Source organism: Triturus cristatus, chromosome 10, assembly GCF_964204655.1.
Source record: "Triturus cristatus chromosome 10, aTriCri1.1, whole genome shotgun sequence".
Lineage (NCBI taxonomy): Eukaryota > Metazoa > Chordata > Amphibia > Caudata > Salamandridae > Triturus > Triturus cristatus.
This window is the reverse complement of record NC_140593.1, coordinates 19,634,895-19,923,252: the sequence shown is the minus strand read 5'-3', so window position 1 is coordinate 19,923,252 and position 288,358 is coordinate 19,634,895. Positions and strand designations below refer to the sequence as shown.

General features: G+C 44.2%; 1 protein-coding gene across 1 annotated transcript; it reads left to right on the top strand.

Annotated features, from left to right (window-relative positions):
* The first annotated feature begins 64,855 nt into the window (after positions 1-64,855).
* On the top strand, positions 64,856-282,539 carry LOC146788734 (vomeronasal type-2 receptor 26-like). The gene is made up of 5 exons (XM_085629930.1): positions 64,856-64,956; positions 212,004-212,046; positions 217,808-217,828; positions 267,082-267,205; positions 281,623-282,539. The coding sequence occupies exons 1-5, from the start codon at positions 64,949-64,951 to the stop codon at positions 282,537-282,539; spliced, it is 1,113 nt and encodes a 370-aa protein (XP_085486056.1). The 5' UTR covers positions 64,856-64,948.
* Positions 282,540-288,358: the final 5,819 nt, after the last annotated feature.

Here is a 288,358-nt window from a genome sequence, read left to right as displayed (position 1 = left end):
TCGCCATGGAGAAATCTCATACTGTTGTAAACATATTGGAAGAGTTTCAGAGTGAGGCTTTTGAATGGCTGTGCCCAAGAGGGCTTAAGATTGGTTTTGTTTCCACGGATAATGGCAGTAATGTACTTAAAGCCATGGAGCTTGGTTCCTATTTCAGGGTTCCGTGTTTGGCGCACTGCATTAACATTATTGTTCAAGACTTTCTGAAAAAAGAACCCATAGTCAGCTACTTATTGACCATCTGCAGAAGAATTTGCACTCATTTCAGCCATTCTTTTAAAGCTCGGAAGCAGCTGAGGATCATTCAACGTGACTATAGAATGCCAGTCTAAGCACTCGTCCAGGAGGTGGCAACACGTTAGAACTCAACTTATTACATGCTTGACAGTCTGTTTGAGCAGTACAGGCCAATCAGTGAATATGTCATGCGAAGAGTGGATGCTACTGTGAAAGACATGAGCCTTCAGATGGACCAATGGCGCCTAGTTGAATGCCTCACTAATATACTTCTTCCTTTCGAGGTCTTCACACGTGAAATCAGCAAGGAAGACTGTACTATGGGCCAAGCTATCCCATTGTTGCAAATGCTAGAGCATCAGCTGAAGGAGGTGTCTGAAGCATACAAAGATGTAAAGGAAAAAAAAGAAGCATAATAGTTGGTGGAGAGCTTAACTCGTCGCTTAGCTGACAATATAAGGGTGCAAAACAAGATTTTGTCTTCAAAAACATTACATTTGTGCCACAATTCTGGATCGACGGACAAAATGGGTACTGAAGACATTAATTCCTTTTTCAGAAATGGATGTTGTCCGGTACAAAACGTGGATAGCTGAGTCAGCGAGTAAGTTGGAAAATGAACGGCTGCTAATTAAAAGCCCGCTAGATAAACCCACAACAAGTACTGCAGCAGGGCATCTGGCGTCAAGTTCAACTTGGGAGCCTGTGGGCAGTGCGTTTGGCTCAGAACACTCACCAACACTATCTACAACAGCAAGAACTGTATCTTCAGGCCCAGTAAAATCATTACAGGATTGGTATTTACATCAAGGCATTGGTACGTCCAGTGCTGATGCAACAAGAAAAGAGCCCAAAAAAGGTTTTGCACCCCTGAACATTGAGCAGATGGTCCAGGCCTATCTGGACGACCCAACAGAGGTGTACATTGATCAAAACCCATTGAGGTATTGGTATGGGAAAAGGGCCCAATGGCCAGTGCTCAGCAGGCTGGCGATAAACTATCTGGCTTGCCCTGTCTCAAGTGTCTCTTCGGAACGTGTTTTCAGTGCTGCTGGTTCCATTGTAACAGTGAGAAGGACCAGTCTCTCACCCAAAAACGTGGAGAGGTTAGCAATGATGAAAGTGAATCAGCACTTTATACCACTGAATTGCACAATACATGAATCAAAGGAGGAAGATGAGGACAGCGGCTCAGGTGACGGAACTGGTGTGTTAGATGATGATTACCTACTTTTGGTTCAACCCCCCGAGTTTGAGGATGAGCTATACTTCCCTGACAATTAGGCTTGCACTTCCAGTTCTTACTGTCTTCCTCACTTGTTTCCTTTTATTGGTGTATCTGTCTTTCTGGTTAGAAACTTTGAATCACAACAAATCCTTCACCACCGTCTTCTAATTGTTATATTGCCATATACAAGTTTCGGCTGGCTGCATATCACAGTTCACTCCTCAAAATCCTGCTCCTCCATCCTCCTGAATCTTCCTAAATTCATGGCCCTCAAGAATTCAGATGATGATTGGATGATGCAAAATAAAAGAAAAAAGACAAAACATTTCCAAGTCCCTCCAAAATAAGTGGAACATGATTGATGATGACTACTATAGCTATTCTCCTTTGTGATCCGAGAGAGACTGACCATTAACTGAAGATGAAAAGGAACAGGTATTGAATGATGCCATGCATTGGACACTGACTGAGTGAATTTGTTGTTGTTTGTTGTGTATGAAGTTACTTCATTGTGTACTTTATGTAATAATCTACACACTAAAAGTAACTCAAGTCCCTTTTCCTTTCTTGTATTTTTAATATCAAATTTGTACATCTACTGCAGTCCGATACATTGCATTTTGAATATAGGAAGGGGACTCACTTGGTACACCCAGACTGAGTTGAACAACACCATCATGATGACCACAGTGACATAGTATCTTCACGGTCACTCAGTACACGGATCAGAGATGATTGATGGAAAAAGTCAGGTCATTTCATGAGTGGCATATAAGGTAAACAAGTAAACAACAACCACAGCAGACCTAAATTTCTGTGTAGCGGTGGAGTCAAGTGTAGCAGTGGTATGACTGCAGTTAATTGTAAAATGCTATGTTGCTATATATGTGCTTTGTCTAACTCTTTCAAAAAATGTATGCTAAATGGAGGATGTGCAAAGGGTGCCGTCACCTTGGGCCTGCTCTGTCCTGTTGGTGTTGTAGGTTAATGCTGGAAATAGACTAGAGTAGAGATGATGCATCCATGCTGCCTCGGAAAGTGTTCTTGTTGTACTACAACATTAACTTGCCCATTTTTTTTTAACTTGGTTTCAATCTCAATATCCCTTTTGCTTTTGCATCTACAATTACAGGCCGGGCCTTACCCTGTGCTATACTTGGGAAAACAACAATGCACACTTACCTTACCAATGAATCTACATCTGCCAGGCAGGCAGTGGCGTCACCCAAGATTGATGGACGGAGCATCCATGGAAGGGAGGACCAAGAGGAATGCCGAGATTCAACTCACCATTTGAGCAGGATAACACAGTAACAGTATCAACTTTCATCTTTTAAATATTTTGATTAATTGTTTTGTCTACAATCATTACAACAGTGTGTTCTTGTTGCTATTACTATTATTATCATTAGGTTTGCTCTCTGTCTATAATTCATCCCTACAGATATTTTAAATTTTCTTTGCTGTCTGTAAAAGTAAGCCCGGTAACACTGAACACAAACTGTATGTAATCCGGGTCTTTCCTTATCATCAATCATCATGCATGCATTATTTCCTTTTTCTCCCTTAACATATTGATATGGATATGGATTCTGTTGTTTGATGTTTGTCCAAGCATACTGTTTTTCTTTCTCAAACCTTTCCCCAAAACCCCTTCCCAACCATTCAACAAGCCCTAACCCTCTTCCCCCGGGCTGTGTGACTTATTGAGGTATGACTACATTAAATGTACACCAATCATTTATCACATGCTTGCTGGGGCGGATGTGGCAAAAGCAACAGTACTTCAATTTCAAGCCAGGGCGGGGATCTTCTTCTGCTTGCCCACCCATGAGCAGTATATTTGTGAGGTAATATTTTTACCAAAGGAACGGGCTAATACATCAGCATTAATTCCCGGCATTGATTGGATTAATGGATTTCATTCTTTGTCATCCTCCTACACAGCACTAACAGTTACTCTTGTGTCCAGGGTGCTGTAGGCCTAGTCAAGTGACTCGACACAACTAGAGTTTATAACTCTGTGTACTACTAGGCTATCCCCACCACCATTATGTTTTGTTGTATTTTGGCATATTATTGATTGGCAGTAAGTTCTGTACTGTACTGCATTCTACTACTTCTCGAAGAGTCTCTCTCAGGCTACTGACTGTCTCATTTTCTTTTTTGGCAAATGCTGCTGCCAGTGTCTACTACTACTACTACCACCACCACAACCATGGCATGTTAGGAAAGAAAACCATCCGCACCATGCAGCCATCGCTGTGCCTAAGTTAAACTTCAAGCTAAGGTAAGAGAAGTTTGGGGGAGGCATAATTAGTAATGGACGTTTTCATTAATTCAATTTCACTCACTCCTTTGAGTTCAGTTGCAGAGTGCCTAGAGTAGAAGAGACTGACAGTACTAGTAGGACAAGTCAGTCAGTGAGGGGTGCCGCATCTATCTGTTTCTGTCTTACAAAGTCATCCAATTATTAAAATCAAACACTGGCTGTGGGCGGCCCTGCACCAGCAAGGTAGAAGGATGCAGTGTGATGTAAAACAGTAACCCCACCCAGAAAACATTAACAACATTGTATGTAAACTTTAGTAAACATATATTATTTAATACCCTAACAAAAATAAACTGTGTAAAAAAAATCCCACACCTGACCCACCCCTCTCCCTAACCCCAACCAATGTCCGTAAAGAAAATGTCCAATTGTCCAAAAGAGAAAACCCAAAGCCCGGATCCCACCCACCCCAAGAATAATTAAAAAAGGGGCAATAATAACAGGGTCTAAGTTCGGCGGGCTTTTTTCAGGAGGACACAAACTTGCTCCTCCAGGCGGGCAACACGGCGCTTCAATGCACGGTGGTTGCATCCACAGGAAGGCAGCACTGATGGAGGGGCGGCAGCGGGCGGCTGCCAGACGGTGGTGCCGTACCACTGGAGGGCGGTGGCTGGGGACCGGGGCATTGGAGGAGGCAGCAGCTGCTGCCGCCTCCTCCTCTTCCAGGACTACCAGCTGACGATATTTAGTCTGTATGGCCTCCCGTTTCCTGCACTGGGCCTTGGATGCCAACTCCTTCCTATCAAGTTTCTCCTTGGAAGGAGTAGCTATATATGAAGAAGAAAAAACAAGACTATTGTAAAATAGCAAATAGACAGATATTTCTACACATAGTGTCACAGTAGCACTGGCAAGCACATAACATTTGTGGTAAGTACTATCCTCCCCCTTTCTTGGACTTTAACATTTGTGGGATTTTCAGGCATTCAACCAACCATGCATCTGATTCCTATCAGCTACCTGTGCATGCTGCATGCATCCCACAAATCCTTCTCTGCCAGTCATAAATCTTAAATCTCGCCCGTCCTTCTTCCTTCCACTCTTCTTTCCCTTTTCGTTCAACCCATCCATCAAGGTCATCTGATCGGACTTTTAGTCTTTGCCATAAAACTTTCACAGCTGAGTTAAAATCATCAGATAGAAGAGGCCATTAGTTACTCAACAACACTCCTGCCACTAATGCTTTTACTAATGCTAAGTAAAGGGTGTCTTCAACCGTTCACAACAACCTCTTACTTAGTAATTCAACTGTACAGTATTATACAGTACACCCTTGCAGTGAGTGTAATGTCAATAAGTAAGGATTAGGAATCTAACTTACCACCGCCCGCCACTGCTACTAGCTCACCCCCTGCAGCTCCTTCTGCAGCTGCCGCCTCCTCCTCTCCTCCGTCAGCAGCTGCGTTGCCGCTGGCCCCGGCACTTGTGGTTGGTAGTGCGCCTTGAAAAAACATTACACATTTTTTAGGTGTCATATCCACCTCCCCCTATTTTTCACTAGCAAGATTGAAAAATGAGTTAATAGTAATACATACATATACAACAGACATCACTAGTACAAATCAGGTAGTAGTAGAGTAGACACTAGTAGTTATATGGTACTTAGGGTCATTCTAGTCTTTGCTTAGCTAGCCCGAGCCATGCTACCATTTTACTTTAGTGTCTTTTATTTTAGCACACGCGTCGTTACCTCGCAGCTTGTTGTATAAAGAGTGACACCTTTGAGCCCACATGAGCTCATACTGCTACTGTCTAAGCGCTGCGTACAAGGTCAATCAAAACAAGCCACTTTGTTATGGAGTTCTGGTGTTAGTCCATATTGCTTATCCAAAATGCTACACTTTTTACCCTGCCTGAGAAATGCTTGCAATATACTAACGTGCACCATTTTTCTCCTAACAGATGGAAGATTCCATTCTACAAACCAGAGCTCTGCAGAGCTTATGATGTAACCAGTACTAGCTTCTTCTAAGGTGAGGGGAGCACAGAATTCGCTCAGATCTTAATTTTTAATTTTATATAAACTATATTCCTATTCCTACAAAGGGGATGGTGGTGCTTCCACCACTGTTCACATATTATTAATCATGATTGTGATTTTTTTTTCTTCGTTCTATGGACTTGTACTTGTTGTAAGTGTAACTAAGTGCAACAATGTTTATAGTTTGAATCTTATGCATTTTGCTGTTGATTATAGAACAACGTACATAGCTTGTGAGTTGCAAATAACATTTTGGAACTTACATAGACTCAGTGGTATTTGGTGTGGATGGACTTACACGAGTGAGCGAGTGAAAGGAAGGGTGTGTAAACTGTGCATGTGCATTGCTTCCACGACTGAGAGGTCGGGAGTGTTATGTTCTGGGTTGTCTACTCATTGGGTATCTGGGGGGGGTTCGGAGAGCTAATAGTAATAAACACTATTATAACTAGTCGGGCAGGGGATTGTGGTGGGTTCTGTTCTGATTGAGGTGTGAGTGTGAGGAAGGTCCAACCTCCCATCACCAACATCCTATTTCATTGTGCAATTGCAATGTTCTGTATGTGAAAAATCCCTACAACAGTAGTAGTATGTCCTATCTTATCAAAATAGTAAAATCTGGTTGGGCATTTTGTTGGTGGGAATTGTCGAAAAACATCAACATTAATAAAGCCTCAAAGATTAAGAAGAATAGAAGCTTTCCTTTGAATCTCCCCAAGCGTCCTCAGTTACCAAATCAGTATCCACGTGCAATGTTAGTCTATTTCGGCAACTTTTTACTACGCCAAGCAGTTTTTGACCTAGCCCGTCCAAACAAAAAACGGGAATTCAATGGCTATCTGTTCTTCAGCAGAATGGATTATGCTCATGCTACGGTGGAACGAAGGTGGCGGCTACGACAACTTTTTACCACATTTCAGCAAGCCGGAGCTACCATTTATTTGCTGAATCCAGCGAAGTTGAAGACAATCTTTAATGGAACTACAAGGACATTTACCTCTGAAATTCAGGCACGAGCATGTCTCACCCACGCACACAAAGCACTCCACAACACCGGACCAGCCTACCTGGACAGCAGACTCAGCTTCTACACCCCCACCCGCCAGCTCCGCTCCGCCAGCCTCACCCTCGCAGATGTCCCCCGCATCCAACGTATGACCGTCGGCGGCAGATCCTTCTCTTACCTCGCCGCCAAGACCTGGAACACCCTCCCAACCCACCTACGACAGACCCAGACCCAAGACCTACTCGCCTTCAGAAGACTCCTCAAGACCTGACTCTTCGAGCAGTAGCGGCACCCCCCCCCCCCTCAGCGCCTTGAGACCCTCATGGGTAAGTAGCGCGCTTTACAAGTACCCTGATTGATTGATTGATTGATTGAATGATATACGAGATAAACATTGATGGGAAAAACTAAAGCCAAGTTTAATTGATCAAAGAAATATTGACTGTTACTTTTTGTTGCTTAAAGACTCTTCTTAAAGACTGACCATATATGGCTGCAAGAATTATAATGCTGGGCGTTTAGGGGGGAGAAAGAGGGGGGTAAATACATAAATAAGGGCACTTTAAATAATGTATAACACACTTTGGGCCTTATGTAGGTAGCCTAACATTTACCACTTCATAAATACAGAATTTTACCGATTCGGTATTTATGAAGTGGTAAATGCTATGTAGGTAATCAGTCGGTAAAAATTACCGATTCGGAATTGGTCGGTAATTAAGAATCGGTATTTACCGATTCGGTAATGGTAACTGGCTTCCCATTGATTCCTATGGGCCAGGAGGCCCATAGGAATCAATGGGAAGCCAGTTACCATTACCGAATCGGTAAATACCGATTCGGTAATGAGAGGGAGCACAATCAAGGGTGGCAGGGTGTCACAGTGACACCCTGTTGCACCCCTGATACCTGCATGTGTGCACATGTGGCACACATACATGCCCTAAAGGCATGTATGTCTGCCACATTGCACACTTCTAAGGGCCAAATAATGCTTTTTCTAAGACATTCGTCTTTTACCACCAACTTTTAGTTGGTGGTAAATAGCGAATCCACACTACACCCACACACTCCCCCTACATCTCATTTCAGGATTCGGTATTTACCGAATCGGTAAAATTACCGATTCGGTAATTTTACCGATTCGGTAAATTAGCGAATCCTGAAATGCCCCCCCTACATACCAAAAGCCTGAATACCGGTCGGTAACGGGATTTTTACCGAAACTCAGCCGTTACCGACCGGTATTAGGCTACCTACATATGGCCCTTTATACTTTATTCAAATAAGTTTAACCAGCTCCCGGGTCTCCATGAAATTTAGTTTCTAAAGGTTGAGATAGTTTATTTATATTGTTAGCAGTTGACCGGGACATAGATAGGGGACTCCACACGGGCCCACTTCTGCTCAGAAGCCATCAGACTGGTTCGGCTGAACTAGGCTGTCAAAAAAGGGTGGTGGGAGGGGGGTGGAGGTTTGGGTGGGAGGGAGATTAGGGATCAGGAATTGGGGGGAAGGAAGGGAGGGACGGGGCGGGCCCGACCAAGGGACAGTAAATATCAGATGGGTGGAAAAAATATTGAGTGGTTGCATCCTTGTGATAAAACAAACAATGGTAAGCATAATCTTGAAACAACAGGTCACCTCAGGTAGCAAATAATGATTAATCCAATTTTATCATGGCTACACTAAAAATTATTTCAATTAATATATGTGGCCTCAATGATATGAAAAAAAGACATAAAGTAGCCATTGGGCTACAGCAAATGGGTGCGAACATTGTTTGTTTACAGGAGACACATATTGAGGGTTCCCAACTTTACCTGCTTAAAACTCTCGGGTATAAACTTATCATTGCTTCGACACAGGGGGCCTGAACTAAGGGAGTAGCCATTCTGGTAAAAGAAGGGGGGTTCCATTGTACAACATCTTTATCTGATAAATACGGGTGATGGGCAATTACTGAATTACATTATAATAATGGATCAAATAAGTTGACATTATGCACTATCTATGGAAGTGTCAATGACGATCCAGAAGTATTGATTCATGTTTCCAAGGAGCTAGTACACTGGCCTAGTCCCCTGATAGTCTGTGGGGACCTCAACTTACATCTACCAGGAAACTGGTTGTTGGGGAACGAGTTTAAATATCAAGGCAGGAACCCTAAAATTTACCGGGCACTTCAAGATTTTTGCACACTGCATGGTTTGATGGATATTTGGCAAGACAAACATCTTATGGATCCCGGGTTCACATATTATTCTCATCCACATTCACGTCATGCCCGTTTAGATGATATGCTTACCTCAAACTCCTTGAAAACTAATTGTTCAATGGAGAAATTACAGAGAGTCTTATCCGACCATAACCCATTAGAATTAGATCTAAATTGTACTAAAAACAATCCTACAATTAGATTATGGACTTTTGAAAGGGCGCTCTTGAAGAATGAGAAATATTGTCAAAAGATGAGAGGATGGATCCCGATTTTTTTATTGGATAATGTGGGTAGTGCACCGATCAATGTGGTCTGGGATACCCTGAAAGCACGTATTAGAGGGGAAACACTGCAGTTCTCATTTCGTGTTAATAAAGAGGGTAAACAGCACATGGCCACATTATTGGAAAAACTTGGATGCGCAGAAGAAGACCTAATCAAAGCTGTACAAGAAGGCAGGTCAACAGAAAATGAATTGGTCAGAGTAGCAATTACTAGAAACCTTATTTCTGAGATTTTTATAGAAAAGGCAATAGCTAAAGCAACATCATGTAAAGAGAAGGTTTACGAAATGAGTGAACAAGTGGGACTTCAATTAGCGGTTCATACAAGAGAAGAATTTTCTGCAACAATAATAAAAGAAATCCAAGATCCAGAACTAGGCTTGAGAACAGATTCATCGGAAATTAGAACATCATTCCAGAAATTCTATCAATAACTTTATACAGAGCCAGACAAAGGGCAGGATTATCCTGAGGCATATTTAGAGTCAACTATCCATAATAAATTAAAAAAAGAGGATCAAGATAAGTTAGATAATCCCCTTGTCTGGGAGGAAATTCTTCTCTCTCTAAACTCATAGTCAAACGGAAAAGCAGCAGGCGTTGATGGGATCCCGACGGAGTTTTATACTAAGTTTGTAGAACAACTCTGGGCTATCATGATAGATTTATTTGCACATATCTTTCAAGGCGGGATACCACCGGCCTCTTAGTCGGATGCTAAGATTGTGGTTTTTCCCCAAAAAAACAAAATAGCCACAGAAATGGTATCTTACCGCCCTATAACTCTGATAAATGAGGATTCCAAAATGTATTCGAAACTTTTGGCCTCTCGATTGGCACCAATTATACATAAAATCGTGTCCGAACGTCAACATGGGTTTATTCCTGGTAGATCAACAATCGATCATGTGCAGAGAGTTATCTCCTTATTTGATTATACAGAGACAACAGGAGACCCTATGGCGCTTATTCTGCTGGACGTGGAGAAAGCATTCAATAGGGTCTCCTGGAGATTTCTTTGGGCCGCTCTGTCTCACTCTGGGATCACCGAGAAATTTATAAAAGCTATACAAGGACTGTATATTAATCCGGGGGCTCGTGTTCTGATTAATGGGCTTTTCTCTGAAAGATTTACTATTATCCGGGGAACTAGACAGGGAAGCCCATGCTCTCCTCTCCTTTTTTCAATTTATATCGATTCATTCATTTACCGGCTAGAGAACCATACGTTAATATTACCTATTCAAACACATAATCATAAAACCAATATTTTAGTTTATGCAGACGATATAGCAATTGTCACCCCCAATCCTCACAGTGCTATAACTGCTATAGAAGATGAGGCACAACAATTTGGAAGAATTTCAGGATATAAATTAAACCCTGGGAAAACTCAGATTGTTCTGAATGATAAAATCAAGATGAGGGATATAAGAGTTATCGATAATGCTGTATATCTAGGGGTTAAAATCAGTGCCAAAATAGAAAGCGTAGTCAGTATTAATATAACCCCATTAATCGCCCGCACTAAAAAAGAATTGGCTCGATTGAACAATTTGCATTTGACAATTGGGGTAGATGCAATGTAATTAAAATGCTGTTTTTGCCAAGATTTTTATATTTCTTTCAAACTCTCTGTCTGGAGTTTCCCATAGAACTATTGTAAGCAATAGATGCCATTTTTCCGAGATTTATTTGGGGATATAAAATCCTCATCGGGCCCTCAGATGGATTACCTTACCTAAGGAAAGAGGGGGATTAGCATTACCCAATTGCAAATTATACAATTGGGCCACTGTTCTAAGGTATAGTGTTTACTTGATTTCCCAGGACTCCTATTATCATATTATACCGACACCTCAAGAAATTATTTTAGGTGAGGGTGTGACGGATGTTTTTGGCGACAAATTAACGACTGGTATTTCAAGACAACTAGGTTAAAGACTATATCTAGTGTATATAAAGTCTGGTGTAATGTACGAAAGCTAATTGGGCTGGGACGATAATCATTCTATACCCCCTTAAATAATAATAACGATCTTCCTGAGATCTTTCAAGATAGTTGTATGAAACGGTGGGTCATTGCCGGGCTGAAGCAGTTAGGCTGTTTCTATACTCCGAATGGTCTCAAATTATTTTCAGACTTACACCTCAATTATGGAATCAGCAACAAAGATTTCTTTAAGTTCCTTCAAATCAGAGATTTTTTATCCAAGAGGAGGGGGGCGATTAAAATTTCAATCGAGTCAAATCATAGATAACCTATGTAAAAAATCTACCCCTAAGATCGGGGAATTATATGACGCTTTGAATTCGCTACTCCCGGATGATATGGAGAAACAATACACAAGCTGGCAAACAAAATTAGCAGTTCGATGAGAAATTCCCCCTTTTGCGTTTGAATTATCGCAGACATCTTTGATGTCCATTAAATTACAAGGCCAATTCTATAAGACATTTTTTTTTCCCTATACTATACTCCCCATAAAATCGCAAAGTGGGGACCTGGAAAGGGAACTACATGCCCGCGATGTACGTTATATGAGGCTGATATTATTCACATGTTCGCTTCATGCAATATGCTTACAAACTTGATAACAGAAATTTCTGGTTTGCTTTCCGAGATATTTCAAATCAGGATGAACATAACAACGGAAGAGATTATATTGGGAGTTGCAAACCAGAAGAGGCTAAAGCATATGCAAGGCTTAATCTTGATTGCTATGGCAGTTTTACGGATGTGTATTGCTACATCCTGGCTTGATCCGAACCCACCTGCTTTTACGCATTGGAGAACTAGATTACTGGCAACATGTAGTCTTGAGATAGCCATTTACAAAAATAAAGGGTATAATAAAAGAACAAAAGGCATGACAATCTGGGAACCTTTACTGTCATGGATACACAATCATACTTAACTATGACTTTGTTTTATGACCTCAAACGTTTGTTGTATACAGAATTTATGTTTCTGATAAGTTTCTTTATGTGATGTAGCGCCTTTGGTCTGGTGGTGGGGGGACGGGGGTAAAAAAATAAAAAATGAAATGCTTTTGCTTCAATAAAAATGTTTAAAAAAAAAAAGAAGGAGTACAAGAGGACAACCCAAAGGACAGGACTTATCAATGGCTAGAGCTACTGGTGAATCTGAGTTTTATTTAAAACCTTTTAAATAAAGAGTGGCCAACTGGGCATGCTTAGCTACAGACAGACTAATAGTAGTAGTACAGAGAGTCATAGCAGAGGCAGTTAGAGGCAGGGATAACAAGAATCTAGAAACAGATAGTCTAGATCGAAGGGTAATTGTTGGTAAAATATAGCATTAGTAAACGGAAACAATAGTTAAGTAAAAAAAATATGGTGCAGTTAAAGTTAGTGAATAAGAATTAATATTAAAAACAGGAAGACTTACTGGGGCCAGCAGAAGAGCCCTCGATCTGGTCCTCCTGTCCAACTGGAACTGCTCCCGCCGACTCTGCCCCCGTCTTCTTGCCCCTGGGTGCTGATCATGAAAGATATAAGAAAGGAAGAGACAAACATTGATGATTGATGTGAAACAAATAAAATATTTTTATAAGACTTTCAAAAAAACATTTGTGTAAACAACAATTGCAATAAAATTGACCTATCTAATCTGGGCGACAAGTAGTATCTGGAGATTCGCGGACCGACTAGTTATTATTTATCTACACTAATCCAGTGTCCCATTCTTATTCCAGAATACTAACTAAGCCTAAGTAGTATGTACCACCTGACGGAGCCCACCTATTCCAGGCGTGCCAATTGTACATTAAGTGAGCATTTCTACTTCTTTTAGTCCTCAAAATGCCTGTATTTTTGCATACACAAAATTGTTGGTTCGTTGATGCAGATGTTCTGCTAGTGCTAAGCCTATTAGCAATCACTTAACAAGCTACAAAAGGTTCTACTAAGGACTGGGGTAAGCACTAGCAGCACTCAGCAGCACGTGACATAACAGAGGGGGCGTCACTCGTCGCAGACCACTAAAAAATTAGAAACTTTTAATAAGTAACTAAACCTAAGTATAAATCCACTCCTATCTCTTAGTGACAGGACAAAGTAAGGATTATAGTCACTCTAGCATTACCTAACTTAAGTTTTCTAAAATAAACTCTTACATAATCACGCTAATAACAAGATTAGTAGCGCAGAGCACCAGTGTCATAACAACCACAGAAGACTTTTAAACGTAAATTACCTGTAATGTATGTAAGCAGCGGCATTCTAGGTGGTCAGAAAAAAATATATTCGCAATATATAACACAAAGCAGAAGAACAGACACAAAGTAGTAATAATTAAATAGCTACTCACCAAGACCCGGGACCTCCACTCCTAGCAAGTCCAGCATGTCCTGCTCCCGGTCCAGGATATCGGACCACCGGTGCATCAGTTGGTTCTGGCTGCGCCAGACACCCGAGGAGCGAAACACTGCCTGGTGCACCTTTCCCCACTGCTGCCGATGCTCCCGGAGCCCGTACCTGGACCCAGGCCTGCCGCCTCCTGCCAGCGTTAAGGGGAGGTGGCGCTGCACAAAAAAAAACAATGCAGCCAACTCCACCTCCCCAAATAAGGCCCATGCCTGCACCCCTTGTGGGTGCTGCTTTCCACTAGGAAGGCGGTCGCGGCTCAGGCTGCGCTGCCCCCTGTGGCCCTTTGCCATGGTTCTGGGGTAGGTGGGGGGCAGAAAAGAAAATATAAAAATTTAAAAAGTAAGTAAAAGAAATGAAAAAAAGCAGGTAATAGAAAAAGTAGTTATAAAACACAAAAAAAGTAGACAAAAACAAAAAATATAGAGTCAGGAAAATTGAGAGAGAGATAATAAATAAAAAAGATCAAAAAAAGTTTTCAGAAACAAAGGATTGAAAAGATAGAGGGAAAAGCAGGCCCCAGAACCATAGCATAGAGTGAAAAACAAGATGGCCGCACCCATTGCGACTGCATGGGCAAGTTTGTGAGATATTTTCGCCCCGAGCACGCAAAAAGCATCGTAAACACGCTATACGCATTCCCGACCAGGAAATACCTAACACGAACAAGCGCGAGCATGCATTGCGCGACTCGGAACAGGAAAAAGCATCGCGAGCGGGCAGGACAAGTGAAAACAAGGTGCCTGTGCCCAGTAGCGACCGCATGGGCAAGTTGGCAACACATTTCCAACGCGATCACGCAAAAAACATCGAGAACGGGCAGGACAAAAACTTCCACGTCTTTGCGATATTTCCGCGCATTCACAAACGTTTTTTAGCGTTTTTGCAAAGATTTGCGTAACGCGATTACGCAATTTCCGCCCACCCTTAATCGTGAGTGCAAAGAACCAGGTCAGTGGAGCTTCTGTAGAGCCAGAGAAACCAGGTCAGCAGAGCCGTTGTAGAGCCAGAGAACCAGGTCAGCAGACCTGCTTTAGAGCCATAGAACCAGGTCAGCAGAACTGCTCAAGAGGCAGAGAACCAGGTCAACAGAACTAATTTAGAGCCAGAGAACCAGGTCCGCAGAGCTGTTTAGAGGGAGAGAACCAGGTCAGCAGAGCTGCTTTAGAGCGATAGAACCAGGTCAGCGGAGCTGCTTTAGAGCAAGAGAACCAGGTGAGCAGAGCTGCTCTAGAGGCAGAGAACCAGGCCAGCAGAGCTGCTTTAGAGCCAGAGAACCAGGTCAGCAGAGCTGTTGTAGAGCCAGAGAACCAGGTCAGCAGAGCTGCTGTAGAGCCAAAGAACCAGGTCAGTAGAGCTGCTTTAGAGCCAGAGAAGAAAATCAGCAGAGCTGCTCTAGAGACAGAGAACCAGGTCAGCAGAACTGATTTAAAGGGAGAGAACCAGGTCAGCAGAGCTGCTGTAGAGCCAGAGAAACCAGGTCAGTAGAGCTGCTTTAGAGCCAAGAGACCAGGTCAGCAGAGCTGCTCTAGAGCCTAAGAACTAGGTCAGCAGAACTGCTTTAGAGACATAGAACCGGATCAGCAGAACTGCTTTAGAGCCAGAGAACCAGGTCAGCAGAGCTGTTGTAGAGCCAGAGAACCAGGTCAGCAGAGCTGCTCTAGAGCCTAAGAGCTAGGTCAGCAGAGCTGCTCTAGAGCCAGAGAACCAGGTCAGCAAATCTGCTGTAGGGCCAAAGAACTAGGCCAGCAGAGCTGCTTTAGAGCCAGAGAACCATGTCAGCAGAGCTGCTTCAGAGCCAGAGAACCAGGTCAGCAGAGCTGCTCTAGAGCCTAAGAACCAGGTCAGCAGAGCGGCTGTAGAGCCAGAGAAACCAGGTCAGTAGAGCTGCTTTAGAGCCAAGAGACCAGGTGAGCAGAGCTGCTCTAGAGCCTAAGAACTAGGTCAGCAGAACTGCTTTAGAGCCATAGAACCGGATCAGCAGAACTGCTTTAGAGCCAGAGAACAAGGTCAGCAGAGCTGTTTTAGAGCCAGAGAACCAGGTCAGCAGAGCTGCTCTAGAGCCTAAGAACTAAGTCAGCAGAGCTGCTCTAGAGCCAGAGAACCAGGTCAGCAACGCTGCTGTAGAGCCAGAGAACTAGGCCAGCAGAGCTGCTTTAGAGCCAGAGAACCAGGTCAGCAGAGCTGCTTCAGAGCCAGAGAACCAGGTCAGCAGAGCTGCTCTAGAGCCTAAGAACCAGGTCAGCAGAACTGCTCTAGAGAACTAGGTCAGCAGAGCTGCTGTAGAGCCAGAGAAACCAGGTCAGTAGAGCTGCTTTCGAGCGAGAGAGCAAGGTCAGCAGAACTGCTTTAGAGGGAGAGAACCAGGTCAGCAGAGCTGCTTTAGAGCCAAGGGACCAGGTCAGCAGATCTGCTCTAGAGCCAGAGAACCAGGTCAGCAGAACTACTTTAGAGCCATAGACCAGGGTCAGCAGAGCTGCTTTAGAGCCAGAGAACCAGGTCAGCAGAGCTGCTCTAGAGCCTAAGAACCAGGTCAGCAGAGTTGCTCTAGAGCCAGATAACCATGTCAGCAGAGCTGCTGTAGAGTCAGAGAAACCAGGTCAGTAGAGCTGCTTTAGAGGGAGATAACCAGGTCCGCAGAGGTGCTCTAGAGGGAGAGAACCAGGTCAGCAGAGCTGCACTAGAGCCAGAGAACCATGTCAGCAGAACTGCTTTAGAGCCATAGACCAGGGTCAGCAGAGCTGCTTTAGAGCCAGAGAACCAGGTCAGCAGAGCTGTTGTAGAGCCAGATCAGCAGAGCTGCTCTGTACCCTAAGAACTAGGTCAGCAGAGGTGCTCTTGAGCCAGAGAACCAGGTCAGCAGACCTGCGGTAGAGCCAGAGAAACCAGGTCAGCAGAGCTGCTTTAGGGCAAGAGAACCAGGTCAGCAGAGCTGCTCCAGCTGACACTGACTGACTGACACTGACTGATTGACACTGACTGACACTGATTGACTGACACTGACTGACACTGACACTGACTGCCACTGATGGACTGCCACTGACTGACTGACAATGACTGACACTGATTGACTGACACTGACTGACTCTGACTGACTGACTGACACTGATTGAATGACACTGATTGACTGACACTGACTGACACTGATTGGCTGACACTGACTGACTGACACTGACTGACTGACACTGGATGACACTGAATGACACTGACTGACTACTCTCTACTACAATACTACTCACTCTCTACTATTCTCTCTCTACTACTCATTCTCTATTACTCACTCTCTACTACTCTACACTACTCACTCTCTACTACTCTACTACTCTCTACTACACACTCTCTACTACTCACTCTCTACAACTCTCTACTACTCATTCTCTGCTACTCTTTACTACTCACTCTCCACTACTCTCTACTACTCACTCTCTGCTACTCTCTACTTCTCCCTCTCTACTACTCTCTACCACTCTCTCTCTACTACTCACTCTCCATTACTCTCTACTACTCACACTATTACCCTTTCCTACTCTCTACCACTCACTCTCTACTACTTTACTACTCATTCTCTACTACTTACTCTCTACTACTCTCTACTACTCTCTACTACTACTCTCTACTACTCACTCTCTACTACCCATTCTCTACTACTCTCTACTACTTACTCTACTAATCTCTTCTATTCTCTACCACTCACTCTGTACCACTCTCTACTACTCTCTACAACTCTCTCTCTACTACTCCCTCTCTACTACTCACTCTACTACTCTCTACTACTCACTCTCTACTACTCTCTCTCTACCACTCACTATCTACTATTAACTCTCTACTACTCACTCTCTACTACTCGCTCTCTACTACTTTCTACTTCTCACTCTCCACTACTCACTCTCTACTGCTCGCTCTCAACTACTCTCTACTACTCGCTCTCTACTACTCACTCTCTACTACTCACTCTCTACTACTCTACTACTTTTTACTACTCTCTCTACTACTCACTCTCTACTACTCTCTACTACTCACTCTACTACTTCCTACTACTCTCTACAACTCAGTCTCTACTACTCTACTACTCACTCTCTACTACTCTCTCTCTACTACTCACTATCTACTACTCACTCTACTACTTTCTACTACTCACTCTCTACTACTCCCTCTCCACTACTCACTCTCCACTACTCACGCTCTACTACTCACTCTCTACTATTCACTCTCCACTACTCACTCTCTACTACTCACTCTCTACTACTCTCTACTACTCACTCTCTACTAATCTACTACTCTCTACTTCTTTCTCTACTACTCACTCTCTACTACTCTCTCTAATACTCACTCTCTACTACTCTTTACTACTCTCTCTCTACTACACACTCTCTACTAATTGATCTCTACTACTCGCTGTTTACTACTCTCTACTATTCACTCTACTACTCCACTATTCTCTACTACTTACTCTCTACTACTCACTCTCTACTACTCTCTACTATTCACTCTATTACCCTTTACTACTCTCTACCACTCACTCTCTACTACTTTACTACTCATTCTCTACTACTCACTCTCTACTACTCTCGACTACTCTCTACTACTACTCTCTACTACTCACTATCTACTACCCACTCTCTACTACTCTCTAATACTCACTCTACTACTCTCTACTATTCTCTACCACTCACTCTGTACTACTCTACAACTCACTCTCTACTACTCTTTACAACTCCCTCTCTACTACTCACTCTACTACTCTCTACTACTCACTCTCTACTACTCTCTCTCTACCACTCACTCTCAACTATTAACTCTCTACTACTCACTCTCTACTACTCGCTCTCTACTACATTCTACTTCTAACTCTCCACTACTCACTCTCTACTGCTCGCTCTCAACTACTCTCTACTACTCGCTCTCTACTACTCACTCTCTACTACTCTACTACTTTTTACTACTCTTTCTACTACTCACTCTCTACTACTCTCTACTACTCACTCTACTACTTCCTACTACTCTCTACAACTCAGTCTCTACCACTCTACTACTCACTCTCTACTACTCTCTACTACTCTCTCTCTACTACTCACTATCTACTACTCACTCTACTACTTTCTACTACTCACTCTCTACTACTCCCTCTCTACTACTCACTCTCTACTACTCTCTACTACTCACTCTCTACTACTCACTCTCTACTACTCTCTACTATTCACTCTCCACTACTCACTCTCTACTACCCGCTCTCTACTACTCTCTACTACTCACTCTCTACTAATCTACTACTCTCTACTTCTTTCTCTACTACTCACGCTCTACTACTCTCTCTAATACTCACTCTCTATTACTCTTTACTACTCACTCTCTACTACACACTCTCTACTACTCTCTACTATTCACTCTACTACTCACTCTCTACTACTCCCTACTACTCACTCTCTACTACTCTCCACTACTCACTCTCTACTACTCCACTATTCTCTACTACTTTCTCTCTACTACTCACTCTCTACTACTCTACTACTCCCTACTACTCTCTCTCTACTTCCCACTCCCTGCTACTCACTCTCTACTACTATCTACTACTCACTCTCTATTTCTCTCTCTCTACTACTCCTTCTCTACTACTAACTCTCTACTACTCTCTACTACTCTCTACTACTCACTCTCTATTACTCTCTACTACTCTCTACTACTCACTCTACTACTCACTCTACTTCTCACTCTCTACTACTCACTCTCTACTACTCTCTACTACTCACTCTCTATTACCCACTCTCTACCACTCTCTACTATTCACTCTCTACTACTCAATCTCTACTATGCTTTACTAATCACTGTCTACTACTCACTCTACTATCTATACTACTCACTCTCTGCTACTCTCTACTCTCTATTACTCATTCTCTACTCTCTACCTCTCTACCTCTCTCTACCTCTCTCTCTACCTCTACATCTCTACCTCTCTCTACACGCACACATATGTACATATATATGCATATATATGCATATGCATTTATATATATGTATGTGTATATATATATTCACTGAAAAAACCATAGGTTTCAGGGGCGTTATAGTTAGCTGGACATTTCTCTCATACAAAACCCTTGAAATTCCCCCGTTATAGTTAGTTCAGCTAACTATAACTCGCGCCCCCGCAATGCACTGCTGATGACGTCACATATTACATCACTCATGACATGGTCAGTGACATCACTGCTGACATCACTGATGATATCTGAAATGACATCACTGATGACATCACTGATGACGTCATCCAGTGAGTGTGTGTTTCCATGAATTTTAAATATGTTTAAGTGTGTGAATGGATGATTAAGTAGGTGCATGACTGACTCTATAAGTGAGTCATTAAACGTATCTTGCTGCAGACTAGTGACTAAACTGTGTGAATGTCTGTATCTGTCTTTTGGTGTATACGCAGCTGCATGGTTTTGTGAAAATCTATATGAGTGTCTCTATGGGTTATTGATTGGTTGTCTGAGTATCTGTTTGGGTGACTGAGTGTTTGAGAGTGTGGGGTGTGTGACTATGTGTATACATGTGTGAGTGGGTGATTCTATGGGTGCATGGTTTTAAGAGTGCATCTGTGATGGACTGTATGGTTGGGTGAGTGTATGTATGGGTGTGTTAGTGATTGAATGTATATCTCAGTGGTACATGTGTGAGTAACTACATATGTGAAAGGCAGTATATATGTGTGTAAGAGTATATAAGTGGGTATATGTGAGATTGTGTGATTGTGAGAGTGGCTGTAGGGATGAGTGTGTGCTTGTATCAGTGATTGTATAAGAGCGTAAGAATGTGGTACTATTTTTATGAGTAAGTGAACTTGAGTGTGTATAACTGCATAGGTGAGTAAATGGGAGTGTGATTAATTATTTGCATGACTGACTAAGTGTGAGAGTATCTCTATGGATGATTGGTGGCGTGAGTGTCTATGTAGGTGTATAAATGCATATGATAGTCCTGTACTGAGTGACTGTAAGTATGAGTGACTGTACAGGTGAGTGAGTGGATGTGTGTGTAGATCTAAGAGTCAATGAGTGGGTATGTAGTTATTGGTATTGGAGTATCAATGGTTTTGAGAATGGACGTCTGAAATTTTGATTGAGTATATCAAAGGGTGTGAGAAGGTGCACTAATTTATCACATTGATGATGTCATCAGTGATGTCATCAGTGATGTAATTTCAAATGTCATCAGTGATGTCATCAGTGATGTCACTGACCATGTCATGAGTGATGTAATATGTAATGAATACACATTGCTGCTCCCATTATGCAAATTCCCGATTACTCCAAAATGTTAATTGTGCAAACAGATGCATCTGAGTTGGGGTTAGGGGATGTACTGTCACAGTTGAATGATGAAGGTGAGGATCAGCCAGTAGCTTTCATAAATCTTTGGTTTGAAGAATGCACATGCCAATTTCCAAAGTTTGGTGAATCAAGCCCTTACAGGCCTGGAAGACTATAGTGCAGGATATCTAGACAATATTGCTGTCTTTAGCTCCACCTGGGAGGATCACCTGGTCCACCTGAGGAATGTTTCAGAGGCTCTGAAAAAAGCAGGCTCGGTTTTCCTAGGTGCCGTCTGAGCTGAGGTTGAAAATCAAAAACTACCCACTTTGCAAAACCGGGTCAGTTTTTAGTGGATGTGATGCATCCATTCTGCATTTTGGGCTGTTTCCTTTCACAGGCATTATGCATACTGACACAAGTGAGGTTCCATTTTTTCAGAGGACATGTGGAAGTATAGAATAGTAGGATTTAATATTAACAGTCGGAGTTGGCTGCATTTGTGCCTTCCAAATTTAAGCCAGTGCGTAAGAAAAAGACATTTTGAAAAATAACCTCTAAATTACGTGGTCCTAAGGGTACACACAAGTTCAAATATGTACAAATAACCACTGCTCTAAACTCCACATCTTCTGCTCATTTCAGAAATGTATTGGTTACCTTGATACTTATTTTCACTCTCCATATTACAGCATATGAATTGGACTATACTCAGCACACAATGAAAAACCATTGTACGGTGCTGCTCAGTTGTTGGCTCTGGGTACCTCAGGTTCTTGAAGAACCTACAAGCCCTATATTTCCCCACAGCCAAAAGATTCTACCAAATCTAATGGTACATTCCTCTTGTAAACCGGCCATCGTGACAAAAAGTTACAGATGAAAATATTACCACAGATGGCATTTTTTTTCTTACTTCTGTTCAGTATTTCTTTATTCTTTGGGAACATCTGAGGGACCTACTCTTTGTTGAATTCACATTTTTTCTGCTTTTCAGAAATCTATAGCTTTCCTGGCTACCTCTTTTAAAAATGCCAAAACTGTGGTTAAAAATTTTTTTTTTTTGATTCAGCTCCACATGTTGCTGAAATCTGGGAATATGGTCAGTTTAGCACATCAAACCATTTGTTGATGCTATGTTTATGGAAAAAGAGACACTTTTATCCAGTTAACTTTTTTCCTATTTTCCCTAAAACTCAAAATTTTGCAACATTTTGGCTATTTTCTCGATCCCCTCGAAGAGAATCCACAGACCCTGTATAACCTTTGAATCCCTGGATGGTGGAAACAACTGATGCAAATTTGACATAGATAGCTTATGTGGACTCATGGTTATGGCAGCCTAAGTGCAAACTACCGCAAATAGCCCAAAAAAGGTTTACAACTTTGGGAAAAAATGCATAGCAGTTAAAGGGTTAAGATCATCATACATTTTCCACAGGATGTATGAGAAAGTACTGAGCTGGTTTGTGGATTAACATGATGGCACAAACTCTACTTGAGCGAGTATTAACTTAGAATGACCATTTCAAGGTGGTTCGCCGAGACTTTCACCATAATCTTGATATCTGCATTATTGAGCGATATATAGTCCTGTAGTTGGAACCATCAAGGGGTCTTCTCTGGGTTTCGGAATCAGGGATATCCTGGCTCTGGCAATTTCCTCCCTCAAATGACAGCTCTCAAGTACCTTTCAAAACATGGAAGAGAGCATTGGTATTGGCCGTTGTTTTGGGAATTTATAAAATTCCACGGAGGAACCATTGCCCCCTGGCTTTGTTATAAGTGATGATTTCTATAACAAGTGTGCACTGTCGGTTGTAGCCTGGCTGCACAGCTGAAAGTCAATTCAACTATCCTGAACACATTTTAAACATCAATATACATACAATAAGAGTTTATGGAAATGAGTTACACTTACTGTTTATTGTTGTGGGTAATTTCCCGAACTTCCAAAACACTCTTTCACGAAAATAAAATTAAAAGGTTCAGACAATGAGGTTCGTGAGAGCATGATGAACATTTTGAAAATAACATTACAAATTTTATTTGTGTTTAACAAAGAAATCAATGCTTATATCGAGAAATTGTTATGCATGCACAATTCATTTCAGGAAGAAGATTTGTGGAGAGGATGTAGCCTAACGGCGGTCATCCTCAAATCTGGAACCAAGTTCGAGTCTCGGTAGGATGTTGAGCGTCATTGCCGAGACTCAAACCCGGTACCCCAGCTTCGAGGTCGACCGCTCTAGCCATAAGGCTACATCTTTTTTGTAACATGTACGTCTAGAAAAGGTATACTGTTGGTACAGATGTTGTGTGTGAATTGGATTTTTTTTTTTGGTTGAGGTCCTTGATTTTGGTCTCTAATTGTTCTTGAGTGTTTTTGCATATCGAGAAAATATTGTTGATGAAACAACAATAGAAGGTCAAGTCATTGAAAATGCAATCTTGCTTGAACTTCCCCATGAAGATGTTCGCATACGCCGGTGCCCCTGCAAAACCCATTGAGTGCCACTTAACTGAAGATAAAACACATTATTCCACGTGAAATAGCTATGCTGTAAGCAGGGCTGAAAAATGTCCATGACGAAAACCTTGTTGGCTTGAATAACTGGCTGTTGCAGCAACGCCCATTCACAAGCTTTAATGCCTTATTGCAAAGGAATAGAAGTATACAGCGACATGACATCGATTGTACAGAGTGACCATTAATTGTGTGTTTCACATTAAAGATCTTGTAAGAGCTGTAGAAAGTGTGTGGTATCTTTTATGTAAGATTTCCAAGTTTTTACAAATGATCCAGGGATGCGAACAAGGTATTGCACCCTGAAACTATTGGTCTAAATGGAGGGTCATATAGATTTTTATGCAATTTTGGGAGCACGTACAGTCGAGGACGTTCGGGATGTTTGATAAAATCCATTCCATTTCTTCAGCTTTTTCCAGTACCATAGTTAGGGTATTCTTCATTTCAAATGTGGGGTCATTCTCTAATTGTGAGTATATTGTGGATTCCATAACATGTTCTTGTTCCTTCCTCAAGTAAAAACTCCTGTCCATGACTACCAATGCCCTAAATTCGTTGGCAGGTTGGAAGATTATGTGTTGATTTTTAGACAACTCTCTGAGAAGTCTTAACTCAGTGTTGGTTAAATTGGACCTCTGTTTTGATTGAAGATTTAATGCAGTCAAATCTTTTCCAGTTAGCATTTTGAAGATGTCCAATCCTTTGTGTGAAACTGGTGCAGTGTACGTACTGTGAGGTTTGAATTCCTTGTATAATGGTTGATCTTTTTCCTCTGTAGCTGGTAATATATTCTTGAAAAAGAGCAGGAGCCTTAGGTTTCCCATAATTTTAAAAATAAAGACCTCCAATTCTAGTGTGTTTGTGTTTTATGAAGGTACAAAAGATGCACCTTTGTTAAATACTTGTACTTGTGGCATTGTCAAAACTGTAGATGATATGTTGATGATTGCATTTTGGTCTTGCTCTGAAGCTTTTTGCTGATTTTTTTCCTCTGCATGTTCTTTGGACCTGCTCGGATCTGGTGGATGTCCTAAAGTTTGGCCACTTGCTAAAAAAGTTGTGGACTGCCTGCTCAGACCTGCTGCATCTTCTGATTGTTTTTGTGTTGTTTCTATGTTTTACCTAGAGCCTGAATCAGTGTTTATTGGTGTTCTTTTAGTTTTTATTTCATGGTCAGATACTTCTCTTTCCTGTGATGATGTCGTAGAGACACACATGATGGATGGATGGAATTCAGAAGAAATCAAAACAATCACCCCCAGTCAAGAGATCTGGCTTAAATCCATTCTTCTTTTGCTCACCATGCCACTCCAGTTTAGACCCAGCCAAATGCCTGGCTGGGTTCAAACTGTAATAGCATGTGGAACAAAAAAACAATGGATTTAGGCCTTGATCTCTGAACTGGGGTGAATGTATGACATTGTTCTGCATTCTGTCCATCAATTGTTCTTCTTGCAAAATATGTAGTGGTCGTACTGGGAAGGGGCAGCAAGTATAGCAAAGGCGATGACAAGAAACGGGCATTGTGGAGAGGGAGAAGAGAGGGAAGACAGGTCAGTGGGAGAAGCAGTTCACAGATTCAGAGAGGTGATCTCATTGCATCCCTGGGTTAAGTCAGCATCCACTTCTGCGGCTTTCCCCCTTGAGACCATCTGCTTGTTACAGTTTCCTACAAAAATACAATCTTTATCCGAACCAGATGAGGTATTCAGCTGTTTCTTTCTCTGTTGTGTCAGGGACATCCTGCACTCAGAGCATGGCTTCCATCTCTGTGCCGTCTATTTCACCAAGAAGCCTCTCTAAATCCTCAGGTTAGTCATACTCCATGGTGCACCTGTGAATAGTAATCAGCATCAAGGCTGCTTCCAGCAAAACGATTGAGGTCCTAGGGCCGGGAAGTGCTTCCTCTTGATGTTAGTGTCCTGAGAGAAGTTTGCCAAGAAATATATCTCAGTGTACTCGATTTGGTGTGGGTCATGTGTTTTTTTCTGGGCCTGTTGAAGCTTGACACAACAAAGCACGTGCAATTTTAGCAGAAGGGCCTTGTACCTTTTATATTCTATTTATTGTTTCTTGATTTATTTTTATTTTTATTTACCAGTATCTTTCTAGTCACTGGGGAGCCTGTGGCTGATTATAGAGTTTGCTGGAACATGGTTAGAGCTCTCATTTAATTTCCTGTTTTTTGTGCAGTGATTCACGATGGTCAGTGCTGGATCCTGGCCACACCCCCTCGACACATCCACATGCATGGTGGCCTATTTAAAACCCATGACAGTGCATCCATGCAGCGGGCCCATCACTGGAGTGCCAGAGGCAAGCCCGTCTTTGCCCGTTTGCTATCTTTCATAAATTCTCAAGGGAAGATTTATTGAACCCTCGACAGTGCATCTATGCAGCGGGCACATCACTGGAGTGCCAGAGGCAAGCCCGTCTTTGCCCGTTTGCTATCTTTCTTAAATACTCAAGGGAAGATTCATTGAATCCATGACAGTGCATCCATGGGTGCCAGAGGCAAGCCCGTCTTTGCCCACTTGATATCTTTCATAAATACTCAAGGGAAGGTTTATTGAACCCATGACAGTGCATCCATGTAGCGGGCACATCACTGGAGTGCCAAAGGCAAGCCCGCCTTTTCCCGTTTGCTATCTTTCATAAATACTCAAGGGAAGATTTATTGAACATAAAATGATTAGGTAAAAAATGTCCCGCTCTCTGTCTATAACCTTTAGGAGACCAAGACAAACCTACCTGTCCATGCCTTAACCTCGCCTTGAGTAATGTTAAAATGAAAGCACTTATACCCCCCTTGCCTCTTACTAGGGAGCAAGTTAAAAGCCCCAGAGGCATAGTTGCACTCTGGTTAATGGGAGATCTTTGGCAAAACATGGAAAGGAATTTTCTGAGCATCTAGAGACATATATGATGAATATAGTGTTCATTATGGAATCTTGGACTGACGCCACATCAGGCCCGGACCTTTTGTAAGCGAATCCAATTGGATACTCATTCTTTAAACATGATCCTATGGAGACAAAAGGTGGAGGTGTAGCAATCATCGATCAAGACCACCTCAGAGCTACTTTCTTCGGTTCCCTCCATCATTTGGATGTGAGGCACTTTCATTTAATATTGAACTAAATAAGAACTATTCTGTTAATGGCTTGCTCATATATGGCCCCCCAGGGCCAAGAGCAGCCTTCATCCAGGCATTTAGCCAATTCATAGGCACCAAAGTTTATCAAACAGATTGTACTATCCTTGGAGGCTTGAATTTTCATTTAGAAAACCTCCTGGACACTGATGCTGAACTCTTTGTGGAGATGATGACAAGTTTGGGATTCACCCAACTGGCCATTGGCCCAACACATATAGGAGGACATCTATTGGATTTTATCTTCTCAGATAATCCTTTCCTTCACAATTACAACATCTCACCTTTGACTTGGACAGACCACTATGCGATCATGTTCGATGAAAAAACTATGACAAAAGTTCTCATTATGACTCAGACTCAACAACTAAGGTCAACTCGCCCCTGGAATAAGCTGGATGCTATGATGCTTAGTTCAGCATTAGCTAATACTATGCCTAGTCTTGCAAGAAGTCCTGCCAATGCCACCGTCAATTACCATAGCTGGCTAGAGTCCAGCTTAAATTAACTAGCTCCAGCCAAGACACATAGGAGCAATAGTGTTTCCCCTACTGAACCATGGTTCACTGAAGTACTCAGATTGCAGAAACAACATTGTCACAGACAAGAACATAAATGGACTTAATTATGACAACATAGAAAAGGAGAAATATACAAATACCATCTTGGCCTATACGTAACTAATTAATGAGGAAAAGGTTAGATATGTTACCAATGAGAGTAAGTTAACTCCCTTAAAAGAAAAATAATATGGCCAGTAAAGCAGTTTGGGACACTCTAGTTTTATTTTTTCAAACTAACATCAAACATATCTATAACAGCTTTTCCAATAATAACAAGGAATTAATGTGTCAGCTAGAGGTGAAGAATCAGACCTTGATTTCTTATTTACTTCTGATCAAAGTTCCTTTTCCCCACTAACAGCTGCTCAGGTTCAAAAAGTAATTGCTGAAATTCAATCAGTCTCTCCTTTGGATCCCTGTTCCCCAAAAGGTCTATAACTGATTCCTGAAACGGCTTCGATTTATCTGACTGACATCTTCAATTTGAAGTTCAGCTCGGGCCATTATCTGTAAGCATGAAAAGTAGCTTCAATTTTGCCATTGCTAAAAAAAAGAAAATGTAGATGCCTAAGATCTAATTAATTGCAGGTCCATTTCTCGTCTTCCTTTTCTGGCAAAGCTGGGTGAGAAGGCCATCAATCAGGAACTGACTGCTGTTATAAAAAACAATCGCTTATTGAATCTGTCTCAGTATGGCTTTAGAGGGGAGCATAGCGCAGAATCTGCTTTGATTGTGGCATCAGAAGACATCAGACAGATGCTGGATGAGGGTAGAAATGCTGCCGTGATATTGTTAGATCGCTCAACAGCATTTGGCGCTGTCAGTCATTACCTGCTCATTGAACGCCCGGCTCTTGCTTTATTTAAATCTTTTATTTTTGGACATGAGCAACTTGTGGCTATGGATGAATTGGGTCAGTGACTAAATATCGAGGGACAGAATATCGACTGTCCAGAACATCAAAGCCAAAATATCGAGGGACAGAATATCGAGTCCCTATCTACAAACAGGTAAGGACTAAAATATCGAATACAAAATATCGTTGTTAAAAATATAGGTAACTAAATTATTGATTTTTTTAAATATATAAAATATATATATATATATATATATATATATATATATATATATATATATATATATATATATATATATATATATATATCATCAAAAACAACGTTCCAAATATGTGCACTCTCAGAAACACAAACTCCGTACCAAGGTGAAATCACCGTTTATTCACAACGCGTTTCGCTCGACCTCGAGCTTGATCACGTGAATGTAGGCTAACGAATGGCAGTGCAATTAAATAGAAAACAACAGTCATAGAAAGATGGACTCATGCGCTGGGTTACAGCAGACATCTTGTAACGGTGTATAATCACATGAAAGGATCAAGACTGTCCCCAACACCGTCTCAGTGACCCGATGACAATAAATAAAATAACTGAACAATTGTCGCAGCATATTGTCACAAAGACCAACTAAATTGAAAAAATGGAACCAAAATTGCTGTAAATATACTGTGCTCTGTGTTTACAAATAAAACCACAGATATGTCGAAGCTCACACTCTACTAATTGAAAAGATAAGAAAAACCCGTGAACCGCATGGTTGGCAGTACGCACGGGAAAATTGCATAGTGACGACATATAGGGGTCTAGTACCTCGTGTTGTACAAAACGAGCATCTCAGGCATCAGTAAGTTGCATCTCATGGAGTTACAAAATATTGCATGGTTCCAAATTTCAAAAAGAAATGTCTATCTTGAACACGTTGTCAAAAAGGATTTACATGCTGAATAAAATTACATAACATTGAAAGGTAAATACCAACACGTCATCCTCATGTGCTTGCATGTTCCTATGATGATGTTGTGATCAGTTCTGCCATCCGAAAAGAGAGGAGAAGTGAGTGATATACATGTTCCTGTGTCGTGAAAAGGAGTGATAAATGACTCGTGTTGGTAAAAATTGATAGATGGGCCAAGTCCTTAGCTCCTGTGTGTAAAAAGAAACACAGGAAACATGAATTAGGAAAGGAACAAAAAGAGGAAGAGCACTCAGTCATGGAGCAAAAGATGATAACCGGTAGTAAGTATCTACGATAGTGACACCCTCATAAATAAAGGGAGGGGGATGAAAATGTCCCTCATTGGTAGCAGCCACACATCCAGCAATGATACTGTGCCACATGCCATAACTATTAACTAAAAACATCACATGTTCAGATGAACAAATGTATAAAGGGAGAAATTAAATAAGAAAAGCAAGAAAGCAGCAATAATGAGAAGCTCCAGATTCGCACTGAGAATATATAAAAATATATATATGTGCAAGTATGCCGTGCCCGGGTGTTGTCTGGGTGTCATGAGGATCATTCTCTGAGGTGTATTGACAACTCCTCATCCTGATTTAATCCAGTTGGATTTTTAGTTTGAAAGTCTATGATGTATTTCGACTCTCTTTGTCTTAACATGAGTAGCCTATTCCCCCCCCAGGATGTTTTTCAATCTGTTCTAGGATGAAGAAACTCATGTCATTGGTGTTTGAGGAGTGTGTCTCTCTAAAATGACGCTCTACTGGGTATTTGGGGTCCTGATTTTTAATGGCCCTGCCATGTTCCAGAATGCGCTTCTTGGCCATGCATGTGGTGCTGCCGATGTACCAGAGGTTGCACGTACACTCAATGGCATACACCACAAATGTAGAACTGCATGTGAGGAATTGGGTGAGTTCCTTACTGACACCGTTGTATCTGACATGTTTTCGGAAATTACTTTTGTTGCACGCTTTGCAATGACCGCAGGGGAAAAAGCCCCTTAGGCCATGCAGGTCTTTCTGTGGATAGATTGTAACATCACTGCGTACCAACATGTCTCTAAGGTTTCTCCCTCTCCTGAAAGTTATATTGGGTCTATCTGGAATCACCCCCCCAATAACGTTGTCACTCTTGAGGGTACCCCAATGTTTCGAAATGATATGCCTGATCTTATTGGCATCCGTGCTGAAAGTAGTAATTATTCTAGGGGAGGCCTCTGCCTCTGTCTCATCACACGGTTTGTCAGCAATGGTAGTTGATCTGTCTACCTGTTTGGCTCGATCAAGTGCTCTCTTAAGTACCCATTTCGGATATCCTCTCTCCGTGAACCGAGTGATGATGTTATTACTCTCAAGTAAGTATGCCTCTTCTGTGTTGCAGTTCCTTTTTGCTCTCAACAGCTCACCATAAGGGATACTCCATTTGAGAGTATCCGGGTGGCTGCTGAGAGCATGTAAGATGCTGTTGCCTGCTGTACATTTTCTGAACAGGGAGGTGTGTATCTTGTTCTCCCTTACCTCAAGCTTCACATCGAGATATTCAGCATAGATGTTGCTGATGTTCCCACTGAGTTTGATGTTGTACTCATTGTCATTGAGTTTCTCAATGAACTCCTGGGCCTCTCGCTCGGTCCCCCTCCAGATAATGAACAAGTCGTCGATGTAGCATAGCCACAACGACACATGCCCAAAATCCGAGGTGAGACCCGGATGGGATCGAACAGTCTCCTCCCAGCTCCCCATGAACAGTTTGGCGAAGCTGGGAGCAAAGCACGAACCCATCGCGGTACCTGTGGTTTGGCGAAACAGAGAACCGTCAAACATGAATATATTATTCAACAGACAGAATTCTGTCATGTCTATGATCATTGAGGTATGATCACGGAACCTGATGGGCCTGTCCTTCAAATAATGTTTACACGCCTCCAAACCTTGCTGGTGATTGATAATGGTATAGAGGCTGTGTACATCGAGTGTGATCATGAGGAGCTCACTGTCCCATGTGAAGTTATCGATTTTTTTGAGGAAGTCCTTGGTATCACGGATGTAACTGGGGAGAGTCACAACGTACTCCCTCAAAAAATGATCTATGTACTTGGAGATACATTCCGTCACACTGCCTCTAGAAGAGACAATGGGTCTCCCTGGGGGTGTTTTGGGGTCCTTATGTATCTTCGGAAGAAGATACAGGACAGGGAGGATAGGGAAATCCCTTTTCAGATATCCATATTCCTCCCAAGTCAAAATGCCCTTGTTTTTCCAGCTTTCCAATAGATCCCAAATGGCCAGAATGCTGTTATTGTACCTGTCTGTGCTGACTTTTTCGTAAAAATTGTCATCACTCAACTGTCTGCAAGCTTCGTTGATGTATTGTTCACGGTCTAAAATGACAATATTGCCCCCTTTGTCCGCTGGTCGGATAATGATTTTTTTGTCTTCCATCAGCGATTTGAGGGCCTGTCTCTGCTTGAAAGAAAGGTTGGAATCTCTCTTAGATTGGTTACTATGACTCTTGAATCTAAATTCATTAAGTGCTTTGCTTACACATTTGTGGAATGTGTCAATATTGTCGTGTGCTGACATGGGCAAAAAGTTGGACTTGGGTTTGAAGTGAGTGACTGTAGATGCGTCAGTGGTAATGTCAAGTTCAACCAACATTTGGGTGGGAGTAAGATCTTGCTCATTGTTATCATTCCCTTGTTCTAAGGAGATCATGGTGCTGAGTGTGTCAATGTCTTCAATGTTGAGATCCTTGTTGCTATCAACTGGGGTCACCCGTGTTGTGCTAATGTTGGTGTTCCCTTTAAGTTTGTGCCATTTGTTGAGTTTGAGTTTACGCACATATTTGAATAAATCTATCCTAGTGTTGGTGTAATTGGAGGGAAAAGACGGACAAAAGGAGAGGCCTAGGCATAGGGTTCTTTTTTCCGTGTCACTTACAACTCTAGAAGACAGGTTGATAATAGTCATATTGATCATTGTATTATCCATTAGTAATTCTTTCTGGCGCGTGTTTTGGCATTTCCCATTGCGCCACGGCCCCTGCCTCCTCTGCCATCGTTGCCGAATTCTTGCTCGCCGGTTACTCCGTTGTCACTTTCTGACTGGAGCTCAAATTTCATATCTGGTACCCTACACCGATTCCAAGTATGATAAACAATGACATTTACAATATTTGTCTACAAGTCTTGGACAACCAGTTAAAGATTCTATTACAAGCATGAAGGCCATGAGACACAGTAAATGATATAAGCTATAATGCAGCCTGTGATTTTTTTTTTTTTTAATCAACCACATTCGTGGTCTTCTTCTTTTGCCGCTGCTGGATAGACCTCAGTAGGTTCAAAGAAGACATTAAGTTTACCAGCTACGACTGCAGCACGATTATGTCTACTGTTTGTGTAGATAGAAATATTATGGAGCTTAGAATCAAGATCAGAAATAATTAATGAATATTCCTTTTGTTGATGCCCTCTGTTTTAGACATTAGATCTTACTACCAAAGCATAAATGTTAGCAATATCTGCTGAATATAAGGGTGACCTGAATGAATTACTTTGATAGTACAGGTAAGTGAAATGCTTACCCAAATAGTCAACACACCTGATGCTCTTCTTTTAACTGATCTCACAGATGGAATATTAAAAGGAGTGAAACCTGCTCTGTGTAAGGAGAGTAGAGCCCAGGATTCATGAAAGATGCCGATCCGCAGGTCATCAATGAAATTACACCATTCTGTGTTCTCAAGGTTCTGCGCGAGCCCAGCAATGTTCCAGCTTAAGAACGGCAAAGATGCTGACCCTTCAGTAACATTCTTGAAGGTGGTCTTTGTGGTATTGGGTTGCTGGTTGACTGGGGTGTGATCCCTGGTCAAGCAGCAGCCACAATCCCTTGCAGGGTGAACCACAAAAGATCACTAAATTAACCAGTGCTTAACCTTGGGCAGCACGGCACAAAATGCAAAAAACATCCTAGGACCGGTTTTGGGGATTCACCCCTCAGCAGCCAGGCTAGCTTAAATCCAGTGGCACAGTGAGTCCAGGGCCCACGTCTGGGCATACCGGGTACACTTAGGGAGAGAAAGCAAAAGACACACAAATGATGGATGGAATGCAGAACAAATCAAAACCTTCCCCCCAATCAAGACATTTCGTTTAAATCCATTGATCTTTTGCTCACCATGCCACCCCAGTTTAGACCCAGCCATATGCAAATCATTCTTAACTCTGCACCTCATGGGAACATTGCACCACGAACTGCCAACCAATTCAGAAAAGAAGAATACATTTTAATAAATTATTTGACTCCAAAAGAAAAAAAAATACAGTCATTAGGAGCAGTGTTATGAATTTTTAAGGTTTTTATTAACAATTAGTGCCTAAAATTCAAAACGCCAACTGGGCACATCTAGTCGTGCAAGACTTGGTCAAAGTTGAAAGTTTAGGCTGACTGCAAAGGAGCGCCGTTCGCATACAAGAAGGACTAAGTCCAGTCAGCACTTACCTTCGTATCTAGAAAATGCCTTGAAAAATGTCTCAGATTGTACATGTTCAGTGGGGCAAGGCTGAAGGAGTGTCCGAGGAGGGAGAGTCATCATCTGGTGGCCTTGGAACAGTCACGATTTTCACCTTCAGATTTAGTCATCAAAATGGAAGTTGAAAATCTCCAGCGGGACGAGGCTGAAGGCTGAAGCCAAAGACAGTTCCATGAGGTTGGATACCCTTTTGGGAAAAAGAACACTGAAACAGATTTGCTGCTGCAGGGAAGAAAAATGTCTTTTAAGTGTGATTGTCCGTAATTGTGTTGTTTGTTGAAGGACGCAGGACTGTGTCCCACTCAATATCTGTCTGTATATCTAATCATTCATTACTTTGATTATTAAATTCAAGTGTCCGGCTGGACATTGCATATTTATATAGAGCCAATTCTGGTCTATATTTATTTCTCCTATTCTGAATTGTTCTTGAAGGACCTATTGTTTTTCAAAATAGCAAGTACCCCAGGCCCTTCTTAACTTATGGGTTTCCCCTTGTTCTGTGTTAATATAGTAAGCACAATCGCTGGTTTCTAAGGGATGTTCTCCCTATTTCTCTCAATTTGAGTGGGTTTTCCTTGTTCTTCCCCTGTTCCCTCTTTCAAAACACCTTTTACTGCATACTTAATATGTCAGACCATGCACCTCTATATTCAGATGAATATATTAAAAAAATCTGAGAAGGGCCCTCCTTATTCACAGATCCGATTGATAACCCTGCCAGCATAAATATCTCCCTGTCAGAGCAATTAGAGAAGTGTAAGAAGAAGCAGATCCATCTCCAACTTATGGTTCGTATGCTGACGGAATACCTCAAAGCCGACATTATTCCAGTTGGGCTCCAAGTTAGAAATATTCCGGGAATTTTCACAGATAACCCTAAATGTATTAATAACTTTAGTTACATCGGCACAACGTGCTCAAGGCATTGGTTAGTCTTGGGTATTGATATTGCAACCGAAACACTGCTTACACTTAATGAGGAGCTAGTAGATATTGAGAAACAGATTAAGGAATCTAGTTCAATCACTGAAACTAAGAAATTGATTGACTCAGTACAGAAGACAGTGGATGAATTCCAGAGAACTGAACAGAATAAAAAGTCTCTTAAAGTAAAAAAGGACATTAAAGCATATTCAGTTGAATGTACTTACCCCTATCTGCAAAAATACTTTTACACGAATAGGTCATATTCGAATCCCCAAAACAGTAGACCCTGGGGCCGTTTCAACAAACGCAATACCCTTGTTGGTTTTTCAGACACCTCAGTGGAATCTTCAGATAATTCAGACTCAGGTGAGAGACCTAGCACTTCATCCAGGAACCAGAATTTGTTAGGGAGAGGCCAAACAGAACAACCAAAACGGGGACGAGTCAAACGGGCACAGAGATGGTACAATCCACCAGGGGAACGTCAGACCAGACAGAAATTTTACCAATGGTAAACCCTGCCATTAACACTGCCTGTGAATTAAGAACCATTCCTATTTTCAATCTGTCATCACACAACCTACTTGACTCAGAATTATCCCTGCTTAGTAAAGGGCTCTCATTCGTCCCAACTACGCACCCCAATTTTCTTGAATTGCACGCTGAATTACTCAGATTTTTTAGACACCTTAGTCTTCATGCTTATTTTTTGAATAACGCTACACCCAATCCCACTTCAAACACACCGTTTCGCCCTCCTTCCACTTTTTTTCCAACGGCTAACATGGTACCGGTGGAAATCATCACTTTTGTAAAAATGGTGCTTAAAGATCTCAATGCACTCAAAGATAAGAAACAATTTTTTCCATTCAACATAACTCTCCAGGAAAAGAAGGCCATTGAATCTTTGAAGAACAACAACTCCATTATTATTAAATTAGCAGACAAGGGTGGCGGCATTGTCTTACAAGAACTAGATGCTTACAAAGCCGAGATATATCGCCAATTCCTGAACACAGACCACTATTGCAGGCTCCCTAGGGGCCCCACTAGGGAATTATAAGTTCTCATACTCCAAATCACCACTGAAGCTAGAGATGAGGGTTTTCTCAGCCAAAAAGAATTCCAATTCCTTAATGCAAAATCACCCAGATTACCAGTTATCTACACACTTATCTACACACTGCCAAAAATTCATAAACATCTTACTACCCCTCCGTGCCGCCCAATAGTTTCTGGTTGCGGCTCCATATTGGAACCATTAGGCCAATATGTCAACTTTTTCATCAAAGACTTTGTACCTAAAACCCAGTGCTACATCAGGGATAGCATGGATATGATCAACATGATAGAACATCATCCTTTTAATTCCTCTGAGCATTCGCTCTGTACTCTGGATGTGGAATCACTCTATACGAATATTCCGCAGATTTTTGCCCTCCAAGGGATCCAACAGGTCCTTGACTCTAGACCCAGACCACATGCAGTTCCAACGTTATTTCTTCTGAAATTGCTTGAATTGTGCAAGGAATTTTTTCAGCTTCGATGATTTATTCTTCCAGCAGGTGAAAGGCACTTTGATGGGCGCTATTTTTGCCCCTAACTTGGCCATTCTCTGTATGGATTTTTTGGAAACCAACATCATTCTATCACCCACTAACCCCTTTTATTCGGGGGTTAAATTATGGCACCGATATATCGATGACGTCTTCTTAATCTGGCACAACAATGAGGACATGCTCACTAATTTTTTACATTGGCTCAACAATAATTGCTTAGGTCTTCAGTTCACACTCTCTACTGATGCCTCGGCCATCCCTTTTCTTGATCTCACCATATATCACTCAGATGGTGAACTCCTCACCAAACTCTACAGGAAACCCACTGAACGCAATACACTATTGAGATATGAGAGTAACCACCCCAGGGCTCTGAGGGATTCTCTACCTTACTCTCAATTCTTGCGTATCAGACGCAACTGTTTTTCTAAAGAAAACTATTTCATAGAGGCTTCAGTTCTTCAGATAAACTGAAAGCCCGTGCTTACCCAAAGCGACTTGTTCGCAATGCGCAGAAACGCGCTTGGTAATGCCCCAGAGAAGTCTTGCTGACACCCAAACCCAAGCAAGACATGAATAGAATAGTCTGTGTGACCACCTTCTCTGTAATTTCAAACCACATTCGCAAATCTGTTCTTAAACATTGGCCCACATTAAGGGCCTCATGTAGGTAGCTAAATACCGGTCGGTAACGGCAAAAATTCGGTAAATATGCCGTTACCGACCGGTATTTAGTCAAGTGAGATGTAGGAGGCCAAAAACCAGTTTTCGGTAAATATGAAGCGGTAAATACCGATTCATAATTACCGATTTCTAAAATACCGATTCATATTTACCGAATACATATTTACCGAATCGGTAAATATGAAGTGGTAAATATGAAGTGGTAAATATGAAGTGGTAAATATGAAGTGGTAAAACTGAAAAAGACATGTAGGTAAATTCGGTAATTAAGAAATCCATGAAATTCGGTAATTAAGAGTCGGTAATTAACACGGATTGAAAGCAGGTGGTAAGCATCAACAGTGCATATAAGCAATCCCAAAATGCAACAGCGTGGACAACATGGCCGCTCTGTATGTCATTGCAAGGCGCCTACGTCTACAGGCAGCAGGTCTGAGGATTTGGAGACGGGAGGAACGCATCTACAGACAGCGCATCACACTCTTCCAGCTGACTGATGCAGAGATACATGAAAGGTACAGGCTACACCCCGAAACCATCATGGACCTGATAAGGGACCTGCACCCACTCCTGGACCAGCCAATAAGAAGGGCGCACGTCATACCACCACATGTGCAGGTGCTCTGCAGCCTACATCTACTGGCATCCGGCAGTTATCAGGTGGTGATAGCTGCGGTGGGTGGTGTATCCCAGAGTTGCCTGTCCCGTTTCTTCAGGAAGTTCCTGGATGCCATGATGCAGAGAATGCACCACTACATCAGCTTCCCAAACACACAGGCTGCACTGCAGAAAACCAAAACAGACTTTTATCACATGGCACAGTTCCCCCATGTCATTGGCTGTATTGTTGGCACACACATCCCAATCTGCCCACCAGCTGACACTGAGCACATCTACAGGAACAGAAAGTCCACCCACTCCATCAATGTGCAGGTGATCTGTGATGCAGGGAACATCATCACTGATATTGTTGCGAAGTTTCCTGGGAGCACCCACGGCTCTTACATCTTCCAGAACAGTGGGATCTACACACGACTGAGTGCCGGAGAATTTGGAGAGGGATACCTGCTAGGTAAGTAACAGTGACGCCCCTTGAAACCTGCAAATCATAGTGTATAGAGGCATGTGACTGATGTTTCCCTTCCTCTCACCTAGGCGACAGTGCATATGCCTGCCGGTCATTCATCCTCACTCCCTTCCCACACCCATCAACCCAGAGTGAGAGACGATACAACGTGGCACATAAAACAACACGCAATGTGGTGGAGCGCACGTTTGGACTACTGAAGAGCAGGTTCCGCTGCCTCCACAAGAGCGGAGGCGCACGCCAGTACACACCCATCCACTGCTGCAAGATCATTGCCACTTGTGCAATGCTGCACAACCTTGCCACGAAAAAAGGTACAGATGTGGAACTAACATATTTTGAGGACAACGAGGATGAGTCAGGCCAGCCAGAGTGCAACGCAGCTAGAGTGGCAACTGCAATCGATGGGAGAGAGAGACGGGCAGAGATCACATGCAACTATTTCTGAGTAAGTAAGGGGACACAGCCAGTTGTGATAAGTCATGACGTAGTTTTAATGCGGCACCACGCCATGAACACAAGAACAAGCCAATCTGGCAATATACCATATATACAAGGAGTAAGTCCAGGGTTACGTCACCCATTGGGAAGTGGCTAAGCAGGGCTGCATCAATGTTTGCGCATACGCGCTGCAGTGGTGGATGGCACGGCTTGTGCATCCTCACTAGAGCCAACCCCAAGCCGCCTGCTGCTCCTGCGTCCTTCTGGAACAGGGGGTGTGATGCTGCTCCTGCTGCTGGTGTCGATGCTCTCCGCAGCATCCCCTGCAGCAGTTGTCGATGGCTGACTAGTTAATAGCACCCCTAGTGCACTTGTCACCTGCACCATCCCCCGAGACAGGTCGCTGCAGCAGTGTGTCAGGCCCTCCTGCATCGACACAGAGCGCCGGCAGAGTAGAGAAGTGGCAGTTGCCAGACGGTTGAGTGCCCTGGTGGTAGTGTCCCTCCTCTGCCGTTCCCGGCGCCGTGCTTCTATGTCAGCATCTAATTTGCTGCACAACTGCTGGATTGACTGGGACATGTCCCGAATGCCCGCTGCCATAGCGCTGATGTTATTGTCCATGTTGACTAATGTAGTTTTCATGACCCGCATGTGCCTCTGGACTGACATGACTGCCTTTGTTTGCAGGCGCTGTTGTTTCAACATTTGGCCCTCGAGCCCCGAGAAGACACCATGGCTGTCAATGGGTGCTGGTGGACTCTGGACACGCGACCTGCGGCGCCCTCTTGCTCCCGTCTGTGCTGCCTGTGAGGTGTAGGGCACAGTGGCATGGCTCCCTTCCTGGGGCCTGGTGAGTTCTTCAGGGCCCATGCTGTCGTCAGACGAGGTGTCTAAGGCTCGTAGCCTGGCTGCTGGACGCCTCCTCATTCTCACACCTGCAAGCGGAGATGTGGCCGGTGACTCAAACATGAGTGGCGATGCTGGCTCTGGGTGAGGTGATGCTGGCTCTGGGTGAGGGTATGCTGGCTCTGGGTGAGGCGGGGCTGCCTGTGTTGGTGGTGCGGCTGCCAGTGGCCCTGCTCCCTGGGCTGAACTTGTGCTGGCCAGAGGTGATATTTGTGGCCGGTGTGCCCTCTCTCCTGCAGCATGCCCTGTCCTGCATGATGTCACATCTGTGGACAGAAATACAACATTGGCTCAGTGTCCCCGAAGGGCTGCATTGCAAGCGTCACAATAAATCATTTCACATTCCAATTTGTCCTCTGCCTCCTTGTGCCTCATGTGTGTGACATGCCTTGTTGCCCTGTGCCATTTACTTCATGGTTGGTGTTTCCCTGACTACATCTCCCAGAATGCATTGCCTGTCTGCACTGACACATGTGGACTGGAGTGGGATTCTCGTTTCACAATGGGGGATGTGGGATAGGGGTAGGGGGGGCTACATTGCTGTGCTTTCGTCTTACCTTGTTGTGTGGCGGCTCTGGCAGAGCTGTCAGCATCCCCAAGACCCACGACGCTCTCATGCTCGATTGTGGCCCCCACCAGCTCCTCAAGTTCGGTGAGGGCAGGTGCCCTGTTGGTTCCACCTCCAGTCTGGCTGGCCTCCTTCTGGATGTCGCCCATCTTCCTCTTGGTTACAATCCTCAGGTCATACCAGCGCTTTTTAAGGACCTCTATGTCCCTGTGGGTCACTCCCACAGCATTCACCTGCGCCTGGATGGCCAGCCAAATGTTGCGCTTTTCAGCCTCAGGCACTTGCAGGGATTGCCTTCCAAACAGCTTCTGGTGCTGCTTCACCACCTCCTCCACCAGCACCTGGAGTTCCTTGGGGCTGAATTTCAGCTTCCTCCTCCTTTCCCCTCCATCTCTCTGTGTCCTCTGGCTGGACATGATGTTCTTTTTCCGCTCGCACAGGCACTGGCTCCCTGCCTCTCCTCTGCACTCCAAGCCTCTCCAGGGTCGGCTGATTATGTACACCTGCCTGGGTGTGGCCACTTCCTGGTTGGGTGGGGTGTGGTTGCACAGGATTAGCTATTTCATCAAGTCATGTGATTTTATTTACCGATTCCGTATACACCGAATCGGTATTTACCGATTCAGTAAATACCACCTCGGTATTTACCGATTCGGTAAATGCCACCTCGGTATTTACCGATTCGGTAAATACCACCTCGGTATTTACCGATTCGGTGATTTCCGAATCATGATTACCGAATGTTACCGATTCGGTAACTGTTACCGAATTTTTACCTACATGTAACTTACCGATTCTTAAATACCGATTCGGTACGGCTCGGTATTTAAGAAACGGTAATATTTATTTACCTACATGAGGCCCTAAATGTAGGTATGCTCAATTTAGAACGGCCATTGTTTGCCTTCCGAAAAAAATGCAATTTGAAAGACCATTTAGTGAGAGCTGCGATCCCCAAAACAGCACCTCCAATTACACTGAATGCCCATTGGGGTCTTACTCCCCTGATTGGGCACGCAAAATGTGGGAATTGCAATTTGTGTGAATGTACAATGGAAGGTAAAACTTTCTCTTTTGGTAACATTGTCATTAAATCTAATGGTTTCTCTAATTGTAACACATGCAATGTGATTTACTTGATTCAATGCCCATGCAACAAGAACTACATTGGCCAGACTACTCAGAAAATCAAAACAAGAATCAGACAACATCGCAGTAGGATCCGTTGTAATGTCCCAAATGCACCATTGGTTGAACACTTTAACCTTGCCTGCCACCAGGACAGCGAGATCAAGTGGACAGTTTTAAGAACCATCAAGTTGCCACCAAGAGCCGGTGACTTGGCACAAATCCTCAACAAAGAGGAGTTGAAGCTCATTATTCGTTTGGACACAATACGCAATGGTCTCAACAGAAATGAGGATTGGATGGCCCTTATTTGAGAACTGTGTCAATGTACTTGTCATTACAATATCTGCCAAGTAATAATTATTTGTTTGAATTAAGTCCTTAAGTTTAATTTCTTCAGTGCCCCTGTATTATTCTTTGTTTAATTGTGTATTCACTGTTGCCTTTTTTACCCTTACTTTTGGTTCACCCACACTGACCTAACATGGCCGCCATGCATTCCCATACGCTTGCTGACGTATTAACACACTGCACGCCTTGTAACACGCAGCGTTCGAAATTCATCACTTGTCTCTATTCTTCAACTACTTGCTCGTTGGTTCCCACTTTCACCAAGCCATCGCGCTATACACTGGAGCTCTGGTAAGGGTCTGCCCCGTCTCTTATTTTTCATCCTACGTCCTAATTCCTCCCTGGTTGTTCAATTCCCTTACTCCCTTCCCCCCGTAGGCATAACCTTGGATCAACAAGTTGCCTTACCTCAACTCGGACGCCCAGTACCTTTTTAACGGTGCCAGTTCCCGCCACGTAATTCTTTGAATTGTGGCAACATTCACGGAATCTAGGTGAGTCACTGGAAATTACCCTTGCTTAACCGCCGTGGCTCACTCGCCAATCCCTTAACCCTCCGTTTCCTCCCTCCTAAGCCCCAGCGTACGCATAATCCTTGGATCCCCCATATTGTCGCAGGACTCCCTTGAAGCAACCCTACCCGGCTACCTCCCGTTCCCTGGTTGGAAGCAACGCACATGCCCGTCTATACGCGTGGTCAGTATTATGTCAATCCTTTTGCACGTTGATTTCCACGTACCCTTTTTTCATCGGCAACCAGTAGTTACCCAATGGGGTGAGTTACACATACAGCCCCCTTAAACACGGGGTTAGCATTGATTGAGCTAATTCTTCTTCACGCCGCCAATCGCGCACCGAATTTTCACCTTCTAATAGACATCAATTCCTCCGGGTTTTCACGTCCATGTGTTACTACACATTATGCTGTCGGTCAACCCTTCTCACCTTCATCACTCGGCTAAATGCACCTTGGCATTTTTCACTCTGAATGTCTTGCATTTACTAATTCTTTTAAAAAATATATATTTTTTGTCATATCATGTGGGTTTTGGACCGTTTTCGCCTGCATTAGCTATTCCTGTTTGGGAATTTGCTTCTGATACTACTTGCATTATTACAACTGACATTATTCAGTATACTTTGTATCTATGTCATGATTCTAATGGATGTCTCCTTTCTGCCTCAACTCTTGCCCTTTTCATTTTTTTCAGGAAGTACACTCTCAGGTTTGTCATTTAGTTAGTCCTGATGATGATCTATGTATTGCTTGAATAGATCGAAACGTCGTCGACTTGTTGTAAATACATGCATGTTAAACACATTTGTTAAAAACTTGTGCATGATTGTTTACCGTCTTGAAAGCTTGCCCTTTCATTCTTTATCGGCGATAAGCTTCTCTCTTTAGCCTGAAAAATGTCTTTTAAGTGTGATTGTCCGTAATTGTGTTGTTTGTTGAAGGACGCAGGACTGTGTCCCACTCAATATCTGTCTGTATGTCTAATCATTCATTACTATGATTATTAAATTCAAGTGTCCGGCTGGACATTGCATATTTATATAGGGCCGATTCTGGTCTATATTTATTTCTCCTATTCTGAATTGTTTTTGAAGGACCTATTGTTTTTCAAAATAGCAGAGAAGAATGAAGCAGGAGAAGCCTCAAAACCAATCCGACCGGAGATGTACCTTGGGCGGATAGGCGAGCAGCTTGGTCCCAGTCTCCTCCTGGGTCTCAGGATGGCCAGGTCTGGTCTTCAGTTTTGGGATTTGGCCATATGGGCATCTTTATTACCACATCCAAAGTTCCAGGACTAGTTGGAAACCTCTTGTCGGTTCATGACACACTTAGGCTGGGTCCTGGTGCAGTTTAAAGATAGTGGGAGACTTTTAATTCCCGGTGACTCTGAACAGGAGGCCAACAAACTAGTCCTTGTAATCACTTCTGACAGTCCTGGGTGCAGTTGAAGAGGCAGCGCTCAACAGCAGGTTTGGCCTAAGGGTGTTCAATGCAGGCTCTGGGTATCAAGGCAGTCCTTCTATGTACTGCAGCCGTCTACCAGAGTGCAAAACAAGCCACATCAACAGGCAGTCCTCTGTAAGTCCTTCCTTAGGTCCAGTAGTGAACAGAAGCATGGGTCTGAAAGTTCTATTTTTGTACCCTGGTGCCCTTCTTAAGGCAGGTGGGAGAAGATTCTGGAAAGGCTCTTTGAAGTGAATTGAATTTCCTGACTCCCTTGCCCTGGCTCCAAGCTGGCTGCGCTGAAAATACAGGGTTGTTAAGCCCTTTGTTAAAGGCAAAGCACAGGCTATACAAATGTAGGTGATGCTTTGGTCAGCTCTGCCCCTATCCTACCAGTTGACGGACTATTGAGGCACAGCTGATCCCTCTGTTACGTGACTGTCTTGTAGACTGTCAGCTACACCCAGACATGTGACTAAGACAGGTTGAGGGCACAAACAACCCAGGGGGAAAAAAGCAAGCTTTATAAAAGTGGTATTTCCTAATTTGTAATGAAAAATCTGACGTTACCATTGAAGCAAGTTTATCATTACAATTTCACTGGTACCAAACTTGACATATCTACCTACTCCCAATTAGAAATTACACTTATTAAGTGTAATAGGGCATCCCCAGTGTTATCCTATGGGAGGGTAAGACTCACAGGGGCCGATTCCGATCCGGGTCGGAAAGCACTGATTCGGAGTGTTTTCCGACCGAGCCGGAGCCCTGCAATCCGACCGAGCGAGTACGATGCGGCTGTATGCTTCCAGACTCGGTTCGGTCGGAAACCCATCGTAGTTAATGGGAGCTGGTCGTACGACGCGTACATGGCTCCCATTGACTGAATGGGTATGTCTTGCGCAAGGGCACACCCTACAGTGGGTACGTGTCGGTGCCATCTGCACCGTACATGCCTGTGTTGGGGAGACCCATGGGTCATAGGGCTGCGGGTGACAGTCAACCACCCAGACGTTTTGCGAGCCGGACACTCTGGCTCGCACAGGCTGTCTGACCTGTTCATCGTACTGGCTCGGTTGCACATCACATCCATTGCACGCCACGATTAGCTTCCGACCGAGACGTACAGAGCGGTTCGGACCCGGAAATGACTCGGTCGGTGAATTTCATGTAGCTCGCATCGTACTTGCTCGCACATACAGCTGTACGAGTTGGCCGGAACACACGCCTATGGCTCATCGTTTTTCTGGCCAGATCGCGTTCGGTGCCCTTCCAACCTGGATCGGAATCGGCCCCACAGTAGTAAAAAAACAAATCTGGGAGTTGTATTCTCTACCAGGACATGTAATAGTACAAGTCCAACCTTTTAATTACATAGACCTCTGCCCTAAGTGCTACCTATGGCCTACCTTAGGGTGATTTATATGTAATAAAAGGGGACTTTAAGACTGCATTCAGGCTGCAGTGGCAGGTATGGGATATGCTTTAAGATGCTACTTAAGTGGGTGAGACAATAAGTGCTGCAGGCCCACTGGCAGCATTTACTTTACAGGCCTTAAGTATATGGTATTCACTCTGCAAGGGCCTTAAAAGTGAATTAAATATGTCAACATGTGTAAGCCAAAATTTCCATGATTTAGGGAGAGAGCGCACAAGTACTTTAGCACTGGTTAGCTGTGGGAAAGTGAACAGAATACTAAGGCCAAAAAAAAAAATTCAGCAAAAATACAAGGAGTGAAGGCAAAACTTTTGGGGTGTTTATGCAGAGGGGACCTCATCCAACATGACCCTCTTCCAGCCTAAAGCCAGTGGAGACTAATCAATACATTGATGGGCTTCCTAGCTTAGTTAACAGAACAAGGACACTGGCCCTGCCCTGCCAGGCTTTTGCCAGTTCTCTGCCCCTCTGAATTCAGTTGGTTTCCCTTTGCCTATACTTTCTTGAGCCACTGATCTGACCCATGGGTAATTTTTCTACTCACCTGTGGACCCATCTGTACAACATCTAACCTTAATTTGCTCACAGATGCATCCCAGTAGGCAGACAGTACCAACATGGCCAACAAGTTCATGTGGCCAATTCCACACCTTGGATCAGAATGCTTTCCCCAGCCTAAGGAAATCTCTGCTCACAAGGAAAGCAAACAACAGTGGCCAACGACAGCTGTCAGTGTCAAGAGCCAGGACCAAGGCCATGCAGGGGCCTCTCACCTCTGAGTGGGGGCAAAAGCCCCATTTGTTAGGTACCCTTTCTCCATTCTCCTTCCCACCAGTCCTCGGGTGGTAGCCTGATACTGGTCACTCAGCCTGGATTCTTTACCATTAGACTAAACAGGAGTGAGATGATTACTTCCTGCCCCTCCCTCTGGCCCTCTATACATTCCATTTGGGAGTGGTATGTCCAGATGTCTAAGCTTTCAGGGCACCCTGGGAAGCTGCGCTTTCAAGCTCTTCTATCACCGGTGGCAACTCATTCCCAGAATAGAGTCAATGGGCAACTGGGGACTAACCATGATCCTTCTCTAAGTCACCTCCCCACCCCACTCCAGGAATACCAGGGCCATTGGGTAGAGAAAGTCCTGCCCCTGGGCCTGAGTTACCCTACACACCTGACCGGTTTGCTTCTCTGGCTAAAACAGCCTTTCCACTGCCATGGTCTGACTTGCACCGGTGTCCCTCAAGTCAGTGACTTGGACCCCATTCGCCTTAATGTGGTGGAAGAGATGGCTCCAACCCTCAAGTATCACCAGTCAACTTTCTGAGTTCACACTCCAACTAAGGGAGATTAGGGCATGATCTACCTCTTACCCTGGGGACTACCTACCCCTAAGGCCATATTGACAACCCCTGCAGCTGGTCCATTAGTGGGTGGTCTTTTTAGACAGACATAGTCCCCCTGCTTGGGTCCTACTGAGAACAATCAAAGCAATGGGGTTGGAAATGGGGATCCCTGGGCCACTGCCCACCAGAACCTCCATATTTCCTATCAGAATGTGCATGTTAACCCATTCCTTCTCCCTTTGTCTGGGACTTTTTTGTGTTTCCCTTGACCTCCCCCTCACTCTGCTGGTGGAACCTGAATCACCCTTCTTGGGGTCACCCCCAGGTACCATTTTGGACACTATTGTGCTGACCCAGAGGGCCAACTCCTCAGCAATCTTCCCGTGGTCAGTCAGCTTGCTATCTACTAGGTGTTGGCGCAACTCTATGAAACAGATATAAACCATGTGCTCCTTCAGAATTAGGTTGTGCAGCTCAAAAATATTGTTTCCCTTGCTGCCACTCACTCAGCCCTTCAGTGCTTGCTGGAATAACCTAATAAGTCCACCCAGGTCTGGTTCGGGAGTTTTTGGATTTTCTTAAAACTCTGTCTGAACTTCTCAGGGGTCTGCCCAAATTTGATAAGTAGAACGGCCTTCATGGGCTTCATACTTAGTTTGATCCTCTACATTAAGTGTCAAGAGTGTGTGCCTCCCCAACTGTCTAATTTTTGTACGTGCACAACCAATTGTAGCGTGATGTTTGGTGACTTTAAATATTTTTGTGTGCTCCTGGGGTGACGTGTTCTGTTTAAGAACGTCAGAAGTGTAGATAGCTAGATAGCGCTTCCAAACTCAATTGGTTGCGTCCCCCTAAGCACTACTTTTGTTCTAATTAAGGGTTTTGTTCTTCATATTGTTGTTTTCCCAAAAAAAAGTTTTAATTCACACGGTCATAGATGAATTTCTTTATTCACACTCATTGTTTTCAATTTGAAATTATTTTCATTTTTGCACTTTTTTCTTTATACATCATTTCTGTACATAGCTCATGTGGCTCCAATGCATTTCGGGCAACCGGCTCTTCCTCAGGGAGCACTACTGAAAAATAATCAATGCACAAATACTTTTCAATGAACTAATTCTACTTACATTGTCTGTAACAATCCCCAGTGTTGTGATAACATTCCTCTGTGGTTGATTACATACTCTGTATGATATGATCTATGGGCGGTATCTAAGAGTACTCGTGGTGTTTTAAAAAAAGGTAAGCTTGTGGTTTTAAAAAAAGAGGAAGAAATGTGCATTGCAACCTTTGAATTTTTGAACCTCTGTCTGTACTTTTCAGGGGTCAGCCCAAATTTGATAAGTAGAACAGCCTTCATGGGCTTGATACTTAGTTTGGTCCTCTACCTCAAGTGTCAAGAGTGTGTGCCTCCCCAGTGTCGGCATGTACCTCCACAAGCCACCCCCAATATGTCTCTGAGACCTTGTGTACTCTCAGAGCGGCTTCACATGCAGAGAACCATTTATCTATATCATCTCCCACCACATAACTGAGCATCAGGTCTTTGTCTTTGGGTATGCAGACCCTCACCTGCCCATTGGACTCTGTTGGTGCACTCCCACCAATATTGCTAGACTCCATCTGCTTTTCCCTCAAGTCCAGCTCTCTCAGACTGAGTTCATTGGCCTTCCTCCTCCACTCCATGGCCAGTTTCCTTTCCTTCAAGGTTCTCACCGCCTTCTTCTTTTCCAATTTTAACTTGGCTAGCTCCAGTTTGAGCTTCCTTTCCTATTATCGGTCCGGCAAAGTGACATGTTTCCAATAAATCGGTTGGAGGCAAAACAACTAATCTATGGAGCTAATTACATCCTTAAACTCTGCTGGCATTGTGGTCAGAAATCCCACATCTGCCACGCAATCCGGCAGCCTCTCCAGTATGATGTGACTAAAAGGTTTCTTAGAGCTGTCAATCAGGCTGATGGGCCTGGAGTTGGAAGTAAGGGCCCTTGACCACTTTTTCAATACTTTTATAATCTTGGCCCTGGGCCATGAAGGAGGCATGAGGGAACCACTCAATATGCAGTTAAAGATCACAACAAGATAAGGGCTTGAGATATCCTTTTGGCCTTAAAGAGATCCCCAGCAATGTTGTCTAGACCAGGAGCTGTGTTTGGTGACATCCAATTGATTGCTTTATTAACTTCATTGTGCTTTATTAACTTCATTGATGGTAATTGCCCAAGCATCTCTCCCTGACTTGGTTTTGGCTGCGGAATCGCAAGCAATAATGTTGTTCCCGCCTGCCATTGATGGCCACTATGCTCGAAAAAAGAGGGAGCCTTACTAGTGTCAGTTAAGTTTGTTAAGAACACTGGTTAACCCATGCAAAAGCAGAAATATTGCAATCGATGAGCAAGTTAGTATCCAGGTTACTGTTTGCTGATATTCACCAAAGGAACGCTGATCTTTCCTCTTGACAGCATTCATCAGGGTGTCACAGATGACAAACTCCCAGTCTCTCTCACCCTGTTTGATGACAGCTTTCTAGCATGACCTAGCTGGTTGTATCACGCTTCTGTTCCCATCATTAATAGAGGTGGACAACACTCTCCTTGCATATATGCAAGATTTGGAATAGCAGGGGGACTTTTTCTCCCTCTTAGGCAAAGCCCTACATTCCACTGGGAACAGGTTCCTAATGGAGGAAAACATGGTGTTATGGTTGTCGCTAATACTCCTTAAAGACTCAGCATGGAACAGATTCCAAACATGTCTAAACTAGAAGCAATCACCTCATAGATCTGACTTAATATGATAGAGGAATCAGCAATAGAGCTCAATTTTAGCCTGCAGAGACTACTGGAGATGATAAGCCTCCTGTCAAAAGGTTCCATAAGGGAGCTAGGCCTACTGGGACCAAATGGTTTCAAAGTGAGACTGAGTGTGTTGTGGTCACTGTCTTAACAGGGTACCACAGACATGTCAATAATCATATGCCACAGTCTAAGATCATGCAGAATATAGTCTATAAGACTGGACCTATGCTGGCGATTATATGTGTGCGTCCCTCTTCGTCTGATGACGATCCCCCATTACTCGGAGACTGTTATTCAGGGTGAACGCATTTAAGTGTAATACTGCAGCTGTCCACTTCTTCATGGATGTAAGAGTCACGGCTGGGACTGACCATGTTACGTCCTCTTCCCCGTCCTCAGAATCAATACCAAATGGCTCAAAGTTAGAGTTAAAATGCCCCACCACATTTTTAAAACATCCTACAGGTAAGGTCATCGGGGGAGATGTATCATCTTTGCAGGTTGCCTGTCCCTAATAGCGAAAGTTAGCGATTCGCTATTAAGGACTCGCAAAATGCAATGTATGTAGGTTTCACAATAATAATTGTGATTACTACATATTCTTTAATTGCGAATCGCAAATTGTGATTCGCAATTAAGGAATACCTTCCCATTCATTCCTATTGGCATAGAGACCCATAGGAATGAATGGGAAGATATTCACAATTTGCAAGTACTCAATAGGTACTCGCAAATTTCTAGGGTGCAAGGTTGGCAGAAGGACACCCAGTTGCACCCCTGAAATATGCATGTGTACACATGTGACGCACATATATGCCCTAAAGGCAATTATGTATGCCACATGGCACCTTGAAAAATGAAAAAAGTGAATTTTACAAGGAAATAGCAAATTACCACCAACTTGAAGTTGGTGGTAATTTGCGATTTCTTAATTCAAAATCGCACAACTTGGGTGCTTCCAGAATTGCATTTAAGAAATCGCAATTTGCGATTCCTTAAATGGATTACCAAAATACGGAATCGCAAATTTAGCGATTCCCTATTTTGTGAAGGCCTTTTGGGATGATTAATCCCAAAAGGCTTTTTCGCATTCGCAAACGGGATGATTCTAAGAATCGGCCCCTTTGCGAACGGGAAAAAGGCTTCATACAACTGGCCCCAGGTTAATTCATTAAATCAATAATTTATATTGTGTCTTTTCCACCCCCATGTCTGCAATAAACATCATATACACACAGGGAAACGTACGGTGGGAACTATAGGGTGGCACACAGGTCATCACGCAAACCTTGGTGAATAACTTTGGAGATTCATTGTAGGGTGGATTTGATCCAGGTTATCACCGCCCCCCCCCCACCCCAGATTATTGCCCTTTCCCTGAGGTTGTTGCAGCTAAATCAAAAGAAATAAAGACAGGATAAAACTGAGGGGACAAAGCCCATGCCTCCCGGAAGGGGCAGATATGTGTGTGTCTATAAACTTGCACCAATCTCGGCAAAATAGTTTTTACACCATACCATCAAGGTTCCAGTAAACTTGATTGGTAGTTAAAGCAATTGAATCCATGGAAATGCTCAAAGATTGTAAAACAGACTCTTAAAGGGGACAGCCGCCTCGTCTGTACCCAGGGATTGTCAGTCCAACTCATTTGATCCTTCCAGTGGTGAAAACCTGTTCTGGCATGGGAAACTCAGATCGTGCCTCTGTGATGAGGGTTGTGGGGATGGGTCATGTGGAAATCAATATTGTCTTTCAAGTCCCTATAAAAGAAACCCAGAGGCAAAACATTAACAACCCCATCACTTGACAAAGATGAAGACTCAGAATTAATTTAGCTAGGGATGGATATCTAAAATGAATAACAATACAGTCCCCGTGAATAGATTTCTGCAAAGGTCCAATACAACCCACATGCCTCACCATCATGATGTTTTTGTTTTGATTGGGCGCTCTCTAGTTGTTCTGGCTACTGGATGCATAAAACAGCATACTGCACATTAGCGCCGAAAGCGCGCCTATGGCAAGCCCGTCTGCGCCCGTCCGCATCCCAGTAGCGGCCAGGGTCAGTGATGCTGCCCGTCGGCTTACTGCCACTGCGGACCGTCGTTGCTTTACCAGTGAGTCCCTACAGCATTTAAGGTCTGCTATTTGTAGTCACCATGTGTATCCTGATCTATCTCTAGAAAAGGACTTTCTCTGGTTGCACTGATAAATGCTCTCTCTTTGAAAAAACACTATCTGGATGTGTTTGAGCTGCTGTCCGACAAATCTTTGAATTTATTGTTTATTACAGAGACCTGGTTGGACAGTTCCTCCGATTCTATTATTTCATTAGCCACTCCCGGGGGCTATAAGATATTTGGATTGGACCGTACCGAGGGAAGGGGGGGTGGGGTAGCTATTATGTTCAAAGAAAAGTGGGATCTCCTTAGGTGTGATTCTAGCACCTGGGGGGAGTGCGAAGCTCTTGATTTTACTATTCGCTTTTAGGCCCCTTTTACACTGGGTGTTCTCTGATTTACCGGCCCCCTGGCCCTGCGGAGCCCTTTCTTGAATCTTGGGGTGAGGCAGTGACCGCACAGACTCTGCGCTTTTCCCACTGTATGATATTGGGCCATCTTAATTTACATCTTGATCAGTTGAACTCTACGGATTCCTCAGAGTTCTTTGATACTCTTCAGCTCGCCCATTTTTCTCAATGAGTCTATCGACCGAACCATCAAGGGGGCCACATTCTGGACCCTATCTATTCTCATTTTTCCATCACTGCTGATGACCCCCTCCAAGTTTCTTGGTCTGATAATTATTTGACGTTTTTTTTCCTGGGAGGTGGCTTCAGCTAGTCTGCCTGGCCTGCTTCCCCCAAATCAGCATTTAAAAGAATTGAGCCTTCTAATTTTGCATCAGCTTTGACAGTTTGTAGGCCGGCACTGCCACAGGATTTGGAAGGGAGTCTCCTGGCGTTTACCAATTGGGTTCAGTCTACTATGTCATCCATTGCTATTCCTGCTTCAGCGAGGCGCACCAGGGAAACTCCTTCTAAACCATGGTACACAGCTGAGTTGACCTTATTGAAATAAGAGTGTAAAAAGTTGGAACGCTCGTGGCGTCTTAGCGAGTATTGCCCGGTGGCAAAAGGTTTGCTTAGACAGAGACATAAAATGTGTTATGCTGGCATCTCTCAATCTAAAAAGGACTATTATGCTGTTCACATTGATCAAGCTCAAAACAATTCAAAGGAAATCTTTGCAATTGTTCAGAGCTGTATGTCACCTATAGCACAATCATGCCCTCTGCCAGCCACAGATGCTTGGTATGATACGCCAGCAAATTTATTTGTGGACAAAATCCGAGGGATTCAAGCAAGCTTTATATGAGGTCCATCTAATTCTTTGTCATTCTCCTCTGCACCCATCTTCCCTAGGCACTCTCTGGGTAGTTTTTCCCCGGTTGATCTGCCTAGTACATTGAACATTTTGAAGGGACTAAAATCTGTCTCACCAGCAGACCCCTGTCCCGCCAGATTGATGGCAGCTGTAGTGGAGGTTGTTAATCCTGAGGTTCACATCATTATAAACTACTCTCTGCAAGAAGCCCGAGTCCCGGATGATTGGAAGAAGGCTAAGATTCTTCCCTTATTAAAAAAGCCAGCCCTCAATCCCTTGATTCCTAGGAATTATAGGCCCATTTCTCTTCTTCCCAGTCTCACCAAAGTCTGTGAGAAGGTAGTGAATAGAAAGTTGACTGAGTTTGTGGAGAGAGCTGACATCCTGCATCCAGCTCAGGTAGGCTTTCGGTCATCTCACAGTACTGAATTGGCGTTGGTGGAAATGTCTGAGGCCATTCGAGAGTGCCTTGATGCCGGCGGGAGAGCAGCCTTAGTGCTGCTCGACCTGTTGGCTGCTTTTGATACGGTTCCTCATTCTTTGCTGCTTGACCGACTCGCGGAGATCGGTGTTTCAGGGTCGGTTTGGGGCTGGATTAGGTCCTTTTTGGAGGGCCGGGTACAACAAGTCTGGCTGCCACCGGCCGACTCTGCCTCTCTGCCAGTTACTACTGGGGTCCCACAGGGGTCGTCCCTTAGCCCCCTCTTGTTTAACATCTATCTTACTCCTCTAGTCATATTGGCTGAGGATCTGGGGGCTAAGCTGAAGATACCCAGTTACTTTTCACCTGGAAAAAGGATGAGAATTCCGTAGCTCCTGTTCAATTCTGCCTGTCCTTGGTTTTTAAGTGGCTTGCGGGTGCCCAATTAAAATGCAATGAGGACAAGTCTGAGATACTTTTATACGGCAACTTTCCCTCTGGCCTTTAGAGATCTGATCTGGCCATCTGAGTATCTCCCACCATCTTCCAGCAGCAGTATTGCTAAGAACTTGAGAGTCTGGTTAGAGGATAACTTATCGTTTGCCACCCAGGTAAAGAGACTCACTGGGTGCTGCTTTGGCCTTCTCAAAATCTTGAGAAGATTTCTTTCACTTCTCCCACAGGCGGTGAAAGAGACAGTAGTCCACACGCTCATTTTCTCCCACCTTGATTATGCCAATTCGCTTTATGTGGGGATTCCAGGATACTCTGTTAACAAACTTCAAGTGGTGCAATATGCAGTGGCACGGCTTTTGGGAGAGATTTCTCTAAGAAGTAGTGTGTGAGGCTATCTCCGCTCCCTTCACTGGCTCCCTATAGCGGCCTGGGTGAAATTTAAATATATTACTATTGCCCATCGTGCCCTGCATGGACTTGGGCCAACCTACTTGCAGAAACGGCTTTCCTTTTATGTTTCGGGGAGACTGTTACACACCTCCGTTCTCCGCTTGGCAAAGGTTCCCCGCTTTCATCGGCATAGGCTGGGTGGCTGTTCTCTTGCTGTTTTGGCAGCCCAGGCCTGGAACGCTTTGCCGCTTGCGCTTTGCAATACTGAAGATCCTGTGGCTTTTAAAAAATTGCTAAAAACTTATCCCTTTGCTTAGTTTTGTCGTGCTCTCAGTCCCCTGTGCACGCGCCAGGACACTCCTTGGAGTAGCTGTGCTTGTTAGAAAATTAATTAACATAACATAACATGTTGCAAAATTCTTTCATGGAAACGTTTGAGTGGCAGCATAGCTAATGTGATACTTTGTTTTTAATTTGGTCAAAAGTCTCTTAATGAGGGTTATCCAAGCCAGGTATGTTTCCTAGAACAACAACAAAAGGTCAGTTCTCTGGGGTAGGTTGACACGAGGAAGGGGACTGTGGTGAAGGACAGGAAGTGTTTTTCATTATGGAGTGAGAGACATTTGCAGCGGCTCACTATATTAGACACAAAGTTTTAATATGCAGTTTGCATTTTGGTGGCAAACAGACAAGATTTGACTTAGTTGCTGAGACTTTTTGACATCTTTTTGATTTTTGGAGATTGCATGGTTTTGTGCAATCCATTGTTTTTGTAAGCCTGAGATGACTGCGACAATGTAGTGGATTTCTGGAAGGAGAAAGTTTCTGCTTTGCAGATCCCAGTACATCTGGACATCTGAGCCTCTCATGCATCATAAATTCATTATTTCAGGAACTGATGTCATCCAGCTCTGGGACTTGCCCCCTCCTTTTTTCGGTTGTTTTTTTAAATGTTTGTACCCTGAGGAAGGCACAACTAAGATTGTGGTCTTCACCTAAACATGTGTCAGAACATACTTAGAACCGAAACTTGAGGACCTGAATTTCTGACCTATGTTATCCTATTTGAATGTATTGATTAGAATATTTGCCCAATACAATTGTGCGAGTCTGTATTTACCAATTAAGCTATTTAATATATTTTTGAAAAGTATTCATAGAGTTTGGCGTGGAGGGATCTCTTCTCTGGTCCTTGTAATGCTTTAATTCATTATTGTTTTTTGCACTTGGTTTTATTGATGTTTTTGAAGTATGTTTTTGGAGGAAGGACACAAGTGGTGTGAATTACATCTATGCAGTTTGATTATGAGTATGAGTGTACTGGTGGTGAAGAATGTTCGTAGGTTTTCAGAGCGTAAAAGTTATTTTATTGTGTTTATGACTATTTAGTCTGTACTTTGTCAGACAGCACGTTTATTGGCGTCTATTTGACAATTATTTATACTAAACATTGAAGATTCTGAAACCAAATGAGATTCATTGCCTTATGACTGAAGTTTTTTAATATACATTTTCTGAATCACATGGCTCTATTTCGACTGTGAGCTTTTTCTAAATTATGGCATTATATTCTGCCTAACTATCGTATCAGGAAGTTTTTTTTGTTTAGTGTATGACATGAGGAAGGATGCTCCTATTGTCAGGAGTAGAAATTGAGGTTGGTCTGGGATGTTTATTGTCCTGTTTGCTCCTCAGACCAAATATACAGTCACCCAAGTTAATAGCAGGAGAAATCACCCTGAGGTGGTAGTGGCCCAGACTCAATGGGGCCCAGAACAGCCCTCGTGCCCACTGAGTATGGTATAGGAGGTTCTATAGTATGTCAGATGGGCGAGCCCTGAGAGGCCAGAGTGATCACCCGTGACTCTTGAGATTTTGAAATGTTGGGAATTTAATTCTCTATTTTATCAAGTTTTGCAAGTATGGGACCCAAATCGGCTCTGAGTGTGTCAGTGAATAGTGACAGAAGAGGGGTCCAAGTAGTTATGCTTGAGGGAATACAGGAACTGTCTCCTTGGGCCAGGATCTTGTTCATCTTGCTGGTGGAGGACACAATTTTTGTTTTCCTCTAGGGTTTAGGAGCAGGGCTGGAACTAAGTACTGATTCCTGCATTTAAAAACCCAGGGCTGTCTTAGTGTGTGGAATATAACTTTGTCAGTGGGAGGTGGCAGGGCCAAATGCACAGCTGATGGTGGATCTAGTGGCATGCTCATGGTAGAGATAGGGGGTCAGGTGCCTCTCAACCAGATTGGTCTCTCTGTTAATGACCTTCACAGCATTACCTAAAAAGTTATCAATAGATACACAGTTAGGTGCCAGAGACGGACTAGAGGGCACACCCCTCCTCTGACCCATCGCATAAGCCAGAAAGGCAGCCTCACAGCAAGCGGGCAAGAGTGAATGAAATAAGAGCAGTGTTGCGATATAGTCACCTAGTTATGTGGCTTATAGGCATTTTCCTTGTCATAAGACCAAGAGGGATGGCCCAGCCTAGCCTCTACCGGGCTCTGATGAGTGCAGACAGGCCTGCTCTGGGTGTGGTCTGGGCCCAGGAGGGCAATGGGCTTTTCAAGTGCACCGTGGTCTGATGGCCCCTCTTTCCTGTTCTGTCAGCTGGGGTATGAAGTACCACCCGAGCCTGGGTCTGCTGAGCACGACTACAGGTGGGGAAACCGGTAAAAATCACAAAGTAGAGAAACCTTGGCATAAACCACTTACCTCCTCCCCTGGTCATTACTGGTGACCACTGCTGCCTCCACTCACAGACTCACATAGAGGAACACTTGGACACCTTCAGCAATGCTTTGAATACCTGGATCTCTTCCAGTGTCATTCAGTGTTATCCTCAGTGTCTTTCTCCTCATAATCTCACAATTTCACACAGATACCACAAACATATCTTGCCCACATTTGTATCACTGAGTTCTATAGTCAAGGGGGGAGGGGAGAATGAAGACCTCTGGACCTTTGCCTTGCTCAGGGCCCCACGCAGATGACCCCGTCACTGTGGGTTCCGAAACCTGACTCAGATTGCCAAAACCAGACCACCTGCCACCCTGCCACACACCCGACTCACTCAGTTCCCCGTGTGAGTCAAACACAGTGGCGATACCAGCTTAGTGACAGCTTAGGAAGGTGGGCTTCTTGGGATGCAGGTTTGGCTTATTTGGGGTTATTTGTGTGGGATAGCACTTGGTTCCTGGCTACAGAAAACAGACCAGGAGATAGCCTCATAGACAGCTCAGTGCAGCCCGATGTGGGCAGAATGGTCCGCAATAAGAAACAGCCTCTGGAAAAGCCTCCATGGGTGGAAGAGTGGAGGAGCGATAGAACACCTCCCTAACACTGCATCACCTCTCTAACATTGCATTGCCTCCCGCATGGTTTCAATGCAGCTACAAGGTAGCAACATGCTGAATGGCGATCACCAGGGCATCCTAGCCTGTGGACAGGCGCGAGCACAGTAACAGGGAAGGAGCAGTCTCAGTAGTATGCTTAGTCATCACTTCCCTATATTATCATATATAATCACAACCTTTTGTTCAGCCCAACTGCAACTCCACAGATATCTTGGCACTGCGGGACATAAGCCTGACCATCCAGAGGGAAGGCTACTGCTTGTAGACGTTCTTAGGAGTTTTGTGAATGATAAATGGTCCTGAGTCAGTGGAGTGTGTGTCTGTATACTATTCCACAGTTTAGGTCCAATAGTCTTATGCTATTAGGGCTAGGGGATTATTATACTGACCCGCCCTCTCTTTGTAATATTTCTAGGAAATGCCTAAAAAATAAATGTATGACCTATTTGCAAGAGACCAGAGCTAGAACAGAGTTTGAGAAATCTACGGTAGTAGCTCACGAGCAAATTGTAATTTGCGATAGTTTACAGCCATACTTAAAGTTATAAACGAGTGATTATGAAAGATTTTTATTGACACGTTTTAGATTTAATCTACTATTCAGATCACTCAGTTTTCCAGTTATGAACAATTGGTCAAAAATTATGAGCAAATGTCCCTGCGATGATTTATCAGTACAATCAGATATGCATATACTTTTCTTCTGTAAATTTTACACTAGACCAAGACAAATATTTGTTGTTCCTTTGCTAAAAATGATGGAAATTAATCGGTGTCGCCCTGCTTTTTTAGCTGTACAGAAACTTGATAATATTTTAACTGTCGTATTTATTTCCTCATTCCTTAAAAATGTTTTTAAATTACGGAAAACAATTGAGATCTGAACTAACTCGGTTTTTATTATGTGGCACTATAAGTGTAATTTTTTTATATATGTGTAACTTTGTCTTTGTACTTTTATGGTTATTTTGTATTAATAACCGAATAAAGATTAACTTGACTTGACTTGAGTAGGTTCTGCCTCCGGCTCTTGCTTTCTTGTACCTAGGAATCTGGAGTTCAGGCTGATCGGAGTAATCTGCCTGGTTGGTACAGAGTATTCCTATCTTCCAGGAAGCAAGGAGCCCGTTGGTAGACTGTCTTGTGTTATGTTATGTTATGTTATGTTATGTTATGTTATGTTATGTTATTGCAAATGTGGCGCATCCATGGTGGTGCAAGGGGGTTTTTGAGTCACGCAAAATAACTGGTGCATCCCTGATAATATGCAGGGATGTGCCAGTTATTGTAAATCTGCCCCCTGTAGTTTAGGCTGAGCAGAGTAATCTGCCTGGTTGGTACAGAGTATTCCTATCTGTCAGGATGCGAGGAACCCCCTGGTCTTCATGCACGCTATTTCAATTCTTGAAAATCTTTTTCACTGGCAACCAGTGCAAGGAATCAAGGGTGGTAAAGGTGGAGGAACTCCTGCCCAAGCCCCAGTTTGGCAGCTGGAGCTTGGATTTGTCAGAGACACATTGTTGTCTTCTCAGGTGCGCCGATATAAAAGGTATTACAATAATCAATCAGAATGTGCTATGGACGATCCAGGTGTGCCAGCTGGTCGGAAGAAGTGGGAGGATTTTATGGAAAGCTCTTACAGGAGCAAAGCAGGTATTATTGGATGTCTTCCTTGCATGGTTTACTAGCGAGAGGGTGGAGTCATGTTGCACCCCCAGATCTCGTACGGAACCTGCCCTTACAGGAATAAACTCATCTCCTGTTGGCCAGAAACTATTTGGCTGACTGGCCCTGCCCTCCCCACCTGGCAGAGCATGCTCTCCATCTTGCTAAAATTAAACTGCATCAAGTCATTTCTAAGCCAGTAGGCAATTCTCTTCATGCACTGGGGAAAGGGATCAAAGGACCCCACAGAGCCTGAACTGAATAAAACCATCATCTGTTAGTCATTTGCATAATTAATACAGTTCATTCCCCGCCCATGTATGAGCTTAATGAGAGGCTGGATGTATGCATTAAACATGATGGGACTGAGAGAGAAGCCCTGCGGAGCTCCCTGCTTTAATGCAACAAAGTCTGGAGCAAAAAGGAGGGAGCTGTACTGCCTGTTTACAGTCACATAGATATGATCTGCACCAATCCAAGGCATTTCCCTCTCTACCAGCTTTATCCGGTCTCTTGAGGAGGATGGAGTGATCCACGGTATCGAATGATGTGGACAGGTCCAGAAGTACAAGAGCCACACTCTGACCCCTGCCCACAGCCAACCGGATATCGGCAGTGACCAAGACCAGATCTGTATCAGTCCCATGACAAGATCTAAACCCACATTGTGCCATGCCAAGCCAGTTAGTGACCTCAACGTGGGTGGATAATATAATTTTATTGATATGACTTTCCAATACTTTTATCGGAAAAGGCATCAGAGAAGTCTTTAGGCTTGTGGACAGTTTCTTTAGCTAAGGTGTAACTAATGCCTACTTCCAGGTCTTATAGACCTAATCAGTGTCCAATGACAGATTATAGCTGTATCTGAAAGGCTCGGCCAACTGTGGTGGAAGTAGCTTCCAGTATTTTTGGGGAGAGGGTTAAGCAGAGAGCCTGAAGTGACGGCTCCAGCCACCTCCAGGAAGTCTTCCTCCATAACTGGAGGGCTGATCTTAGGCCTTTTTTCCTGTTATTCCTCTCCTGCATGATGAATTCTAGATTCAGAATAAGTTAAGGTGGTAAAGGGTTAACTTTATCAATTGTCTTTAAGCTATCTACAATGTTCTTTATTTTATTCTTGAAAAATGGCGCTTGTATTATCTGTTCACCAAAATATTCTGTCTTTACCTTGTTTAGCAGAGATTCATAATCTCTTAATGCCAATTTTAAATTTATTTTCTCTGGGTCTAGGTATTTTCACCTCCATTTTCTTTATTCCCCTTTACATGAAAGCTAGCTATCCTGAGTTAATCGTTTTACCAGGGGTGGGATAGAATTCTCCTGCTGTGTCTTTTCTTTACTGGGGGCCCATTATCAAGGGATTGTGTAATCCAACCATGAAAAGTATCATAGACTTTTTCTACATTAGTAGCTACTAGAATTTCCTCGGTGGAGGGGCGGACCTTTAGAATCCAGGTCCTAAGATTAGCCCAACATCTGGGCCATACAATTTCTATATTGTAATGTACAGGGTTAAATAGAGTATTGTAACAGGATGTCACCATAAAATGATTGGTCCAGACTAATTGCATTACTTCTGGTTTGGATATGATATTGGTATTATGACACACCAAATGCAGAGTATGACCAGGCCAATGCATAGGACCCTGTACGTGTTGATTAAGCCTATTGCTTCCATAGAGGATAGTAATTCAGCTGTTTTTTGTCATCTCTGTTATCTACCCAGAAATGAAGGTCTCCAGGCACAATCAAATTGGAGTTTGTGATGAGTAGGGGGCTGAGAAAGCTCACTAAGCTGTGATCAATATTGGAAACACAATCTGGGGGCCAATAGTGTGATATTACAAGGATATTTTATTTGACGGACAGCTGAACCTTAAGGCCCATTAATTTACAGTTTGGCGTAAGAGTGACTTGGAAGTCGCGTTACTTTTGTAGTAGGCCTTTAGCTCACCACAATCCCACCCCCAAATCTTCCCTTTCTAGCTGCTGTATCCCATATCTCTCAGGGCAAGCCAGTCCACATTCTGGATTTATGTCCGGTGAGGCCCATGTTTCTGTAATGAGTAGAATACCTGTCCCTGTGTCCTCCAGTAGGAATGTAACTGTTATGGCATGTTTACTAAGGGATCTAGCTTTAATAAGCCCGACATGGAGGAATCACTTCCCTTCCCCTTGTATATTGGCGTTTTCCATCTTGTATCTTCTGCTAAGACAACCTAATTGTTGACTTACCAGCCTGGCACGTGGCATTGTAACTTAGAACAAGCATTTGCAATGCAGCGGTCTCGCCTTTAGAACCTTAAAAGTATTGAGCCATGCAGCACATTAGCCTGGGTGTTATATTAACTCTTCTCATTCATCCTTACACAACTGCTATAACCGGATGAAAAGAACATTTGTTCGCAGTGGGGCGCCATAGAAAGGGGTTAAGGTAACTGTCAGTCCCAAACAATAAAGTTTTACGAAAACCAATATGCATTGACAAAGCTAATGCATTGACAAAGTCAAATGGCTGGCAGCATAAGTCAGACCAGCTAGCTGTGTTACTTTGTCAGGGACGTGGAGCAGCAGAGGAATGTGAAGGTAAAGAACAGTGTGGTATGAAACTGATCATGAACAATAGCTAGACTGAAACAAAAGCGTGTTCTGTACTCGAGAAACACACGAGCCGAACTTGAAAAATGATCTGCGAAACAAATATTATCTGTGAAATGGTTTGAGATCGGGCTAACCTTCACTGGAATGTCAAGGTTGAACAAGCACTGGCAACGACATTAGGTCTGGCTGTAACTCCTCCAGAGTTTTCTGTTTGTATGGATTTAAGTCATCTATATGCATGAGCAGCTTGAACTCCAAGCCATACAAGAAATTGCACAGTTTCAATAATGTTCTAACGTGTAAACGCTCTTCCTTTTTGCACAGTGGGGTCATGGAACCCATCCTACAAACTTCAGAAATAAAACTTGCACTGGTAGCTCTGTACTGTACAGCACCCCAAGCATTCTGAAATCCAAGCAGCTTGTTTTGAGTGACGCGGTAATCGTGAGCTTATACCGCTAAATATTGCACGTGGAGGTCTATGCTGAGTGTGTTATTAAGTCACAAAATAAGTGCTAACTCAAATATGCGCGTAAATCTTCTGCCGTCCATTTCGTGTTGGGTGACTCCACAGTGGAATAATGTGTGATGAACACGGCATGCATGCTGTTCCAAGTTACACCAATGCGTCAGTGGGCTAACCAACTCTTAGCCTCCACCCCTCCCCCCCATGGACTGTAAGGGGGCCCTCTACAATCATCTACCCTCGCGCTGTTTTCAAACACCTTGCCCTTGCAAGGAAGCCAATGTGTTCTGCAGGCAGGGAGACATCACCGCTTATGAAAAAACATTTCAGATGTTGTTGATTCAGAAAATTAGGGCTCGAGAAGTAAAAATGATTGGTGATATGGAGAGATCCCAGGGCACAGACGTAGCATCTTAAGCATATCAAAGATAACAGAGAGCAAAAATGCTGCCGATGTGCTATTGAAAAGTCAATTCGCAGCGCACCAATGGATGTTGTTACTGGTATTTTATATTTCAGATTTTTCAATTCCATCATATTCCTAGTCTAAGTTTCAATCAATCAACTTTACTCTGAGGCATAATATGCGGGGCAAGATTGCGTCCAAGTGAATCCACCGCTCTAAACTCTCCCGCAGCCCGTCCTCGAGTTACTAAACATGTGAGGATTTTCGGAGCAGGTGTTTTGTGTCACGGCTGCCTCAGCAGACCAGCAGCACTGGCTGATTGTTCGGAGGTTGAATCTTTTGCCTCCGGTCTCTCAGCAGGGCAGTCCTTTGACTGCAATGGCAGGGCCCTGTGGCCAAGGTGCTAAACAATGGGCTGCCCTCCTGGCTCCTTCTTTATCGATGATAACTGGCCAGCCTCCCCCATGGCTTGAGACAGCGACAGGGAGTCAGACCAGCAGCACAGCGTGGTAACCGTAAACAAAGCACGTCATGATATTGCATTAGAGACACAAACAGCGCTGGCTCGATTGTCAGGCTGCTTAGAAAGTGAAAGCACGCACGGCGCGCTGCACATAATCAAAGCAGGTTATGATTTACACGAGTCCTATTGCATTGAAGTCATAAAAAAACACGAACGGGAGTGGGGGGGCGGGGGCGAGAAGTCACAGACTTAGGGAAGTGCGGGGTGGGGGCTGGGAGGAGACAGGGAAGAAAATAGTCTTAGGAGTAAAGGGGCTAGTAACCGTGGAACGATACAAATGATGACTGAGGCGGGACTAACATGCCTCAAACCAATCGGAAGGCAGCATTTAAGACAAAATAAAATGGGCAGTGAGTGGGCGGAGCTTCCACAAAGCTTCCACACTACAGTGTATACTGCATGCCTCGCAAAGCAATGGAAGCGCATTCGTGCTGCATCACTAGGGGAGACCTAAAACAAAATAGTGTTAGGAGTAAAGGGGCCAGTAGCCATGGAAGGATCCAAATAATGACTGAGGAGGGACTAACAAGCCTGAAACCACTCGGAAGGCAGCATTTAAGACAAAAGTAAATTGGAAAATAGTGGGCGGAGCTTCCACAAAGATTCCACACTACAGTGTATACTGCATGCCTCGCAAAGCGATGGCTGCACATTTGAGCTGCATCGCTAGGCGAGACCTAAAAAGTGGGTCTCAGGGTAAGATGTTTTTCCGTCATGTAATTTCTCCACTTTACATAAGTGCTAAGGTCATGGAGAGGTCCGTGTTGTGGGGGAGAAGTAGCACAGTGGCTGGCTCTGTGTGTGGTCGATGAGTGGCAGGGTGAGTATGTTGTTGCCTTTGGCACACCCTCAGCATGCCAGTGATGCACCCAATGGGCATCTCCACAGCCGTCTGCCATTAAGTAGGGAGGGACGTGTGCTGTGCAAAATTAACTACACTTACCAGGATGGTGTCTAGCGGGAGTGCTTCTGGCAGGGGTAAAAAGGATTGCCCTGTTTCTAAAGCTTCGCTTCAGCTAAATGTGCAAAAGCGCAAACAGTGCAACAGTCTATCAGCAGTTGGCTTTTCTTAGCAGCAATTGATATTTAAATCAAGTGGACTTGTTCTGGATCGTAATTTCCAAGTGCATATTTTTTGTGCACAGTGCAAGATTTCCAGCAATTCACTTATCAGTGATTTTTAAGGCAGTATCATTAACACAAGTAAAAATAGCATACAACACAATCAAATCATTTTTTTAAAAGTCAACGTAATGTGGGTTACTATCCACAGCACGTCCATGGCCCATCTCCCATTAAACAGGGCAAAACGTACAGTGTGCAAAATAAACTAGAACATCTGCAAAGACAATGTCTGGCGAGGAGTCTATATAGATTAAAGCAAAGGGTATGAACATATTTGATCTATTTCACTGTGAAGAGGTATCAGACCTTCTGGAATGAGAAAGCACTTTGAAACTGAAGGGATTTGTTGTAGATGCACAAACTGCAGGACTTCTTCATAAAACACCTTGAAACACCCATCGCTTGGTACAGTGTCTCATAGCTCATGTCTATGCCTTCATCACATCAGCTATGGTGCCATGGATCCAGCCTTTAATGACAGACATGCGTTCCCATCCGGTTACAGCACTGTCCACAATGCAATCCACAAGCCAAGGACCATTAGCCAGTGATGTGCTTTAGTGGAGGGTGGTGCAATATGTCTAATAGCTCATGTCTATGTCTTCCTCAGGTCAGCTATGGTGCCATGGATCCAATCTTCAATGACAGGCATCAGTTCCCATCCTTTTACCGCACTGTCCCGAATGACATCTACGAGGCGCGTGCCATCGCCCGGCTACTCAAGCAGTTTGGATGGACCTGGGTTGGAATCCTGACATCAGATGACGAAGGTGGCAGAAGGGCCGGCGAGGAGCTGGAGAGAGAGACCACCAAGAGTGGGGGCTGTGTGGCTTTCTTGGAAAGACTCCGCAAGCCCCTTCACACCGGGTGGAAAGAGATGAAACAGATTGTTAAAACAATCAGCGGTTATTCTGTGAATGTGGTGATAGTTCACTGTTCAACAGCTTACATGGATTACAACTTAATGTCTTTATTGGAAGGACTTCCTAGCAAAGTATATATCACTTCTGCAGTCGCATCGCATCTGAAAGGTTTTATTTATTACTCTGGAATGAGTATGTTCAATGGCTCACTGGAATTTTCCATTCCTAAGGGAGAGATTCCAGGATTGCCAAATTTCCTGTACAGTGTGAATCCTTTGAATTTCTCAGACATTGACATGTTTGTGCAGCTTTGGGCGTTAACATTACAGTGCGCGCCTGCTTTACCGGGTGGGACTTTTGCCTATGAATCCATCTTCCCTCATTGTAAAAGGGAACAGACAATGAGACAGGTTCCTCTCAATGTATATGATGCTTACAATTTCTACATTACTTACAGTGTTTACACTGCGGTCTACGCAGCTGCTCACGCTTTACACAGCATGATCTCATCCAAAGCCAGCTCAGGACATCCCTCAGGGAGAGAAAGTCTGAGGAGGGACTTCCAACCATGGCGGGTAGGAGAGTCACTTTTCTGTTTCCAAATATAAATGCCAATCAAGTATAATTTGCCTCACATAGAACACATTTGATGCCTTTCCCCAAAAGATAAAATTGTTTCACTATTAATTTGGCCTTTTGTACAGTCTTATTTGTCACTATAAAGTCACTTCTGAGCCCCGGTCCCAACTAATAAGGATGAGTTCATGATGTAAAGACAGTTTGTAGCTATTCATCAAGAGATGATGCAAACTAGTGCAAAGGCTGAATTTGGGATTATTGTCCAGTGCAAACCTGCATTTGTGTTTGACAATAGCCCTAAAGCAACAAATACTTGTGTTTTGAGCTAGTTTATTTAACGCAAATCACAATTCATTGAAAAAGGTGGATAGAACTATGCACCAAAAATGTATGCCTCAAGAACGTTTCTTTTCTCTAACCTTTATCAGCTTTGCATGTACGCTGAACTATACAAAAGATATAATAACTTCAAAAAAGTGTTCAACTTGGCAAAAGCACAGTATTTTGTACAGGAAGAGGCTCAATTCACAGAACTAACTTAAGACAAAATCCTAAACTTACTATCATTTTGGTATTCACAGAAGGCACTTACTCATTTTGGTTTTCACAGAAGACACTTACTCACTTCGGTATTCACAGAAGTTAGGAGTCCTAACTTTAGGACTCCTAAATGCCTTCTGTGAATACCGAAAGTCTTAAAATTAGGATTTTTCTCACTTTACTACTACTAAATGGAAAAAAAAACTCATTTTAAGACTTTCGGTATTCACAGAAGGCATTTAGGCGTCCTAAAGTTAGGAGTCCTAACTATACTACTACTAAACTGAGAAAAATCCTAATTTTAAGGCTTTCGGTATTCACAGAAGGCATTTAGGAGTCCTAAAGTTAGGACTCCTAACTTCTGTGAATACCAAAATGAGTAAGTGCCTTCTGTGAATACCAAAATGAGTAAGTGCCTTCTGTGAATTCCAAAATGGTAGTAAGTTTAGGATTTTGTCTTAAGTTAGTTCTGTGAATCGGGCCCGAAGAGTCTTGACTTGAGAGCTAGCACACGCACTAGCACTATGATGCGTTGGCTCTAGGCATCCTAATACAGCACCACAGTGGGAGCAAGGCACAGCGCCACATCTTAGTACATATGGTGCTGTTTTGCCCCTACCTTTAACATAACACAATGCAGCAACTTTGGTTGCAGGACTGGACGGACAAAAACATAATAAATCTGCCTCATCAAGTCCAATCGGTTGCTTGATATACTCCTCGATATTCTATCCCTGAATATTTTTTGTAATCTTTATATTTTTAAATCTATTTTTTAAATGTTGCTAATTTAGTTTCATCTTAGGAACAGGAAAGGGGCGTTCAGGCTCCTGACTCCCAATATACTTGTGCATGCTTCGGCCATTTGCAAGGCTGTTACTGTATTAAATGTGAAGTTGCGAGTTATGGATCTGTTGCAAGAAGGCAGTAAGATGCTGACCTTAGCAGGTATCCCAGGTCTTTGTTCTAGTCCGTCTGGACTGAAATGCACGGTATTGTAAAATAGATATTTGGTTCTGTCAGTGATGGACTTTCAAGGCTTCCCTTTTGTGATCTTGGTCCCGAAGGTTAAGACTTTCTAACAGCTTGATTTATGTATTTATGAAGTTGGTCAATGAGATTTGTAAATAGACAAAGGAGTGAAGAGTGTTTCCAAAGCATGGGTCCTTACTTGTTGACATCTGAGAACACACTAATGATATGAGGAACACAAGAGCTACAAAGCAGAGATCTGCTTTGAAGGGATTCCCAGGATCTTATCTTTCTGTGATGTTGCTGGTGGAGTTTCCATCTTTAACATGGGACATGGATTATACAGAAATAGCCAAATTCACTCATCTATTCACTACAGAAGACATCTAAAGGAGAGCATGACTCCTGGATACGATACTTTGTGTGGGGCTCCTCAAAACCCCGACTAGCTGCATCTAAACTGAATGTTCACCATTCCAGGGGAGAACTGGGCCTCCCTTCAGTGGAACACTGCTCCCTTGCCCTCCAGCTCTCCCATTTGGTGTATATGCTGCTGGGGGTCCCAGAACCACCACAATGTGTGCACAGTGAATGGAACCTACTGTCAGTGGAAATAGGCCTCTGTCTTATACAGGGCTGGGACCTGTCAATGCAACACCAACCACTCAGTACTACACTCTATACATAAGGCCTGGCAGCGAGCACATTGCTTACTAGGGACAAACCTACAGCTCTATGAGCAAGCCCCCTTGTGGGGGAATGTCAGAATACCCATCAATGGACAGGCACTGCCCTAGACCCAATGGAAGGAAGCAGGTGTACACACTCTCGACCAGCTCATCATTAACGGAGACCGAAAATCATTTGAGCGGTTGAGGGAGGAGTTTGGCATTTCTGCAGTGCAATCCTGGTGTTATATGTAACTGCAAAACATGCTGAGGGGGTGCCTGTGCCCCCACCTGTGGTTGCTGCAAACCTCGGCAGTGATGTCCTATCTTTATCAATGGGGGAAACACAGAGGGGTGATGTCAGGATTCTATGGTACACTCTCATCCCTCCTCTTTTCGTAGCCCCTATCACAAGCTCTCTTTGCCAGATGGCAAGCCCGTCTGATTGTTACGTAAGAAGAAAATGAGTGGGCGGACGCTCGAGAATCCCTGGACAGGGGTACCACAGAGGCCCGACTGAAGGTCTGCCTTTTTAAGACACTACGTGATTGGCACTGGACTCCAATGAAACTGACCACAGCAGGTTTACTTCCACACGCAAACTGCTGGAGACGCATGAACACCCACTGCGATACAACCCACATCATATGTGAATGTCCCTCGATACAACCCCCTGGTCTTATGTAGGACAGGGTTTGAGCACCTACATGTCCCTTGATTTGCCGCTCAGCTCCTCAGCTATTCTCCGGCAATATCAAGGCCGCAGTGCTGCCTCTTCCACACAGCCTTGGCCACAGCTAATATTTACGCTCTCTGTCAGTGGAATTCACCAACACCCCCGTCGCAAGAGGCCTGGCTAGTGGCCATGATCCATACCCCTTCTCATGAAAGCGTCATTTACAATATACAAAACCAGTCTGTTCTGCTTCTACAAATGTGGGCACCTTTCCTGCACGAAGACGGTGATGGCAGAAGCCCTACATCAGGTGTTTCAGGCCCCATCTGCCCCATAACTTCTCCAAAGCCACAGCAATAGCCATATGGACTAAAATGAGTAACATCACTTCGTACAACTGCCTACCCTGGCAATGCAGACTGCCAACACACCTCCTACCTCCCCCTTCTAACCATTTTTCCTACAGACTCCCCCTGTAGCCCACACACTAAAACTCTCTTCTATCCCCTTCACTACCCCACTGCCATTCCATTCCTTCCCATACCAGCCATCTATTATACTCCCCTATACTGACAATCTCCCCCATTCTCACAACCCCTCCTGCTCTCCCCCAGACACGCAGACCAACAGACCCTTAGCAAATGAACTCCTTCCTTCTCTGCCCTGAGGACAGCAGATGAGACCACCGACACCACCAGATAGAATCATTCATCTCCCTCCACAGCCCACACACATCTCCGCAGTGACCTGTGTCCACACCAATAAAATTAGGACCGGAGGAAACTGCTGCTAACCCCCACTAATTCCCTTTCCTTATCTCCTGCACGCTCTATTACCTACCCTATCATACTCCACACGTATCCTAAGGTGCATGGCTCCAGTCGCACTACTGATGCTCCAATTCCTTCGCTACCTGTCCTGCAATTCTTCCTTCTCCGGGACACTCCTCTTCCATCCCCCAACTCGAAAACATGTGACAGTATGGGCACCGCAAATATCAGTGACATGGACACTGGACACCTGACACGTCACCATCCACAGACAGCCACCCGGACTCCAAATTCATTGGTGTTATCTAGAACTGTATGTGGGCTCCCCTAGTTCATATTCCCCTTCCTTCCTCTTTCTTATCCATATAGCCACACACTCTCCTAAATTGTTAAACACGATGTACCTTCTCATCCTTATTATCATTGTATGAAGTTGCTATACCTGTCTGTAGGATGTTGATTTTCCATGCTATGTACTCTTAATACCTTTCTCAATGAAGAATTGCAGATAAAAATGACAATTAAAAAATACGTTACAAAAATGCAATTGAAAAAAATATAAAATTAAAATAAAAACATTAAATATTCTTAAATGCAGTACAATGATACTCAACCACATTATTAAACCTATATCCATCCACGCAATTCTGTGGCAACAGAATGGCTAGCTACACAAAATGCCACCAGCCACATTGTGAACCACAACAACCAGCAAGGAGACATGGCCACCACAAAGAACACATGCATGCCTATGGCAAAAGCACACTGGCTAGTTACACAAAATGGCCACCAGCCACATTGTCAAAACAAGAAGAAGGAGGCATGGCCGCCACAAAAAACACATGCAGACCCATGGAGAAAACACCCTGTCTGGCTAATCAAAATGGCCTACAGCCAAAAGGTCATAACAAGAAGGAGGCATGGCCACCACAAAGAACACATGCAAGCTTGTGGCAAAAGCAAACTGTCTGGCTACACAAAATGGCCACCAGCCACATGATCAACACAACAAGTAGCAGGAATGGCCACCACAAAAAACACATGCAGGCCTATGGCAAAAGCACACTGGCTGGCTACACAAAATGGCAACCATCCACATGGACACAACAAGCAGGATCAATCATCAATCACATGTTTGTTAAGTGCTACTACTCACCTGTGAGGGTCTCAAGGCGCTGGGAGAGGGAGGTTCACAGGTTCCAGTCCATCAAGGAGGGGGTCTGTCGAAGAGTCACATTTTGAGGTTTCTTGTGAAGATGGGGAGAGATGTTGTCTGTCTGAGGTGGAGAGGAAGGGCATTCCAGGCTCTGGCCGCAAGGTAGGAGTGACTGCCTGATCTGGCCTTTCTGGTGCTGGGGACCATGGTGTGGGAGAGCTAGGTTGATCTTAGGATCCTTTGGGATGCATGGAATTTGAGTCGGCTGTTAAAGTATGCTGGTCCGGTGTTGTGGAGGGCCTTGTGAGCGTGGGTGTGCATCTTGAAGATCACTCTAGCTTTGATGGGGAGCCAGTGGAGTGTGCGCAGGTGCTGGGAGATGTGGCAGTTTCTTGGCAGGTTGAGGACCAGTCTTGCGGCGGTCTTCTGGATGTTCTGTAGTTTGTGTGAGGTTTTTGTTTATTCCGGCGTAGAGTGCATTGCCGTAGTCAAGTCTGCTGGTGACCAGGACGTGAGTGGCGGTCTTTCTGTGTTTGAGGGGGATCCATTTGAAGGTCTTGCATAGGAGGTGGAGGGTGTGGAAGCAGGACAAGACAGCGTTGATCTGGTGGTCCATTTTGAGTTCGGAGCTCAGGATGATTCCCAGTTTGCGTGCGTGGTCTGTGGGGGTGGGCAGACTTCCGAGGGTGGGGGGCCACCAGGAATCATTCCAGGCGTAGGGGTGTGGGCCCCATGATGAGTACGTCCGTTTTGTTGGTGTTTAGTTGGAGGCAGCTGTTTTTCATCCATTTGGCGATGGCTTCCTTGCCTTCTTGAGAGTTATGTATGGCGGTGTTGGGTTCTTTGCATAGGGAGAGGATGAGTTGGGTGTCATCTGCATATGACACAATGTTGAGTCCGTAGGTTCTGATGATGGGGGAGCGGAGCCATGTAGATGTTGAAGAGCGTGGGGCTGAGGGATGACCCCTGGGGGACTCTGTAGGTGGTTGGTGTAGGGTCTGAGAGGAAAGGGCGGAGTCTGACCCGCTGCGTTATGCCAGAGAGGAAGGAGCGGATCCAGTCGGGGGCCTTGTCTTGAATCCCTGCGTCGTAGAGTCTGCTTTTTAGGGTGTGGTGAGAGACTGTGTCAAACACCGCTGAGAGGTCGAGGAGGATGAGGGCTGCAGTTTCTCCTTTGTCCAATAGGGTGCGGATGTTGTCTGTTGCAGCGAGGAGGGTGGTTTCCGTGCTGTGTTTTTATCTGAAGCCGGATTGGGAGGAGTCGAGGATATTGTGCTCTTCGATGAATGTGGCGGGTTGGCTGTTGATGGCTTTCTCGATGACTTTCTCTGTGAAGGGAAGCAGGGAGATGGGTCTGTAGTTTTTGAGGTCAGTGGGGTCAGCGGAGGGTTTCTTGAGGAGGGGGTTGATCTCGGCTTGTTTCCAGTTGTTGGGAAACAATGCCGTTTGCCAGGGAGCGGTTGATGGTGTGGCGGAGTATGGGTGCGATGGTCTTCGTGGCTCTGTTGAAAATGTGGTGGGGCAAGGCCCGTAGGGGCCCTGGAATGGATTCAGTTCATCGTCTTCAGTGTGTCTTTGGTAGTGAGGGCTGTCCAGTTGTCGATCGTTGGCTTCATGGTGTCGGGTGTGATTGGTGAGGGTTCAGTGTGTTGGTTGTCTACGTCGAAGTTGTCATAGATGCTCTTGATTTTGTGGTGGAAAAAGGTGCTGAGTTTGTTGCAGAGGTCTTGTGAGGGTGGGATGTCGGTGGACTCACTGGTAGGATGGGCGAACTCCTTGATGATGTTGAAGAGTTCTTTGCTGTTGTGTGCGTGGGTGGATATTCTTTCTTTGATCGATTTTTTTCTCATTTTTCTGATGAGTTGGTGGTGGACTCTGGTGGAGGCTCTAAAGTTGTTGTGGGCTTCTGTGGGTTTGGTGGTCCTCCAGTCCTTTTCGAGGTGGCAGCAGGTGCGTCTGGACTCTCGAAGTTCGGTGGTGAACCATCTAGCTTTCTTGGCGTGGGTGTTGTTGTTTCTCTTGAGGAGGGCTAAGGTGTTGGCACTGTTGATGATCCATCTGTGCAGGGCTCGGGCTGCGGCATAGGGGTCGTTGTTTTCCGCAACGGTATGGGTGGAGTTACTGAATGATAAGGTTAGCTGGTTGTTGGTGATTTTGGTCTAATTTCTATGTGGGAGCAGGTGCTTGTGTTGGTGGATGGTGAGTGTTCTGAAGGTGAAGTGGACTCATCGATGGTCGGTCCATGGGAGTTCGGTGATGTGGCTGAAGGTGATGGAGTTTCCTGTTGTAAAGAGTGGGTCGAGGGTGTGTCCTGCTGACTGAGTGGGTTCGGTCACGATCTGGCGGAGTCCAATGTTGTGGAGGTTGAGGAGGCATGGAAAACAAAGAAGACATGCAGGCCTATGTGCACTGACTATGCAAAATGTCCCCTGCCCACATGAATTGTGTAACAAAGATAAATGATGGCCTATGGCAAACACACTGACACACTGGCGAGACAAAGGAGGCATTGCTAAGACAAGAGAAAATAGCACTAAGACATCAATGCCAAAACTGAAAATTAACTGGGCTAAAAAAAATGAACAACACACACCCATCAAAGGCACCACCTATATACTATTTGCACAAAAAATGTGAAATACCTCAAAAAACACATTATGTAATTCAATTCAATGCCATCTGTTGCCTGAATATTGTTTCAGTTCAACACAAAAAAAAAACAGTTGGTCCATGATCGCGATCTGCACTATAATAGCACGCGGCCAGAGTCTATGAAAGCAAATCCGAAGTATCACGTAAGCTGCTAGAGGCCCAAGATTCTCTTAGCGCTCGCGAACACTAAAACAAATGTTGAGCACACAAATGGAAAAAAAAATCCACTTTGCGCCTGGGAAGGTGAAATTCAGCAACTCCAGGTCCTTTTGCAGACCACAGATTGCCCAATTTCCACAAACTCCGTGAGCAGAGCAGAGTTTTACACCCAGATCTACCCAAAATATGTCTAAAAAGTAACCCTTCAGTGGGATCAAATCAATTCAGTTTTTAGGAAAGGCAGAGTCCTGTGATGAGGCTTTTAGGAATTGACTCCTAACTAGGTTTATGAAGGGATCATGCAATACGGTGCAGGGCTTCCAGTGTTTCAAATGTCATTGGAACCTGCTCACGGTAAGCTCATATGTACCCAATTGCTGTCAAAGTTATCAAAGTTCTGGCTGGAAGATTTCTTTCATATTTAGCTTCCCAGTAAGGTCATAGTACATGGTGTAAGTAAATACACCAGTGGCATAGGAAAGGTAACATGTTGCAGGTAGGCTGCAGCACAGTTTGTTCCATACACTAGGTTGCACCCTTTAAACATGCTGGTCAAAATAATCCTTGTTGATTGGTGGAAACCCTAATTTAAAAAAATAAATGTCGCCCCTAATTAGACCATTGAGCCCAATAGGCAAAGAGCCTGGTATTCAAAAGTGGAGCATTTAAAGGTTTAATATTTGCATTTTCCTACAGTGATTAGCCCCCAAAACCTATTTTTACTATTAAGGCTGTAACTGTCCTATAAGAAAATACCAAGGCTACGATAAATGTATACTGCTGCTAAATTTGAATTAGGAGAAGCTACAGAGCTGATTAACCACTTTTAAAATATTTAATTGAAATAGAATTCATTGGTGAAGTTGAATTTAAATAAAATATTTAATGAAAGTAACTTTTAAAAAGTTACCTTAACCCGCCTGAGTCTTCAGTAGGCCAATTAGCATTATCCTACTGACAGATGGCCTCCCAGTGCCTCCCCTTAATGACGTCTGTGACAGCTCCGAGGGTGCGAACAAAAGCTTTGGCTTTGTTGGCAGGATATACTGGGATGAGAAAGGTGTCTCATCCCATTTCAGTAAGATCAGCCGGGAGGATCTAGGAACTTCATTAATTTGAAATGGCGACTTTGGCGATGGGTGAACCACCAATATATGGCTGTTGATTTGCCACGCCAAACTCTAAATAAACCCCCTCGTCACACACATACTTATCAACTTGGTAACTCACTTACCTGACATCTCAATTACTTCACTCCAGCGTACCTCATGACTCACTCACTCTCTTACACGCTCAATCATTTGCTCACTCACTCACTTTCCATTAACTGACTCACATGCTCACTTGATATGTTACACTCAACTTGTCTACAAATGAGCCCATAAGTTGGATAAAACCAACTCAGTTTTTTCATTCAGAATAGAGTTGAGTGATACTACTCAAAGGAGTAGACTTCTATCCAGAGCCATGAAGGGACCATACAGTCCTGCATGGGCAGTGTGCCAAAGTAATAGAAGTGCTTCCCTTGACTTCCATTCCATCAGCCCCTGCTCATAATATGTCCATGTAGACCCAATGGCTGCCACAGTTGTCAATGTTCTGTCTGGGAAAATCCTTTTGCTGTGAGATCAACATCGTCTCTAGAGCAACTTTACAGACTAGTCCAGAAATTAGGGGAAACAGATTAAAGGATGGTCACCACAGATGTCTGATGGCTACCCAATTCAGAATGTAACTCCCCAGTCTGAGGTCAAAATCAAGAAGTGTGGCTTAAAGAGCAAACAATAGAAAGAGAAAGACGTTAGTTGAAGCTGAAGATTTCAAAGTTTCACACCAACCTATAATTAAAGTAAAATATAACAGTCAACTTACTCCTTTTGACAGACACTCATGTACACCACGGAGGGGGGAGTGGCCCCTTGAGCAAGGGCCTTTGCTCCCCAAAATAATTTGGGCAAATCAGTCTTTCTGCCCCCCCTTGGGGGCAGATGGGGGCTCTTGCCTCTACTCTGCCCCCCAGGTAGGCAGAATGCCCACTAGATGTCAGGGATTATTTTTTATATTGTATTTAGGGATGAGCGCTGCCCAAGATGGGAATTCCAATGCCCTTACCCCCACAATATTACACAGTCTTTCTGCCCCCCCCCCCCTTGGGAGGCCAATGGGAGCAATAGCTCTGATCTGTCACCCTGGGGGCAAGAAAGCATACTAGATGCAAGTGTTTATTTTTCTTATTGTATTTAGGGGTGGGGCTGCCTGCGATGGGCATGCTAATGCCCCACACAAAGTTCCACAGTCTTTCTGCCCCCCCCCGGAGGCAGATGGGAGCAATAAACCCAGATCTGCCCCAAAGGGGAAAGAAAGCACACTAGGTACCAGGTGTTTTAAATGTATATAGGGGTGGGGGCTTCCAAAGTGGGCATGCCAATGCCCCACCCTCCCCAAAAATTCCAAAGTCTTTCTGCCCCCCCCGAGAGAGATGAGGCATCAGTCCCAGATCTATCCCCTGAGGGGGGTACAAAGCCCGCAAGGCACCAGGTATTGCTTCATTTTTATATGTAGGGGAGGGGGCTGTCCAAAATGGGCATGCCAATGTCCCAACCCTCCCAAAAAATCCCACTGCCTTTCTGCCTCCCTTGGGAGGCAGGTGGGGTCAATAGCCTCTGATCTGCCCCTTTGAGGGGGTAAACAGCACACTAGGCACCATGGATTTTTATTTTTACATACGTATAGGTGGAGGCAGGCCAAAATGGGCATTCCAATACCCCCACCCCCCAAAAAGAAATTCACAGCCTTTCTACCTCCCTAGAAAGCATATAGGGACAATAGTCCCTGACCTGCCACGGGGGGGGGGGCAGAAAACCCACCAGGCACCAGGGATTTTCATTTTATTTTTATACATAGGTGTGGGGGCTGACGTGAATGGGCATGCTAATGCCCCCACTGCCAAAAAAGGCTTTCTGCCTCCCCCTGGAAGGCAGATCGGGCAATAGGCCTTTATCTGCAACCCACATGGGCAAAATGCCCACTGGGCACCAGGGATATGTTTATGGCAATGCTAGTGAGAAGCTCCATAGGTAGGGGTTGCTTCCTTTTTTTTTAGGTACACATTTTGGGTTTTTCAGTGATATTTTTATTCTCATCTGCACCCACTCGGGGGCAGAAAACCACTAGAAACTAGGGAGAGTTTGTGTGTGTGTAAACTGGAGTTTGGCTGATGGTCTACGAGTACTGACCTTTGGCTGGCATGTTGCTGATGTCATTGTGGACCTGCACTTGGCTAATGGTGTGGTAGGACTTGCACTTAAGGAAGGTGTGTGTAGATTAGCACTTGCTCGGTGGTATGTGTAGAGTAGTACTTGGCTGGCAGTATACATGGACTGGTGCTTGGCTGGCTGTGTGCATGGATGATTCTTGGGTGCAGGGCTGGACTGGCTTTAATGAGCACCAGGCATTTCTCCAGTGGGTCAGTGGACTGGGAGTCACTTTTCTGGTGGTGGGGGGCTTTGTTGTCACTGGGGGCTGGTTTTACAGCAGTGCTGCATTATCAGGCTCCAGTAACAAAGGCAGGAGCGATGTGTTTTACTATCACGCCCCACCTCCCAAGGCTGGTCAACCAGCAATCTGACAGGGCTGGTTGCTGTACCCAGTCTGGCCCAATTTGGCTGGTGGTGTGTGGAGATGGTGCATGGCTGGTGGAGTGTGTGGGTGGCGCTTGGCTGACAGTGTGCATAGACATTGCTTGTCTCACTCTTGTGCATTGATAACATTTGGCTGGCAGTGTACATTGATGGCACTTGGCTTGCGGTGTGTATGGATGACACTTGGCTGGTAGTGTATGTGGGTGGGGCTTGGCTGGTGGTGTGGGTGGATGGTGCTTCACTGATGAGGGGTATGGATGGTGGTGTGCGTGTACTGACTCTTGGCTGGCGGTGTGGCTTGCATGGATCCCCCAGGGTTTTCTTACACAGAATCCCCCGCAAACCTTAAATTTACTTACAAAGTAACATTTGTTGTCGGGAAACCTGGGGAACACTGGGTTGTAGGAAATTTGTGACAGGCCAGTAATCCCACAACTTTCCCACACAGTAATTTGAGGACAAATTGATTTTTTTCACTTAAAATTTGAACTTTAGGGGGGATTTTGTGTAGGAAAATGTTGGGAGATTCATGCAAGCCGTACCTCCCTGGACTTCTCCAGCTGTCTAGTTTTCAGAAATGTGTAGGTTTGGTAGGTTTCCCTAGATGGCTGCCGAGCCCAGAGCCAAATACCCAGGTGACCCCCTTTGGAAAACCAGGTCAGTTTATGATAGGTAATTTTAAAGACTCCACAGTATGATTGGGGCCATTTCCTGTAGTGGCCACTATGCCTACTCACACAAGTGAGGTGCCATTTTTATCATGAGATCTGTGGGAATGCTTGGTGGTAGGAAATTCCTGACAGCCTGGTGATCCAACAACTTTCCCACACATTAAAGTGAGGAACATGTAACGTTTTCACTTAATTTAAGGTTTGCAGGGGCTTCTGGGTAGGAGGATGTTGGGAGATCCACACAAGCCACACCGCCTTGCACTCCCCTCGGTGTTTAGTTTTCAGAAATGTCTGCTTTTTGTAGGTTTCCCTAGATGCTCGCTGATCCCAGGACCAAAAACGCAGGTGACGCTCTTGAAAAACCAGGTTGTTTTGTGATGGATAGGTGGACATCTACGTTTTTGGTCCCGAGTTTGCAGACATCTAGGGGGATGCGTTGATCTCCCGCCATTTTCCTTCCAAGAATCCGCTGCAAACCTCAAATTTAGCTAAAATGTCACATTTTCTCTAATATCTGTGTGGGAAAGTTGTGGGATCACTGCAAGGCACAAATTATCTACCACCCCGCGTTCCTCTCAGTCTCCCAATAAAAGGGTAGTTTGTTTGCACGTATTTAGGCTGACTATACTTTGAGTACACACACAAGTGAAGTATACATTTTCTTGGGAGACCAAGAGGAATGCTGGGTGTTAGAATTTCATCGTGGTGATCTTACAACTTACCCACAGAAATTTGAGAAAAATTTGATTTGTTTCAGTTAAATTTCAGGTTTTCAGGGGATACCGGGTAGGAAAGCTTTTCCAGATCCATGTAAGCCTGGTGTTCCCACAGCTTTCCCACACAGAAATTTGAGAAAAATTAGATTTTTTTAAGCCAAATTTGAGATATTCTGGGGAATCTGGGTAGGAATAGCTTTGGGGATCTAAGTAAGTCATGCTACCCTGGATACCACAGGGTGTCTAGTTTTGTGTGGGTTTGGTAGGTTTCCCTAGATTGCCACCGAGTCAGGGGCCAAAAACTCTGGTGCCCCACCTTGGAAAAGCAGGTTGTTTTGTGACTGGTAATTTTGATGTTTCCACAATACATTTTGTGCCCTTGCCTGTCATGGGTTCTTGGCTACCACAGAAGGGAGGTACCATTTTTACTGGGAGACCTGTGGGAACGCTGTGTGGTAGGAAATTTATGTCAGCCCGGTGATCCCACAACGTTCCCACACAAAAATGAGATTTTTTTTCAGCTAAATTTGAGGATTGCAGGGGGTTATGTGTAGGAAAACTTTTGAGGATCCACACAAGCCATATCTTACTAGACTCCACAGGTTGTCTATTTTTCAGAAAAGTGTGGGTTTGATAGGTTACCCTAGATCGCCACGGAGCCTAGGACCAAAATACCCAGGTGCACACCCCATGGAAAACTAGGTTGTTTTGTAATCGGATATTTTGATGTCTCCCCAATACGTTTTGGGACCTCGCATGTCACCGGAACTTTGCCCTCCCACACGAGTGATGTACACATTTTATCAGGAGACCTGGGGGAATGCTTGGTGGTTGGACTTTTGTGTTAGCCCAGTGATCCCACAACTTTCCCACTCAGAATTTTGAGATTCTTTTTATTTTTACAGCTAAATTTGAGGTTTGCAGGGGATTCTGGGTAGAAAGACCTTTGGGGATCCACACAAGCCATACCTTCTTAGTCTCCCCTGGGAATCTAGTTTTTATATATGTGTGGGTTTTGCAGATTTCCCTAGATGGCCACTGACTATACTTTGATAGCACATACAAGTGAGGTATAATTTTTCTTGGGAGACCAAGGGGAATGTTGGGTGGTAGGAAAACTGTGTCTGTGTGGTGATCTTACAACTTAATTATAACACAAGAACTACTCGGGTCTGTGGTAACATGAGGTCATTTTAAATTGAAAGGTCAGTGTCTCACCAAAAGCCCCATAGGGGAGAAATCCCTTTCAGGACAAATGCCCTCACCCACCATAGGGGGATGTTTCATCATATGGGCTTCTCCTCCCAGTGGGAAAACCTAGTCCCACTGAGGGCTACAACTCCCTCACTGTGAGGCAGGAGCTCTGGGATGTTTTTTTGAATGGTGATATACTGTTAAGAATACTAAAATCCCATATGTGAGTGACTGGTGTAATGAGGATGCAGCACAAACAATATATAAATGAGTGAAATAGGAAAAGTGAGATTAAAACAACCTAGTGAGGGGAAAAAACCTCTTTATGTGCTCGCTCGCGCTGGTAGGGTTAAAAAGCAGTACAAAAAGCAGTGTGTCTGCACAATGAGTTTTGGGTTCTTGCCTGTCCTGGGCACTTGGCCTACCCACATGAGTAAGGTACCATTCTTATCAGGAGACCTGGGGGAATGCTGGGTGGTAGGAATTTTTTGTCAGCAGAGTGATCCCACAACTATTCCACACAGAAATTTGAGAAAAATATTACAGTTTCAGCCAAATTTGAGGTTTGCTTGGGATTCTAGGTAGGATAACCTTTTGAGATCAACACATGCCATACCTCCCTCTGCTCCCCAGGGTGTCAAGTTTTCCCTAAATGGACGCTGATGCAGGGGCCAAAAACCCATGTGCCGACCTTTGCAAAACCAGATCATTTGGATATCTCCACATTACGTTTTGAACCCTTGCCTGTAACGGGTACTTGGCCCATCACACAAAGGAGGTACCATCTTTATCAGGAGGCCTGGGGGAACATTGGGTCATAGGCCATTTGTGTCAGCCCAGTGATCGCACAACTTTCACAAACAAAAATGTGAGAAAAAATAGATGTTTTCAGCTAAATTTAAAGATTGCAAGGTATTCTGGGTTGGAAAACCTTTAGGAATCCACGCAAGCCATACCTCCCCAGGGTAACTAGTTTTCAGAAATATGCAGGTTTGGTATGTTTCCCTTGATGGCAGCTGAGCCTCGGACAAAAACCCACGTACCCCCAATGCAAAACTAGATTGTTTTGTGATAGGTAATTTTGATGTCTCCAAAATAGGTTTTGGGCCCTTGTCTGTAGCAGGTATCTGGCCCACCCACACAAGGGAGGTACCATTTTTTTGGGGAGACTAGGGGTAATGTTGGGTGGTAGGACATTTTTGTCAGTCCGGTGATCCCACAACTTTTACCTCACAGAAAGTTGAGAAAAGGTGATATTATTTGCTAACTTTGAGGTTTGCATGGGATTCTGGGTAGGAAACCTTTGCTGACCCACACAAGCATACCTTACAGTACTCCCCTGGCTGTCTAGCTTGCAGAAATGTATCAGTTTGGTAGGTTTCCCTAGATTGCCGCTGAGCCCGGGGACCCGATCATTTTGTGATAGGAAATTTTGATATCTTGAAAATACTTTTTGGGCACTTGCCTGTCTCGAGTACTTGGCCCACCCACACAAGTGAGCTACCATTCTTATTGGAAGACCAGGAGGATCGCTGGGTGGTATGAAGTTTGTGTCGGCCTAGTGATCCCACAACTTTCACACACTGAAATTTGATAAAAATTTGATTTTATTTCGCTAAATCTGAGGTTTACAGGGGATTCTGGGTGAGACAACTTTTGGGCTTCCAAGCAAGCCATACTTCCCCAGACTCCCCATGGTGTCTAGTTTTCAGGAATTTGTGGGTTTGGTAGGTTTTCCTACTTAGCCGCCGAGCTGGGGGCCAAAAATTCAGGAGCGCCCCTTGCAAAATCAGTTTGTAGTGTTATAGGTAATTTTGATATATTCATAATATGTTTTGGGCCCTTGCCTGTCGCGGGTACTTGGGCCACCCACACAAGTGAGGAACCATTTTTATCCAAAGACCTGGCGGAACACAGGGTGGTAGGAAATTTGTGTGAGCCCCAGGATCCCACTACTTTTCCACACAGAAGTTTGAAAAAAAAATGATATTTTCATCTGAACTTGAGGTTTGCGGTTGATTCTGGGTGGGAAAACATTTGCGGATCATGGCAAGTTATACCTCCCTGGACACCCCATTGTGTCTATCATTAAGAAATGTTTGGGTTTGTAGGTTTCCCTAGATGGCCGCCGAGGCCAGGGCCAAAAACCAAGATGTCCCCTCATGCAAAACCAGATTGTTTTGTGATAGGTAATATTGATGTCTCCACAATATGTTTTTGGCCCTTGCCTGTCATGGGTACTTGGGCCACAGGGAGAGCGAGGAATCATTTTTTTCAGAAGACCTGGGGGAACACTGGGTGGTAGGAAATTTGTGTCAGCCCGGTGATCCCACAACTTTCAAACACAGAAATTTGAGAAAAATATCTTTTTTCAGCTAAATTTGAGATTTGCATGGAATTCTGGGTAGGAAATCTATTGGGTGTCCAAGCAAGCCATAACTCCCTGGACTCCGCAGCTTGTCTAGCTTCTGGAAGTAGGAGGGTTTGACAGGTTTCCCTATATGACCGCCGAGCCCGGAGCAAAAACCTGGTGACCCCCTTGAAAAACCAGGTCATTTTGTGATAGGTAATTTTGTGTCTCCACAATAAGTTTTAGGTTTTTGCTTCTCACGGGTACTTGGCCCAGCCACAGGAGTAAGGTACCATTTTTATCGGGAGACCGGGGGGAGTGGTTTCAACACAGAAATTTGAGAAAAACATTGTATTTTCATTTAAATTTGAGGCTTGCAGGGGATTCTGGGTAGGAAAACTCTGGGGATCCACGCAAGCCATACCTCACTGTACTCCCCAGGGTGTCTAGTTTTCAGAAATTAGCAGGTTTGGTAGATTTCCCTAAATGGCCGCTGAACCCGGGACCAGAAACCCAGGTGCCTCCACTTGCAAATCCAGGTCGCTTTGTGATCAGTAATTCTGATGTCTCCACAATAAAATTTGGGCCCATACCTGTGGTGGGTACATGGACCACTACACGAGTGAAGTACCATTGTTATCAGGAGACTCGGCGGAACGCTGGGTGATAGGACATTTGTGTCAGCTCGGTGATCCAATAACTTTCCCAAACAGAAACTTGAGAAAAATTTGATATTTTCATCTAAATTTGAGGTTTGCAGGGGATTCTGGGTAGGTAAACCTTTGGGGATCTATGAAAGCCATACCTCCCTGGACTCCCCAGGGTGTCTAGTTTTCAGATGGATTTGGTAGGTTTCCCTAGAAGACCACCATGCCCGGGGCAAAAACCCAGATGACCCCCTTGCAAAACAAGGTTGTTTTGTAATAGGTAGATTTGATGTCTCCACAATGCGTTTTGGGCCCCTGCCTGTCGCAGGTACTTGGCCCACCCACACGAGTAAGGTACCATTTTTATCAGGAGACCTGGGGAAATGCTGAGTGGTAGGAAATTTGTGTCAGCCCAGTGATCCCACAACTTTCCAACACAGAAATCTGAGAAAGAAAATTGATATTTTTGGCTAACTTTGAGGTTCACAGTGGATTCTGGGAAGGAAAACCTTTCAGGATAAATGCAAACCATATCTCCCTGGACTTCCCAGAGTATCTAGTTTTCAGAAATGTTTGGTAGGTTACCCTAGATGGCCGCTGAGCCAAAAACCCAGGTGCCTCCTTGCAAAACCAGGTTGTTTTGTGATAGGTTATTTTGATGTCTCCACAATACATTTTGGGACCACGCATGTCACCAGAACTTGGCCCTCCAACAAGAGTGCTGTAAAATGTTTATCAGGAGACCTGGGGAAATACTGGGTGGAAGGAATTTTGTGTCAGCCCAGTGATCCCACATCTTTCCCGCTCAGAATTTTGATTTTTTTTTTTTCATCTAAAATTGAGGGGTGCAAGGGATTCTGGGTAGGAAAACCTTTGGGGATCCACACAAGCCATACCTCCTTGGACTCCCCTGGGAGGTTAGTTTTTATATGTGTGGGTTTGCAGATTTCCCTAGATGGCCACCGAGACAATGGCAAAATCCCAGGTGACCACCTTGCAAAAGCAGGTCATTTTGTGATGGGTAATTTATATGTCTCCACAATAAGTTTAGGGCCCTTGTCTGTCATGGGTACTTGGTCCACCCACATGAGTGAAGTACTATTTTTACTCTGAGACCTGGTGGAATGCTGGGTAGTAAGAAATGTGTGTCAGTCCAGTGATCCCACAACTTTCCCACTCGGAAATTTGAGAAAAAGTTGATTCTTTTCAGCTGAATTTTAGTTTTGCAGGGTATTCAGGGTAGGGAAATCTTTAGAGATCCATGCTAGCCATACCTCCATGGACTCCCCAGCAGGTCTAGTTTTTAGAAAAGTGTGGGTTTGGTAGGTTTCCCTAGATGACCACCGAGCCCGGGGCAAAAACCCATGTGCCCCCTTGTAAAACAAGGTTGTTATGTTATATGTAATTTGATGTCTCGGCAATGTGTTTTGGGTCCTTGCCTGTTCCTGGTACTTGGCCCACCCACACAAGTAATGTATAATTTTTTCGGGAGACCTGGGGAAATGCTGAGTGGTAGCAAATTTCCTTCAGCCCGGTGATCCCACACCTTTCGCATGCAGAAATGTGAGAAACATTTGATTTATTTAGTTAACTTTGAGGTTTGCAGGGAATTCTGGATAGGAAACCTTTGTGGATCCACACAAGCCATACCTCTCTAGACTCCCCTGTTTGTCTAGTTTTTAGAAATGTGTGGGTTTAGTAGGTTTTCCTAGATGACTGCCGGAGCCTGGGGCAAAAACCCAGGTGACCCACTTGCAAAACCAGGTTGTTTTTTGACAGGTAATTTTGATGTTTCCACAAAACGTTTTGCCTCCTTGCCTGTCGTGGGTACTTGGCCCATCCACACAAGTGAGGTACCATTTTTATCAGGAGACCTGGGAGGCATGCTGTGTGGTAGGAAATTTGCGTCAGCCCAGTGATCCCATACCTTTCCAACAAAGAATCTTGAGAAAAGTTCAATTTTGTCTGCTAAATTTGAGGTTTGCAGTGGATTCAGCGTAGGAAACCTTTGGGTATTTACACAAGCATACCTCAATAGACTCCCCAGGTTGTCTAGTTTTTGGAAATGTGCATGTTTGGTAGGCTTCCCTAGATGGCCGGTGAACCCAGGACCAAAAACCCAGGTGACCCCCCTTAGAAAACCATTTTGTTATGTGATTGGTTATTTTGATGTCTTCACAATACGTTTGGGACCTTGCCTGTCGCGGGGACTTGGCCTAACCACACAAGGCAGGTAAAAGTTTTATCAGAAGAGCTGGTGATCGCTGGGTGGTAGGAAATCTGTGTCAGCCTGGTGATCCCACAACTTCCTCACACAGAAATGTGAGAAAAATTAGATTTTTTCAGCTAAATTTGAGGTTTGCATGGAATTTTTGGTTGAACAACCTTTGAGGATCCAAGAAAGCCATTCCTCCCTGGACTCCCCAGATTGTTTAGTTATTGGAAATAAGGGGGTTTGGCAGGTTTCCCTATATATGGCGTGCCGAGACTGAAGCAAAAACCTGGTGACCCCCTTGCAAAACCAGGTAATTATCTGATAAGTAATTTTGTGTCTCCACAATGAGATTTAGGTTTTTGCCTGTCAAGGATACTTGGCCCACCCACAGAAGTAAGGTACCATTTTTTTAACGGGAGACTGGGGGGAATGCTGGGTGGTAGGAAATGTGTGTCAGCTGGTGATCCCACAACTTTCCCACAATGAGAAATTTTCAGCTAAATTTGAGGCTTGCAGGGGACTCTGGGTAGGAAAGCTTTGGGGATCCACGCAAGCCATACCTCACTGTACTCCCCACGGTGTCTATTTTTCAGAAATTAGCAGGTTTGGTAGATTTCCCTAAATGGCCTCTTAACCCAAGACCAAAAACCTAGGTGCCCCTGCACGCAAATCCGGGTCATTTGGTGATCAGTAATTTTGATGTCTCCACAATAAGATTTGGGCCCATGCATGTGGTGGGTACATGGACCACCACACGAGTGAAGTACCATTTGTATCGGGAGACCTGGTGAAATTCTAGGTGATAAGAAATTGTGTCAGCCCGGTGACCCAACAACTTTCTCAAACAGAAATTTGAGATAAATTTGATGTTTTCAGCTAAATTTGAAATTTGCAGGAGATTCTGGGTAGGTACACCTTTGGGGATCCATAAAAGCCATAACTCCCTGGGCTCCCCAGGGTGCCTAGTTTTCAGAAATGTATGGATTTGGTAGGTTTCCCTAGATAGCTGCTGAGCCCGGGGGCAAAAATCCAGATGACCCCTTGCAAAACCAGATCTTTTCTGATAGGTAATTTTGAAGTCTCCACAATAAGTTTTAGTCGTTTGCCTGTCGCGGGTACTTGGCCCACCCACACAAGTAAGGTACCATTCTTATCAGAAGACCTGGGGAAATGCTGAGTGGTAGGAAATTTGTGTCAGCCCAGTGATCCCACACGTTTCCAACACAGAAATGTTAGCAAAATTTGAATTTTTCAGCTAAATTTGAGGTTTGTGGGGATTCTGGTTAGGACAACCTTTAAAGATCCAAGAAAGTCATACCTCCCTGGTCTCCGCATGGTGTCTAGTTTTCAGAAATGTGTGGGTTTGGTAGGTTTCCCTAGATAACCTCTGAGCCCGGGGCCAAAAATTCAGGGTCCCCCTTGCAAAAGCAGGTCATTTTGTGATAGATAATTTTGCTGTCTCCACAATACGATTTTGGCCCTTGCATGGCATGGGTACTTAGCCCACCCACATGAGTGAAGTACCATTTTTATTGAAAGAGCTGGGGAAATGCTGGGTGCTAGGAAATTAGTGTCAGCCCTGTGATCCCACAACGTTCCCAAACAGACATTTAAGAGAAATTAGATTTTGTCATCTCAATTTGAGGTTTGTAGGGGATTCTAGGTAAGAATACCTGTGGGTATCCACGCAGGCCATACCTCCCTGGACTCCCCATGATGCTAGTTTTCAGTAATATATGAATTTGGTAGGTTTCCATAGATGGACACCGAGCCTGGGGCAAAAACCCAGGTGACCCTCTTGAAAAACCAGGTCATTTTGTGATATTTAATTTATATGTCTCCACAATGAGTTTTGGGTAATTGCCTGCACGGGTACTTGCCCACCCACATGAGTAAGGCACCATTGTTATCAGGAGACCTCTGGGGCTCCACACAAGCCATACCTCCCTGGACTCCCCAGGGTGTCTAGTTTCATAAATGTGCAGATTTGGTAGGTTTTCCTAAAGGTCCTCTGAGGCCGGGGGCAAAAAACCCAGGTACCGCCCTTTCAAAACCAGTATGTTTTGTGATAGGTAATTTTGATATCGCCACAATATGTTCTGGGCCCTTGTCTGTCGCGGGTACTTGGCACACCGACATGAGTGAGGTGCCATTTTTATCAGGCGACCTGGGGAATGCTGGGTGGTAGGAAATTTGGGTCAGACTGGTGATCCCACAACATTCCCACACAGAAATATGAGATACATTAGATTTTTTTCAGCTAAATGTGAGGTTTGCAGGGGATTCTTGGTAGGAAAACTTTTGGGGATCCATGCAAGCCATACCTCCCTGGACTTCCCAGTGTGTGTAGTTTACAGAAATATGTGGGTTTGTTAGTCTTCCCTAGATTGCTGTTGAGCCCGGGGCAAAATGCCAGGGCCCCCCTTGCAAAACGATGTTGTTTTGTGATAGTTAATTTTAATGTCTCCCCAATGCATTTTGGGCTTTGCCTCTCGTGGGTACTTGGCCCACCCACACGAGCAAGGTACAATTTTTATCTGGAGACCTGGGGAAATACTGTGTGGTGGGAAATTTGTGTCAGCCCAGAGATCTCACAACTTTCTCACAGAGACATTTGAGAAAAAAGTGACATTTTCATCTAAATATGAGATTTGCAGGGGATTCTGGGTAGGGAACCCTTTGGGAATCCACGCACGCCATACCTCCTTGGACTTCCCAGGGTGTCTAGTTTTTAGAAATGTGGCAGTTTGGTAGGTTTCCCTAGATGGCCACTGAAGCCGTGGCTAAAAACCCAGGTGCCCCTCCTTGCAAAACGAGGTTGTTTTTTAACCCTTTCGCTGCGGCGGGAATTCCGCCGCAGCGCTGGGGGGGGTTTGGGGGCAGCGCGGTGGCGCGGTGCTCATGACGGAACCACTCCGTCATGAGCCGCGGTTGAGCTGTGCTCATGACGGAGTGGCTCCGTCATGACTCCGCCCACTGCGCTAATCGCCCGCACAGGCGGGGAATTAGCGTCGCGTGGGCGGCGCGGCCGCCAACGGCCGCAGCATGACAGAACCACTCCGTCATGAGCACACGGCGACCGTGGCTCATGACGGAGTGGTTCCGTCATAAGTGGGGAAGGGGTTAATAGGTAATTTTGATGTCCCCATAATAAGTTTTGGGCCTTTCCCTGCTGCTGGTACTTGGCGCACCCACACAAGTGAGGTAACATTTCTATCAGGAGACTTTGGAGAATACAGTGTGGCTGGAAATTTGTGGATTCACACTGATTCCAGAACTTTCCATCACAGAAATTTGAGGAAAAGGAATGTTTTTGTTGTTTAAAGTTTGAGGTTTGCAAGGGATTCTTGGTAACAGAATGTGGTGAGAGCCCCACAAGTCACCCCATCCTGGAATGTCTTGAGTGTCTAGTTTATAAAAATATACAGATTTGCTTGGTTTCTTTAGGTGCTGGCTGAGCTAGGGTTTAAAATCCACAGCTAGGCACCTTGCATAAAACGGTCAGTTTTCACTATAAAAATGTGGTGTGTCCATGTTGCATTTTGGACCATTTACTGTTGTGGGCACTTGGATTACACACACAAATGAGGTACCATTTTTATTGAGAGACTATAGGGGGAGTGGGTTGGGTGGAATTTTGTGGATCCATGCCGATTCCAGAACGTTCCATCACTGAAATTTGAGGAAAATATGTTTTTTTTACAAAGTTTGAAGTTTGCAAGGGATTCTGGGTAACAGAACCTGGTAGGACCCACACAAGTTACCCCATTCAGAACACATAATAGTAGAACATGTGTTATTACTTATTGACTTCACATGACTTGCTATGCATTTCTGCCTTCCAAATGTAAGACAATGTGTAAAAAAGAAGTCACTTTGAAAAAAATAATTCACATACCAGTGTGGGTACCGACAATTTCAGAGATGTGCAAATAACTACTGCTTCTAAATTCTATATTTTGTTCCCATTTTGGAAATACGTAGGTTTCCTTGATACCTATTTTTCACTCTATGCTTTACCTAATGAATTGCTATATACCCGGTACACAATAAAAAAAACATTGTAAGACACTGCTCAGTTATTGGCTCTGGGATCCTCGAGTCCTTGGTGAACCTACAATTCCTATATATCCTACAACCAGAGGGGTCCAGCGGATGTAATGGTATATAGCTTTAGAAAATCTGTCATGCTTAGTATAGGTTACAGGTGAAAACGTTAGCACAAGTGGCTGTTTTTTTTCTAAACAGTTTCAATATTTCTTAATCTCAACTCTCATTTTCTATAGAAAAACAAACAACCCTTAAAGGATCTATACAAATGACCCCTGTCTGTATTCATAATCTTGTCTTATTTTCAAAAATATATAGCTTTCCTAGATTCATTATTGATTTCACACCAATTTCTGCCACTAACTTGAAGGAGGTTGAAAGCACAAAAAGTAGCAAAGATAGACCATGTCCCAGTAAAATGCCAAAACTGTGTAGAATATGTTGGTTTTCTTACAAAAGTCTGCCAGTCTCTGAAAGCTGAGAAGATGGTAATTTCAGCACCACAAACCCTTTGTTGATACTGTTTGCAGGGGGAAAAACAGCTGCTTTCTTCACTTTAAAAAAAAAAAATAGCTGTATTTTGACTAATTTCTAGGCTTCCTCCAGGAGAATCAGCAAACCCTGGGTACATTTGAAAACCCCTTAATGTTGGAAGAAAAGGATGTAGATTTGGTGTAGATGTGGACAACAATTTACAGGGGCCTAATCGTCAACTACCCCAAATAGCCAAAAACATGATTAGCACAGGAGTGGAAAAGGCCTGGCAGCGAAAGGGTTAAAGAGCTGGTTTGTCAACTCTTGCCTAAATTGGAGCAACCGTTGGGTGGTCTTGATGGACAAAGGGATGTTGTTCCTCATCCTGGGTACATAGATTGAAAAGGCCTGCTGTCTTTTTCCTTCTTTACACTTCTTACTCTGTAGTCTAATGGTCCACGGTGTGGGTGTGCTGGGATTCAACAGTGATGTCACTTTCCTGGAAGATATTGTTTGACTTCATTTAGAAGAGAAAGCTGGTAGCAGTCTATCTTTGTTTTTTTTGGCCATATGTTCCTTGTGGGAGATGTTGGTGTCCAGGGTAAATCTAAGTGACTTGGCATTCAGTGAACGTTGGGGTTTAAAGTTCTCAAGGTTATTAATGTGCATTGTTTATTGATCTTGGCAAATAACAGTTATTCTGTTTTGGTTAGGTTTAACTTCAGGTAGGTACTGGACATTAAGGTCTGGCTGATGTGCAAGCAGTATTTTAGGTGTTGGGTTTCATCTGCAGAGGAGACTTTTAAGTAGAGTTGTGTATTCATTGACATACTGGTGAATCGCGATGCTGTTATCCATGAGTAGAACCCCATGCGAAATACAAAAAACACATCAGCAGCGAAAAATCCACCTTCTTCTGCATCGCCCTGGACAACGCAAAAAACAGACAAATCTCCAAGCCCTCGGAACCCCCCCTACAGGCCTCCAAGGACTTTGTGTGAAAACTTTGCCAACTTCTTAGAAGAAAAAATCACCAAGATTGAGCTCTCACTGGCCATCAACGTCAACCCCGTATGCAAAAGCCTGACCCAGTGACAGTAGATAGCACACCCAAACACCCCAAAAAATCCTGGAAGTCCTTCAACACCATCCCGGAAACTGAGATCCTCAAACTGATCTCTACCTCCAATCCAGCCTCTCACGTCCTTGACCCGATACGCACCCAACTGACCAAAAAACTGTAACCCTCCATAGCACCGTTCTGGTGCAAGATAATAAACAGCTCCCTGAGAACCGGCAGCATACCTGGATGCCTCAAAGTTGGCCAAGTCACGCCACTACTAAAAAAAACTGGCCTTGACTCCAAAGAAATGAATAACTTCAGACCCATCTCCATTCTCCCCCTCCTATCCAAAATCCTTGAAAAATGGGTTCTCCAACAACAGACTCAGCACATGGATAGCATCAACCTCCTTGACCACCACCAATCGGGTTTCAGAAAAGGCTATAGCACCGAGACCGCGATCCTCACCATCACAGATGACATTCACAAATCCCTCGATTCCAACCAATGTTGCTTACTCATTCTCCTAGACCTATCGGCAGCCTTTGACACGGTTGATCACCAACTTATCATCAAGGCTTTTCAAGAAAGGGTAGGTGCTGATAAGGTGGTCCGATGCTGGTTCTCCTACTTCTTACACAGCCGTTCACAAAGGATAAAAATAAAAAACTTTACCTCCGAATTACACCCTGACAGCAGGGGCGTTCCCCCAAGGTTCAGTGCTCTCACCTCAACTGTTCAACATATACATGGAACCCCTCACCACCCTACTCAAAAATGCTAACATCCCCTTCCACCTCCATGCAGACGACACCCAGATCTATCTAGAAAACTCCTCCCTAGATGATATTCACAAACTAAATGTCACACCTAAAACTCAGCCAAGAAAAAAACAAAACCCTCCTCATCTCCAACAAAGAAGAGAACCCTCATATTTCGGAATGGCTAAAAGCTCTGGATGATCTCAAAGGCAATCACACTCTGAGCCACTCCATTAAATCATGAGGAATCACCCTAGACTCAAAACTCGACATGGGCAAGCACATCAAGAAATCCGCAAAGAGTGCTTTCGTCAACCTGAAGCTACTTAACAAAATAAAACCATTCATACCAACCAATGACCTCAAACAAGCCACCTAATCACTGGTGCTCTCCAGACTCGACTATGGAAATGCCACCCTCACTGGTACAACTAAATCTCACCTAGCTCCCCTAAAAACTATTCTCAACGCAGCAGCTAGAATGGTCACAGGAATCAGGAAAAACTACCACATTTCACCAGCAATCAGAAAACTAAAATGGCTCCCAGTCGAATTGCGTGCCAGTTTCAGAACTGCCTGCCTCACGCACAAAGCCCTGCACACAGGAAAACCTGACTATTTGGCTGCTAAGCTCAGGAGGGCTTGTCAAACAAGGAACCTCAGGAGCTCCAGCACCCTATTACTCATCCCTTTGAAAACACGCAAACAAAAAACTGCCGCACGGTCCTTCACCGGAAACGTACCTAAAATCTGGAACGTTATCCCTTACGGTATCAGGACTATCTCATCCTTCACAAAATTCAAAAAACACCTTAAAGTCCTTTTCCTCAATCCGCTCTCTCCAGAAGGGATAGCCACCATCTAAACGCAAATCCCGACTTGTCATCTCTTCCAGACATTTTAGCTCATAGACTTACCTCCTCACTGCAATCGGACCCCTATCTGTTCCTCCCCCCCCACCTAAGTGGTTCAACCCCAAGACAACGTGCTCTCTATGAGGTTATTCCAGGACTCACGTACTACCTCAATACTGCTCAGCACACGCGGACTTTCCGAACCTATATGTAGAGTACGGCTTTATTGTATGAATCATGCTCAAAAACTGCAGTGAAGCGCTCCGATACCCTCGGATCAGGCTAGCGCTATATAAAACTCCTTATTAATAATAATAATAATAATATTAATGGTGTATCATATCTGAATCTCCAGGCTGCGCATGAGTATGGGATGGGTGACTGTTTTAAAGGCAGTTGAGAGGTTCAGCAATATCAGGAGGCATGGTAATGTGTTGAGATCTTAAATTATTGAAGGGAGGTGGTCCCCAGAGTGGGGGAGGCCACCAACATTAATATCCATTGTACGCTGACGGTGTACTTACTGGGGATGGTGAAGCGACCCGGCAAACGCAACATGTCATACAAAGTCATGCGTCTCACTACTTCTAGGTACACAAAGTGTCACCATAGGCTGGATGGGGTCCCAGGTGCCAAATGCAGATCTCTATGTGAAGCATGTGTTGGAATGGGGGACCGTGGAGGAGCATCATATGTGCATCTCCCACACAGATGAGAGAGCTCCAGAGGCGATAGAGGCCTGGAGACAGTTGTTAGATGAGTTAAATACATATGTCAACTCAGACTCTGACTCTGACCAGGTCCTATAGATCATTTTTTGTTTTTTTCCTCTGTGCTGACTATATTAATGCCCTTTGATGAGGTCACCTAGTGTGAACATATTCAGCTCTTAAATCAATTTGGCTTGGAGACTTGGTGTACAAAATGATGGTCTATGTCCTGCTTATAAGGCACAGGGAGGCTAGTGGGGGAACACAGTGATTTCATAGTTAATATGCACTGACTGTCATGTTTGTGAATAACAAAAATGAAAATAAAAGTTGAAACAAATTAATTAATTTGTGAACATTTTCCAAATTGGCATTAGAAACCCAGCCAGTGGAAGAGCATAGGTGTCTCCAAAGGGAATCCCACCTCAGACCACCATATCACGACAAAGGTTATGTATATTTATGTGCATATGTTCCCTCTGTCTACTATGGGTAATTTCACACTTGTTAACCATTGAGGAACTGCCAGGTCGAAAGAGACTCCCCTAAGGGGAACTACAGTGCCTGCGAAGGAAATTCTTTTATTTCACCTACAATTACACTAAACAGAACACTAGCATCCCACACACACTTCATAGCACTCATCTACATGACACTTGGTACTAACACATGACTTCCATCGGCTACCAAGCATTAGCCAGTCCATGTTATGTCTGTTTGCTGATGCCACATACAGTAGGCACAGATAGGCGTTATCTGTCCAGAGAGGTACTACCCGCGAAATTCCATATTCACCTTTATTGATGTAGGATAAGGGTCATGATCTGGCCCAATAGGATAGAACCTCACAGGATAGTTGTAAATCTGACCTGATACGGCATGAACCCAACAGTGTCTTACCTCTTCTATGAACCTAATGATATCCAAACCGAGCTGGACAGGATGCAAAGAAAGGGCACCATAGGGAAGACTCTGTTCAGCCACAAGACTTCACAGAGAAGGGATTACTGGAGGTTGCAAAATCCTAAACTCAGTGCACAAATATGTCCTCTCCTGCATCCATCTGGGGACCCAGGGTGGCTCTTAGCGTATCTGGGGCAGTCTTTTTCAACAACAAGTGGTCTCCCGAAACAGAGTTCCTGTGTAGGGACATCCAGCTCAGGCTAAAAAGGGGAATGAGTCACATGGGGGAGGTTTGAATGAGAGCTTATCCACCCCCTGTAAGAAAATATGGGACACAGAATGGGAGGCTAAACTTGGTTGGAAGGGAAAGGGCAACCACTGATTGTACGGAAGCAAACACTGTATTCCTTAAGTTTCAGATGTGAAGGAACATGTGCAATGGGCACGAATGCTAACTGCAGGCTGATATTGCACACTCCTCTGTGTTAGGCCTAAGACTGGTCTCCTACACTACCACTCCCACACTACCACTAATAGAGAATTTGTGGTTTTACATTGAGCACGTACACATTTAGGGAAGCCCTAGACTCTGTGAAGGTACTACCTCCTAGTGGCATTATCATATACAGAACCAGCTTCCTACACTTTTCCAAGGTTACTCAGAAATACACAGCCAGTTTGGCGCATATGTTTTGCATTCTAGAGGATCTGAGTTTCTCTCAGTTAGCTATGACATTTGGTTTTGTTCTAGGTAACATCGTGCACTTGATTATGCAGTAGAGCACGTGCTTCACCAGCACCATCAGCTGATGGAGCACAGGTGTACTAACCGTGAGGATTTAATATCAGGGTGTCTAAAAGCAGTTATTGCACAGAGGGCAACAGTAAGTGTAATGCTTGTACAGCACTAAAGCCACAGTATATGGTGAACAGCAATTATAATCAGGTGTTTGAGCCACATGGGAATAGTGGTGTGTATGCATATGTGTGTTCCTCCCTGTTCTGATGTACAAATAGTTTGTATTTCTTCTTATTTTTACAGCACCCCTGAAGTAGGGACATGTAAATTCCGAAATGCATTGGGAACAGTTTTGTGAGAGTTATTTTCATGTATAGGTTGAGCTTTAAGTGGATATATGTCAATATTATTTTGTAAACTGTCTTTGAAATCAATGTCTGTGGCTCTCATGCCAGATAATACACCTCAGTGAGGGCATTGGAGGGAGCCAAACTGCAGACTATGAACCTATAAACAGTCCCTAGGCTAAACATGTGTAGTTGATGGTTGTCGAAGTTCCTGGTCCACCTAGACAGGGAAAAATAGAGAGAGTGTGCCTACAACCTGTCCCTGAAATAACATTCTTGGCGGAGACAGAAGAAACAAAATGAGAGTGAGGTTGCCTTGAACCAACTCTACAATGTGGTGCTGGAGATCTCATGCCAGAAAAAACACCTCAGTGAGGGCATTGAAGGACCACAAATCTACAAACTGACCCTCAACTAATTTTAAGTTTACCAGTCTGCCTACAAAAATAAGTATGTGTAACGGGTTCTCAAGGAGGGACACTACAAGAGGTCTGGGTATCTTGGGTTTTATTGATACAAGTTTGTGTTTTATCCGGCTGGTTATTCTCTCCCTCGCAAAGCGGGCGGGATCCGTGGTGTTCAGAGCTCCATAGGCTTCTTGGGTCATCGGGTTCCCTGGGTCGGCCTCCTCTCTCGTCACTAGGTCGTCTCCCGGTGTTCCCCAGAAGAAAAGAATAAGGGACGGTATTAGGACTGCTATAGAGGCGCGTCGCGCCTACCACCTAGGGCCAGGGAGTGAGGAATCACCTTTAGTGTAAAATAAAGACGTCTACTCGAGTGTCTGGAAAAAGGTGAGGTGTTTAACTAAAGAAAAACGGGAAGGGGTTATACAAAATAAGCGGTCGGTTTAGCGCGGCCACTCCCTCCTCCCTATCCAACCCGCTACCCGGTCCCGTACCTGTCCAAGCCACGCTCCTCCCCTGGGAACGTGGCTGGGCGCTTTGCCGTATCCGTAGCCAATGGTCCTCTCGTCTCTCGTTCCACTGTTCTCCTCCTGCTCTCGCTTTCCGGTCTCGTCCGAATCTTCGTCTCTCTCCTCACTCCGCTCGTCTCCGTTTCTCCTCCTGGGATCGCCATCCGCTGACTTCCTGGTTCCTCCCCTTTTTGGTGATCCGCGCTCCATGACGTCGTCTAAGGGCGGTCCTTGTGGTTGCGGAGCTTCCCAGTTAAAGGGCACCGCAGGGGCTAATAGGAGGTGATCTTCGGTATCCGATGCCCACTCGTCCTGTTGAGAGGGGAGAAGGTTAGAAGCCCGTGACACTGGAGTCCACCAGTCAGTGCTTTCCAGTGCCCCCTGAGCCGCCCGTAGTGTCCCATCACAGTATGCCTATAACCTGACCCTATGCTACTCATGTTGAAAAAGTGGGGCATTGATCTGAATTCCCAGAAAGTATACCAAGTTGTGTTTTGTTGGCTTCCCAGGAGGTCCATGCATTTGGCATACCCTCCAGTCACCGACATACCTTACTGACACCTCCTTGACATTGGTCAACATTGTTGCATGCAGGCCCACATGTTTGTTCATGTTCTTCTTAGGTCCGCCTCAAGCAAATCCCTTATCGCACTGTTCTCACATGTATGGTTTCCACCATGTAAAGATAAAAACATATTTTAACATTAAGCACAGATAGTCAACAGCTATACTAAAGGTTTTCACAACAATAGTTGATTAAAAAAAGTTTTATTTAAATGTGCTGATGAGGTGGCAAACTCTTGCATCTTGTTGACTCCTCAATCAGGTGAAGACTATAGGTCCTTCCTGGCAAGAACTTCTTTCCCTTAAACAGCAAAAAACTACATCACTACTAGGCCTGGGCGGTAAATTCTGTTCCACTCCTGGAATCTGCGAAATTTGGGGAATTTCACGTTCCACAGAGAACCCGGAATCGCCAAAAATTCTGCAATCTGTGGCTTAACGGAATTTTTTGCTTGTTCGTGCTTTCAAAATGCGTGTTCGCAAGACATTTCCCCACGAGCAAACAAACAGCGTTCGCGAACAGGAAAAAAGCATGGCAAACGGGCGGAACAAGCAATTCCACGTGTTCGTGGAACTCTGCATGCTCTCGGAGATTTTTTACTGTTTCGCTGAGCTTTGCGTAGCGCAACTAAGCAAATTCCGCCCACCCATTATTACTACACCTCAATCCGCCCTGTCACCAAATTCAAATCCCAGGAAGTGGGCCAGGGCGTAGTTCGCCGTTCGCCGATGTTTTCTATGCGGAACTTCGCAAAGTTATAAAAAACCTCCGTGAAGTTATGCGAGTGGCGGAGTGCAGTGCTAACTGCAGTTTGTGCTGGTATACCTGCCGCTCAGGTAGAAATTCGACATGAGCGGCAGCTCGCGCTCGTGAATTTACCGTTCGCTATTGAAAACTTACCATTCTTGATCGGGAGCGGGGAAAAAACTCCACTGCACATCGCGAAGCAGAGTTTTGTGCACTCAGCGAGGTCCGCATAGTGCGAAGTGCAGAAAACTCACCAAACTCCACGAACGGAGTGAATTTTACCACCCATGCCTACCAGGAAGAACAAATTTGCAGATATTTGTAAGTAAGGCCTTTATTGCAATTATAAGGATAGCCCTTTCTCTAGCCTTCATCCCTACTATGTATAGTTTGTCATTCTCCAGCCACAGAAATGCAGGCAATTTACTTAACCTGCCTGGAGTGTTTGTGTCCATCCTTACCATTGAGTTTGCTGTGACTGTTGTTTAAAGAATACACGTCTGGTGTGGATGACGGCTGGGATTTGTGCACTCCCTCTAGCCAGTTCCAAACAGAGGGAGCTTGGGTGTGACATTTACATCCTAATGGCCCATTATCATGCTTCCTGGGCTGGATGGGTGGGAGGAGCTGACATTCACACCTGATTAGGGCTGTGCCTCTCCTCACACAAAGTCCTGCATACCCCTTGTAGAGTGTCTGGAGCCAGGGAGGGAAGGGCAGGGACATTGTGATTGTCAAAGGCCCCTTTGGAGTTTCCCCTGCTTCAAAGGCACATTTGAGAATAAGTTCCGGACCCCAAACCCAACCAAATCGGAACTCTACTGGAACCAAGGACATTCTGCAAGTAAAAAAAGAAAATTCTGCAAGGAGAGACTACCACTCTGCAACTGCATGGCTATGTTAGCCTACTGCTTGTTGTGTGCTGTGCTGTAGGAGGGATTACCACTGTGCCACTTGCTCTGCTTTGTTGGCCGCCTGCCTGTCGATCCTTGCCTTGAGTGCAACATAATTACCCACTGGGAAAAGATAGCATTATCCAGGAAATATGAGAGATTAGTAACTACCCTTTCCACATTTCCAGTCACATATATACTGTAGTAGAGCTTATAGGTCGATTGTCGACATTTCCTAAATTAGCATGAGCATCGCTGCCATGAGGCTGCTTTTGCGTACGACACTGCATGCATATATTTCCCAAGACTCTGTTTGTCCACCATTCACATGAGAACTGTTTGATTTTTGTGTTCTCTGATGTGCTCTGAGGTTTAGTCTGGACACGATGTTAAGGTCGATCAACAATGCCCCTTGTTATTCTGTTCTGGTCAGCCCCTCGCACCTAGACATAACATACTACCCACAGCTGCACTACTGGAAATCATGTGTTTTAAGATTGCAAGCTAAACATGTTTTGAGATACATTGAGAGACACCTTTCCAGAGAGAAGAGCTGTGCTTGTACTGAGATGTGAACATTTCATCTGGGCCTTGAGGTATGGGGTCAGCTGACAAATCCCAGAGGTCTCCTTTTTTATAATAAACAATTTCTTAGCACAGGGAGGGTGGTTAGATCTGTTAGTCGTTTTTTCCACTGTCTTTATAAAATGATATCCCCGTTTAAATTCTATGGAATTTTGACAATGCTGACTGTTTTGTGTTTATGCATTCTGCTGCTAGTAACGGCCAGTGTACTATACCATAGATTGTGTTAGTTAAAATAACATTTTTAACTATACTGCGTCTCTTATCATTCACATTGTGGGCAAGTATGAGTGGGTGAGTGAAAGAGTTGTCTTGCTACTGTGATTCCCAAGAGAGAGAGACGTGTTCTGGGTTGTCTAATCATTGGTAGCTTCGCTGCAGATGGAGAATGAATGAGACACTATAGCTAGTTGGTTTGGGATTTTGGGTACTAATGCGGTAGGTTGGTACACCCCCTATTCACTGAGGTCCCGTTTTCCTGTGCATAGTTCTACATATGTGCAGAATCCCTGCAACATGGAGCCACCAATGTTTGGCCTGGTTCTTGTCTGTGAGACTCATGAGTGGTGCTTGTGCTTGTCCACAATCCCCTCACTTCTGTTTGCAGAAACAGCTGTGAAGGTGTGACCTCCCATATTGATGTTTTTATGGGTTCTTTCAAGCTTGATTTTCTAAAAAAGATTTATTGTCATCTTATTGACCCGTTATTGCACTGCCACACATTGAGTTGTTATTCCTTCTTTCTCATAATGGCTGTGGATATTCCAGCGCATAGCCGTGCTGCACTCTGGGCTCATTTGGCTCATTATGGAGTGCCTGACATGGGTGTCGAGCTTATCTTTGTGGTAGAAGCAAATCCAGCTTACTACTTCGAGGTGTATGAGACCAATAATTTGTTCCATCAATACACTGTCACGGCCCTTCCTCATTTTTATCAGCCTTATAGGGTTCTTGACGTTCCACTAACGGCTTGGCAACACCAAATTTGGTTTAATGGCACCCTTCCTCACCCAGTATCTCCGGTCCGCTCGGGTACTTTATCGATAGATGGGGCCACTTGGCCCGTTTTGGCTGGGTACACCCTACACCCACATTATCTAACAGTTTAAATTGCAGACATTCATGTATTGCACACGCCTTAGATACGAGTACATAGAGCTGTTATTCGATATGTAACTTGCAACGTCCAGGTGGGATCAACTGGTGTTGCTGCCCAACCCGCTGGACCTGGCGGTGAAACTGTTAGTCCCGTCATGGTTAATTCAGTTATGGGCAAATGTCCACAGAATGAGGATGAATTGCCTTATTGGCTTGCTGAAAAGTTTGGGCAACTTGAAGCAGTTTTTCTGAATACCTCTCCTGTGGAGAAACACAAGATATTGACTTTTAGTTTGCCTAAAGACTTGCTACCCGAGATAAATGATTGTAACACCTGGGGCAAGGTGTTTGCAGCGGTATATTCAAAGTGCTTCGGCACTCCCTCCATGAAAGTCCTTCCCTCAGTGATTAAACGTGTTCAAGATGAACATGGGGCTGAGGCGGCTGTTGAATTGGGGATGAGACTGGTGGGAGTGTTCGATGTGGTTGCTGATCTGATCCTTGCCAATGTTAAGGGTGATGCAGTAAACTTCCAAGTGGCAAACCCCTTGGAAACGGTCCCAGAAGAGGTTAAACCAAGTGAATTACCAAAAATTATTGCAAAGACTTATAAAACCATTGGCGGCAATAGTTTGGGACTTAAGCCTTTTGCTCAAATGCAGACGCAGTCTCAGACACAACAGAAAACTCAGTCTGATAAAGACTGGTGTCCATTCTTTTCTAAAAAGAACTGGAAAAAAAAGAAAAGCGGGGCAGAAACAACTGAAGCAAGGTATGCGTGCTGGTTCACCGACACCGGAGACTTTTGAGCATAATTATGATTTGCGTGACCGCGTGAAAATTAAGTCTCCTGACAGATTTCAAGTCCCTCATCAGCGTTCCCTCGTTCTTCACAGGAAACTTCAGGCTCTCAGGTCGGTGGAGGGGAACACCAGGATTGTGGCAGGAGTCAAGCTGCACCAAAAGGACGTGATCAGCCCCGTCAGGTTAAAGCCAAAGGAAAGCCAGAGGATTTTCCTTGTTTTCGGCCAGCGTTTCAAAGATAAAAAGCTGCCACTTTAATAGTGAGGTATGCCTCAGATGGTGAGGACACGACTCCTAGATTGGATTTGGGCAGTGACTCTGCTTGACAGCTCGGTGGAGGTTGCCATTGTGCGGGAGGCACTGTGTCTTTGTCTGGAGGCGACAGCAACTGATAGGTTTATTACAGTCGAAATGGCAGACAACCAAGGTGCTCCCCCTGATAGACTGCATCACATAGTTTTTCAAATTGAAGGTGACATTGAACTTGTAGTACAAGGGATTTTGGGGGGAAATCTGACCTCTTCTTATGACATTTTGTTGGCGGAGGCGGATTGGCCCCCACCATTTGTTCTAGCCGCATCAAAAGGGGAGGACATGAGTTTTTCACATTATGTCCCCAAGGAGCATGCAGAGGCTTTTGCAGCTGAGTTAGCTTTGGCCCTTGCACCAGCGGGGTATCGTAATCAATTGGGCTGGGATAAAGATTCTCTGCCACATGAGATTCCATTGCGGCCTATGCCACAGCCTCAATCCTAATATCCCATCTGGCAGGAAGCTAAAGGTCCTGTTTCTGACTGAGTTGGAGTATCAAGGTGTGATTGAGACATGTGTGACAGCAATGAATAATCCCCTTTTCACTGTATCAAAACCTGATGGGTCTTACCGGCATTTGAACTCTCATTGCCGTAGATTTGTGGTACAGAATACCCATAGTTCTGCTTTGGTAGACAGCCTTGTTCGTAAAAAATATAAAATGACACTTGACATTTCCAATGGCTTCTACAGTCATAACCTGTCCCCTGAATGCAGTCAATGGACAGTATTCACAGCCGGTGGAAAACAGAAAGAAATTTGGCATCCTGTTTGTGGACTACGGTTACAAATTTAACTTTGCTAAATCACGCATCGCATATTATGCAGTGCTATTTTTGGGCTATGAGCTCAATAATGAAGGCAGGGGCTTGGCACTCCACTTTCTGGAGAACTGCACATGTTTGTTGTCCCCATCTACTTTGAAAAAACTTCAGTCTTTGCTGGGATTTTTGAACTTCGGCCAGACTTACATTCCCAAATATGCCCTTTATGCCTTGATGCAACCCACATTTTCTAAAGCCAGCTGGCTCCTGGAACATTCAACTATACTGCAATCTTTGTGGTCTGATCTCCTTGAATCTAAGTACTTGCTGACACGTGACAACCACACAAACCTCGTGATGCGAATTGTGCCGGGCGTAGTGGGTTTCAATTACTTAAAATACAATGAGGGTGACATAGTACCGATAGGATACAAATCACATTTGCACACTTCAGCTGAAATGCGATTTTCCACTGGTGAAAAGTCTTGACAGCAGTACAGATGTCGGCCCTGAAGGAACGCGCACTGGCGCAGGGGAAACGCATTTTGGTGGTTAAGCCTTACCCTGCTTTAGAAGCAGTGACCAAGGCAAGTGTGCCTAACTCAAAGAGTTACTAACTCAAAAGCCTTACACCCCTATTGGATACAATGGGCAACTTCTTTGACTTCTCCAATGTCAAATTTATCTTTGACCCCTCTCTTCAGACACAGGAGTTCTTGCAGTATGAACACGTTCATCCGCCTCCTCTGTCTTTGCTTGTGTTAGAGGAGTACTCATGTATCATTTACACCGATGGCCTGGCGAAACTGGCCACTGGTTCTAAACATGCTTATTCAGAGGCTTGTGCTATTGTGGCACTTGCAATGGTAAATGGTGAGTTTAAGTCTAACATAGTGCATACTCAGGCACTAGGAGACTGTACAGCACAATTGGCTGAGCTGCGCGCTCTGGTTCTTGCTCTCGAGTTTGCAGATCCAAAAGTGTCAAATCTTATTGTATGTGACTCATATTACTGTGTTCAGTCTTTCAATGACAGCTTATTCTTTTGGTCTCAAAATGATTATTGAGATTCTAAAGGCAGCACAATTAAGCATACAACACTTTGGGTTCGAGTGGCAGATCTTAAACAATGTCTGCCACTCACACATGTTATTCATGTTCTTGAGCACCAGCGTGTGGGAACACATGCTGTTGGGAATTGTTTTGGTAATGAGGCGGCCAAATCTGCTGTAGCCATGTGTTCCATAGCAGCGTTACTAGGTCCATGACCAAGATTGATAATTATATTTTTGCAGCAATTGCTGCAACTTCGGTGGGCTCTAATTATTCACAGGGTTTTCCTTCAAAGTATTCTTATCAGTTAACTTCCGAACAACTTCCTTTTGCGAGAATACCTAATGTTGGAGATCGGCTGACTCCCAACCCGTACTGCAGACACACTTTATTCAGAACTGCAAATGAAGGTATGGCTTTGGCCCATGCCGGTGTGTCGAAAACTGTTTCTACCTTGCAACAACGTTATTGCTGGCGTGGTTTATATAAACAGACCCGTAATTATGTACTTTCTTGTGACATCTGTCAACAAATTAAGCCTTCTACTGTAACACGACCACCACAAACACCCCTTTGCACTGCCAATCGCCCTTTTGCTTATGTGTATCTGGATCACTGCGGTCCATTTTCTTCTGATACTGCATATACATATATTTTAGTTGCAGTTGATTTATGCACTAGATTCCCTTGGGTGTAGCCACAATGCAGTGCTGACGCTCGAAATGTCATCAGGGATTTGTGTGTCCTTGTAGGAATTTTTGCCTTTGGCTCCTTTCATTCTGACCAAGGTCCAGCATTTACCTCTAAGGCGTAAAATGATGCAATGAGGTCTATGGGAGTGCTGGTGCAGTTTTCGTCTCTATACAGGCCTGAGGGCAAGTCAATTGTGGAGCGAATGAACTGTGACTTAAAGCAATCCTTGACAGCTAGAGTCTTAGGTACTGTCAGTAACTGGTTAGCCCATTTGTATGGAGTTTGAAGGACTGGGCTATTCTAAGGCCCAGCGGTGCCAGGGGACAACACCTGAAACCTTTGTGGGTTACCTGTTCCGGCGTACAAAACACAGAGACATGGGACACTTCCGGCGGCGTCAAAGATCAGCGTTTATTTACTGCAGGGATACAGAAATCGCAAGAAGTACACAACGTGTAGGTTCTGGGAGACTGCTTCGAATTGCAAAAGTGGATCGCTCCTTTTATACACATTTTCGTCATAGCACAACATAACAAACAAAGGTTACAACTCCGTTCCCACAGTAAACTTCAAAAGGGTCGCATTCATGTTTCAGAAGCCCGGAACATAATTACAGCAACATTGCCGGTTCCCAACTGTAAAAGCACATCATCCCCACATTAAGCACATTCCATTCTGATTGTAAACGAATTAGGAGAAGGGACAGAAATAGATGTAAAGCAAAAACAAGGATGCACAACAGATTGGAAAAGAGTGTAGAGAGTAATAACAGAAACTTGATTGCAGGATCAAAAACCTCGTGACTAATGCATGCATGACTGAAACAATAGACTGGCACGGCAAGATGAGCCTTGAGTGGGGCCATCTGCCTCTGCCGTGTCATTTCCCTTATCATAAAAGACACCCTCAAAGAAGCACGTGTCCTTCGTGAAAGCTTGGGAATCCTAGGGTCACAGAGCGGACAAGGTCCGTTCGCTGGCTACTTGAGGGCAAGAAACAAAATGGATGCCGCATCTAAAATGGAACCCGAGGGTTCGGATGGACATACCTAGGAATGAGACGATCCGTACATAGTGGCGTAGCGAAAACGCGCACACCCACTAAACTCGTTATTGGCAGTTCGTAGATACCAAACTCGTCCATATTCGAACACACCCAAAAAGTGTCGTTCCGATTCACACGGAACCTCAGACGCTCCTTTTGCCCTCATGTAGGCAAGCACTAGTCGAGATCAGAATCGATTTCGATATTCATCAAATCGTTCAGCTGTTGCTGAAACATCATTCTATCCATCGATGTCTCCTTGGTAACAGATGGCCGTCTTATACACGTTGTAGCACAGAGACATAAGGCAGGACCACACTGCACACAAAGACAACACGTGAACAGAAACGTTGCAACAACCCCTATGATCATCAGAATCTTCCAGCCCCAAGTGGATATCAGGCCCCAAAACCATCCTAGAAGTGTCCAATTACCTTCGTCCACGTGTATGGACTCGGAAATCTTATGCAACTTCGAGATGGCTTGGTAAACAGTTGGAGCGTTGTCAGGAATGAAAATGCAACAGCTCGAATGGATAACTTTGCACACACCACCTCTATCCGCAAGAACAACGTCTAGAACCATACGGTTCTGCAACGTCATAAGTCTATCCGCCTGAAGTTCTGCTGTTAAATTACCAAGAGCACTCGCAGTTATGTTAGCATTCGACTCTACCACACGGGTCAACTGTCTTAGGTTCCTACTATTAACCATAGGTCCCCAAAACGGCAAGAAACCCTTAAAGAAGTCTCCTGCTTCTTGACCGGCAGTATCCTCTTCGCTAATAACGCCTCTCACAATTCTAGTCTTGTGATAGTCTGAGGCAACTGTAAAAGTCGGTGGCAAAAGATTCGCGATATAACAGGTACCCGAGAAGTCACGGGGCAACCATGTATACGCACGTTCATAACATACAAAATAGGTACCCTTGGCAGTCAGAAAAACAGGGGAAGAGAGCATCGGTAGAACATACGTATCAGTACAAGCACTGTTCCCAAGTTGTGCTCTCGGATTTCGACCCAAACCTTTCAAGCAGAAATTACCAAGGTGGGGTACGATCCATATTGGAGACGAGCTCTTGAGCTGTCTATCACCCACCGACGTACTATACTCAGCCTCACTCAGATCCTTATAGGCTTGCACCTCTTCATCTGGAATAAGCGATGCATCAAAAACATCCCTATCTAAATCCGCAATCGATATTGCCAAAGGCTTGTGGTACGGGCCAGGACCAAAGCTTGCAGAGCGTGGCTCTCGACTGGGGTAGGAATCTAGTGCACTATGGAACATAGTTTGGAATGCTCGAGCTGACCCTTGGGAGCTATAGGGAAGAACCAGATACGGAATACCCCTATCCATGGTATGTGGCATTATCCCACACACCCAACAGTTGGTAGTATTCATCACCAACTGATTTTGATGTAGGAGTTGAACGAAGGAGTTATTCATGAATTCCGCACGTCTAACCTGTTCATGTTGGGGCAGAGGATGAAAAGAATGTGGAGAAACAGTGGTAATAGAGCTTGGTTTAGGAGAAAGAGTAGGTGAAATGGAAGGCAATAACGACTGTATTCCGAAATACACTCCACCCACCAATAGCATAGACACAGTCAGAAACAGCAAAAATACCTGACACAAAAAACATTTCGTTCGTACAATCTTATGCAATTTTGATCTTTGCGCCGACATCCTTTCTACTTCCAACAGCTTAGAGAATGCCATCCTCTAAAAAACGTCCGTGACGTACTTGACGCACTTCGTTCTGAGTAGCGATTATCAATTCCCAGGAGTTCCCAGGAGTCGACAAAAGTAAGCGACCTAGTGTCAGAAACCTGCTAAATAGAAGGGAGTACCCGCACGGCCCTACGGTTAACCCGGATGATAGGTTTTCCTAAACACTCGGCTTAATACAAATCTCTTAAGCTGTGAAAATCACACATAAAAAGAAACTCAAAAAAAGGATGTCATTGTTCGTAATGTTCGTGGCAACAGTAAAGGAAAATATAAGAAAAATTGTATTAGTCTTTGTTACGTGGACGAAGAAAGTATCGATTTCTTCCAGGTCGAGTCTGTTCTTCAAATAATTGTTCAGCTGGTGAAACAGTGTTCAGTCGATTGGATGACGATTCAGACCTCGAGTTCTCTACAACTGACGACTCAACAGGTGTGTCTGACTGCAATGAATTGTCTCCTACAGGTTGAGCATCGCTAAACGGCACAAAGCATAGAGGGGTCTCAGTTTCCGTTGCCGCTATACCAGTTCTCACCCAACTATCTGTTGGTGAAGGGATCGGCACCTTCTTGGTATGGCCGGCGTGTACCCAGTTCTTTCTGCCTTCCAACCGAACTGCAGTCCTTGTAGCCAATAGCACTTGAAAGGGTCCCACGAATCTCGGCTCCAGGTTGTGTTTTCGGCCAAAATTTCGGGTAACGACCCAGTCACCCAGTTGGAACCGATGTCCAGGACCCTCTGTCTGTGCCGGCAAAGCTTCAAAGACCTGTTGATGAATTAACCTCAGTTTAGTAGTCAGATTGTTACCCGTCATGCCTCCTGTCTTTGTTCACTCATCCCGCACTCTACACTACATCTCCCATAAAGCCCTGTGTCTGGGGGTGGAGTTGTGCACCTTCCCATGCTGCTTTGCGCTGCCTGTTTAAACTAAGCGTTTTCCCTCGGTCCGGCGCTTGGCTTCTTTCAGCTGTGTTGGACCACGCCCTGTGAGGATTTTCCTGTTGCCGGTTACTTGCTTTGCTGACCCTCGAAGATAACGCCTGTTATCATTCGCCTGCTCCTGTTTTGGATTCTGCTTGAACGGAACCTTTCCTTTCACTCTCCTGGAATCGAAAACCTACCACGGCATTCCGCCGCCCTCCTCCCGGATATCCACCTCTCTACTTCGCCGCCTGGAGACACAAACCCTCTGAGCGCTCCGGTTACCTCTCCTAGAGAAGCCGACTGGGGTCATTGAGTCATCGCCAGGTCAGCGAGTCGACGAGGTTTTTTTCTTCCCCGGCTCCTTCGCAATCATGTCGGTTTGATTGCTTGTCAAGAACCTTCTCCCTGGTAGGAAGAATTCCGTATCATTTTTGGTGCTGTTTGAATTTCGTTTGTTATCTGTACTTTGACTTTGGCTGGAACTTTGGTTGGAACATTTGAATATAGCGCCTTGCTACTTCCGAGTAGCGCCCAGACTTTTTTGTTTCTCCTGAGGAAAGGAGATTAATGCCAGTTGTATCAGAGCCTTTGAGTGACTGCCAACTCAGGGTTTGAAGAGCGCTGTCCTATTTAACTTTGCACCGTGATTTCGAGTCCATGTGCTTGTCACAGTAATACTTACTCCTGGCTCTCAACAATATTGCGCGCTCTGTAAGTATGTGAATGTGCACAACTGTCCTGGGTATATCACGTATTGCTTTCTAGCCTCTGTACTAATTTATCTCACACTTTTTGTCTCTCCAGTTTGTTATTTTAAGTACTACAGCATTACCTCTCCAGCCCACTGCTGTCGTCCTGGTCCCGTGGTCCTTTGGTCATCTCCTCCCTCCCTAGAGGTATCTTTCTCTGGTCGTGGCTTTTGCTGAATATCGATCAGTAGATCTACCTTACGGGAGAGTTGAGAATTAATCCTCGCTCCTGTGGCCCTGGTTCTTCTTCGGATCACATTCCAGACCCGACAGAAAGCCAAGCCCACGTTTATTATGGCCCCCGAGCGAGGATGAATGAGGCCGTAGCCTTTGACCCTCTTAGAGCAGGGCCTTTGCCTTTAGACCCAACTGAAACAACTATGAGCGAACTAACTTCCGCAGTTGTTTCTTTGCAAGCTGAGCTGAGAGCACTTAGAAATGAGAATCAAAGAGTAGTCACAGAGAATCAAAGATTAGTCACAGAAGTAGATATACTAAAATCACAACAACACGTTGGAACCCCCCGCTTTAAGAGAACTTACATTCAGCCTGCACATTTCCAGGTCCCTACATCCTCTGCTTCTGTTCCTTCTTCCTTAGGTAGCGGGGCTCCTCCTGTTAACGTTACAGTGGTATCACCAACTCCTACTCCATTAGCCATGCCAGAAAGGTTTAGTGGAGATAGCAGTAAATTTAGTGTGTTTATGAACCAATGTCAGTTGCAATTTCTGTGTAGAGCCACCTCCTTTCCAAACGACGCGGCCAAAGTAGCGTTTATCATCTCGTACCTAACTGGTAATGCTGCACAATGGGCGGTGCCGTTAGTAGAAAATGACGATCCTGTGTTATACGATCTATCAAGTTTCAAGGAACGCATGACCAGTCTCTTTGCTAGACACCTATATATGCAATCTAGTGATAACGAGTTACTTAGTCTCAAACAAGGTACCAAAGACCTATTGACATATATCACTACATTCAATAGGTTAATAGCTGAGACTCAATGGCCCGAAGATAAAAGAACCTCTCTCTTTTACAGAGGCCTCAGAGAGGAATTGAAGGATATTCTGTCCCAAATAGTGAATCCCCCTGAGGATTGCGCTTCTTTCATTGATTTAGTGGTCAAATTAGATCATCGCCTCAGTGAAAGAAAAGAGGAAAAGACCAAAGGAGAATACCCTCGATTTTTGTTGCCAAAAGGGGAAAAGAGAGAGGTGAAGGACGGCAGTGAACCCATGCAGATAGGGGGCATAAGAGGCCCTTTGTCGACTGAAGAACGGGAACGCAGAAGGAAACTCAATCTTTGTCTGTATTGCGGGAAAGGGGGACACTTCGCACGAGACTGCCTTGTTAAACCCAAGACGCCGGTGAGGATTCCGTCAGCAAGGACCGGCAACGCCACGTTGTCGGAAAACTAACTGACTTGGAAGAGAGAGAGATCGCTTTTCTGAGTCCTCTAGCAACACAGATCTCCCCAATGATAGCTCCAACTGTGGGTTTAGTGCCTAAACATTTCACTTTAAGTGTGGTGTTGATCATGCCTTCCCAACACAGAAAGACCCTTCCCATCCTCTTAGACTCAGGAGCTACGGGTAATTTTTTGGATATTTCTTTGGCCAAGGCACTAGGGATCACCTTCATTCCTAAGAATCAGCCCGAACAAGTACGTGCAGTTGATGGGACAGAACTGTCATCAGGCCTTCTTACCTATCAAACCCCCAAGATTACAATGGTATGTGACAATGGCCATTCAGAATCTATCACCTTCGATTTAATTGACACCCCCACTTTCGGTGCTATCTTAGGAGTACCGTGGCTACAGCTACACAATCCCCACATTGATTGGGTTTCAAGAATTGTGACATTGCATTCTCATTTTTGTGTCCTACACTGTTATAATGACACCATAGGGGAGGTCTCACCACTTTGTTGTGCCACTGAGACACTTTCTTCGTCAGTGTTACCGCCCAGGTATAACTGCTTTAGTGATGTGTTTAATGAGGTTAAGGCAGTAAGTCTGCCACCTCATCGCACTTATGACTGTAGGATTGACCTTGTTCCGGGGGCGGATCTTCCTGTTAGCAGAGTTTATGCTCTCACAGAGCCAGAAACTAAGTATTTATATGACTACTTACAAGACATGCTCAGAAAAGGTTTCATTCGGCATTCCACTTCCCCAGTCTCATCTCCTATTTTTTTTATACCTAAACGAGAAGGAGGTCTACGCGCCTGTTTGGACTATCGCGCCCTCAATAAAGTTACGATCAAAAATCAATACCCTCTTCCGCTCATTTCTTCTCTTCTGGATCAGGTGAGAAATGCCACCATTTTTACGAAATTAGATCTTCGTGGGGCATATCACCTGATTCGGGTGCGAGAGGGGGATGAGTGGAAGACGGCTTTTCGCACCAAATTCGGTCTGTACGAGTATTGTGTAATGCCGTTCGGGCTATGCAATGCCCCTGCGGCTTTTCAGTTTTTTGTTAATGATATTTTAAGGGACTATCTTGATGTGTTTGTTATTGTCTATATAGACGATATTTTGATATATTCCCAGAACGAAAAAGACCATGAGCAGCATGTGACAAAGATTCTACAACGGCTGCAAGACAATCATCTTTTCGCAAAGCTAGACAAGTGTCTCTTTCATGTCACCACAGTGGCCTTCTTGGGGTTTGTGATTTCTCCTGCGGGGATTCATATGGATCCTGCAAAAGTCTCTGCAATAACGTCTTGGCCTAGTCCCACTACTGTGCGTGAGGTGCAATCCTTCTTGGGTTTCTCTAACTTCTATCGCAGATTCATAGATCACTTTTCCGAGTTGATTGCTCCCATTACCAGATTATTGAAAAAGGGAGTTGCTTTTGAATGGGATACAGCTGCAGAACAGGCCTTCCTAGCCTTGAAAGAGAAGTTCGTATCTGCCCCCATTGTGAGACATGCAGATAGTTCCCAACCCTTTTACGTAGAAGCTGACGCTTCACAATACGCGGTGGGTGGTGTATTATCCCAAAGAGACAAGACAACAGGGGTCCTGCATCCTGTGTCATACTTTTCCAAGACTCTATCCGCGGCTGAACAAAACTACACCATTGGAGAAAGAGAATTACTGGCCATCAAAAGAGCCTTTCAGGACTGGAGACATTATCTCTTGGGTTCTCCTCACGTCATTACTATTTTTTCTGATCACAGAAACCTCCAGTTCTTTAAATCTGCTAAGGCTCTTACCCCCAGACAGATGAGGTGGTTGTCTTTCTTCAGCGAATACAACTTCGTCATTACATTCCGTCCTGGAGTAAAGCACGGCAAGGCTGACGCACTTTCCCGTATAGGGAAAGTTGACAAACTCATACCTGAGGAACCCCCTCACATCATTCCCCTCCATAAGATTGCCGCAGTGGACAATGGACAAGCTGAGGGCTCTTTCTTGGACAAACTACTCGCTGCTTATACTTTGCTCCCTAAAGAGGACTGGACGTCTAACCCTTTGAACAAGATAGTCAATCACCTATTTTACCATGAGGACAAATTGTATCTCCCCACTCTGGAGCTAAGAGAGATGATCATCCAGTGGTGTCATGACCTGCCAATGGCCGCTCATCCTGGTAGCGAGAAGACGATACAACTATGTCACAGGTGGTTCTGGTGGGAGGGAATGGCTCAAGATGTCAGTGACTACGTCAGAACTTGTCCTACATGTGCTAGGCAGAAAGCGCAACATTGTGCGCCTGCAGGTCTGTTGCGCCCTTTACCCATACCTCCCTCCCCATGGCATTCCATAAGTATGGATTTTGTTACTGACTTACCTAACAATAGAGGATTCAACACCATACTGGTAGTGGTGGACATGCTTTCTAAGATGGCCCATTTCATCCCTTTGAAGAAATTGCCTACTGCTAAGGAACTCATAGATGTGTTTCTAACCAACATAATCCGGTTACATGGCTTACCCTCCATTATAGTGTCTGACAGAGGCCCGCAGTTCATTGCCAAATTTTGGCAGGGAATGTGTCAAGTATTGAAGATAGATATATCAGATACATCCAGTGTTTCACACCTCCTTACTCAAACGTTACGAACCTCCGTCCCATCCCGAACCACCTCCACCTCCTGTTATCATCCATGGCGAACAAGAATTTGAAGTAAGGAGAATAATGGATTCTCGTAGACAGAAGGGAAAGTTGCAGTATCTGGTAGATTGGGTGGGATACGCCCCTGAAGACAGATCATGGGAACCTGCTGAAAACGTACATGCCCCTACATTGATTACACGATTTCATGCGTTACATCCTAACAAGCCCCGCCCAGTGGGTAGACCCTTGGGGGGGAGAACTGTTACCCGTCATGCCTCCTGTCTTTGTTCACTCATCCCGCACTCTACACTACATCTCCCATAAAGCCCTGTGTCTGGGGGTGGAGTTGTGCACCTTCCCATGCTGCTTTGCGCTGCCTGTTTAAACTAAGCGTTTTCCCTCGGTCCGGCGCTTGGCTTCTTTCAGCTGTGTTGGACCACGCCCTGTGAGGATTTTCCTGTTGCCGGTTACTTGCTTTGCTGACCCTCGAAGATAACGCCTGTTATCATTCGCCTGCTCCTGTTTTGGATTCTGCTTGAACGGAACCTTTCCTTTCACTCTCCTGGAATCGAAAACCTACCACGGCATTCCGCCGCCCTCCTCCCGGATATCCACCTCTCTACTTCGCCGCCTGGAGACACAAACCCTCTGAGCGCTCCGGTTACCTCTCCTAGAGAAGCCGACTGGGGTCATTGAGTCATCGCCAGGTCAGCGAGTCGACGAGGTTTTTTTCTTCCCCGGCTCCTTCGCAATCATGTCGGTTTGATTGCTTGTCAAGAACCTTCTCCCTGGTAGGAAGAATTCCGTATCATTTTTGGTGCTGTTTGAATTTCGTTTGTTATCTGTACTTTGACTTTGGCTGGAACTTTGGCTGGAACATTTGAATATAGCGCCTTGCTACTTCCGAGTAGCGCCCAGACTTTTTTGTTTCTCCTGAGGAAAGGAGATTAATGCCAGTTGTATCAGAGCCTTTGAGTGACTGCCAACTCAGGGTTTGAAGAGCACTGTCCTATTTAACTTTGCACCGTGATTTCGAGTCCATGTGCTTGTCACAGTAATACTTACTCCTGGCTCTCAACAATATTGCGCGCTCTGTAAGTATGTGAATGTGCACAACTGTCCTGGGTATATCACGTATTGCTTTCTAGCCTCTGTACTAATTTATCTCACACTTTTTGTCTCTCCAGTTTGTTATTTTAAGTACTACAGCATTACCTCTCCAGCCCACTGCTGTCGTCCTGGTCCCGTGGTCCTTTGGTCATCTCCTCCCTCCCTAGAGGTATCTTTCTCTGGTCGTGGCTTTTGCTGAATATCGATCAGTAGATCTACCTTACGGGAGAGTTGAGAATTAATCCTCGCTCCTGTGGCCCTGGTTCTTCTTCGGATCACATTCCAGACCCGACACAGATCATGAAGATAATCAATTAGCATTGGATACTCAAGACTACCAAAGGCCTTAGGTCTCGGAACTCCCCAAATGTTCACAGGGCGGCCGAACACAATCTCATATGGGCTGAGCTCTACTCGAGAGTGTACAGTCGCTCTGGTTGATAGGAGAGCCAGAGGTAAGGCATCAGGCCATGACAAACCAGTCGTAGCTTGTATCTTCGCAAGTTTCAGCTTCAGAGTACCATTGTACCCTTCAACTTAACCCGGTGCCTGAGGATGATTGGCACTATGGAATTTCTGTCGAATTCCAAGGCCCTTACACACACTCTGCATCACGCTTCCCACAAACTCCTTTCCATTATCTGACCACACAATCCGTGGCATTCCATACCGAGGAAAGTATTCCTTCAGTAGGACTTTCGCTGTGGACAGGGCAGTATTATCCTTAGGAGGATAGGCCTCAATCCATCTGGAGAACGCACAAACCACAACCAAAACATACTTTAGATTATTGCATCTCTCCATATGGATGAAGTCCAGCTGGATAACTTCAAAGGGACAAGCGGGAGGAGCAAAATGACCAGGTGGAGTGGGGGTGCCCTTGCCAGGATTATGCATCAAACACACCATACAATTCTTAACCACTCTCTCAGCACACTTAGCAATACCATCATTCTTCCATACAGGAGACAATAACTTGCATATACCTTTCGCACTAATGTGTGACAACCCATGAGCCATAGTCACGACGGCTAATACATACGCATCCGGTAACATCCACCTCTGACGTTCCGACAAGTCAACCCAACATCCATGCATGTCCAACTTTCCCGTACTTTCTTTCCACTTGGTCCTTTCAATCTCAGTGGCCTCATTCTGAATTGTTTTCACGCTCTCAACAGTATCTTCACACATACCAGTCTCCGTCGGCCATCTCACTGAACCCGTAACATACATTCGGGTTGCAAGATTCTTAGCCGTTTCCTTGGCAATCTCGTCCGTAACCTTTCGGTGCGCACTACATTTAACAATCGCTACCTGTTTAGGCAATGTAAGTGCATCCAAAAGATCATTCACGAGCTGCCCGTGTTGGATCTTCGTACCATGCGATGTCATGAATCCTCTTTCTCTCCACAATCGACCAAAACTATGTGCAACACCGAATGCATACTGACTATCGGTGAACATATTCACTCGCTTTCCTTTAGACAAAACACACGCTCTTGTTAGCGCAATCAATTCTGCCGCTTGCGCTGAATTCTGACTCAATCTCGCAGTTTCCACAACTGTGCTCAACGTCACTACAGCATACGCAGTCGTCACATCACCATTCGGCAACTTAAAACATGAACCATCAACATACAAAGTGCCATCGGGATCTGTCAACGGAGTGTTTTTCAGGTCCACACGACCCTTCGTTTCTTCCTCAGTTCGTAAATAACAATCATGTGGTGGTACACCATCTGATTCCATATTAATCGGCAACAATGTCGCCGGATTCAGCACATTACAACGCTTGATCTGTATATGACTTGCCAAAAGGGTCAACTCATACCCTGACAACCTTGCACTCGTCAAATGTTGAGTTTTTGTCCGATTCAGGAGAGTGTCAACTGCATGCGGAACCATCACTATGAGCATATTATCCATAACCAAACCTGCGGATTGTCGAATAGACACCGCAGCTGCTGCTGTCGCTCTCAAGCAACTCGGCAATGCTCTAGCTAACTGGTCTAAGGTCGAGGAAAAATATGCACATGGACGCTGCTTACCACCGAATTGTTGCATCAAAACACTCAACGCACAACCTTCTCTCTCGTGAACGTATAGTGTAAATGGTTTACTGTAGTCAGGAGTACCTAACACAGGAGCCGAACACAACGCATCACGTAGTTCAGAAAAACTTTTCTGACACTCTTCCGTCCATGGCAAAGGAGTCAAAACATCCTTGCACGTGAGAGCTATTAATGGCCTCGCTAACAGTGAAAAGTTTGGAATCCACTGCCTGCAGTATGACGTGATACCTAGAAAGGCACGCACATCTCTCTGAGTTGTTGGCACAGTCATTCGAGCAATTGCTGCAATTCTTTCAGGGGTCAACCTTCTTCCCGCCTTTGACAATAAGTGACCTAGATAGGTTACTTCTTGACAACAATATTGTAGCTTAGAAGGTGATACTTTGTGATGTAAGTCACATAGATGCTGTAACAGTGATACTGTAGCAGTTTTGCAAATCTGTTCAGTGTCAGCAGCTACCAATAGATCATCAACATACTGGATCAAAGCCGCACCAGCCGGCAACACAAACGCATCAAGTTGACCCTTAAGAGCTTGGCTGTAGATCGATGGACTCTCACAGTAGCCCTGTGGTGCGCGTTTGAACCTGAAGCTGCGACCACCTAATGAGAAACCAAATAAATCTCTGCTTTCCTCAGCAATCGGAATGCTAAAGAACGCATTCTTCAGATCGATTACCGAGAACCATGATGCAGAAGCTGGAATCAGAGTCAGCAAAGCTGTAATGTCAGGCACCACGGGAAACTGTGGAACAACAATTTTATTTACCTCCCTTAAATCAATAACAAAACGATACACAGGAGGCTTAGATGGATCAGTTCGTTTCAAAATAGGTAACACAGGACTATTACACACGTTACCCCGTGTTTCCTCGATGACATCTTTATCGATCAAATCGTAAATGATCGCTAAAAGTGCTCGTTCTCCATCAAGAGAGATACGATACTGGGGAATACGCGGCAGTCGCACATTTGATTTCAATTGAACAACATAAGGTGGTATATCCAGCAGGCCCACGTCATTGGGACCTGTCACCCACAAAGAATCAGGAAGAGAACTCAATTCCGATGGGAGCTTATCAGTCGACAGATACATAGGAGAGATCACTCTCTGACCTAGCGTAAGCTCCACTCCCGCAGGAGAACAGTACAAAGTCGCATATAACCGCTTCAATAAATCCAGGCCCAAAAGATTCTCACCAAAAACCAGTAGTCAAAATCAAGGGAGCTTTTAACTCACAAGACCCAATTGTAAGGGGCAAAGGACTAGAAACTGGATTGCTAACGGGGGCGCCAGAGAATCCAACGGAAACATTCGTCAAGCCAGACAAAGGCACGCCAGGGAGTTTCGAATGAATGATGGAACTTTTCGCTGCACCAGTGTCCAACAGAAAAGGCTCAACTATGCCCAATGTGGCAACTGCGACATAAGGCCCTCTCTGATCAACCGGAACTGATACTTCTCCCTTCCTTTGTCTACGGCTGTCCTAGTAATTACCGTCAGCACCAACATCATGCTCGACATAATAGTCGTCCACGTGATACTGTGCAGATCTACCAGACGATGGATCGCGTCGATCAAAGCAATTGTGTGGATCTGATGAAGTGGCGAGCCGCTCATTCTGATTCTGAGTAACGCCGCGACCTCTACCACGCGATGCTTGTTGAGAACCACTACGACCTCCTCGAGCCGAAACACCATTGTTGCGGTCACGCAGCACTGGAAATTAAACTTCAAATGACCCTCACCCCTACAATATGCACATTGATTGTACCCCAACACAAAGCGAGGTGTAGAGGAGTCATTACGCGACTGCGATCTAGAAAACTGCGAATGTAAACGATGTGGCTGTTGTGAGTCATTTTGATTCGAGCGCGGAGGATACGCTTGCTGCAATAAGACCTTAGTTTTAAGGTCCTTCGTTTTCTTATCTGCGCGCTCGCTTTCTTCTTTCTCTCTATTTTCGTAGTATTGGGCCGTGGCTAATATCTGAGCAGTGGTAGAAACGGCCCACGAACTTTCAGAATTCTTCAACTTGTTGCTTAGTTCAGGCAACAAATTCGATACAAATTTATCAACAAACAATCGCTGACCTCCCTCAGAGCTCATATCCTGACCACTATGATCAATAAATGCCTCCTCAAATCTCGTAAAGAAATCGGAGACACTCTCGTCCTTCTTTTGTTTGCACGCAGACAATTTGTCCCAATTAACGCGTATGGCTGGCATAAGTGTCTTCATAAGTGTAATTATCCTCTGGGGCAGATTCTCAATGAGCTGTTCAGGTTTAGCCCCACCAACTTGCCGTCCGTCAGCCGCCGCAAGAGCAGCCCAATCACCGCCTAACTCAGCTGCGTGATTCTCCTGACGGATTTTCGCCCAAATCGGTTGAGGTACTACGTTACCAAACAACATGTCAATATCGGCAAGGTTCATAACAGTAGCATCCACTAACTGGGATAACTCCTTATAATAACCTGCAGGATTTTTACGGGGGTCGGGCAAGGTTTGCTTCACCTGCAAAACTTCCGATCGCTTCCATGGGAGGTGTATCCAAACTCTCTGAAAGTGTGGTAGAATAGCAGGATTAGCAGCAGGATCACCTGGCATCCATACTGGGGGAACTTCCCGCATAGGATACTGACCAGGTTTTGCCATCCACTCCCCAGTTTCATCCTTAAACAATGCTCGAGGTTGCACTGTAGATCGAAAAGATAACAGACGCTCTAAAGCACGTCGGACATTATCACCCACTATCATACCAGTCGTAAATTGATTCTGAAGCTCAGTGATCTCGGGCGGTACATAGTCTACCGCATCATTATCCCACTCTTCTCTCAAAGATTTACACATTTCCTCATACACAAATCTTTGTGTGGGCTCATTAAACTGGGAAAATGTCTCAAAAACTATACGCGACGTGTACTTCACAGGATACCTAATCCATTTACGCGCCATTTTCACTAACGACTCACGTTCCCTACCATCAGGAATTTGACTGCGCCTCTGAGTAACATCAGAAAGATCTGACCCGAGTACTGGTCCAAAAAACGGAGAATAGAGAGTAGCGACAGCATTAAATATACGACTACGAACAGAAGGGGAAGAAGATGGAGGCACAGGAGCAACAACATTAGGAGTAAGCGTAGAAACAGTAGCAGTAGTCGGGGTAACAGGAGTAGTAGTAAGATTGGGCGGAAGGGATACTGACAAAGGAGCAGTAGGGAGAAGAGCGGGTAAAGGAGGATGGACAAGTTGCGGCACAAGGGGATTCGGAAGAACAGGAGGAACGACGGGCTGACCAGCAGCCGCCAAAACAACAGGTTGAGGAACCGGAGGAATCACAGGACCCACGGTATCTGGTGCATAGGGAGGTGGTGATTTCAATAGATAAGACAATAATGGATCCTCTATCACTTCCTCTCCCGTCTTATCAGAACTAGACGGTAACACCGGATAACATTTATCCACCGCCATATGATGAAGTCTAGCACTAACTTCCTGCTCCTTCTCATCTTTGTCTCGCTGATACTGTTCTGCATTTCGCATCACCGTAATGACACCTTCTCTCTTATTTTTCTTAATCTGTTTGATTTCCTTCTGCTTGGCCTCTTTGCGCCATAATCGAAAGGAATCAAACATGGCCGGCCTAGCCTTCTTTTTAAACAGTTTAGCTTCAAGATTATCTAATATTGCAGTTTTGAAACTACCATGTGATGGCCAACTAAGAACACCATCATTTTTAGTGTAACAAATCCAATATTCATTATATACAATAGGACCTACGCCGTGGCGACTATAGAGCTCATAAATTGGAGTTCCAACTGGAGGTATCGGGCATGAATCCTCCAGTCGGGAATCCGTGCTGCAACATTTAAGGAAACCAAACAAAGTACTACGGCCAGGCATCGTGCACACTAACCGAGTTTACAAACTTCAAGGACTATCGAATTATGATGTCCTCGCAAAAAAATGCAAGACCCTCGGTTTTGTCAATTGCAATCGTCAAATAAAACCCAACAACTAAGAACCAACAACTAAGAACCACAAATGCAATGGAACCATGAAAACAACAAAGTAACCGTCCCAAAAAGGAACTACAAAACCATAAATTCTGGGAGCGACCCACAAATACTTAACTGAAAGAGCAATGGCGTCACCAGGAAAGCCCGCCTATCGTCTCGCCGTACAAAGGACTACGCCAGGCGCCAAAACAGGTCGACAGTCAGGGCATCAGTCCGTCGCAGCCATCAGGAGGCGGGAATCTTCGCGGCAAAAGTCTTCGGGCCACTTATTTCGACAACTGGATCGATGAAGCGGGGTGCACCTTCCCTCGGAGATTTCACACGAAGTTCCTCACGATCGTCGGGCTTTGGACCGGTACCGCTGATGTCGCCCCATGTTGGGCGCCAACTGAGGACTGGGCTATTCTAAGTCCCAGCGGTGCCAGGGGACAACACCTGAAACCTTCGTGGGTTACCTGTTCCGGCGTACAAAACACAGAGACACGGGACACTTCCGGCGGCGTCAAAGATCAGCGTTTATTTACTGCAGGGATACAGAAATCGCAAGAAGTACACAACGTGTAGGTTCTGGGAGACTGCTTCGAATTGCAAAAGTGGATCGCTCCTTTTATACACATTTTCATCATAGCACAACATAACAAACAAAAGTTACAACTCCGTTCCCACAGTAAACTTCAAAAGGGTCGCATTCATGTTTCAGAAGCCCGGAACATAATTACAGCAACATTGCCGGTTCCCAACTGTAAAAGCACATCATCCCCACATTAAGCACATTCCATTCTGATTGTAAACGAATTAGGAGAAGGGACAGAAACAGACGTAAAGCAAAAACAAGGATGCACAACAGATTGGAAAAGAGTGTAGAGAGTAATAACAGAAACTTGATTGCAGGATCAAAAACCTCGTGACTAATGCATGCATGACTGAAACAATAGACTGGCACGGCAAGATGAGCCTTGAGCGGGGCCATCTGCCTCTGCCGTGTCATTTCCCTTATCATAAAAGACACCCTCAAAGAAGCACGTGTCCTTCATGAAAGCTTGGGAATCCTAGGGTCACAGAGCGGACAAGGTCCGTTCGCTGGCTACTTGAGGGCAAGAAACAAAATGGATGCCGCATCTAAAATGGAACCCGAGGGTTCGGATGGACATACCTAGGAATGGGACGATCCGTACATAGTGGCGTAGCGAAAACGCGCACACCCACTAAACTCGTTATTGGCGGTTCGTAGATACCAAACTCGTCCATATTCGAACACACCCAAAAAGTGTCGTTCCGATTCACACGGAACCTCAAGTTCAACGTGCACTTAATAAACTCCATAGAAGACCTCTGAGTGGGCGGACCTCATATGAGATGCTCTTTGGCATCAAAATGTTTGTACCAGACCTTGATGGTCTAGAGGTTGCGGCAGCTGCCGTGACCTTTGACGTAGATAATCATTCTACTATGTTACAGAACCTATAAGAGACCCATGCCAGTCTTGCTACTGATCATTTGTCCTCAGCAAGTGATGCAGCACTCCAGATTATGGTGGTCGGCTGGCTTCCGAAAGTTGGTGATCTGGTACGAGAAAAGGTGGAGAACAAAAAAAATGTGGTCCCTCTTATTGTGCACCGGTTCAGTGCTTGGCCTGAAGGGTACTCGAACAGTGATTTTACCTCCTCTTCCTGGTCGCAAAGACAACAGATACATTTCAGTGGACAATGCCAAGCTACTACATCTGGCCAATTCTGAATAGTGTGACGGCTGCTGTTTCATGTCCCACAATTTCAAGGATTCGTGAGAGTGGCACGCCTTCCCGGTCGCCACACGACACTGTCATCAAGATGGACACTGTTGCTGACCTAGCTTCTGTTCCCCCAGCTTCCTCCAGCAACGCGGAGGCTGAATACACATATCCCAAAAATAACTCTTTGCATGATTTGCCGGATAATCCTGTGAACCATGGCAGTTTTCCTTATGACTCTTCCTCCATGTCCTCCAGTGGCCCAACGGAATCGGCTATTTTTTTTCCTGGTTTAAACAGACTTATTTGGTCCCTCCATGGACATACATCTGGTTGGTCCTTATCCTGATTTTTATTTTCATGTCAATTGGATTTATAACAGTTTTTTTCCTACTCATCACTTGTCACTATTTGCTTGAATGCTCTGCAGTGAACTTGATTGATGGTGTTTTGGCTCCCCACTTATCTTCCCACATCATGAACCGTGACCAGACTCTAGTTAACATTTCAGCGTTCCCAGTTTCTAATGGAATCGTCTGGGATAAAGTGGATTGTCAGGTCCATGGTCCGACTGAGGTCATCAATGTACCGTATATATTTTGTGTTTCTATTGGTGATGTGGTGAGACAGGACATACGTTTTGATGATTGGGATGTGCATGCAATACAAGCCTTGTTTTATGATTTGAAATAGTATGCTGCTTTTGAAGCTGAAGATTTGTATATGAATTCTGCAAATTATGCGGATCTGTACTGTTATCAGCATTATGGGCATCATTTTCTACACCAGAATAATACATTACGTTCTGTGGTTAAATACACTCGGTGGAAACATTGCCCGACCCCATTAAAAGACAGCTCGAAAACACTTAGAAATAAGTTTACATACTTAACAGATTTTGATAGGTCCAACCCGGAGTCATATTATTTTAAACTAAGTGGTTCCTCCTCTACAAAAGTCATGTTGACACATAGTAAATTGATTTTGTCCACTTCTTTTCAACATGACCTGTCTCTGAAGGGTTATGTTCATTGGAGGGACAGAGTTGACTTGAAATCCATTTGGGGTTATAAGAGCTGGCAAGTGAGTGACACTGAGGCTTTACATCGTGCCTGCTTCATCCCTACACAGATTTTATTTTTAAATAATACAGTGTACCAAACTACATGCTTTGGTTTGGCTACTGCAAAGAAAGTGAACGCCCCAGCTATTCCCTCTTTAGCTCAATATATCAATTGGCGCTCATGCACAAATTAAACAATTGAGTCATTGCAGTCTGTGTTTCAAAACAACTCATTTACTGTGTCTGATATGGATCCTCAAGGGTGGTTGGTTTGGCAGTCAAATTCAGATGCCTGCCAGCTCTGTTTTCATAACAATGCCTTTGGCTATATGCAAGACAGACCCGACCCAAGATTTCCTGATATTCATTCAGTGACAACCTCTTTGGTTGGTAAATTATGTCAACAGTGGATGCAGCACTCTACACTTTTATCTGTTAAACAACATTTATCATTGTTATCCAACAATAATTATTGTTGTCGATTTTGACTTAGAACCCAGGGCTCCAAGGACAAAAAGATGGATATATGCAGCTTACAATGACATTTGGAAACTTTCCCAAATTGAGGCAGCATCTCGTTTACGGGAAATTGACCAAGCAAACTAGCTGTTGTCGACAACAGTATTAATACACTGTCTTTCTGAAGCAATACATTAGAAAATATTGTGTAATCTGTTATTGACATTGAAGATGTGTCTCTGTAATAGCATGGTTAGAATCAATTGCGTACTGTAATGCAATTGGCTTGGACTTTGCAAATTCTGAAAATGGGAAAAGTATTGTGGGATTATTTGAATGCAACTGCTTTGTTTTTACTGTTTAATTTAATAGACAAAAAGCAATTAATGTCCATGAAAGATGCTACCTACACTCTTCTGCACATTGAAAAAATAGATCCTTTACCCTTTTCTGTCGCAGAGACTGACTCTGCTCTCTGGCTAATCCATGGGGTTATATCTTTGCCTTTCTCACTGTTTCAATTCAGTTCCTGTATGAAACATTATCCTTTAGGCCGCTTGAACCTCTTGGAAGCGCGTTTCTGCATGAACTATGGTCTTTGCCGTTCACCTATTGCTGTTTATGGGAAAATACAGTAGTTTATCTTACGGGGAGGACTGTGATTCCTGCGGCCGACGGCACTGGGGGCAGCCCCGATACCCACCAACCTCGCACGCAACCTGGGAATCATCCTCGACTCAACGCTGTCAATGACCAAGCAAGTCAACGCCGTCTCCTCCTCCTGCTTCAACATCCTCTGCATGCTCTGCAACATCTACAGATGGATCCAGACAGATACAAGAAAGACAGTCACCTATGCCCTCGTCAGCAGCAGACTCGACTATGGAAACGTCCTCTACGCTGGAGCCCCGACCAAGCTCATCAAATGACTACAAAGTATCCAAAACGCCTCGGCACGACTGATCCTCGGTGTACCACGAGACGACCACATCAGCCCCCACTTGAGAAACCTGCACTGGCTCCCCGTCAACAAGAAGCTAGCCTTCAAGCTCCTCATCCACACACACAAAGCACTCCACAAGACCGGCCCAGCCTACCTCAACAGACGGCTCTCCTTCTACATCCCAAACCGCCAGCTATGCTCCGCCGACCTCTCACTCGCGACCATCTCGCACATCTGAAGAACAACCACCGGCAGGAGATCCTTCTCCCACCTCACCGTCAAGACATGGAACACCCTCCCACTGAGCCTACTACAGACCCAAGACCTGCTGACCTTCAAGAGGATACTCAAAACCTGGCTGTTCGATCAGTAGCGTCCCCCCACAGCGCCTTGAGACCCTCTCGAGTATGTAGTGCGCTTTACAAATGATTGATTGATTGATTCCACAATAGTGCATTCCCTGGTATGCAAAAACATACAGCTGCACAGAGCATGTAATGTTTCAGCACCAAACCTAGCGTGTGTTTTAAAAGGTAAACCAGTTCCTGCAATAATTCCCACATTCACTCTGCTTACTAACAGTAGTTATCTTGTTTTAAGTAACCAAGAATGCAGAGGCTTGCTGGCATACCATACATTATTACGGTTTCACAACATGTGATTTGTTGCAATAATGTGCTTTTTCCGCCCCCGCGTGGGCCGCTGGATAGTTACATTTGACCTTCAATACCAACTTTGAAAACAGATTTCAACAAGTGGAGCAGAATAAAGGCCCTTTTAACTCAACAAGAAGTACCCCTTACATCCGCATGAGAAACCTTTACCCTGCAGGTGGCTAGCACCACTACTGATGTTCAAATGCTTCTAAACACTAACCTCCCACTACACTTTGGGGAGCTCATCCATCGCATATTTAATGCGCCGAATACTTAAGGCCTGGCGCATTATTTTAAAGCTGTCTGCTCTGGCCTTGTGAGTTCTTTTCAGGCTATATTTGGTGTAATAACTGCATTCATTCATTCTATCTTTTCCAGCGGCATTGGTGGGTTTCCCTTACTGTCGTCATTAGTCGCTGAAATCCTGCTTCTGCTGTGCCTGCTGCGCAATGGCTGCTCCTCCTGTGGCACTACACAGACCGGACCGGCTCCAATTGCTCCATGACCGAATGCGTGACTGCTTCGGTACATTACCGCTGGCAACTCTCAGTGTGTCCGTCAGTTTTGTATATATAACTTGCGTGCAACCAGTATTTTCGTGCTTGAGATGTCAGTTTACATGTGCATTGGATTTATGCCTTTCCAATACGTCATGTCCGGATCCAGATTTCGACCGGGTAATGGACCCCTTAGTGGCTCATGAGCTGGACTGTTCTGGGATTGGCTTAATGGCGAGTGTGGCTGCACTTGGAATTTTGGCTTAATTGGATATCTGTGAGGCTGCACAGAATCTCCTACTTCACAGTTAAATTGATTATCATGCAAGTTATTCAACGATGCTAATGGAGGAACCCGACTATGAAGAACACTCTTGTTCATTCACCTTTCTAAATTGGATGGCATCTCTTTTTTCCACTGACCCCAATGATGTCCATCTGGAGGGTATTGCATTATTTTGCTCCTACACTCTGATGGATTGACCGCAAAAAGAGCTAGCATTCGTCATTTTAGGTTTCGAATGCCCTTTTCCCACAATAATTTTTTCTCTCTTCTTTCAGAACTTGTTTTTTTTACATAGACTCTCGTCTTTGATTTTTTCCAAATTTATGGACAAACCTGTTAATCTCTGCTCACGCTTTTTGAACTCTGTTTTCGTCCTATGTCTACATACGATGGACTTACCAGGGGGAAGATGTAGTAGAGCTTATAGGTCCATTGTCGACATTTGCTAAGTTATCATGAGCTTTGCTGCCATGAGGCTGCTTTTGCACACGACACTGCAAGCATATATTTCGCAAGACTCTGTTTGTCCACCATTCACATGAGAACAGTCTGCTTTTCACGTTCTCTGCTGTGCTCTGAGGTTTAGTCTGTACACGATGTACAAATGTCGATCAACAATGCCCCTTGTTATTCTGTTATGGTCAGCCCCTAGCACCTAGACATAACATACTATCCACAGCTGCACTACTGGGAATCGTGTGTTTTAAGATTGCAAGCTAAACATGTTTTGAGACACTTGGAGAGACACCTTTCTAGAGAGAAGAGCTGTGCTTGTCCTGGTATGTGAACGTTTCATCTAGGCCTTTAGGTATGGGGTCGGCTGACAAAGCCCAGAGGACTTCTTTTTCATAATAACCTATTTCTTTGCACGGGAGGGCAGTTAGATATTTTATTTCCACTGTCTTTATAAAATGATATCCCCGTTTATATTCTATGGAATTGTGACAATGCTGACTGTATTGTGCTTATGCATTTTGCTGCTAGTAACGGCACGTGCACTGTTCCATAAAGCGTGTTAGTTAAAATAAACATTTTAAACTATACCGCGTCTCTTCTTATTCGCATTGTGGACAAGTATGAGTGAGTGAACGAAAGAGTTGTCTTGCTCCCGCGATTCCCAAGAGAGATTGATGTGTTCTGGGTTGTCTAATCATTGGTAGCTTTGCTGTGGACGGAAAACGAATGAGACACTATAGCTAGTCGGTTTGGGATTTTGGGTACTAAGGTGGAAGGTTGGTACATCCCCTATTCACTGAGGTCCCGTTTTCCTGTTCATAGTTCTGAATAAGTGCAGAATCCCTGCAACAATATGTCTGACACGTACATATAATCACAAAAGCAAAGAAATGGGGGCCCTAAGAAGAATACATAATATTCATATTCAAAGAATTCTCACAGGAAACATTGCAGTGACACAAATGATGCTATGGCCCTGTCTCTAGAAGATTAACATCCAATATGGCATGCAAGACCCTAAATCAATGTTAATCAGTCATGTAAACAAGACAATAAAGAATGAAGACCCGGACAACTGGAACTTCTCTTGGCCTCACTGTTTGACACTTAAACTCCTAATGGACAAGGATTACTCGACCAGCCCCTAATCCAACATGATAGCTCATACTCTGATCAATTAGTAGATAAACTGTAAGAAGTAACAAGGCAATGGAATGCAGAAGCAGTACCCAGAAATGTCAGAAGGATGTCTCACAAGGACTTACCTAAAACAATAAATCAAAACAAACCTTTTTTATCTTTTGTGGTGTACGCATTGAACCAGGGCCAGGGTGAGACAAATGAGCACATGAGGTATACATTAAAAATACTCCTCGTACCAAGCTACACCTACTTCAGCTCCACTTAGGTATCAACTGATTCTAGGTATAAATGGGAGAAGCAGAAGGTTTAGAAAAGCAACAGTAGTAGGGAGTATTTCCAGAATTTCTGTCTGAGTAGCTAACTTCTTCCTGTCTTGTCACTCTCCTAGGCTCTACTTAATTACATCCCAATGAGTTTCTTTTTGGGCATTTAGCACAGAGACCTAGTGGAATGCATCACTCATAACATACAACAAACATCCTTGTAAGCTAGGGGTTCCCTGTGACATTGACCATGACTCTAATAATGTCCGTCCTCCTTTTCATAAAATTATTATTTGTTACCATCAGCTTACCAGGGCGTTAAGAATGGACAGTGATTGTAGGAATGGATTATAGTGGTAGTACAAGCCTTTTCAGATATTGCCAGCCATATAGCTGTCTAAAGATCTTTCCTTTGCATAAATGTGCCTACGAGTACTCTGCAAGCATTTTCAATCGTCCATCCGCATGGGACATATACGCTATTTTGAAAATTCCCCATACACTCCTCCTTCGGTATTTAAGAATCGGTAAAGTGTATGCCACCTACATATGGCCCTAGGTGAGGCCTTCCCTGCCACTGTGAGATGCAACATGTGGCCCCTTATAGAAGCTGTTCATCAGGAATATTCCAGCAAGAGAGGTAATGGGTAGAGCAGCTTGAAGTAAAAGAGGGTTCTGGAAAAAGTCATTTGGGGTAATGAACCTGGACAGGGGGCTGCAAAAGACGTGAGAGGGTTTAGGAATAGCTGCAGAACGAACAGTGACAGGGAGAGCTGCAAATAAGGTGAAAGGAAAGTGAGTTATATTTGGAGAGGTAGGCAGGTAAAGGCAGAGCTGTTCAGAAAAGATGACATGGCAGAGTGAGATCTGCAGGAGAGCTGCACAAAGACACGTGGCTGGAAGAGATGAAACAGTGAGAGGGTTGAAGAAAAGTTCAAGTGATTAAGAAAGTTGATGGGTTGCAGGTCAGGAAAGAGTATTGACTGAAAGCTTCTGCAGACGTGCAAAGGGAGGTAGGGCTTGAGGAGAACTGTCAACAAGTCGGAGGCTGAACTGCAGAAGGAGAAGTGAAGTGTGGAACGGTGGCAGAGGAGACTAATTGGTGATAAGTACATAATGGATTTGACAAAAAAACACATTTAATTTTGCATTCTCCAGCCTAAATCTCTTCCTTTAGAATGTAAGTTAATGGGAGGAATACTTTTTTAGGTAAAGGTTTTCCTAAATATCTCAATTATTTTGTTTTTACTTTCTATGTATATGTATATACTTCGACACTGATGGAGATGAGAAGATGTTTCTTTATGAGGCTGCAATGACATGAACATGGGATGGCTTTTCACACGTATTGTGTTTTTCTGACCACTCCACCTCTATCTGTTCTTCACTGACAATGAGTGCATTTGACAGTGTGAGTCTCTGTGGATGTAACTTGTTTTCGGATGAATGAGTTAGTGGCTGTGGGGGTTGGATGGAGTTAGCAGGTGCAAGAGTGATGAGGACCTAAGTGTGGTAGGATTGCACTGTGGCAAAAAAGTGTACAGGGCACCAAAATAAAAGTGCCCCCATTAGTGAAACAGGTAGCTGAAAATATTTCCACATTTGCAAATCACACCAGTTTCAAACATGTAGACGCAGTGTAAGTGTATTTTACAGGGTATGGGAGACTGCATGCATTTGTATTTGCAGAGGAAAGTAACATACTTATGGTAATATCAGGGATTCAACACACACTGAGCTGTCAGACTTAGCTTATTTCCCTGGAGACTAATCTGACCCTGGTGAGGTTGTCTTTTGCTCTCTGGTGATGAGTGTTACAGTCTGAAGTTGACATCTTGACAATCAAGTTGTTTCTAACTGGTTACCACCTTGCACACGGTTGATCTGCTCATGCAGCGCATGCCTTCCTGAGTCCGGCATGTTCTTTGTGTGTGTGATTAGGCGGTTCTGTAAGTATGTCTATGGATCCCTATGAGGGAATCAGGTGGCATGTGGTTGTCTGGGGAAGCCGTGAATAGGTCTGTAGCTTTGGGAGAGGCCTCGGGAGTTGTTAGAGTCTTCCTTGTCCCTTTGAGGTTGTGTGCATGCATTGTGAAGGATCGCTGGTAATGTGTTGTATTATGTTTTATTGAGTGGGCATATGGGTGAGCACAGAAGTTGTCTGGAGCCTAGAGGGTATATAGGTACATCATAAAGAGTGCTTGGTGGACATAGAGAGGGTCTCTGTACTACTGGGTGGTGTGTTGGGACATTGTGAATGTTTCTGAGTGAACCTTGAGCATGTTTGTGGATTGTTGCAGGTGTACCTGGGACATTGCTGGAAAACAAAAGCATATCTACTAACGAATGAGAAACAATAGAAGCAAGAATTAGAAACTTGGCACACTTAATTTCTCTATTAAATAATAATGAAAGGGAGAAAAGTCTAAGCTGGGGACAGGTTATATAAAATGAGGAATCTCGCTTGCAAATAAGGGTCAGTGCAATCACCTGAAATGCCTTTGGATGGAGTTTAGGCATATTGTTATGTTATACTGGGTAGTTGTATTTGACTTGGGATTATGAGGGCTTCTATCAATGAGTTGAGGGCATCTAAGTATCAGCTTGAGGTTGTATTTGCATTGTGAGGGTCACTAGGGGAGCTGCATGGATGGCAGGGGTTTGTGAGAGCATTGAGGGTATGTCTGATAGTCTAGTAGCATGTCTATGGAGAGCCCTGAGGGTGTATGTTTTTTGTGACTCCACATATACATTATGGGGTTATATTTTTGACTTTATACAGATGCCTTTTGTGTTTCCAGTGTGTATGGTGGAATTGTGAGGGTATCTGGGGTGGTGCAAGGGCATCTGGGGATGAGGGTGCCTTATTGAGATTTCAGTGGTGTGTGATTGTCAGAAAATGGTGCCTGGGTGGTTTCAAGTTTAAGTTGCAAGGGTTTGTGGTGATTTATAATGCTGACTACTTTTTTAAGGGTTTGTGTGCACATTCTGAGAGAGCCACAGTGGCATTCTGAACACGTTTCAAGTTGGATGTAATTCCGTTTCAATCTTGTGTCTGGGTAGAGGGTGATTTTGATGGCGTGTGAGTGTAGTTTGAGAGTTCTTTATTTTCCTTTGGGAGGTGGTTTTGGAGTTAGGAAGAGTTCTTTAAGAGGTCTGTACAGAGTTTATGTAAGGATCTGTTAGGCGGGGCTTTTGATGGAGTATACAGGGGTTCTCTGGAGTTGTGAAGGGGTTGTGTTTATACTGGGAGTGTGTATGGGGTGCAGAAGCTGTCCCGGTCCTTGAGGACATATAGGTGAATCATGAGAGTGCATGGATGGCATTATGAGGGTGTCTCTGGGAAGATGCAGTGTCCAGGGAAGCTACAAATGACTTCTTAGCATGTTTTGGTAAGTTGGAGGAGTGTATGGGGAATTTTCAAAATAGCGTATATGTCCCATGCGGATGGACGATTGAAAATGCTTGCAGAGTACTCGTAGGCACATTTATGCAAAGGAAAGATCTTTAGACAGCTATATGGCTGGCAATATCTGAAAAGGCTTGTACTACCACTATAATCCATTCCTACAATCACTGTCCATTCTTAACGCCCTGGTAAGCTGATGGTAACAAATAATAATTTTATGAAAAGGAGGACGGACATTATTAGAGTCATGGTCAATGTCACAGGGAACCCCTAGCTTACAAGGATGTTTGTTGTATGTTATGAGTGATGCATTCCACTAGGTCTCTGTGCTAAATGCCCAAAAAGAAACTCATTGGGATGTAATTAAGTAGAGCCTAGGAGAGTGACAAGACAGGAAGAAGTTAGCTACTCAGACAGAAATTCTGGAAATACTCCCTACTACTGTTGCTTTTCTAAACCTTCTGCTTCTCCCATTTATACCTAGAATCAGTTGATACCTAAGTGGAGCTGAAGTAGGTGTAGCTTGGTACGAGGAGTATTTTTAATGTATACCTCATGTGCTCATTTGTCTCACCCTGGCCCTGGTTCAATGCGTACACCACAAAAGATAAAAAAGGTTTGTTTTGATTTATTGTTTTAGGTAAGTCCTTGTGAGACATCCTTCTGACATTTCTGGGTACTGCTTCTGCATTCCATTGCCTTGTTACTTCTTACAGTTTATCTACTAATTGATCAGAGTATGAGCTATCATGTTGGATTAGGGGCTGGTCGAGTAATCCTTGTCCATTAGGAGTTTAAGTGTCAAACAGTGAGGCCAAGAGAAGTTCCAGTTGTCCGGGTCTTCATTCTTTATTGTCTTGTTTACATGACTGATTAACATTGATTTAGGGTCTTGCATGCCATATTGGATGTTAATCTTCTAGAGACAGGGCCATAGCATCATTTGTGTCACTGCAATGTTTCCTGTGAGAATTCTTTGAATATGAATATTATGTATTCTTCTTAGGGCCCCCATTTCTTTGCTTTTGTGATTATATGTACGTGTCAGACATATTGTTGCAGGGATTCTGCACTTATTCAGAACTATGAACAGGAAAACGGGACCTCAGTGAATAGGGGATGTACCAACCTTCCACCTTAGTACCCAAAATCCCAAACCGACTAGCTATAGTGTCTCATTCGTTTTCCGTCCACAGCAAAGCTACCAATGATTAGACAACCCAGAACACATCAATCTCTCTTGGGAATCGCGGGAGCAAGACAACTCTTTCGTTCACTCACTCATACTTGTCCACAATGCGAATAAGAAGAGACGCGGTATAGTTTAAAATGTTTATTTTAACTAACACGCTTTATGGAACAGTGCACGTGCCGTTACTAGCAGCAAAATGCATAAGCACAATACAGTCAGCATTGTCACAATTCCATAGAATATAAACGGGGATATCATTTTATAAAGACAGTGGAAATAAAATATCTAACTGCCCTCCCGTGCAAAGAAATAGGTTATTATGAAAAAGAAGTCCTCTGGGCTTTGTCAGCCGACCCCATACCTAAAGGCCTAGATGAAACGTTCACATACCAGGACAAGCACAGCTCTTCTCTCTAGAAAGGTGTCTCTCCAAGTGTCTCAAAACATGTTTAGCTTGCAATCTTAAAACACACGATTCCCAGTAGTGCAGCTGTGGATAGTATGTTATGTCTAGGTGCTAGGGGCTGACCATAACAGAATAACAAGGGGCATTGTTGATCGACATTTGTACATCGTGTACAGACTAAACCTCAGAGCACAGCAGAGAACGTGAAAAGCAGACTGTTCTCATGTGAATGGTGGACAAACAGAGTCTTGCGAAATATATGCTTGCAGTGTCGTGTGCAAAAGCAGCCTCATGGCAGCAAAGCTCATGATAACTTAGCAAATGTCGACAATGGACCTATAAGCTCTACTACATCTTCCCCCTGGTAAGTCCATCGTATGTAGACATAGGACGAAAACAGAGTTCAAAAAGCGTGAGCAGAGATTAACAGGTTTGTCCATAAATTTGGAAAAAATCAAAGACGAGAGTCTATGTAAAAAAAACAAGTTCTGAAAGAAGAGAGAAAAAATTATTGTGGGAAAAGGGCATTCGAAACCTAAAATGACGAATGCTAGCTCTTTTTGCGGTCAATCCATCAGAGTGTAGGAGCAAAATAATGCAATACCCTCCAGATGGACATCATTGGGGTCAGTGGAAAAAAGAGATGCCATCCAATTTAGAAAGGTGAATGAACAAGAGTGTTCTTCATAGTCGGGTTCCTCCATTAGCATCGTTGAATAACTTGCATGATAATCAATTTAACTGTGAAGTAGGAGATTCTGTGCAGCCTCACAGATATCCAATTAAGCCAAAATTCCAAGTGCAGCCACACTCGCCATTAAGCCAATCCCAGAACAGTCCAGCTCATGAGCCACTAAGGGGTCCATTACCCGGTCGAAATCTGGATCCGGACATGACGTATTGGAAAGGCATAAATCCAATGCACATGTAAACTGACATCTCAAGCACGAAAATACTGGTTGCACGCAAGTTATATATACAAAACTGACGGACACACTGAGAGTTGCCAGCGGTAATGTACCGAAGCAGTCACGCATTCGGTCATGGAGCAATTGGAGCCGGTCCGGTCTGTGTAGTGCCACAGGAGGAGCAGCCATTGCGCAGCAGGCACAGCAGAAGCAGGATTTCAGCGACTAATGACGACAGTAAGGGAAACCCACCAATGCCGCTGGAAAAGATAGAATGAATGAATGCAGTTATTACACCAAATATAGCCTGAAAAGAACTCACAAGGCCAGAGCAGACAGCTTTAAAATAATGCGCCAGGCCTTAAGTATTCGGCGCATTAAATATGCGATGGATGAGCTCCCCAAAGTGTAGTGGGAGGTTAGTGTTTAGAAGCATTTGAACATCAGTAGTGGTGCTAGCCACCTGCAGGGTAAAGGTTTCTCATGCGGATGTAAGGGGTACTTCTTGTTGAGTATTCGGTATTTACCGAATCGGTAAAATTACCGATTTGGTAATTTTACCAATTCGGTAAATTACCGAATACAGAAATTATCCCCCTACATCTCAAAAGCCTAAATACCGGTCGGTAACGGTATATTTACCGAAAATCGGCCGTTACCGACCGGGATTGGGCTACCTACATGAGGCCCCAAATATCCTGAACTTTTCTAATCAACCTCATAGTAAATGGATGATTTTGAAAGGTAGATCTTATGCCTTCCATTGCATTTGAAGCAGCCCTTCTCTATTTCCAGGTGAAATAAAAGAGTTCTGAGGCCGCTAGTGATGTAAAGAAAATGTACACCCAGCAAGATGCAATGGTTTAGCTTTCCTTCTCACAGGCTCGGCCTGCTCGTGTCTGGAAATGGAAATTGCAACTTCCCAAAGTAGCCCACGTGACAGAAATTTGAATTCTCTAAGCACAAACATGAGAAATGTACAAATGCAGCATGATTGTAATGAAGCTTACAACAAAATTAGCTCAGTCACATTAGAGTACAAAAATGGTTATGTAAGTGAGCAATCCGCACAGTCTCCAGTGACTTCACATGCAAGCCTAACATGCGTGAGTTAGAAATTCCAATTTCAACCTGCACTCTCATAATGCACACAAACATTGTTAAAGTGAAGCAATACATTATCAGATAATCACAGAACTTTACAATGCCTCAGGCACGCTAACAACTGCAAAAGATGCACTTACCACTGCCTCAAGACTGTCAGACACAACAGTCAAGCAAACTCTGCCAAAGAGCACAAGATTACCTCATTGACCAACACAGGACACCCTCTGATGGTCCCAAACACACCCAAAAGACCACGCAACAACCCAACACACTTCAAAATGAACCTAAAACCACTGCTCAGACAACCTCACATCACCGCCAGTAGTGCTAACAGTACTAATGACACCCATCACAATGCAGCCATTCACCATTGTTAAGTGCCCCAATGCACTTAAATCTAGGGGTAGGTAGCTAGGTGACCTTTCACCTACATTGTCTTACCTTGCTCTTCATAACTGTTCTACCACCGACCATTTACCCAGTTATGTGCTGAATAAATATCAATGAGTTTACTGGAAGTTATCCTCACTTATTATGCATGAGGATTCTTAGAAAAGTCCCTGCACATGACGTACATAACAGCGTGAACATACTTTGGGTAAAAATCATGGTCATCTTCATCCTAGGGTGAAAGAACTACTTTGCATAATTTCAGATATTGATTTAGGCTCATTTACATAATCGTACTCACAAAATATTGATTGTGTAAGAAACGCAGAGGTTATATTTAGGGTATAAGGGAATAAAAGAACCATACCAGGACTAGATCATGAGAGGAGAAGCTTCCATGCTGACACAAGATGCTGAGGTCCTGCATGCAGAAGCTCCAACAGGCAGTGGTCTGATATCCGTTGTGGGGTGTCCAACTCAAGACAAAGACATGGGTCTTTGTTCTCTACCATCAGGTAATATGGTCGGCTCTTTCCTGGGGGATTCTTGACTTTACACCCACATACATGCTAGCTGCAATTTGCTACACTTAGGTAGGGTTAGCACCTTAGGAGTACACTGGGTTACTAACATGAATCCAAATGCCTACAAATATTCACTATTTTAGGAACATGGCAGAACTCTACCTTTTATTTACTGATGATTGTCGCAACAAACATGTTTTATTCTGGAATGATGCTGGTTCAATAAATGCTAATTGAAAAATGTCCCCAATGTTCATTCTGAGTATCTCTCTGAGACTAAGTGAGCACGAGTGACTGAGCGAAAGGTAATGCAGTATGTCCATGATCCCTGAGGGGTTTGAGAGTTGTCATGTTCAGTGGTTGCCAGAAACTATTCACTCCTTATTAAAGGATGTGGGCTTTTAGGGGCATTGTGAGCTAACTGATCTATAGGCTGACATATCCTGCGGGTGTGTCTGGAATCAGTCTAGACACAAATCAGTTTGTTTATATTATCCAAACAATGCGCAGATCATGCAGATTTGTAGCAACTGTAGTTCTCCTACACACCATCACTCAGCCATGAGTCACTCTCACATTGCCCCAAACTGAAACAATGAACCAGTTGGGTGCCCAACTCCCTCAATGTAGCAAAAGGCACCCTCACCAGCTGCATAGTATCCAAGACACCCATAAGACCTTCCAAAACCTTGAAACTGAATCAAGCCATCCCTTAGCTACATTCAAGAAAATCCTTCAACACATTCAAAACAAATAGGAAAAAAAAGATGTGTGGCAATGCCATACTGGCCAGCATGAAAGGTCAGTGTAGTTTTGGTCCTGTGGGTCATGGCAGGGCTAAAGAAAACAATTCACACACTAGCCATTTCAATCTGACCCTGTTGGCATTTCCAGACTGCCTGAAAGGCCAGCCAATTAATGTGACATGGAACACCGGAGTGGCTGGTCACAAAACCCACTGGAGTTCAGTGTTGGACTAGCCTTTCCATCAGTCTGGCACTGGCAGATGAGCAGCTTGAAAGGGCCCGTGTCAGTGTCTGGGCCAAGTTTTATGGTCCTCTGGGTTGTGCCAGGGTAGAAAAAAAAACATACACTAGCCCATTTTAGTTGGCCCACCTGGCAGTGCCAGACTAATCAAAAGGCCAGACATACACAGTGAGTGGGAGTTATAACGCAAGGCAAACGCTTGTTTTGTGAGGCAGGATTTTGTTACATTCCTCTTTACTCTTTACAAAATGCTTGCCACTGAATACATTCTCAGATCTTTGATAACGTGCTGGGCTCAGCCTGAAGCCTTTCATCGGCAAAAACATAATGAACTCAGCATAAAAAGCATCATTCCACACAAATGCATTCCAATTCCAATGAGTAGAGCGTTCTGACTCTGAAGTCGAATGGACTAACAGCACAACTAGTGGCAGAACTATCACATATACATTAGATTATTTACTGCAGAGGTGAAGCACATCTCCCTTACTGATGATGGCTAGCTGAAGCTGTTGGGGGCCTGTTTTTGCTCTCCATTGAGCTCCTGGTCTGAGTGTGCAAGGGGCTCACTAGCAGAGTTCAGGCCTGGCTGGAGGATGAGGGCTGCACTCAGAGCAGATCTCACTCACCAATAGAAGGCTGAGCAGATTGTGTATACGCTGCAGCCTGTGACCGTATGAGACACATATGAAATGCTACAAAATGTTACTTTCTGAAACTGGTGATTTGCATTCTCAGTAGGTCTGCACCTGTGCAAATACAAGCATAATACTTGCCACCTATTCTCCCTAGCCAATATGGCTTAGCTTTGTAATTTCAAATGCATGCTTTATAAATTGTGGCATAATATGCTGCACGTGCAAAAATACGTCATGAAATACACATGATGCTTTTTTCAGCCTCAAGGCAGAACTCTAGCAATCAGTGTTGGAGCCTGGAGACAAAAATCTGGAAACATTTAGAAAATATGACATGTGCAAGAGCTTCAACCTAAAAACAGCATTCAAATATCTGATACAAGCATTGGAGAACTTGGAACATCAATGACTTTGATTAATTGTTAATTAGTGCTAATCTGCATATGCACAAGAAATGCACAAATCACATACACATGTATTACATACATAACTGCAAAGAAAGAAGCTGACAGCTAATAGCTTTTATCGTAGGTTGTGTAATTAATCTCTGCGGCATTGAGGGTTCAACAAAAAAATGCTACAGGGTATATTGATTTGAGATTGAATCACTCCAATAGCATATGATGATGAGGCTTTGATCTCTAGGTTAAAGGGCAAATCATTATCTGGAGTTTTCAGAATGAGGGCAGTAGTGAAGGCTTTTGTAAGTCTTTCAAATGTCTTTTCAAGTACATTTTTGTGCATTTTACCAATAAAATAAGGCTCTTTCTTTGTCAATCATAATGCAGACCTAACAATTTCTAAGAAGACTTGTACAAGATACTGATACAAATCGACAAATTCTACAAATTGTTAAATATCTTTCACTGACCTGGGGTCCAGCTAATATTGTACCATCTTGACTTTGTCTTGTCTAATTGTATTCCCTCATCAATGTTCTTAAAGCCAGAGTACTTCAGTAGCTTCAAAGAAACATGTTTCAAATTTTGCAAAGAATGTTTCTGCAACTTTTTCAATGCTTTCATTACATATTACCAGCATTTTTAAAAGGATTTTGATAATATTAAAATGTTATCCAGGTAAATACAACATTTGTATCAAACAGATATCTAAAAATGACATTGACAAGATGTTGAACTGCCGCAGACCAAACAGCATGAGTAAGAATTCAAAATGTCCAATACAAGTATTAAAGTCAGTCTTTACTCATCTCCCTGTCTGATTCTCACCAAATTGTATACACCACAAAAATCCACTTTTGAGAATACCTTGGCTGATTTTATTTGGTCTAACACGAGCAAGATGAGAGGTAAAGGATATCTATTATGTTTCATCATAGTACTGAGTTTTCTGTAGTGAATGCAACGGTGGTACTCCCCTCCTAATGTTGGCATAAAGAAGATGGGAGTATCAGCTGGAGAAGTGGAATGGTGGACCAACAATTTCTGTAGATGTTCCTTTGAATAAGTATGAAGTACCTCATATGCGTTAATGGTCAAAAGAGAATTCAAAGGTGATCATGAGGGATATTAGCTTCAGGGAGATGATCAATTGAACAATCATACTACTGATGTTGTTTAACTGATCTACCCCCCTTACTGAATACATTATCTAACTCTTAGTAAGGTTCTGAGATAGGTAATGAAGGGGATTCAGTATGCAACATTCCACATGTTGAAGGCAGAACATTGCCAGTAACTCACACTGGGAAGAATACTGAAGGTTCTGCTGTCTCCAATTAATCTGGGGGTTTATTTGCAGAGCCAGTGTGTTCTTAAAATCACTGCAAGTATAGGGGCATCCATGAGATCAGATCACATCTTTTCTATCGCCCCATTCTGTAAATTCATAACCATTTCTGTTGTTTTACAACAGACTCCCATGGATGTTCTGAGAACCAAAGGCAGCCCTGGCAAAACTTTTCATGCCAGTCCTCACATGCGCAGAGTGGGTGGGTGAGCCTAACTACTGCAAGGGGGGGTTAGGGGGCAACAAATGGAACTTCCTGTTCCACTTTATTCTTTCTTTCCTCTGCTCAACTTTGTCTCAGTTCCTTATTCTGTCCTACTTTCCCTCAGAAACTCTTCTCTTCCTTTCTCTAACCACAACACCTCCTCTCTTTTCCTCTCTCACTCTCTCGTTATTCTGCTTGCTGATCCCTCTTTCTTAATATGGTTGTCATATTCTGCAACTGTTGTTAATACGTTTAGCTTCATAAACCATTCTTTTTCATTAAATATATTTTTATTGAGTGAGATACAAACAAGTTTTTTTTACCCCCACATTTTCAACCCAAACGCTGTGCCCGTCCCCATCTCCGCCCCACCCATCCCCTATATTTTAATACATCACAAAAATGTCATTGGCTTTGTAGATAATTATCAATCTTAAAAGAAAGACACAGTGAATTCTTATCACATGGCTTACAAATACCTTTGCTGAAGAACACCTCTTATTTCTATTCATCTTTTAGTAGAGGGTTCAAAGTGTAATCGTTCAAAGTATGCAGCAGATACGATGCTAATGCGGCTGACAGCCACGCACGCTTGAGTCTAGTTTGGTACTCCAGTTAAATAGCAGAAAAATATTTTCACAAAGTGGAGGTGCATTTCTCTCATTTCACCTCTCACCTCTCATTTCAATCAATCTTTTAGCAGAAAGTTCAAAGTGCAATAGTGCCATTTATGTACCAGATACAATGCGAATGGGGCTGACAGCCACACACACTTAATTCTAGTTTTGTACTCCAATTAAAAAACAGCACACTAGGACCACAAAGTTCTGGTATGATTTAGGTATCTAAATGTTCAACCCAATTGGCTAGACACTTCCAAGTTCTTATCCCCTCCTTCCTGGCCCTATGTCCCTTTTGCATGTATATGACTTTCTTTAGATTTCATGTCACCAATAATTGGGCTGGCCATTGTTGAAACGTGGGAGGTACAGGGTCCAGCCAAGCTGCAGCAATGCATAATCTATACACAGCCATTGTTATGTTGAACAGTGCACCTCCATCCTCTGTTTTCACATTAGTTATGCCCAATATTAATAGAGGGAGGTTACATCAATATGCAACAGTAGGTTCCTTTTTAGAAATTCATTAATCTCAGTAATTAATGACCCAAGCTCTTTACATGTAGCAAACATGTGAACTAAGTCTACTTTATGTAGCACACAGCGTGGACAGTGAACTTCTTTCCCCTCCCTCCATTTAGCTATCCCATAAGGGGTGTAATACAGCTCAAAGAAGGTCTTAGAATGCTGTGTTTGGAGGTTGGCAGACAAGAGGGTTGATTAGGTGCTTAAAAAAGCACTTTGAAAAGCTGATGAGGGAATCCAATTAGACACGACAAAGTGAAGGAGGTACAATAATAGCTTGCCCCCAGGTCAGTGAAAGATATTTAATAATTTGTAGAATTTGTAGATTTGTATCAGTATCTTGTACAAGTCTTCTTAGAAATTGTTAGGTCTGCATTATGATTGACAAAGAAAGAGCCTTATTTCATTGGTAAAATGCACAAAAATGTACTTGAAAAGACATTTAAAAGACTTACAAAAGCCTTCACTGCTGCCCTCATTCTGAAAACTCCAGATAATGAATTGCCCTTCATCCTAGAGACCAAAGCCTCATCATCATATGCTATTGGAGTGATTCAATCTCAAATCAACATACCCTGCAGCATTTTTTTGTTGAACCCTCAATGCCGCAGAGATTAATTACACAACCTACGATAGAACAATCTTAGCTGTCAACAAATATTTGGCCGAGTGGAGGCACTATCTGCAGGTGACTCAGCATCTGAGTACAATCTGGACTGATCATGAAACTGTAAAAACCAATAAAATGTCTGAACCAGAGGCACTCTAAGTGGTCTCTATCTTTTCCCGATTTTAATATGAAAACACTTATAGACAGAAACAGTCATGAAAAAGTAAATGCTTTGTCACCTCAAAGAGAACAATAAAGCCGGCCATCCCTCTTTCAATCTTGTTGTTATTAGGAAAGATGAGTGAACATGCAGAAACCTTCTTCAATCTGTGAAAGAACAAAGCCTCAGCCCAGTAGTGTGGATTGCCAAAATACCAGCGCACTGAAAACTAGCGGAAGAGTTTCTTTGACACAAGGGAAAAGTATGTATTCCAGATCCCATATTTCATTATAGAGAAGACATTTGAAAATGCTCTACAGACATCTCCCCCACCCTTAACACGGTACCCAGGGATCCATAACATGCAAGAGTTGATCACCCGTCAATGCTGGTGGCCTGCAACGTGAGAAGAAAGTGAGCATTCTGCCAAGCAATGTGTCATTTGTGCACAAGTCAAGGGAGATTTCCCATTTCCTGTTTCACAGGATTCTACCCACCACCTACTGTTTCCTTTTCCACAGTCCCTTCCATACAATCTCTGCTAAAGGTTGTACTAAATTTCCAAGCATTGATCTATTTAGGAAGGAAACTAGCTCAGTATAAGAAGTTTGCATTCAGGCCAGAAAGTCTTCTGATTACCTGTCTATTCCAGGATCCCCTCCCACGTTCTCCACTTACATTTGTGTAGCCACCGTTCCCATGGCCAGACTAAGGTCTGGAACACCTAAGTATGAATAAAAGGAACTACTAGATTCAAAATACCATCAAGAACAACTGCAGTATCTCATAGCATGAGAGGTCTGGTGTATCTGACAGCTGCTGGAAAGCAACTGCCTCGTCAATGCCCCAAGAATAAAAAGACAATTTGTTTCTATCAAGCCTAGGCCTTGGAAAGGGGGAGTGTCAGATTTTGGGGTAAGACCATACAAGAGAGTTAGGAAACACTATGATTTTAGATATTTTATGCAACAAGCGAAATGTGAAATTAACAATACATGTCAGATTCTGCCAACATAACAACAAGTTTGCCTAGGCAGATTTAAAATAATGTATATTGGCATCCTGCCTACTTTTGCAAAGAAATGGTTCTCAGGCTAACATAACTAAAAGTGATAAGCGGTACCCGGACTGGTACCGTTCTGGGAAATAATTAGAGACAATTCATCAGCAAAGATAGAGGCGTTTGGAGAGAAATATAGTAAATATAGCACTTTAATTGTGTTGAATCGACACTCTGCCACTTCAACATTTGAAAAATAACATTGCATCTCAACCTATAAGAAGATTTTTCAGCATCCATGGCAAATGCAGCCAAAGTATAATCAATCTCAGGCGATGGGTTTATTACATTAAAGTAATGTCTGGTGTTATCTAATGAGTTGTACTTTTTAAAACCCAGATCTCTCCCTGCCTATTAGTTTTGTTTGTAAGGGATCTCCACACAATGCTAAAATCTTAGCAAAAAATCTTGTAATCTACATTTGCTAATGAGATTTGTCAATATCTTTACAGAATGTTGGATCCAGACCTTCTCTAATAATAATGCAGATCAAAACTTCCTGAAATGAACTTTGGGCTCAACTCAGTAAGAGGACTACTACATGGAAAGAGCTTAGACTGTTTCATTTCAGAGAAATGTGAAAATAATTCAATGAAAAAGCCAACATGTCCTGGAGGATTTCCTTTCTTATATAGATTATTAATTTTAATAATATCGTCAATCAAGATGTCTTTTTCCAAATCAGAAAAATCATCAGTCACCTGAATTTCTTTAGATAGCTTTTAAATACTTTGAAAAGTTATAAATCACTGAAGTATCTAGGGTATATAGATGTTTATAAAAACATAAGTATATCTTGATGTACTTTTTTTGTATTACTTTTACTTTTTATTTAAGATGGAGGCATCATTATAGCATTCTTATATTACTTCTAAATACTTTCCTAATAATTTGCCTTATTTTTTGCGCCACAAAAATATCGTCTTGTACTGCATTTTAGAAAAAAGATGGAAGCATTATCAATTGAAATTTAATTGTATTTGAGTTAGGCCTTAACTACCTTTTTCAAACAGTCATTAAAATATCAGGTTTTAGAAACATGTTCAATTCTTTTAATTTTTCTTTGAGTATCATTTTTTCTCCATTTTCCTTTACCTGTTTGCCACAAAACTATCACAAAACCCTGCTCTGCTGCTTTACATGCACCACACATAGTTTGCTTAGATGAAGTGGTATCGCTGAAATCTTGGAACAATAGATTTTTTTTATTACACAATTTTATTGGTTTTTCCACAAACAAAACAAAATAAATAGGTTGTTCCAGGTGTGTCACATAGAAAATGGTATATTGCACAAAATAACAGCTGAGCTGCACACGAGGAGTGGGCCCTCAACCAGTGGGGAGACCAAGTTTAAAGTGTGCCCACCAATTCCCCCCAGATCTTTTTGTTATTCTGTGGACATCATCATTCTTGTTAGCCAGCAGTTCCAACATTGCACAACAGTCCACCCCCCTTTGCCACTCAGTGAGGGCGGGAGCTTGGGTTAATTTCCATCTACACTCAGCTCATGGACCCCCATGTCTTCCAGGATACCGAGAAGGGTGGCCCTTGGTGTTAGCTGCACCCTCTTTTCCAGGACTTGGGAAAGGGTTGTCCCCACCACCCACCAGAATCCCTGCAGTTGGGGACAGGACCGACCCATGTAGAAAAAGTCAGCAACTAGGGCCAGGCAGTGAAAGCAAGTGGGGTACGGGCGCATCCTTGCATATCACATGAGCAGGTGTGTCTAGTAAGAACTGTGTAGGTGGTACAATGGGTGAGATGCAGTTTAGTGATGATTACCCAGTCTACCCAATCTCTTTTCTAATCCTGGAAAACGGGCTGATTAGAGAAGGCCAACCTCGAAAGACCAAGCAATGGTCTAGAGATCTGAGAAATGTTATCATAACTGATATAAATCCCACTAGAAACAATACCCTTCCTCCCCCCTAACATGACACATGCCTTTCTAGCATGCTCCGGGTTAAGAGTATTTAAGGAATCCTGTCCTGACACAGGGCGCTTGGCCTCAGCTTACCTCGCTACTTACCTAGTCTTCGGTCCTGCATAGCAGCCTGCTGATTCTGTCCCTTGCAGCAGCAGTCTTCTGGCAGCTCTCCTTCTGGCTCCAAGCTCCCGTCATCTCCAGCCTTCCAGCCACACATACCATCTCCTCTGTAACGTGTCCTGAGTCCTTGGCGTCTTCTGGCATGTTCACTGCTTACAATTCCTGCAAGAGAAAATAAAGTAAATATTAAAATAGGTATTCCTCATTTTCTGTGTCTTGAGCAATTGAGCTACTTAAAGGTAATTACCATTTTCATGTATTACGTGTGCAGAAAAAACAAACACTTTGCCAGTAAAGCTTTGCCAATAAAAAACATCCATGCAAAAACTTGGTTTGAGACAGCCTTTCTTAGTGAGCGCTTGTTGGAACTAGAGGCCATAGATAATTTTGGAAATATTTTCAAGCTCGCAATCACTATCACCATTAGGGCAACCACTGAACTTTGTTATAGACTGTGCAGAGAGAATTTGTGAACACTGATCTTATTAAAACTGAGACCACCTTTGGAATTAACCCTAGAAAGTGTAAATAGAGATACTAGTGAACTGACACTGTGAACTGCAAGTTTCCATGCACTTGAGATTTGTAAATTGCAAGGCAAAAGCACATACTCTATTACCTGACCTCTCCAGGGTGAAGGATGAGATGTCTTTGAAACGATTGTCTTGTTTACTGTCTGATTGAGATTGTGCTAACGCTGCCTTCACTCATGAGTGTTGGTCATTTGGCTTTCTTGCGTGTTTTGCCACACGCTGATTGTGTATTTTTTCCTACTGATTACACTTAGTGTCTTCCTTTCCCAAGTGCAGCTATCACAACTGATTCGAAACTCAGCACACCCCGGTTCCCTACCCATCAGATGTTACGTGGTCCTTTGCGGTTTGTTTTTCACTTTGTCCTTCCAACTCCGCTGCACCTTGGGATCTTCCCTGGTGCAGTGATGTCTCTATTACCATGTACATTTAGGTCCCAGGGCCTGTTGGGTCCTATCATTGACCCAGAGGAACAGCCTGAAGTTCAGGTTCATGGCTTGTGACAGCTGAGTTGCAGATCATCCTATTGGAGGGAGTGTAAAACACCCTTTGCCCGAGCAGGCCTTGTTTTACAAAGTCCCTTACCTCTGGGGGTCAGAAAGGTGTCTGTGGTGGCAGTCTGGGTCAAATCTGTCCATCAGCACACTAGTACTTGATAGGTTTTCAGGGGTCAACTCTAAGGTGCCCATTGGGTGTATGCAATCATAGATTTATCACTGGCATCAGTCTAGGCTTATTAATATGAGATGTTTGATACCAAACATCTCTGGTTTTATTGAAACCATCATGTAACTGCTGAACCTGTTTTCATCAGTGTCCAGGATATGTTCTTTAAATGGCCTCCCCGGCCACTTGTACTGACAGCAATGGAACTCACCAGCACAGGGGTCTGTCTGCTCATGCAGATATGTCCACACACATAGTTTAGTGAACCTTCCTTTAGGGCTGTAAGATCTGCTGCTGGGGTGACTTTTCCATACTGCATGCACTGCCTGTGGGTGTGGCACAAGGGATGTGTGCCATTTTGTGTTTTCACTTTTGTTATACCAAGACATGTATCCTGCAGTTTCATTGTATTTGGTGAGAGGTCCTTTAGGGGGCACAATTCATGCTGCAGCCCTTAAGGACCCTCTTTAGCCTCCTTGCCCCCGGTACCATGGGTACCAATTACTAGAGACTTACAGGGGGTGCTAAATGTATTGCTATTTGGGGAAACAATTGTGCAGTTTTAGGAAACAGATCTGGCACTGGGGACCTTATTAGCAGGAACCCAGTGCACTTCCAGTAAAAATCACATCAAATACCGAGCAAAAAGATGGGGTGACCATCAAAAATGGGCACTTTCCCACACTTACCGTCACCATTTTGAAAATGACGGTGTCAAAAAATCAATAGTCATAATTTGGGAAAAGCCAAGTCCTTTTCAATTTAACAGAACATTATTTGCAAATTGACTTCCTTTCAACCACATTCCACCGTACAGTATCTACTTGACACGTGCACTAATTAATATTAAAAAAGTTTTAAGGTGATGTAGAGAAAAAAATTTAAACCAGTCCACTCCACCGTGCAGCAGATTTGTTTTAACATAAATCATCCCAAAAATGAGGATAAAATGGCAGTTGTGAGGTTTACTTAAGACATGCATTTTCTCTCAGGTGCCATCAAAGTACACATTGCTTACATTTTAGCATCAATGTCAAGAAATAGGCAATGCATTCCTGCAACTGAAAAGCTAAGTTCCCAAGATCAAGTATTTTGAAGGGTCAGGGAACACCATTAACAACACGCTGTGCAGCAAAATAGTGGTCATTATCTGCACTCCTGTTAAAATTAGATTCTAGAATGGACTCTTCATTATGTCAATACAAATAAACACAATAGAAACATTGATGTGGCCCAGCAAGAAAGGGACCCCTTAAATCTTCAAATTAGCAGGATTATGTCATTAATATCAGGGGGACAAACACAGGTACTGCCTGCACAGGATCCCAGGCATTAGGAGGCTATTTTCTGTGGTGCCCAAACCCCAACCTCTCAAGTTATTTCTTTGTCTAGCCAAATGGCCTTATGATTCAAGTTGCTTCATTGTTTGCAGAACTTCAGGTGCTAAGAGATCCCTAGGAAGAAAAAACGTACTTTGAAAAACATAATTTTACCTTAACAATCGGTCCAGGGGGTCAAAGTTCCTTCTCATGCAGTTAGTCATATCTTAAATGACATTTTTTTTCTGCCTCGATGGAATAAGTAGACTTGTTGCTGTCGTATAGTTCCTATATCCCTCATAGGCTCTGCACATTAGAATAACATACACTATAGATTTGACATAGGACTAAGGTCAGTGTGTCTCTATCGAGTATATTAAACTTAATTACTTGTGTGTGCCAGCTAACTCAGAGGTCACTAGAAACTTCTCGAAATTACAAGAAGGGATTAGTCTCTGACAACCGCATAAACATGACAACTTTGTTTCCCTTTAGAATCGGAACAGTCTCAGAATCGTGGAAACAATAGATAACAGTTTCACTCAGTAAATCATGCATGCCTCGTTTCTACAGAGTTGCACAGAAATAGAGAGACGGGCATTTAAATAAAAGGGTTTATTGAACAGTCTTATTTCTCATGCAAGAGATATGAATTGCTACAATCATAAGACAGACTGCGAGGTACAATATGTACGAGGTTAGCAGTAAGATAAAATAATACTGCAATAGGATGGTTTGTAGCTGTGACATATATGAATTGAAATACATACATAAATACCATAAGCTAAATTGTGATACTCATCTGATGCTTCTAAATTTTTCTACCCCAGTGTACCTAACCTAAGTGCAGTACTAGGTTTGAAGTACGTCCCATTTCTAAAGTATAGCTAATTATATTTTAGTTTAGCCAAGAGTTGCCAAAAGTTTCTCTAAGTTCTAGTCAGCTCCATACCTGAGAATGAGAGAGGTTGGAATCTCTTATCTGGACTCGATAGACTAATCCCCCGCAAGGGAAGTCAGAGAGCACTGGAGCTGGATTCTCTGTGAGGAGGAAGGCAGTGTCAGGTCAGTGCATCAGGCTGGAACTTGATCTCCTTCCGAACTTGCTGTGGGGAACCGCGTTGTCTGGGTTGGATCGAATCCTCCGGGAACCGCAATTTGCCAGGGGAAATGCTGGTATATTTATATCTTGAAGGCGTCTAGGAATGCCAGTATCGACGGAAAAGTCGGGCAGAGGAACGTCATGAATGAACCCCTAAGGAACAGATGTTCATGCATACTTAATGAGTTCTTGGAGAAATCAATATTTAAGCTGAGGGAAATTCCTAAAGGCTTAAGGGTCTGGTTTTCCAAGAATTTGTTGTGACGTGGATGGACAGATGTAGGTGGTCATGCCTGTATTTGGTTTGTACAATGTCTAAATAAGGGCCGGATTTCTATGCCCAAATAAGAGCAATGTGAATTGTACCTATATAAGGGCATGAATTTGGAAACCTTTATACGGAATCTGAATCTGCACACAACATTACACCATTTATCCCACTTAATATGTATAAGACTCATTGGCAGCATTGAAACTAAGGGGCTTATTTATGAGAGTCTTTCATCACGTTTGCAACAGGCAATGTGGTTCATGCTTGAGGGAAGCCTCTAAGTCAGATTTTTTAAGCCACACAAAGTCATTTTGAGTAGCTCTGCATGGCTTAAAATATCTTCAGTGTTGCAATGCAATGCAGAACAAATCACTTTGTTGCATTACTCTGACCTGGGTAGGTGTTCCCTGAACATTGCATGGGTGTTCCTATGCAACTCCCATCGGTTTTGACACACCCTAAGATAACAAGAATTTCCAAACCTGGGGGTGCACCAAAATCTTACACCTTCCCAGAGGAGGCATGATAGTGAATTGCTATGGTTTTTAGACGCTGATTCCTAACTATAATGTCCCTGTATGCAACCTTTGTTTTTGTTAGTGAATAAATATATATATATATATATATATATATATATATATATATATATATATATATTCACTGAAAAAACCATAGGTTTCAGGGGCGTTATAGTTAGCTGGACTTTTCACTCGTACAAAACCATTGAAATTCCCCTGTTATAGTTAGTTCAGCTAACTATAACTCGCGCGCCTTTTAACTGTATATGCAAGTAAATGGATGTTTGATTCTTTATTAGCATGAGTGACTATGTGTGTGAGTAACTCTATGGATGAGTGGCGTTGTGTAACAGGATGTATAGGAGTATGAGTACATATGATGAGTGAGTACATGTATGAGTGAATGTATAGGACTGTTGGTTAATGAGTGGATGTGTTTGTGGATCGTAGAATTACTGAATAGGATGTTGTAACTGATATTGGTATGTCCATGGTTTTGAAAATTGTAGTTTCTATTTTTGAATGTGTGTATCAAAGGTTATATTAGGGGTAGAGGAGGTCTGCCACTCTATCACAAGGATGATGTCAGCAGTGATGTCATTTGAGATGTCATCAGTGATGTCATGAGTGATGTCACTGACCATGTCATGAGTGATGTAATATGTGACGTCAACAGCAGTGCATTGCGGGCGCGCGAGTTATAGTTAGCTGAACTAACTATAACGGGGGAATTTCAATGGTTTTGTACGAGTGAAAAGTCCAGCTAACTATAACGCCCCTGAAACCTCTGTTTTTTTCAGTGAATTTCTAAGGTTTTTTAAATGCTAATTCCTAACTATAACATGCCTGAAACCTATGGTTTTTTCAGTGAATTTCAAAGGTTTTTTAAATGCTAATTTCTAACTATGCCTACAGAGATAGGTCATGTGAAGAAAGAAGAAAAAACGCACAGAAAGAAAAAAATGAAATGCAGAAAGATGCAACAGAAGTCCTCAAAGACGAAGAAAAGTGCAGAAAGAAGGATAACGTGCAGAAAGAACAAACAGAAGAGCAGAAAGAAGCCTTGTTGCAAAATCATCCTGTACCCTCAACTTTTTCAGACGGATACTGGTGGTAACTGAGTCTGACTAACCAGTCCTAGAGCCAGTGCTATGTTAAAAGACACTCAGAATACAGTGAAAACACCTACATACACTAGGGAACACTATGCGTTGGGGTCCCCCTGTGATCAGCATGACCTCCTCTGTAAGCCCCTAGAATATAATAGGGCAGTGGATTAAAACTACCTCTTAAAACGAGCCACAGGGCGTGTTTGCACACGTCACCTCTGGCCCCGTCCCCTCACTTCCCCACTGTGTAAACACGCCCTGTGGCGGTTTTAAGTTGGGAGATTAAGTCCCCTTGAATCCTGTGGGTCCCTAGGATCCAACTAGACCACTAGGTACCTCCAGTAAGCGCCACAGAGCTGCGTTGCAGAGAGATGTAAAAAGGGGCACGGCCTAGACCACCTCTCTGCAACGCAGCGCAGCGCAGTGGCGCTTACTGGAAGCACCTGGTGGGCTAGTTGGCCCCCAGGGTCCCTCAGGATTGAAGGGGAATTATTTCCCCAACTTAAAACGCGCCACAGGGCTTCTTTGCACATGTTAACTCAGGCCCCGTCCCGTCCCTTCACCACTGTGTAAACACGCCCTGTGGCCGTTTTTAGTTGGGAGATTAAGTTCATTTGAATCCTGAGAGTCCCTAGGGTCCAACTAGCCCACTAGGTACCTCCAGTAAGCGCCACAGAGCTGCGTTGCAGAGAGGTGTAAAAAGTGGCACAGCCTGGACCACCTCTCTGCAACGCAGCTCAGTAGCGCTTACTGGAAGCACCTGGTGGGCTAGATAGCCCCTAGGGGGCCTCAGGATTGAAGGGGAATTATTTCCCCAACTTAAAACGCGCCATAGGGCGTGTTTGCACACGTCACCTCAGGCCCCGTCCCCTCCCTTCCCCACTGTGTAAACACGCCCTGTGGCCGTTTTTTAAGTTGGGAGATTAAGTCCCCTTGAATCCTGAGGATCCCTAGGGGCAAAATAGCCCACTAGGTAAATCCAGTAAGTGTCATTGCAGAGAGGTGTAAAAAGGGGCACGGCCTACACCACCTCTCTGCAACGCAGAGCAGTGGTGCTTACTGGAAGCACCTGGTGGGCTAGTTGGCCCCCAGGGTCACTCAGGATTGAAAGGGAATTATTTCCCCAACTTAAAACGCCCCACAGGGCGTGTTTGCACACGTCACCTCAGGCCCCATCCCCTCCCTTTACACTGTGTAAATGTGCCCTGTGGCCGTTCTAAGTTGAGAGATTAAGTCCCCTTGAATCCTAAGGGTCCCTAGGGCCAAACTAGCCCACTAGGTACCTCCAGTAAGCACCACAGAGCTGCATTGCATAGAGGTGTAAAAAGAGGCATGGCCTCAGAACACCTGTCTGCAACGCAGCTCCCTGGCGCATACTGGAGATACCTGTTGGGCTAGTTGGCCCTCAGGGACCCTCAGTATTGAAGGGGAATTAATTCCCCAACTTACAACTGGCCAGGGGGAGTGTTTGCAGAGTGCTGCAAGGAGGGGGCGTGGCCTCCGGCGCGATGCCGGTCTTTTATTTATTTTATTTTTTTAAGAAGGAGGGCTGTGTGGCCACCCTTCTTTTTCTAGTTTACTGGCCCTGGGGACCCCATCCCCCAAGGCCTGCACCCTAATTTTTTTGGTTGAAAAAAATAAATTTGGCCCTCTCAAGGCCTTAATCGGCCCCGGGGACCCCAACCCCCGGGTCATGACCTTTTTTAAAAAAAATTCTTTAGGAGGTGGCAGCGTTGCCCCCCTCCTGAGGCCACTTATGGCCCCGGGGCCCCATCCCCCAGGGCCAGCCTTTGTTTTTTATTATTTTAAAAATATATATATTTATAGAAACACCTAGGACATGCTGGACAAACCGTATGTACCTATCACCATGACGATTTGCGTGATATTCATTAAAAGGCGACTATGCATAGAATGAATCCACATGGAATGTATTTACACCGCTAGTGAAGCTCTGACGTGTCTGACGCCCTACCGTGCCTAATCTCGGCACCCCCGCCTGTGGGTACTCTCCAAGTAGACACCCTTGTCGTTTATTTATACAAACATGGGTAGCTATTGACAGGCACATTTAATATACACGCAAACCAAGCCATTCAAAGGGGAATCGACAAAAATTCAACCAAACTATGCAAGAAATCCCCCTCACGGTTAATAAAACACACATCCACCGCCGGATGTGTAATACTTTTTATTTTACTCTCTGGAAAGGAGACGGACCTCACTTGAGATTCACAGCATGCTCCTGGATGAGCCCAATGCTATGTTACACCCACCAGTGCCCGCCGAGTGCCTCATACCTCTGTGTGGTATTCCACCAGCTAGTGCGTATGCTATGACACTCCCGAGCCCATGTGCACTGTAACAACACCCCGTGAACATGTCATGCCACACTTGCCTTCGCACGGGTTATATTGCCCCATCTAACGTGCCTTCCTCGATGCCTATGTTATAATGCACAGCGCTATGCCATACATATTACAATCTGGGATCCATATCTTTGTCACAGTGCATATGCAACGTTACACTCCCCAGGAAACATTTTATATTACAACTTTATAGACTAGTTAGGTTACACAACACTGCCCTGTGCATATTACACTCCAAGGCGCATATCGCATAGCACACGCTAGTGCCTGTGCTATCTCGCGCTCTCCAATTAATCTGTCATTGCGCACAATGTATTGCATATTATATTTCACGACCCGGTTCTTCTTATATCACACTTTTTGGTACATAGTTTATACCATATACTATATCTAGTTTTCATTTTCAATCGTGCTCTAAGGACTATGTTCTATATAATACTGCTTCCACCCACCCTTTTCACGGGCTTTACATTTTGCGATGGGGGTGGAGGGTCAGGGGGTGTTTCTGCCAAGTGAGCCCGGAGTCACAGTCACAAACGTCCTCTTCTTCCTGAATAAAATTTAGATTATGCTGCATACTTGTTCATATTTTAAGTAGTTCGCACAGACACACACTTTAAAAACAATAAAGTTCCTAATACCCACCTTTTCTGAACAGTTAGCTTGCTGCCCCATCCACCTCCTCCCTCTCCTCTGTTGTCTGAATCCATGGACTAGCCTCCTCCCTCCTGCCATGCATGGTCTGATGTGCTGCTGCTGGAGCGGGTTATGCAACATTTTTGTATACCCATTCCATTTTGCATGTCGTTTTATTAATTAGATTAATTAATTAATCATAATCATACTAATGGTTTGGAGTGATGTGGAAATAACTAATCATCCTTATTAATGACCGAAATACACGTGGGATTTGCATCTGCATGGCCTAATTAATGACGTGAACTAAATTTCGTACGCATATTAATGATAGATAATTAGAACATTGCATGATATATGTCGCTTTGGTGATGAAATTGTGATTTGTGCTTTATTTAGTAAGTATAAACCGCATTGAGTGTTGCTTTTGGCTAGATAAAAACACACACATATGGGTATTAGCGAGGGAATAACATTTAATTAGTCATTTCTATGTATTAATTACGTTTTTGTGTTTCTTTGCTTAAGTTGACTATTCTGGCCTATCAAATGATGGCTGCTTTTGGTGCCTATCCCAACTGCCGACGCTGAACCAGGCTTGGGTGAAGTGCGCCTGCGCTAAAAGATGAGCAACAATGGGCCTGTCTTGACCCCAGGCAAGCTGTACTTATCAAGGCCACTGGGAAAGGTGCCAGCGCTACAGACAAAAGGCTTTATTAAAGAACCGGAACCAGCAAGTATGCTGACAACATGGACTAAACCTTATGGGAACGGAGAGGTTGACCCCTGATCAGCCAATCAGAACAGTTTAAAATTCAATATTGTTACATTTTGCTATTGAAATTATTATAAAACCCATAGAATAGAGAGGTTGGAGGGTCGCTCCTTCGATTTCCTGATGATATGCTGACGAAGAGGACAGTGACACTGCAGGACAGCTGTTAGCCTGCATCTTTGACGGACTGAATTAATGCCCAAAATCCTGATGAACTTAACCTGCTAAATTGATGGGCATAGATTTGCGAGATTGCCAGATTTGACATAGAGGACGACTTTAGCCAGCATAGCTAAATATGAATGGCAACTTGATCAAATGAATGATTTAATCTGCAATATTAATATAAATTTGGATTTGAAATGAGTTGGGTTGTTCATTCATTGAAATGTGTTAATGAAAAGGTTAATTAGAGTATTAGAAATTCACTTAAATCTACAACTAACAGATCCACCACGGTCATGAGGGGAATACCAAATGTAGAATATAGGGCCTAATGAGTATAAGAAGGGTTTGTAAGTGTGTTGCTCATTAGTGTAAAGTGGTATCTTCCTCCCTCATTATCCAGTACTTGGAAGGATAATCGCCTCTCGTACGGACTGATGGTGAGTGTGTGTTGGTGTTATGGGCCCCACCTGCGAATGTATGGATAGTGTGCGTGTGTGAGATCTTTTGGTCCGCAACGGTAGGGAGGGATTTTGCACTCCGCGCTGGAGCACTGCCACTGCCCTCCATTTAGCATGATGTACCAGTCCACTCCTCCTGCCCTTCATTGTCCAATTCTATGGCCCATCATTGACCTCCTGATTAGCCTCTCTGCTTAGCTTGCTGCCCCTATTCTCCTTCCCCCTGCCCACCGATGTCTTTGTGCATGCCCCTGCTCCATCCTTTTTGCCCACCATGTTCCATGGACCTGCCACTCCTATCTACTCTGAGTGTTCTGTTCAGCTGCCACTCCCCTCCCACCTGCCTAGCATTGTCAGATGACTGTAACCTGTCCCTGCCACCTCCACCCTGCCTGTCCACATGCCATGCCCCTATCCCCTTCCTCCTGTCCTCCATGGTCCATTTTACTGCCACACCCTTCTGCCCTCCCTGGTCTGTTGTACTGCAACTGCTCCTCCTGCCTGCCCGCACGGTCTGTTGTGAGGCCCCTTCCCCTGAACTCTCTTGTCTGTGCCCAGGTCCTGACCCTCCCTTCTATCCTCCATGGTCCTTTGTGCATGCCCCTGGACCCTCCTTCTTGCCCATCATAACCATTGTGCTGCCACTAACCCTCCCGCTTGCCATGCATGGTCTTCTGTGCTGCCATGGCCCCTCCCACCTTCCCTGTGTGGTCAGCTAGCTGCCCCTGACCCCCTCCCACCTTCCCTCCATGGTCTGTGTGTATGCCATCATAGTCTCATTGTTGCTCTCCATGGTGTGTTTTGTTTCTAGTGCCCAACCTGCCTGACCTCCATGGTCATCTTGCTGTTCCTGCCTTGCCCCCTTGCCGCCAGCCCTCTGTTTCCATGTGAAGACCCCTATTCCCTCCCTCCTGGCTTGTCTGTTCGATTGTAATGCCCCTGATCCGTCCCTCCTGCCCTTTATGGTCTGTTATGCTGCAGCTTTCTCTCCTGTATGCCCATTATGGTCAGCTAGCTACCATTGCCTCTTTCCCCTCTGTTCTCTGTTGTCCATGTGCATGGTCCTGTCCCCTCCCTATTGCTTTCTATGGATTGATGTGCTGCACTCCTGTCCCGCATGCGCTGTGTGGTGTATTGTGCTGCTGCAAACCCTGATGCCTGCCCTGTAGGGTCAGTTTGGTGCACCTCTCCATGTCTATCCTGTCCTCTGTTATCCGAGTCCATGTCCCTACCCCAATTCCTCCTGCCTACCATGATCCAATGTACCATACTTGCGAACATTTTGAACTTGGTAAGCGGGAGATTTTGAAAAAAAACTGGGGTATTGAATTTCCCCTTTGAGTTACATTGAAAAATAGGAGATTGTAGACAGGAGAGAGATCAAATAAAGCCCATTTGAGCTTAAAAACATTGGACGTTTCCTGGCTGAAACGGGTCTGTTGGCATTTATGGTTGTACTACCACTGCCTCTTCCTTCTGCCCACAATGGTGTAGTATATTGCCACAGCCTCTCTTGCCAGTCCTGTATTGTTGGTTTGTTGCCCCTGCCCCCCTTTCCACTGCCCTCCATAGTCTGTTGTGCTGCCACTGCCCTTCCTGCCTGCCCAGTGTGGTCAAATTGTTGCATCTGCACTCTCCTACCTGCCTTCAATTTTCAGAGTCCGTGCCCCTGGCCTCTGCCTCTCAACAGTATCCCAATGAACAACTAGATTGCTAACACTCTATATTTATTACAAAAGTGTGGAACGCCTGACGTCATCTTGATGTAATCAAAACTGTAATACCTAGAGTATTTCCTTTAGAAATTACATATATGAGAGGGTCTTATTTGCATCAAAATTATGGTTAGTTCTCTAAAAAACTAAAATGAGGACATATTTTCTGAGTTTTCAAATAGCGACAAAGAACTTTTACATTATTTGTATTCTTTATGTTTTTTTATCCAGTTGAACACTTGATAAAATGTTGCACCTAGGGGAGAGGATGTGGTGTTACTTCCAGAGCTGCAGACTTTGCAACTGGGGAACCAGGTTGGAGTTTCTGCTTCAGCTCAACATTCTGTGATTCTGGTCAAATCACTTGATCTCCCCATGTCTACAACCAAAATGAATTTGGTCTTGTGTGATGTAACCAATGCTCTTGTAAAGCACTCCAATACCTGACAAGTCTGCACTATATAAAACTGCAAATACACAAAAAATAAGTGTTATGCACACTTCTGTCATTGGGCTACATGTGGGCTATATCTGGGTGATATTTGTGCTGCATTTGGGCTCCTTTGTCTCTGGTGGCCATCTTGGGAGATTTATTTGTTATGAAGTTTCCTAATTTACTCATTTACTGCAGTCTCTTCAGTAGGAAATGCTTTCAGTTTTTTACTTTGATTCCATCAAGAAGGTATTAAGATCTGTCACACATTTGCCATACATTCTGAATGTTAGCACTCTAGTTGCTCATCAGATCACTGTAGTAAAGCTGCTGCTCACCAGGGAAGTCTGCTGCTGGTATTGAAAGTGCATGTTTCAGTCTGCATATCAGAAGTATTTAATGAAATGGAAGAGGATTTGAGAAGTCACTCAAAACGTGCCCTAATTTTTCTTTCTTCAGCATTAATCATAATTTCTATGGCAAAATGAACCCCCTCATTGTGCTCCTTTTTAAATTAAATGTTTTAAGTGTTACCAGTTTTTTCCAATCAAGATGGCTTCAGGTGTGCCATACTTTTGCCATAAGTAAGACAGTAAGTGCTCTAGTTGTTCTTAAGAACACTCTGGGACATTCTGTCATTGGGCTATACTTGGGCTACGTCTGGGTGATATTTGGGCTACATTTGGGCCCTTTTGTCTCTGGTGGCCATCTTGGGAGATTTATTTGTTATGAAGTTTCCTAATTTCCTCATTTACTGCAGTCTCAGTGGGAATACTTTCAGTTTTTTACTTTGGTTCCATCAAGAAGGCATTCAGATGTGTCACACATTTGCTATAAATTCTGAATGTTAGCACTCTAGTTGCTCATTGGATCACTGTAGTAAAGCTACTGCTCACCAGGGAAGTCTGCTGCTGGTATTCAAAGTGCATGTTTCAGTCTGCATGTCAGAATTGGTTTATGAAATAGAAGAGGATTTGAGAAGTCAAAATGTGCCCTAATTTTTCTTTCTACAGCACTAATCATAATTTCTATGGCAGAATGAACCCTCTCATTTTGTTCCTTTGTAAATTAAATGTTTTAAGTGTTACCACTTTATTCCAATCAAGATGGCTTCAGGTGTGCCATACTTTTGTCATAAGTAAGACTGTTAGCGCTCTAGTTGTTCGTTAGAACACTCTGGGACATTCTGTCATTGGGCTATACTTGGGCTATATCTGGGTGATATTTGAGCTACATTTGGGCTCTTTTGTCTCTGGTGGCCATTTTGGGAGACTTATTTGTTATGATGTTTCCTAATTTCCTCATTTACTACAGTCTCCTCAGTAGGAAATACTTTCAGTTTTTTACTTTGATTCCATCAAGAAGGCATTCAGATGTGTCACACATTTGCCATAAATTCAGAATGTTAGCACTCTAGTTGCTTATTAGATCACTGTAGTGAAGCTACTGCTCACCAGGGAAGTCTGCTGCTGGTATTGAAAGTGCATGTTTCAGTCTGCATGTCAGAATTTTTTAATGAAATAGAAGAGGATTTGAGATGTCACTCAAAATGTGCCCTAATTTTTCTTTCTGCAGCACTAATCATACTTTCTATGGCAAAATTAACCCCCTCATTTTGTTCCTTTTTAAATTAAATGTTTTAAGTGTTACCAGTTTTTTCCAATCAAGATGGCTTCAGGTGTGCCATACTTTTGTCATAAGTAAGACAGTAAGTGCTCTAGTTGTTCTTAAGAACACGCTGGGACATTCTGTCATTGGGCTATACTTGGGCTACGTCTGGGTGATATTTGGGCTACATTTGGGCTCTTTTGTCTCTGGTGGCCATCTTGGGAGATTTATTTGTTACGAAGTTTCCTAATTTCCTCATTTACTGCAGTCTCAGTGGGAATACTTTCAGTTTTTTATTTTGGTTCAATCAAGAAGGCATTAAGATGTGTCACACATTTGCCATAAATTCTGAATGTTAGCACTCTAGTTGCTCATTAGATCACTGAAGTAAAACTACTGCTCACCAGGGAAGTCTGCTGCTGGTATTCAAAGTGCATGTTTCAGTCTGCATGTCAGAATTTTTTTATGAAATAGAAGAGGATTTGAGAAGTCAAAATGTGGCCTAATTTTTCTTTCTGGAGAACTAATCATAATTTATATGGCAGAATGAACCCCCTCATTTTGTTCCTTTGTAAATTAAATGTTTTAAGTGTTACCACTTTATTCCAATCAAGATGGCTTCAGGTGTGCCATACTTTTGTCTTAAGTAAGACTGTTAGCGCTCTAGTTGTTCGTTAGAACACTCTGGGACATTCTGTCATTGGGCTATACTTGGGCTACATCTGGGTGATATTTGGGCTACATTTGGGCTCTTTTGTCTCTGGTGGCCATCTTGGGAGATTTATTTGTTATGAAGTTTCCTAATTTCCTGCAGTCTCCTCAGTAGGAAATACTTTCAGTTTTTTACTTTGGTTCCATCAAGAAGGCATTCAGATGTGTCACACATTTGCTATAAATTCTGAATGTTAGCACTCTAGTCGCTCATTAGATCCCTGTAGTAAAGCTACTGCTCACCAGGGAAGTCTGCTGCTGGTATTCAAAGTGCATGTTTCAGTCTGCATGTCAGAATTGGTTTATGAAATAGAAGAGGATTTGAGAAGTCAAAATGTGCCCTAATTTTTCTTTCTACAGCACTAATCATAATTTCTATGGCAATATGAACCCCCTCATGTTGTTCCTTTGTAAATTAAATGTTTTAAGTGTTACCACTTTATTCCAATCAAGATGGCTTCAGGTGTGCCATACTTTTGTCATAAGTAAGACTGTGAGCGCTCTAGTTGTTCGTTAGAACACTCTGGGACATTCTGTCATTGGGCTATACTTGGGCTACATCTGGGTGATATTTGGGCTGCATTTGGGCTCTTTTGTCTCTGGTGGCCATTTTGGGAGACTTATTTGGTATGATGTTTCCTAATTTCCTCATTTACTACAGTCTCCTCAGTGGGAAATACTTTCAGTTTTTTACTTTGATTCCATCAAGAAGGCATTCAGATGTGTCACACATTTGCCATAAATTCAGAATGTTAGCCCTCTAGTTGATTTTTAGATCACTGTATTGAAGCTACTGCTCGCCAGGGAAGTCTGCTGCTGGTATTGAAAGTGCATGTTTCAGTCTGCATGTCAGAATGTTTTAATGAAATAGAAGAGGATTTGAGATGTCACTCAAAATGTGCCTTAATTTTTCTTTCTGCAGCACTAATCATACTTTCTATGGCAAAATGAACCCCCTCATTTTGTTCCTTTTTAAATTAAATGTTTTAAGAGTTACCACTTTATGCCAACCAAGATGGCTTCAGGTGTGCTATACGTTTGTCATAAGTAGGACTGTTAGTGCTCTAGTTGTTCTTTAGAACAATCTGGGAAGCTGCAGTAGAACACAAAGGAATCAGCTGACAGTCTCTGCCCTTGTTGGATGTACATGTTTTACTGAGAATGTCAGACTTCATTCTCACATGACTGAGAACGATAATGTGAATTTACAGAAAATATGCTCTCAGTTTAGGTTATAGATCACCTTCCAAACCTCTGTGGGAAAAGCATGAGAACATAGTTTTCTCTCAAACATGATTCATGATATCACAGCAGAAGGCTTTTTCACATGGTAAAATCACCTTAGAACACACCACAATTCCTAAAATGAGTATGGTACCATCAACAAATGATTTAGAATGTAACTAAAGTCTTAAAACCTTCTATTAACTGCAATGCTTTTTAATGAGGTGCTATCATGTATATTGGTCCCAAGATGGCTGCCAACACTTCTTGGATGAAGTGCTGACAGCCAATCAGATCTCACGATGAGATGTGTGGTTAGGCTCCACCCAGATATATATGTGATTTTACTTTTGATTTTCTCAGGAACTACTGAACGGATTTACACCATATATGCAAACGGCACATGCCTGACCTGAGGACTACCTCTTTGCCAAATTTCAAGTAATTCTGTTCAGCCGTTCGGGCTGTACCTTCGACTAAAGGTCCTACGGGAAAATGCATGGGGAAAACGTGTTTTGGGACCCCCCTTTTTTCTGGGCCCCCGGTTGACGAATCACCCCGAGACTTTCAGGGTAGGAGCTGAGCGGAGCGCCTCATTAGTTTTGAAAATTTCACGAAGATAAGTCAACCGGCGCCAAAGTTATTCAAAATAGAATTTTCAGATTTCCTATGGGAACTCGGTCCTAGCTATAACTATCTACTGTTGACCGACATTTTTTTTCACTGAAAAAAACACAGGTTTCAGGGATGTTATAGTTAGGGATTATAATTTAAAAAACCTTATAATTTCACTGAAAAAACCACAGGTTTCAGGGAAGGTATAGTTAGCTGGACATTCCACTTGTATAAAACCAGAGAAATGTGTCTGTTATAGTTAATCGAGCTAACTATGACTTGCGCCCCTGTAATGCACTGCTGATGAAGTCACATATGACATGACTCATGACATGGTCAGTGCCATGGTCAGGATTTTTTCTCAGTTAAACTTAAGTTTGTTTTAAGTTTAACTTAAGACCAAGACTTAAGATCATCACACATTAACTTGTTAGACTTTGACAAAGAGTAAGAGAAATGGTGATAAAGGGACAAAGCAGGGAAATGAAAGAATGGAATAAAGGGACAGAGTGTGACTGGTCCTGAATGAAAGAGGCGTGAGGTGACATCAAGACTACACAGTGTTGGTACTCGGCAATCATGGTCTTGGATTGCTTGTGTTTCAGTTCAGAGGGGACCTGGTTTGGCAGCTCAGGCTGGACTATTTGTATTGAAACAGGACCGATGACGACTTGCATATGGGTGGGTCTAATTTAAAGAGGCATGGTAGGCAAAGAAAATGGTTTCTAATGCCAACGCTTGAGATTGCAAGTGGGTAGGCTATTTGTAAAGACTCCTCCTATCACCTTTTGTGTGTTTGGTATTTGGCAATCCCAGAATTGGTCACTGGTCTGTGAGAGACTGGGAAAAACCTTAGGCATCAATACTTGACAAATTAAACACTAATAGGAACATGCTGATCTTTTGAGGTGGTCCAGGAGAGTGTCCTATGACACAGCGCTAGCTGGCTCTAAATTGTTGTTCGCTGGCTATCCGGTCTTTTCACAAGCCGTCACATCATAGAGTTTTGTAAAATAATAATATAGTGTAATTTGCTGAGTTTGGCTATTGTACTATTTTATTTATATTTGTTGTTGGCTAAAAAGGCTAGAGTGTTTTTAATGAATTGGATAGTTGTGCACAGACAAGAAGTGTTCGGCGTCAGGTTGGAAATGTTGCTCAATAAAAACACTACATTTACTAAGGTTTTGTGTTAACTAACTTTTTGCTGGCGTTTCACTGTTTTTTTTTACTTTAGTCTGCTATTCAGCCATGCTATTCAGGGCCCCAGCCTAGCTGCTTCCTCTCTAAAATGATTCCATGTACTTAAGGTACATTACTGATGGGATCTGAGGTGCCCTTATCAGTCCCTAGTATATGGTATAGTATGTACCCAGGGCATAGGTACCCAAGAGGCCTACCAGGGGCTGAAACATGTATTGTGCCACCCCTGGAAAGCCACCCAAAAATGACACCACAGGACTACTGCAGCCTGGGTAAGGTGGTGCCTGCACCCCTTACTGTGATATAGGTTTCCTATATCACTATATATATATATACATATATACACACATATACACTTATAAGTCACTCCTGTGGCAGGCCTTATCAATCCTGAAGGCAGAGTGCTTGGTTCTTATGTGAGAGGGTGCCCCTGCATGAGCAGAGCCCCTCTGCAGCATTCGGAGACCCTTCTCTGATGCTGTTTGTAGTGCAGCCTGAACATATACTCTTAAATGAATTATAACTCAACGGTAAATGCTAACTTTGGACTGGCTGCACGGAAACATGTCATGTTTGGTGTCAAACACATTGGAATCATACCCCCACACCAGTAACTGGTATGAGAGTATGATCCCACCCTTCTAGAGGGAGAGACATGGCAGCACTGGTATACCCGGTGGAAAATTAATAGAGCCCTGGCATCACAAAATGGATGCTGCAGACACAAGACTGGTCTCCTACTGCTGACTGAAACTCTAGCAGGGGAAGCCTGGAAAATAGGTTTCCTGTCACAGGGAGGTGTAACTACCTCCCAGAGAGGCTGATGTGTATTGGGGCTGGGTGGAAGCACTCTCTGCATGCTTTGAAGTCCTGCACTGGGGGCACATTTGGTGTCCCCGTGCATAGTCCAGCTCAGACCAGTTTGCTCTGGCACAAAACTGGACAAAGGAAATGGGTGTAGCCACCCCTCTTTCCAAACCCTCCCATAGGTGGGTCCCCAGAGGTAGTCCAACCCCTTCCTTAGGTATAAGTAAGGAACCTCTGTAACCAGAACTTTAGATTACACTGGATGAAACTCTGAAGCAGAATCCTGGACCTTCAAAACTCTGCTAAAGATCAGAGGACTGAAGAAATCTTCTTTGGGGTCAAGGAGTGACTCCCTTGCTTGGCAGGCACCAATCAAGCAATTTGCCAGTCTGCATTTCTGAAGCTCCTGCTGGACTCCAAAGTATTTGCAGCCCAGGAAGAGGATTTCCAGACATCTCAGAGGCTGACCCGAGTCCCCAGCAAAATTGAGACCGACAGGCCTTGTGAGTAGTGTGGAACCGGAACTCCTGGCCACCGTGCACTTTTGCAAGTGCATTGATTTCTCAACGTCTCCTGAAGTCATGCTTGGGCTGACTTGAAGCCCCCTCCTCGAGCACTGAATCCACTGAAGATTGTCAGCCTGGTCACTCTGAGTGACCCATAGGCTGCCATTTTGTGTTTCGTCTCAAGTTCCCTTTGCGATCACTGGTTTGTTGACTGATGGGTCCCTGAGGGGGTAACTTTGAATTTCCTTGGGCTTTCCTGGTTGCTCCAGATGTGCCCCGACTCCCTACCAAGTGGTGAGTCCCACAGACCTTGCTGGTCTGCACAGAATAATCTTTCTCATTTCTGCATGGGTTGCTGTTGCCAAGGCTTGTTGTGTCCAATCCGGGCACTGATGCTACAGCACTCGACATCCTTCATGGAACAGTTCGAATCCAGCACCTGGTCATCCTCGATGCCGCCTGGTCCTCATTGCTGAAGAGTCAAGCTTCACCTTCTTCTGAAATCACCCGACATCGGTGGGCATCTGCCTATCGTCTTCCTGGTCACTGGCTAGTGACCCAGACTCTGTCCCCTCTGCTTTCAGGTTTTTCTCACCTTCAATCCAGGCTTGGATCTCTTCGGACACTTCACATCTTTATGGCAGCAGCACTTCTTCGCCAGCTCCCATTGAAACCAACGACGCGGCCCGACACCAGTTGACACCTATGCACCTGGCTTCCCTGGGTGAGGTAACACAGGTACCCCGGTGCTCCCGTGAGTTTTAGCCCTAGAACTTCCAAAGTCCAACAGGGTGTAGTCCTGACTCAATTCTAAGTGTCCCTAAAAATCTAACCGCGACCTTCCCCATAGAAGCTAACAGGAGCTCGCAGCTGAGTTCACACACTGCACACGGTCCCCATGGGTTCCCTGTGTCACTACCTTGGGTGGTTCCTTAGGGTCCCAGTGATTCTACAGGCTCTAGGCCTTGTGTCTAATTAATTTGTGGTTCTTATAGCAATATTTTAGTATATGGTTTGGCTTACCCCTAGGGCTTGACGAGTATTTGTGCTATTTTACTGTGATTATTGAAGTGTAACTTATATGTTTTGACCTCTAGTCTCATAAAGAGACTAGGAGGGTGTGTTTAGTAATAAAAACATATATTTTATATATATACCTGGTGTGGATATCTTTCATTTAGGAGCTCAAGAGATTATAGACTGGTGAAAGAAGCTGCTTTACATTCCTTCAAGACTTAGCCTGAAGGCTGCTCTCCATAGCTACCACTAGGATAGCTTTCAATAAAGGTTGTCTTTAACCTGTCACCATAAGGGGTTGTGTGGACCGGTACAGGGTGCCGACTATAACTAGTGGACAGCATATACCAGGCCATCTTCTCACAGTTGTGTCACTAGAAGGCAGGGACCCTTTCACTATTTATTTATGTCATTTGTAGTGCGCATGAATCACCCCAGATGGGGTATCTCCACCCTGACGACGGGTAGAGATGATGAATTAAGTGTTTAGAAGAGTGATGTTTTGAGTTTTTTCCTAAAAGACAGGTAGTTAGTGCAGAGGCGAATATCCAGAGTTAGCTGGTTCCAAAGTTGAGGGGCAAGGTAGGGGAATGCTTTGCCTCCTAGTCTGGTTTGTTTTATCCATGGAATGGTAAGAAGACCTTTTTCTTGAGAACGGAGGGTACGTGAGGGTGTGCATCTGACTAGTTTATCTGCCAGATATGTCAGTCCCATTTGGTTTAGACCTTTGAACACCAAACAGCAGATTTTGAATTGAATTCTTTTGCGTATTGGTAATCAGTGTAGATTGCGGAGAAGGGGAAGAGAGGGGGTTCGGTAGGATGCTCTGGCTACCAGACGAGCTGCTGTGTTCTGGATTACCTGTAGACTGTTCAAAGAGGAATCCTTTGCAGCGATTAGCAGAGCATTGCTGAAGTCCAGACGGCTGAGTACTAAAGCGTGTACCAGTGTTTTCCGAGTGGAAGGGGGGAGGAAGTGAAAGACCCCGCGGAGTAGGCCAAGTGCATGAAAGCATGCTCGTTTGGTGGCAGTTATGTGTTCGTCCAGGTTGAGTTTGCTGTCTATTAGGACCCCTAGGTTTTTAATCACTAGTTTTGGGGATGGAGCCGAGCCTAGTTGTTCTGGCCACCAGCTCAGAGCCCAGCTAGTAACTGCGTCCTTGAATAGCATTATTTCTGTTTTTCCTGCGTTAAGCTGTAGGAAGTTGTTGCTCATCCATGATGTTATAGTTTTCATGCCTTCCAAGAAAATGTTTTTAGTGTTGGGAGAGTCTTTGTCAAAGGAGAGAAGCAGTTGAGTGTCATCTGCATAGGAGATTGGGGTGAACCCAATATTTCTCAGGAGTGCAGCAAGTGGGGCGACATATACATTAAATAGAGAGGGGCTGAGACAGGAGCCTTGAGGTATGCCCTTGGTTACCGACGTGATCTTGGATTTGAACGGTCCTAGGTTTACTGTTTGGGTTCTTACTTTTAGGAAATCTCACAGCCAGTCTAGTGCGGTGTCCTGTATGCCTATGGTTTCCAGTCTTTCCAGCAAAATCTGGTGCGAGATGGTGTCGAATGCAGCGGACAGGTCAAGAATTACTGCTCGGCCCACGTCCGCCTGCATTTGGATGTTATCTATGACATTGACTAGGGAGGATTCTGTACTATGTCGAGGGTGGAATACTGACCGTGAGTGGTCGAGACAGCCAAAGGATTCAATGAATGCGGAAAGGTGAGTATTGATATGTTTTTCCAACAGTTTGCTATGTAGAGGGAGTAAAGAAATTGGTCTAAAGTTGGATATTACATCAGGGGGCAATTTGGTGTTTTTCTTAATAGGCATAATCTGGGCTGCTTTCTATTCATCTGGAAGCTTGCCTTCCTTGATGGATTTGTTGAAAATGTGGCACAGGGGTGCTGCAAGTTCCGCTGCTAGGTTTTTTGAGATTTTTGCTGGTATAAGGTCTTTAGGGGAACCTGATTTGGCGGATCTCAAGAGAGATTCTGTTTCTTGGATCGTGAGAAAAGGGAATTCTTTAAGCATGAATGAGTTAGATGGAAGAGGGGCTGTTGTAGTGTGTGAGTTAAGGTGTGTTATTGTATTGGTGGTTATTTTGATATCGTTTATTTTTTGTGTAAAATGGTTGGCTCTGTTATCACATAGTAGGTTCATCTGCCGGGTTACAGGCTTTGGGATTAATGAGGGTGTTGAGTACGTGAAAAAGGACTTTGGGGGTATTATTTGTTGCCTCTAGTTGGTTGGCTATGTGGTTTTTCCAGGCGAGTTTTATGTTTTTATGGTAGGAATCTAAAGCTGATTTGTACTTTCCCTTATCAAGGGGGTCCTGAGCTCTGCGCCATTGACATTCAATCTTTTTGCAGTGGCTTTTTTCTGATCGGAGATCTGTGGAATACCAGGGTGCCTGTGTACGTTTGGGGGTGGCAGGTGATCGTTTCAAGGGAATCAGAGCATCTATGGTGGATTTGATCGTGTTCTGGAAGGCAGTTAGGCATGTGTCCATAGTGTCAAAGGCAGATTGTTGAGGGGGAGTGAATGTGTCGCGAAATAGTGTAGCTGTCAATTTATGCCACTGTCTGTATTCTCAAGATAATGATTTTGTCATGGCTGTTAGATCGGAAATGCCTATTAGATTGAATTCTATTGTAGAGTGGTCAGACCATGTCAACGGGTTAGTTGATATATATTCTGTGTGCGGTGAGTTGGAGAGGACTAAGTCCAGGGTATGGCCTCCAATATGTGTGGGAGCATCATTAATTTTTGTGAGTCCTAGCGTTGACAGCTTGGTCAATAGGGTAGCCGCCTCTGGGTCCTTAGGGATCTCACTATGGACGTTGAAATCGCCTAGGAGAAGGAACTTATTGGAAGATATCACGTGAGGAGCAATCATATTTAGTAGATGGTATATGGAGTCAGAGATAGGTCCAGGAGGACGATATACAAGGGCTCCTTTCCAACTCAATTCTAAATGTTAGGATTTCAATTTTATCACTAGTATGTTGGTCAAGTATTGTTGCTTTTATTGGGTCTTTGTATATGATGGCTATACCACCACCCACCTTACATGGTCTGTCAACTTTCAGCAAACGATATCCATTAGGTATTGCGATGGCGATGGCAGGGGTGGAAGAAGGTTTTAACTAGGCCTGGGCAAAAATTTCGTTCCGTTCGCGGAAATTGCGATAATTTGACTTCAAGCAATTAAAAGTAGATTGCGCTGTCAAACATTCAATATTCAATAAGTCCTCAAGCGGTCGCTAATTTACCAAAATGCAGCGTTAGCGTGCATGCTTCGGTGGACAGGAGGCAGAGAGTAGAGTAGAGCCCTTTACCAGGAGCTCGATGCTAAACAGTATCTAAGTGCTGCTTCTAGCTGCGAGGGTTTCTGAATTTGTGCTGGGCAGCACAATGGCACCAGTGCAGGTAGAGAGCCGGAGAGCATCGTATTGATGAATACAGGCCCCAGCTAGGCCCGCAGAATACAAGGGTTCGCTCTCCTGTAACAAAAGCTAGAAGGAAGTTGGCACGGAAGCTGCAAATACAAAGACAAAGTTTATTAACCCTTAAGGGTGGTCCTACAACCTACACAACACTTCTTTAGTATTGCATAGAGTAGCACACAGAACTTGCGTACACGGTCCCCTTTTATACATAACAGAGGGGCTCATAAGTGGGTGGATACAACATAGAGCAAAATTCATTACCATTTATGGACATTTTCGATACAGGATCAATATGTGGGCGGAGTTAACAATTTCCTAAGCCCGCGAAAAAATGGTCAAACAAGGACTAACTGATAACAGATGTGGTCAAGTCTGGGCATCGCCAGCCGGACAAAGGAGCTATTTATAGACTGTTACTGGGCAGATTACAAGAGCAACTAGCGAAAAGATAGGACTCTTCTCGTACAAAGCACGTGGAGACATAACAATACAAAATGGAGTCCAGACATTAGTCAACATAAGACAAGAAACATGTTTTAACTAGAGAGAATTCATGTCTTTAGTGAATGCTTAATCATATCGCCGTTTTAGTTTTCAACAGTATGTTCATAGATATCATGCGTTGCAGCTCTCTCCCATTCACTCAGTGCAGCAACTTGCCTTGCTGTGTTGCTTTGTGTGAATTGTTAGTAAATATGCCCGAATGTCAGACTCTGTTTATTTTCCATTAACACTTTATACACATATGTGCCTCTAAATGACAGTTCATGCCAAACTTGCTGTTTCTCTGCTCATCCTGCTGCGTGGACACAAACTTCCAATGTCTTCCTTAAATTGTATGCTTCTCTTTTCTATTAGTCCTTTGAAGCATCTGAACACATCTTAAGGCCCAATGTACTACCATTAGGATCGCAATTATGAAATAGTTATTTCTAATGTATGAAACTCATTGAGTTTCATTTAGAAATTCAGAGTGGGCCACAAATAGACCTACCTCATGAATATTAATAAGGTAGGTGGAAATTTGTAACCTGTTAGGAATCAACCCCATCACAGGGATGGTGGCCTACTCAGGTCAGCGACCACCATGGCTGTGATGGCTTTTCAATAAAACGTTTTTTTATTTCTTGAAATGCAACCCATTTTCCTTAATAAAAATAGGATTTTTGTAATATGAAAAAATGAAACATTTTAGTTTAATTTTCTAACATTGCCTGCTCTTCAACATTTTTCATTTTCATTCTCAAAGGCAAAAGTGTCACTTGTGGACCACTTCCCCGTTGTATTACTGTTTTGTGATCAGAATTCATTCACAAAACAGTAATAAATACCATATTGATTCAGTATTTGGAAGGTACCCCTAAACGCAGCCCTCCGAAATACTGAATCACTAACACAAATTGTGATTATTTAACATGTTATAGAATTACTATTTGTGCTGTTGTACATTTAAAAAAAAATGTTTTTGTGGTTGTAAATGGCCGATTGTACAAATAGGGACATTTCTGACAACAAAAACACTTTGTGCATCTGGTCCTAGGTGTTTCCCCACAAAACCTCTAAATTAATGAAATAAATATATAATAAAGAAGTCACTGTCAACATATCTCAGTGGTTAAAGGTAAATCAACCCAGGTATTTTTTCAAACATCAATCTGTGATCAAGCACTGCCCTCAGTATCTCTGTGATGACTTCTGCATGAAGAGAACACATTCAACCACACCTCCTTCTTCCACAAGTAGTGCATGGCCACATCCATTGGCTCTTTGCCACCACTCCCTGCCACACTGCCCTCTTCCACACGTAGTGCATGGCACAGCCATTGGCTCTTTCTAGTCAAGCCCTGCCACACGTATCCTAGCACTGCCCACTGAATGGCTCCATTTATTGATTTAATGGCCTGCCATCATGACTAACTCCTGCGACACCTGTCGCTTCAATCACACCCGCCTGCCAGGTACACGCATCCAATGCCCCTTGAACTGCGGTGGTGTGGTTGCTACCACAGCTGTCCATCTTGTATCAACAGCACATTCGCTGCCTCAAACCTAGCGCAGCACCTCATTCACTGCATGCTCTGTCTGCATGACTACACCTAGAGAATTGCAGCTACAACACGGTGCATTGATGTGGAACCTTTATGACCTCTGCCCACCAACCAGGCTTTAATCACAACCTCAAGTGCAACAATGTTATGTCTATCAGGAGAAGCTTAGTCAGGGCCTACTCACTCTGTTGTAGGCATTATTGCAATGTGTGGTTATTTATTCGCTGTGTCCTCTCTATTTCTTCTTCCAGTTACATCATTACATGAGGGATCTTCATTTTAAAACTTCCTCTGGTGATGAAGTCTACTTTGATGATCGAGGGGATCCACCCACACACTTTGACTTCTCCAGCTGGATTTATTACAGCCCCACTAATGCTACAAGGATCAAAGTGGGAAGCTTCCAGCTAAGCCCTTCCGGGGAGGAACATTTTGTCATTGATGACCGAGCCATTCATTGGCACCCCAACTTTAAGCAGGTAATGGCTCCTGTCTGATTTGGGAACAAACATGGAAAAAAATGTGAGAACCATATGGATGTGAAAGAACAATAATAATCAACTAGATAAGTAATTGTTGCTTCATTGTGAGTTTGTGAAAACAAATCACAGTTCAGCTGTCATACTAATCTCTCAGGGCTTCATCTAAAAGACAATTATGCAGCGTGGTGCACAAGCCATTTAGCTGCACCGTGCTGAATCATTTTCAAAGCACAGAAATGTGTTGCATTAAAAACAATACGACACATCCTTGTGATTTTCCCTGTACCGGCACACAATTGGCAGCCGTGCGCTAGCCCACCACCCTTGCACCATTTTACAAGGTTGTCTGTGCTGCGGAAATGATTGTTTTTGTGCACCTTCCTGCACAAAAATAATCATCAATGGCATTTCCCTCTTTCTATGCTTTCTTCAGAATGCAATACACAGAGAAAGAGCAAAAGGGTAAGAGGAAAAAACAAGGAGAAATAATACTATTTCGCCTCATTGTGCCTCCTTACGGCTCCCCTGGGGAGGCGTAGGATTCTGATGTATTCCCAGTTTCACAAAATGTTGACCACCAGGGACCGCATCAAGTTCCATGCCTATTGCTTGGAAACACCCACAGCAACACGCATGGAATGACCCTTTCATGCAAAGCAATGCATGAAAGAGACCCATATTTCTAGGCCACGAAACTCATGCAGGGTGACTTTACATGGCCTTGTAAATATGGGCAAGCCCATTCTGCTGAAGGTGCTTTAAGAAAAGTGAAGCACCGGTGGCATAATGGGCTTCTAAGTGAGGCCCTCAGTTTCCCTGCTCCATTTAGAGGTGGAGCAAAGTGGGGTTTTTACCGGTAGACCATAAATTCCAGGGCCATTGATTTTCAGTTTTTCATGAAAATACTCTAGCTCATGGAGTATAATTTAAAACAGTCACAATGTTTCTTATCGTGCATGAGCTTCTGCCTTCTGAGAAAACACCATTTAGAGGTGCTGCTCTGCCCTATGCCAATTAAAAGGGCAGGAAAGCACCGGATCTATGAATTACGATGCATTCATTCCTTTCCCCCTGGGGCACCTTCCTGCACAAAAACAATCCAAAGAGGTGTTTTCTTCTTTCTGTGTGTGCTTCATAATGCAGCACACATGGAAAGAAAAAAAATGAGGAACAAAGTTTTAGAGCTGCCCCAGGTTTACTTGATTAAATCTGGGGCAGCGTCAAAATCCATGAGTGCTGCATGAGAAATCCCACTGGAATGCCCAGGAAATACCCTGCTTGGTGGACTGGAACCTGCACCTCCCCTAGCGCCTTGAGACCCTTACAGATGAGTAGTTGCACTCAACAAACACCTGGTTGATTGATTGATCCTTGATGCTAATATAAGGCAAGGCAGTGATTTGCACTGCATTTACTCCATATCTATCAAAGTAGCATTGCATCACCTATAGATAAGATTGAGAAGCTTGCGCTGCCGAAGCATGAAAAAAAGCGACTCACTGTCAGCGTACACCTTTCAAAAATGGGCACCGCAGATTCCCTACGCATTTAGAGGTGGGACAATATTGGGTTTCCAACAGCAGAGCCTAACCAGACAGCTTGTCTTCCACATGAACACCAGTTTACAGCAACAGATGCCAGTGCTGTACTAGGCAGAGTGATGGTCACTACATTTATCTGCCCAGGATTGCCATGTCACACCTGGTGATCTATGGCAGGGGAATTGGCTAATGATCCCCACAATCAGGGACACAATTACTCAAATTTCAGGACCACCAACATGTTTTTTTTCGAAATAAACTAATGGAGAATAATCTAGAACACAAGAAAAGTGTTATATCTATCTTCCAAGCTCCTCAGCCTTCAGAGCAGCACCTCTGCAGTGGATGCTCTGAAGCATCACAGGTCCCCGCCAGAGGGGCGGGGTCTCTAAATGCAAGTGGCGGCACTTCATCAGAGGAGCAGAGACTGGAGCCTCTGCTGACCTCATGGGCCAGCAGGTCACCCACCACCCTCTAAATGCCGTTGTGATGTGTGTAGGGTTGACCACATTTTTTTGACATTGGCAATAAAATCAAGGTGACTAACCACGTACAATGGTTGTCGTTGACAAAATAATACACCTTCCTGCCCTTGCAAATGACTTTTTCAAAGAGCCATTACCAACTGCATCCAGATAAAGGTAATTATATCATTTTAATCTTCAACTATGACTTTAATTGCTTTTCTAATCTTTGTGATACACTAATTTATCTAAGTCTTTAGTTGTTAATAGGTTGTGATATACCCTGTACCAAAGTTCAGAAGATTTGATCTGATGGTGCAGTGAGAGTCTAGGTCAGGGTGGGTCTGCTCAGGTCTTTTGAAGAGATTCACGCAAGGAACCAGATCATCAAATGTTTTGGTAATAAGACATTCTGGCAGTCAGAGTTGTGGGAGGTTCTGTTTAGGTGGTATAGAGTGGTGATTCATCTCTCAGAGCATGAGGATAAGGTCCAGCAATCATCCTTTGCCTCATGTGTCTGGAAGTAGCAGCTTTATTTTTTGTGCATTCTCTAGAATAGGAGGTGTTGCTGGCACTACTCACTGGCACATCATGGTCCAGATCAAATACTGATGTGCAGTTGTCTGGTTGGCTTCTCACAAATTCTGAGCGGACTGATACAATATGGCTCTTTGCCTCAAAGATCAATCAACATATCTTTATAACACTCACAATGTTAAGCTCAGCATCTGGACTGGATGCCAGGCAGCATCCTTTTCTCATAAAACAGAGTAACTTGCTGTGTGGTGCGGATCACTGCCATTATAACGAGTACCAAAATATCCACATACACAAATATCAACACATAATTATCGATGTCAAAAATATCGAGATCCTATCTTTATAATGTCAAGTATAAAAATATCGAAAAAATAATAATGATGTACAAAATATTGTTTTATATATATATATATATATAAAATATTTTTAATAAATGAAACATAACAATAACTTTAAAAAAATATTTAGATGTAATGTACATTTTAACAAATATAATAAATATATGTAATTGAAAGAAAATTAAACATACATTTATAAAATGTAATATATAAATTTATATTTACTTTAAAACAATTAATAAACTAATAATTTTAGTTTATAAAAAACAAAAAAACAACAAAAAAAAAATATATATATATATATATTGTATCCAATCCTGATTTCTCATAGTTTGAAACAGGCGCTGACACCGTGGGATGAAGTCTTCAAGGAAAATGCTTTATTTCAACAACACTGTGGCCCAGATGCGTTTCGGCAGACTTGTCCGCCTTGCTCACTGTGTCCGACCCAGTTCTCGTAAGTTTTTTTATACAATTCATCCACATGACACAAACCAAAGGGTTGCTTGGAAACGGTTAAAGCAACGATTAACATGGAGGAAATCCTAACGGAAAAGAAGTCTTTCTTCCGAATAGCAATATTTACAAAACTCATAAGCAAAATGATACAATAGTAAATCATAAAGCCACCATCATGATTAATGACCTAGTGCCTCTTATGTGCAGAATAGATCAATAATTAATACCTCAATGATCATTATGAGTAAACATGTGATAAATCAATTGATATTTGTATGACCCAATTTATACAAAAATAGTGGTGGCAAATCCAAACAATTGTTACTACATCATAATAGTTTTGCTACAAAGTAAACATATGATATTCCCATAAGAATTTGGTGAGTGATCCATATATATATATATATATATATATATATATATATATATATATATGTCCATAGAGACTCCCCACGAAACCCCGGGAAGCCATAGGCGGCACACTCAAGCCGGCAAATACTCTCCTTTAATAAAGCAGCAACACAAAGCATCAGTTGCCTCCCCAACGTGTTTCGACGGGTAGTCTTGTTCACGGGAACGGCATTACTGTCGACCACAATGATATCCCACAGGTGATACAATTTATAATATGCAAATGATTTGTCCCATCCACGCTATGTATCCTGGTCATGGTAGTCAAGAGACAACAATCAAACCTTTCAATGGTGTATTTCGCCGTGATTTGTTTGCTGCAAGTCCACAATCAAAAGGGAAACCAGCTTGTCCTATCAACAAACCCCAATTATGCTGGTCTGGACAGGCCCTAAAGTGGAATTCCACGATGACTCAAGCCGCTCATTTCTCTTTTCTACGGCCAGCCCGATGTCGTTTTCAGGTGGTGCACGCCTCTGCCGGCGCTGGGCTGCGCCGCGATATATGTCCATAGAGACTCCCCACGAAAAACTGGGAAGCCATAGGCGGCACACTCAAGCCGGCAAATACTCTCCTTTATTAAAGCAGCAACACAAAGCATCAGTTGCCTCCCCAACACGTTTCGACGGGTAGTCTTGTTCACGGGAACGACATTACTGTCGACCACCATGATATCCCACAGGTGATACCATTTATAATATGCAAATGATTTGTCCAATCCACGCTATGTATCCTGGTCATGGTAGTCAAGAGACAACAATCAAACCTTTCAATGGTGTATTTTGCCGTGATTTGTTTGCTGCAAGTCCAAAATCAAAACGGGAGCCAGCTTGTCCTATCAACAAACCCCAATTATGCTGCTCCGGACAGGCCCTAACGTGGAAATCCACGATGACTCAAGCCACTCATTTCTCTAATCCATGAGCAGCCCGATGTCGTTTTCAGGTGGTGCACGCCTCTGCCGGCGCTGGGCTGCGCCGCGATATATGTATTGCCTGCTGCCCTTCGTGCCCCCGCCGTCCCGCTCCGTCCTTCCGCCGCTTTTTGTCGTTGTTTTCTCGCTTTTCCGGCTTTTGTACCCCTTCTAGGTACTTTTCTGCTTTTTCGGGCCTCCTCGCCTCCCCGAGGCCCTTCGCCGCTTTTCCCGCTCTTTTTCCCCCCTACCCGCCCTCCTCCTGCCTCCCAGCTGTCCCCGCCGCCCCGGCTACCCCTTATATGGCGGCCGCTGCGAGGCAGTGGTAGCGACCTTTGACCCCAGGGTAGGTCGCTCCCCTGCCCTCGCGGCGCCACCAGATCCTCAGTGCCTGCCTTCTGCTCAGTTGTTGTGCCGACTGTCCCCCAGAGTGTCTGCCTATTTCCCCTGTGTATGATCGTGTCCCCTTTTGCTTTTTTGTATCCCAGAGTGCCTGCTTTCCCCGTGTGATCGCGCTCCCCTTGCCTTCTGTATCCCTGAGTGCCTGCTTTCCCCGTTGTGATCGCGCTCCCCTTGCTTTTTGTATCCCTGAGTGCCTGCTGCCCCTCGTGCCCCCGTCGTCCCCCTCCGTCCTTCCGCCGCTTTTTGTCGTTGTTTTCTCGCTTTTCCGGCTTTTGTACCCCTTCTAAGTACTTTTCCGCTTTTTCGGGCCTCCTCGCCTCCCCGAGGCCCTTCGCCGCTTTTCCCGCTCTTTTTCCCCCCTACCCGCCCTCCTCCCGCCTCCCAGCTGTTCCCGCCTCCCCGGCTACCCCTCATATGGCGGCCGCTGCGAGGCCGCGCAGCGGACACGCGCAGCGGGCGCACCGAAGGCGCGCCTAAGGCAAGCCTGTCTGCGCCCGTCCGCGCCTGGCGCGTCTGGACCGCGCCCAGCACCCGAACCTCTGGCCCCCGCGCCCCCCGTCTGACCTACGACTCCGCCTTCCTCGCCAATCTCAACCCCGGCCGCACACCGGGCTGCTACTGCGCCACCCCGAAACGTACCCACGGACCCTTCACCTGCAGCAACTGCCGCTTCACTTGACTCCGAACCCACTCCGCTCCCGCCAAGAACTACTCCCCCGGAAACAACCTCCACTGCATCCTGGTCAACACCCAATCCATCCACAGGCACGCCATCGAACTGTGGAACCTCATCAACTCTACGAACCCGGACATCGCCTTCCTCACCGAGACCTGGATGAACCCCTCCTCGGCACCCGACATCGCCATAGCCATCCCCGATGGCTACAAAATCATCCGGAAAGACCGCACCAACCGCATCGGAGGAGGCATCGCCATCGCACACAAAAACTCCATCCGCATCTCGACCGACACCGACAACTCACTCCCCGACGCCGAACATGATCCACAGCGACCCCAAAACCACCCTCAGAGGCACCCTCATGTACAGACCACCAGGACCTCGCACCAAGTTCAGCGAATACATCGCAGACTTCGTCAACCCTCACGCACTCTCATCCACCGACTACATCCTCCTAGGAGACCTCAACTTTCAACTGGAGAACCTCACCGACAACAACACCACCGCCTTACTGGACAACCTCGCCAACCTGGGACTGAATCAGCTAGTCAACACCCCCACCCACGACGCCGGACACATGCTCGACCCCATCTTCTCCTCCAGCAAACACATCACCTTCAGCCACACCACCGAACTCACCTGGTCGGACCACAGCTGCGTCCACTTCATCTTCAAGAAGACCACCGTGCCCCACCACACCCAGCAACCACCAAGAAGACACTGGAATCGTATCACCACGGAACAGCTCGCATCAACCCTCTCCCAGAACCAACCCACCAGCACCACCGACCCCAACGTAGCCGCCAACAACCTCACAAACTGGATCTCCGACTGCGCCAACCTCCTGGCCCCCCTGAAGACTCAAGCCAGCACCAACAACCACAAGAAAAACTCCTGGTTCACCCCGACCTCAAGAACTCCAAGAAAGAATGCCGCACCCGTGAGAAGACGTGGCGCCTTAACCAGACCGAAGAGAACATGTCAGCTCTCAAGGACGCCACCCGCCAACACCACCAACACCTCCGCGCCACACGAAAAACAGCCTACCGGAACAGACTTGACAACAACACCCACAACAGCAAGGAACTATTTGGCATCGTCAAAGAGCTCTCCAACCTGGAAGCAGAAAACAACTCCATCCCTCCCTCACAGGACCTCTGCGACTCCCTCGCAACCTTCTTCCACCACAAGATCACCGACATATACAACAGCTTCCCGACCGCCGACACGAGCCCCCCTCCGGAACCCGACACCACCACCATCCTTACCTGGAACCCTACCACCACCGTGGAGATCACCCGCATAATGAACTCGATCCACTCGGATCCCGATCGGACCCCTGCCCGCACCACATCTACAACAAGGCCGACGACATCATCGCACCGCACCTCCGAGACGTCATCAACGCCTCCCTCACCGCCGCCACCTTCCCGGAGAGCTGGAAACACGCAGAGCTCAACGCCCTCTTAAAGAAACCTACAGCAAACCCCACCGAACTCAAAAACTTCCGGCCCATCTCTCTCCTGCCGTTCCCCGCCAAAGTGATTGAGAAAATCGTCAACGCTCAACTCACCAACGCCCTGGAAACCAACGACTCCCTCGACCCCACGCAGTTCGGTTTCAGGGCCAACCACAGCACCGAAACCGCCCTGATCGCAGCAACGGACGACATCAGAGCCCTGACCGACAAGGGAGAGACCGTGGCCCTCATACTCCTGGACCTCTCTGCAGCCTTCGACACGGTCTGCCACCGCACCCTGATACGCCGCCTCAGCAACGCCAGCATCAGAAGCAAGGCCCTGAAATGGATCGTCTCCTTCCTCTCCGGAAGGACTCAGAGAGTCCGCCTTCCCCCCTTCAGATCCACAGCCACGGAGATCATCTGCGGCGTACCTCAAGGATCCTCCCTCAGCCCCACTCTCTTCAACGCCTACATGACCCCCCTGGCGAACATCGCACGCAAACACGGACTTGACCTTATATCATACGCCGAGGACACCAAGCTCATCTTATCCCTCACTAACAACCCCACATCAGCTAGGACCAGACTACATGAAGGAATGAAGGAAGTGGCGAACTGGATGACAGACAGCCGTCTGAAACTGAACACAGACAAAACGGAGGTCCTCATCCTCGGCCCCACTCCCACCGCATGGGATGACATCTGGTGGCCCCCCACCCTAGGCAGCACTCCCCAACCCACCAACCACGCGCGCAACCTCGGCTTCATCCTGGACTCTTCCCTCACCATGACCAGACAGGTGAACTCGGTGACCTCGGCATGTTTCAACACCCTCCGCATGCTCCGCAAGATCTTCCGCTGGATCCCCACCGACACCAGGAGGACCGTCACCCACGCCCTCGTCACCAGCCGCTTGGACTACTGGAACACCCTGTACGCCGGCATCACCACCAAGCTGCAGAGGAAACTCCAACGGATCCAGAACGCTGTCGCAAGACTCATCCTGGACATCCCTCGCCACCACCACATCTCCGGACACCTGAAAAAACTCCATTGGCTACCTGTCAACAAGCGGATCACCTTCCGACTACTCACCCACGCACACAAAGCCCTTCACAACCTCGGACCCAAACTCATCAACAACCGCGTCTCCTTCTACACTCCCCCGCACACTCTGCGCTCCACCGGACAGGCCCTGGCAGCCGTACCCCGCATCCGCAAAGCCACCGCCGGAGGAAGATCCTTCTCTTTTCTAGCAGCGAAGACCTGGAACTCTCTGCCCAGCCACCTTCGCGCCATACCTGACCACCTCTCCTTCAGAAGGCAGCTCAAGACCTGGCTCTTCGAGCACTGACCCCCCCCCCCTCCCAGTGCCTTGAGACCCTTGATGGGTTTGTAGCGCGCTTTATAAATGCGATTGATTGATTGATTGATTGACTTGCAGCAAACAAATCACGGCGAAATCAATCAATAACCCATATAGACACTTATATAGCTATTAACAAAACCATGCAGCCGCTTATACACCAACACACAGACATATACAGACATTCACACAGTTTAGTCACTAGTCTGCAGTAAGATACATTTAATGACTCACTTATAGAGTCAGTTATGCACCTAGAAAATCATCCATTCACACACTTGTACACCCATTCATTCTTCAACCGGCCTTTCCCTATATATATTAAACATATTAAAACTTTACAGAAACACAGACTCTCTGGATGACGTCACCAGTGATGTCATCAGTGATGTCATTTGAGATGTCATCAGTGATGTCATCAGTGATGTCACTGACCATGTCATGAGTGATGTAATATGTGATGTCATCAGCAGTGCATTGCGGGGGCGTGAGTTATAGTTAGCTGAACTAACTATAACGGGGGAATTTCTAGGGTTTTGAACGAGGGAAATGTCAAGCTAACTATAACAACCCTGAAACCTATGGTTTTTTCAGTGAATTTCTAAGGTTTTTTAAATGCCAATTCCTAACTATAACGCACTGAAACCTTTGGTTTTTTCAGTGAATTTCAAAGGTTTTTTAAATGCTAATTACTATCTATAACTTATCTCTGAAGATATCATGTTTAATGATTTTGATTGGATTTGTATATTTTTCAAATTCAATGTGTCAATTTCATTAATTACATTTTTTTAAAATACTTTTTTATCACCATTTTTTAAGCTCAATTAATTGTTTTAAAAATTAAAAAATATTACTTGAACTTAATTGGTTTTTCAAACATATCTTTTTATATTTTTCCAAACATATTTTTAACTATATGTGCAAAACTTTATCTTTTATATTTTTTTCAATGTTTTTGGATCTGCGCACCCTAAGCGCACCGTTCCCGATCCCTGCGCGATAGCATCTGCGCATGGTACGAGTTGGGTACGTGTTTAGTACGCAATCGCAACACGTTCGATGTACGTAACGCGACGTTTACACGCTTCCGCGATGTGTCATCTGCGTCTATGACGCGGTAGGTGCATGGATCCCGCGAAATTTCTAACATTTAAAAAAACATATACATATGTATTTCATGTGAATATTAATTGAAGACAAACTCTAAACTAGTCTTAAAAGTAATATATTTTTACATCTAATCCTATAATTTATTTTTATTCAATTTCGCGGATGCGCGCTGGGTGCATGCTGATCCCATGCGCTGATCCCATGTGACCTGCAAAAAAAAAAATTTGATTGGTTCATCACACTTCCTTTTCTAATTATTGAAAGACCCCGCCCAATTCAATCATTCTTCTTTGACCTTCTTTGGAGGAGCATCTCTTTGCAGAGAAGAAGATTTTTTAGAATAAGTTTACACTTAGCTCTAACTTTTTTCAACAAAAAATGGCTTCAGGGCAGCAGGAATCACCTGCATCTCCTCATACATCTGAGGATGAATTTTTGGAGGAGGCACCACCCAAAGAACATTTTTCTTCAGTGGTGTGGACATTTTTTACTTTTCCCGAGGGGCAGAATAAGACCAATGCCACCTTCGTCACATGCAAGATTTGCAAAAGAGTTCTGTTACGAGGGGATCCTAACAAAAAATACTCGTGCGGCACAGCAGGTATGATGAAACACCTAAGGACCCTTCATCCAAACAATCTTGCACGAGAAGAGTGCAAACAGATGAGAAACACTCCTGTTCTGTATCTATAAAAAAGAATCACAAATAAATGTATATTAATAACTTTCAAATTTATACTATTCCATTACTGTACAAACACATTTTAAGTAAAAACTGAATAAGAAACTATAGCCCTGAACCACAAGTGTGATGATGGTTACAACACTACATGCATAGTGCTTACTACTTTGAAGCAGTTCATGCCATAAAGCCTACCTCACTAAAAAACTACATGCTAACTGACGAAATGATTACAGTACTATAAGGAGACACACTGGGTGAGTGACAGGGTGTTTGCTAGAAGAGTATGAATACTAACTAGGGAAATGAAGGTGTGAAATACAGCTGTGTAGGTGATTAGAGGACTGCATCCATACTGCATAGGCATTAAAAGCAGTCCATGTGCTAAGGCCTGGCTCACTACATGACTACTTGGGTACTGACTGAATGATTAGAGTACAGCAAGGAGAGTGCCTAGGTGAATGTATAAGTGGTAGGCTTTTCGCTCAGGGAATGGATTAGTACTTGGTACTGAATGGGTCACTAGAGGAGTGCAAAGGGAGTGTCAGGATGTTTGCTGGACTGTATGGATACTGACTAGGGAATTGAAAGTGTGAAAGACAAGTGTCTAGGTGGTTAGAAGACTGCATACATAGTGGATAGGGGTTTGAAGCAGTCCATGTGCTAAGGCCTGGCTCAGTGCATGAATACTTAGGCACTGACTGAATGATTAGAATACTGCAAAGATAGTATCTTGGTGAATTTATAAGTGTTTGAGTTTTGGCACAGTGAATGGATTAGTACATGATGCTGAATGGGTCACTAGAGGACTGCAACGGGAGTTACAGGGTGTTTCCTGGAAGTGTATGGATACTGACTAGGGAATTGAAGGTGTGAAAAACAACAGTTTTGGTGGTTAGAGTACTACATGCATAGTGAATAGGCGTTTGAAGCAGTCTATGTGATAAGGCCTGGCTCACTGCATGAGTACTTGGGTACTGACTGAATGATTAGAGAACAGCAAGAAGACTGCCTGGGTGAATTTATAAGTGGTAGGCTTTTGGCACAGGGAATGGAGTACATGGTGCTGAATGGGTCACTAGAGGACTGCAAAGGGAGTGACAGGGTGTTTCCTGGAAGTGTATGGATACTGACTAGGGAATTGAAGGTGTAAAACACAAGTGTATAGTATGTTAGAAGACTACATGCATACTGCATAGACATTTGAAACAGTCTATTTGGTAATGAATGGTTCACAACATAAGTACTTAGAAACTGACTAAATCATCAGACTACTTCTAGGACAGTGCCTGGGTAAAACTTTTAAATTTTCAGTTCTGCCACAGTGAAGAGAATAGTACATGGTACTGCACTTTAGTGTCAAACCCTGACTCATTTTATCAATGCATAAGCAAAGAATAGCTTCTAAAGCTACTAAAACTTGACAACTTGACCGATTTTAAAACAGTTATCTGTTATCAAATACACTATGTTACCAAATGCTTCTCTCACAATCCTTACCCAAATGTACACAGACTCACAGTGTGATTTTAGACAAGCAACACTATCCCTAGCAGTTTACCAAAACTCATTCACTAGTCTAGAAGAGGTAATGGTACTGCACACAATCTACATATTTAAGTACAGCACATTAGGGTCAAAGCATGACTCATTTAATCAACGCATAAGCAAAGACTGGCTTCTGCTGCTACTAAAACTTGACAACATGACAGGTTTTAAAAGAGTTATCTGCTAAAAAATACACGATGTTACCAAATGCTTCTCTCACAGTGGTTCCCAAATGCACACAGACTCACTGTGTGATTCTAGACAAGTACCACTATCCCATGGAGTTTACCAAAAATCATTCACTACTCTGGAACTGATAAGGAAACTGCACACAATCTACATATTTCAGGACTGCACTTTTGTGTCAATGCCTGACTCATTTAATAAAAGCTTAAGGAAAAACTGGCTTCTAATTCTACTAAAACTTGACAACATGACAGGTTTTAAAAAAGTTATCTGTCAGAAAATACATGATAATACTAAATGCTTCTCTCACAGTGGTTCCCAAATACACACTTACTCACAGTGTGATTCTAGACAAGCACCACTATCCCTAGGAGTTTACCAAAACTCATTCACTACAGTGCAAGTGGTAAGGGAACTGCACACATTCTACATATTTCAGGACTGTACTTTTGTGTCAAAGCCTGGCTCATTTAACGAAAGCATAAGTAAAAACTGCCTTCTAATGCTACTAAAACTTGACAACAAGACAGGTTTTAAAACAGTTATCTGTCAGCAAATACACAATATTACCACATACTTCTCTCACAGTGGTTCCCAAATGCACACAGACTCACAGTGTGATTCTACACAAGCAACACTATCCCTAGCAGCTTACCAAAACTCATTCACTACTGTGCAAGGGGTAAGGAGACTGCACACAGCCTACATATTTCAGGACTGCACTTTTGTGTCAAAGCCTGACTCATTTAATCAAAGCATAAGCAAAGACTGGCTTCTAATGCTACTACAACTTGACAACAAGACAGATTTTAAAACAGTTATCTGTCAGCAAATACACGATATTACCACATACTTCTCTCACAGTGGTTCCCAAATGCACACAGACTCACAGTGTGATTCTAGACAAGCAACACTATCCCTAGCAGCTTACCAAAACTCATTCACTACTGTGCAAGGGGTAAGGAGACTATACACAATCTACATATTACAGCACATTAGTGTCAAAGCATGACTTAGTTTATCAATGCATAAGCAAAGACTGGCTTCTAATGCTACTAAAACTTGACAACATGACAGGTTTTAAAAAAGTTATCTGTCAGCAAATACACGATGTTACCAAATGCTTCTCTCACAGTGGTTCCCAAATGCACACATACTCACTGTTTGATTCTAGACAAACATCTCTATCCCTTGCACTATACCAAAACACATTTCTTCATCTAGAAGAAGTACTACATTTTAGTATAGAAACATAACATAACTCATTTCACAAATTCATAAACAATGACTGGTTTCTTAATCTATCAAAATATAAAAACAGCACAGTTATCTGTCTGCAAACACATGAAAAACACAAATGCTTATCACAGAATGGTTTCTACATGCACACACACTGTCAATAAGATTGTAGAGAAAAAAGTACTCCCTACACTTTAGCAGGAGAAATACATTAGTCTGATTAAAATCAAAATAGTCTACATACATCCCCTCACAATTAAATAACTCACCTTTCAAGTTGTTTTGTAGATTAAGAAGTATATCAGTCACTCGCCATATTTTCTTTTACAGAATCTCTGTACTATGCACCTCTCAGCAAAAACAAAGAATGGAAAAGTTTCCCTTTCACTTTCCACACATATACATGTAAACATCAAATCACAATCCTTCACACATAAACTCAAAAGCAAACACACATTTCTACTGGTTAAACATTTCAACCCTTTCCAACTGAAATACATTTCAACCCTTCCCCCAATCTGCCTTCTGCCTGTTACCATAAAACCAGGTCATGGAACACTGCACTGAGCACACAGGTCACACGTTTAGCACACAATGTTGCTAAATAAGACAGGAAGTGTGCTTGACTTTTCAACATATCAGCTTATCATATATAATGTTCTTTACAATCTATTTTTGTTAACCAATAATAATCATACCTTTAAAAAACAGAAATATACACCCTACCTTTCAGTGTAGAAAGTAGTCATACAACCAATGATTTCTTATCTTTTTTCCAAAAACATTTCCTTGGATCCGCGCACTCAACGCGAGAGAATAGGTGCACCCAACGCGTTAGAATGCACGCTCCGTGCCAGCATTTCGCCGTTTTTTTAAAAATAAAAAAAGGGGACCCCAGGGGGAGCACCTCTAGAGGGTCAGAGTATTTCCACTCTGCCCACTTTATATGTTTACACACTTATTCCCCTTGCTTCTTCAGCCTCGCTTCTACCGAGGCAGAAAATGGCCGCCAACAGTTCCTGGTTTCGAATGTAGACAGACACTCAACAGCCAATTAGCATTCAGCGCGTGATCGGGAGGGTGAGCGCTTGGTTCGGGGAGGGTGCGCTTACGGTGCGGGTAGGGTCCGCGCATCCTCCCCGGCCATAGATATTTATGTACATTTAACTCTAATATTCTCAGGGACTACTGAACAGATTCACACCATTTATGCAAAAGGCACGAGTCTGAACTGAGGACTACCTCTTTGCCAAATTTGGTGTCATTCTGTTCAGCGGTTTGGGCTGTAGCTGCGACAACAGATCCTATGGGAAATTGCATGGGGAAAACACGTTTTGGGACCCCCCCTTTTTTCTCGGCCCCCGCTGGACGCATCACCACGAAACTTTCAGGGTAGGAGCGAGGATTCGTCAACCGGCGACAGACTTATTGGGAATAGAATGTTGCGGATTTCCTATGGAAAATAGGTCCTAACTATAACTAACTACATATATATATCCACAAAAACAGGTTACCCTATGTGATGAGGCAACCACAGAGGATAATCTACTTCCAACGAGGGCTCCACTGGATGCACCCTGTTACCATCAATCACGATACTCGGGTCAACATGTTTCGGGTTTCCCCTTGCTCACAAGCCTCCCAGCAAAGAAACGCAGTCACCTTTGCTTGGAAACACCTGCTTTAATAAATCGTTACTGCCCAGATGGCGTGTCTTAACGCTACATTTGGTGTGCGCATATAGATGCATTGTGGTATTGCCAGTCCAATCAATAAGTTTAGCCGCAGAGGGTGGTGTCAATGTTTCGTTTTGCACAATATTAAAATCCCCAGTGGGTTGATGTCGGGTTAAGGACGCTACCGTAGCAATCAGCAACCCCTTCGTTTTGAAGACCTCTGCTCCACTCTGGAGCTTGGTGGTCCAGTGCCTGGATCCGCAGACTTGCAGCAGGCCCTCCTCGTGACCGGGATACGGCCGTAATAAATCCACAAAAACAGCATATCTTGATTGATGGCAAAATGGTGCATCTAGTGGAGCCCTCATTGGAAGAAGATTATCCTCTGTGATGGCCTCCTCACATGGGGTAGCCTATCTTGGCATGGATGGCACTGTGCTAATCCTATGCTTAAAAACTTTGATAGAAAAGCAGACATTTGAGGTGAGCAGATCAAGAGTGTCGCTGGTGTTGAGAGTGCTCTATACAGGAGCTGCTTTCCACCTAAACTTGAAAACTACCCAGAGTTCTCTGCTTCTTTTTTGCATAATGTATTAATCACTCTATGCCTGATTGGGTATTTTCTTTACTGATACTGGGTGCTCCCTTGTGTCTGGACAAAGCTATACTTTTCTGAAGAGCTCTAATTAGAGCCAAACACTGTGTCAGGGGTTACTTTTACTCATTTCAGGTTGGCTTAGTTGGTATTTTACCAATTCAAAGCTGTAATACAGTGCCTGGAGTGGTAAATGGCTTTTGTAATTTTACAACTCGGCAAGGACAGCACTGTGCTAGTCCTATGCTGAAAGAGTTTGCTGTAGAAATGTCAAAAGACTTTGTCCCTTTCTATCAGGGCGTGGATGGCACTGTGCTAATCCTATGCTTAAAACCTTTGATAGAAAAGCAGACATTTGAGGTGAGGAGGTCTAGACTGTCACTGGTGTTGAGAGTGCTCTATACAGAAGCTGCTTTCCATCTAAACTTGAGAATTAATCAGAGTTCCCTGCTTCTTTTTTGCATAATTTATCTTCACTCTTTGCCGGAAAGGGTATTTTTAAAAAATATATATATATATACGCAATGAGACAGGACATTGGTCACCCGGAATATTTTATTTCACCTCACAGTATGAATTTTATTAATCGGAAGGAGTTTAAAAAGGTATGCATGACTCATTTAGAAGGAAACAGGCTAACCCTGGAGTTGAATAAACCTATGGTGGTCAAACACCAACTAATTAACATTACGTGCAATATCCAACCATACTTGTTATACGTCCCAGGAGGATATGATAAATACCTTTTGATGAGATTTAGATTTGGGACCTTTCACCACATGCCACTAACAATTGGTCAAGGGAACTCTGTCAATGTCCCTGCGACAATATCTCGTCAGAAAGTACAATGCATGTGGTTTTATTCTGTAAGTTTTACACTAGTGAAAGGCATGGATGGCCAGTACCACTTTTAAGACAGGGAGGATGGAGGCAATGTCGTCCTGCCTTTGTGTACTTACAGATGTTGGGTAATTGTTATTGTACTGGTTCTATTGTAGGTTTTTTAAATAGCGTATTGAGGACCAGGAAAGGTCTCAATAACGGAATCGTGAGGGACGTAATTGGGTTGGTGTTAATATCGCCCATGGAACCAGAGAATGTTTACATGTATATAATGAATTTATAGGAATTTACTCACAAAAACAGTGCACTGACTAATTATAAATGTAAAATATGATGATTTACCTATTTAATGTGTTTGCTTTTATGATTTTATCGTCCAAAATCGAATAAAGCTCATTTTTTTTGTGAATTGATATATATATATATTCACAAAAAACCATAGGTTTCAGAGACGTTATATATAGAAATTAGCATTTAAAAAAGCTTTGAAATTCACTGAAAAAACCATAGGTTTCAGGGGTGTTATAGTTAGCTGGCCATTTCACTCATACAAAACCATAGAAATTCCTCCGTTATAGTTAATTCTGCTAACTATAACTCGCGCGCCCGCAATGCACTGCTGATGATGTCACATATTGCATCATTCATGACATGGTAAGTGACATCACTGATGACATCACTGATGACATCTCAAATGACATCACTGATGAAATCAATGATGACATCATCCAGTGGATGCAGTTTAGTTTGAAATTTAAATATGTATTATATATATATACCAATCTGTATTGAAGAGTGAGTGGATATATAACTTTCTGGATGGAGGATTTAGTAGCTGTCTGACTGTCTGTTTAAGTGAGTAATTAAAAGTGTCTCACTTAATACATGGATTAGTAACTAAACTATGTGAATGTGTGCATCACTGTCTCTGTTGTTGTATAACATGCTGCATCAGTTGGTCACTAACTACATGAGTGTGTATATTAGTTATTGATTAGTTGGGTGAGTATTTGTAAGGGACACTGAGTTTGTGTGTGATTGGAAGGGGTGTGTCTAACTCTATGCATAGATGTGTGAATGGTTGATTGACTAGGTGTATAGGTTTAAGAGTGCATGTGGAAACAGTTGTTTGGGTGACTGAGTGTATTTATTTGTGCGTTTGTGAGCGAATATATGTGTTTGTTGTACATCTTCAACAAAGTAAAAAAATTAAAAGGCATTGTATGTGAGAGTTGGTGTATATAAATAAGTTTGTGTAAGAGTCAGTGATTGTGTGAGTAACTGTATGAATGAGTGTATAATTGTAATAGTGATTGTTTAACATATTAACTATGAGTTACTATGTGTTTGAATAAATGAGGTGTTGTTGGATAATTGTGTAAGTGAGTAAATGTAAGTGTGATTAATTTTTTTCATGAGTGAGTAGGGTGACTGCATAACCGACTAAGATGACTGCACATGTGCAATGTCTATATATGTGTATAAGTGCATTTGATAGTTCTATTCATTAGTGACTGAATGTATAAATGATTCTGTTGTTGAATGGGTAGTTGTGTGTGTAGACTTAGGAATCAGTGAGTGGGTATGTAGTAACTGGTATTGGTGTGTCAATGGTTTCAAATATGGTACTCTGTATTTTACAGTGAGTGATGAAAGGTTATACTAGTGTATGATGAGGTGTATCAGATTGTCACGTGGATGATGTCATCAGTGATGTCATTTGAGATGTCATCAGTGATGTCATCGGTGATGTCACTGACCATATCATGAATGATACAATATGTGACATCATCAGCAGTGCATTGCGGGTGCGCGAGTTATGGGAAACATCCTTTACCAAGCCACCATTACAACGCGGTATGGTTACATCGTTGTTTTAACAACGCAAGTCGTTACACCGACTTGCACTGGAGGGCGCTGTAGGATAAGGAATAGTGTGAATTACTTTCCAACACCTTCCCTACTGTACGTAGACTGGAGTTGGAATAGTAATTCAAACTATTCCTATGTCCAGCGCCCTCCAACGCAAGTCGATGTAACTGGCTATGTAACATACCGCATTGTAATGGTACGCGTTGTTACATCATACATCCGCGAGTTATAGTTAGCAGAACTAACCATAACTGAGGAATTTCTATGGTTTTGTACGAGTGAAATGGCCAACTAACTATAACACCCCTGAAACCTATGTTTTTTCTGTGAATTTCTAAGGTTTTTTAAATGCTAATTTCTAACTATAACGTCTCTGAAACCTACAGTTTTTTCAGTGAATTTCAAAGCTTTTTTAAATGCCAATTTCTATCTATAATGTCTCTGAAACCTATGTTTTTTTCAGTGAATTTCAAAGGTCTGTGTGATAGTAGTTACACCTATTTTTTTGTACTGATTTTCTACAGTTTTTTAACTGTTCATTTATAAATATTTTATTCATTAAATAACATTATATATTTTTCTGAAAATTATTTTAATATATTTATATTATTTTCTTTAAAAAAAAAATCTCAATTTTTTTCGGATTCGCGCTCTCAAAGCTTACACATCACGGTGGGTGCGCGGATTCTAGCTGCTATTTTAGAAAAGTCGTGAAGGATCCACATACGGTGTGCGAAGCATGCGTTTTTTCCTCTACATCATATACAGATAATATTAAGTGATATGCGCGATTGATATGCGACCAGTCCGAGACTCCTGCTACCGCTCATTTGCGACACATGCGCATTACGGTACGAGATGCTTGCGCGGTGGAGGATCCCGCGTGATGTCATATATGCAAGAGATTATCTAAGATAGTTATAAAAATAACTTATTTGTACTTATAATAAACTTATATTATTTTTAAATATATTTTCGCGAAGTCGGGTGCGTGTATCATGAGTGCAGAGAACCAGGTCAGCAGAGGTGCTGTAGAGCCAGAGAAACCAGGTCAGCAGAGCCGTTGTAGAGCCAGAGAACCAGGTCAGCAGAGCTGCTCTAGAGCCTAAGAAGCAGGTCAGCAGAGCTGCTCTAGAACCAGCATCCCAGGTCAGCAATGCTGCTCTTGAGCCAGAGACCCAGATCAGCAGAGCTGCTCTAGAGGCCGAGAACCAGGTCAGCAGAGCTGCTGTAGAGCCAGAGAAACCAGGTCAGCAGAGCTGCTTTAGATTGAGTAAGCCAGGTCAGCAGAACTGCTTTAGAGCCAGAGAACCAGGTCAGCAGAGCTGCTCTAGAGCCTAAGAAGCAGGTCAGCAGAGCTGCTTTAGAGCCATAGAACCAGGTCAGCAGAGCCGTTGTAGAGCCAGAGAACCAGGTCAGCAGAGCTGCTCTAGAGCCTAAGAAGCAGGTCAGTAGAGCTGCTCTAGAACCAGAATCCAAGGTCAGCAGAGCTGCTCTTGAGCCAGAGAACCAGGTCAGCCGAGCTGCACTAGAGCCAGAGAACCAGGCCAGCAGAGCTGCTTTAGAGCCATAGAACCAGGTCAGCAGAGCTGCTCTAGAGCCAGAGAACCAGCTCAGCAGAGCTGCTGTAGAGCCAGAGAACCAGGTCAGCAGAGCTACTCTAGAGCCAGAGAACCAGGTCAGCAGAGCTGCTCTAGAGCCAGGGAACCAGGTAAACAGAGCTGATTTACAGGGTGAGAACCAGGTCAGCAGAGCTGCTTTAGAGCCAGAGAACCAGGTCAGCAGAGCTGCTGTAGAACCAGAGAAACCAGGTCAGCAGAGCTGCTCTAGAGCCAGAGAACCCGGTCAGCAGAGCTGCTGTAGAGTAGGGATGGGCGGAATTTGCGAAAGTGACTTTCGCAAATTATCGCGAAAATGTTAAAAATCTCCGCAAACACGCGGAAATATCGCGAAGATGCAGAAGTTTTTTTCCTGCACGTTCGCGGTATTTTCTGCATGGTCGCGGCTTGCCAACTTACCCATGCGGTTGCTCACGGGCGCGGCCATCATGTTTTCACTCTTCTCGCGGTGCATGATCGCGAGAAGAAAGACCTGATCGCGCGACCAATTACATTACTGCGGGCGCGAACTGTCGTGAGACAGCGCAAATGGCTACCAACAATCCAACATCTCGTGGAGAACGCGACCGGACCGGGAAAACTTGTCGGCAAACGCGGGGATTCAGGTAAGGCAATCACGCGCTCACGAGAATGTATTATTTTACAGCGCGAGCAAGAAACAAATTATCGCCAAGCTGCGGAATGCGGAAATTTTGACATTTTCGCACTCTCCGCGGAATGCGAAAATGTCAAATTATCGCAATTTCCACGAGCGGAATGGAAATTTAGCCCAGGCCTACTGTAGAGCCAGTGAAACCAGGTCAGTAGAGCTGCTTTAGAGCGAGAGAACCAGGTCAGCAGAGCTGCTTTAGAGGGAGAGAAGCAGGTCAGCAGAGCTGCTTTAGAGCCAAGGGACCATGTCAGCAGAGCTGCTTTAGAGCCAGAGAACCAGGTCAGCAGAGCTGTTGTAGAGCCAGAGAACCAGGTCAGCAGAGCTGCTCTAGAGCCTAAGAACTAGGTCAGCAGAGCTGCTCTAGAGCCAGAGAACCAGGTCAGCAGAGCTGCTGTAGAGCCAGAGAAACCAGGTCAGCAGAGCTGCTTTATAGGGAGAGAAGCAGGTCAGCAGAGCTGCATTAGAGCCAGAGAACTAGGCCAGCAGAGCTACTTTAGAACCAAAGGACCAGGTCAGCAGAGCTGCTTTAGAGCCAGAGAACCAGGTCAGCAGAGCTGCTCTAGAGCCAGAGAACCAGGTCAGCAGAGCTGCTCTAGAGGTAGAGAACCAGGTCAGCAGAACTGCTTTAGAGCCAGAGAACCAGGTCAGAAGAGCTGCTCTAGAGTCAGAGAACCAGGAAGCAGAGCTACTTTAGAACCATAGAAGGAGGTCAGCAGAGCTGCTTTAGAGCCAGAGAACCAGGTCAGCAGAGCTGCTCTAAAGCCAGAGAACCAGGTCAGCAGAGCTTCTCTAGAGGCAGAGAACCAGGTCAGCAGAGCTGCTCTAGAGCCAGAGAACCAGGTAAACAGAGCTGATTTAGAGGGAGAGGACCAGGTCAGCAGAGCTGCTTTAGAGCCAGAGAACCAGGTCAGCAGAGCTGCTCTAGAGCCAGAGAACCAGGTCAGCAGAGCTGCTGTAGAGCCAGAGAACCAGGTCAGCAGTGCTGCTCTAGAGCCAGAGAACCAGGTAAACCGAGCTGATTTAGAGGGTGAGAACCAGGTCAGCAGAGCTGCTTTGAGCCAGAGAACCAGGTCAGCAGAGCTGCTCTAGAGACCGAGAACCAGGTCAGCAGAGCTGCTGTAGAACCAGAGAAACCAAGTCAGCAGAGCTGCTCTAGAGCCAGAGAACCAGGTCAGCAGAGCTGCTGTAGAGCCAGTGAAACCAGGTCAGTAGAGCTGCTTTAGAGCGAGAGAACCAGGTCAGCAGAGCTGCTTTAGAGGGAGAGAACCAGGTCAGCAGAGCTGCTTTAGAGCCAAGGGACCAGGTCAGCAGAGCTGTTGTTGAGCCAGAGAACCAGGTCAGCAGAGCTGCTCTAGAGCATAAGAACTAGGTCAGCAGAGCTACTCTAGAGCCAGAGAACCAGGTCAGCAGAGCTGCCTTATAGGGAGAGAAGCAGGTCAGCAGAGCTGCTTTAGAGCCAGAGAACTAGGCCAGCAGAGATGCTTTAGAGCCAGAGAACCAGGTCAGCAGAGCTGTTCTAGAGTCAGAGAACCAGGTCAGCAGAGCTGTTCTAGAGCCAGAGAACCAAGTCAACAGAGCTGCTTTAGAGCCATAGAACCAAGTCAGCAGAGCTGCTTTAGAGCCAGAGAACCAGGTCAGCAGAGCTGCTCTAGAGCCTAAGAACCAGGTCAGCAGAGCTGCTCTAGAGCCAGAGAACCAGGTCAGCAGAGTCGCTGTAGAGCCAGAGAAACCAGGTAAGTAGAGCTGCTTTTGAGTGAAGGAACCAGGTCAGCAGAGCTGGTCCAGAGGGAGAGAACCAGGTCAGCAGAGCTGCTCTGGAGCCAGAGAACCATGTCAGCAGCACTGCTTTAGAGCCATAGAACCGGATCAGCAGAGCTGCTTTAGAGCCAGAGAACCAGGTCAGCAGAGCTTCTCTAGAGCCAGAGAACCAGGTCAGCAGAGCTGCTCTAGCTGACACTGACTGACTTACACTGACGGACTGACAGATTGACACTGACTGACACTGATTGACTGACACTGACTGACACTTACACTGACTGACACTGATAGACTGACACTGACTGACTGACAATGACTGACACTGGTTGACTGAGACTGACTGACGGACACTGACTGACTGGCTGACACTGACTGACTGACACTGACTGGCTGACTGACACTGACTAACTGGCACTGACACTGACTGACTGACAATGACTGACACTGACTGACTCACTGACTGACATTGACTGACACTGACTGACTACTCGCTACTACTCTTCTACTCACTCTCGACTCTTCACTCTCTACTACTCTCTACCACTCACTCTCTACTACTGTACTACTCTCTACTACTCACTCTCTACTACTCACTCGCTACTACTCTCTACTGCTCACTCTCTACTACTCACTCTCTACTACTCTCTACTACTCACTACTACTCTCTACTATTACTCTCTACTACTCACTCTCTACTACTCACTCTCTAATACCCTCTACTACTCATTCTTCTACTCTCTATTTCTCTCTACCACTCACTCCCTACTACTCTACTACTCACTCTCTACTACTCTCTACTACTCTCTCTCTACTACTCACTATCTACTACTCACTCTACTACTCTCTACTACTCACTCTCTACTACCCACTCTCTACTATTCACTCTCTACTACTCACTCTCTACTATTCACTCTCTACTACTCTCTCTCTACTACTCTCTACTACTCACTCTCCACTACTCACTCTCTACTCTCTCTCTCTACTACTCACTCTCTACTACTCACTCTCTACTACTCACTCTCTACTACTCTCTACTTCTCACTCTCCACCACTCACTCTCTACTGCTCACTATCTTCTTCTCTCTACTACTCCACTGCTCTCTACTACTCACTCTCTACTAGTCTACTACTCTTTACTACTCTCTCTCTACTACTCACTCTCTACCACTCACTATCTACTACGCTCTACTACGCACTCTATACTACTCTCCACTACTCACTCTCTGCTACTCTCTCTCTACTACTCACTCTCTGCTACTCACTCTCTTCTACTCTCTATTACTTACTCTCTACTACTCTCTCTGCTACTACTCTCTACTAATGTCTAGTACTCCCTCTCTACTACTCAGTCTACTACTCAATCTACTACTTACTCTCTACTACTCTCTCTCTACTACTCCCTACTACTCACTCTCTACTACTCTCTCTACTACTCTCTACTACTCACTCTACTACTCACTCTCTACTACTCTCTACTACTCTCTCTCTGCTACTCACTCTCTACTACTCACTCTGTACTACTCTCTACTACTCACTCTCTACTACGCTCTACTACTCACTCTCTACTACGCTCTACTACTCTCTACTACTCACTCTCTACTACTCACTCTCTACTACTCTCTACTACTCACTCTCTGCTACTCCCTCTACTACTCTCTACTACTCACTCTATACTCTCTATTACTCACTCTCTACTCTCTACCTCTCTACCTCACTCTACCTCTCTCTCTACTACTCTCTACCTCTCTACCTCTAAATCTCTACCTCCTTCCCTCTACCTCTACATCTCTACCTCTACACCTCTACCTCTCTACCTCACTCTACCTCTCTCTACACACACATATTCACATATATATGCATATATATGCATATGCATTTATATATATATGTATGTGTATATATACATACATACATATATAAACATATATATAATCTGCATATCTATATAAATACAAATATAAATGCATGCATACATATACATATACATATATGCATACATATGCATGTTATGTTCATGAAAGTTTGAAAAACACTAATACAAGCAAAGCTAAAAAGCCGCCTAATTACAAACAGAATTGCTTTAACTTAAACGAGGACGAGACCTATTGCATTTTCAATGCTTGTTTACTTTGTTCCATCAAGAAGGCATTCAGATGTATCACACATTTACCATAAATTCTGAATGGTAGCACTCTAGTTGCTCATTAGATGACTGTAGTAAAGCTACTGCACACCAGGGAAGTCTGCTGCTGGTATTCAAAGTGCATGTTTCAGTCTGCATGTCACAATATTTTAATGAAATAGAAGAGGATTTGAGAAGGCAAAATGTGCCCTAAATTTTCTTTCTGCAGCATTAATCATAATTTCCATGGCAAAATGAACCCCCTCATTTTGTTCCTTTGCAAATGAAATGTTTTAAGTGTTACCACTTTATTCCAATCAAGATGGCTTCAGGTGTGCCATACTTTTGTAATAAGTAAGACTGTTAGCGCTCTAGTTGTTATTTAGAACACTCTGGGACATTTTGTCATTGGGCTATACTTGGGCTACATCTGCATGATATTTGTGCTACATTTGGGCTCTTTTGTCTCTGGTGGCCATCTTAGGAGACTTATGTGTTATTAAGTTTCCTAATATCCTCTTTTACTACAGTCTCCTCAGTAGGAAATACTTTCAGTTTTTTACTCTGAATCCATCAAGAAGGCATTCAGATGTGTCACACATTTGCCATAAATTCGGAATGTTAGTACTCTAGTTGCTTATTAGATCACTGTAGTAAAGCTACTGCACACCAGGGAAGTCTGCTGCTGGTATTGAAAGTGCATGTTTCAGTCTGCATGTCAGGCCTGCTTTTTCATCCACTAGGATCAGAGCAGGTAGCCACAGCTTTATTGATCAAGTGTTTTCTATGTGATCTGTTGAATTTAGACATCATTTAGGGCATGGATGGCATTGGATTGAGTTGGGGAAGTGTGTTTTTTGGGGGTGGCCCTTGTGATGTTGTTGGGCCTGGCCATGTGGCTGGTGGCCATTTTGAAGCCTAGGCCTGCAAGCTTGCCTGGCCTTGTCTGCCAACAGGCCTGCTTTTTCATCCACTAGGATCAGAGCAGGTAGCCACAGCTTTATTGATCAAGTGTTTTCTGTGTGATCTGTTGAATTTAGACATCATTTAGGGCATGGATGGCATTGGATTGAGTTGGGGAAGTGTGTTTTTTGGGGGTGGCCTTTGTGATGTTGTTGGGCCTGGCCATGTGGCTGGTGGCCATTTTGAAGCCTAGGCCTGCAAGCTTGCCTGGCCTTGTCTGCCAACAGGCCTGCTTTTTCATCCACTAGGATCAGAGCAGGTAGCCACAGCTTTATTAATCAAGTGTTTTCTGTTTGATCTGTTGAATTTAGACATCATTTAGGGCATGGATGGCATTGGATTGAGTTGGGGAAGTGTGTTTTTTGGGGCTGGGCTTTGTGATGTTGTTGGGCCTGGCCATGTGGCTGGTGCGCATTTTGAAGCCTAGGCCTGCAAGCTTGCCTGGCCTTGTCTGCCAACAGGCCTGCTTTTTCATCCACTAGGATCAGAGCAGGTAGCCACAGCTTTATTGATCAAGTGTTTTCTATGTGATCTGTTGAATTTAGACATCATTTAGGGCATGGATGGCATTGGATTGAGTTGGGGAAGTGTGTTTTTTGGGGGTGGCCTTTGTGATGTTGTTGGGCCTGGCCATGTGGCTGGTGGACATTTTGAAGCCTAGGCCTGCAAGCTTGCCTGGCCTTGTCTGCCAACAGGCCTGCTTTTTCATCCATTAGGATCAGAGCAGGTAGCCACAGCTTTATTAATCAAGTGTTTTCTGTTTGATCTGTTGAATTTAGACATCATTTAGGGCATGGATGGCATTGGATTGAGTTGGGGAAGTGTGTTTTTTGGGGCTGGCCTTTGTGATGTTGTTGGGCCTGGCCATGTGGCTGGTGCGCATTTTGAAGCCTAGGCCTGCAAGCTTGCCTGGCCTTGTCTGCCAACAGGGCTGCTTTTTCATCCACTAGGATCAGAGCAGGTAGCCACAGCTTTATTGATCAAGTGTTTTCTATGTGATCTGTTGAATTTAGACATCATTTAGGGCATGAATGGCATTGGATTGAGTTGGGGAAGTGTGTTTTTTGGGGGTGGCCTTTGTGATGTTGTTGGGCATGGCCATGTGGCTGGTGGCCATTTTGAAGCCTAGGCCTGCAAGCTTGCCTGGCCTTGTCTGCCAACAGGCCTGCTTTTTCATCCACTAGGATCAGAGCAGGTAGCCACAGCTTTATTAATCAAGTGTTTTCTGTGTGGTCTGTTGAATTTTTAGACATCATTTAGGGCATGGATGGCATTGGTTTGAGTTGGGGAAGTGTGTTTTTTGGGGTGGCCTTTCTGATGTTGGTTGTCTTAAAGACATGCTTTTGTTGTATGTGTCTGGTGTGTTGGTGTGCAATGCATGCACCCTGCAGACCTTTTTGGGGCCTGTGAATGTTCGTATTTCCATTTTGTTGCATTAAAAAGGCAGAGCAGTGTGCTTCAGCATGCATCCTTTACCTGGCTTTTATAGGCCTTTTGTCAGCTCCTGGTGTTCCCCAGGCCCCCGGCTTGTTTGTGATTTGTGAGTGTCCATGTGGGTGGTGGCCTTTTTTGGTGTTTGGACTGTGAGTTATTAGTGTCCTGCTTTTGCCATAGGCCTGCATGGTTTTCCTATTGGCTATTTGGCTTACTGCTTCCATCCATCCAGCCCCTTTGCCAGCAGCAGCTCCATGGATGCTGAGATGCTCAATTAATTTAATGGTCCACCCCACTTTCATTACATTTTTATTTTGGTGGTTAGTATTAACTTTCCTATCCTTCCTGAGAGTGTAGTGTGTGGCTGTACACAGTAGTATAACATAGCTCTAGTTAAAAAAAGTCATAAATGGCTAGAATATCTTTTGTTTGCACTAGTACAGTACTAAGTAACTGAACCACAACAACACATGCAACATTTCACTGATGTTCTTCTCCTGTCTTATTTGCTTTTAGGTGCACAAAAGACAGAGTAGGAGGTGTCATCAGCATCACCCGGCTACCCGTTGTACTGCCAGCCAGACAGAAGTCCTGCTGCGCATCACGTCCACGTGTGCCCAGAACTTCTTCTGTATCTGCATCCTGCCTGACATCTGAAGAAGATGGCCCCAAAGACAGGTATCAGATCCATTACCAAGAAAGTTGCCAGTGAGAAGAAAGAACAGAAAAAGGAAGTGCCATTAAACACGACTGGTGGTGTGCCGGCCAATGTTTTTTTTGGCACCAAAATGTTACGCCTGCAGCAGCGTTGACCGGGAACCAAGCTGGAAGCAGCACAGCGGTCCAATCACACCAACCTAGGCCCAAGGGCTTTAGTGTCGCAGAGGTAGCCAGTCTACTAACGAGCAGCGATGTTGAAGAAATGTCATTACCGCAAAGTAGTACACAATCAAGTTCAACGCAGGCGCAAACTCAGCAGATCAGTGTGCAGCCGCCGCAACAGGAACAGTAGCAGCCGCCGCAACAAGAACAGCAGCAGCCGCCGCAACAAGAACAGCAGCAGCCGCCGCAACAAGAACTGCAGCAGCCGCCGCAACAGCCCACCATAGTAGTTGTTGCTCCTGACGTAGGGGCATTTCAGGAAATCGAGCTTCCTGCAGACAAAGTGGAGCAAAGTCAAACCACTGTTTCAGAAGATCTATTGTCTTCCAGACCACCAGCAAGGAAAAGGAGGCTTAGTCCATCATCTTCAAGCCCCGCTTCTGATGATCGTGATGACACTTGGGTCCCACCAGCTCGGTCTGAGAGTGATATACGCCACAAGACAATGCTTCTGAAAAGGTAGATGTAGAAGAGGGGGGTGATGATGTTGATGAAGACGAGCCAGTCATCACGCACATTACTCCCGCCCCAAAGGGATTGGAGACCAACATTCTCACCCTATCCAGAAAGGCTGCTACTGAGCGGGATGTAGCATGGATCTCACCAACACAGGTTACACCACCACTACCTCCAGCTGCCATATTTTCCAAGGCCCGGCAGGGACCTACATCCAGCTCAACCATCTCAGTAGGTAGTGGTAGTAAAAGTCACAGTGTAGGTGCACAGGGTCACACATTTTCAAACACCCCCTCAAGTTCATCTGGTGTTGAAAGTGGCACATCCAGCAGTGCCAGAAAGTTCTCCTCCCCAGTTTGCGACTTCTTTTCTGAAAGCGCCAAGGAGGAGAACGTTGCTATATGCTCAATTTGTCGGCAAGGTGTTCGGCGTGGTAAGCTTGGTACAAATTATGTTACCAGAGGACAAGCAAGTCATCTCAGAATACACCACACTATCGTGTGGGAGGATCACCTACTTAAGTTAAAAGAAAGTAGAAAAAGTCAACCCAGTGAAGTTGGTCAGGATGAATCAGAGAGCAGGTGAAGAAGAGGGAGGCATTTCTAGCCCTGTCCCCAGTAGTGCAGTGGTGGTAATGCCCACATCCTCCTCAGTAACATCAGAGTGGCACAGCAGTAAGAGCCATACTCAGAGTCTGTGTGAGACACCAAGGCGACCGGCGAGTACCTCAATGAGACAATCTGTGTCGTTGAGCCGTAGTTGGTTAATTAAAACAGCACCACTAAGGAAAGTAAGCCTGCCTACCATTGAGAGCATGTTTAGGTTGGAGGGGCAGTTCCAACGCAACCACCCAACAGCACGATTGTACAATGCGAAGCTGGCTAAAATGTTAGCGCTGGACCTTCTTCCTTTTTCATTTGTGGAAGGGGTGGGTTTACTTGAATTTGTGTCTGCCATCTGCCCGAAATGGAAAGTTCCCAGCCGGTACTATTTTGCAAGAATTGCTGTTCCGGCACTACATCATGATGTGCTGGAATTGGTTGGACAAGCTTTGCAGAAGAGTGCTGTGCACAATATCCACCTGACAACAGACATGTGGAGCAGTTGCCAAGCCACAGATTACATGTGCATCACTGCACACTGGATCTCTTTTGTGGGGGTTAAAGATAAACTATCTGCACGAGGTGTTGTTGACACAGCTGCGATTTTTGAAGGTACTCGGAAACATGCAACTGTAGCCATGTTCGCCATGGAGAAATCTCATACGGCTGAAAACATTTTACATGAGTTTCGCACCAAGGTTTGGAATGGCTGCGGCCCAGAGGGCTTCGTATTGGTTTTGTTGCCACAGACAATGGCAGTAATTTACTTAAGGCCATGGAACTTGGTTCCTATTTCAGGGTTCCGTGTTTGGCCCACTGCATAAACATTATAGTTCAAGACTTTCTGAAAAAAGAACCCATAGTCAGCAATTTACTGGCCATCTGCCGAAGAATATGCACTCATTTCAGCCATTCTTTTAAAGCTCGGGAGCAGCTGAGGATCATCCAACGTGAATTTAGGATGCCAGTCAAGGCACTCATCCAGGAGGTGGCAACACGTTGGAACTCAACGTCTTACATGCTTGATCATCTGTACGAACAGCACATGTCACTCCATGAATATGTCTGGAAAAGAAGAGGGGATGCTAGTGCTACTGGTAAAGGCATGATCCTTGACATGGAGAAATGGAGCCTAATTAAATGCCTGACTGAGATGCTTTCTCCTTTTGAGGTCTTCACACGTGAAGTCAGCAAGGAGGACTGTACAATGGGCCAAGCTATCCCATTATTGCAAATGCTAGAGTATGAGCTGAATAATGTGTCTGAATCATACAAAGGTGTAGAGGACAGAAGGCAAGCCCATGACTTGTTGGAGAGCTTATCCCGGCGCTTAACTGAAAATGTAAGGTTACAAAATAAAATTTTGTCACAAGAACATTACATTTGTGCCACAATTCTGGATCCACGTCCAAAATTGGGACTACTGAAGACATTCCTTGCTTTTTCTGACAATGATGTTGCCCGCTACAAAAGTTGTATAGCTGAAGCAGCCAGTAAGTTGGAAAACGAATGGCGGTTAATTAAAAGCCCGCAAGATCAACCCACAACAAGTACTGATACTGAAGCAGGCCATGCAGAATCAAGTGCAACTTCGTCGGCTGAGGGCAGTGCGGTTGGCTCACAATCACAACACTCACCATCACTATCGACTACAGAAACAATAACTGGATCATTAGGCCGAGTACAATCATTATCATTACAGGATTGGTATGTAAAGATGGGCTATTGTAAGCACAGTGCGGATGCACAGAAAAAACAGCACAAAAGCTTACCAGCAGCAACCCTGAACATTGAGCGGATTGGTCCAGGCCTATCTGGACGACCCAACAAATGTGTACGTTGATCAAAACCCATTGCAGTATTGGTATAGGAAATGGTCTGAATGGCCACAGCTCAGCAGGCTGGCGATAAGCTATCTGGCTTGCCCTGTCGCAAGTGTCTCTTCCGAACGTGTTTTCAGTGCTGCTGGTTCCATTGTAACATTGAGAAGGACCAGTCTATCTCCGAAAAACGTGGAGAGGTTAACAATGATCAAAATGAATCAGCCCTTCATACCACCGAATTACACAATACATGAATCAACGGAGGAAGATAAGGACAGCGGCTCAGGTGACGGAAGTATTGTGTCAGATGACAACCTACTACTGGCTGAACCCCCAGAGTTTGAGGACGAGCTATACTTCCCTGACAATGAGGCTCGCACTTACTGTCTTCCTCCCTTTTTTGACCCTTTGTTTATGTGTCTGTCGTTCCGGTTATAAACTTGTGAATCACAACAAATCCATTACCACCGTCTTCTACTCTTCTAATTTAATATACAAGTTTCAGGTGTCTGCTATTTGACAGTACAGTCCTCCGAATCCAGCTCCTCCGCTCCATCATACTGAATCTCCTGCTCAATTCCATTTCCCTCATGAATGATGATTGGATGATGGTAACAACAAATTCAAACTTTCCTAGTCCTTCCAAAAGAAGTGGACCATGAACAGATCACTACTATAGCTATCCTCCTTTCAGAGCCGAGAGAGACTGGCCATTAACTGAAAATAAGATGGAGCAGGTAATGATTGATGCCATGCATTGGACGCAGAGTCGCAGACTGAATGATTTAGATTTTGTTGTGTTTGTTGTTCCTGAATTTATGTAATTGTGCACTGCCACTAATCAACTTTCTACAGCACACACTAATTTCCCCCTTCTTACAAATAAGAAATTGGTACTTCTCCTGCAGCTTGGTGACCCATTGCTTTTAATTCAATACAGGAAGGGGACTCACTCAATCTGCGCAATGAGTATGATTGACACAACAGCACCGTCCATCATGATGATGGCGAAATAGACGGCCCGTTAACTTAAGATGGGAAGGAACAGGTAATGATTGATGCCATGCATTGGACGCAGAGTCGCAGACTGAATGATTTAGATTTTGTTGTGTTTGTTGTTCCTGAATGTATGTAATTGTTCACTGCCACTAATCAACTTTCTACAGAACACACTAATTTCCCCCTTCTTGCAAATAAGAAATTGGTACTTCTCCTGCAGCTTGGTGACCCATTGCTTTTAATTCAATACAGGAAGGGGACTCACTCAATCTGCGCAATGAGTATGATTGACACAACAGCACCGTCCATCATGATGATGGCGAAATAGACGGCCCGTTAACTTAAGATGAGAAGGAACAGGTAATGATGACAATTAATGGCATGCATTGGACACCTGACTCTAAGCTATTGGTGTTTGTGTTTGCGTTGTTTGTTTGTTGTGCATAAAGTGATATCAAAGTGTACTAGTAATCTATCTTTCTGTACACAATAAAGAATGACTCAAGTCAGTAATATTTATATTTCTACTCTTGTTGTGTCATAAAAATGTTACTTATACTGCAGGCCGATCTTCACAGTCAGTCAGTAAAAGTTTCAGAGATACAACCACAGCAGACCCAAATGTCTGTGTAGAAGTTGAATAGAGTCTAGCGGTGGGATGACTGCAGTGCATTGATTTTACTAACTTAAACTGTAAAATGCTATGTTTGGAATGGATAATGTGCTTTGCATTTGTCCAACTCTTTGAGAGAGAAAAAAAGAATTTTAAGTGTTAACGTAAGATTTGCTAATGCTAAGCACTGTGGGCCTGCTCTCACCTGTTACTGTTGAAGGTCAATGCTGGAAACAGACTAGAGTAGAGATAATGCATAGATGCCACCTCGGAAAGTGTTCTTGTTGCACTACACCATCACTTGTGCATTTGTTTTAACTTTCTTTCTCAATATCCCCTTTGGTTTTCAATCTACAATTACAGGCCGGGCCTTGCCCGAAACTTTGTAAAACATTACAATGCATATTAATTACCTTACCAATCAATCACCTTTCTTTTTACAGCCGGGCAGTGGCGAGTGGCGAGGCGACACACCCAAGATTGATGGACGAGAGGAGCAAGAGGAATGCAGAGATGCAAAAATCCAGTCCACATTTTTGACCAGGATAAGACAGCAACAGTATCCACTTTTATCTTCTTTTAAATAATTTGATTAATATCTTGTATACAATCTTTACAACAGTGTGTTCTTGGAGTTGTTATTATCAATCATCATTAGGTTTGCTCTGTGTTTACGATTCTTCCCTACCAATATTTAACATTTCTATTTGCTATCTGTTAAAGTATTAAGGCCGGAACAACAGAACAAGAACTAGAAGTGTATGTAATACGGGTCTCTCATCATCATGCATGCATTGCCTTTTTCTCCCTTAACATATGGATATGGTAGTCTTCAATGATTATCGTTTGTTTGTCTATGTATGCATACTGTTTTTCTATATCAAACCTTTCCCAAAAACCCCCTTCCCATCCATTCAACAAACCCTAACCCTCTTGCCCCGGGCTGTGTGACTTATTGGCGAGGTGTAACTAAATTAAATGTACACCAATACTTAATCACACACTTGCTGGGACAGATGTGGTGAAAGCAACACTACTTCAATTTCAAGGCAGAGCGATGATCTTCTTCTGCTTGGCCACCCATAAGTAGGATATTTCAGAGGTTCTTTTTTTTAACAAAGGAACATATACCTCAACATGAATTGCCGGCATTGATTGGATTTGTTTCTTGTCATTCCTCATATACAGCACTAACTGTTAGGCTGTAGGCCTAGTCAAGTGACTCGACACAACTATAGTTTGTAACTCTGTCTAGTAGGCTATCCTCCTAACCACCATTCTGTTTTTTTGTCAAATATTTGAGCATATTATTGTTGCTCGGTAAGCTCTGTACTGTACTTCATTCAACTACTCCTAACAGTCTCTGAAAGGCGATTGACTATCTCCTTCTCTTTTTTTGCAAATGCTGCTGCCCTGCCAGTGTCTACTACTACTACTATGCTGCTACCACCACCACCACCCCAATCATGGCATGTATGAAAAAGGAAACCATCTTCACCATGCAGCCAGTGCTGTGCCACAGTTGGACATAAACATCAAGCACCGGTAAGAGACAAGTTTGGGGGAGGCAGAATTAATAATGGACATGTTGTCAATGATTTCATTTTCACACACCAGTACAAAGAATGCATAGACTAGAGGACAGACTGAAATTACTAGAAGGACCAGTCAATGAGTGAGGTGTGTCGCATCTATCTGTGTCTTATACAGTCAGCCAATTATTGAAATCAAACACAGGCTATGGGCGGCCATGAACCAGCAAGGAAATAGTGTGATGTAAAACAGTTACCCCACCTACAAAGCATTAACAACATTGCATGTAACATAGAAAAATATATTTAATTTACTCTAACAAATAAACTAAACCCACAAAAGCTGACCCACCCCCCTCCCTAACCCCAACCAATGTCCATAGAAGTCCGTAACGCCCAAACAAGTTCCCACCCACCCACTCAAACAAGAATTAAAAAAGGGGCAGAACAGGATGACAGGGACTAAGTGGTGGGGCGGGACTCCAGGAGGACACGCATCTGGCGCATCTCGCCCTCTAAACGGGCGACGCGGCGTCTAAGGGTGCGGCAGTTGCAGCCACAGTGGGGGGGGGCACCGGAGATGGAACGGTGGCGGCGGGCAGCCGCCAGACGGTGGCACCGTACCGCTGGAGGGCGGTGGCTGGGGCCCGGGCCACGGGAGGAGGCTTCAACAATTGCAGTTAATTATTTATACACATAGTGGCATGGTAGAGTAGCACTATAAAGCACAGTAGTACATAACATTTTAAATCTCGCCCGTCCTCCTTACTTCCACCCGTCTTTCACTTTTTAGTTGAACAGTGCACCAGGTGCTCTTCTCCATAAAGCTTTCAAAGCGGAGTTGAAATCAGATAGATGAGGCCATTGGTTACTCAATACTCCTGCTCCTATGCAAATTAAAGGGATTCTAGTCTTCTAATTCACTCTTCAAACGTCCCCAACAACTCATACATACTTACGACATCGGATGGCCGGCAGACTTTATCTGCCCGCCATCCTCACGCTAAAAAGGGTGGGGGTCCCGTGGGGACAATTAATTAGGATGATGCGCCCGGCACAGTGGCGGGCGCATCCTGATTTTTTTACATTCTGGTTGGCGGGGCCGAAAGCAATGCTAAAAATACATGTTGTGCTGCTTTTCCAAGCACAACATGATGGGCCCTGCATGGAGCCTGTCACGTTTTGCTTTGAAAGGCAGGGTAGTACCATAGAATAGGTAGGTACCCTCCATGGGGGCCCCCAAGCATACTCTGTAATGTCTGCATGCCTTTCCGTGGCGGACGGCAATGCCGCCACGCAAAGGCATTCCAAAATGCAGATTATATGGCTGGCGGTGTGTTCAGAGAGACACCACCGCCATATTGAACCCATTTTCGCCTGGTCGACATATGGGGGGTCTGACACTTTTCTACAGGGATGGTGGGAGGTTTGCCCCTGTGGTGTCGGCGGTGAATACCGCTGGCCCAGTGGGGGCAATACGCCCGCCATCTTAATGGGGCCCTAAGTCTCAACAGTACAGTATACATATACATACAGTACACCCTTGCAGTGAGTGTACTGTCAAGTTCAACAATAGTTAAGGATTATGAATCTAACTTACCACCGCCTGCCACTGGTGCTGCCACTCCCCCTACCGCTCCGTTGCTATCTGCAGCAACTGCCGCATCCTCGCCCTCCGCGTCGCCTTCGCTGGCCCCGGCAATGGTGGTCGGTAGTGCGCCTAGAAAACATTACACATTTATTAGGCATCATATACACCTCCCCCCTATTGATCAGTAGCAAGGTTGAAAAATGTGTTAATACTAACATACATCACTAGTACAAATCAGGTAGTAGTAGAGTAGACACTAATAGTTATATATGATCATTGTAGCCTTTTGCTTAATTAGCCCTAGCCATGCTACCATTTTACCTTTGTGTCTTTTATTTTTGCACATGTGACGTTACCTTTACCTTGCAGCTTAAGACACCTTTGAGCCCACATGACCTGCCTCACACTGCTACTGTCTAGTCTGCGCGCTGCGTATAAGCGGTCAACAAACATTAACAAGCCACTTTTTTAGGAAGTACTGGTGTACTACTGTTACTGTTAGTCCATATTGCTTATACATAAATGCTACACTTTTTGGCACGGATGAGAAATGCTTGCAAGTTGCAATATACTAACGCACACCATTTCATTTTTCGCATTACAGACGCGAGATTCCCTTCTACGAACCAGAGCTTCTGAATGATGCAACAACTACCAGTACTAGGTTCTTCTAAGGTGAGGGGTCCCTTCACTCACATCTTCATTTATGAATTTATACAAACTAAATTGCTATGGGATGGTGGTGCTGCCTTCCACCACTGTTCAGTTATCATGATTTAATTCCCAACTGTATAAGTATAACAATGTATATTGTTTTAATGTTATTGATTTTCCGGTTGGTGCTGCATTTATAAGAAAACAGTGTACAGACCTTCTCAAATTGAAATAAACATTTTGAACTTACATAGACTTGGTGGTATTTGGTGTGGACTAACTTACACGAGTGAGCAAATTAAAGTAAGGGAGTGCATGTGAATTGCTTCCACGACTGAGAGGTTGGGTGTGTTATGTTCTGGGTTGTCTACTTGTTGGGTATCTTAGGGGGAGGGTTCCGAGACCTAATAGTTATGACAAGACAGTACTATAGTCAAGCAGTGGAATTGTGGTGGGTGCGGAATTTATGATTGAGGTGTGCAAGGAAGGTCCAACATACCATCACCAACATCCTATTTTCTGGTGCAAATGTCGGTGTATGTGCAAGATCCCTACAGCAGTAGTATGTCCTATAGGGTATCATATCAAAATAGTAATAAATCTGGTAGGGCTGTTGCTGTGAATTTTCAAAGCCTCAAGATCTATAAGAGTAAAAGTAGTACAAGACAACGACCCAACGGATTGAACTCAATGGCTCGAGCTACTGGTGAATATGAGTTTTATATTACAACCTTTCACAAAGAGTGGCACTGGCCAACTGGGCAAGACTAGCTACTACAGTACAGACAAACTGATAGTATGTAGTAGTAGTCAGAGTCATCATAGCGGAGGCAGGGATAAGATTTTTGAAACCGTACAGATCGAAGGATAATTGGTGGTAAACAATAGCATTTGGAAACAAACAATAGTTCGGGAAAAATATGGGGCAGTACAAGTTATGGAATAAGAAATATTATTAAAAACAAGAAGACTTACTGGGGCCAGCAGAGGAGCCCTCAGCGGTGTCCTCCTGGTGGTGTTCTGTGTGTCCCGCCGACTGCCCAGTCCCTGTCGGTCTGCCCCTGGGTGCTGATGACCAGGAAAGATATAAGAAAGAGACAAACATTGATGGATGGTGTCAAACAAATACAATATTTTTCAACAACGGTCAAAAAACACTTATGTAACCAACAATTGCAATAACTAAATTGACCGATCTTATCTGGTCAACAAGTAATATCGGGGGATTCGCAGTTCGACTACTTAAGTTACTATTTGTCAACAGTAATCCAGTCTTCCATTCTGATTCCAGAATACCAAGTTACAACTAAGCCTAAGAACAGCATTCCACCCAAGCTAGCCCACCTATTCCAGGCATGCCAATTGTACATTATGTATGCATTTCCACTGTATTCCTCAACAATGCATATGGTCAAATCATGGAGGACACATGACTACATGTTTTGTATACACCAAATTTGGGTTTGATTGATTGATGCTGATATGCTAGTGCTAAGTAACTGCTAAGCCTACCACCACTCATTGAACAAACTAGAAAAGGTTCTAATAAAGACAGCCGTACTACCAGCACGTCACTTAACTGAGTGAGGGGGCATCACGCATACCACTAACAAATTAGAAGCTCATACAAAGTACCTAAACCGAAGTATCAATCCGCCCCTATCTATTAGTGACAGGACAAAGTAAGGAGTGGACTAGAGTCACTGTAGCATTACGAAACTTAATTTCTCTAAAATAAACTCGTAAAGAATCACGCTAAGCAAGCGCAAACGCAAAGCTGCAAACAAGTAAGATTAGTAGTAGCGCAGAAGAGCACTCATTTCAAAAAAATCACAGACTTTTAAACATAATTAACCTGGAGTGTAAGCAGCAACATTCTAGCTGGTTGGAAGAAAAAAAAAGATATTCGCAATATATAACATAGAGCAGAAGAACAGATACAAAGTAGTAATAATTAAATAGGTACTCACCAAGCCCCGGGACCTCCACTCCCAGCAGGTCCAGCAGGTCCTGCTCACGGTCCAAGATGTCGGACCACCGGATTTAAAGTTTGCAGAGAAAATTGGTTTAAGAGCTATCAAGAAGGAAAGAAAAGAAGCAGTCCGAGCTGTAGATGGAACCAACCTTTCTTCAGGACCCATAGTGAGCCATACAGAACCAGTGGAATTGGAATCGAGGGAAGGTCATCGTGAAATCTTGCAATTTAATTTGATAGATGCCCCTCAGTTCCAATTAATATTGGGACTACCATGGCTCACGGAGTATAATCCAACTATAGATTGGGGAGCTAGAGCACTGACTCTGAATTCGGACTATTGTAAGGAAACATTTTTAAGGAATGTGTGAAACCTTCAGAGAAAACTTCGGCATTTCATTTAAGTGAAAGGAGTTCTACTATCTGTGTGATTAATACAATTGAACTGCCAGCAGAGTACACCGAGTTTCAGGATGTGTTTAGTGAGGTGGAAGCAGAGAGACTTCCTCCACATAGAGACTTTGACTGTAAAATCGAACTGGAACCAGGATCCAATGGCTATAAACAAAGGATTGAAAAGATTTTGGGAGGATTCAAAATCAGGCCCCAGACCCATGCAACAGAGTGAAAAACAAGATGGCCACGCCCATTGCGACCACGTGCGCAAGTTTGCGCGATATTTTCATCCGAGCAAGCAAAAAGCAATGCGATGAAGTAAAAGCAGTCGCGAACAGGAAATATCGACCGCGAACAGGCGCGAACATGCATTGCGCTACCTGGAACAGGAAATAAGCATCGCGAGAGGGCAGGACAAGTGAAAACAAGATGGCCGCACCCGTGAGCAACCGCATGGGTAAGTTGGCAACCCGCGATCACGCAAAAAATACTGCGAACAAGCGGGAAAAAAACGTCTGTGTCTTCGTGATATTTCCGGCGTGTTTGCGGAGATTTTTAGCATTTTCGCGATAGTTTGCGAAAGTTAATTTCGCAAATTCCGCCCACCCCTAGTTTGGACTTAAAAAAGTTAGGAGAAATATTAGAAAGAATCCAAAGGGAATTGATTTCGTCAGAGAGGACAATAGAGAGTTGAGAAAAGAAACCACAGATTTAACATTAAAAGTGAGTAATATAGTGTCTGGCCGTAGTTTGAGATATTCGACATACTCAGAAGGGAATCCTAGTGACGCATCAGCCTCTCAGTCTAATGTCACAACACAAGTAATACATTCCTTGTCGCCTGTAATTCCTTTAGCGCCTCCAGAGCGGTTTGGTGGAGACCCCCAAAAGGCTCTAGTGTTTCTGACACAATGTACCTTACACTTCATGTGTCGCCCGGCACTCTTCCCCGATGCGCAGTCTCGAGTGGCATTTATCCTGTCATACCTGAGTGGGGACGCTGCGTCTTGGTCCATGCCCTTGGTGACCAGCAACGCTCCAATTTTATATGATTTGGATTAATTTAAAAAATAATTTCTTCGAATTTTCGACAGGAGAAGAGTTTCGCAAGCTACAGATAATGAGTTGTTGGAAATCATGCAGGGCAGTCGTGATCTGGTGGCATATTTGGCCCAGTTTAATAAGCTGGTGGTAGAAACTGAATGTCCAGAGAACAAACGAGCTGCAGTATTTTATCGAGGATTAAAAGACGAATTAAAGGATGCCTTAGCGCAAGTGCCCAAAAGACCCACGGAGATTTCAGCATTAATAGATCTGGTTTTGGAAATCGATTTTTGCCAAAGTGAAAGAAGAGGAGAGAGGAAGCAAGATTTTCGTCCAAGCGTAGCCAGATTTGATCGAGTAAGACCTGAAGGAAGAAAGGAAAATGACTCAAACCGTGGGGGAGAACCCATGCAGATTGGAACAATCAGAGGGCCACTTTCAAAGGAAGAGAAGGAAAGACGAAGGGCAAACAAGCATTGCTTATATTGTGGAGGTACAGGACACTTCGTCTGGAACTGTCCCAAGAAACCCAAACAGGCACCGACAGAAAACGCCTTGCACCACCAGTAAGTGGAGTTGGACTGGTGGTTGCGGAATCTAAAACAGCTCCGGAAGCTCATGCGTTGGCAAATACCTTGCAATCTGCAGCTCCGCATTTGATTGTGATGATGACTCAACGATACAGAGAAAAGACTTTAAGACAGGTAACTGTCATGATTGATTCTGGAGCGACGGGGAACTTTTGCGATTTAAAGTTTGCAGAGAAAATTGATTTAAGAGCTATCAAGAAGGAAAGAAAAGAAGCAGTCCGAGCTGTAGATGGAACCAACCTTTCTTCAGGACCCATAGTGAGCCATACAGAACCAGTGGAATTGGAATCGAGGGAAGGTCATCGTGAAATCTTGCAATTTAATTTGATAGACGCCCCTCAGTTCCAATTAATATTGGGACTACCATGGCTCACGGAGTATAATCCAACTATAGATTGGGGAGCTAGAGCACTGACTCTGAATTCGGACTATTGTAAGGAAACATTTTTAAGGAATGTATGAAACCTTCAGAGAAAACTTCGGCATTTCATTTAAGTGAAAGGAGTTCTACTATCTGTGTGTTTACTACAATTGAACTGCCAGCAGAGTACACCGAGTTTCAGTATGTGTTTAGTGAGGTGGAAGCAGAGAGACTTCCTCCACATAGAGACTTTGACTGTAAAATCGAACTGGAACCAGGATCCAATCTCCCCTGTAGCAGAATTTATGCCTTAACTGAACAAGAAGACGAACATCTGAAGGAGTACATCCGAAGGTATCTAAAGAACGGATTCATAAGACCGTCCCAATCCCCTGTCTCTTCTCCACTCTTTTGTATTCCGAAGAAGAGTGGAGAATTGAGAACCTGCATCGACTACAGGGCAATAAATCGGATTACAGTAAAAAATCGATACCCCTTGCCTTTAATTTTAGTTTTATTGGATCAGGTGAAGGGAGCGCAGATTTATACCAGATTGGATCTGAGAGAGGCATACCATCTAGTTCGAATTTGTGAAGGAGACGAATGGAAGACGGCCTTTAGAACCAAGCACGGGCTCTTTGAATATCAAGTCATGCCCTACTGTTTGTGCAATGCCCCAGCCACCTTCCAACATTTCATCAACGATGTATTGAAGGAATTCATAGATCGGAATGTAATTGTATACATTGATGACATACTAATTTACTTGAATTCTGAAGAAGAACATGAGGAACATGTTAAGAAGGTCCTGCAGAAACTGCGCGAGAACAGTTTGTTTGTAAAATTGGAGAAATGTGCATTTAGTGTTTCCTCTGTGGAGTTTCTGGGTTTTGTACTAGCTCCAAGATGAGTAACCATGGATGAAAATAAGATCAAAGCAGTGATTGAGTGGGAATCTCCTAAATCAGTAAAAGAAATTCAAAGTTTTATTGGATTCGCTAATTTCTATAGGAGATTCATTCAAAACTTCTCCCAGAAGCTGATTCCCATGACCAAACTACTTAAGAAAGGAGTCAGTTTTGAGTGGTCAAAGGAAGAGGAAGAGTCATTCAAGCAACTGAAGAAGGACTTCACCACAGCGCCAATATTACTACATCCCGATCCATCGGAGCAATTTTTTGTGGAAACAGATGCCTCCAATTTGGCATTGGGGGGAGTGTTATCCCAAAGACATAAGACTACAGGACAACTGCATCCAGTGGCCTATCGTTCAAGGAAACTATCCGCAGCGGAAGTCAACTACACCATCACCGAGAAGGAGTTATTAGCCATCAAAGATGCGTTCAAGGAGTGGAGGCACTACTTGATGGGAGCTAGGCATGTGGTGACAGTCTATACAGATCACAGAAATCTGAAATTTCTGAAGTCAGCCAGAACTTTAACTCCAAGACAATTACGTTGGTCGTTATATTTTGCTGATTATGATTTCATCATTACTTATCGCCCGGGATCACAAAATGGAAAGGCAGATGCCTTGTCTAGATTGGGCACTGAAGGAGTTTTAGAAGAGACCAAGGATCAGACAATTATCCCAGCAGAAAAGGTGGAGCAGTTTTGCAAGAATCATTGGAAGATAGCGGTCAGATGTCTTTGGAGGAAATGGAAAGGTGGGTCAGAGAAGATGCCGCAAGAGAAATTCGAGAAGGGTTACCGTATCATCAAGGAGCCCTTTACCTGCCAACAAACGAAATGCAGCAAAAGGCCCTGAAGGAGAGTCATGATGACTTGTTGGCAGGACATAAGGGAATTACAAAGACTGAAGTTTTAGTGAGACGACGTTTTTGGTGGCCAAGTATGATAAAGGACGTACGACAGTATGTAACCACATGTGAGACCTGCGCTAGGGGAAAGCCGGAGCGACAACCTCCCAAGGGGTTACTGCAACCCATGCCAACACCACCTTACCCATGGCACACCATAACCTTAGATTTAATAGTAGATCTGCCCTCTAGTAGAGGTTTTGACACAATATTGGTGTGTGTAGAAGCATTTACTAAAATGACCCATTTTATACCATTAAAGGGGGTCCCCACAGCAGTAACCTTGGCACATGCATTTAGTCAAAACATAGTTCGAGCCCATGGTATCCCTAAGGTTTTGATAACTGACACAGGTTCCCAATTCTTATCCCATTTCTGGAAGGCATTTACTAGGAAATTGAACGTAGACACTAGGTACACCACTAGTTATCACCCAGAGACAGACGGCCAAACAGAGAGAACAAATCAGGAATTATAACAATACCTAAGACTGTGTCTGTTAGAGCAGGAGGGTGATTGGCCAGATTTCCTTTGGGCAGCCGAATTTGCGCATAACAATGCGAAAAATGTATCTACCGGTTACTCTCCTTTTTATCTCAACACAGGTAGACATCCTCGTCATTCCCTAAGTTTTCAGGAGGCAGATGTACCAGCAGTTACAGATTTAGTTGGGCACATGACACAAGTGCAAAGTTTAGCCACGGAAAATTTAATAAAGGCTAAGGAACATTATAAATTCTATGCAGACAGGAAAAGAAGGAGAGAGCCAGAATTACAGATGGGAGACAGGGTTTGGCTAAACACTAAGAATCTAGGGCTTAAGGGAGTCAGAAAATTTCAGCCAAGATTTGTGGGCCCTTATTTCATTGAGAAGAAATTAAGTAATTAAATTACCAGTTGAGATTGCCTAAGGGTTTACGGGTGCATCCAGTGTTTCATGTCTCCTTGCTAAAAAAGGCATCAAATGCTTTACGGATTCAGAAACCCCCAAAACCAATCCAAACAGAGAAGGGAGAAGAGTTTGAGGTTCAGCAAATAGTGGATTCTAAGGTACGAAAAGGACGTCTGTACTATGTGCTGGATTGGAAGGGCTATGGACTAGAGGGCAGGTCTTGGGAAGTGTCTTCAAATGTTAATGCCCCTAGATTAATTAGGGAATTTCATAGAAGATTTCCAAAAAAGCCCAAGCAGGGAGGAAGCTCTTTGAGGGGGGGTACTGTCAGGACTGTTAGGACATATTTAAATTACAAGCTTCCAGTGAGAAAGAATCCCCTCAAAGCCCACCGTTTAAGATCTAGGCAATAAAAAACGATTCAATCCAAGATGGCCGCTGGGTTGGCTGTGTGAACAGCAGGTTAGCGTACTAGTGTTTAATACCAATCGGCTAGATCCAGGTGTCTGACCTGAGGATCGGCGCACTTCACCGAAGAATTCTGAGGAGAGCAGACAGATTCTAGTGGGCGACGTGAAGCTAGTCAGGGAAGATTTTCGTCGCGTAATTTCTGGTGTTCGAGATATTTAGGAGTCGCGGAGGCTTGCCACTCAAGTAAGACTGTGAAAATTTGTTTGAGGAATTTGAGGTAGGGGTGGGCGGAATTTGCGAAATCCACTTTCGCAAATTATCGCGAAAATGTTAAAAATTATTGCAAACACGCGGACATATCGCGAAGATGCAGAAGTTTTTTTCCCGCATGTTCGCGAGATTTTCTGCATGGTTGCGGCTCGCCAACTTACCCATGTGGTTGCTCGCGGGCACGGCCATCTTGTTTTCAGTTGTCTCGCGGTGCATGATCGCGAGAAGAAAGACGTGATCGCGCGACGCATGACGTCACTGAGGGTGCGAACTGTCGCGAGACAGCGCAAATGGCTACAAACAATACAACATCTTATGGAGAACGCGACCGGATCAAGAAAACTTGTCGGCGAACGCAGGGATTCAGGTAAGGCGATCGCGCATGCGCAAGAATGTATTATTTTACAGCGCAAGCAAGAAACAAATTATCGCCAAGCTGCGGAATGCGGAAATTTTGAAATTTTCTCACTTTCCGCGAAACGCGAAAATGTCAAATTATCGCAATTTCCGCGAACGGAACGAAATTTTAGCCCAGGCCTAATTTGAAGGAGCTGACGCATTTTTGGAATAGGTCTCATTCCAGGCATTCGCACAGTCCTTAGTTGTAAATAAATAGCGAAAAGAAGTATACAGCACAGTACAATGTTGGCAGTGTGGCAGCGTCAGTACTAAGCAAATTGTGACGCGCCCATTATGTAAATATCGTAAATACCTGTATATATTAGTACAACAAAAATAAGAGAAAAGAAAAAGACAAGATAGTGTGGGTACACCTAAAAGGCACTAGGAGCAGTGTAAATTTCCACACGTTAGCAAGGTTGACGGAGAGCACTACACCACGTTAAGGCTATAAGTGGATTATCCTCACCTCGCAATTCAAGCAAGAGCAGACAGTGAAGGAAGATCAACTTACCTTAGAGAATCCAGTTGAGGATAGAAGAAAGAGTAGATTAATGCAAGTAGCAAGCTAACTCATGTAACGTTTAGTTTACAGCACCAGAAGGAAGACAATACACAAGACATGAAACAATAACAGAAGAGAAGCATTGGTCACTCACTGACACATATACTTAAGAATAATTGTAGAGCAAGGATACATTTTAAATGTTAATGTGAATATTTGTTTTCAGTGCAACAACCAGTCCAGCCAAGGAGAAAAGTTGAAGACAGATAAAAGTCCAGGCTGAAGAAAGAAGAGTAGCTGAGTGATTGTCTCTTCTCTGTCCCATCCCCTTTCCCCCTTTGGGATTCTTTGGCGGCACGTATTCTAGGTGAGTCGCTGGGAAGACCGAGGGAGGCATTGGGAACTTGTGACGTTTTGCTCCTGTGTGTAGAGAAGAGCACAGATCTGACACACGCTCACAGTCTCCACGATGCGGGAATACGAGGTACCGCCATCAACTGAATTGGATCCTTCCTCTCCGGCAGAACCCAGAGGATCTGACTCCCTCCCTTCCTTAACAAACCAACAGAGATCAACTGCGGAGTACCCCAAGGATCGTCGCTCATCCCCACACTCTTTACCATCTACATGGCCCCACTCGCCGCCATTGCCAGACACCACAGGCTCAGCATAGTCTCATATGCCAAGGACACCCAACTCATCCTTTTTCTCACGAAGAACCCTGAGGACACCAGAATCAGCTTTCAAGAAGGAAATGAAGGACATTGTGCGCTGTATGCTTCAAGCTCAACTCGCAGAAGACCGAAGTCCTCATCCTAGGACCCTCCAACTCGGCCTAGGACAACACATGGTGGCCCCCTGCCCTCGGAAGCCCACCCACCCTTACAGACCATGGAAAGAACCTCGACATCATCCTGGACTCCCCCCTCACCATGACCCACCAGATCAACTCCGTCGCCACCACCAGCTTCAACTGCCTTCGCATCCTCCGTAAGACTTTCAAATGGATACCTCCTGAATGCAGAAAAAATGACACCCACACACTCTTAACCAGCAGACTGGACTACGGCAATGCTGCAATCAACAGAACCCTGCTGCACAAGCTTCAAACAATCCAGAACGCCACAGCAACACTTGTCCTAGGGACACAACAAGAAGGACACATGACCCAACACCTACGAGACCTCCACTGGTTCCCCGTCGAGAAGAGAGTGACCTTCAAACTTCTCACCCATGCTTACAAAGCCCTCCACAACATCAGACCCAAATACCTCAACGTGAGAGTCTCCTTCCATGTACCCAAAAGGAAACTCCGCTCAGCCGACCTCGCCCTGGCAGAGACCCACCGCATCCGCAGAAACAGAGCTGGCGGACGACCCTTCTCCTACATCTCAGCCAAGACCTGGAATGGTCTCCCAGCAAACATCAGATGCTCCCCGACTCCTCACACCTTCAGGAAGAACCTCAAGACCTGGCTCTTCTAATGAATTGGAGCTGCCACCCCCTCCCCCCGGTGCCTTGGGACCCTCACGGGTGAGTAGCGTGCTTTATAAGCCCCTGATTGATTGATTGGCTGAAGTAGCAAGACAGGAAGATGATGACTGCGACTTACATCATAGAAGTAGTGTGTTAGATTACCTACTTTTGGGTGAACCACCAGAGTTTGAGGACAAACTCTACTTTCTTGATAACTAGGCTCTTACAATTTCCAGTTACTTTCTTTCTTTCTTCGACGCCCCCCCCCCCCCGAAAAAACAAAAGAAAAATATAGCTAAGTAACATTATTTACTTTATTACTTGTGTGTGTTACTGTCTTTCTGGTTCACAAATCCATCCCCACATCTTACTTTTTTTATTTCTGATTCAGAGTTACAACTGTGTGCAGTCAGTGAAGAGGTAAGTCCATTCTTCCGAGTCCTGCTCCAGTCCTGACTCACCCTAATTCCATTTCCCTCAAGCCAGATATTGGATGGAGAATAGTACAAGAAATGTGAAATGTGTGCCTGCCTCATCGAGTTCCTACAAAGAACCTACACTATAGATATCCTCCTTTCTGAGCCTAGAGGGACTGCCCCGTAAGAATAGGTAAATGATGGCATGCATTAGACGCTGACTCTGAGTGCTTGGTGTTTGTGTTGTTGTTGTGTATGATGTCCACTAGTATTCATCTACTTACATAAAAATGACTCAAGTCAATGTTCACCTTCTTGTTTTATAATAACAAAATTGTACTACTTCAGGCTGATCCATTGCATTTTCTATTCTGGACTAACTCAGTACACTACAGAGTAGGACACCATGATGACCATACCATACTCGCAATCAGTCAGTAGGAGCAGAGATGATTGATGGAATATCTGGGGATTCATAAAATGGCCTAAAAGGTACTCAAGTCAACAACAACAAAACCAGACCTACATGTCTGTGTAGTGGTGGAGGCGGGTGTAGTGGTATGACTGACAGGAGGGCATTGATTTAGTTACTGAATTTGGAAAATGCTATGTTGCTGTTTATTTGTGTGTGCTCCGTGCTGTCTGGCTCAAAATTTAAGCTAAGTGGAGGTTGGGTGGGCGCCGAGGGCCTGCTCCTGTTGTTGTTGTAGATGCTGGAAACAGAGTAGACATGATTTAGCCATGTCGCCTCTGAAAGTTTTTTTGTGCACTCTTCCTTAATGTATGCAGTTTAACGTTAATTTTCTCCTTGATTTTTCAATAACCCTTTTGTTTTTCCATCTACATTTACAGGCCGGCCTTTACACTCTGCTATCCTGGGAAAAACAACTCAGACTTCCTTACCAATCTGCATCTGCCTGGCAGGCACCCAAGATTGACGGAGGGAGCGTCCATGGAAGGAAGGGCCAAGAGGAATGCTGACTGCTGAGATGCAAGTCCCAATTTGACCATAACATATTTATAATATCATATTCTTTTCTGTTGATTTATTTTTTCCTCTTCCATCATTAAGACTGTGTGTGTTGCTGTTATTATGCTTCCTTATATTTGACTCCTACAGATATTTTTTTATTTTCTTTCATAGCTTTAAAATGAAGCCCGGTACAACAGAATATAAATGTATATAACTTGGGTCTCCCTGGGGGCAGACAGGAAAGGCAATTGCATAATAATAATTAATAATGTATACTGCTGCCCTGTACTACTACTAGTCGAGTACCACTCATCATCTAGTCATCATCATGCATGCATTTCCTTTTTCTCCCGTAACAAATTTATGATGGTCATCTGGCAAGATTGTGTGTTGTCCATGTGTTGTGTTTGCCTTTGTCAAACCTTTCCCTCAAATACCCCTTCCCAACCATTCATCAAACCCTAACCCTCTTTCCCTGGGCCGTGTGATTTATATTGAGGTGTGACTAAATTCAATATACACCAATTATTGATCACACACTTGCTGGGGCGGATGTGGTGAAGGCAACATTAACGCAAGACAGGGTGAGGATCTTCTTCTGCTTGCCCACCCATTCTCAGTGATCACAATTTTTTTTTTCCCAGAGGAACATAATCCATCATAATTAATTTCCAGCATTGATTCATCATCCTTCAAACACTAAAGGTTACACTTGTCCACTTCATAGGTCGAGTCAACTTCAGTTTGTAACATGCACTAGGCTATCCTCGCCACCATTATCTTTTATTTTTCTCTAGCATTGCATATCATCATTAGGGTTTCTTTTTTGACAGTCTTCATGTGTACTGTACTTTTACTACTTGCTCCTGAGTCTCCCTCAGGCAACTGACTGTCTGATTTTCTTTTTTTGCAAATGTTACTGTCAGAGTGTACTACTACTACCACCACCACCATGGCATCCTGGGAAACCAAACCATCAACACCATGCAGCCATCGCTTTTCCTATGTAAGTATGAATAATCACCAATCACAGGTAAGAGAAGACGTTTGAGGAAGCATACTTAATAATATGGAAATTAATTCATTCATTCACACACCCACACCCTTCCAAGTCCAGTTACAGACTGCATAGACACGAACAGAGACTGACAGTACTGGTAGGGCAAGTCACAAGTGAGGGTACCACATCTATCTGTAGGTGTGTTACGCTATCAGCAGATTAATATTTCAATAAAACAAAACTGGCTGCAGCCCTGCAGCAGCAAAGGAAACTGTGCGAAGTAAGAGTATCCCCCACAAAACATTTACATTGTATGTAGTATAAATAACGTATTTCTGTAACAAAATAAACTAATGGAAAAACCGAAAAAACCTGACCGACCCCTCTCCCTAACCCAAACCAATGTCCAAAGATTGTCCACTCCAAAAGTCCATTGTCCCTAAATATATAAATCACACCTTTTCCCCCATGCCACATTACCACCCACCCAAAAATAATTCAAAAAGGGAACAGGCAACGAGGTCTAGCGTAGGGCTCGAAGTCGCCTGTTCATCTCCAGGACCTCCTTTACCCACTCCTCTAGGTACGTCATCCAGAGGAACATACTCTATAATTGCATCCACTGGGGGGGCAGCAGTGTTCAATGAAGATGAAGTACGGTGGGCGGCTTCCAGAACGTAGTGCTGTTCCACTGGGGGGCGGCCTGGCTGGGCCCCGAGGCATTGGAGGAGGCGGCAGCAGGTAGCCTCCTCCTCTGCCAGAGCCACCAGCTGCCAATATTCTGTACAGATGGCCTCCAGCTTCCGGTGCCGCACCATGGCTGCTAACTTCTTCCTGGTTGGTTGGGAAGGAGTACCTATATCAAGAAAGAAAAAAGAAAATTGTGACCACTACTCTTGGCAAAACAGTAACGCAAAATGTGTTATACACATAGTAGCACAGTAGCAATAGCAAGCACAGTACATAACATTCATGGTATACTTCCACTTCCTTTGCCTCTGCCATTTGTGGGAGTTTCAAGCATTACTACTACTAGGCGCTATGGAGTAGGCAAGTCTTTTCTCTTCTCTCTCTCTTGTTTAGCTAAATTAACGTTTAGGCATGCTAGCTCAGTCAGCGTGCGCCCTAGACAGACATTGTTGTGTCGCAGACTTACGTTATTTTTACTTGTGACTGTCTGCAGTTGGGGCAGCTGTAGTCTACATCTACACAATTATCTTATTTTTCTATTATGGCCATACTCTGTTACATCAGTGGCAACTGCTCAATTTCACTTTCACCCTGACTACTACAACAAAGCAGATGATATCTGATACAAATGATCATTGATTTTATATTGGACGGCGTGTAACCATGCAGCCGACAGGCCATCCATGGCAGGCTGACAGAGTAAAAAATGATATAGGTAGGGACTAGGGAGTGGGCCTCAGAGTTGGAGGGAGGCGCTTGGTAATGGGTGGGTATGGGTACATTCATACACTATATGTATGCTGTGCTTGCAAACTACTGTGAGCGAAGGGAGCAATCTGAAATACAACTTTGAATCAAAACCTTGAAAAAAAACAGTCCTTGTTTCTCGTACCAGCGTTTTTTTTCCATTTATCATTGCATTGCTCTTCTAGAATTATATTTTTTATTTCAAATTTCTTATTCTATTCTCCTTGGCTTTGCTACTATGCCACTGTTTATATTTATTTTACATTATCTTCATCCAGTGACAGTCTCCACCAATGTTATGATGATTGTACCATCCAGGCATTCATTCATTTAAAGTAAACATGGATATCATTCTTCTGAAATAATCTCTCAACAAACCTTTCCCCAACAACATACATTTGTAATTCTTTTTTAACCACCATCCATGCGTCCTAACTTGCTTTTGAATTTGACCCATAAATCCCCCCATAGGATTCTTCCTATCACCCGTACAGTTTCACCCACCCACCCAGGCAGGCATCCTTTCTTTCACCTTCCGCCCATCCTTTAACCATCCATATATTTGATTCCTATTAGCCACCTATGCATCCCACGCATCCTTCTCTACCATTCATATATTACATGTCACCCTTCTTTCCTTCTTCCATCCTTCTTTCCATTTTCGTTCAACCCATCCATCAAGGTCGTATGACTTTTAGTATTCTTTATGAAACTTTCTCAGCTGAGTTGGAGTCAGATAGAAAAGGCCATTAGTTACTCAACTCCCGCAGCTAATGCTAGTTTAATGCTAAGTAAAGGGTGTCTTCATCAACCGTTGTTCACAACTTAGTCTCTCTCAACAGTACAGTGTGTACACCCTTGCACTACTGTGTAACTAGTGCCAATAAGTAAGGAATATAAGTACAACTTACCACCGCCCACCAGTGCTGCTGGCTTACCCACCCCTGCAGTAGATGCCGCATCTGCTCCCTCCTCTCTGGTGTTGCCTGCCCCGCCGCTGGCCCCGGCACTGGTGGTTGGTACACCTAGAATAAACTTTACACATTTTTTAAATGCCATATATACCTCCCCCTATTTATTTATTTTCCCTAGCAAGATTGAGAAAATACAATACATACATATACCACATACATCACTAGTTAAAATTGGATACTAGAGTAGAGTACACAGTAGTATGTCCTATCCTATCAATAATAATAAAATATCTGGTTGGGCATTTTGTTGGTGGCAATTGTTGAAAAGCCTCTCAAGATTGAGAGGAGGACAACCCAAAGGCCTGCACTCAGTGTCTACAGCTATTGGTGAATCTGAGTTTTGAAACTTTTTAAAAATAAAGAGAGGCCAACTGGGTAAGCTACAGACAGAATAATAGTAGTACAGAGTTGGGGCAGTTAGATTGATGTAAAAAAAAGACACTAGAAAGAAATATAACTAAGTAGGTTGGTAACGCTGGGATTACACGAATTTAGAAACAGATAGAGCAAAGAAGATTTGGTTAAAAAAATTAGGAAACAGAAATACTATTTTGGAAAAAATAAGGTGCATAGAAAGTTAGAGAAATATAATTATTAATATTAACAACAGGAGGAATACCTGGGGCCTACAGCAGAATCCTCGGTAGAGGAGCGATCCTGGCCCTGGGAGGCATCTCCAGCTCCAAGTCACGCCTCAGACGACCTCGTCGTCTCCTTGTCTCGGGATGCTGATCATGTAAGATATAATAAAGAGACAAAAATTGATTGGTGTGAAACAAATAAAATATTTTAAAAAACGCTCCAAAATCATTTTTTGACAGGAAACAACAATTGCAATAGAATTGACCTATCTAATCTGATCGACTAGTAGTAGTATCGCGGACCGTCTAGTTATTATTTATTAATCCAGTGTTACATTCTGTACATAATCAGCGCATAGTTACAAACAAGTAAGATTAGTAGCATCAATCACCTGTCTAGTGTCAAGAAGAATCACATAATCGCAGTAACACAGAACAGAACACAGAATACTACTATAATTAGCTACTCACCAAGCCATGACATCAACATCAAGCAGGTCCATCGGGTCCTGCTCCCGATCCAAGATGTTGGACCAACGGTGAGTCAGCTGGTTATGGGTGCGCCGGACTCAGAGCAGCGAAACACTGCTCGGTGCACCCCCGCCCATCGGCCATGACACTTCTTGCTGCCTGCTGCCAAGGTTAAGGGGAGGTGGCGCTGTATAAAAATGGGCTGCCACCTACACCTCTGAGAATAGAGCCCGGGGCTGCATCCCTTCCAGGCGTCGTCTTCGGCAAGGAAGACAGCTCTTGTCCGCACTAGCCTTGGCCCTTAGCCTTAGCAATGGTTCTGGAGAGGTGGGGGGGTGGAAAAGAAAATGTAGAAGTAAAAAATAAAGTCAGGAGAAAAAGTAGGAAAGTTAAAAAAAATAAAAAGCAAGCAATAGAAAAACATTACAAAAACACAAAATATACACTGAGGGAGAGAGAGGGATAAATAATTTTTAAAAACGATCAGAACAACAGCGTGAGAAACAAAGCATTGCAAATATTGGAGAGGGATAAAAAACAGGCCCCAGAACAATGCAAAGAGTAGAAGAATAAGGTGGCCGCACCCATTGGCAAAGACATTGTAAAGATTGTGCAATATTTCACCCTGAGCACGCAATCTGGGTTGCCGAATGCCAGAAATGTCTCCCGGGCATGCACAAGCATGCATGAGCTTATGGAACAAGCAACTCTGCATGCCTGCAGAACTCTGCGTAGTGTTGCAGTTTTTTTACCTCTTTGCTTAGGTTCGCGTAGCACTGCTATGCGAACTCTGCCCGGGGTTACTTATATGTGCATCACTGCACACTGGATCTCTTTTGCAGGTTTAAAGCAAAATATATCTGCAGGTCTATGCCCTGAAGAGAGTTTTGAGAGCATTCAGAGCCTTGCAACAGCGGCCTTGTTTATCATGGAGAAATCAAATAGAGCTGTAAACATCTTGGAGGAATTTAATAGCTGGGTGTATGAATGACTGTGAACCAGAGGTCTCAGAATTGGATTTGTTGCCACGAACAAAGGCAGTAACATAGTCAAGGCCATGTCAGACGGAAGCTATTTCAGTGTCCTGTGGTTGGCCCATTGCATCAACATGATGGTGCAAGACTTTCTCAAAAGCAGACATAGTTTGCAACATCTGACCACCTGCAGAGAGCTATGACTATGGATGAGGACAAATGGGGCCAAGTCAAATGCTTGGCACAAATGCTACTCCCTTTTGAGGTTTTCACACGGGATGTTAACAAGGAGAACAGTACATTGGGCCAAGCTATCCCATTGTTGCCTCTGCTATAGGTCCAGGTCAAGAAGGTATCTGAAAGGTTTTCACCCGCAGGTGTGAATGAAAACACAGAAGCAAATACCATGGTTGAGAGCTTAATCATTTGCTTGGTTTCTAAAACAAGGCTGCAACATAACATCACTGCATTCAAAGAGTACATCTGTGGCACACAACTTGAGCCATGGTACAAACCAATTCTGCCCACTTTCATTCCTTTTTCTGAAGGGGATGTTTCAAAATCCAAGTGGTTGATTGTAGAGCAAGTGAAGACCTGGAAGAAGAATGGCTGGAACTTAGAGCCCACCCCAAAGTTCTGGGATAACGCCTTCAACTTCCATGGAGGGCAGTCTTGTCTCACAGTAGCCAACAACACCATCAACCAGGACACCAGCAACAACAGACACAGAAGGAACAGACCAACCCTCTGAATTGTAATTGTTTCAATCAGCAGGGCTTAAGTCCAGTGCAGAGGCGTTGGCAAAAGAGGTTGAGCAAGTGGTAGCACCAATAGCCAGGAGTATCTGTATGATCTAAAGGAGGTCTATGTGGATCAAAATCCATTGATTTATTGGTATGGAAGTATGAGCCAATGGCCAGAGCTCAGCAGACTAGCAATAAAGAATCTGGCTTGTCCTGTAGCGTGTGTGTTTGCTGAACAAGTGCAGTTCTTATAGTGAGAAGGACAAGTCTGTCCTCAAGATGTGGAGAGATTGACTATGATCAAAACCATTCAATCAATCAAACAAGTGATGGTAAAACTCAACTACTCACCCGTGAGGGTCTCAAGGCACTGGGGGGAGGTAGGGAGCAGATCCATCTACGTGCTAGGGTCAACCATAGAGCCAGGTCTTAAGGTCCTTCCTGAACTGGGGTAGCATGGGCGATAGTCTGAGGTGGAAGGATAGGGTGTTCCAGGTCTTGGCAGTGAGGAAGGAGAATGACTTTCCTCTGGTTTTGGTCTTGTGAATCTGTGGAACAGTGGCCAGTGCGAGCCGGGTGGAGCAGAGGTGTCTTCTGGGTGTGTGGAAAGAGAGGCGGCTCTTCCGGTATGCTGATTCAGCGCTATAGAGGGTGTTGTAGGCATGGGTGAGGAGTTTGAAGGTTATTCTTCAGTCTGCCAGGATCCAGTTAGTTCACACAGGTGTGATGTGGCTGTGCCGTGGAGGTCAAGGACCAGTCTGGCTGCAGCATTCTGGACATTTTGGAGCTTGTATAGGTCTTACTGGGTAACGCTGGCATAGAGAGAGTTGCCGTAGTCGAGTCTGCTGCTGATAAGCATGTGAATGACATTCTTTCTGGAATCGGTCCAGGAAAATGAATCAACATTTCATACCAGACAATTATAACATTCCTGAAAACAGCATAACTCCTGGGTGAATCAGGACAAACTTTTCTTCCTGGACTAAGTATGTCAGTAATTATTTCTTGCCAAACATCTATCTTTAAAGCAACAAAAAAAGTTTCTAGTGGGACATTATTATTATTGTATCAGATTTATGCTTTATATATTGTAGTTTAGTTTGCAGTTGGAGCAGAGTGCATTAAAGAAGCCTGTACAACAGCTTCATAACTTTGGAGACCTTTCCTGTCCCCCTTGTGTGCCTATTGCCTTTGCCTTTTTGCATTACTTAGCACTAGCAGGTCTACCCCAGAAGATAGTAGATCGACAACAGTGCCAACACCAAATACCAATCTGTTACTTACGTCAAAGAAGAATGCCTACTACCTAAACTACCTGTGCTAGTATTGGAAGAGGTAACCACAACTATTGCAACAGTGAGTGAGTGATGTGTGAGTGATGATTTATGTGGTGGCAGGCAGTGAGGGAGGGTGTTTAACTGTAATGTGGGTACTTTCTTGACATCATTGATTTTTAATGTTTGGGGACTGAGTGATTGGCTATCATTATTTTCCCTGAAGGTGATTGGCCTTTATGAACTTATTTAGCAAAAATGAATTAATCTGTACGGTCCACTCCTACGATCCTTCTTTTTTTTTATATTATAGGATGGATGCCCGGTCAATTGATTGATTTACAACACTGACAAATTCTAATCTGTTTCCTGCATCAAAGGGGAGATAGTGTACCTACAACCGTGCCTGGATTGGAACAGGTAAATATTGCACCAATGAGTGATGTGATTATTGAGTGAATGTGAGTCATGCTGATTCATGTGGTGGCAGACAGTGAGGGAGGGTGTTGAACTGTAACATGGGAAATTGCCTAAGAGGATTGATTTGCAATGTTTGGAGCCTGAGTAATGGGCAATCATTTTTTCCCTGGCGGTGCTTAGCTTTTTCAAACATATGTTCTGAAAATGAATTAACCTGTAAGGTCCACTCCTATGATCCTTAGTTTTTTTCATCATCTAGGATGCCTGCCCCAGACAATTGTTTGATTTACAAGACTGAAAATTACAATTTGTAGCTTGCATCAAAGGGAAGATAGTGTGCCTAGCACTGCGCTTGGACTGGAACAGGTAACCATTGCACAAATGAGTGATCTGAATGTCGAATGATTATGAGTGATGATTGTTTATTCATGATGGAAGATAGTGAGGGAGGGTGCCTGAGATGATTGATTTGCTATGTTTGGGGCCTGAGTGATGGGAGATCAGGCTTTCCATTGAGGCGATTGGCCCTTTCACATTTACTTGCAGGGTCTCCATTTTTCAGGTACTTCAGACTCCATAACAGTCACTTTAGTTAACAAACAAAAACCTATGCAAAATACTGCAATTCTGTTTTTCTACTTGTTCTTCAACAGCAGTGCACTACACATCTAGCTTTCTCGGGTCATGATGACTAGTCTGAGATGGAGTTATTCACAGTCAGGAAGAGGATGGAAGAACTCAATAGCTATAAGCAAGAAGTTATCAACTTCAGTTCAAAGGTAAACCAAGAGTCTGAGGCTTAGTGTTCAACTATGTGGACTGGAGAGAGGTGCAATTATTTGTGAAATGCTGTGATGTGTGTGTGGGTTGCACTTGTGGCAAAATTGAAACTCTGAGCCCCCTCTTGTTTTTTTTCATTGCCTTTGAGTCTTCTTAAGTCGATACACTCCTAATAAAGTGTACCCTCCTTCTGTCCTTCTCCTTGACTCTAAAATACAGTTTCTATTTTACAATCCACAGGCCTTTTAATCTCATGCATGAACGTAAGGGAAAAGCTGAGCTCAACACTCCTGCTTACCTACCGGACCAGTCCAGACAGTCACCCAAGTACGATCGACATTCTGAGGAGAATGCAGATGCACCACCAAATTTTGCAATACAATATCATATCTCTTTTAACAATCATATTTGGAGAACTGGGTGTGTGGATTCACTCCAAAACCAGAAGACAGAACAATTAGATATCTGATAACTTGGGTCTTGGGGGAAGAAGGACTGGTTGAATGCATTTAACTGTACTCTGCCCAGATAATTGTTGTCCTTGTGTAGTGTTTGTCGTTATCAAACCTTTCCCCAAATCCCCTTTCACATCCATTAATCAAACCCCTAACCCTCCTCCACCAGGCTGTGTGACTTATTGATTTGTGGCTTAATATGCACCATCAATGGACCACACACTTGGTGGGGCAGATGTGGTGAAACCAACACCAACTCACTGCAGGATCCAAGTTTTAAGCAATAGCCCAGGCTGGAGCCATGTATCTACCAGGCATATCAAGTGATCCATATTTTAGATGTAGAACTAAGAACCTAATTCAGGCCTTGTGTTGAGTAACCATAAGTGCCTAACTTAAGCTTGTCCACTACAGACGTTGAGTCAATTTTTTATGACTCAAGGATTTTGTAAGTTACTAGTAGCTCCCCATTAGAAAATTACTACTATTGCTGCATCCTGTTATTGTATCATCATCAGGAATTCTTGTGTTGTCATTATGTATTAGTCTGGTGTAAATTCTTTGTAAATCTTTGATATAACCTACCAACTCAGTGTTTATATTTACATTTAGTTGCTTACAATAGATAATCCATCTGATCAATTCTACAGTTGGAGCTCACCTGGGTGGAAGTGTGAACTCGCTTCTGAAGTTGTGATGCCTTTCCATTTATTGATTTATCTATTTCCAGGTAAGAGATCTGTAGAGTGAAGTGAACTTGTTGAGTTAGTAAGTAAGCAACTAACTGCTACTGCATAGGAAATTGTTTATCTAGGTTCTTGTAGGCAATATATGCCATGGCAGCACTAATAGTCAAGATAGTTAGAGCGGTATAACTCTATATCTAAGTGGCACACTCTCTCTTACAAGCATGTGAACAGGCTGCATAAAAACTGAAGGCAGCAGTGCAAAGTAAGAGTAAAACAAACTACTTCTGGCATAAAGTTTGATAAAATATAGTTTCCCCTTTATTTCTTTTACAAAGAATCCCACTCTCTCCACTCTCTCCACCCACACAACCTGCCAAACCCTTCCCCAAACAAACTGACTCAAGCCCCAATGTCCCAAAAATCTGAAATGTCCAAAGAAACCCGGTCTCAACTCATTTCCTACCCTCTCCACCCAGCCACAAAATACCCCTCCAACCAAAACAAAACAATTTAAAAAGGGCTAAAAGAGGGCACTCAGGATCTGGGTGCAGAGCTGGTCCAAGCTCTGCTCCATTGCGTTGAGCCGTCTCTCTATGGAGTCCAGCCGCTGCGGGATGCATTGCAGCAATCGCCTACTGTTGTCAGTGTGGGAGGGGTGGCAGCTGTTGATCTCGGCTGGTGGCGGCGCCGGTGATGGGATGGCCAGGAGGCTGAAGCCCGAGGAGGCCAGCTGCACTGGGGCCCAGCTGAGAGGTATTGAAATGAAATTAAATGAAATTTGTATTGTTTTAGACCTCATCTGTGATCCACAATATAGTAAAATAACAAATTACCGATCACTTTATATTACTATGTATCATAAAAAACTTTATAAGCAAACTTGATTACTGTTCTTAATTGTATATCGCTAAAATAGCAGAAATAACACTTAAAAAAATTAAAAACGTTATAGCATACAAATTTATCAGGAGGGTTTCTTATGATCTCAATCAAATCTGTATTTCTAAGAATACTATGTTTTGTACAGATAGGTTTTAAAAACCGTGAACGCGCCTCAACCAGACTACTATTTGGACAGACAAATAAAACATGTGCCGAGTCCTAGATTCCTCCATTACATAATTCACCTTTGCCTGTTTTATTAAAGTTACCACCCCAATTTTTTGTTACATCTTTTAACGGGAGTATACTCAGCCTTAACATCAGAATGCACCGCCTGACCTTATGATACAGTGTGAAATTAAAATATTTTGGGCACTCTTTGTACTCCACACTAGCTAATGCCAACTTTTAGTGCGATAAGTGATGACAGTAAAGTTTATCAATTTCGAAGCTCAACCCCGGGGTAGATTTTTTCAAAAAGATCTTCTGAGCATTGAAAGTTTTCTAGAGCGAGCTCTAATTTTTTCTTAAAATTATATACTCCTGAGTCCGCCTCAAAAGTTTCCTGATGTAAAATTGCTCTTCATGTACCATCAGGTGCATGTAGTATATTATATGCCCATCATACAAGATTTGCCATAGCTCGCGCGCATGCACTCACCACCCCTAATTCCAGTCGAAGTGCCTGAACCGGAGTTGCTTGACTTGATTTTTTAAAAATCCCCAATAGCTTATTGAAATATACTCTAAGCCATATGTTAGGATTGGGGTATCTTTGTTTGATAAACTTAGAGGAGAGCTGAAAAATGTCTCCTCCCAGTGGAGTAGTAAAACATTTTTTATAGCACTTGCGTGGGATACTCTTTTTTGTTCAAACTGCTGAAAGTGCAAGGCAGTACCAGTCGACTAAGAGAAAACTCTCCCCAAATAGATGTAAGTAGATGCTATTTCTACTATTCTTCCTCCAAGTTGCCAGGAAAAAGTTATAGCTTTTTTCCTTCCCCTGAATGGTACTATTTTTGTTTTTGAAATATTTATTTTTTAAAAGTGACTTTCAGTATAATTAAAAAGAGCCTCCATGTTATGCTGCAGTCCAATTGGGGTTAGATTGAATAAAACCACATCTTCGGCATACATTAAATGGTGAATATTTTGTGATGATAATTGTGGTGAAAAAATATTTACCTCTTGTAAACAGTCTGGTAAATCACAAAGGAATAGAGAGAAAAGGAGGGGGCTGTTTTGCGTGGATATCTCTTGGGTTAAGCCTTTATCTCATCCCATTTGTCCCTTACACCATGTGGCTGTATGAAGTGCAAAAATTATTCTTAGCAAACTTATAGGCACACCTAGCTTCAGTAATTCCTCCACAAGGAAGGCCTATCTACTTTGTCAAAAGCTGTAGAAAAATCTACAAATAAGATTTAGACTACCTAAGCTCTATTAATCACATATTTATCTATAATTGTTTGAAGGATGGCAATGTTATCAATTACAGAATGTGTTTGACAAAAACCTGCTTGTATCATAGGTATTAGCCCCATAGATTTGGCCCAATGTGTTCCAAAATGCTGGCAGTGAATATTTTTCATGTGGCATCAAGGAGGGCAATCTGTTGATAATGCTCGAAAAGAAGCGAGAACCTTTTTTCAGAAGTGTAACAACAATACTGCCTTTCCATGGGTTCTGAATTTTTCCAGTCTGATAGCAGTACATAAATATGGGGGCCAAGAGTTTGCTCCAGCCTTCGATATTTTCTTTGATGACCTTCACCGAAATCCTGTCTGGTCCCATTGCTGCTGGGTCTCTTGCTTTCTTAATGTGCACGGCAATTTGTTGATCGGTAGGTGGCTTTATCAGCAGGTCGATCTCACTCTCGACTCCATCACATAGGGATTTACCGATATCAGTAGAAGGTATATTTTCCCCATATAATTTGGATATAAAATGGCCCATTCTTTTTTGGGACAGGTGTAGCTCTCAGTGATATTTTATTTCCACTGGCTTCTGCAACTATATCCCAAAAGGCTTTAGAATTTTTTGAACGCACCACTTATTGCAGGTCCACCCAACATCTATCCATCTTTATTCTATTCTCTTTCCTGCTCAGCATTTTTTGGTATTCATTTCCTCTTCCTCCTCTACCAGGACCACCAGCCACCAGTATTCCTGCTGGAAATGCGCCAGCCTCTCCCGCCGCAGACGGGCCTCTATCTCCTGCCTGTTGGGTCTACGGGTGTACCAGCAGTAGTAGCTATATTTAGAAAAACTTTTTAAAAAAGTCAAATTGTAAATAATGATCTGTGCAAACAATGATTTTAGATTATTGGATGCCACAGTAGCAATACATTGCTGGTCCTCTAGGGTCATTAGAAGAACTTGATGTGTGTTATGATTAGGAGAGTCGTAAGGCTAATTTTGTTTTACTCACACGTGCCCTGCATAAAAAGCACTTAGGGGCACGTGCATCAAGGTAACCATTTGCGATTACCAAATTGCAAATTTTAAGGATTCGCTATTTGGTAATTGCAAATGCCTATGCATGAAGGAGTCGCAAATAATTTTCTGAGTCCTTAACATTCCCTAATAGTGATTTGAAAATTGTGAATCTCTCTTAGGGAATGTATACAGGCCCATTGGAATGAGAGAGAATGCATTCATAATTTGTGATTACCAAATTGGTAATCGCAAATTGCGAATTCAAATCCAAGGGTGCCTGGGGGCCAAAGGCCACCCCCTGAAGCAGCCCCCAAAAAAGGTACGTTTACACATGTGTAGTACGCACATGTTCTAGGTACATGTGTGCCCTACATAGCACATTGAAAAAGGCATTTTTTGTGCATTTGTCAATGCATGCACAAATTACCATCACTAGAATTAAAGAAGTGGAATCAACCACCAGCTCCTACTCAAAGACGCTTCGACACTCAAAAAGCATTTGACTGAATTGCAGGCCTGTAATTAAAGGATGGAAGCACAGCTTGATGAGTATGAAGGGAGGTATAGACTAAATGATATATAAATCCTCGGAGTCCCACAACGTGCAGAGGGGCAGGCGATGGACTTGTTCGTTGAAGAGCTGGTTACAACCTACTTACAGCCCACAAGACTATCAAAAGTTTTCACGATCGAACGGGTGCACAGGGTGCAGGTAGGCAGACCTAAACATGGAGCACCTCCAAGGCCCATTGTAGGAAGAGTTTTCAACTACAGAGACAGGGACATCACAGTGCAGATGGCTCAAACTGAACCACAAGTCACATATGAAATTGGTAAAGAGACCTTTTTTCCTGACTTTACGCTCAAAGTCCAGAGTAAACGACTCAGCTTCTTCGAGGTAAAGAGGGCCCTGCGTGAGAAAGTTATAAAATATGCAATGCTCTTCCCAGCTTAGCTGCATGTGGAAGCAGAAGGAAAAGTCAGTTTTTTCAATACTGCTGAGGAAGCTTGGGACTAGTTTGATGGATGGCACACGGTGGATAAGAGGAATCACCAAAGTCAGCGGGACAGACTGGGGCAATCCTGGGCTGAGCAAGATGCAGGGACAGCATCTGACAACACCCCTGCAAAATAATTGTATTGTATTTTATACTGTAATAAGCTGGGGATAATATGTACCCTTCCATTTTGGATACAGTGAGACACATTTCCCCCAGTGGACATACAAGTAAGGTTTTGAACAATACATGGTCTGTCCCCTCACGGAGAATAGGGAGTTTAAAATGAGGAAAGAGATTGAGTCCCACGAGAGGTTCTAATATCGATAAGGTTTTTCTCTGACAATTGATGCTGAATGGGTGGGCGGTTGGTTCACATACTACAAGTTTTGGGGGTGGACAATAGGCTCTCTGCAAAGTTGGGGAAGTGGGAGGTTCTAATAACGCCATTCAGGGATGCAGGGAGGGGGGTGAGGGGACAAGTTGTCGAGGGGGCGGGATTCCTGTCATCAAGCAACTTTGCTGCCGTCAGTAAGGAGCACAATAAGTTGCACAGGAAGGGGGAATGGAATGTTTGGTAAATTTTTGTTTAGTTCAGATTACGATGACATGGTACTAAGAAACAAGCGAAATGGGGTGCTGGGTGATTGGATGCGACATACCAAACTGTGGGAGGACTGGGTGGACTCAATTGATGAAGCAAAGTATTGCTGTAATTGGAAATGTGACCACTTCTAAAGCAGAGACTTGAATTGTTGTCCTGGAACGTCAATGGATTAGGCGATAAGCTAAAGCGAGGCATAGTATTGCAATCTATAAAAACACAGTCACCTGATGTGATTTTACTCCGAAAGACACACTTGTTGGGGGAATGCCTGCAAGGCACTGACCAGGTGGGGTTTTCGGCTGGTGGACACTGTGCGTTTGGCACTGGATCTCTGGGAGTAGGTATTATGATGCTGAAAAGCTTCCAGATGGCTATTGATTGCACATGGACAGATAATCTTGGTAGATTCACAGCAATTTCAGGGAGGTGTGGAGGTCACACATTAAACCTGGTATCAGTAAACATGCCACCTGTCCTTCAGATCCCAGCCTTCAAGGACCTGGGTGACCTCCTGCTTACCCTCCCAGAGGGGGAACTCATTTTCGGGGTGACTTCAATTCAATAGTTTCAGTTAAGCTTGATCGCTGGCCCCCAAGGGACTTGCCACCTGCTCGTACACAAATCCATAACTTCCTGGAAGTGATGGGATTAATTGATATATGGAGGGCGTACCATTACGTAGAGCAGCAGTACACATTTTAACTAGGGGCCCAACACAGCATATCTAGAATAGATTATATGATAACACCAGTGTTAGATTTGGGTGGGTACCTTTGACCAAGTAGGGACCCTTTTGGCTAGTCAGGGTAAGGGGGTACACTCCTAAAATAACCCCTGCTCACCCCCTTGGTAGCTTGGCACAAGCAGGCAGGCTTATCTCAGAGGCAGTGTGTAAAGCATTTGTGAACACATACAGTAATCAAGTGACAACACTACAGATGGACACCACACAAGTTGTATATTAAAAATAAGTATTCTTTATATAGTTTTAACACAACACCATTAACGACAAAAATCCACAATACTGTGCTTAAAATGGTAGAATTAGCTTAGTTCTCTTTATATGTTAAAATGCAACACTTTGAGTTCAATGTACCTTTGAATGTGTAACGCTATACAACAAAAGTGTTGCAGGGAAGGTGATGCATCGGTTCCTGACATGCAGGAACGGTGATGCGTCGGTTTCTTACTGTGCTCCAGTGCTGGTGCGACCCGCAACGCCGTGGTGCGGTGAAGATCCGGTGCGATGAAACAAATATGGCATCTTCTTCTTGATGCGACACGATGCGTGCATGCCTGACTGGTGTGCGACGACTCAACAATTCTTCTGAGCCGCTTCAGGCTCTGCGACACACTTCTCCGGTGATGTGAGACGCTTCGGTGATGCGATGCAACAGCTGCAGCGGTGACACCCTTCTTCAGTGATGCAACGACAGCGGCTGCGGCGGCCACACTCTTCTCCGGTGATGCGGGACGCTTCTGCGATGCGATGCGACAGCTGCAGTGGCGACACCCTTCTTCAGTGATGTGACAACAGCGGCAGCGACACTCTTCTCCGGTAATGCAATACGCTTCTGTGATGCGATGCGACAGCTGCAGCGGTGACACCCTTCTTCAGTATGCGACGAAAGCAGCTGCGGTGGTGACAAGCCTTTTCTGGCGATGCAAGATGCTTCATGTTCGTGAGTCGTGCTTCCAGCTCCTTGTGACACGCACTCCCTCAGAAAGCCCAACACAACTGCATGCACTTCCAAAGAACTCTTGGGGAGCTGGTGGATGTAGTGTGTTGTTCCTGAGACTTCATCAGGAGGCAAGCTCTTTCTCAAGCCCTTGGAGATTCTTCACAAGTTGAATAAAGTACACACAAAGTTCCTTTCTCCTCTCTTTGGCAGTCAGGCAACCACTGCAGAACAATCCCTCAAGCTTAGGGAAAGTCTGTCCTCAGTCTCCCAGTTTCCTCTCCTCAGCAAAGGTTTCTTCTTGTTTCCCAAAAGTGGTCTAAAGTTCTGGGGTCTGGGTCCCCTTTTTATACACAATTTCTCTTTATTTTCTCTGAAGGCAGTGAAGCCTTTGCCTGGTCCAAACCAGTTCTGGTCAGTCCTGGAGCACTTTGTTGATAAGCCTCCTTATTTCCTTTCACAGTGTACGCCAGGGACATCATACGCACCACAGGAGGTGGAGCCAGCATTGTGGAGAGAAGGCACAGCCTATTTAGGTCCAAGGTGCAACTCCTATCACCCATCTACATGCAGATCTCGCTTTCCAGCCTTGTGCTGACTCACTCTGTTTCCTGGAATCCCCCAGCCCCTGTCACTCAAACTCCAGACAAGGAATACACAACCTAGCAGAGGCAGGCTTGGATGGTTAGACAAGAAAATACCTACTTTCTAAAAGTGGTATTTTCAAACACAGAATGTTAAAACCAACTTCACTAAAAGATGTATTTTATCATTCTGAGTTCAGGCACACTAAACTGGAATTACTACCCAGTTCCCTGAGTCAGATAGGATTATAAGATGTAATAATCAAACTGCCTATTCTGGCCTATTGGGAACAGGTAGACTTGCAATAGTGAAAAATGAAAAAGGCTGTAATTCACTATCAGTACATGCCACACACATCAGGTCACGTCCTACAATTTTACCTACAATGCACCCCGCCCTTGGACCTACCATAGGGGTGACTAATATGCAGAAAAGGGAAGGTTTGGGGACTGGCAATTGCGCCCAGTCAGCATGGCAGTCACAGACTGCACACAGGCTCTGCAATGGCAGACCTGAGACACACTTTACAAGCTGCTTCTGTAGGTGGCACAACCAGTGCTGCAAGCCCACTAGCAGCATTTGATTTACAAGCCCTTGACACACTCAGTGCACTTTACCAGGGTCTGACAAGTAAACCAAATAAGCCAATCATGGAGTCACTAATCCATATATAAATTTACAATAGGGAAAGCATATGCACTTTAGCACTGATCAGCAGTGGTAAAGTGCCCAGAGTCATAAAACCAACAAAAACTGGTCAGACAAAATGCAGGAGGAAGGCAAAAAGTTCAAGGATGACCCTGAAAAAAGGGCCAAGTCCAACAACCAGCAGAGCAGTTAACACAGATCAGTGAAGTGAGACACCTAGCTAGGGGAATATCAGATCATTTGCCAATCTGGGACTAGATAGAAGCTGGGGAGCCACAGACCAGAAGAAGAACCCCAATAAATCCTTGGTAACTTAGGATCCCCCTGATAAAAGAAAAAATAGTGAGAGAAACTGAACTTTACTTCAATGAGAATGAAGACTCATTTTTTTCTGCACAGACATTGTGGGAGGCCTTTAAGGTCATAATTAGAGGCTATGCTGTTTCCCTGATTGCAGGAATCAAGAAAGAAAAGCAGGCAGCACTAGTAAGACTTGAAACAGATATACTAGAATTAGAAAGGAAACTACGAGATACTAACACAGACAAGGTCAGGTATTACACAGACGAGGTCAGGCATACCTTGAAGTTAAAGGAAAAAGAATACATAGCCCTAGCCAGGGACGCTGCTAGAGCTCAATATAGGACAAATCTCAGTAGAATATATGGGGTGGGGGACAAGGCCAGGAAGCTACTGGCCTGGCTGGACCACAGAGAGCAAGCCAATAGATTAGTGGTAGAACTCATGGTTGAATTTTGCAATATACGCACTGATCCACAAGAGATTGCGAACGCATTTGGGGACTACTATGGTCCGAACTTCAAATGCCAAATGACTAATATGGGAGAGGACGCGGATGCGTTATTGAAAGACATCTACCTACCCATGCTCTCTTATAAAGACTGGAAAGAACTAGAGCAGGATTTAGTAACTACAGAGGTTGAAAAAGCTATACAAGAATTACAGGCGGGCAAGGTAATGGGCCCGAATGGCTTGCCTATCAAATTATACAAACTCAACCCTAGTAGGCTTGCGCCCTATCTGACAGCAATGTTTCAGGAGAGCCGAGAGGTAGGAACACTCCCAATAGATCAGAGGTTAGCAACCATAGTGGTTATCCACAAAAATGAGAAACCCAAGAACGAATGCTCCTCATATAGGCCGATATCACTGCTTAATGCAGAAGCCAAAATCCTAGCGAAAATACTGGCCACCTGCTTACTACAAGTTATAACCAAATTGGCGCACCCGGACCAGCCCGGCTTTATGACGCCCAGGAATACTTCTCTTAACTCATGACGGCCCATGGAGTGATGGATCGAGTGAATACAATAAGGGAAGATGGATTGTGGTTTCCCTTGATGCTGACATGGCCCTCGTCACGATTGAATGGTCCTATAGGTTCTCAGTGTTAAAGAAATTAGGATTTGGCCCAGGTTTTTTGAGCCGGGTTTAGCTACAGTACAAAAACCCACTGGCCCAGGTAGTGTTGCGGGGATTCTGCTTATGCACAGAACTATGCGCAGGAAACCAGGACCTCAGAGAATTGTGGTGTACCAGAAACTCCCCTCTGAACTAAGAACCCCTATCTGACTAGCTTCGTGTCACATTCGTTATCCGAGATTTGGCTCGGCGGTCCCAATGTATAGACAACCCAGAACAAGCGACTTAGATACTCTCAGGAGTGGTGGGAACCCAAAATACCCGTTGGTAGCTATATATCAGTCCACAACAGAATAACAAAGACACGGAAAACATTTAAAGAGTTTATTTTATAAACCTCGCGTCCTAAGATGCAGTACTTTGGCTAACACAAGCAGACAAATGGTTAGGATCAGCACCATCAGCATTGTTACAATACCATAGAAAATAAAAGGAGCAATCATAATAATAATGACCGTGGAACACAACCACCCTCCTTTCTCTAGCAACTAATAAGATGTTATTAGACTAATAGAAGGTCTCTTAGGCTTGCATGGGGGACCCCATACCTTATAGATCAGCTTAGTGGAATCACATCACAGGATCAGCTAGGCTCTCTCCTGCTTCAGCTCTTCGTTTTGAATGTAACAGAAAACATGCTGCTCTGTAATATTAAAGGGCTCGTCTTTCAGGTATTGGCAGCTGTATGTATGTTATGGCTAAAAAGTGGTACGATCAACCTGAACACAACAACCTGCCCCGTCTAGTGACCCCGACTCGTTCCTTACACGGTGTACAGACCAAGGTCACTACTCGCTGGTAAAGATGTTAAACAACAGACGGTTCTCATGTGAAGCAAAGTCGAGTCAGCAGTTCTCGAATGAATAACATGTAACAACAGTGTCGCGTGAAAAAGCAGCAGAAGCAGCAAGCTGGCTTTCTAACAGCCATCGAGGTTATGCTAACTTAGCGTTCTACATAGGGCGTGGTTAACCCACACTACATCCCCCTTTGATCGGACTACTAACCACTAGGGGCGCATTTATCAAGAACGCAGAGTTCAAGTTAGAAAGAACGGAACCAAGGGCATGAACTATACGTCCATATAAGGTAAGTGTAAGTTCGAAAAGAAAAAAAAAGAGAAAAAAGAAATAAAATATATGTCGTCTGGTGGAAAAAACCATGAAAAAATGGGAAAAAAAAGACATCAATCGATACATCAAGGGTCGACCAAGATAAAAAGTCAATCCATAAAAGTATAGGCACAATAAGTTGCAACAGCCTCCAAGAGGAAATCATTGGAGCGTTCCGCAAAAGTATCTGCCATCCAGTTTAACAGGGGAAAGGAACACACGTGTTCACTCACAATTGGAGCTTCCAGCACCACACGGGGACAACAGGAAGGTTCCTCGATATAACTTTGTTCCAGAAAGTCAATCACAGCCTCTTGGATGGCCCAATTACCAAGGACTCCATGTGCCGCACCCAAGGCCATAAACCCAACACCAGAACATTCATACTCATGAGCCGTTAAGGGGCCCATCAGTTGACCAAAATCCGGTACAGGTGACACCGAGGTTGAAAGGCACAAATCCAGAGCCCACTGGAAAGGACAATCCAGGCATTGAAAAACGGGTTGAACACAAGTAAAGAATTGAAACCGGAAGGACAATCCATACGCGACACTTAAAGTCGCCAGGGGCAACGTGCCATAGTATTCAAGCATCCGGTTGCGCAGATGAAACAGCTGGGGCATGTTGTCTCTGTACGCAAGTTGCGCAGCCATTGCGTAGGACGCAAACCAGCAAACGTATTCCAGCAATAAGGGCAAGAAGCAAAGGAAGACCTCCGAAGACGCTGGAAAAAATAGAATGAAAAAATGCGGGAATCACACCAAAAAAAGTCTGCAAGGAGGTCACGAGGCCGGAGCCCACTAGTTTAAAAAAATGGACTATGCCGGTCGTAGACGAGGCATTAAAGATAGTCTGTATCAACGTTCCAAAATGGAAGGGGAGGTCAGTATTCAAAAGCGCATGCACCTCCGTGCGGGTGTTTGCCACGTGAAGAAGAAAGGTTTCACGGGATGAAGTTAAAGCGACCTCCCTTTGAGACAAAAGAGCCCTTATTCTGCTCATCTGGTTGAACTCTGCGCTCAAGGTTGGAATCGAAGGTCAGAAAGAAACATCGAGCCGGCCATGCGGGGGCGGGAAAAGGACATTATTACAGCAAACTACACGCTGGGAAACAGTGACTATGTACGGTATGCCCTTCAGCATCGCACAGCAATTCTCATTATTTAAAAGCAAATAACTACCGTTAGCAAGCAGTGTAAATGAAGGGGTTATAACTAGTACAGGTACACCTTTCAAAACGCAAGCTAAATTAGGAGCGTGTACATTGCAAGCACCATGTAATTGTATATGTCTACATACTACAGAATGATCAGGAGCAGAAGTGCATTCCTCACCTTTCAGATAAACCTCTGTGCCCTCCCGCATACATCTATATGTAAATGGGAGCGACCAAACTTCGTGCAGGAACGCACTACCAAGTTGTTCATAACTGCCAAGAGCATAATGCTTCATGCATGAACTAAATTTAAAAAGCGAAAAAGGTAAAGTGATTACGCCGTGAATAAGCCACGTGGCCGAATTTAACTCGGCAATAGAGAAAGGCAAAGGTTCTAATTTCTCAATGTGCAGTAATGAATAAGTGGCATCCTTCATAGACATAAACTGTTGCTTTGCAGTCAAATTAAAAGGGAGGAACAAAGAGGAAACATTCATGTAATCCCATGGGACCTTTCCTGCCTTTAACGTTAGTAAAGTCCATGCAAACTGTATAACAGAACGCAACTGATTCTGGCCATGGTACAACACAGACAAATCATCCTGCACAATATCTACGACAGATGAAACAATATTATCTAAAGTGTAAATTCTAGAAGACAAGGTATTTATACTATTATCAATCACAGCCAACACTTTTTCCATATTGGCCTGGTCAATAGCACGTAATCAGGAGGCAGCCTCAATTTGCGACAATTTCCAAACTTCGTTGTAAATAGCATATACCCATCTTTTGGACCTGCCTACTGCAGGACCTTTAATAAAATCATTCAAATCAATTTTGTTGTCTAAACGTGACAAATGAAGCTTAACAGACGCTAATGTGGAATGTTGCAGCCATGACTGGCATAACTTACCCACAGATTAGGTAGTTACAGTGTGCGATGATTCAAAACGAGGATCTACCCTGACTTGAGTGTACCCAGGTGTCAGTGCTAAAAATCGACGTTGACAAGAATCTGAACCAGTTTGCCAAACCAACCAACCCTCAGGATTAAACGCCGAAACATTAAAAGAGGCATTGGAAATAAGGGACTGCAACTTGGCAAGGGAAAGATTTGTGTAATTACCCCAGCCGGGATAAGCACCCAGATCCGGGATTGCAGGGGAATTCATTCTTTTAGACGTAGACAAGCCAAAGCAAGTCGTCTGAAAAACAGATGAATTTAAAAATAACATATGGTTAGGGATAAGACAGGCACGATGCAAAGCTTCTGTCCCCTGAACCTGCCACGGTTTAGTACCCCAAACCGATTTTAAGATCAATAGTAGCTTTCCATAGCTCATAGCCTCCGACTGCCAATTCGTCCATAAAGGACTTGGAATATAATAATTTGGTATGTGTCAACCGTACCTTCGAGGCGGTTTCAGGTGCCATCTTAAAATAAAAGGAGGCCGGTTTTGACTCACTAAAATCCGAAAAGTATGTGAACTTGTTCACTAACGTAGAACTGCCCTGATGAGGGGCCGGACAATGTTCTCATTGTGTGTAATTAACAAAATTTCGACAGGTATTTGCTCTGTGTAGGAAATGTGTGCCATAATGTTGATAACAAAATTGTTCACCATAATTAGCAGAATTTAAATATAAATCCTCAGCATCAAATGCAGCATAACATTTTAGATCAGAAAATAGTGCTTCTATTGCGTGTACATCCCAATCATCAGATCTAATATTCTGTTTAACTACGTCACCCATAGAAACACGAAATACATTAGGCACATTAATCACTTCTGTAGGTCCATGAATTTGAAATTTAACAGCATCCCAAGCGATCCCATCACGCACAGGCCAGGCAGTAATGTTCACAAAAGTCTGGTCCCTTTTCATAATATGTGATGAGGAATGGGGGGCCAAAGTTCCAGCAATGGATTCAATCGAAGATCGCTCATTCAGGTAGTGTCCATTTATAATTTTAAAAAACACTACCACAAAGCCAATTGTCATGAACAAAAAAATACAGATGAGCACCAGCCAGATGTAAGTCCATGGTGCCACTAAAAAATGTCTCTTGAACCAGGCAAAAAATATAGCAATTTTGGAAGGGGCAGTGGAAGTCATTGATTCAGTGTCAAAGGAAGAACGGGACTGGTTAATCGCTGTTGAATGTAAAAGAGGCAATGGGACACTTGCAGGATAAGCATACTCAGGATCATCAGGCAAGCCATCATCAACAGGCGGTATAAGAGGGGAAGCAACAGCTTGGATCTCAACGGCAACCTCAGGCATGATGTTCGAGGGCAGCAGCACAACAGAATTTCGCAGAATGGAAGGGCAAGAAACTGAAGGTGTCATACTATGAAGTATCGGCCACTCGCTGTAGCTTGACATTGTCAATCGAGATGTACCTGTTTTCCTTGCGACCAGGAAGTGGTGGTAAAATGACTGTACGGGTACCCTGGACTCCAAGCACCGGGACTGGTGCACGATAAGAGGGGCCAAATTCTTTCTTGTTCTCCACCTTCTCACGGACCAGATCACCAACTCGAGGTAGCCAGCCGACTACCGGAATCTGGAGCTCAGCTTCGCCTGTAGAGGGTACGTGTTCCTTCGCCAGACTGTCTCTTGCTTCTTGTAGATTCTGCAATACAGCACAGTGATCATCTAAGTCAAAAGGCGCGGCAGCCGCCGCCATGTCAAGACCCTCAAGGTCCGGAACAAACATTCATACTCCAAAGAGCATCATGTATGGGGTCCGCCCACCCAGAGACCTTCTAGGGAGATTATTAAGTGCACGTTGTACGTCATACAAGTGGGTCAGCCAGCTTCGGCCTGTACCTAATATCCTTGCTGTCAAAGATTGCTTTAGGTCACGGTTCATTCGCTCCTCAACACTATTGCCCTCAGGCCGGTATGGAGACGAAAATTTGACTTCTTTAAGTTCTGCCACTCGAACCCAAAGCGTTTTGTGCTTTACTGTGCTACCTTTCGAATCACGAAAGTCATTCTGACTTCAAAAGTGTAAATTCTCGTTGTATGATTGAACACAATAAAACGAGTCACTCACTATAAGAGTGGTGACCCGAGTATCAGCAAACTCCAGTGCAAGCACCAGAGCTCTCAGCTCTGCCAACTGCACGGTACAATCACCCAATGACTGCGTATGCACGACATCAGACTAGAACTCACCATTCACGAAAGTACCTACTACAATTGCGCAGGCCGCTGAATAGGCGTGCTTTGATCCAGTTGCGGGTTGCGCAGACCCATCAGTGTATATGACACAATGGTACTCCTTGAGCGGGCGCAAAGTCAGATGAGCCGGATGAACAAATTCATACTCCAAGAACTCCTGTGTCTGTAATGCCGCGTCAAAGATATATGTGACGTCAGGCGAAGCCAAGGATGTTGCCCATTGTATCCACCTTGGATGCAAGGCCTTAGAATTAGGTACACTGGCTTTAGTAACCGCCTCAAGGGCAGGGTACGGTGTTACCACCAGCATGTGCTTTCCCTGTGATAGCGCTCGCTCTTTCAAGATCGCCATCTGAACTGCTGTCAGTACTTTCTCGACAGCGGAGAAGCGCAGCTCAGCCGAAGTGTACAGATGAGATTTGTATGCAATGGGGACTGTATCGCCCTCATTGAACGTCAAGTAGGTGAAACCCACTGCACCTGGTACGATTCTAATGACCAGGTTAGTGCGGTTATCACGAGTTTGTAAAAACTTCGAAGCTAGAAGATCAGACTGCAATGATTGCAATGCAGCCGAATGCTCAGGCAGCCAGCAAGATTTGGTAAAAGTAGGTTGTGCCAAGGCATAAAGCGACTTGATACGCTGGGCATAATAAGGAATGTAGGTACGACCGAAATTCAGAAAACCCAGCAAATTTCTTCAGTGTCGAAGGAGTACTGAGGTGTGCGCATTTCTCAAGGAATTGCAGAGCCAAGCCTCGACCCTCATTATTGAGTTCCGACCCCAAGAACAACACTGTGAACTCGGCAATGTGGGACTTGGCAAAGTTGAACTTGTAACCATAGTCAGCAAACATAGTTAATATGTTATCCACACGAGCAAGGTGTGGAAGCAACTCATCGTCCGTTAGGTAGATGTCATCTACATACGAATATGCTTCCGGTCAATCATCTCCAAAAGTGAGACCACACGAGCAGCAAACACCCCGGGGCTGTTTTTATAGCCCATTGGGAGCCTTTTGAACCATTTTTGTTTGCCACCCGAGGTAAACGCCGTCCACTCATAGCTATGAGGAGACAGGTTATGGCTATAAAAGCCATTGGAGATGTCAAGAGTAGTTTTAAAACGTTTTCTCACAAGACTATCGACGAGAGCTGAACTGTGTGTATTCTGTACCGCACATGTCCGGCAGTGCGAATTTAAGTGCCGGTAATCCAAAACTAGGCGGTACGATCCGTTAGGTTTCGTCACAGTGAATAAAGGATTATTCATGGGTAACACACATGTTTCAATTACTCCCTGATATTCCAATTGCTCAAGGATGGACGCGACGTGAGATCGGGCTTTGCGTCGCATGGGGTAGTGGGGTTGTGGCTGGGGTTCTGACCACAACGGAATCTTATGATTGGGAGAAAATTTGTCCCAGCCAACCTGAGTACGGTACAACGCAGGCGCAAGCACCTACGCCCACTGCCCGGCTAACCTGTTAGAATGTTCCAATGGCACAGTGTGCCTAAAGGAAGGGAGGATTACCACCTCCCCTCTAGGAGCCTCCAACACGAAAGCCGGGGGCCAATCTGCCTCCACCAAAAGTATATCATAGGTGGAGGTTAGATGATCCCAAAATACCGCTTTAATTTTACGTTGTATGTCACCTTCAATTCAAAGGGTAATTTTAAACATTCTTTCAGGGGGAGCTACGCGAGTATCAGCAGTTTCAACACTTACAAATGTATCAGTTGCTATCGCCGCCAGAAACGGACGCAGCGCTTGTCGCACTATTGTAACTTCCGCCGCGCTGTCTAGCAGCGTTAGTGCCCATGTCTGGTTCAGAAGCTGTGTCCGTACCATCTGAGGCATATCTCGCAGTCTGAGCAGCAACTTTCTTCTTTTGAAACGGGGGTCTTTGACGTGCAGAATCGTCCTGTTTGCCTTTACCGTCAGTCTGACGGGGTTGCTCACGACCTTGAGCACCCTTTCCTTTCCCACGATCTCCGCCACCGGATTGATAAGCCGATGTTTCCTGTGAAGAACGAGGAGAGCGTTGTTCAGGAACCTGTAATCTATCAGGTGACTTAATGTTAGAACGATCGCGCAAATCATAAGTGCGTTCACTTTGTGTCTGCACCGGTGATGCAGAACGAGACCTCCGTTTCTCTTGCTGATTCCCCTGTTTCTTAGCTCGCCAACTTTGTTTCGGAAAGTTGGGCTTTTCGTCTTTTGTAGACGAACTCACTTTAGGCTGCTGTACTGCAGTCAGAATGATCACGGCGGGTTTCACGCCCAAGGCGCTACGACCCACCATTCTGTAGGCTTTCGCTATAATTTTAGCGAACTCCTTTGGCCTGTCGCCCAGATCCACAAGTGCCATCATATTGCACACCTGGAATTGCATGGCATCTCCTTTGAGGTTGCCCATAACCATGGAACAAACCGCATCGAAGCTATCGACAAGCCTTAATCCCAACTCAATTGCTGCCTCGGCACCATGATTGTCTTGTCTGATGACCGAGGGCGGTACAGACATAGACGGAGTGCCGTAGCACTTCGCATAGGTCGCAGCAAAGACCTTGCCCCAATTGTCACAGTCAAGAATATCTGGGACTAGGTCCTTAGGTAATGTTAAAGTGAGGATCCTGTGTTTATCCACAGGAGAAGTATTGGGAAACACGGCTTCAAATTGATCAAATTTTTCAGCAAGCCAGTAAGGGAATTCATCCCTATTCTGGGGGCGCTTGCCAACAACCGAATTAACCATAACTGGACTGATGACCATCGCATGATGGTCAGTCGTGTGTCCCGCAACCGCAGCTGCCCCCACCTGCACATTGCGAGACACGTACTGCACTAACACCCTATGGACTGTAATCAGGGCAGTGTGCAGCACACGTAACTCCGCCACCGCCACAGTCATGTAGCGGGGATGGGGTGTATAACCGGCTAGCACCGGCCATGTGTCCCCTGCAATTGACAATGGGCCCATTCTCGCCGGCGCTACCACATGGGGAAGGGCGCCATTAAACCAAATAGTATGCTGCCAGGCACTAAGGGGAATTTCAAGTGTCCGATAAGGGGCATAGGCAGCAGGCATCGCGGTGTGAGTATAATCGTGGAACAAATTGTCATTTGCATCCACTTTGTCAAATGTCACCCAAGAGTAAAACAACTCATACGGGAACGCCACATCAGCGCCTACTACTAAAATAACGGCCAAGCCATCATCCGGGACCCCATAGACCCACAAATGTGCGGTCAGGGGAACCCTACTATGCGCGGCAAAGTTGACCGCCATCGGGACACTCTAAAGAACAACGAAAAGCTATACTGTAGCACTGGGGTTCAGAAAAAGAAACCTTTTTAATTATCAAGCTTGAAAGAACCTTTAGTCGAAACCTAGGTAGGTTAAGCCGTCACTCACCTTATCCGGAAACTAGAGTGAGGGCGTTGTGGACTAATAAAAGCACTACTAAGGCGTTTCAGATCAAAAGACCAAACATTAGGTGCGCCATGTTGCAGGGATTCTGCTTATGCACAGAACTATGCGCAGGAAATCAGGACCTCAGAGAATTGTGGTGTACCAGAAACTCCCCTCAGAACTAAGAACCCCTATCCGACTAGCTTAGTGTCACATTCGTTATCCGAGATTTGGCTTGGCGGTCCCAATGTATAGACAACCCAGAACAAGCGACTTAGATACTCTCAGGAGTGGTGGGAACCCAAAATACCCGTTGGTAGCTATATATCAGTCCACAACAAAATAACAAAGACACGGGGGCAAGATGGCCGCTGGCTGAGTGCAGCGCTAAGTCGCAGTTCTCTCTCCCTCCTCTGAGACGCCCCGAGTATGTGACCAGAGGGGAAGCGTGATGTTTAGGGCCCCCTACTCGATCGTGGCCTCTATCTGGAGAGTCTGCTCAACACGTTGGTTGCTGCAGGCTATCACGGTGATAGATATAATTAAATTGGACTTACTTGTGCAGTGGCCGTTATTGTTCGGTAAGCCTAAAGTTATCCAGATCATGGCGCCGAGGGGACCTAAGCAACCCAAAGAGGATGTAACCCATAAGGATCAACCGGACGCTGATTTTGGCAAAGATTCTCTGCAACTCGGAGCGCAGGTACGGAGAGCTCCGAGGAAACTAGATGACCCGAGAAGTGGTGCTGGAAGCGTTGGAGCCGCTGCAGCGATAGCGGGAGGCGGGAAAGACGCCAGTGCCCGTAAATCAGTCCTAACAGCGAAGACGGGACTCGATGAGGGCAACATTAAATCAACTAAGGATCCCAGGCAGCCTTCCGTACACGAATCGTTCAAGGCAAAGGCACTGGAAACTGACGAGATACAAGTCGGGGGCACTCTCGCTGAGGTTGTTGGTGCTAAGCAACGGGATACAATGTTGCAGGTACTCTCTCCGAGCCAGGGCAAAAAGTCGGACTCGAGTTCAGTGACTGATGAGATACTGCTGAGTAAGTCTGGTGAGCAAACGGGCGGGGAAAGATCCTTGACTGATAGTATGGCCTGTAAAAGAGGGGACTTTGTACAGAATAAGCCAGTAGATTTGACAGAGCCTTCGATGATCCACGAGAAGTCAAGTCTTAAAGGGGCAACTGCTCAGGCTCAGGTTCAACGTCAGGCTCACAATCAGTCTCAGCTATTACTATCTAGGCGAGGAATCCCTGGAACCCCAGATGGTGAATGCTTCTTTTCCTTAAACGACGATTCAGACTCTTTTTTGTCTAGCGAAGGAAGTTTGAATAGTAGCTCTGATCTAGACTCTGCAGTGAGTTCATCGGTCCAGAAGGCAGCTACTACCCATAGGATTTCATATAAGAAAAAGACAAAATCCAAACTAAAACACACGCCTCCTGAAGTAGGGGAGAGCAGGAAGCTTTGTTGGGACTATTCAGCAACGTCCCATCTATATCAGGAGGGCCCGGCGTCTAATTCCCAGACAGATCAGGATGACATTGGTAATCAGCCACAGGCTATGTCACTGGATCTTCTTTATACCACTCTGAAGCAGATGCAGGGCGAGGCGAGACTCGAGAGTCGGAGAGCCAAACAGTCGGCAAAAAAAATCCAGAGCTCTTTGCGAAAAATGAATAAGCTATACGAGGAGATGGCGGACAGGGTTGCTCATGTAGTCAGTTGGAAGACGATGTGCGCAGGTGGCATTCGTTTAAGGAGGCACAGGAGAAACTCTCTGAGGAATTACAATGGAAACTCGAGGATTTCGAGAATCGCCAGAGGCGTAACAATATAAGACTTTTGGGTGTGGCGGAAGGGGTTGAGGGGCAGGATACAAGGGCGTTTGTAATTAAATTGTTTAAGGGCGCATTTCCTGAGATGGAGACTTGGGACTGGGAGGCTGAGGTTCAAAGAGCACATCGCTTCCCAGTCTATCAAAAAAAATCCCTCAGTTCATCGCAGGCAGCAAGTCCCCGGGCAATTTTGGTTTATGTTGGAAACTTCCTCCTTAGGCAAGAGATCATGGAGAAGGCTAAACCTGACGCTAGACGATCGTTTGATAGAGTCACTTTCTTTGCCCGGCCTGATTTCTGCCATGTTATGGTGGAAAGAAGATGGAAGATGAGGCATCTCAATTTTCCTCTTCAGAGCCTTGGGCACGAGGCCTACCTGATGTACCCTGCGAGGCTTAAGGTTATCTTTAAGGGCCAGGTTAAGTTTTTTACATCAGAGATTAAGGCTCAGCAATATTTGGCAGAAATCGAAGAGCAGAAGGGAGGGTAAAGGCTTACTCCTCTTCCCGGTCCTTGGGAGGTGCAAGAGATTGCTAGGCTATGTGGTTAAGGTATATGGAATATAGGGGGTCTATGAGTGAGGGGGGACGGCTGCTGCATTCATAGCTGCCACACATGGGTCAGGATTGACCCATTTGCCTGTAAACCGGGAGGGTACCGAGGGGGGAACCTTAGGGTGGGTGAGGGGTTTGTGGGGGGTCGGGCACGGGAATGGGGATTTGTATTGCGTTACACAGCATCAGGTTTGAGAAGTTTTGTTCGGAAAAGGGAGGTTAAGTCACAATCTGAGCAGGCGATGAGGAATGTAAATGGAGTATGTAATCATGGTTTGTTTTCATGGAAGGGCCACAAATATGTTGTATTTTAATGAGCATAAGGATTGCTTCAATTAATGTGTGTGGGTTGAATGATCAGTTGAAAAGACAACGTGTTGCGGCTGCCCTAAGATTAATGCGACTGGATTTTGTATGCCTCCAGGAGACACATGTAGAAGCCGCAAAGGGTTACTTAATGGAACAGCTCGGGTTCTCTCTGTTGGCTTTTTCGAGACAGGGGGTTAGAACTAGAGGGGTGTCTATCTTGTCCAAAAGAAGGGATGTCAAGGTCATCAGGAAGAAGGAGGATCAATGGGGGGGATGGGTCTTGATAGAGTGTTTAAATAATAAGCAAATAGTTACCATCGGATCAGTCTATGGCTCTACCGAAGATGACCCGGGTGTCATTCAATACTTAGACTCGGAATTGGCTCTATGGCCGGAACCTGTTATTTTGGCGGGGGATTTTAATATAAATGGGATTGGTAGACTAGGTATCGAGGAGGGACAGCAATATCGTGGGTGGAAGAAAAAGGTATCCAGAGCAATCATTAATATGGCACACCATAAGTCTCTAATTGACGCATGGGGGAGTTTGAGTCCATCGGATTATGGTATAACCTATTATTCCGCTCCCCATATGGTTTGTGTCAGGTTGGATTATTTCTTTATTTCAAACTCTTTACTTTCTGACAGTAAGATAGAAAAGTTCCCTCGACTGGTCTCGGATCATAATCCATTGGTTTTAACAGTAAAATTACAAGGAGGTGAAAGGTGCACGCGGACTTGGACATTTGAGAGGAGGTTACTTAAAGATGAGGATTATGTCAAACATATGAATAATTGGATAAAAACCTTTTGGGAAATAAATAGAGGTAGCACCGCCACAGGGATGATTTGGCATGCTTTTAAGGCCGGGGTACGGGGAGAGATGTTAAGTTATAGTCTACGTAAGCAAAAACTAGAGCAGGCCAGAGTTAACAAATTGGTGAGAGCTCTTGCAGAGGCGGAACACGAGCTGGCCCTTCTGGTCCGAGCTGGTGCCTCTCCGGCCCGGTACTTCTTAATATAGCATGTGTCAAGGCTGACCTTAACGAGGGGCTCGCTATATTAAGGTAGCTGCGACTTTTCTGTCCAAAAAAGAACAATGTTATGAGCTGAGGGAGCGGGTTGGTCGTATACTTGCAATCCGTACTAGACAGAGAACAACGGCAGGACGGATCAATGAGATTTCTGACGGTAAAGGAGGCAAAGTCACAGATCCCGAGGAAATTAAAGAGGTTTTTAGACAGTTCTATGTTAAATTATATAGTAAAGATCAGCTAGGAGTTCCCTCAGACATTCAGCTGTATCTGACGGGTTTATCTCCTCCGCACCTGTCTGATCAGGACAGGGAGGCACTTGATGTACCTTTTAAAGTCGAGGAAATATTAGTGGCTCTTAATAGTCTCCCCTCTGGCAAGGCTGCGGGGCCTGATTTAATTCCTATTGAGTTCTATAGAATGTTTCAAAAAACACTGATCCTCGATTTGGTCGATACTATCTTGCAGGCTCAGTCTGGATACTCTGTCCCAGAATCATGGGCAGGGGCAGATATGGTTGTGATTTTAAAAAAGGGCAAGCCTTCTCTGGAACCAGGCTCATATAGGCCTATCACCCTTATGAATGCGGACGCCAAACTCTTCTCTAAGGTAATGGCTCTTAGACTCTCCAAGATATTAGCGCAGTTGGTCAGTCCTACACAGCATGGGTTTATACCAGGGAGAGGGACGGCGCATCATGTTCGAAAAATAATTACTTTACTTGACACAACGGAAGTCTCAGGAGACCCCATGGCGGTTATGCTTTTAGACGCAGAGAAGGCATTTGATCGGGTCTCCTGGGACTACCTTTGGGCTGCATTAGCATGGTGTGGTATTGGGGTAGGCTTCATTAAAACGATACAGGCACTTTATCGGTCACCCACATCTCAGCTTAGAATTAATGGAGAGCATACACTGCCTCTCCAGATTAACAGAGGCACCCGACAGGGGTGTCCATGCTCGCCTTTGCTATTTGCGGTTTATATTGATCCGCTGATTCGCAGACTTGGACTAAATGATCAAATTGCCCCGATCCATATCCAAGGTCAGCTCTGTAAAACTTTGGTCTATGCAGACGATGTGGGGATAGTGTCTCCCTCCCCTACTAGAGCAATGCTGGAAGTAGAATTGGAGGCTGAGGTATTTGGACGGATTTCTGGATACGCTCTAAATAGATCTAAGACTCAGATTATAAAGAATATACAGGCGACCTGCAACGATGGGCGGGTAGTGGATTCGGCGGTCTATTTAGGTATTAACATTTCGGCAGATGTAGGAAAGATCGTGGAGCAAAATATCGAGCCTATAATGGTAAAATGCAAGAAAGATCTTGATAGGATTCACAATCTCCATCTTTCTCTGCTGGGTCGATCAAACGTGATTAAAATGCTTATCCTGCCCAAATTTCTCTATTTATTTAGGACAATCCCTCTGATATTTGAAGGTAAATGGTTTCTTGCAATTGAACACCTGATTAATAAATTTATTTGGGCACAAGGGAAAACTAGGAGGGCACTACGATTCCTATCTCTCCCTAGGGATAGGGGAGGATGGGCTGTACCGGACTTTAAGTTATATTACTGAGCATCAGCCATACAATATATGAGGGGGCTTATGGGAGGAGACAATTCGGATATCCAGATCAAATCAGATTCAACTGATATTTATGCAATGCTTATAGGGGAAGATGCCGGCAATTGTTTTTTGAAATATACTGACCCTGGGTACTACAAACGAACCAAATTTAAGACACTGTCAGCAGGATTTAAAATCTGGCCAGCGCTTAGTAAAAAACTTGGGATGGGCAGATTTAATGCCTATACTAGGATTGAGGGGAATAAATCTCTTCCAGTAGAGATATTTACAGACGGGATTATGAGCGATTGGGGACGGCGGGGGATCCGTAAATTTGGGGATTTTATGGGAGATCAAGGCTTCTTAGAGTTTTCGGAACTCCAAGGGAAGTATGGTCTTCCTAGGAATAATTTCTTTAAGTTTTTGCAAGTTCGGAGTTTCCTGATGAATAAGAAGGGTGGGACTGCTGGGTTTAGTAAAAATAGGGTTTTTGACATGATTGAGACTGGAGCAGATTGTTCCATAAAGAAAATTTATGCTGAGCTGTCTTTATTAAAAAGTGACGATTTGGAAAAATATGGAAGGAAATGGGGCGATAAACTCCAGATCGATCAGGAGTGCTTCCAGGACTCTCTTGAATTAGGGCGGACTATACTCTGCTCGGCAGCCCTACAGTCTCAGCATTATAAGATGATTTATTCACTTTACCATACTCCCGATAGGATTGTTAAATGGGGGGGCACGACGGGAATTACGTGCCCCCGGTGTGATAGTAGTGAGGCTGATATTGTTCATATATTTGCACTGTGTCCCCAGCTCAAACTTGTGATCAAGGCTATTGAATCTTTTCTAGACGTAAATTTAGGAATTAATGTTGTCCTTACACCAGTATGGATCCTTCTGGGAGTAGGAGGGGAAGAAGAGCAATCTGGCTCACCTCTGTTTTTGTTTGTGGCTATGTCTGTTTATAGAATCTGTATTGCATCAGCATGATTGGATAAGACAGCTCCAACATTCCATCAATGGCTGGCCAGATTACTGTCAGCATACAATTTGGAAAAAGGGATATACGATAGAAAGGGGAAAAAGGGTAGAGCCCTTGGCAAGCGTATATGGGAACCTGTTAGGAGATGGAAGGAGGCTCCCTGAATATAGTGAGATTGCTTTGGGAATGTAAACTCTTGGGTCAATGTTTTGCTTTTTATTTTATTTTTTCCTTGGTTTTCTTCTCTATCAATGTTCCTCCCTTGTATTGATTAACGCTGTGTGCAAATTATTTTGATGTAATGAGTACGGAAAAAATCTAATAAACAAAAAAAAAAAAGTTTAAAGAGTTTATTTTATAAACCTCGCGTCCTAAGATGCAGTACTTTGGCTAACACAAGCAGACAAATGGTTAGGATCAGCACCATCAGCATTGTTACAATACCATAGAAAATAAAAGGAGCAATCCTAATAATAATGACCGTGGAACACAACCACCCTCCTTTCTCTAGCAACTAATAAGGTATTATTAGACTAATAGAAGGTCTCTTAGGCTTGCATGGGGGACCCCATACCTTATAGATCAGCTTAGTGGAATCACATCACAGGATCAGCTAGGCTCTCTCCTGCTTCAGCTCTTCGTTTTGAATGTAACAAAAAACATGCTGCTCTGTAATATTAAAGGGCTCGTCTTTCAGGTATTGGCAGCTGTATGTATGTTATGGCTAAAAAGTGGTACGAGCAACCTGAACACAACAACCTGCCCCGTCTAGTGACCCAGACTCGTTCCTTACACGGTGTACACACCAAGGTCACTACTCGCTGTTAAAGATGTTAAACAACAGACGGTTCTCATGTGAAGCAAAGTCGAGTCAGCAGTTCTCGAATGAATAACATGTAACAACAGTGTCGCGTGCAAAAGCAGCAGAAGCAGCAAGCTGGCTTTCTAACAGCCATCGAGGTTATGCTAACTTAGCGTTGTACATAGGGCGTGGTTAACCCACACTACAGTAGTGGTCGACAACAGAAAGTCCCCAATGTTTGCACTCGGGAGGGGAACCAGAGAGGGTTGCTCTCTTTCCCTGTTGCTCTTTGCCCTGATGTTGGCGCCATTGGCAATGTGGATAAGAAAATACCCTATTATCAGAGGACTTAAATGGGCTGAGAACTGGGAGGATCATATTTTGTTATAAGCTGACTATATACTGTTGTCAGTAGCTATTTAATGTTAAATATTACTACTTTGTGTTCTTCTGCTCTGTGTTATATATTGCTGAAATATTTTTTCTGAACAGAAAGAATGCTGCTGCTTACATTGCAGGTAAATTGTGTAAATAATTCTGTGATTGTTATGACACATGTGCTTGGTGCTACTAATCTTACTTGTTTGCAACTTTGTGCTCGCTTTTCCTGATCATGTAAGATTTTACTTAAGAATACTTAAGTTAGGTAATGCTAGAGAGACTCTAGTCCTTCATTTGTCCTCCTGCCACTTAGAAGATAAACTAGTGGATTGATAGGTTTAGTTACTTCTTAGTATTATTTGGTTATTTTTTGTGTGGTCTGCGTGACGCATCCTCTGTCACATCACGTGCTGCTGAGTGCTGCTTACCCCAGTCCTTAATAGAACATTTTGTAGTTTGTTTAGTGAGTGGTAATAGGCTTATCACTAGCAGAACATCAGCAACAACCAACCAACAATTTGGTGTATGCAAAACTGTATGCATGTGTCCTCCATCTATGCATTTTTGAGGACTAAAATAAATGGAAATGCAGACTTAGTGAAAAATGGCCCCGTCTGGAATGTGTGGGCTAGTTCAGGTGGTGCTTAGGCTTAGTTAGTATTCTGGAATCAGAATAGAACACTGGATTAGTGATCATAAATAATAACTAGACGGTCTACAAATCCCGCAATATTAGCCAACCGGATTAGATAGGTCAATTTTATTGCAATTGTTGTTTCCATAAATGTTTGCTGAGCTTTTTAAAAAAAATATTTTATTTTTTTCACACCAATCATCCGTGTTTTTCTCTTTCTTTCATGATCAGCACCCAGGGGCAAGAAGACAGGGTCGTCGGAGTCGGCGGGAGCAGCTGATGGCCAGGACCGCTCCTCTACTGAGGGCTCAGCTGCTGGCCCCAGTAAGTCCTCCTTTTGTTAATATTAATAATTATACTTCCCTAACTTTAACTGCACCTTATTTTTTCCAAACTATTATTTTGGTTTCCTAATTCTTTTATTTACAAAATCTTCTTCGATCTATAATATCTGTTTCTAAATTCTTGTTACCCATCCCTCTAACTGCCTCTGCTTTGGCTCTCTGTACTATTATTACTACTATTAATTTGTCTGTAGCTAAGCTTGCCCAGTTGGCCACTCTTTGTTTAAAAAGTTTTAAATAAAACTCAGATTCACCAATAGCTCTAGCCACTGAGTCCAGTCCTTTGGGTTGTCCTCTTCTAGTCTTCTTAATCTTGAGGCTTTTCGGCAATTCCCACCAACAAAATGCCCAACCAGATATTTTACTATTTATAGGATACAACATACTATTACTGTTGTAGGTATTTGCAAATACATAACTATGCATAAGAAAATAGGATGTTGGTGATAGGAGGTTGGACCTTCCTCACACCTCAGAACCCACAATCTCATGACCAACTAGCATAGTGTCTCATTAGCTCCCCAAACCCCCCAAAGATACCAAATGATTAGACAACCCAAAACATAACACTCCAGACCTCTCAGAGTCATGGAAACAATGCATACCTTTTGGCTCACTCACTCGTGTAAGTCCACACCAAATACCACTATGTCTATGTAAGTTCAAAAGGTTTTTTTTCAACTAATAATCCTTGTACGTTGTTCTATAATGCAGTATACGAGCCAGCACCAACAGCAAAATGCATAAGATTAAAACAATAAACATTGTTACAACTACAAGAACCACCCTCCCCTTGGTAGGAATATAGTTTATATAAATGAAGATCTCTGAGCGAATTCTGGGGGACTCCTCACTTTAGAACCTAGAAATATTGGTTACATCATAAGCTCTGCAAAGCTCTGGTTTGTAGAAGGGAATCTTCCGTCTGTTATGAGAAAAATGGTGCGCGTTAGTATAATGCAAGCATTTCTCAGTTGTGCCAAAAAGTGTAGCATGTTATACAGACTGACCAGAACTCCATCACAAAGTGGCTTGTTTTTCGACCTTGTACGCAGCGTTCAGACTGTAGCAGTATGAGCTCATGTGGGCTCAAAGGCGTCTTACACAACAAGCTGTGAGGTAACATGCACAAAAATAAAAGACACAAAGCTAAAATGGTTGTATGGCTCAGGCTAACTTAGCAAAGACTAGAATAACCCTAGGGACCCTAGGGACCATATAACACTACTACTAGTGTCTACTCTACTCTAGTATCCGATTTGTACTACTTATGTATGTTGTATATGTATGTATTAACTTTGTTTTCAATCTTGCTAGTGAAAAAGAATAAATAGGGGGAGATGTACATGGCATCTAAAAAATGTGTACTGTTTTTTCTAGGCGTACTACCAACCACCAGTTCCGGGGCCAGCGGCGATGGCGACGCGGCCACTTCTGAGGGAGCAGGAGATGCGGCAGCTGCAGGGGGTGAGCCAGAAGCAATGGCGGGCGGTGCTAAAATATATTTCTAACTTACTGACATTACACTCGCTGCAAGGGTGTACACTGTACTGTTGAGACTTAGTAAGTGAGAAGTTGTTGGGAACAATGGTTGAAAAAGACACTGTTTACTTAGCATTAGCAATAGCATCAGCGACGGGAGTTGAGTAACCAATTGCCTCTTCTATCTGACTTCAACTCAGCTGTAAAAGTTTTATGGAGAAGACTAAAAGTCAGATCAGATGACCTTGATGGATGGGTTGAACGAAAAGGGAAAGAAGGGTGAAAGGAGGAAGGACGGGTGAGATGCAATATTTATGAATGGCAGAGAAGGATAAGTGGGATGCATGCATAGGTGGCTGATAGGAATCAGATGCATGGGTGGTTGAAGGATGGGTGGAAGATGAAAGAAAAGATGCCTTTATGGGTGGACAGCAAGAATCCTCTTGGTTGTTTGGGTCAAACTCAAAGCCAAGGCAAGCAAGCAAGGAAGGACGCATGGGTGGTGGTTTAAAAAAAAAAGAATAAATGTTTGTTGTTGGTGAAACAAACTAATGTTTGTTGAGAGATTGAGAAGAATGATAGACATTTACTTTAAATGGATGGATGCCTGCATGGTATTCATCATAGGTAGCATAGGTGGAGACTATCACTGGATGAAGAGTCTTAGTTTGAAGAGAATGTAAAAGAAACCATGCCAGAGTAGCAAAGCCGAGGAGAATAGAAGTTGTATTTTCAGAATACTTCCTTGACTCACAGTAGTTTGCAAGCACAGCATATATATTGTGTATGTATGTAGTTATCAAGCGCCTTCCTCCGACTCCGAGGACCACTCCCTACCTATGTTAATTTATTTTCGACTGTGTCAGCCAGACTGCCATGGGTGGCCTATCGGCTGGTTACACAATCAAGCAAAACAAAGTACCTCATGTCATTCCATATGTAAGTAATGATCCTTGGATCAGATATCATCTGCCTTTTTCTAGTAGTCAGGGCAGGGTGAAAGTGAAACTAAGCAGTTGCCCTTGATGTAACAAAGTATAGCCAGTGCCACCTGTAATAGAAAAATACAAGTTTCCCCACCTACAGACAGCAGTAAATAAAACTAACGTGAGTCTGCATCATGACTCAAGTATGTTTGTCTTGGGCGCAAGCTGACTGAGCTGGCATGCCAGCTACAAGGTTACGTGATTTCGCTAAACAAGTAAGAAGAAGAAGACTGGTGTACTGTGTACTCGAGTCCATAGTGCTAGTATAATGCCTGAAACTTCCACAAATGTTAGAGTCTGAGGAAGTGGGAGGATAGATACATACCACAAATGTTATGTACTGTGCTTGCTAGTGCTACTGTGCCACTATGTGTTAAATTAATTTTGTGTTACTGTTTTGCAAAGAGTATTGGTTACAATAGTCTCTTTTTCTTTCATGATATAGCTCCTCCTTCTCAAGCAAAAAAACCAACCAGCAAGGAGTTGGCAACCATGGCCCGGCGCTAAAAGCTGAAGGCCATCTGCCAAGAATACCGTTGGCTGGTGGTTCTGGCGGCGGAGGAGGAGGCGGCAGCAGCTGCAGCCTCCTCCAATGCCCCGGACCCTAGCCAGGCCCCTCCAGTTGTACGGCACCGCGGTCAGTGAGCCGCCCGCTGCCGCACTACAACAGCCAGAACTGCTGCCGCCCTGTAGATGCAACTGCAGGGCATATGCACACCGCATGCTCCTCCGAATGGCGCATCTAGAGGAGCACTTAGAGGAGCAGAACGAGAAGATCAAGGTCCTGGAGAAGGAAATCAGAAGAGCCCGCCGATAAGACCCTGTTGTATTGCCCCTATTGTAATCTTTTTTTTTGGTAGGTAGGAATTGGGCGTTGGGGTTTATTATTATGGACAATTTTTTGGTTGGACTTTCTCATTTTGGACATTGGTTGGGGTTAGGGAGAGGGGTGGGTCGGATGCTGTGGGATTTTTTACATAGTTTATTTTTGTTAGGGGATTAAATTGTATTTATACTTAAACATAGCATATGTTTGTGGGGGTTACTGTTTTATGCCACATGGTTTACTTGCTGATGCAGGGCTGCAGCCAGTGTTTGATTTAAACGATCTGCCGATTTTGTAACACACCGACAGATGGATGCGGTACCCCTCAGTGAGCGACTTGTCCTACTAGTACTGTCAGTCTCTCCTCCTAGTCCATTATTGTACCCCCCAAAACTTCCTATCTTACCTGTGATTGGTGTTTAAGTTAGGCACAGCGATGGCTGCATGGCGATGATGTTTTGGTTTCCCAAGAGAATGGAGATGCCATGGTTGTGGCGGTTGTAGTAGACAATGGCAGAAGCATTTGCCAAAAAAGAAAATGAGACAGTCAGTCGCGTGAGAGAGACTCTTGGAAGAGTAGTAGAATGAAGTACAGTACAGTACACAAAAAGACTGCCAAACACTAATAATATTGGTGATTAGCAATGCTAAAGTAAAATAAAACATAATGATTGCTGGGATAGCCTAGCACAACAAGTTACAAACTGTAGTTGTGTCGAGTCATTCGACACAAGTGTAACCATTAGTGCTGTGTAGGAGGATGTTGATGAATCCCTTCTATGCCAGAAATTAATTATGATGGGTTAGGTTCCTTTGGAGAAAAAAAAATTGACTTGCAAATATTCTGAGCATGGGTGGGCAAGCAGAGGAAGATCCTTGCCCTGCCTTGAAATTGAATTAGTGTTGCTTTTACCACATCTGCCCCAGCAAGCGTGTGATCAATTATTGGTGTACATTTAATTTAGTCACACTGCAATATAAATTACACAGCCCGGGGAAGGAGGGTTAGGGTTTGTTGAATGGTTGGGAAGGGGGGTTTGGGGAGAGGTTTGACAAAGAAAAATACCACGCATGGACAAACAACAAAACACAATCTTGGAAGACGACCATATCAATAAATCTGTTAAGGGGGAAAAAGGAAATGCGTGCATGATGATAACTTGATGGTTAATGATAAGTAGTGCTTACTAACTACTACTAGACAATTATACAGTACAGGGCAGCAGTGCATTATGCCTTAACTATATTACTACCATTGTCTGTGGCAACATAACCAGTGTTAAGCCCTCTTGGGTGCAGCCATTCAAAGACCTTGCTGTTAAACTCTTCCAAAATGTTTGCAGCAGTATGAGATTTCTCCATGGCAAACATGGCTACCGTTGCATGTTTCCGAGGAGCATTAAAAATCTCAGCAGTGTCAACAGCACCTGCTTCAGATATCTTTTCTCTAACCCCCGTAAAGGAGATCCAGTGTGCAGTGCTGCACATGTAACAAGTGGCTTGGCATCTGGTCCACATGTCTGTTGTCAGGTGGATATTGTGAACAGCACTCTGCTGCAAAGCTTGTCCCAGCAATTCCAGCACATCGTGATGTAGTGCTGGAACAGCAACTCTGGCGAAATAGGACCGGCAGGGAACCTTTCATTTTGGGCAGATGGCTGTCACAAATTCAAGGAAACACACCCCTTCCACAAAAGAAAAAGGGAGATGGTCCAGCGCTAACATTTTAGCCAGCTTCGCATTGTACAAACGTGCCGTTGGGTGGTTGCATTTGTACTGCCCCTCCCACCTAAGCATGCTGACTATGGTATACTGGAATATTTTCCTTTGTGGTACAGCTGATGCAGGTGACTTCTTAAACCCAGTTAGGCTCAGCGACATACTTGTTTCCAGTGCAGTACTCTGTTGGTTTGATGTCTCAGCCTGACTCTTACTACGGTGCCACTGAGATGTTGCTGAGGATGTGGGTGGTACCACTACACTGCTGGGGACAAGGTTACTTTATGTATCAGAGGAAATGTCTCCCTCTTGTTCACTTTCCACCGCGATCATGTCTTCTTCATCAACACCAACAGCATTGGGTGCAGTTTTACTTAGGCCTTTATGGTGTTCCTCCCACTGGATCAAGTGGTTTTTCTCAGATGGGTTATTTGACCTCGGGTACCATAGTTTGTACTAAGCCTACCCCAAATAACACTATGTCGACAAATTGAGCATATAGCTATGTTCTCCTCCTTAATGCTAATCGAGAAGAAGTTCCAAACAGGGGAGGTGTACTTTCTTGCACTGCTGGAGGTGCCACTTGAAATGCCGGATGAACTGGAGGGTGTGCCTGGAATTTGACTCTGTGCAGTATCACTACTACCTACTGAGGTGTTGGTTGTGCTGGATGTAGGTCCCTACCGGGCCTTTGCAAATGCAAATATGGAAGCTGGAGGTGGTGTTACCTGTCTTGGTGGTATTCGTGCCACATCCCTCACAGTAATTTGGGATAGAGTAATAACGTCGGTCTCCATCTCCACTGGGCCGGGAGTGACGTTCATGATGACTAGCACGTCATCATCATCACCCTCTTCTACACCTACCTCCATAACTCTATGACTTTCTGGAACCTTCCTTTTCCCTAGCCTTGTCTTTTGGTGTGCCTCCCTCTCAGACTGAGCCGGTGGCTTCCAAGTATCATCTAGATCATCAGAAGGGGGGCTTGAAGAAGAAGTTGATGGAGTAACCCTCCTTTTCCTCTGGAAGACAATGGATCTTCTCAAAGAGTGCCTTTCTCTTTGTCTGCAGGAATCTTGATTTCCTGAACTGCCCCTACTTCGGGAGGAACAACTACTATTGTGAGCTGTTATTGTGGCTGTTGTTCCGGCTGTTGTTGCCTACTTATCTGCTGAGTTCCAACCTGCGTTGATTGGGTACTACTTTGCGATAATGACATTTCAACATCACTGCTCATTGGCGTTTGCACAAGTAGACTGGCTACCTCTGTGATGCTCATGGGCTTGGGCCTTGGTTGGTGGGGTGGGCCTGCTGATGGGGAGGTGCTGCTCTTAGCTTGGTCTCCGGACACTGCTGATGCAGGCGTAATTTTTTGTTTCCCAAAAACATATTGGCTGGCACACCAGTCTTGGTAAGTGCCACTTCCTTCTTCTGTTCCTTCTTCTCACTTGCAACTTTGTTGGTACTGGAGGACCTGGGACCTTTCTTTTGGGCCATCTTTTTCCTTCCGATGTCAGCATGACACAGGTGCACAAGTTGCAGAGTTGCCTATGGTCACACGTGGACATGACGTGGTGCGCAGCAGGACTTCTGACTGGCAGTAAAACGGGTGATGATGACACCTCCTCCTCTGTCTTCTTTTTGTGCACCTAAAAGCAAAGAAGCCAGGGAAGAACATAAGTGAAATGTTGCATTTGTTGGTGTGCTTCAATTACTACTAGTACAAACAAACAAACATAATATATAACTTTGTGTGAGGTGGTCACACTAGTTAGTGTCATATTATTACATTTTATTAACTCAGTTTAAGTTATAAAAAAAATAACAGGGTAGCCATTTGTGAAACTTTGATAACAAGGGCTTTCATGGTATACTGCGTACACTCAGGAAGGATAGGAAAGAAGAAGAAATAAAAACAAAAATACAAATGTAATGGAAGTGGAACCTGTTTGGCATTAATTTGCTCATCACGTCATTCAGGGAGCTGCAGCTGGCAAAGGGGATGGAAGCAGTAACCAAGAGGAACATAGGAAAGACATGCAGGCATGTATGGCAAAAGCAGCACACCAGCCACATGGTCACTCACAGTCAGAACAACAACCAGGAGGCCTGGAAAACAATGAACTCAAGCAGGGCGTTATGGCCAGACAAAGGAGGCATGCTAAACAACACAGCTTTAATGCAAAAATGAAAATTCACAGGGCTAAACAAGGTGTGCAAGTTACACAATAACCTCACCACACACACACACACACACACAAAAGGCATTTATTTAACAGACACCAAAAAAGTGAAATACCCCAAAAAATACACATTTTGCAATTCAATCCAATGCCATCCATGCCCTAAATGATGTTTAAATTCAACAGACACCACAGAAGCAGTTGCCTCATGCACCCATGACTAGCTCTGGGCCTACTAGCTATCCACAATAAAAAACATTTTAAATGATGAAAAGTACAAACATTGTAGTTGCATCAACTGCAATGTCCCAATCAAACAAGCAACACCAACATACTTGTAAAATCTCAAATCCAAAAGTCCTCAAATCCAAAAGTCCTCAAATCCAAAAGTCCTCAAATCCAAAAGTCCTCAAATCCAATGATATATGATGCAGCAGACACAAAGGGTGATTCTTCCAGTCCACATCCAAATGAAAATGAACAGGACATGGACAAATCACTGGGAGGAGCCTCCTGGACAAGAACAGAATGTTGGAGACTTTGGGGCACCTCCTTCCTCTCCAAAAAAAGAGTAAAAAAAGAAAAAGAACTCCTTGCACAAAAAAGTACAGCCAAATGTCAATCTGAGGAGTTTTTTTCATCCAAATCATCATTTTTAAGAAGTTTTTATGCTGCTCGAGAGATATTCTTCTCCAGATTGCAAATTTTGCATGTTCGGCATCGCGAACTTCACCGAACTTTGCCGGATGTCCGATGGCGTGCCCAAATGAGGTGTTCTCGATCGCGCACTCTTGCAGTGTCCGTTGGCGCGGCGAATGAAGTGTTCACGCAGCCGGCTACCAAAATCTTGTGGCGCACGCGAACAGATACGAAAACTCGTCGGCGAATGCAAGGATCCAGGTAAGTCGCTACCGCGCATGCATGAACGCATTTTGAAAGCGCCAACAAGGGAAAAACTTTGCTCTGCTGTGGATCACTGAGTTTTCGGTAACTCTGTGTTCTATGCATAGACAAACTTTTCGAAGGCTTTTATGGAAGAAGGCTTTCTTTTTCTTTTCCCGACTTTGATTTTATGGACATTTTTACCAAACTTTTAAAGTTTTTTTCAGTATTTTTAATTATGATGATTTTTATGCTTTTATAATGGCTTTAGCTTTAAAATTACCTAGCTGACCTAGTTGACTATTTCTGATATGGAGTGGGTGTCACATTCCGTAGGCTAGTCCTGCCATGTGTCCTCTCTTTTACATACATTATCCTATTCACATGATAATAACAGTTCTGACTGGTGACCTTTTACCCAGTAGTTTGATCCCTGTCTCTTCGACACCGGCCTCTTCTATTTACATGCTGCTTCTTTGTATTATCATAATACCTGTAGCTGACGTATAGAAACAAGCCCCCAAGGGTCACCACTTTTTTATCATTCTGGACGATGGACCCGCTGTACATGATTGTATTTATTTTAAAAACATTCACAATTATTTTCAAAACACATTGATCCTAGAAGAACCCAAGGAATGACCATTCTGGTATATAAGACTCCTATTCTCCCTTACACAGGTCAGGAAAATTCCTTCCACACTGACATGGGGTCCTGCAGCAGTCTGACATCCCTCGTGGGCTGTCTTCCTCGGAGAAGAGATGGTGTCTTTCATTCTCTACCACCAGGTGAGGGGGTTGGTTTTTCCCTAGGGGATTCTTGGCAACAAACATATATGCACAGATACACACTTCACTTACATAGCTAGGCTAGGTATAATTAGGCAAATTAGTTAGGGTGTGCATTGTAGGAGTACACAAATGCTACTCTTTTATCAGAGCTACCTAGGTTCATCTTTTTAGCACTATGGTAAAAAAGTATCTACTGTTTACTATATGGGTTCTTGCAATTACTTTTGTATGCTCCTGTCTGCTGATTGTTGCAGTAAATATGTTTTAAACGAGACTGAAGCCTGACCAATAAATACTTATCAAAAAACATCTCTATCATCTTTCTGTGTGCTTTCTGAGAATATGCAAGCATGAGTGAGTGAGTGAAAAGTAAAGTACTGTTTGCCACAATCTCTGAAGAATCAGGGTTGTTGTCATGTTCAGTGGTTGCCAGAAACTACCTACACCACTCTCGGATACAGGGGGGTGGTAGTGGCACTGTAGAGCTAGCTGGTCTAACAGCTGATATATCCTATGGGGGTGTCCAGAGTCTGTTTGTACACCAAGCCCTCAGTTTAGGTCATCTAAAACCCACAGGTCTTGGGGATTACTAAGATCTACACAACACTCTAAATGCTCACCCCAGGTGGTTATTTTTCCACCAGTCTTCCTGCCAAAAGTAAAGCAGGACTAGGAAGAGGCCATCTGCACCTAACAGCAGATGGCTGGGGGCAGGGTTCAATAATGGCATGGCCTTTGAAGCTTCCTGCTTCTGCGAGGCAAATCCTTCTGGGGGGAAGGTGTGATCACCCCCACCCAGGACAGGCTTTTTCCTGGGCCCAGAGAACGCTGGTCCTCACATCATGTGTCCAAAAACATGTCTGGTAGTGGCAGGCTGGCAAAGACAAGTCAGAGACTGCACCAGTGCTTGGTGACTTTCAGTGGACCCCATAAATGGATCTCTTGCAGTAAGTCATAATCCTTACTAATAAAAGTAACATGGCAAATAAGTCAACAATAACCAACACTGTGTAAAATGAGAAATTAACAAAGTTTAGCTGTATCAAACAGAAAGTAAAACTACTGGCTCAATAGTAATCTTGAAAGAAGAAACAATCAATGCAAAGCAAACCACACATTCATACTCAAACACAATGCCACACACTTGCCAGAAACAGAAATACTAAGGATCAACTTCACCTGTTCTGCACAGACACAGCACGCACCAAAAAACTTCCACTGAAAAGTAAAAACAAAAACATTACACCTAACATGTACAAATCAATAATTTTCTTTTGAAAGATATTCACACAAAAAGCTAAAGATTCAAACATAAGTACAGCAGTAAAACAAATTACAAACCGGCCAAGAATATTCAGTAAATGAAAAGATTACAAAAAAAGTTACTCACCAAAAAAAATCCACAAACTGAAGATCTGCTAAAGGTTCACCCACAAACAAGATTAATCAGCAAGACAAGGGAAACGATTGGCTCAACAATTAAAAAAAATAAAAATTAAAACACAAATAAACTGTATAAAGTATCAGTCAAAAGACACTGATATCCCCGAAAGAAGCATTGACAAAGGCAAAAGAGACACCACCAGATGGAAAGATGGAAACAAACCTTACCCCGGGATCAGATCCCTCAGAACAAAATAACTTTATTCCCAGGTAACTCAAGTGTTACCTCCCACCCTGAGGCCCAATCCACTAAAAAAGAAATCATAAATAATGTGGCGCCCAAGGAGAGCAAACCTATGTCCAATCGGACGTTCCCATAAAAAATCCCTAGTGTATGGTGGGGTTCCATAACCCCTCGAAGGCAGATCAGCCTGAAAATGGCCAATATGCCTGTGGGGGAAGAATAAAAAATATATGGTCACCAAGGGTCACTCCAGTTCAAATCACATATTTCTAGTGTGATTTTGCCCTCCAGACAGAGGACATACATGCTTAAAAATTGCTTACCAGCCCTTGGGGCAGAATAAAAAAAAAGCAAAGGCCCCCAAGGGATTGCCCCTTCGACAAACTGTCCCTGGTGTCTAGTTGGCTTCTGCTCCACCTCGAGGGCAGATCAACTATCTCTTTTTAGGCCGATCTGCCATTGAAGAGAGTGGAATACAAACAAAAACAATGGCCAAGAGGAGCAACCCTTACCCAAGGGGGTGCTTGCCTTCAAAACATATTTTCCCTGATGTCTAGTGGGATAATACCCTACCCAGATGTCAGATCAGCCTAAAAATGACTGATCTGCCCATGGGGTGTAATACAAAAAAGAATAGCCCTAAACTGGAGCAACCCTTGCCCAAGGGGTCGCTACCTACAATAATTCCAAAACGACATCCTAGGTGTCTTGTGGGTTTTGACTCCCCCCAGCCTCTGGTGGACAGATCTGCTGAAAAGAAATAGCCCACAGGTGGAAAAGTGACCCTTGTCCAAGGGGCTGCCCCCCCAACAGAAAACAAAACCCTGGTGGTCTGGTGGACTGGATACATGTTCCATGATTGCAGCCCCAACTGTAATTGTAGAGCAGTAATCAACTACAGACAGGCACAGCGGAAAGGAAAAACTCTTTCCTTTCCCCAGTGTCTGTCTGTAATACGTGCTAATTGTTTTTCTATACATAAAATATTTTCAATAAGGTAAAAACACTTTCTATTCTTTTTCACCACTTTTGTTTTTTTTTCCTGCAAAATCCCACTCTGTAAATGGATTTACACCTGCCCTCGACTGATGAGTAGCTCAATCATTTACATGGTCAGAATGGGTCAGCAAAATCGTGTCAGTCCCCTCAAACAAGTATGTTTACTCTGAAGAAACTCTTATTTCTAAAGTGGTTTGACACTTGCTAAGGGTCCACATGTGTAAGCTGCACCTACACATGCAAATAGGTCTGTGGATCAGCAGCCCGGTGCCCCTTCCTTTAGCTGCTCCATCTCTTAGTGGTGTCCTTTAGCCCGTTGGCCTCAGACCTCCTGGCTCTGTAATAATATTCATGTACCCTGTGTTTCTTTCCCATGAAGTCCCTCACTCTATTATATCAATTTGCCTTTGATATTTCGTCCTTTTTTCCACTGACACTGATGTTTTCTCATCTGCCCCACATATCTTCCTTTCTGAATCCCTCACACTAACATCATCACATCTGGCTCATTCTCTCTGGATTCCTCACACGGATGCTATCACATCGATCTTGCATCTCTTCATCCTTGGATCCCTCAAACTAACACAACACATCGTCTGGCATCTGTTTCTCCCTAGATCCCAGAAATGATGTTGTCAAACCTGCTCTGCATCTCTTCCTCCATCGAACCCTTCCACTGATGCAATTAAATTGCCCTGAATCTCCTCTCCTTCAAACTTACACACTCATGTTATAACATCTGCCCTGCATCTCTCATTCCCCAGGTCCCTCAGACTGATGTTGACACTTCTGCTCTGTATCTCTTCCTCCCTGGAGTCCTCCCACTGATGCTATCACACATGCCTTGCATCTACTCCTCCCTGGATCTTTCACACTGATGCTATCACATTTGGCAAACATATCTTTCTCCCTGGATACCTTGCACTGATGCTATCACATGTGCTCCCCGTCTGTACCTTCATTGATCTCTCGCTGTACCTCCATGGACCTTTGCATCAATATTATTACATGTGCCCAGCATCTCTTCCTCCATAGAACCTTCACACTGAGGTTATCACATCTGTCCCACATCTCTTGCTTCCTGGATCCCTTGCACTGGTTATATCACACCTCTCCTGCATCTCCACTTTCTTGGATCCCTCACACTGATGCTATCACTTCTGTCCCGCATCTCTCACTCCCTGGATTCCTTGCACTGATGAAATACATCTGCTTGCATCTCTTCCTCCCTTGAGCCACCACACTTGTGTTTTCACATCTGCTCCACACATGTACCTCCATGGGCACCTAGCACTGATTCTATGACACATGCTCTTCATCGCTTGCTCCCTGGATCTCTCACACTAATGCTATTATCAGCTTTTCATTTTTTTCTACTCTGATTGCCCACATGAGCCATTTTACACATGTCATCCTTAAGGTGGTCTTCCCCCAAATATTTTACCTGCTTACCTCATCTTTTTGTTGATTCTTTGTGTTGGCCTTAGGACTCTAAGCACTTTACCACTGCTGACCAGTGATAAAGTAAATATGCTTCTTCCCTAAACATGGTAACATTGGTGTATACACAATTGCCATATTTGATTTACTTGTTAGTACCTTGTAAAGTGGTATACCATATACCCAGGGCCTGTAAATTAAATGCTACTAATGGGACTGCAGAGCTGGTTGTGCCACCCACACAAGTCGCCCTGCAAACGTGTCTCAGGTCTGCCACTGCAGAGCCGGTGTATGCAGTTTTACTGCCACTTCAACTTGCCATGTAAAACCCTTTACCAAGCCTTAAACTCGAATTTCATTACACATAAGTCACCCCTAACGTAGGCCCTAGGGAGCCCATAAGGAAGGGTGCTGTGTAAGTAAAAGGTAGGACATGTACTTTTAAGTTTTGCATGTCCTGGTAGTGAGAACCCCCTTAATTCATTTTTCACTACTATGAGACATACTACTCTCATAGGACAATATTGGGAATACCTTAATATACATTCAAGCTGTAATTCCTGAATAGAAAGGAGTAGCTGGTCCTGTTTCACATCTTTTGAATGTTAATGATAAAGCCTCTTTACTGGTAAGGTTGGATTTAATATTACTATTTTAGAAATACCACTTTTAGAAAGTGGACATTTCTCTGCTCTTATAATTCTGAGTGCCCGCAGCCTGTCTCTAATAAATGTCTGGGGTGGATTACAGCTACACTTTGTGCATTCCCTCTAGACAGTCTCAAACACAGAAGGATGAGTTGTGTCTGAGTACTCATCTGCATTCTGAATGCTATTCTTGGGCAGAAACAGAGGGAAGGGTTGACACTTACACCTGAGTAGACAGTGCCTAATTCCCGCACAAAGGGCTGATTCCCCCCTGCTGATAGTCTGGAGTTAGTGCTAGGAAGAAAGTCTTTTGTGCACTTCACAGACCTATCTTTGAAGTGCACAAAGGTCCCTTCTTTGAGGTCACCCCCTCAATTAAAGGCATACTGGGTATATGTGCTGGGTCTCTGACCGCACCAAATCAGACACTTATGGGCCTACAACTGGACATTGTGCCAGAAGAACTGCTGTGCTTCATCAAGGACAGGCTGACTTGGAAGGCTTGCTTTACTGCTGTGCTGCCCTGCTTCCTGCTGTGCTCTGATCCTGCTGAGTAAAGCTGGACTGTGCCTTGCAACTGAACTGATCTCCAAGGACTTGTTGGCTTGCCTTCTGTTGCTTGAGACTCAGGGATATTAAAGTCTCTACCCCTGCAACTATGCCTACTTCACTGGAAGTGAACTCAGATGCTTGCACCAGAGAAACAGATGCATCTTCCTTAGGCGTGTAGTAGATCTAATGCATCGGCCCTGTTTCAGAAGTGGGACCTGGCGCATTCCACTTGGAACTTCCACATCACACGCGGAACCACCACTTCAGGACTAATTAATCGCTGCAAGTGCATGGAGAAGATCAACGCATCCTCTTTACAGCGTGGATTAACCCAGAGTATCGACTTTGGAACTGCAGCACTTGGAACCGGCACTTCGCTCAACAGACCCAACGCATCACTGTCACTGCAAGAAGAAAATCTATCATCAACTCGGCTGTAGGCCGAAATTGACGCTTCGCTCATCTGCATCCTGCATCTTGTTGTTGCGACCAGGCTCGTGGTATGGTGTTTACTGGGCCTGCGTGGCTCTTTTCTCTGGGCTGCGCTCCATCACAGTCAGCCTGAACTGCTGACTTTGCCCAGGTCCAGCGTGACCTGAGAACCCCCATAGGTGCTTGTTGCTTCAATGTGCTAGTACTCTTTTTATTCTTTAAATATTCATGAATTAACTTCTACCTATTGGATTTTTATCATTAAGCTCTTGATTTATTTATAAAATGAGTCTCTATTTTTCTAAACCTATGTGGAGTCCTGTTGTGGTTTTTTAATTATACTACTGTGTTTTTGTGTGTGTTACACAAATACTTTAGACATTGTCTCTTTAGATAAGCCTGACTGCTTTATACCAAGCTACCAGAGAGTGAGCACAGGTTATCTTTTAGTGTGTATCGAGCTTTCCCTGACTAGATGGTCCCTGCTTGGATAGGCTCGATACCTCTGCCAACTTGAGACCTCATTTCTAACAAGAAAATATAAAAATTCTTCCTGAGTCCACAGGTTGTGTGGTAATGTCACATTTCTCCTATATCTCTTGCCTAGTTGATCTCTGACACATCTCCTTATTCTCTCCCTTTCCAGGTCCCTCACTCTGTATGCAGTGAGAGTTGCCTTCCTGGATACCGGAAGGTCCCTCTAAAGGGGCAACCTGTCTGCTGCTACAGCTGTGCCCTCTGCCCAGAGGGAGAGATTACCAATAAGACTGGTAGGTGATAAAACACAGCATGCCAACCAATGATTCTTTTAAAAGACCCAAATGAAAAGACGTGTTCCTTACTCACAAGTGTAAGTTTCCTTTATGAATAGCCCCCATCATTTGTACATATTTACTAAACATATGTTCACCATGTTAGTCACATGGAAATAAAATTATGTGAACAGAATGATGATATACTGTTAGGATCTGACAAAGCTAGAATTAGTCCATTGTTCATGATTAAACCACATATTACTTACATTTATTCTCTCTCTCACTCCATTCTCCCAACCCAGTACCAGTTTTGATGTGGTGCGGCTGGTATTGGCACACTAAGCACCAAGGTCAAGGAAGTGCCCTCTGCATGGCAGGCTGATCCGAGATAAGAGCTCCTGCAGAAATCTATGTGTATGTGTGGCATATTTCAGGGGTATTTACAACAGCTTGATAACCCTGGTGGTTAATGCACTTAGAGTGATCTAAGATTTGTCTACCACATCTTTGACTCATGATAGAGTAGCATGGAGCGATAATGTTCCTGCTGCACAGCACAACATGTGACATGCAGATCAGAGATTAATATTTTATGTAGATAGCTTAGTTGGCTATTGCTTTCATCAAATAGATCCTTCTGTGACTTGGAGTTTAAAATTGACAATCCTGCAGATATAACACATCGAGCTATGAACTGGCCTCAATATCTTGCATGCAAATTGAAAGGCAAAGGTTTAGAACGTTTTTGTTTTTCCTCTCAATCTTTTGTTATTCCAACGTTATTGAAAAGGCATCCTGTGGGTATCAATGCAATTTTATTAGCTTCACTCCTCAATCTTGCATTACATTTATGGGCAGATTTATGAAGACTTTTCGCCTGGTTTGCATCACAAAAGTGTTGCAAACCCAGTGCAAAGTATTGTTTTGGGGCTTACTTTCCAGTGCAAATACTATTGCATTGGACAGTAGCCCTAAGTAACACAAAGAAGCACTATACATTAGGAACAGAGGCATACCATGGGTGGCACATGGACTTTACCTTACACTCGCCCATAGATTTCTATCTTTAATAGAGATCTTGATGACATCAAACAATGATGCATCCATGAGGCAGGCGTAAAGTTTAAAACAATATTTATTTTCTCCAAACCTTCTGAAATGTACATAAGTGCTGCACAGGACAACACACGTACAATGTGGTAAAGTGTTAAACTTTGCCAAACATTGAATGTTGTGCTGGAAGTGTAACCTTCCATTACAAAAACTTAAGTTTTACATCACTCAAGCACCCTTGCACAATGGTACAAATGTGTGTTTGCGTTGGCACAAGGCAGCCGGTGGTATGCAAGCACTAGAGGAGAGAGCAACGTCATATCGTAGTGTTCCAGATCAAGCACTCTAAAGTGTAATGCCTACCATTGTGGATGACACCTGACTCCTACACCTTTTAGTCATCAGTATCTTAAGTAATATTTCCTATACCTTGATTTACACACGTTTATGGCTCATTGTCTCTGTATAATATGTTTGTGATGTAAAGCACTCAGACAGTCTACATTGGGATGAGTAGCACTATAACATAAATACATGTGAGATAGGGGCTAAGGAGAGATGGGGTACCATTGGGAGGTGGTCATGAGGGAATCTATGACTATCTATGGCATATTGACTTCTGAAGGAGGGTCTAGTAAGGTGACACGTAAGTGATTTTGTCAGTATCACTGCTGGAACTGCAGATGCGCCTTTGTCTAGAACCACAAACCAGTACAGCCCTGCTCTTCTATCAGGTCTTTCATTCTTCTGCTCTGCCTCTCTCTTTCATGCTCTCCTTCTCTTTCAATCTGCCTTTCTCTTCATCTCTCTTTTATCTCTTCAGTCTCTCATTCGAAACGATTCAGTCTCTAAACTCTCTATTAGACGACCTGAAAATGTGAGCAGGAGACACAGATGAAGTGTCAAAGCATTGAGATTTGAATCAGAGGAGGAGAAGCAAACACCAATAGTATTAACCGATGAGGAAAGATGACCTAAGAGAGGTAGAAGTTGCCGAAGAAGGGCTTTAGGACAAGATCAAACATCAGACAAAGATGTTGATATTCCGGTCAATTCAGGCCGAGTCACAAGCTGCATTTTATAGCACATAGAATAGTACTACTCACAACATATAAAATACTACTCACCTCCCTCCACGCAGAGGTCTACGACTCTGCCTGTCCTATTGGTTTAAATGCAGAGAACTCCATCTCAGTGAATGAGACCTTCATACACATATGGCCACATTTGTGTTGTAAATGTGGGGCAGGGAAAGGGAGGAGTTACTGGAAAATGGGGAATACTGAATATAAAATGGGAGGGGTCTAGAGAAGATTAAGGAGGAGCAAGGGAGGCTCAAGGAGGGGTTTAGGTAGGGACAAATGTTCAACCACAAAAGATTAAGGCTGTTGCACTGCACAAATTCTACTTCAGAAGTTACCATTTGTGTCAAATGATTGGTATGTACGTGGAGGTCATTTAGCACTGCTGTCTGCCCCACAGAGATCTGCCTCAGGATATCAATGTCCTCCACACTCAGGGTAGAGATGGTAGTGGTGGTGGTAGACTCTGATGTAGAGGAATCATTTCCTGTCTCCTCCACCACCCCAAGGGAGTCATCACTGGAGCTGGAGTATTCTACAGATACTGCAGATGTTGCCTTGGACCTGCCCTCAGTGTGGCTTCCCTCACTCTCCATGCAACGGGGTCCCTCCTACTCTGAATCAGCACTGGACCCAGAATGCCAAACTGCTCCCCCTTCATCCGTGGCACTGCCTCCTCCACTTGCCGGTGCTGATGCTCTGAACAAGAATGAAAAAGAATCACATAAGTCATCTGTATGTACTGGGCACATAGATAACATCACAAATCTTCACAGATCAAACATATATATAATTTTGACTAGTACGATTACCTTTTGATACATTTATATACATGGCACTTGTCAGTCTGCCAGGTACCCATTGCTTCCTCACACATGATGTTATCTGCAACATTGCGTGCATCAACATCAAATGCCAAAACCACAATTTCAATTACTTCACTATGTAGCAGGTGATGTATCGTCTTTTGCACCTGACGGTCTTATGTCCTAACATACCTGTCTCATCTCCTGCAAGGTAGTATAGAGCTCACAAAGGGAATAGGATTCTCAGAATTGGATTGAGACATAGTATCCATTCTGCAAGCCCTAGTCATCAAATTGGGAGACATTGGCTCTAAAGTCAGAGGTCAAAAGACTTGCTTGTCCAACTCTAAGGTTGCGTACTCATTGCATGATTCATGTCACACAGATAACAGTGATTGTGCTCATTTGTCATGTAACTCAGGATCTCTACTGCCAGGTCACACATCTGACTCTTATTGTGGACAAACCAAGGTAGAAGGCATAGCTAGGGTGAGAGGCATGTGGCACACTGTCCTGGGTCGTCTATGCACAGTGTCATGAATATGAATCGGAATGTTGTACACCGTGCTCACCATTTTCAGATTTGAACAATGGTCAACACACTTCCAAGTCTAATAACCGCATCTTCACAAGGCTTCTGGTTCATGCTAATGGCCTGTCTAGGTGCATTGTCTGTACAGACCATTGGCACCGAACATCTATTCTTCATGAGTCCAGTCAACACTGTGTACCAATCCTCTCTGGACTGCAGAAGTCCCGCGTTTGTGTGGGCCAAGTCAGAATGTCCCTCACTTCTATTAGACATATTGCACACTTACATTGCTCTTATTTTCCATCTCATTTTGTTAACTTACTTCAAAATGGTGCATATTTTACACCTCTCAGGCTGACAGTGATGTATCATGCACATGGTTAACGAAGCCCGATGTATGAATAGTCAAGAGCATTTGCACACAAGTCAACTGTTGTATATGTTTCTAACATCATACCTTACAATGCCAGCCATCTTACCACCAGTGACCACCTGTGTTTGACAATAAATGGCATGTGTTGTCACAGTTATTGAGCCAGGCACATGGACTCACTCTTTTGGAGTGAATGGAATATTCCACACAATCATGTGTTAGCCTAGTGTGACAGGTGACTAGAGTTAGCAAACCTGTAATTAGCCATGGGATACATTTCACTACATTGAGCAGCACGACTGGGACCTAACATTGACACACCGACCAAGCACATCTCACCAAGGCCTCAACATAGAGTTCACCTTCTGCTGGAATGTATATCATGGGCTTTTCATACTTGAGTTCTCCAATAGCAACATACTCACAGATTTGCCGAAACCACACTGAGAACAGGTTCACACATCAGTCAATGTGCAGACACATGTCATGCAATTGCATCACTCCAGAAGGTTATGTCCATGCACATGTTTTTGTAATTTGTGGTGATCACGTGAGCATGGCACCACTGTCACTACCCTGAACATAACTTACACACATGTCCCTGACGAAAGGGGCAAAACCGGGCATCTAATCATCCTTGCACATATGCATCTTTTTAAAACTGAGCAGTGGGTTTGGCTGACTTCCGTTCTGTAAAAGGGACAGCAGGCTACGATACTACAACATGAATGTTTGAAGAAAGCTGTGTGACAAGGCACATACTCACCCCCCTTCTTGCTGCTGTGTGACTTTCAACTGCCCATTCAGGTCAGGGAAGACCACTGCAAGGATGCGGAGCATGTGCAGGTCAGGGTTCAGCACCCGCCCCTCTTGCCTGGATGTGACAGGCCCAGCTGGACTTCCACCATCTACTTGATCCAGCCCTGAAGGTCCTGCCACCTCTTGAGCCAACCCCACTGAGCACATCTTCCGGGTGATGGTCCTCCACAGCTGACCTTCTCATGGGAGATGACCTGTAAGGATGACATGGTGACAGACGCTTAGTTCACATGCAACATGTCAGATATTTGTACACATAGGTCATGGTGAGATTTGCAACTATGTCTAAGGGGTAGGCAAGTGGCATTATGTGCAGTTGTCCTGTGTTCAATGATGACTCCATCCCATGAGAACAGTGATAAGATGTTTACCCCAGTACACACACTTCTACAGCAGTGTACCTGACCAGAAGAGTTATCTACACATGATTAAACTAACAAGATTCCCAATGCTAGAAGTGCATGGTTATTGCACATGTCAAAGGAAATGCAGTGTGATCATCCCTCACCTGCTCCTCTGGTTTGCCACACAGCTGGCTGTACAGTGGCAGGAGGGTGTCCAGCAGGATCTGGTTCTTCTCCTCTGTGAAAGCTGGGGCCCTGCTAACTGTATGGGCCGTAGTATCTCCCAGAGGATGTGGACACAGCAGCAGAGAGACGGTGAGGTGCTGAAATGATGCAGGTAGTGTAGGCAAGTGACGTTTCTAGGGAACAGACAGACTTATATCTAAACAGCAGAGGCACTCTTAATTCTATGCGGCCAAGACGATAGATTTGCGTTGGTCACATTTTACAAATCGGTTCAATGCATTACATTTCTTGCAGATGACACGCCTACCGCTACATTAAAAAATTCATCATAGGACCACAATTGACTTAGATACGTTGGTGATGGGAGGTTACTGAGTTTGTTTCCACTCGATGAGGCCCCGAACTAAAATGCACGTCTGTCACCATAACAAAATGCAGCCAATGGCTATGTCCGTATCAGTTAGGATGCAGCTACTGCATGCTTTGAATATTTACCCCCGTCTGTCACCATAACAACTTGCAGCCAATGGCTGTTCCGAATCGGTTAGGAAGCAGCTACTGCATGCTTTGAATACTCACCCGCGTCTGTCACCATAACAACTAGCAGCCAATGGCTGTTCCGAATCAGTTAGGATGCAGCTACTGTATCCTTTGAATACTCACCCGCGTCTGTCACCATTACAACTTGCAGCCAATGGCTCTGTCCGAATCGGTTAGGATGCGGATACCACGTTCTTTGAATACTCACCGCATCTGTCACCATAAAAACTTGCAGCCTATGGCTCTGTCTGAATTGGTTGGAAGGAGCTACAGCATCTTTTAAAAAATCGGTCGGCAGGGCAGACACTTCTGTAATTGATGTTCTGAGTCTTTCAACAGGCATACTATTTGTTGCTCGACTCACAAGATCTGCCTTTCTTCATGTCCGCATTCACCATGACTCGTTCTGTTTCTGACCAGGAGTCGCAGCTGGGCCTCCCCATCTTCTCCACCGTGATTACTGTCTCCTCCACACTTGATCAGTAGATCGTTTGCCTCAATCCAGAAGTGGGTAGCCCCCACTCCAACCCCTCCTAGACGTTACCTGCCACGTAGAAGAAGTGTGACTCTCCTCCTGTGCATACCTGCAGTTTCACTGGGAAAAACAAAGCAATTTAAGGTTCAGTGTGTGGAGGTGTTGCTTATTCTGTGGAAAATCTCTCTTTGTTTTTGGACGGCATTGGTGTACTCAGGATAAATATTCACTTCGGCATTGTCTATTTGCCGGGTTCTGTGTGTCCACGGCACCAACAGGATATAGTCTTGGTCATGGAAGTTGAGCATCCCTGCCACTAATAGTCGAGGTGGTATGTGCTTGTTCATTTGTGAAAATGTTGGATGCTCTGCCCTCAAGCACCTCCCTGAGGAGCCAGTCCTCCAGGAACAGAGCCATATGTGGCTCCTCCTTCAACTCCTGGACTCCTACTATTTTCACATTGTTACCCCTTGAACGTCCTTCTGTATCTTTGACCTTTTCCTGAAGTTGGGTGACGGTTTATTGAATGGGCTGGATTGCCAGTTTCTTGTGGTCCTTCCACAGGAGACAAATATCCAAGGCTACTGCATCTATCTTGTTTTCTAGGGCTAGTTTTGTGTCAATTATTACAACCAGGATATTGGCTGTATGATTCTCCAATCCATTCTACGGTGGACTCCATTCATCCTTGTCATATGGGAGTCTCAGAGGAACTGACATGGGACCCATTTTGGTGGCTTGAAGTGGACCATCCTTGCTAGATCCGGTGGGGGCCTTGGGCTGTCCACCGCTGTCGGTAGGTTGTAATGGTTGGTCTGTTGTCATCCGTCTTCAGGACCTCCATATAAAGGAGAAGTGTGACCCTCCCCCCACCACAGCCTCCCATCTCAACCCCCCATTGGGCGCAACCATGCAGCTGCAATCTGTACAGTGCAAGCCCCAGCAGAATGTCAACCCATACATCCCTCCACAGGCACAAGCCTACCTCTGGGCTTCCAGGCACATTGCTGCATTGGCCTCAACTCCAGCTCTCTGGATCTCCAGTGGCTCTACTCTTCTGGTTCTCAACTCCTGCACTCAGCCATGAGGGATAAGTGTCCTGCAGGGGTCTGCACCATCTCCCACCAGGTCATCTAGTACCCTTGTACAGAAACCCCCCGATCGGACTTCTTCACAGTGCCCGGGTTGCCTCCTTATGGGCCTATCAGGAGGGGTCATTTCACAGTCACTCCCATTATGGGGGCTCCCCTGACTTCCCCGAGTCAAATGGTCCCCAGCTGGCACCTTCTATGGTTTCAGAAGGTCAGCGTTGAATCCAGGGACCCACAGGCCCTTAAGACTCCTGGTGCTGTTCTGCTCAGTCATAGCACCAAATTTCAGGGTTGCCTCTGGCCTCCACTGTCCCGCTAAACTAATCAGGGTCCTCTAAGCGGTGTGGACACCCATCTGGGCCCTCACACCTTATACACTGGCCACCACCTGTAGCCTCAGTGTCTCTCCCTGCTTCCCAGGCCACGTATTTGCCAGGTGAATTAGGGACCGAGGCCTCCCCACCATCTCACATGCTGATGGGCTGGGGGCCCTCTCAGTATCAATTTCTCGGCACCCCTTTACTGTTTCTCCCATGGAGCTGTGCACACCTCAATATATTGGGGCCACAAATACCTCAATATGGCCTCGAACTGGGTCAATGCGTCTAGTGTCTGGCCAGGCCTACTCATCGCCTGTTCCATCAACATATCTCCCTGGGTAGCAGCAGTTGTTTGTGTGACAGGCGGTCTGGGACTCTACACTTCCTGCTGAAGCTCCTGGATGAGGGCAATGGCCCCCTCCCTCACAATGTCCAAATTGCGGCCTCCGCATTCTCACCTGCAAGCTGCGATCAGTGGGGTCTTCCAGACCGTCTCTGGCTCCACCCAGGCCTCCCTCACCTGGCAGCCACTGGAATTTACAGGCAGACAATATCAGATCCTGCTTGCACCCATTTCAGCGGCCTCCTTGACTTTGTTCACAGTTGATCTCTCCACTCTAAGGGCATATTGAGGATGGGGTCCGGTATATTTAGGATGTTGGGCCAGGCTGTTACTGGAGCTCCTCAAAATGCATTCATCCTGGCCGCCATCTTGGCCACGTCCCCATGTGCACTGTTTTGTCACCTTTAGGGCAGTAGTGACCTTAGTTAGACAGGTATTTTGTGAATAACAATGGTCTTATTCGTTTGTTGGTGGTTGTTTGTATTAGCATGTCCATTCATAAACTCCTCCTTAAACCATCCTAAACCCCTCCTTGCTCCTCCCTAAACTACTCCCACTTACCTGAAGCTATTCCCTATTTTTGCACCCTGACCGAGTCTCTTTTACATTAATTACTAAGTAGGAAACACATGTGCAGAGATATCACCATAGAAAATGTGGGAATCATTCAATCAATCAGGGGTTTGTTAAGCACAGCTACTCACCCGAAAGGGTCTCAAGGAGCTAAGGAGTGTGGTGCACGCAGCTCCTGGGTGCTCACTGTGTTTAGTTGAAGGCCAGTTCCTGAGTTCCTCCAGGGTTTGTGCAGCTGCCGGACGCTCATGGTGATTCGTCGAAGAGCCAGGACTTGAGGTCCTTGAGGAAATTAGAGAGAGTTGGTGTCTGGCAGAGGTGGAGAGGGAGGGTGTTCCAAGCCTTGGCAGTTTGGAAGGAGAAGGAGCGGCCTCCTGTTCTGGTCTTTTTGATGTGCTGCACCATCGCAAGGGAGAGCTGGGCTGATCTGAGGGATCTTTGGGGTGCGTGAAACGAGAGACGGTGGTTCATGTAGGTGGGCCGGTGTTGTGGAGGGCTATGTGGGCATGGGTGAGGAGCTTTAAAGTGATTCTCTTCTCGTTGGGGAGCCAGTATTGTGCCAGCAGGTGTTGGGTGATGTTGCAGTGGCACAATAAGTTCAGTACTAATCTGGTGGAGGCATTCTGGACGTTCTGCAGTCTGCAGATGAGGTTCTTGTTGATCCGGATTGTTGGTATCCGGTCGCGCTATCCCGCGAGAGTTTGCGATCACGAACACGTCATTGCGATCGCGAACAGGAAATAAGCATCGCGAGCAAGATGGTCGTGCCCGTTAGCGACCGCATGGGCAAGTTGGAGATATATTTCCCCGCGAGCATGGAAAAACACATCGCGAACGGTCGGGAAAAACATTCTTCGCGAAAGTTTCGCATGCTTGCGGAGATTTTCTGCAATATCGCGATATTTTGCGAAAGTCAATTTCGCAAATTCCGCCCACCCTTACTTTCTCGGCATGAGGGTTGGAGGATTTCTTGAGGAGGCAATGGTTTTGGTGCCGTCAGTCATCTATTTGTGTAGGGTACGGGCGGCGGTGGTCGGGTCATCGTCTGAGGTGGTGGAAGTGGAGCTGCTGAGGGCAGCGGCAATCTGGTCATTGGAGATTTTGTTCCAATTCCTGCCTTGGAGCTGGGGTGAGCATCTGCAGGAGATGTTTGATTTTAAGGTGAAGTGGACGCAGCAGTGGTCCATCCATGGGAGTTCGGAGATGTGGCTGATGGAGATGGAGTTTCCTGCAGTAAATATGGGGTCAAGTGTGTGTTCTGCGGGGTACATTGGTCCTGGTACAATCTGGTACATTGGTCCTGGTACGATCTGATTGAGTCCAATGATGTGGATGTTTTCCAGAAGGAAGGTGGAGTTGGGGTCTTGGCAGTTGTCAAGTTGGTACTTAAGGTCTCCCAGCAAAGTGTATTCGGCGGAGGTGATGGCATGCGTGGTGATGATGTCGGTGATGGAGTCAGAGAAAGGTGTACAGGAGCTCTGTAGATGAGGATGCCTCAGAGGGTGGTGGTCAGGTTGACCTGTATCTTGAAGTGGAGGTGTTCCATTAGGGCTATGTGCCCGTAGGTGCAGGTGCTCAGGCAGAAGTTTGCCTTGTGGGCGATGTTGCCTCTGGGGCGGTTTGGGCGGTCCTTCTGGGTGATTTTGTATCCTTTGGGGATGGTGATTACAATGTCTGATCCTGAGATGGCGCTTGCCAGATTTCGGTAAGAAAAGTGATGTCAGGAATAGTGCTGCATTGAGGTCCCAGATTTCCGTGGCGTGTCTGTGGATGGAGCAGACGTTGAGGAGGATGCATTGCATGGTTTGGTCTCAGTAGAGTTGTTGCTGGTAGGTCGAGGTGGGTCCTGGGTCTTGGCGAAGTTGAAGGAGTGGCAGCAGTTGAAAGGGGTGTGGGTGTCGAGAGGTGAGGAGAGCTTGCAGTTGGAGGGAGAGATTTTGATCCATTGGTTTTTGAACTGCAATATTTAGTAAGTAAGAAGTACTACAGTAGCACTACTTTACGTACTACTAAGTGCAGTTTGCGAATGAGACCCCTTGTGTGCCCTTCTGTGAATGTAAAAAAGGAGCATCATGCTTGAAGAAGGCAGAGGAGGGAGAGTTCATCCTGCCCCCATTCATTGTCCCCAAAGTGTTCAGGGTGGTACCCCTTTTATACCTCATGCTCTCTGGGCACAGACATAATTTTCTGCAGTACAGTACAATACCTTACACACTCAGGGCTCAGACCTCAAATTCCGTCCTGATTTTCTGCATAACAGTGCCGTGCACACTCAGGGCTCATACCTTATTTTCTGCAGCACAGTGCGGTACCTTGAACACTCAGGGCTCAGACCTCATTTTCATATGCAGAGTAAAAGCCTAGGGGGCCTATTTACAATCTCCTCGAACTGCCGGTACATCTCTTTTGACCATATTAAAAGTGACGCACCAGCTAAAAAAGCATATGGAGCATACATTAGGAGAATCATATTTGTTTAACTTGTGCAGCAGAAGATACGTCCTGTGCAAGATGCACATGTTTGTACAGATGAGTCACTATGTGAACTGTTGCATACTATTCACTGATGCAATCACAGAGGTCAAGGCATGGGCATGTCAAGGGCACGGATGCTGCAACCAGGTGTATCCCATGTCATGTAATAGGACATCAGATTCAATCTCACTTTTCACATTATCATTCATACAATATCTGTGGCTAACTGGGGGACGCACACTGAACCCCAAAGTGCTTTGTACTCCTGTATATTAATCTCAGCTGAGGTTTTGACCTCTGACCTTTTGTCAGGTAGTTCAGTATCAAACTATGGCATTTGTAAAGTGCGATTGTGTTAGGCCATCTGAAGCAGGTTTCCGGATTAGACAGAGGTGTCATGTGGCTCATATCAGGTTATAGTAGGGCATCCAGACCAGTGTGTTCATCCTAGGATTTTGTTAATGCAATTAACAAATGCACGAATCAGAATAGAGACCTAGAATGGACCTAGATGAGCGATTAACATCCCACATAAAATAACGCGGGATCACAGATTACATATGGATCTGTTTCTCTGTACCTTTGCAAGTCGCATATTTTTTAGACCTGGGCAGTTTTCTGCACTCCACACTCCGCGGAGCTCGCAGAGTGCAGAAAACACCACTCTGCATAGTGCAGCAGAGTTTTTTCCCTGCTCGCTCTCGCAAACGCCAACGGTAAGTTCACGAGCGCGAGCTGAAGTTCCGGTAGAATTTCTACCCGAACGGCAGAAAAACCAGCGCGAACAGCAGTTCGCACTGTACTCCGCCACTTGCAAAACTTTGCTCAGTTTTTTTGTCACTTTGCAGAGTTCTGCATATCAAAACTCTGTGAACGACGCCTAGGCCTGAGAAAACACTCTCAACAGCAATTAAGAGCAAATGTTAAAATAAATCACCTAGGAACATAGTTTTCAATGTTTCAAAAATATTCAATTAAACTATTGCCCTGTTTAAATTAATCCTAATCATTATTTCAAATATCTTTTCTGGGTGCATTTTCCCATTAACACAGCCAAAGTATTTTGTTGCTTTGGTATGTATTAACGTGATAATAACACATTTTCATATGCACTTTGTCAAGGGATTCCATTAAGAATCACGGGTGCACTGGAGTGGTTACAAAAATGATCAAAAGCGGAAACTGAGATGCATGATAGCAAATGCAAAAGCTTTTTAATGTTTGGGCAAATTAGCGAGTCTGCTGAAAGGGAACTTCAGCTGAATTGCTCTGGTCAAGAGGATTTGACATTCTCAGAGGTTGATGCCTTTTAAGGTGAGTCCCCTTTATAATCTTCGAAAAATAGGTCTGGCATTTTCAGTAATTGATTTACCATGAAACCAGAGGTCTAGTGGAAAGTTGGGAAAAAATGGATTTTGTAATGGATCAAAGGCTGGAGTTAGAGGAAAAGGACAGAACCTTAAAAAATGCTATTGGCATTGCTCAGAACAAGCGTAAATTCTCCATTTTATGTATTGAAATGCTATTGAAGCTGCAAGTTATCAGCTCTATGCCATCAATATTCATTTTACAGAGTTAGCAAATGCCACAAGGAGTGTGAAAGGCGATGTCAAGATCAGTAGTGTCAGGGTAAATTGTGAATCTTGAATATTAAGAATGTCAAAAAAGGCACCAGCGCTTGCCAGAAACCACCCTTGTTTACAGCGCTCAACTACAAGCACAGCCCCTGTGACTGATTGAAAGGGAGATGGAAGAGAGAGAAGAGAGAGTGGGGTGGAGGAATGGTGGGAAAAAGACAGGACAATAAAAGTAAAACCAGCTCAGTGATCGTGAAAGGGCGCCACACTAATATAAAGACCTCGTACTGCAGTTCTCTGCAAAGAGTAAAGACCAGAGGCATTCCACGTCCTTGGGAGCTGTGAGGAGCAGGCACAGACTGTGCTCTACCGTGAGGCAGGCCAGGCTTCAGCCTGCTAACTGATTGGGAGGGGGAGGGAGAGCAGAGAAAGGCAGAAGGAGGAGCTGGAAAATACACAAAAAGAAGGTGAAACCAGCACAGGGCTCACAAATATTAAACACGCACCGGAGCAGGTGCCACGGTGGGGAAGGCAGCAGTAAAAAAGGCAGCAGTAACACAACAGTGGCATTAAGAGGCAGTGGGAAAAACAATTTTATAGTTAAATGTAAGCAGCTAGGGCACTGAAGCTAAACACAGACGAACAGTAACAGAGCAGGAATTCAAGAAAAAATAGTCCCCCCAAAAAACAGATAAAGAACCATTCTCTATAGGAGGAGCAGAAGAGAAAAAAAGAGGGACAAAGAGGCAGGAATGACCACTAGCAAGCAAGTATTTTTAAAGGACATTGATAAAGACAAATAAAAAGCAATGGCAAGAAAGGGGATGGACTTGAAGCCCACAGCCTTTTTACAGCAGGTCTTGAAGAGACAGCACATGCGCTGTCTAGCTAGACCTAAATATGAATAACACAATTTAATGAAATGACAATGTTGCTAAGGTTTAGAAAGAGCACATTCTGGTAAAAAATCTAAAGAGGGCATGTGTGCATTTCTTCAGTGTCCAAACAATATAGTTTTGTTCTTTTCTGTATGATGTTGTTTATTTATAGTTGTAAATGGTTATAGATGAAGCCTTACCTAGAGCAAAAGAGAGCTTGCGTTGAGGTATTGGGGTTTTAGAAGAGGTAGAGGAGAACTGTCAAGATTGTTTATATACTACAGGGGAGGGGCTTGATATTTATGAGGCTTATATAAGATCAGGAGATTAGATTGAAAAACAGTAATAGTCACATAATGTAGCAGAAGGGGCAGCATTTTCAACCGAGCAGCACCAGTGCAAATATAATATGGAGACTTTTTTCAAGCAGGGCCAGACCTTGACATCCATGGTCCCTTCTTTAAAAGACAGATGTAAACTTCTATTACATACATTAAAATCTGAGTATTCAATTATTTATTTGGGGCAACACACAGTGAAAAGGAAACACTCTCTGTTTCCAAAGTGCATGCCCACATTACAGATTCATATATGCTCTTATACAGAGAGAGGATGAGTGTATGCACACCCTACACAAAGTAATTAACAAATATTCTAGGTTTGTAAGGGATTTAGTAAGACACCCGAGGGTTGGAGGGCCACCACCGTAATCCGCCAGTTGTAATTACGCTCTTAAAATACCCTGTGTTTGTCATCCTGGTAGTCTTTATAAATCTCCTTGCTCAATGTGTTTTTATGACTGAGTTGGAAGGCCCAGTCTGCATGTTCCACTGTGAACACACCCACACACTGGTACACCATTAGCCATAGGGTAGGTCACACTAACTATATTGTGTCACTTTCCATTCAACCATGTATATTTAAAAGTATCTTTTTTAATTCTGAGCAATGTTCTTTTCAAGCAGATTTGGCAAACTGCATAACGTGCCCTGAAGACCAGTGGTCCAATCAGAAGAGAGATTCCTGCATTCCACGGGTGGTAGAGTTCCTGGCCTATGAGGATCAGCTGGGAGTTGCCTTAACCTCCGTTACAAGTTTCTTCTCCCTCCTCACTGCTGGAGTGCTGGGAGTCTTTATTAAATACAGGAACACACCTCTGGTTAAAGCCAATAACAGGGATCTCAGCTACATCCTCCTCATCTCCCTCCTGCTGTCTTTCCTCTGCTGTTTTTTGTTTATTGGACACCCTTCAAAGACTTCCTGTCTCCTCCGGCAAACTGCCTTTGGGATCATTTTCACTATAGCTGTTTCTTCAGTTTTAGCTAAAACTATCACAGTTATTATTGCCTTCAATGCTACAAAGCCGGGCAGCAAGTTGAGGAAGTGGATGGGTCCCCAAGTGTCCACCTTTCTGCTGGTTCTTTGCTCATTGGGGGAGGTGGTGATCTGCACTGTGTGGCTCATCAACAAACCCCCACACCCAGACATGGACACCAGGTCAGAGACTGGTAAGATACTCTTGCAATGCAACGAGGGCTCTGTTGCGGCTTTCTTTGTTGTGGTTGCTTATATGGGGTTCTTGGCTCTTCTGAGTTTTGTTGTTGCGACCAGAGCAAGAAAGTTACCGGCCACTTTCAACGAGGCCCAGTTTATCACCTTCAGCATGCTGGTGTTCTGCAGTGTCTGGATCTCCTTCATCCCAGCGTACCTGAGCACCAAGGGCAGGTACATGGTGGCCGTGGAGATCTTTGCCATCCTGGCTTCCAGTGCTGGACTGCTGGGCTGTATCTTCATCCCCAAAGTCTACATCATCCTCCTTAGGCCTGAGCTCAACACCAAGGAATATCTAATGGGAAAGCAAGTGACCACCGAAGACTTGTAACAGTTTAGCGTGAACTGCACCTGAGACATATGTGAGGTTCAATGTGATAGAACTCAATTCAAAACTCATTTGGAAAGGTGACTTTGGTAGAGTTGCCAAGTTCTGATATTCAAAATATTAAAATACTTTTATATTATAGAACTGAATAAACAATGTAGAAGGACCGTGGAGTGGACTCAATCAATCAGTTTTACAATAGACCATATGAACATAGCGGTGGCTCAAATCCCTGAGGATCCAGTGAGCCTGCCCTTCAAGCCATGCTGTTTATCTATGTTGCGTAAACTACTTTCAAAATGTGACCTCTGTCGCAGTGAAGGTCGCCGCACTCCTGGTAGCCAAGATATTCAGTTAAACTTAATTTTGATATATAATAGCCATAAAAGTTCACATAAAACCCATAGAAAAAGGACAAGAGAACAATCAATACATATCCACGCATGGTCAAATTCAAGCTGTTGTCTACATACAAACACATGGATTAAATAACACTCCTGTTGGTCAGCAAAGACCTCCTGAGTGGGCCTGCCAGGCTCACCAAGAGGAGCTAAGAAATCTTAGAGGTTGTAAAAAATGAAAAATAAAAAACGTTAGAAACAGACAGTATATAACGTAGATAAATATAGTATAAAAAATACAATCTGTTTAAATCACTAAATAAAATCATTAAAAATACAGGGGCAGATTTATGTTGCACTTGTGCCACTTTTGCGCCGCCGTTGCTTCACTTTTGTGACGCAGCAGCGGCGCAAATCCTGCGCCATGGTGCGGGGTATTTACAACATGACGCATCTGGGAGATGCGTCACGTTGTAAAGCCCTGCGCCACATGTAGGCGTTCCAGGGCAGGTGGGGGCGTTCCGGCGCAGGAACGCCTCCTAAAAGTGGCTGAGTGAAATCTACAAGATTTCACTCAGTCACTTTTAGGCCCATGCTGCGTCAAAACCCTGCGCCTGCTTGAAGCAGGCATAAGGATTGACGCAGCATTGTAAAGATAGGGCCCCCCAGATCATTGCTGGAGCTGCGTCGCACTTGCGACGCAACTCCAGCAATGCGCCACTTTTACGGCACAGATGCGTCACGCATCTGTGCCGTTTTTGCCCCATGGTGTGCCGCATTATAAATGCGGCGCATCCATGGTGGCGCAGCTGTGGCGCATAATAATTGGCGCATCCCTGCTGATATGCAGGGATGCGCCAGTTAACATAAATCTGCCCCACAGTGTCCAGGCGACAAAAAAATGTATAAATGTTAAAATGTTCAAACTACAAGTGTACAAGTGTATTAGCAACAAGAGCTTAATTTACACTGTCGCAGTCTTGAATAAAGAGGTTCAAGAACATGTTCAAAAGAAGACTCTTTACTTGACTTAAGACGCGCGCTTATAGGGTTTAAAGTTCGTCCAACCCGCGCTACAAGACTCTCTTCATACAGATACTGTGCGAAAGCTGCCACCTGCACAAACAATAGGACCACAAATGTCTGTTTTTAAGACTCTCACAACTTTCCTAAAATAAGGGGTACCCGGGTTACGACAAATTCGCAGAATCCAATTTTGCAGCACATTTTGATACTTAGGGCAAAAACAGAAAACATGTTGCAGTTTCAGAAGTTTGTGCGCAAACAGGGCAGACAGTCCGCTTAGCATCTGCCTCTCAAGAGCATGGCTCCAATATATAGATTTCAGTCTCACCAAGTCTGACTTATCGACGGTGCAGGGTTTACCCCATATCCTACGGAGCCCAAGTTTCTTAAACCAGCTTGATACGAACTTAAACCAGGGAATCTTAGATACACCTCTCGTGCCCAAAACATCACCTGAACTCAGGAGCGGTCCAGATGCGCAATCGACAGATCAGACGCTACAACGGGGCCAGATCCAGAAGCCACTCTAGGCCGGGGAACAACCTTTACAACGCAACTTTTACAACGCACTACACTTACAACGCATTTTTTACAACGCACAATCCATTACAACGCATGACATTACAACGCATGACACTACAACGCATTTTTAAAAACTACCTTTACAACGCATTCCATTACAACGCATACTACCATTACAATGCATACCATTACAACGCATAATATAGTAATTTTTAGCCCTATACTATCCAACACTTACCCTACTGTTGCACCCCCTGGAGTTAGAATAGTAATTTTTACCCCTATACTATCCAACACTTACCCTACTGTTGCACCCCCTGGAGTTAGAATAGTAATTTTTACCCCTATAGTATCCAACACTTTCCCTACTGTTGCACCCCCTGGAGTTAGAATAGTAATTTTTACCCCTATACTATCCAACACTTACCCTACTGTTGCACCCCCTGGAGTTAGAATAGTAATTTTTACCCCTATACTATCCAACACTTACTCTACTGTTGCACCCCCTGGAGTTAGAATAGTAATTTTTACCCCTATACTATCCAACACTTACCCTACTGTTGCACCCCCTGGAGTTAGAATAGTAATTTTTACCCCTATACTATCCAACACTTACCCTACTGTTGCACCCCCTGGAGTTAGAATAGTAAGTTTTACCCCTATACTATCCAACACTTACCCTACTGTTGCACCCCCTGGAGTTAGAATAGTAATTTTTACCCCTATACTATCCAACATTTACCCTACTGTTGCACCCCCTGGAGTTAGAATAGTAATTTTTAACCCTATACTATCCAACACTTACCCTACTGTTGCACCCCCTGGAGTTAGAATAGTAATTTTTACCCCTATACTATCTAATACTTACCTTAAATGCAATTTAATATTATGCGTTGTAATGGTATGCGTTGTAAAGGTAGTATGCGTTGTAATGGAAATGCGTTGTAAAGGTAGTTTTTAAAAATGCGTTGTAGTGTCCTGCGTTGTAATGTCATGCGTTGTAATGGATTGTGCGTTGTAAAAAATGCGTTGTAAGTGCATGCGTTGTAAAAGTGTGTGTTGTAACGACATACATCCCTCTAGGCCTGGGTCTAGAAAAAGAGGTAAAAGAGGCGTGGCTACCGGGACTGTGATAAGTGATCTAATAAGTGAATTCTCAGCTGCAGTAAGTCTCTGGGTGTCAACACACCCCCACAATCCGGCACCAAAGAGTGCCGCACTCTGAGCCTTTGATTGACACGCCTCAAGAGCAGGTGAAAGCGACACATAGCGCTGAATCTATGGGTCAGAATCAAGGAGCTTTTGATGACCGGGGAGCTCCAGGATAGGTTGTCAGACAATCTGAATCCCAGGTAATCAAATCCGCAAACACGCTCCAGGGGCGCGATATCAAGCTTGAGAACACAAGCGCGAGTTCTCCCAGGTCCAAACAATGCAAATGTAGTTTTATTAGCATTTAGCTCAAGGTCTCGGGGGTCCAAAAGCTCACAACTGTGCTGAGAACCAACTGGAGACCCATTGGGGTCTTTGAATGGGCAGAGTCATCTGCGAATAATAAAATGGGCAACTTCTTGCCCTTCAAGGACGGAGAATCATTCTCACAGCCACAGCTCCTCGACGTGAATAAAGTGGGTGCACGGACACCTCCTTGTCATACGCCATGGGCAATGCGAATATGGTTGGGTAACTCTCCTCTGGTACCCAAATGGATCTGGGCATAGGTCCCATCAGGCAGTCTCACAAGAACATTAATAAGAATAAGCGGTACCCACATGTTAGCAAGCACCCCCCGCAGCTTTAGCGGGGGACCAAAGCTGCTCAGAGGACCACAAATACAACATATAATCTTTGACTTCCCAATAAAACATACGCCCAGTAAAGGAGTGCGACCCTAAATGCCTGCTGAGAAGAACTAGTTTTAGTATGAAATTAGGCCTGCAAGGAAGACAGGACTCCACTCTCTGCAACCCAGAGGAGCAACTTAGTAAATGAGGCTTAGGGCCTGTAATTCAAAGGCCTACTTGTATTAACCTTCTTAAAGATTGGAGAAATGCCCCCCCCCTGCCCCCAGGAGTCTGGAATTTCTGCACCAGACACAATGGCATCATATAGAATATTAGTGAGGGGGCCCCTACCGACGGGTCAGTCTTATGCAAGTCACCCAGAATCCAGTCCGGAAGGGGGCCTTAGCCATTTGGAACTGGCACACTGCGGCATAAGTGTCTTCTAGGGTAAAAAAAGAGCTCACTGCTCTGCAGGGTAGAGGGACAGCGCTCACTGCTCTGCGGGATAGAGGGACAGCGCTCACTGCTCTGCGGGATAGAGGGACAGCGCTCACTGCTCTGCGGGGTAGAGGGACAGCGCTCACTGCTCTGCGGGGTAGAGGGACAGCGCTCACTGCTCTGCGGGGTAGAGGGACAGCGCTCACTGCTCTGCGAGATAGAGGGACAGCGCTCACTGCTCTGCGGGGTAGAGGGACAGCGCTCACTGCTCTGCGGGATAGAGGGACAGCGCTCACTGCTCTGCGGGGTAGAGGGACAGCGCTCACTGCTCTGCGGGGTAGAGGGACAGCGCTCACTGCTCTGCGAGATAGAGGGACAGCGCTCACTGCTCTGTGGGGTAGAGGGACAGTGCTCACTGCTCTGCGGGATAGAGGGACAGCGCTCACTGCTCTGCAGGGTAGAGGGACAGTGCTCACTGCTCTGCGGGGTAGCGGGACAGCGCTCACTGCTCTGCGGGGTAGAGGGTCAGCGCTCACTGCTCTGCAGGGTAGAGGGACAGCGCTCACTGCTCTGTGGGTTAGAGGGACAGCACTCACTGCTCTGCGGGGTAGAGGGACAGCACTCACTGCTCTGCGGGGTAGAGGGACAGCGCTCACTGCTCTGTGGGATAGAGGGACAGCGCTCACTGCTCTGCGGGTAGAGGGACAGCACTCACTGCTCTGCGGGGTAGAGGGACAGCGCTCACTGCTCCGAAGGGTAGCGGGACAGCACTCACTGCTCTGCAGGGTAGAGGGACAGCGCTCACTGCTCTGCGGGGTAGAGGGACAGCGCTCACTGCTCTGTGGGTTAGAGGGACAGCACTCACTGCTCTGCGGGGTAGAGGGACAGCGCTCACTGCTCTGCGGGGTAGAGGGACAGCGCTCACTGCTCTGCGGGGTAGAGGGACAGCACTCACTGCTCTGCGGCATAGAGGGACAGCACTCACTGCTCTGCGGGGTAGAGGGACAGCGCTCACTGCTCTGCGGGGTAGTGGGACAGCGCTCACTGCTCTGCGGGGTAGAGGGACAGCACTCACTGCTCTGCGGCATAGAGGGACAGCACTCAGTGCTCTGCGGGGTAGAGGGACAGCGCTCACTGCTCTGCGGGGTAGAGGGACAGCACTCACTGCTCTGTGGCGTATAGGAACAGCACTCACTGCTCTGCGTCGTAGAGGGACAGCACTCACTGCTCTGCGGGGTAGAGGGACAGCGCTCACTGCTCTGCGGGGTAGAGGGACAGCGCTCACTGCTCTGCGTGGTAGAGGGACAGCACTCACTGCTCTGCGGCGTAGAGGGACAGCGCTCACTGCTCTGCGGGGTAGAGGGACAGCGCTCACTGCTCTGCGGGGTAGAGGGACAGAGCTCACTGCTCTGCGGGGTAGAGGGACAGCGCTCACTGCTCTGCGGGGTAGAGGGACAGTGCTCACTGCTCTGCGTGGTAGAGGGACAGCACTCACTGCTCTGCGGGGTAGAGGGACAGCGCTCACTGCTCTGCGGCGTAGAGGGACAGCACTCACTGCTCTGCGGGGTAGAGGGACAGCGCTCACTGCTCTGCGGGGTAGAGGGACAGCGCTCACTGCTCTGCGGGGTAGAGGGACAGCGCTCACTGCTCTGCGGGGTAGAGAGACAGCACTCACTGCTCTGTGGGGTAGAGGGACAGCGCTCACTTCTCT

Excerpts from the sequence above, each read along its gene's own strand:
- LOC146788734 (XM_085629930.1), top strand. Across the intron at positions 212,047-217,807 it reads CGGCGAACGCAGGGATTCAG|CCGACAGGCCATCCATGGCA; the intron begins GTAAGGCGATCG and ends GTAACCATGCAG. Across the intron at positions 217,829-267,081 it reads CGACAGGCCATCCATGGCAG|GTCCCTCACTCTGTATGCAG; the intron begins GCTGACAGAGTA and ends CTCCCTTTCCAG.